This window comes from Nycticebus coucang, chromosome 12 (assembly GCF_027406575.1).
Source record: "Nycticebus coucang isolate mNycCou1 chromosome 12, mNycCou1.pri, whole genome shotgun sequence".
In the NCBI taxonomy this organism is placed as follows: domain Eukaryota; kingdom Metazoa; phylum Chordata; class Mammalia; order Primates; family Lorisidae; genus Nycticebus; species Nycticebus coucang.
In genome coordinates, this window is record NC_069791.1 from 53,776,123 (window position 1) to 54,002,460 (window position 226,338).

The 226,338-nt window shown below is 46.2% G+C and overlaps 1 protein-coding gene, 1 non-coding gene and 1 pseudogene across 3 annotated transcripts; 2 read left to right on the forward strand and 1 right to left on the reverse strand.

Annotated features, from left to right (window-relative positions):
- Window positions 1-30,313: 30,313 nt before the first annotated feature.
- On the reverse strand, window positions 30,314-30,949 carry LOC128561965 (peroxiredoxin-like 2A; annotated as a pseudogene).
- Window positions 30,950-56,177: 25,228 nt separating this feature from the next.
- VWF (von Willebrand factor) lies at window positions 56,178-223,864 on the forward strand. 2 transcript variants are annotated; one of them, XM_053554967.1, is made up of 52 exons: window positions 56,178-56,370; window positions 57,558-57,612; window positions 59,602-59,766; window positions 68,267-68,369; window positions 68,661-68,869; window positions 76,362-76,486; window positions 94,221-94,437; window positions 95,846-95,968; window positions 97,522-97,633; window positions 98,817-98,863; window positions 106,181-106,317; window positions 106,985-107,123; window positions 108,199-108,299; window positions 112,702-112,897; window positions 113,387-113,602; window positions 117,378-117,618; window positions 121,513-121,604; window positions 124,194-124,354; window positions 131,664-131,767; window positions 133,498-133,636; window positions 135,668-135,802; window positions 137,691-137,837; window positions 140,240-140,380; window positions 140,603-140,716; window positions 142,133-142,289; window positions 142,895-143,053; window positions 143,724-143,859; window positions 145,968-147,346; window positions 148,669-148,785; window positions 148,875-149,015; window positions 149,310-149,453; window positions 151,426-151,590; window positions 152,521-152,564; window positions 152,869-153,046; window positions 178,090-178,310; window positions 179,739-179,931; window positions 180,143-180,484; window positions 182,318-182,517; window positions 189,281-189,383; window positions 189,787-189,861; window positions 191,120-191,224; window positions 192,587-192,792; window positions 195,446-195,595; window positions 207,307-207,417; window positions 209,569-209,749; window positions 210,548-210,588; window positions 211,113-211,229; window positions 218,813-218,911; window positions 219,595-219,723; window positions 220,244-220,283; window positions 222,963-223,060; window positions 223,560-223,864. In XM_053554967.1, exons 2-52 carry the CDS (start codon window positions 57,558-57,560, stop codon window positions 223,746-223,748), a joined length of 8,439 nt encoding a protein of 2,812 aa, XP_053410942.1. In that variant the 5' UTR covers window positions 56,178-56,370; the 3' UTR covers window positions 223,749-223,864. The 2 variants fall into 2 exon arrangements, with proteins under 2 accessions (XP_053410942.1, XP_053410943.1); XM_053554968.1 differs by lacking the exons at window positions 56,178-56,370; window positions 57,558-57,612; window positions 59,602-59,766; ... (1 more) ...; window positions 68,661-68,869; window positions 76,362-76,486 and adding an exon at window positions 76,803-76,850.
- On the forward strand, window positions 161,968-162,074 carry LOC128562890 (U6 spliceosomal RNA). Its single transcript, XR_008373589.1, has one exon. It is a non-coding gene; the product is annotated as a U6 spliceosomal RNA (small nuclear RNA).
- Window positions 223,865-226,338: the final 2,474 nt, after the last annotated feature.

Consider the following 226,338-nt stretch of genomic DNA (forward strand, 5'->3'; position numbering starts at 1 on the left):
TTAGTACTACAGGCAACTGGGAAGGCAGAGATGGAAAAAATATGGTTTACTTTAACTGGAAGAGGAAAATCTGGGTAAGCCCCTGAGTCAGAGATCACACCAAGGCAGCCAGCCTTTCCAGTTTTGTGGTGCAGGAGTAAGAAAAGTTTTCCTCCTTTCCCTCATGGCATCCTGTTTCTGGGAAAAAACCCTGCCTCCAGCTCAGGGTCCACTTTGACTCTTGTGCTCCTCCTGCAGGTAGAATTGGAACACTCAGGGGCCAGGAGAGGGGATGCTCCATCAAGCCCACATCCCTCAGCCCTCCAGCTGTCCCCAATGGCTTTGTGAGACAACGGGCAGGACCCCACGCTCACAGTCCACCAAGGTCCTCCCAGGGACCATACCAGAGGCTGTCTTGGTCCTTTCACTTCCTCCACTCTAGAAGCTTCTCTGCTGCTCCTTTTGCTAAGCTCAAATGTACCCACTCATGAAGCCTTCCTTGAACACTCAAATCTTTTCTTCCATGAGATCACCTCACCTGAATCTCCCTCCTAGAAAACTCATTGACCGTCATCACCTTTTATGTGTACGTATTTGGTAATGAGCTCTTCCAAAGTCCACCGGCATTTGACTAATGTCTGTGTGCTCCATAACTCTCAGCCCCTGCTGGCTCACAGCAAATCTTCTGCAAACATCAGTGCAATCCCCGCCAGGGTGTTCATTCTCAGGGCTCGTCCTGCTGTCCACTCTTCTTAAGTACTCTTCCCCTCTTGTGCCTCCCACAGTTTTCTCCATTTAGCTCACTTCTCCATAACTTCAAGTCCTGGTATCAGAGAGCCTTCAGGCACTTACCACGTCCTAATCTCTATGTGAGAAGATAGCCGAGAAGGGTGAGGTCTAGGAGAACAGTCTCTCAAGGAGACCACAAGGATTCACCTGCAGGGTCCTCTCCAGGGTGACTCAGCGCTTGGGAATTGATAGAGTTCACTTCCTGGAACCTGGAAATTTCCACTTCTGTGAAATCCTGCAGTTCTGTGGGGGCTGGAACAGCATCTCCCACTTGATTCAAACTGACCAATGAGAAAGGTACCTGTGGGTTGGAACTTTTTAACTGGAGATAAAAAGGGAAAAACAGTCAGGGAGCATGGTCATTTTGAATTACTCTATTCCGTAACCTCCGTCGGCTGAAATAAAGTCCTTCCTCTTAGAAACATGGTATTTGGGTGCTCTTTTCTCCATTGGGCCTCATTTTCCAGCAACACCTAAACCCCACTTTATGTGGTGTAGGGGTTAGAGGAAACTTGCCCTTTTTCCCCCCAAAAGTTCACTGAAAACAGATAAATAAGAGAAATGTTTACTTTTTTGAGACTGAGTCTCGCTTTGTCGCCCTCAGTAGAGTGCTATGGTGTCACAGCTCATAGCAACCTCAAACTCTTGGGCTCAAGCAGTTCTCTTGCCTCCGCGTCCCGAGTAGTTGGGACCACAGGTGCCAGCCACAATGCCTACTTATTTTTTTAGAGACAGGGTCTCGAAATCCACCTGCCTTGGCTTCCCAGAGTGCTAGGATTACAGGTGTGAACCACAGTGGCCTGGCAGAAATATTTATTTCTAAAACCCTTGAGTACAGGGAGAATCACAAGAGTGATTACCCACCATTGCAATGATGGTCAGATAGTTTTATAGATACCTTTTAGAAGGTAGGGGGAGGGGTGGTGCTTGTGGCTCAGTGAGTAGGGCGCTGGCCCCATATACCGATCGTGGCTGGTTCAAACCTGGCCCCGGTCAAAATGCAGCAACAACAAAAAATAGCCGGGCGTCGAGGCAGGCACCTGTAGTTCCAGCTACTCTGGAGTCTGAGGCAAGGGAATCGCCTAAGCCCAAGAGCGATAGCTTGAGTGCTGTAGCATCACAGCTCACAGCAACCTCCAACTCCTGAGTTTTAAGCGATTCTCTTGCCTCAGCCTCCCAAGTACTTGCCTCAGCCTCCCAAGTACCTGGGACAACAACACCTGGCTATTTTTTAGGTTGCAGTTGTCAATTGTTGTTTGGCAGGCCCGGGCTGGATTTGAACCCACCAGCTCTGGTGTATGTGGCTGGCGTCTTAACCACTTGAGCTACAGGTGCCAAACCTGATCAGTCCAGTTTTAATGTAGATAGAAGCCTCTTCCAAATGCTTTCTGATCTCCAATCGCCTTTAATTCAAAGTATTAACAAAACAAAATCCCCTGAAGTATTCCTTTTTTTTTTTTCTTTTAGTCTCACTCTTTTGCCCCAGGCTAGAGTGCCCTGGTGTCACAGCCCACAGCAACCTCGGACTCCTGGGGTCAACTAAACCCCTTGCCCCAGTCTCTTGAGTAGCTGGACTACTGGCTTGCACCACCAGGCCTGGCTAGTTTTTCTGTTTTTAGTAGAGATGGGATCTCACTCTTGCTTGGGCTGGTCTGGAACTTTTTTTTTTTTTTTTTGACTGGGTCCGGGTTTGAACCCGCCACCTACAGCATATGAGGCCAGCGCCCTATCCCTTTGAGCCACAGGCACTGCCATGGTTTGGAACTTTTGAGCTCAAATGATCCATCAACCTCGGCCTCCCAGAGTGCTTGGGGTTACAGGAATGAGGCACCACACAGGTGTTAATTCAAAGTATTCTTTATACCAAGTAGTCATATTTTGGGGTGAAATTTTGTTAACTCCTTCAATGACATGAAGGATTTTGCAGATAAGATTGAGTTAAAGGATCTTGAGGTGGTTCTTTTTTTTTGAGACACAGCCTCACTATGTCACCCTCATCACAGCTCAGAGCAACCTGACCTTTCTGACCTCTAGAACTATAACATAATAAATGTCTTATTTTGAGCTACTGAATCTGTGGCAATTTGTTGCAGAAACACTAGGAAATAAATATAGTAATCTCAAAGTAAACATCAAGATCAGAATTTATCATCTCTAAGGGCTTCCTACATGCGAAGCTGACTTTTTTCCCTCAGCCCTTCCCTTCTCCCATTTGTCAGTCAGGCCCAAACCTGTCCTCACGCCTGCGCCTGCGTAGTGAATGCCTGCTTGTTTCCTCCTGGCTCTCGCATGACTGCTTAGACTGTAGAGCAGCGGTTCTCAACCTTCCTAACGCCGCGATGTATTTTCATTGTTACAAAGGGGTCGTGACCACAGGTTGAGAACCGCTGCTCTAGAGGTACCACAGATGCTGTCCAATTTTAAAAAAAGAGACCAGGGCTGAAGGCAGGATGTGGTGATTTAGTGGCAGAGGAAAGATCAGTGCTCAGGCCTTCTGACTTCAGCCTGGGCTTGGTTCCTTGTCTTTCACTCCTCCTGCCACCACCCACAATGGGGACACATCCTGGAAGTCATTCACAGCTGCCTTCCCCTCCCTGTTGTTCATCTGTACAGGGTGCACACATCATTGGATCCAATCATCTTTTTTTTTTTTATTGAGATGAGTCTCAATCTGTCGTCCTAGGTAGAGAGCTGTGGCGTCACAACTCACAGCAACCTCAAACTCTTGGGCTCAAGCAATTCTCTTGCCTCAGCCTCCCAAGTAGCTGGGACTACAGGTGCCTGCCACAACACCTGGCTACTTTTTTGTTGCAGTTGTCATCGTTGTTTAGCAGGCCCAGGCTGGGTTCGAACCCACCAGCCTCTGTGCATGTGGCCAGTGCCCTACCCACTGAGGTACAGGTGCAGCCTGAGGCCGTGTTTCACCTTCGGGATTCTACCAGTTGGCACTTGCCTTGCCTCTATCCCATTGTATTCAGGGTAATTAGAAACTTTGGAGACTTTTTTTTTTCTTTTTTTGAGACAGAGTCTCACCAGGTCACCCTCCCTAGACTGCCATGGCATTAACAGCTCACAGAAACCTCAAATTTTTGGGCTTAAGCTATTCTCTTGCCTCAGACTCCCAAGTAGCTGGGACCATAGGTGCCCGCCACAACGCCCGGCTATTTTTTGTACCAGTTGTCATTCCTGTTTAGCTGGCCCAGGCCAAGTTCGAACCCACTAGCCCTGGTGCATGTGGCCAGTGCCCTAACCACTAGGCTACAGGTGCCGAGCCTTTGGAGACTTTTTTTTTTGGAGTCAGAGTCTCACTATATTTTTGTTGTTGTTCTTGCAGTTGTCATTGTTGCTCAGATGGCCCAGGCTGGGTTTGAACCCGCCAGCTTTGGTGTATGTGCCTGGTGCCGTAACCACTGCACTACAGATGCCGAGCCCTTTGGAGACTTTTTGACTTAGGGAATGTTGCAGCAATGTCCAAGGCAGTACCAAAAACAGTACCTGAAACTTTCTCTCATTTCTCGCTCGGAGAGAGTATTCTCCTTTAATCTTCAGGGATTGTGGCAGGATGAATGTCTGCCTTCTGTAGTTTTTTTGTTACTGTTGTTGATTTTATGAGTGTAGGCCCTGTCTAATACTTGAGGAGTAAACATCTCTGGAAAGGTTTGATCACTGATGTCTTATTGACTAAAAATTTGAGAGACAAGACATCTCTAAGGGGCCCAGCAGTAAGATGTTTTCATGTTCTGGATCAGTTGTTGAGATGGGTTGGAAGCTTCCTATTAATATCAACTTGAATTGTAATTAGTGTAACCTAGAAGATAAAAATTTTACTAGAGGGTTAAACTAACACGGTCGAAAGATTGAAGGATGGATAGTTAGTAAGGGCCCCAAGAAGAGAAGGAACCAAATGCTATTGGGCAAATATCCCTTAGCATAATCCCAGGTGGTATGTAGCCTGTTGAAAGAAAATGTTTGTCCTCTGTCCTCCCTCCTCTGAATCATTAATGTAGATGTAGCAAGATGTGTTTGTAATGGTATTTATTACTTAGTTTGTAACCTATCCAAGATGGATAGAAAGGTCTTTTCCAAGAGGGGGAGGGCATATACTGTAAACATGGTGGACAACTAAGGCAAAATGTAAGTTTGGTTAATAATTATATAAGTAAGTGACTTGATTTCAGCCAGTAGGAGGTAAGTAAAGTAACAATAACCAGTAGGTTATTAGGAAAATGTTAATAATGATTACTAAAAGAAGAGTATGTACCTTTTCATTATTTATTTATTTTTTTGAGGTAGAGTCTCACTATGTCGCCCTCTGGAGAGTGCCGTATCGTGCTATCACAGCTCACAGCAACCTCCAGCTCTGGGCTTAAGCGATTCTCTTGCCTCAGCCTCCTAAATAGCTGGGACTATAGGCGCCCGCCACGACACCTGGCTATTTTTTTTGTTGCAGTTGTCATTGTTGTTTAGCAGGGGGTCGGGTTCAAACCCGACCTCAGTGTATGTGGCCAGCGCCCTAACCACTGAGCTAGGGGTGCTGAGCCTACAGTTACATTATTTATTTGAATGAGGGTGTTAGTTTTTTGCTATCTTTGGGAGGCAGTCTTTTGAACAGGTACTTGAGGCATTTCATGGACTTGCAGGAGTATGTTAGCTTCTTTGCCAACCTGTGGGGGCGCATAAGAAACAGATTTAATTCTAGACAAATGTTTTGTTTTTTTTTATAGAGACAGAGTCTTACTTTATGGCCCTCAGTAGAGTGCCATGGCATCACACAGCTCACAGCAACCTCCAACTCCTGGGCTTCAGCGATTCTCTTGCCTCACCCTCCCGAGTAGCTGGGACTACAGGCACCCACCACAACGCCCAGCTATTTTTTGGTTGCAGTTCAGCCGGGGCCGGGTTTGAACCCGTCACCCGCGGTATATGGGGCCGGCGCCCTACCGACTGAGCCACAGGCGCCGTCCTAGACAAATGTTTTTAATTAGTTTTGATGACAGGAGAAGGAAGCTTATAGGTAGCTAAATATTTAAATTATCTAGTAACAAATTTTTTTTTTTTTTTTTTTTGTGGTTTTGGCCGGGGCTGGGTTTGAACCAGCTGCCTCCAGCATATGGGACCAGCGCCCTACTCCTTGAGCCACAGGCACTGCCCTCTAGTAACAAAATTTAAACTAATTTAGATAGTAGTGAATGAGTCTTAATGTCTTTGAATATAAGTCTGATCCTTTGTTTTATGAAAGCAGTTTATTTTGATTGTTTTCTTTTTCTTGGTCTGAAAACGGGACTTCAGTTAACCTGAGTTGGGTGTTAGATATCTCTGAGTCAAGGCTCTGTAACTTAACAGCACAGAGTTAGGTAACAATATTTGACATGGATATTTGTCAAAGCTGTTTTCTCTCTCAAATTTTCGTCAAACCTTTCAAAGTCAAGCTTGTTGTAGCTGAGAAAGCAAAAAGGCTAGAGGAAAAACATAGATCTGTACAGAGCAGGGGGATGCAACCTGTGGCCAGTGGGCCACATGAGGCCAAAGGTGGCTAAGAAAGTGGCCCAACACAAAATCGTAAACTTACACTTAAAACATTATGAGATTTTTTTTTTTATTTTTTGTTGAAACTTGATTGGGTGATTCTAGAGCATGATCTTTGTAGATGACAATGTTGTGTTGCAATGTCAGGTAAAAGAAACATACATAGTAGCCGGGCGTTGTGGCGGGCACCTGTAGTCCCAGCTACTCCGGAGACTGAGGCAAGAGAATCGCCTAGCCCAGGAGTTGGAGGTTGCTTGAGCTGTGATGCCACAGCACTCTACCAAGGGTGACAAAGTGAGACTCTGTCTCAAAAAGAATAAAGAAATTGTAGGGAATTTATGCAAGTTTTCAAAGACTGTAATTTGAAAAAGCCTTAGATGCAAAAACATGCTGCCAAAGGATTGTGTCCTAAACACAGACTTTTGAAAAAAAGTCTGTCTTCTCAAAAATATTTTTGAGAAGTTACCGTTCAGACAGATTCCATTATAAAAGCCAGTTATAGGGCGGCGCCTGTGGTTCAGTGAGTAGGGCGCCAGCCCCATATACCGAGGGTGGCGGGTTCAAACCCAGCCCCGGCCAAACTGCAACAACAACAACAACAAAAATAGCCGTGCGTTGTGGCGGGCGCCTATAATCCCAGCTGCTTGGGAGGCTGAGGCAAGAGAATCACGTAAGCCCAAGAGCTGGAGGTTGCTGTGAGCTGTGTGACGCCATGGCACTCTATCGAGGGCAGTAAAGTGAGACTCTGCCTCTACAAAAAAATAAATAAATAAAAGCTAGTTATATGGTAGCATATTTAATAGCAAAAAAGTTCAAACTATTTACTGAGGGTGAGTTTATTAAGAATGTATGGAAAGCATGGCAGATATAATTTTTCCTGAAAAAAAGGGGGACATTCCTAAAACCAATTTGTCTTACCAGACTATAGCCAGATGAATTGAAGAAATTGGAAAATTTATCAAAACAAGTTTGGAGAGGAAAGCTGCTAATTTTAAATTCATGCTTTAGTGACAGATGACAGCACTGGTGCTATAAATATGGTGTAACTTGTTGTTTTTTGAGACAAGAGTCTCACTATGTCACCCTAAAGTTGAGTGTCGTGCATTATAGCTCACAGCAACCTCCAACTCTTGGGCTCAAGCGATCCTCTTGCCTCAGCCTCTCAAGTAGCTGGGACTACAGGCGCTCACTACAAAACCTAGCTATTTTTTTAGAGATAGGGTCTGACTCTTGCTCAGGCTGGTCTCCAACTCCTGAGCTCAGGCAATCCACCCGCCACAGCCTCCCAGAGTGCTAGGATTACAGGCATGACATTACAGACATTATTTTTTTTGAGACAGAGCCTCAAGCTATTGCCCTGGGTAGAGTGTGGCGGCATCACAGTTCACAGCAACCACTAACTCCTGGGCTTAAGCGATTCTCCTGCCTCCGCTTCCCAAGTAGCTGGGGCCACAGGTGCCCGCCACAACACCGGGCTATTTTTTGGTTGCAGCCGTCATTGTTGTTTGGTGGGCCTGGGCTGGATTCAAACTCGCCAGCTCAGATGTATGTGGCTGGTGCCTTAGCCGCTTGAGCCACAGGCGCCGAGCCTTATTAGAAGTATTGATGATGGGGTGGCACCTGTGGCTCAGTGGGTAGGGCGCCAGACCCGTGTACCGAGGGTGGCGGGTTCAAACCTGGCCCTGGCCAAACTGCAACAGAAAAATAGCTGGGCGTTGTGGCGGGTGCCTGTAGTCCCAGCTACTCCAGAGGCTGAGGCAAGAGAATCGCTTTGAGCCCAGGAATTGGAGGTTGCTATGAGCTGTGATGCCATAGCACTCTACCCAGCGCGACAGCTTGAGGCTCTGTCTCAAGAAAAAATAGAAAACATCCTGAGCCTGTAGTCCCAGCTACTCAGGAGGCTGAGGCAAGAGAATCGCCTAGGCCCAGGACTTGGACGTTGCTGTGAGCTGTGTGAGGCCATGGCACTCTACCGAGGGCGATAAAGTGAGACTCTGTCTCTACAAAAAAAAAAAAAGATAAGAAAAGAAGTATTGATGATGAATATAATGTCACTGAAGAAATGTCTTTCCTGCCATTAAAAGCCACAACTAAATGAGAGATTTATATGTTGAAGTTATTTTCTTTGTCCTTTGTCAACATTTCTGGTATAGTTACTGATGGTATCCCAATGATGGTAGGTAAAAGAGAGAGACTGTAAAATTAATAGAAGACGATGCAATTAATGCCTAAAACTCATGTGTGATGAACTATCATTCAAGAAAATTTATGTACAAAATTTAGAAAATGGATAACAGCATACAAATTGTCAAGACTGTGAATTTCATAAGGGGCAAGGGATTGAATCATTGCCAATTCCAAGAATTCCTTAAAAGTATTGATGCTGACTACAGTGACATCATTTACTTTTCAGAAGTAAAATGGCTAAGTTGAGGCCAAATGTTGAAAACCAATCTTCTGCAGGACTTAATGAAAACTGGCTTCAGATTTAGCATTTTTAATTGCTCATTTAAATGAGTTAAACAAACATCTTTAAGGTAAAAATCAACTTATACAATGTTTCAAACCATAACAGCATTCCAAATGAAACTGAAATCATGGCAAGCTCAAATTAAAGCAAACAATTTTATGCATTTCGACATGTTGGCTAAACACAGTTCTGTGAACAGTGAAAAATATGCAGTCTTTTCATTTGACAAGAATTTGAAAACAGTTTTAAAGATTTCTGGGAAAATAATCAATATTTTGGTGCATATGTAATTTCATTTTCAGTTGACATGAATATGTTACCTGCTAATTTTCTTTCTATTTTTTTTTGAGACAGAGTCTCACTATGTTACCCTCCGTAGAGTGTGGTGGTGTCACAGCTCACAGCAACCTCAAACTCTTGGGCTTAAGTGATTTTCTTGCCTCAGCTTCCCAAGTAGCTGGGACTACAGGTGCCCAGCACAATGCCCAGCTTTTTTTTTTTTTTGCAGTTGATTAGCTGGCCCAGGCCAGGTTTGAACCCGCCAGTCTTGGTGTAATGTGGCTGGTGCCCTAGCTGCTGAGCTACAGGCGCCGAGCCAACCTGCTAATTTTTAAAATGGAATGCATAAAGCTGCAATCTGACTTCAACTTAAAAATTTGATCATGGGGTAGCGCCTGTGGCTCAAAGGAATAGGGCGCTGGCCCCATGTTGGGTGGTGCCTGTGGCTCAGTGGGTAGGGCGCCGGCCCCATATACCGAGGGCCCATATACCGGCCCCATAAACCGTGGGTTTGAACCTGGCCCCAGCCAAACTTCAACAAAAAAAATAGCCTGGCATTGTGGCGGGTACCTGTAGTCCCAGCTACTCAGGAGGCTGAGGCAAGAGAATCGCCTAAGCCCAGGAGTTGGAGATTGCTGTGAGCTGTGATACCATATCACTCTGCCCAGGGTGATAAATGAGACTCTGTCTCTTAAAAAAAAAAAGAAAAAATTGATCATGTCTCTTAGTGGACTTTATAAGTCCCATCTTCCCAGAGACAGGTATCTCTTGCTTCATAATCATACCTTGTTTGTTTTCAGCACCTACATTTTTTGTTTGTTTGTTTTTAGAGACAGTCTTACTTTGTCACACTCGGTAGAGTGCTGTGGTGTCACGGCTCACAGCAACCACCAGCTCTTGGGCTTAGGCGATTCTCTTGCCTCCGCCTCCTGAGTAGCTGGGACTACAGGCGCCCGCCACAATGCCTGGCTATTTTGTTGTTGTTGTTGCCGTTTGGCCCGGGCTGGGTTTGAACCTGCCACCCTTGGTATATAGGGCCGGCGCCCTACACACTGAGCCACAGCCTCCGCCAGAATCTACATTTTCGAGCAACTGTTTTCAAGGATGAAGCACATAAAGAGTAAAATGAGAACCAAAATGTCTGATGAACACCTCGAAAACTCACTGAGAATTGCAACTACTTCCATCAAACCCGATACTGTGCATTAGTTTCCCACATAGGATGTCAAATTCCCACAAATGTTGTGTTGCCCAATTTTCTTTTATTTTCATAATAAAAAATACCACAAAGACCCAAAGACATTTTATTACTTGGATATGTACATTTTCTATATTAGCGATCACAAACTTGGGATTGCTGAACAATTTTAAAAGACTCTCTCAACAGGCTGCTGCATAATTAGGATTATGATATAAGGACTTTTTTTCTTATCTGCGGTGGTAGATAGAGCCAAAATTACGCCTGGACCTTTTTCTTTTGCTCATCAGCTTTCATTAGTGTTTGTGTACTTAATGTGTGGCCCAAGACAAACCCTTTTTCCAATGTGGCACTGAGAAGCCAGAAGTTTGGACACCCCTGGTGTGGAGGAATAGAGCCCATTTCATCAGTATAAGGGACACAGCAAAACAAAAGTTGTGACACACACGGTATCGAATGGGGTTTAGTTTTGAGAATAAATACAACATTATAATCTGATTTGAAGAAACTGCTCAGGGTTTGGGCAAAGAAGAAAAAGTAACAGGGCAGTAGCTTGAATGTCAGCAAGAAGAGACCTCAGAAGGAAGATAAGTTTGTGTGAACTCAGGTAGCCTAGTCTTCTGAGAATCTATGCCCAGCGTGTCAGGCCGTGTTCACCACACGTTGATTCAACACCTACTGAGTGTCAGGCCCCAGGCTCATGGGATAAGGTGGAACCCAGTCCTCCTGGACAGGGGATCGTCTCTTAGCTGCAGGTGTGTGATGCAGTGGACACCAACCACTAGCTTACAAAACAGGGAGGGAAGAACTGGGGAGTGGGGACTGCAGAGGTCCCGGGACCTGAGAGCACACACTGGGGCTGACCTTGGAGCTGCAGCAGCAACAGGGTGGGGATGGGCTAGTACTGGGGGTTGTTGGGTTCAACCCTTTGCCCACTTCCCATTTCCACACAGCTGGCCCTGAGAAGTCTCTATCAGAGGACAAGTAAAGTCACTACAACTATCGTGCTGATGACTTCTTTGTGCCTCTCGTGACACTTGCCTGATACTGCTTGAGGCAGGGCCTTGGTATCCGCCATCTGCGTCCAGGGTGAGCTGGACACAGGCTCCTCCTAGAGGGGCAGTGTGTATGTGTGGCAAACCAGAGTGGAATTGGTGAGGAATGAGGAAAATACAGCACAAGAGGAGACACGGAAACAAAGGATGGGATCGGGAGGACTGACTGAGCTGATGGCTGCAGCCAGCCCCAAAGCACAAAATCAGCTTTATTTTATAGTATCTGTACAGGGTTGCCCAGGGGGAAGTAGCATAGACAATATGGGGAAATAGCATAAACAAAAGACATAATTTTGGTCTTACAGTATAATAGGAAAATTGAAATGACTTTAATAAAGACAAATCATCTTGTTAATGGTTAATGTCAACTTCGTTAACAAATGACAAAAAGTCAGAAGGGAGAGGTTACAAGGATCTCTGCATAGTTAACAAAACAAAGGAGGAACTATGTGACTTACTGGTTACTACTCAACTTTGTTTGTATATGACAAGGAGAAGGAAGGGAACATTACAAGGGTCTCTGCATAATTAACCAGACAAAGAAATAGGTGACTTCTGGCAGAGGGAGCATAAAGAAAGGAATATGGCTGCTTTGGGAACGGAGGAGAAGCAGTTGGGGGTTCATTCCCTGAATGCTCCCGAGGCTGTGGGGGCCCTGCCAGTCTCACAGCCCGCTCTCCACGTGTATGTGTGCGTGAGAGCTGCCAACTTTGCATGTAGGCTCAGGCCAATGGGGGTGGGTGAAATCTAGTCAAGATGAATTTGAAAGTAAGAAGCTGACGGTAGTCCACGGATGGCCCATGGGAAGGATGCAGAGAGAGGGAGAATTATTGCCAAGGAGATACTACTTGAAGATAAAATCCAACCTCATTGTGTGGCACAGGCCCTTGTCATCCAGCCTCTGCTGGTGTCCATCACCTGAGTTCCCTGCTCTGGCACCTAGCTGGCACTGGCCATTAATGGCTCTACCTACCCCCTTTCTTTTTTTTCCCCTTGCCTAAGCCTCCCAAGTAGCTGGGACTATAGGTGCCCGCCAAAACGCCTGGCTATTTTTTGTTGCGGTTGTCATTGTTGTCTAGAAGGCCCAGCCGGGTTTGAATCTGCCACCCTCGGTGTAAGTGGCTGGCACCCCAGCTGCTGAGCTACAGGCACCGAGCATTAATAAACTTTATATTTTGGAATAATTTCAGGGTTACAGAAAAGTTGCAAACAGAGTACTGCTTCTCCCTAATGTGAACATCTTATATATATATATGCGTGGTATATTATGATATTATTATTATTTTGTTATTTTTTATTTTATTTTATTTTTTTTGTAGAGACAGAGTCTCACTTTATGGCCCTGGGTAGAGTGCCGTGGCCTCACCCAGCTCACAGCAACCTCCAACTCCTGGGCCCAGGTGATTCTCTTGCCTCAGCCTCCCGAGTAGCTGGGACTACAGGTGCCCGCCACAACGCCCGGCTATGTTATTTTTTATTTTTTCGCAGTTTTTGGCCGGGGCTGGGTTTGAACCTGCCACCTCCAGCATATGGGGCCAGCACCCTACTCCGTTGAGCCATAGGCACCACCCACGGTACGATATTATTTACTGGACTTCAGACTTCATTCAGAGTTCTCCAGTTTGTCCACTAATGTACTTTTTCTGTTCCAGAATCCAATCCAGGTTCTCTCATTGCATTTAGAATCCAATCCAGGTTCTCTCATTACATTCCTTTTAATTCTATGAACTCACTGGGCTCATTTGTTATTTGGGATCCTCCCACTTCGGCCTCCCAGAGTGCTAGGATGACATGAGCAACCGCTCCCGGCCAAGGATCCTATCACTCTTTATGTCTGTGATAATTTTCCTGTTTCCTGCAAACTCCTATTCATTCTGCAGCAACCCCTCTCTTAGAACAGAGACACTGTTGGGAACTTAGTAGGTTTGGGGTTTGGGGATCTGTCAGCAATATGAATCGACACCTCTTCCACACCCAGGATCTCATTTGACTCCCATTTGATTTTTATGTACCCTTCTTTATGCAAATACAAGCAAATATTAACATGTATTATTCTTGGCTCTCCCTCTCCAGCCCTGATTACTTGAGGAAGTGTGTTTATAGGGGTTCTAAAAGGACTGAGCAGGGCGGCGCCTGTGGCTCAGTGAGTAGGGCGCCGGCCCCATATGCCGAGGGTGGCGGGTTCAAACCCAGCCCCGGCCAACCTGCAACAACAACAACAACAAAAATAGCCAGGCGTTGTGGCGGGCGCCTATAGTCCCAGCTGCTTGGGAGGCTGAGGCAAGAGAATCGCGTAAGCCCAAGAGTTAGAGGTTGCTGTGAGCCGTGTGACGCCACGGCACTCTACCCGAGGGCGGTACAGTGAGACTCTGTCTCTACCAAAAAAAAAAAAAAAAAGGACTGAGCAGGTGGCTGGTTGCAGGACTCAGGCCTCCTGACTTCCAGTTTAGTTCTGGCCATCTGTCCTGCATGATTTGCCTGTCTCCAATTTCCTCTATTGTTCTGTCAGGGTGTGCTTTGTTTTAATACCTGGGTCTAGGAGGGCAATACAGCTCTGTTTCCTGTGGTTTCTCCCCACCCTACACATTCAGAACAGTTGCAGCATCCTTGGCTTTGGGGACCTTCCTTAGTTATTGCCACTACTTCCCCTGTCACCTCTGCCAAGCAGGCCAGAGCCTGGGCTCCCTGGATCTGCCCACCTGCGGCTTTGCTGGGGCCTTCTACCCTGCCCTCTGCTCTACCCTGAGTTCTCACCAAAGACTTCTTTCACTCATCACCCTTTGGGGACCTTTGGGAGGCCTACCATGAAACATTAGATTTGTATTTGCTTTTAAATTTAATTTTAAGAGAGATTGCTTATTTACATAATTGAAAAAATAAAGATATAAGAGCAGAGAGGGAAATGCATTCCTCCTGGAAATTGTTAATCTATGAGAGAGATTTAGGAGTTGTATCCACCAAGTACAATGTGTGGGCCTGATTTGACTCCTGATTCAGGCAGACCAATTATTAAAAAAAAAGTTTTGCAGGCAATTAGGGAAATTTAAATATGGACTAATCACTAGATGATGTTAAGGAAATATTGTTAATCTTCTTGTGTATGGCGATGGCATTATGGTTATGTTTTTGAGAAAAATGCCATCTTTTTTTTTTTTTTTTTTCTGGAGACAGATTCTCACTCAGTCGCCCTGGGATTGAGTGCTGTAGTGTCACAGCTCACAGCAACCTCAAACTCTTGCTCAAGCAATTCTCTTCTCTCAGCCTCCCAAATAGCTGAGACTATAGGTGCCTGCCACAATGCTGGGCTAGTTTTTCTATTTTTAGTACAGAGTCCAGCTCTTGCTCAGGCTGGTTTTGAATTCCTGAGCTCCAGCAGTCCACCTGCCTCAGCCTCCCAGGGTGCAAGGATTATAGGCATAAGCCCCCGCTCTTGGTTCCAAACCCTGCCTTTTAGAGATGCACGCTGAAGGTTTTATGGATCGAAGATAGGATATCTGGAAGTTACTTTCTTTTTTCATTTTTTATCTTTTTTTTTGAGACAGAGTCTTATTATGTTGCTCTTGGTAGAGTGCTGTGGCATCACAGCTCACAGCAACCTCCAACTCTTGGGCTTAAGCGATTCTCTTGCCCCAGTCTCCCAAGTAGCTGGGACTACAGGCACCCACCATGATGCCTGGCTATTTTTTTGTTTCAGTTGTTTAGCTGGCCCAGGCCATGTTCAAACCCGCTGGCCTTGGTGCATGTGGCTGGCCCTGTAACCACTGTGCTAAAAGCGCTGAGCTTGTTTGTTTTTTCTATTTTAATTTTTTTTGAGACAGAGTATTTTGTTGCCTCAGGCTAGAGTGCTGGGGTGTCACCCTAGAAACCAGCAACCTCAGACTTCTGGGCTTTTGGGATCCTCCTGTCTCAGCCTCCCAAGTAGCTGGTACTACAGGCGCCCGCTGCCATTCTCAGCTGTTTTTTTTTTTTATTTTTAGTAGAGACAGGGCTTTCCTTTTGCGCCGAATGGCTTCTAACTCTTGAGCTGAAGTGATCCTTCTGCCTCAGCCTCCCAGAGTGCTAGCTGGGATTTGCTTTAAATTTTTCAGCCTTGTTCCCAAAAGTGGGGAGATAAAATGAGCTAAGAATGGCAAAATTGTGGATGCTACATATGGGCATATGAGGTTCATTATACTGTTTTCTGCTTTTATGTGTGTTTGAACACTTCCATAAAAACAAAATAAATCTTCATCCAATCTGTATACTATCAGTCTAGCCCTTCTTCAGTAATCAACATTGGTTTTAATGTATCCTTCTTTATGCAAATACAAGCAAATACATATATATGTATACATACATACCTACATGTATATATATTTTGAGACAGAATCTCACTTTGTCACCTTGGTAGAGTGCTGTGGCATCATAGCTTGCAGCAACCTCAAACTCCTGGGCTCAAGTGATCCTCTTGCCTCAGTTTTTCATTTTTTAGTAGAGAAGGATCTCTAGGCTGGTCTCGAACTCCTGAGGCTCAAGGGGTCCACCCACTTTGGCCTCCTAGAGGGCTAGGATTACAGGTCTGAGCCACTGTACCTGGCCCTATATGTTCTTATTTATCTTTTGTCTTCACTTTTTTAACACCAGAAGAAGCGCCTTGCTACTATTTTACACCTTGCTTTCCCCCCCTCTTCATTATATAGGTGGGCAGAATAAAGGCCCCCAGACGTGTCTACCCCCTAATCCCTGCAATTTATGCATAAAGTACCTTCCGGCAACAAGACTTTGTAGATTCTGTTAAGGTGGAGGAGCCTGAGTTGGGAAATGATCCTGGATTGTCCTGGTAGGCCCAGTTTATTCCCATAGGTCCTTAAAATCGGATGCTCTTTCCTGGCTATGGGCAGAGGGAAATCTGTCAAAGGGCCAGAAGGACAGGATACTGCTGGCTTTGCCAGAGGGAGAAGGGGCCACCAGCTGAGGAGTTTGGGCAGCATCTAGAAGCTGGAAAAGGCAAGGAAAGGGCTTCTCCCCTGGAGCCTCCAGGAGGGAACACAGCCCTGCTGGACATCTTGATTTTAGCCCAGGGAGACCCATGTGTCTGACTCCTGGGCTACAGAAGTATAGTATAGTAAAGGGAAGAACTTGTGGTAACTTGATACAGCAACAAAAGAAAACTACTACATTATATCTTGGAGATATCTTTCTTATCAGTACAGAGATTGCAGAAGTAATAGCACCTCATGGTTCTGCATGGGGTTCAGCGTGACAAGTCTGGGCTGAAGTCCATGCTCTGCCACATACTGATTGTGCAATTTCAGACGAGTTATGTCATGTCTCTGAGTCTGTCTGCTCGTCTGTAAAAGAAGAACAAGAGTGCCTGCTTCACAGGGTTGCTCTGAGGAGCAAACCATATCATGCATACAAAACATTTAGCACTCTGCCTGGCACATAGGGGATGCTCATAAAAGGATAGCTGTCAATAATATTGTCAATAAGATTGTAATTATTATCACAAAGAGCTTTCCCTGAGTTCTCTGGTCCTCCTAGGTCTTGAAGGAGTCAGTTTCTCCTGACTCCTTATAGACCCAGGAGGCAGCATCTAGATTAGCCCTTGCTTTCTACAGCAGACACCTCCTCTTGTCTTGTGAGGTCCATTCCATTTGTGTGCAAGCCCTCTCTCCCTGGAGCCTGGCCAGCAGCTGGAGTGCAGTGACTGTGTTTGGGATGTTTGGGGTTGGTATTCAGGATTGCATACTGCTGGAGGGATTGCTCTATAATAGGCACCCTTTCTGCCGGCTGGGTGCTGGATGCCTGGATGCTAGCGTGCTTTCACTCTTTCCAAAGTCGGTTGCCTCCTTCCCACACTGATGGCATATCACCCACCCAGTGCCTCTGTGACTTGAGTGACCAGCCTATACAAACTGTGTTTTTTTTTTTTTTTAGAGACAGAGTCTCACTTTCTCATCCTGGATAGAATGCCATGGTGTCATAGCTCACAGCAAAATCAAAATCTTGGGTTTGAGCAATCCTCTTGCCTCAGCCTCCCTAGTAGCTGGAACTACAGCTGAATCCTCACATAGCACAGACTCAGAGTAGAGGAGAAGTTCAGGGTCCTTCCGAATGTCTCCAGCAATCCACTTTAGCGTTGTTCACCCTTCCTGAGGCAGGCCACTCTACTATTGGGACTCCACCAATTGGAGTTCCTTAACTCCAATCCATGTTCTACCCTGCAGGGACACATAGGAAGAGTCTGGTGCTTTCTAGATGAGTGTGGGGTGGCAAGAGGTATGTAGACTTGGGAGGCAGAGATGCAGGAGCCTATCCCAACTCTGCCACTTCCTGGCTGGGTGGTCTCAGGGTTACCTGAGTCTTTTTTGAATTCTGTTTTCATAAGCTATAAAAAAAGAAGGCAAACACCTACCTTTCAGGTTTTACCTAGGGACCCTAGGGAAGGCATCCCACACTCAGAGAGTGCTCTGAAGCTGCTGCATCCCTTCCCTTGCCCCAGGCCATTCCCCGGGGGTCCCTTAACTTCTCTCTGTGGCTTCAGAAGTGCAAGTCACACACCTGGCCAGCCTGGGAGGTGGGGGCTGTTCATAGGGCATGAGCTCTATCCCCCTGCTGCTGCAGGGCAGTCTTCACCCTCCATTCTTTTCTTGCCAAACCTCTGCCCCTCTACCCAGCCCGTACTTCTCCTTCCCTTTCTCTGGCCCAAACCCCACAGACACCAATGCCCTCACTGGGCACAGAAGTGCTGCCTTATTTTTAGCTCTGGCTCTGGCCCATCCCACTGCACCCCTCTCTGCAGAACTTGTCCAGACCTGCAAGTTGTTTTCTCACATCCTTACAGCTGTAGGAATTTACTTCTTCATTTCTTCCCCGAGTCACCCACCCAGTGCCTCTGTGACGTGAGTGACCAGCCTATACAAACCATTTTTTTTTTTTTTTTAAGAGACAGAGTTTCACTTTGTCATCCTGGGTAGAATGCCATGGTGTCATAGCTCACAGCAATCTCAAAATCTTGGGTTTGAGCAATCCTCTTGCCTCAGCCTCCCTAGTAGCTGGGATTACAAGCACCAGCCGTAACACCTGGCTAATTTTTTCTATTTCTATAGAGAGGGGACCTCACTCTTGCTTAGGCTGCTCTTAAATTCCTGAGCTCATGCAGTCACCCGCCTCGGCTTCCTAGAGTGCTAGGATTACAGGTGTGAGCCACTGTGCTTGGTGAAAACTGGGTTTTCAAATTGAGAACAATCTCTTGGGTGGTACCTGTGGCTCAAGGACTAGGGTGCCAGCCCCATATACTGGAGGTGGCAGGTTCAAAACCAGCCCTGGCCAAAAACTGCAAAAAAAAAAAAAAAAAAGGTTGAGAACAATCTCACATAATTGGTGTCCTTATAAAAATAACACCATGGGGGTGGCGCCTGTGGCTCAGTGAGTAGGGCACCGGCCCCATATGCCGAGGGTGGTGGGTTCAAACCCAGCCCCGGCCAAACTGCAACAAAAAAATAGCCGGGCGTTGTGGCGGGCGCCTGTAGTCCCAGCTGCTCGGGAGGCTGAGGCAAGAGAATCGCTTAAGCCCAAGAGTTAGAGGTTGCTGTGAGCCGTGTGACGCCACGGCACTCTACCCAAGGGCGGTACAGTGAGACTCTGTCTCTACAAAAAAATAAATAAATAAATAAATAACACCATGGAACATGGGTGGATATGATTCTCTTGAGGCCACCTGGGTTCCACTTGTCATCAGCATGAATTCCATTATCCAGAGAGCTCTTTCCAGGGATTTCTTAATCCTGGACGGAAGTTCCTTGACAGCATGGGGCATTTTGCTCTTACTCATTTTCTCAGGGTAAAACCCAAACTCTGTATGCTCTACGAGACCAGCAGACCAGCAAACCAGCACCACCTCCACCATATGGCACATTTCCCCACCTCTGTCACCCAACACATCCTGAACTCTTGGATGCTTCTTGAAAACGACAGGTGCACATGGCAGGCCCCTCACCCCATGCTGTGGCCTTGCCAGAGAGGCTGACACAGCCCAACTGCGTTCCTGCCCCCACCCCCCATCTCCTACCCTGATTCTTTCCTCTCCCTTTCATCACCTGGTACAGGTGCATTTGACTTTTTGTTTGTTTTGTTTTTCTGTCTGTCTCCTTCCACTTGAATATACATCCCACCAGGCCTGCTCCTTTTGTGTAGGGCTGGATCTCCAGGGCCTAGAGCCAGGCCTGAGCTGTGGCGGATGTTGATACTTAACTGTGGAGCCAGGGGCATGAGTGCCTGGTCAGTGTGCCCAATGAATGACTAGGAGAGGAAGCCTCCCAGCCAAGACAGCTGGGTCCCTGATAAGAAGGCATTGTCAAGGGAGGGCAGGGCCCCCGAGTGTCCCTCTGAGGGCTGAGTGGCTGTCCCATTGGCTGCCAAGAGGGCTGATTTGTGGCTCGCCAGGAGGCTATGCTGGGCCTGGCCAGAGGTGAGGGTCCCAGGATCATCTGGTGGTGATTCCTGCCCTTCCCTTCCTGTCTGGTGAGTCAGCCTGGCTGGGGAAACAAACTCACCAGGAAAGCAGCCCCTGTCAGGAGTACAGGGCATCAAGGGTCAGCAAAACAAGAGCGCACTCATCCACCCTCCCTCTCTGCTTGTTGAGTTGCCCTTTCTGTTCCTCCCATCTCTATTTTGGCCCCAAATTCCTGTGCTAAGGTCCTAGCCCCCAGTGTCTCAGAATATGCTGGAAACAGGGTTGCTGCAGACGAAGTTAGTTAAGTTAGAACAAGGTTATGCTGGAATAGATGGGCCCCTAATCCCACATGATTGGTGTCCCTTATGAAAATAATGCCATGTGAATATGGATGAAAATGGAAGGTATGGAGCTCTGTGAAGTAAGCCAGTCACATAAGGACAGGTACTGCATGATTCTGCTGGAAGGTACCTAGAATTGCAAAGTTCATAGAGACAGAAGGTAGAACAGAGGTTACCAGGGGCAGTGGGAAGGTGGTAATCTGGGGAGTCAGTGTTTAATGGACATAGTTTCAGTTTGGGATGACAAATATGTTCTGGAGATAATGGTAAGAAACTTTGTGAAAGTATGCAAGGCATGGAACTCCCTCACGTTCCTGGAAGGAGCCAAGTCTGGCCTCCAGGGCTGTGAGACAATACCTTTCTGTTGTGTAAGCCCCTCAGCCTGTGGTGTGCAGTTACCATGGCCCAGAAAACAGGTGCAGCACCTCTCTGTGTCCCTCAGAGCTTTAAAGGGATCAGGGAGAAACCTTTTCCCTTGATCTTGTTTGCTGAAAGATCAACTCACAATTATGGTAGATTAATAAGAGAAAGGTTTATTTCTTTCTTTTTTTTGTTTGTTTTTGGCCGGGGCTGGGTTTGAACCCGCCACCTCCGGCATATGGGGCTGGCGCCTTACTCCTTTGAGCCACAGGCGCCACCAGAGAAAGGTTTATTTCTAAATACCATGCGCATGGAGGGAACCACAAAATGATTACCCAAAGTCTCCGTGAAGGTCAGAGACATTTATAGATGCCTTTTGGAAGGGAGGGGGGAGAATGTGGAAAGTATATGTGTAGCAAATGCTTGCTAGGGGGGATGTGTGTAGATGACTGGAAACAGATTGATTTGTGGATTATCCTGAGAGCCAGGTCTCCGTGCTTCAAATGACCCTGGGGCCAGGTCTACTAGTATGTGATAAGAAAGTCAGCAGCACCCTCTGAGTCCCAATCAGGCTATTCAGGTTTTGTGTAGACAGAGGAAAGACCTCCTCCAATGCTTTCTGATCATGAATGGCCTTTAATTCAAAATATTCCTTATACCAAGGAATCATATTTGGGGGTGAAATTTTCTTAGCTTCTTCAGCTTTCTGTCTGGCCCTCTGGTTTGGGGAGTACAGGGGACAGTGAGGAGGAGCTGGCTTGTGATGGCTCTTTCTGCTTGTGGCTTCCTTCCTCCCCTGCTCCAACCCCTTCTCTCTGCTGTACCATCTCACAGTGCTCATTACTACTTGCTCAATAAATATCTGCCTCCCTGGACATACCATCAGTCCAGGGGGCCAGAGATCCGATGCCCTTGTTAACACCTGCCCTTGTTAACCCCTGAGTCCTCAGTCCTTGGTATTTTGGGGCACTTGATACATATTTGTCAATGAAGGAGGAGGAAGGAAAGAGTCTCTTTTCCCCAGTCTGTGCGTGAGCATAAACAGGGTGGCAGCCTCCCCTCGGGGGCAGGCCAGCTAGTTTGGGCACAGCATGGCTTTTCCTGGGATTGGTGGCTGCTACTGTGCAAAGTCTGGCTGAGGGGGTCTCAGGCAGCCCTGGGGATAAGAGGCCAGGGCAGGAACCTGGGGGACAAAGACTCTTCCTTAGGTCTCCTGACTCAAACCTGGAACTTGTACGGCTATAGAAAGGCTTCCAGATCAGGGAAGGAAGAACGGGGCCCTGCACTGGGAGAGGACAGGATGGAGTTAATATGGGGCTCACATTCCTCTCTCTCTTTCCTCCTGCTCTGTGATTCCTCTACATTGTGGGAGAAAAAAGAAAAACAGGAATTAGAAGCAAAGAAACAAAAGTTTTCTTTTCATCTTTTATTCATTGATTCAATAAATATTTATGGGCTCGGCACTCATAGCACAGTGGTTATGGCTCCAGACACACACACACCGAGGCTGGCGGGTTTGAACCCAGCCCAGGCCTGCTAAACAACAATGACAACTGCAACAAAAAATAGCCGGGCGTTGTGGCGGGCGCCTGTAGTCCCAGCTACTTGGGAGGCGGAGGCAAGAGAATTGCTTAAGCCCAAGAGTTGGAGGTTGCTGTGAGCTGTGACACTATGGCACTCTACCAAGGGTGGCATAGTGAGACTCTGTCTCAAAAAATATATATATCATAAATACATTTATGGGCTGATTCTGTGTCTGATACTGTGGTTAGGTCCGGGCGGAGAGATGAGTAGACACAGTCCCAGACCCAGAGGGGTCCACAGTCTGGACAGAGAGACAGATAACAGTCTCGAACAAGGCCATGCTGCTCTGATGAGGCCCGCACAGACAGCTGTGGGAGCAGAGGAGACTGAGTGCGGGCCTTGGTGAGGGCGACGTGTAGGAGGTGCTATCAGAGAAAGGCCTTGAAGGATGAAGAGGAGTTTGAAAAAGGGGAAGGGTGGGCAACAGGGAAGGCATAACACAAGCAGAGAGAATAGCGCTTGGCAAGGCAGGAAGCTATGAGAGGGGTGTGCAGCTCTAGGGTGACTGGGGCTTGGGTGTAGGAGTGGTGGGAGGTGACGAGTGGGAACCAAGGTCATAGAGAGGGAGTGTGCCAGCTCATGTGGCATGCCATGCTCCTGAGAGCACAGGGGCCTGAATACCAGCTGTCAGCGGACGTGCTGGCCATTTTGGTTAGCCACTCCTTCCCAGCCCACCCATTCCCTACCCTCCTCTGACTGTCTCTGTGGACTGCTCCGGCCAGGCTCCTGTGCTTACTGGGTGGAGGGCAGAGAGGTTGGGCATCTACCCCCACTGCCTCGTTCCGTTTCCGGCCCAGCTGCCTTCCTTTGTGGCCCACAGCTCTTGCCAGGTGCCCTCTCCTATGGCTCCAACTTGCTCTGGCTCTGATAATACCTGGCTGGTCCTCAGGTGCCGCACCACCCCTGGTTGGTTCACCTCCCCCTGTCCCCAGCACTGTAAATCATCCCTGAGTCAACTTCTCTGTAGAAAACCCCTCGAGGTTCCCTGTTTCTTTCTGGAATCCTGCTTGATGCAGTGGGGGTGGGGGTTAGTCAGCATCTGTGGGGGAAAGACTCCTGGAGACAGGGTAGACTGGAGCGGGGGAGAGAAGGGAGCAGAGATGCTGTCAGGATATTGTTGTGTTAGAAGGTGACGGGCGATGGGCAGCATTGAGCTGAGGAGGATGCGATGGGGACAGGCCAGAGCTGGGGCAGAGTGCTGAATCACAGCTGTCGAGCTTTGGTGACTTACTGGGTGGACGGGGAGGCGAGGGGGAGGGGAAGACGAATCCCACAGTGCCCTGCTAGGAAGACACGCAGTATCCGTCCCTAACTGCTTCATAACAAACCGTAAAATCTGATATTGCCAATTCACGTTTAGGACGTGAAGGTTTACTTAATATCTGTGTCCCCTTTCTCCCACATCAAGAATTTCAGTCTTAAGTATACTAGGGATGATAGAATTAGAACATAGAAACTCACCTGCTTTATCGCACGTTATATACACAGCAGTTTCAGAAACAGCAATACCACCGTTATCTGTTTTTTTTTTTGTTGTTGTTTTGAGACAGAGTCTCACTTTGTCACCCTTGGTAGAGTGCTATGACATCACAGCTCACAGCAACCTCAGACTCTTGGGTTCAAGCGATTCTCTTGCCTTAGCCTCCCAAGTAGCTGGGACTAGAGGTGCCTACCACAAATGCCAAGCTAGTTTTTCTATTTTTAGTAGAGATAGGGTCTCACTCTTGCTCAGGCTGGTCTCGAACTCATGAGCTTAAGCAATCCACCCGTGTCAGCCTCCCAGAGTGCTAGGATTACAGGAATGAGCCACCACGCCTGGCATTGCCCATTATTTTGACGACAAAATGAGAGAAGGAAAGGCCAGCCAAAGTCCTCTTCAAAGTTTTGTTATTATTATTATTATGTTATGTGTTCCTCGAGGGGAGAGACTGTGGGACTTTTTGGTTTTGTGCATGCTAGACACTGCTAACCTGTCTCACACAAAACAGCTGCTCAGTAAAACATGTCGCACTTTAGTCTGAATCAAACTGAGTGCTTTGCAAGCGCATTCTTCCCATACCTCAGGTGAAAATGGAGTCACAGAGAGATAAAGGATCTTGCCTTTGCCCAGGAGCTGACTCAGGGATCCTGTCCCAAGCCACATACTGAACCCAGCAGTCACAGTTGTCCCTCTATGAGTGTGAAAGTCTTGAGAGGAGAACTGGTCCAAGGGCCATCTCTGTCACTCACCTGCTGGGTGGCTTCAGGCAAGTCACTTCAGCCCCCTGGGCCCAGTTTCCCTCTCATTGACAGTGGGTCAATCCTCACCTAGTAATTATCAGAGGGATGTATCTACAGGTAATTTGAAGGGTACAAAATGGCTCACAAGAGCATATGCTGCCTCACAAGGGTCGAAGCTGCAGGCTGTCTTGCCAGGCCTGTGTGGAAGGTGCCAGGTGAGTAATAAGGCTGTGGTGCTTTAGGGCTTCCCGGGCACCTTCATTGGTGTGATTTACTTTGATATTTCCAGGCCATGAGATCTTTCAGACAGATGCTATTTCTCCCAGTGACAGAGGAGGAAGCTGAGGCCTTGAGAAACCCAGTGATTTGCTAATTAGACACTGAGGCCCGTCTCGCACCCACGGTTCCTGACTTCCATTTCAGACCCTTCATGGGCTCCGCTCCACCTGTCAGGACAGCAAGCATCCAGGGGGACCTGCTCACAGTGCAGAGGGGAAGCCAGGTTGTCCCAGGGCTGTGGCTGACTTGGCCACTCTGAGATGGCCTTGCTGCAGCCTGGCTGGTGGGGGCGCTGGAGGCCCAGGTTACCCAGCACTTTACTTGGGGGGTGGTTTGCCCCGTGTCCCTGGAGGAGGTGGGGATGCGTGGCCCTTCCGGGCATTGTGTGCACCAGCATGCCCCGGATGCCTTTGTGGTGATCACAGCAACACCCTGTACTTCCCCCGAGTTCTAAGGAGGCACCAACAGGAGGCCTCCCAGACACCCCCTTCCGCCCCCACACTCCGTCCTCCTCAGGAGAAGATGGCCACCTCCGTGGTGTGACGTGTGGGGTGTGAGAGGACCTCTGACCACACAGCTCTCCCCATGACTAATATTTTCTGACTTAGGCACAGCACTAAGAGCTTTACACACTTATTTTCTAGATGGTTGTTATTGTGACATAGATGCTATTGTTTCCACCACCACCCTCCACTTAATATGAAGAAACTGAAGGTTAGAGGGTGTAGTAACTCAGCCAAGATCACGTCAACAATGAGTGACAGAGATGGTCCCCCACAGCGTGCCTCTAGGACTGGAGTCTGTGTTCCTAACCATTCTACCACCCCACCTGTTCATGGGAGCCTGGTGCTTTCTTTGTGCTTGTGATGGGTGAGGATGGAAGAAGCTTCTATTCAAGAGTCTTTCTGAGATAGAGTCTCTTTGGTGCCCTGGGTAGAGTGCTGTGGGGTTATAGCTCGTAGCAACCTCAAACCCTTGGCTCAAGAGATCCTCTTGCCTCAGCCTCCTGAGTAGCTGGGACTACAGTCGCCTGCCACAATGCCCAACTAGTTTTTTCTATGTTTAGGAGAGATGGAGTCTTGCTCTTGCTCAGGTCAGTCTGAAACTCCATTCGCTTTGGCCTCCCAGAGTTCTAGGATTACAGGTGTGAGCTGCTGCATCCAGTCTTTTTTAAAATAATAATTACTTTCCTGTTTTAGAACAATTTTGAATTTATAGAATTATAGTACAGAGATGGTCCAGAGAATTCTTATGATATCCCACGCCTAGTTTTCCTACTATTAACGTCTTACATTAGACTGGTACATATGTGACTATTAATGAACTAAGATTATTAACTAAATTCCATACTTTATTCAGATTTTTTTGTTGTTATTATTATTATTTTACCCTAATGCCCCTCTTCTGTTCCAGGAGCCTATTCCAGGATATTACGCTACATTTAGTCATCATGTCTTCTTTGGTTCCCTTGGCTATGACAGTTTCTCAGGCTTTCCTGATGTTTGGTGACCTTGACAATTTTGAGGAATACTGGTCAGGAATTTTGTAGCACGTCCTTTAGTTGGGATGATTAGGTCATCACCTCACGTCAGGGGCACACATTATCAACACGACTGTGTTCATGTGAACTTCATCAGCTGGCTGAGGGAGTGTTTGTCAGCTTTCTCCCCTTTAAAGCTACTCTCCCCCCTTCCATATTGTACTCAGGAATCACTTTTTGAGCACTAAGAGAGGAAGTGCGCCAGCAACTATCCTGGAAAGAGGGAGCGGGGAAATGCAGGTGTCCTGAGATAGAGAAAGAATTTGCACCTGACTAGGAAGAGAAGCCGACGGCCACAGAGGCACCTGATGCAAGAGAAGAGTCCCGCAGAGGGCCAGCCATCTGTGCCTGCCTGGAGAGCTCCCCTGGGGAGCGGGAGGGTCTCCTTCTCAAAGACTTTATCTTCCTGTAAAGCAAGCTGTAATCAGATGCAGAAACACCCCAACAGACATCTTCCTATTGCCTAAGAGTTCAGGATAAATTAATGTTTGTGAAACATCCAGCAATTACTTGGTGAATTAGTACTATTATATTGCATTATACTATGAGGCTAAAGTGTTAACTTTGCAATGCGGCTATTTCAAATTCTGCAACCCCGCTTGGACTTTTATTTTATTTTATTTTATTTATTTTTGAGACAGAGCCTCAAGCTGTTGCCCTGGGTAGAGTGCTGTAACATCACAGCTCACAGCAACCTCCAACTCCTGGGCTCAAGCGATTCTCCTGCCTCCGCCTCCTGAGTAGCTGGGACTACAGGTGCCTGCCACGATGCCCGGCTATTTTTTGGTTGCAGCTGTCATTGTTCAGCGGACGCGGGCTAGATTCGAACTCGCCAGTTCAGGTGTATGTGGCTGGTGCCTTAGCTGCTTGAGCCACAGGCGCCGAGCCTGGACATTTATTATAAAATGTATGTGTGGTAATCTCTAAGGATGGCTGTGTTCTGGGCCCCCTGGTGTCCCCCTCTGGAGGACAATGCCTCTCTAATTTGCTGGCCTACTTGTGTGTTTGCATTATGTTTGTCTGTTCCAGAGGGTGAACTCAACGTGGGAGATTGTGAAAATTTGCATAGTTCATCTGAGAGGAGAAGCAGTGGCCAGGCAGACTCTGGTTCCAATGTTGGGAGGAACTTGGGACAATCAAGGGACACTTTGGTTTGAAATGGCACTTGTGATGTTACAGCGCAGTTCCTACCTCCTGTCACTGTGCCTGACATGTGATTAGAAATAAAGATCTGGGCTGGACATGGTAACTAGTTGTAATCCTAGCACTTTTTAGGCCCAAGTGGGAGGATGCATTGATCAGGAGTTTGAGACTAGCCTGAGCAACATGGTAAGACCTGTTGCTACGAAAACAAATGGAAACTAGAAATTGGACAAATTAGCTGGTTGCTCTTTCTTGTAGCCCCAGCTACTTAGGAGTCTGAGGCAGGAGGATTGCAAGAGCCCAGGAGTCTGAGGTGGCAGTGAGCTATGGTGACACTACTAGCTCAGGTAACAGAGGTAGACCCTATCTCAAAAAACAAAATATAAGAAACAAATAAAAAGAAAATGAATATTTGTCAGTATTGGGGGCTCTAGGGGATTACCTGTTATAATGAAAATGCCCTTAGGATATGAAACAACTTTGGCTGTTGGCAACTAATACAATAGCATATAGGCTGGCATACCTTCCCAGATTCCAGAGGGGATCTAATACTCAAGTCAGCTTCTTGGAAAGAGCACAGTCCAGTGAGCGGTGGCCCCAGACAGAAGTCTGGGGAAGGGGGACGGGGGGAGTGGATGCTTAAAGGGGCAGCAAAAGGGAGGGTGCAGGACCAACCTGCTGGTGAGCCATCATCACGTGTCTGTGGAAGTCTGTTCTGGTGACATCCTATTTCTAGCTAGGGACCTCAGATGAGTCACTCCTCGGGATTTAGTGTCCCCACTTCTGTGTGACCTAGAGAGATGGTGTGACTGTCTGTCACTCAGGAAGGGACCCTTTTCATCATCTCTGTGCCTCTCCATTATTACCACCTCTGCAGCCAGCCCACACAGCACCCACCCACAGGCTGTAGCCAGCTCACTCTGGGCTCAAGGCTTAACAGAGGTCACACCGAATCTAATTTTCACAGCCACAGGGAGGCAGGTGCTGTTACTGTCTCCACCTTGCAGATGGGGAAACTGGGCCTTATGAAGGTTAAGTCGTCACACCTGCTGTCATAGGCCAGGGGTGGATAGATTTGGGTCTTTTCTGCCCCTTACTTGGTTGGCCAGGGCTTTCACCACCAGATCCATTTGGGTCAGGAGTTGGCAACTTTTTCTGCAAAAGGTTAATATTTTAGGCTCTGTGGGTCACATGTGGTCTCCTCTCCTTCTCCTGTACCTCAGTCTCCCCCTCTGCCTTGGCTCCTCTTACTTTTTAAAACTTAGAAATGTAAAAGCCATTCTTAGCTGGTGAGCTGTTCATAGAAGACTGCTGGCTGGATTTGGGATGTAGGTCAGATTTACGGACCCCTGATAACAGATAAACAAAATGAAAAATGCAAATGGCTGCAGGCTAGCATACTTTCCCAGATTCCAGAGAGGATCTAAAACTTACTCAAAGAATCCTGGGTCTAGAAGATTTCAGTGTATATTTTCAAAAAGCTAGGATTTTGAGAATTAACAGCATAAAGAAAAGATGAGTATTCAAGATGATGGATACGGTGATTGTTCTGATTTGATCATTACACATTGTGTGTATTAAAACACCACTTTGAGACTCTGCACTTGTAGCTCAAGTGGCTAAGGCGCCAGCCACATACACCAGAGCTGGTGGGTTCGAATTCAGCCCGGGCCTGCCAAACAACAATGACAACTACAACCAAAAAAATGGCTGGCCATTGTGGCAGGCGCCTGTAGTCCCAGCTACTTGGGAGGCTGAGGTAAGAGAATTGCTTAAGCCCAGTAGTTGGAGGTTACTGTGAGCTGTGATGCCACAGTACTCTACCCAGGGCAATAGCTTGAGGCTCTGTCTCAAAAAAAAAAAAAAAAAAGAATAAATAAAATACCATTTTGTGGTCCGGGCGCAGTGGCTCACACCTGTAGTCTCAGCACTCTGGGAGGCCAAGGCGGGTGGATTGCCTGAGCTTAGGAGTTTGAAACTAGCCTGAGTGAGAGTGAGACCCCATCTCTTAAAAAAAAAAAAAAATAGCTGGGCATTGTGGCAGGCACCTAGAGTCCTAGCTACTGAAGAGGCTGAGGTAAAAAAATCACCTGAGCCAAAAAGTTTGAGGTTGCTGTGAGAACTATGAGGCCATGGCACTCTACTGAGGGTGACAAGGTAAAACTCTGTCTCAAAGAAAAAAAAATCACTTTGAATCCCATAAATATAGATAATTATTAAGTGCTAACTCAAAGTAAAATTTATTTATTTATTTAGAGACAGAGCCTCAAGCTGTCGCCCTGGGTAGAGTGCTGTGGCATCACAGCTCACAGCAACCTCCAACTTCTAGGCTCAAGTGATTCTCCTGCCTCCACCTCCCAAGTAGCTGGGACTACAGACACCAACCACAATGCCTGGGTATTTTTTGATTGTAGCCATCATTGTTGTTTGGTGGGCCCAGGCTGGATTTGAACCCACCAGCTCAGGTATATGTGGCTGGCACCTTAGCCGCTTGAGCCACAGGTGCTAAGCCTATGGTAAATGCTTTTGTTATTAGATTTTTATACAGGTGATTTCTAATGCATAATTTTATGAGAGCTAGAGATCATTTCTTTTAGAAAAACAAATCTCTGGGGTCAAAATGGAAGACAATGGAATAAAAGATCTCATTTTATACTTTATCTTTGTCAAACTAATCTGAAGCACATCGATTCCTTTATATGAATATTACTTTGACATTATATAAAAGTTATTAATAGAAACCACAAAGGTAAAAAACCTATTCTCTAATCTGTAAAGTTGATATTCTCCGTAAATCAACTTTTCTTTGATTTCTGAAGACATAAAAATCATTTCAAATAACAGCACTCAAACACCGTGTACATTTGTGATGAGGTGCAACAGTCAATTTTAAGCCTCATGTTTTCCAGGTTTTAGCTAAAATGACCCTTAGTAGTTTCTTAGATTTTTGTCAGGTTTGTTTGGGGGCTGTTTTGCCTTATTGGGCATAAACATAAGGCAGTATTAAATATGTTAATAATTCATGCTGAGAACACAGTATAAGCAGGTTTCTAACTCCTCAGGGGCACAGTGGAAACACATCACCTCCCAGGAACACTGGTGAGTGCCCCTAGTTATCCCTCATTAGGCAGTTTCACGCAATCATTTTTTTTCTCTGAGGTTTAAGTCTGTGGCTTCATCTTCCTAGCAGCTTCCAGAACAAAGAGTGGGTTTACTTTGTCTCCAAGTTCTTTTCCTAGGTGCTTTAGAAGAATGCCCTGATTTCCTCCTCCCAGCACAAAAACTCCCCTGAGGATGAAGCCTTCACCCTTCAGGTTTCCAGAGCACCCTCCCTTCCAGGCCCAGAAGAAGTTGTACCACACTCCCAGATGGAAAAATCCCATAAAAAATGATCTTCCACCTTTGTGGACCATAAAGCTTTTTCTTTATATCTAGGAAGATTTCTCCTTTAAAATAAGGCTGGAAGTCCTTCACTTTAGTTTCTATCTTCTCCTTTACCACTTCTCCTCCGACTTGGGTTTCAGGGAGGACAGGTCTGCAGCCTCCTTCCTGCAGAGGAAACAGCCTGTCCTCTCATGGCTATAATCATATTTCCATTCTTTTCCCACAGCTCCTGTGCTTTGAAAGTCCTTGGTTCCTTCCCCAGCATTTTCAGGTCTATCTCTTCCAGATACCTTGCCCTTCTTTCTGGATAGAAAGATGTCAGTATTGGGCAGGAACACCAGGCCTCCTGCACCAATGGGCCACATCTCCGAGGTGAAGAAACTTTGGTCCCAGAAGGTTCTCTCCTGTCTGTCTTCTCTGATTCCTAATGCTGGGATGCTGAGAGGTCAAACTCTCCTGGACCCCGAGAGTTCCAGGGGCCTGTTTTTTTTTTTAAATTTTTTTATTAAATCATAACTGTATACAATGATATGATTATGGGGCATCATACACTCACTTCATAAACCATTTGACACATTTTTATCACAGTGGTTAACATAGCCTTTCCGGCGTTATCTCAGTTACTGTGCCAAAACATTTACATTCTACATTTACCAAGTTTCGCAAATACCCCTGTAATATGCACCACAGGTGTGATCCCACCGATTCCCCTCCCTCTACCCCAGGGGCCTGTTTATTTTTGGAGATAGCCTTTTTTTTTGAGACAGAGTCTTACTTTGTCACTCTCAGTAGAGTGCCTTGGCATCTTAGCTCACAGCAACCTCAAACTCTTGGACTCAAGTGATCCTCTTGCCTTAGCTTCCTAAGTAGCTGGGACTACAGGCACCTGCCACAACGCCCAGCTATTATTTATTTATTTATTTTTGCAGTTTTGGCCGTGGCCAGGCTTGAACCCACCACCCCTGATATATGGGGCCAGCGCCCTACTCCTTGAGCCACAGGGACCACCCTGCCCAGCTATTTTTTAGAGATGATGTCTTGCTCTGTCTCAGGCTGGTCTTGAACTCAGGAGCTCAGGCAATCCACTTGTCTTGGCCTCCCAAGTGCTGGGATTACAGATGTGAGCCACTGTGCCGGCCTTGTTTCTTTATTTTTGATCTTTATGATTTTATTTTTTCTTGTCTTGTTGCATTGGCCAGGATTCCCAATGTAGGTTTTTTTTTTTTTTAATTTTTACTTTAATAGATTTAGGGAGTACAGGTTGAATTCTGTTACCTGTCTATACTGTGTGGTGGTGGAGGCTTTTGTTGTACCATTAGCTGAGTAGTGTACATTGTACCTTATAGGTAATTTTCATCCCTTACCCGCCCCCTCCCATACTCCCTACTTGTGAGTCTCCAGGGTCCATTATGCTATTCTGTGTACTCTTGTATAGCCAGTTTAGCTCCCACTTATAAGCAAGACCATGCAACATGAATTTTTCTGTTTCTCAGTTATTTCACTTAGATTAATTCCAATGTAATTTGGAACAGAAGTGGCAAGAGTAGGCATCCTTGGTCTTGTTTTTTATTTTTAAAGAAATTGGCCTTCCATTTCTTTTTTAAAAGTCTTTTTATTTTTAATTTAATTTAATTTATTTGTTTTGAGACAGACTCTCACTCTGTGGCCCTAGATAGAGCGCTATGGCATCATGATAACTCACAGCACCCTCAAACTCTTGGGCTCAAGTGATCCTCTTGCCTCAGTTTTTCTATTTTTAGTAAAGACAGGGTCTCACTCTTGCTCAGGCTGGTCTTGAACTCCTGAGCTCAATTGATCCACCTGCCTCAGCCTCCCAGAGTGCTAGGATTACAGGCATGAGCCACTGGCTCTGCCCAATTTTTTTTTTTTTTTTTTTTTTTGCTACTGGCAGGATCAAGCAGGTATCCAGTTTTTTAAAAATTTTTATTTTTAAATCAATGAACAATTTGTAGTATGGGATAGGCCATTTTAAATAGATAACAATCTTTGTGTTTCAGGAAGACACAGAGATAAGGGGGAAGTTCTCATGGTTCTTGAATGCGTTGGCAAAAAGTCTTCTCTGTAGCCTGGTCAGCAGAGGTAGTTTCTGTGTTTCAAAACAGATGCATGGAACTGTTGAATTGAATTAAAAGGCAGGGATTACTTGGTCCAACTCCCATCACCTCTTTCCCCACTGATGACATCTGAGCTCAAAGGACTCTACGTTTCAGAGTAAACCAGGAGGCTCTCAGTCAGAGTTTTTGGGTCCTCCAGTTCTGCTGAGATGGTGGTGGAAGGCTCTGATGGAGCCGTAGGGGAAATGTCCTTCCCTAAAGACCCCTCCATCAGTGAGACCTGATGCTTTCACTTTGAGTTGAGCCATAAGGAAGACTCAGTGTGGACTGATTTGGGGGAGGCAGTGGTAGCAGAGAGCACTGGCCCAGGAGTCAGAGGACAAGGGGTGAGCACGGGATTTCCTAACTCCCTGATTGTGTGGCCTCTGGTGAGTCACTTGATTGAGCATTTACTTCTTCATCTGCAAATTGGGAACAATACTTCCTGCTCTTGCTAACGGTGCTGGCACAGGCTCTGATGGGGTCATGTGTGGGAGAGTGCTCTGAAAACTGAAAAGCACCACAGAAGAGAGTACCATTTCTCCAGGCACCTCCCCACCTCCCCAGTCCTGTTGTCCACTGTGCTTCCTGTGGTGTGTGTTCTGTGTTCCAGCCACACAGACGGTCTATTAGTTTCTTGGTAGGTGGCTTCCTTCTGCCACTGGGCCTTTGCGTGTGCTATTCCCATGGTCTGAAGTGCTCCCCCATCCTTTACTTGGTTTTACTCGCCTTCATCCCATAGAACTCAGTTCAGCTGCATTTCTGAGGAAGGCCTTCTCTGAGCACAGCTCCCCAGCCCTTGATTTAGGTCAGAGTCCCTAAACATGCACGTTCCCCCAGCACCATGTGTCTTACTCTCATCACACAATCATTCGGGTTTGTGTCAGTGCTCATCAATAGACTGTAAGCTCTATGAGGGCAGACAGCGCTGAGGAAACCCAGTAGGATAAGTCTCCTCTCTGAATTAGCTCAATGTTTGCACTTTTTCTTTGCCCCCCTTTATGTCAGTGGTTCTCAAACTTCCTAATGCCTCTACCCCTTAATACAGTTCCTCATGTTGTGGTGACTCCCAACCATAAAATTATTTTCGTTGCTACTTCATAACTATAATTTTGCTACTGTTATGAATCAGAATGTACATATCTGAAATGCAGGATGGTCTTAGGTGACCCCTGTGAAAGGGTTGTTCGACTGCCAAAGGGGTTGCCACCCACAGGTTGAGAACCGCTGCTTTAAGTCAAGCTGTGCTGCCCCGTGTGATGTCATGTTGATGTCTGTATATAAGGTGTGTATCAAACTACAATCATTAATTGTTAGCGGTAGGTGGGGATGCCCTCGTTTGCCAGGAGTGGCAAACGGTCAAACAGGGTCAGAGAACAGCAGCCAGAGCAGGAAGCGGCCTCAGGGCAAGGCGTGTGTGCTGTGTCTATAGATGATGCTCTGTCTGGCTTGGGAGACTTGAATTATTAATAAAAATTCTAGGAAACCCATCAGCTTTTCAGGAACCTTTATCCCATTAAGGGAAAATAAATTCCAAGTGTACTTTCAAGCACTATTTTTTTTTCTTTTTGAAAACTTTATATGAATGTATTATATTCATAGAGAAAGTACACGGATCATGAACATGCAGTACAGAACATTTTCACAGACTGAGCGTCCCCTCTCGTCAACCAGCATCCAGGCTAAGAAACAGTATAGCAGCACCCCATAAACTTCCCTCATGCCTCCTTCCTGCAAATTGGGAACAATATTGGGAACCACCCCTTAGGGGAACAAATTGGGAACCACCCCTTAGGGGAACTACTCTCCTGACTTCCAGTAGCACAGGGCAGTTCTACTGATCCTGGTATTCTAAATAAATGGAATAATATGGTAAGAAATTTTCTTGAGTCTAGCTTTTTTCACTCAGCATCATATTTATGAGATTTATTCATACGGTTGTATGTGGTTGCAGATTATTCTCATTGCTGTATAATAATTCACTGGTGAACATGCTGTATTTATCCATGCTATTGTTGAAGGACATTTGAGTAGTTTTTAGTTTTTGGTTATTACCTTAGAAGCATCACTAAATTTGATTTTGGTTTATCTTTCTCTTTTTTTTTTTTTTTTTTGCAGTTTTTGGCCCAGGCTGGGTTTGAACCTGCCACCTCCAGCATATGGGGCTGGTGCCCTACTCCTTTGAGCCACAGGCGCCACCGATTTTGGTTTATCTTAAAGAGGTGTTAAAAATAAATTTTCTTGTTTCTTTTCTTTCTTTCTTTCTTTTTTTTTTTTTTTTTACTATGTTCTGTTAGCATGTTTTCTTTTTCTTTTTTAGAAAATGTTTTCCCAGGGAAGTTAGAATCTGATTGGGTTTAGAAAGAACCTATCCTTTTCCCTTAGAATTCAAAAATCGCTTCCTCACCTTTTCTCACCTGTGACTTTACCTTGATAACTGAATTCTAGATAGCTTTCAGTTTTTATTTTTATTATTATTATTATTTTTGTAGAGACAGAGTTTCACTTTATGGCTCTCGGTAGAGTGCCATGGCATCACACAGCTCACAGCAACCTCCAACTCCTGGGCTTAAGTGATTCTCTTGCCTCAGCCTCCCGAGCAGCTGGGACTACAGGCGCCCGCCACAACACCTGGCTATTTTTTTGTTGCAGTTTGGCCAGGGCCGGGTTTGAACCCACCACCCTCAGTATATGGGGCCGGCGCCTTATCGACTGAGCCACAGGTGCCGCCCAGCTTTCAGTTTTTATTTCTCCCCCCTCCACTCTTCTTCTATACATTAAAAAAGAAAACATTTAATGACATTTAGTACTCCTACAAGCACATTTTGAAAAAATTGGAAAATAAAAGAAATTTACTTTTAAAATTTTTACTTATTTATTTATTTTTGAGACAAAGTCTCACTTGATCGCCCTGGGTAGAGTACCGTGATGTCAGAGCTCACAGCAACTTCAGACTCTTGGGCTCAAGTCATTCTCTTGCCTCGGCCTCCTGAGTAGTTGAGACTATAGGCGCCCACCACAATGCCTGGCTAGTTTTTCTATTTTGAGAGATGAGGCCCTCGCTGTTGCTCGGGCTGGTCTCAAACTCCTGAGCTCAGGCAATCCACCTGCCTCAGCTTCCCAGAGTGTTAGGATTACAGGCGTGAGCCACCACACCTGGCCTGGAACATGGAAGACATTTAAATAAGAACACAACAGTCTCCTGCCATCTGGAGATGATAGTGCGAATATGTTAGCCTATTTCTTTCCAATGTTTTCTTCTATTTATATTTCATGTAGTTGAGATAGCACTTTGTATGCATATTCATATCTCTTTTCACTTAGGATTACATCATCAGAATTTCCTCAGATCATTAAGAACTATTCTTCAACAATGTTTTTCATGCCTACGTGATAATCCATCCATGTGCATGCCAAAAGTTACTTAACTGATCTCCAGAACCGGGACGGGACACTATTATTTTGACAATTAGAAACAATGCTACAGGGACTATCTTTATGTAGGTCTTTGTCTTAATCGTAGGACAATTTCCTTAAGATAAATTCCTTTTCTTTTTTTGTAGAGACAGGGTTTCATTTTATGGCCCTCGGTAGAGTGCCATGGCATCACACAGCTCACAGCAACCTCCAACTCCTGGGCTTAAGCGATTCTCTTGCCTCAGCCTCCCGAGTAGCTGGGACTACAGGTGCCCACCACAACTCCCAGCTATTTTTTGTTGCAGTTCGGCCGGGGCCGGGTTTGAACCCGCCACCCTCGGTATATGGGGCCGGTGCCTTACCGACTGAGCCACAGGCGCCGCCCAAGATAAATTCCTAGAAGTGGAATTTACTGGCTCAAGAGTGTGTACGCTTTAAAGGAGTCTAGTATGCTACATGTTGCCAAATTGCTTTACAGAAGGGTGTTGATCTATACTTCCTTCAGCTTTCAGAACTGAGCGAGTGAGAGCACACGTTTCACTACATCCTCACACACATCGAATATTGTTTAATATGGATCATCCTCATCGTGTTTGGTTTCAAGTATTTAAAAATTTCTCTTCTGATTTATTTTCATTAAGGAACCCATGAGTTATTTAGACATGTGTTTTAAAGTTTCCAAACGTGTGGGGAGTTTTTGATCTTTTAAATTGACTTCTTATTTTTTTATTTTTTTGAGTCAGAGCCTCAAGCTGTTGCCCTTGGTAGAGTGCCCTGGCATCATAGCTCACAGCAACCTCTAATTCCTGGGCTTAAGCCTTTCTTTTGCCTCAGCCTCCAAACTAGCTGGAACTACAGGCGCCCGACACAATGCCCAGCCATTTTTTGGTTGTAATTGTCATTGCTGTTTGGCAGGCCTGGGCTGGATTCAAACCTGGCAGCTCTGGTGTATGTGGCTGGCGCCTTAGCCGCTTGAGCTACAGGCATTGACCCTAAATTGACTTCTTAATTTAATTGTATTATGATCAGAGAATATGGTATATGTGTTACCTACTCTTTGAAATGTGTTGAGGATTGTTTTATGTTGAGAAATGTGGATAAACAACTTTTATAAGTGCTGTAGCGCCCTAGTTCACAACAACCTCCAACTCCTGGGCTCAAGCTAGCCTCTTGCCTCAGTTTTTCTATTTTTGGTAAAGACAGGGGTCCTGATTTTGCTTTGGCTGGTCTGGAACTCATGATCTCGTGCTATCCACCCACCTTGGCCTTTCAGTGCTAGGATTACAGGCATGGACCACCACGCCTGGCTGGGACAGAGGGTGTTGATGAAGGACTTTTAGGACTAAAATCAGGAATGTTCTGGACAAGCTGGGATGAGTTGGTAACCTTGTGTGTACCTAAGAATAATGTGGATTCTCTAGTTGTTGGGTGCAGAGTTTTAAATATATATATCTTAGAGGCTTGGCACCTATAGCTCAAGCGGCTAAGGTGCCAGCCACATACACCAGAGCTGGCAGGTTCAAATCCAGCTCAGGCCTGCCAAACAACAATGACAACTATAACCAAAAAATAGCTGGGCATTATGGCGGGCACCCAGCTAGTTGAGAGGCTTAGGCAAGAGATTGGCTTAAGCCAGGAGTTGGAGGTTGCTGTGAGCTGTGATACCATAGCACTCTACCCAGGGCGACAGCTTGAGGCTGTTTCAAAAAAAAAAAAAAAAAATATATATATATATATATATATGTATATTAGAAAAAGCTCTTTTATTGTTTAAAAAAATTTTTTAAGTGAGATTTTTATTTGGAGAGAATTACAGATTCACAGAGAGATCCAGTGGCTTCTTTATACCATTCCCCCCATGGTAATGAACATCTTATGAAACTATATAGTAGGTTATCATAACTAGGAAGTCAGCTGTCACCAGTCTCACTTGCACTTGTGTGTGTGCACGTGTGCTCTTATGTGTACTTTATCACAGGTGTCGGTTTGTGTAGCTATGAACACAGTCAAGATACAGCTGTCCCAACAAAGCCCCCTTCTGTTGCTTTTTAGTAACCAGAACCACATCCCTCTCATAGCCTCTCCCTGCTCCCGTCTCTCACCCTTGGAAACTACTAATGTGCCCTCCATGTCCATAGTTTTGTCATTTCAAGAATGTTATTACATACATGGAATCATACAGTATGTGGCCTTCTGGGATTGGCTCGTTTTTGAAACAGAGTCTCACTCTGTCACCCTGGGTAGAGTGCTGTGTCGTAGCTCACAGCAACCTTAAACTCCTGGGCTCAAGAGATACTCTTGCTTCGGCCTTCCAAGTAGCTGGGACTACAGGTGCCCATCATGCATGGCTAATTTTCTATTTTTAGTAGGCAGGGTCTTGCTCTTGCTCAGGCTGGTCTTGAACTCCTGAGCGCAAGCAATCTGCCCCTCTCAGCCTCCCTGCCAGAGTGCAAGGATTACAGATGTGAGCCTCTGTGCCCAGCCAGCTGGCTTTTCCCCCCTTCTTTTTCACTCAGTATGAGTCCCTGGAGCTTCATCCATGTTGCGTGGATCCCTGGTTTCTTCTTTTTTATCGCTGAGTAGTATGTCATGGTTATGGATGTAACAGTTGTTGAACTCTTCACACAGTGAAGGACATTTGCGTTGCTTCTAGTTCTCGGGTATCATTAAGTAAAGGTACTGTGAACATTCATGTACAGGATTTACTATGAACCTAAATTTCCATCTCTCTGACATAAATGTCCAAAAGTACAATTATGAGGTTTAATAATTGTCTTTAAAATATCTACACTTACCGATTTTTTTTTTTTTGAGACAGAGTCTCACTAGGTTGCTCTCAGTAGAGTGCTGTGGCATCATAGCTCACAGCAACCTCAAACTCCTGGGTTTAAGTGATTCTCTTGCCTCAGCCTCCCAGTAGCTGGGACTACAGGCACCCGTCACAACGCCTGGCTATTTTTTTGTTGCAGTTGGCCCGGCAGGGTTTGAACCCACCAGCTTGTGTATAAGTGACTGGTGCCATAACCACTGTTCTATGGGAGCCAAGCCTACACTTACCAGTTTTTATATCCTTGACCTATGGATAATTGGGAAAGACTTTGAAGTCAAGTGTTGATTTATGTATTTTAAAGGTATTTTGTAAGATGCATTCAAATTTGGATTGTTATGGGTTTTTGTCTTATAAAAACCCCAGCTCCTAAGATGGTAGTAGTGGGCCAGGAACCCGACTGTGCTGCTGAGACCAGAAACTCCACCAGACTTATGGGTCTGCACCCTATCTAACTATGGTAGTAATAATGTGGTGTCATAGTTACCGAGAACATGAGATTGGTCTGAAGCTGTGTCATTCCTTTGACATTGTGCTGTGGGATGCCATCACCATGTTGATTATTGTGAAGGAAGGACGTGAGTGGGCTGTTTTTGACCAACACGGCTGTGTCCCTAGGAGAGAGGAAGTGTAGGAGGACAGCTTCCTCTCAGCTGAGGGACTGACTTTATATGCTGGGGGCTGGTAGTCTGGCCTGAGGAATACTGGTGTGTTTATTTACTTGGAGTGAGCTGCAAAGAAAATTCTCTTCCCTGAGAAATTTACTTTTTAAAAATCTTTTCTCCCCCAAGATTTTTAAATATTTTATAGTTTTTTTATATAGCTGATGTTTTCTATTTATTTATTTATTTGCAGTTTTTGGCTGGGGCCAGGTTTGAACCTGCCACCTCTGGTATATGGGGCTGGCGCCCTACTCCTTTGAGCCACAGGTGCCGCCCTTTTTTTTTTTTTTTTACTTTTTTCTAGTTACTACTTGGAGAACTTACTCCTCAGACAGGCAGAGGTCAAGTCGTCCATCCCCCTGCCTGTGAGCAGCATTGCCCCAAGAGCTTCCAACAGTCACACATCCTTTCCTATTTTCATTAGTCCATCTTTCAGACCCAGTTCTAGGAGCCTTCATATCTGGCCCCTGGGGATCCCTCTTCCCTGAGCCTCAAAGCCCTTACTTTTTTTTTTTTTTTAATTTCAGATTAATATGAGGGTACAACTGATTAGGTTACAATGTTTGCATTTGTTAGGTAGAGTCCCTGTCACAGTTGTCTCCTGCACCCAGGAGGCGTGCCATATACCCCTACCTTGTGCCCATTAGGTGTGTGCACACCAATCCCCCTCCTTTCTCCCCTCTCCCTCATCCTTCTTCCCTTGCACTTGAATTGAATTGAGGTTTTCTCTTGTGTGAGCCTGTGTTTGTTCCTCCACTGGCTTCATATTAGTAGTGAGTACATTGGATACTTGGTTTTCTATTCCTGTGATCTTACTGTTGTTTCAACAATTATGTAGCACTCTCCCTGAGAGCTGGCTATATGGCTCATAGTCTCTGCTGCCATGTTGCTGACTGCTGTAATAACAAATTACCAAAACAACACAAAATTATTTTACAGTTCTAGGCATCCAAAGTCCAAAATGGCTCAAAACGGTGTTGGCAAAGCTGCAGGTTCTAGGGGAGACCTGTTCTTGTCCTTTCCAGCTGGTAGAGGCTGCCCACACCCCTTGGCTTGTAGCCCCCTACTGGGAGCTCTATGTTTGTGTTGTCACATCTCTTCCCCTGATTCTGGCTTTCCTGCTCCTCTTATAAAAAAGATCCTTTTTTTGGCTCTGCACCTGTGGCTCAAGCGGCTGAGGCGCCAGCCACATACACCTGTGCTGGCGGGTTCAAATCCAGCCTAGGCCCGCCAAACAATGACAGCTGCAACCAAAAAATAGCTGGGCGTTGTGGCAGGTGTCTGTAGTCCCAACTACTTGGGAGGCGGAGGCAAGAGACTTGCTTGAGCCCAGGAGTTGGAGGTTGCTGTGAGCTGTGATGCCATAGCACTCTACCCAGGGTGACAGTTTGAGGCTCTATCTCAAAAATAAAATAAAATAAAATAAAAAAATAAATAAAATAAAAATAAAAATTTGCCTTGGCTTGGCTGGGCATGGTGGCTCACGCCTGTAATCCTAGCACTCTGGGAGGCTGAGGCAGGAGGATCACTTGAGGTCAGGAGTTAAAGACCAGCCTGAGCAAAATTGAGACCCCATCTCTACTATAAATAGAAAAATTGGCTCAGTGCCTATAGCTCAGCAGCTAGGGTGCCAACCACATACATCAGAGCTGGCCGGTTTGAATCCAGCCCAGGCCTGCCAAACAATGAGAGCTGCAACCAAAAAATAGCCAGGCGTTGTGGCGGGCGCCTGTGGTCTCAGCTACTTGGGAGGTGGAGACAGGAGACTCACTTGAGCCCAAGAGTTTGAGGTTGCTGTGAGCTACGATGCCACGGCACTCTACCCAGGGCAACAGCTTGAGGCTCTGTCTCAAAAAAAAAAAAAAAAATCCTTTTGATTACAGTGGGCCCACTGGGATGATGTAGGATCATCTCTCCATCTCAATACCCTTAACTTGGCCACATCTGCAAAGTCCCCTTGCCTTATAAGGTGGCATTCACAGATTTGGGAATGGAATGTAGATATCTCTGGCTGTTATTCTATATCATGAAGCCATTATGTGGCTGGCTATATCTGCTCATCTCTTGTCAAGCCCCTGGCCCTCTCCAGGCCCTATCATCCCTTTCCTGGAAGGATCCATCAGCTGCTCACCAGTCTGTCTTTCCCCATCTGATCTCTCTACAATCCATGGTTCTGTTGTCAGTGTCTCAGTGACAATAGTAGTGGTTTTCAACCAGTGTGCCTTGAAAAGGTTTAAAGATCAATAATTAAATTATCTTCAGATGAAGTTCAAAGCGCAGTAAGTGTACATATCAAATTTAAAACCTCTTTAAGAATCACTTAAGCCCAAGAGTTTGAGGTTGCTGTGAGCTGTGACGCCACCTCAGCCTACTAAGGGCGACATAGTGAAACTCTGTCTCAAAAAAAAAAAAATTAAAACCTCTTTAAATTGATTATACAAGGATACGTTGTTACAATAAATAAATGTTTTTTTTTTTTTTTTTGTAGAGACAGAGTCTCACAGTACCGCCCTCGGTAGAGTGCCGTGGCGTCACACGGCTCACAGCAACCTCCAACTCCTGGGCTTAAGCGATTCTCTTGCCTCAGCCTCCGGAGTAGCTGGGACTACAGGCGCCCGCCACGACGCCCGGCTATTTTTTGGTTGCAGTTTGGCCGGGGCTGAGGTTTGAACCCGCCACCCTCAGCATATGGGGCCGGCGCCCTACTCACTGAGCCACAGGCGCCGCCCTGTTTTATTGTTATAATAAATAAACACCACCTATGTGGCTCGGTGACCGCAGCACAGTGGTTATGGCACCAGCCATATACACTGAGGCTGGTGGATTCTAACCCAGCCCTGGTCAGCTAAACAATGACAACTGCAACAAAAAATAGCTGGGCACTGTGGCAAGTGCCTATAATCCCAGCTACTTGGGAGGCTGAGGCAAGAGAATTGCTTGAGCCCAAGAGTTTGGGGTTGCTGTGAGTTTTGACGCTACAGCACTCTACCAGGGGCAGGAAAGTGAGACTCTGTCTCAAAAACAAGAAACCGGGTGGCGCCTGTGGCTCAGTCGGTAAGGCGCCGGCCCCATATACCAAGGGTGGCGGGTTCAAACCCGGCCCCGGCTGAACTGCAACCAAAAAATAGCTGAGCGTTGTGGTGGGCGCCTGTAGTCCCAGCTATTCGGGAGGCTGAGGCAAGAGAATCGCTTAAGCCCAGGAGTTGAAGGTTGCTGTGAGCTGTGTGACGCCACGGCACTCTACCGAGGGCCATAAAGTGAGACTCTGTCTCTACAAAAAAACACACACACACAAAAAAAACAACCAACCCAACAAACCAAAAAACAATATTTGAAGAAGAATACAAAAAGGATCTTTCAGAGTGACTCCACCTAAAAAATTAAAAAATGTGACCTGGTTGTTTGTACCTTCACAATAAACCGAAATAAAAAACAAATAAAAACAAAACAAAACATTTTGCTTTCAGAAAATACAATTTCATGGTGTGTTAAGGATTTATCTGAAAATATAGAATGTCAAGTAATATCTCACCTCAAAAAAGGAAACATGTTTGCAATTCATTTGGATAAATCTATCGATACCAATGGTAAACGGCAACTTTTAGCATTCAATAGATTTGTCCATGAAGAAGAGATCATAAAACAGTTTTTATATTGTCGACCACTCCAAACAATAATAACAAAGAGCCAAGATTTTTTTTATTTGATGGATAATTACCTTAATTCTATAACTTGTCTTGGGATTCCTGCATAATTATTTGTACGGATGGGGCCGCATCTATGTCTGGAGGTGTAGAAGGATTTGCTACATTTGTACGAAAACAGAACATCAAAATTATTCTTATACACTGTTTTCTACCCAGAGAAGTCCTAGTGTCAAAATCATTAGTGTCCGAATTAGAAAAGGTGCTAGATGCACTTATTAAAATTATTAATTATATAAAAGCAGGTCGGATTATTTCCAGAATGATGTTCCTCAGTGGATACTTCTCATATCCAGACCTTACTGCATATGTGTGTGAGCTGGTTGTCTCAAGGAAGAGTTGTCTCAAAGAAGTATCAACCTTTTAAAGAATGCAACATTTTAAATTAGGCGATTTAATTTGCAAAGAGGTTTGGTGTAACGAAGTTGCATTTCTTGCAGCTTGGAGCTCCCTTCCTAGCAGATCAGGAGTGTTGGAGGGCAGGATCCCAGTTGTATTCATCTCTGTTCCCCTGTATATAGAGAAAATAATCTTAGCATTTCAGCCACGTGTGCTAAAGGTTTGTACTCTGCTAAAAGAGAAATTCAAATGTCACTTAGAAATAGGCAGTGCCAGAGTGTCATACCAGTTATGGCCATATAACACCACTTGGGAATGTGACCCCCTGACCACTCACAGGGCCAACCTGTGACTTGCTTTGCTCATTTTCCCCAACCACAGTGACAAGTGCTCTCTTTAACTCTCTGCTGATGACCCAGGGAACAGCTCACAGCTTCCTCTGGGGTTGAGCAATTCTTTCTCTGCAGTTTCAATCCCGTAGCTATTATATGCTAATTAATGCATGCTCTTGTTATATTAGCAAGGACTTCAACAAGCATTTAGGGACCAGTGGTAGTGGGAAGATATGGAGATGAGTAAGGTATGATCCTTGCTCCAGGACAGCTCAGGCTAGAGGAGGAAACTGCTAGAGGCCTCAGAGGTGGTTCAAAGGGAGGAGAGTAGGGGATGAGGGGAGGGGAGAAGGAAAGGCTGTTGGAAGAGCTATAGATGTAGTGGAAAACACATAGACTTTGCAGTTAGGACAGAAGAGGATTCAGACTCTGGCTTCCTTTTTGTAGCAATGTGACCCTGTACAAGGAACTAAGCCTGACTGAGCCTCAGTGTCCTCACCTGTAATGTGAGAGTGACCCACTATTTTACCTCCAGTGGTTGTTAGAAGGTGTAGGGCACTGAATGGTGACAGCCAGACCATATGTCCGTGTCCTAACTCCTGGAAGCTGGCATCCTATATTACTAGGTAATAGTATATCCTATATTACTAGGTATTATTACTGAGATTCAATAACAGGTGTCCTTATAAGAGACACAGAGGAGAGTCACACAAGAAGAGGAGAAATCCATGTGAAAACAGAGGCAGAGAATGGAGTGGTGCAGCCCCAAGCCAAGGCTGTCCTCTTCCTGCTGGAGAGGCAGGAAGTTTTCTCCTTCAGAGCTTTTGGAGTGAGCACAGCCTGCTGACACCTTGATTCACGCTTCTTCAATGAGAGAAGAAGATTTGAGAGAATAGATTTGTGTAGTTTGTTGTTCTTACATAGCCCTGGGAAACACATACAGCAGGATTAAGTAAAATAATGTTTGTGAAGCATCCTGCCTACTGCCTGGTACTTGTCAGGTGTTCCCCAAATGACAGGCCTTTTCTCTACTGTGGGGACTGTGGGAGGACAAATAGGAGAAAGAAGAGGGGAGCAGAGGCAGGACACTTTGGACAGTGGAGCAGAGGGGACTGAGCACAGGCAATGTCTGGGGAATGACACTAGTGGGACATGAGCAAATATTCTGGGGTACATGGTGGGAGGTGGGGGGCATGTGCACATGGGGGCACAGGAAGAATTTGAACACACTGACTGACAGGCAGGAGGCCTCAGAGGAAGGAGGTCCCACAGCGAGGGACAGGTACAAGCTGTGTGGCAGGTGCCTGTAGTCCGAGCAACTTGGAAGGCTGAAGCAAGAAAATCACTTTAAGACCAAGAGTTTGAGGTTGCTGTGAGCTATGATGCTGTGGCACTCCACCAAGGGCCACAAAGTGAGACTCTGTCTTAAAAAAAAAAAAAAAAAAAAATGACGTGATAGACATATCTTGCAAACGCAAGACTGGACCAAGATTCATATTCGCCACAAGAGATTTGATGATAAATGTTTAAAGCTACTGGAATATCTTTGGAAGACTATTTACGACAGTCGTGACAGTAATTCCTCTGAGAAGGGAGCTAGGGAGCTAGCAGGTGACTACTATCCCACTGTGCCAGGAGCTATCCCAGTTTTAGTAAGGAAGTCCCTCAGTCCAGAGAAAACCAGGACTGTCGGTTATCCAACTAGGAGAGAGTGTCGATTTTTTGCTGTGCGTATTTTTGTTGTTTTGTACTTTTACCTTGCACCTGTGTTACCTAGTTCCCTAAAAAAGGAACATTAAACAATTCTCCAAACTCCTGTACAACAAAGAACAGAAACAATCTCACAAATAAATATTAAAGGCAAGTGAAGAACTCAGAAAAACATTCACATAGTAAGATAAGAAAAAAATATTCAAGAATATTTTCCTACAAATCAATAGGAAGAGATAAACCTGTCGTCTTGAAATGAGCTAAAGATATGAACAAGCAAGTCAGAAAGGAGGAAATATGGACGGACAATGTTAGAAAACATTCCATGATTGGGTGGTGCTTGTGGCTCAAAGGGGTAGGGAGCTGGCCCCATATGCCAGAGGTGGTGGGTTCAAACCCAGCCCTGGCCAAAAACTGCAAAAAAAAAAAAAAAAAAGAAAACATTCTCTGATACTTGAAGGGATGGATATTAAAACAATAGTCTTATAATAATATAATAATTTTTGCCAGTCACTTTCCAAATATGTAATAGGAAATAATGAAATAGTATGGAAGGGCAAGTTGGTATAACTCCTGGAAGCATACAAAAAAGTGTTAACAATTGTTGTGCCCTTTGACCCAGTAATTTCTTTACTTCTAGGAATTTGCTATAAGGAAACAGGCTGTGTGTATAAAGCTTTATGTACAGGATATTGGTCACCCGTCCATTTTTTATTTTTTAACACAAGAATCTCGTTCAAGTTCCCTGGGTAGAGTCCTGTGGTGGCATAGCTCACAGCAACCTCAAACTCTTGGGCTCAAGTGATCCTCTTGTCTCACCCTCCTAAGTGGCTGAGACTACAGGCACCTGCTACCGTGCCCAGCTAGTTTTTCTATTTTTAGTAGAGATGGGGTCTTGCTTTGCTCAGGCGGGTTTTGAACTCCTGAGCTCAGGCAATCCATCCACCTTGGCTTCCCAGAGTGCTAGGATTACAGGCACAAGTCACCGCGATGGCCTACCCTGCTATTTGTAAGGGCAAAACCAACACTCCCAGGTTATTTGGCTTCAGGGCTTTATCTCTGAAATGAAAATTTCAACCCTACAGAAAGCTAGAGAGGATGATATAAAAATACCCTATTCCAGCCAGCTTGGTCCATCTTAATATTTTGCCGTTCATACTTCATGTTTTTGAAATGATTCAATAAATAAAACATGTGTGGAGAAATATAGTCCCTTGGTGCCATGCTCTGGATCTTCCCTTGAGGCAGGGGAGAAAAAGCAGAAGTGGATTCCGCCCCAGTAACTGCGCAGGCTGTGTCCAGGCAGTCTGCGATCAGCTAAAGATAAGCACGAAGTTACTCCTTACAACCCCACTGCAGCAGATGTCCCTGTTGTTTGTAGACACTTCAGAAGTTGTACATAGTAAAGTATTAACTTCTTAGATCCTCCATTGTCTTGGAGGATGGGCAGCCATGCTCTAACTGCAGGCGCCAACCTAGTCTTCTCTGATTCATGAGACTTTCTCATGCACATAAACCCAAAGACTGTATATAGGGGGAGGGCAGAAATTGGGTCAGGGGGCTTGGTTCTTGAGACACTCTCTTCCAACTGGTGCCTGAGAGTCTCTTTGTTTGTTTTTGTTTGTTTGTTTTTGAGACAGAGCCTCAAGCTGTCGCCCTTGGTAGAGTGCTGTAGCGTCACAGCTCACAGCAACCTCCAACTCCTGGGCTTAAGCAATTCTCTTGCCTCAGCCTCCCGAGTAGCTGGGACCACAGGTGCTCGCCACAAGGCCCAGTTATTTTTTGGTTGTAGTTGTCATTGTTGTTTGGCAGGCCCGGGCTGGATTTGAACCCACCAGCTCTGGTGTATGTGGCTGGCGCCTTAGCTGCTTGAGCTACAGGAGCAGAGCCTTGAGAGTTTCTTCGTCTGTGTTGGCTCCTGCAATACTCTCTTCCTTCCAAGAGGGGACCAGTGTCCTGTTATCACATCATGCATATTTGCTTTTACTGCAATTAATGTACTGTATTTACAAGCCATATTCTAGAGTTTTATTTTACCAACTCTTTATTTTAGAGTTGATGTTTAACTCTACACGAGTGGTATCAAGCTGTACATATCCTTTGATACTTGTTTTTGTTTTTTTGCTCACCCTTATTTTGGGAATTTTTTTCATGTTGGTACACCTAGATTATTTTTGAACTGCTGTTTGGTATTTCATAGGATGAAAGCACCACAATTTATTTATTCTCCCACTGAAGTATTTTTAGGTCAGTTGTTTTCATGTCTTGGTGACTACAGATGCCACTTCAGTAAACATTTTGTGCTTGCTGGTTTGTGCACATGCATGAAGGTTTCCCTAGGGGATTTGCCTAGGATGCAGTTGATACAGGGTTCCCCCATTCAGGGCTGAACAAGGACTTCTGTTTTCTCTAAAATTTTTTCTCCAAAAGTGTACTCTTTGGATACAAGCAAGACAGGAGAAAAGCAGTTTTGCTAGTATTTTCTGTAAGCTGGCCTCTTCTGCAGTGGACTCCCAGACACATTTGCTAGTAATATACCCATCCGCTAATTCACATTGAAAAAGCGTCTTCTGGGGTGGCGCCTGTGGCTCAGAGGAGTAGACCACCGGCCCCATAAGCCGGAGGTGGCAGGTTCAAACCCAGCCCTGGCCAAAAACTGCAAAAAAAAAAAAAAAAAAGAAGAAAGAAAAAGTGTCTTCTGTTTGCCAAGTCCAGGCCAAATGTAATTCTCAAGACTTCTCTATTTACAAAACAGTCTATAACCCCCTAGACAAAAGACTGGGGACTTCCCACATGGTCTGCCTGAGGCTCTGGTGCCTTTTATTCCTTCCGTATTTCTTTCTATCTAATAAACCCTATCCTTTTTTTTTTTTTTTTTAGAGACAGAGTCTCACTTTATCACCCTGGGTAGACTGCCGTGGCCTCACACAGCTCACAGCAACCTCCAACTCCTGGGTTTAGGTGATTCTCTTGCCTCAGCCTCCTGAGTAGCTGGGACGACAGGTGCCTGCCACAATGCCTGGCTAATTAACTCTATCGTATCACTGATCTGTGTGGTCTGTGGGTTTACTGTAGAAAGAAATTCCATCAACACAGTTGGAGGGCTATAAGGAAGAGCATCTTTAAATTTAATAGATATTTCCACATTTTCTCCAAAATGATAACCATTGGTCCTCCTAACAGCAGCAAATAAGAATTCCAGGAGGCCCTCGTCCTTGCCATCCCAAAGGGTAGATAACTAATTGTGGTTGTATTTAGCATTTCCTTGGTGACCTGTGTGGTTGAATGGTTGAGTGGTTTTTTAAATGTTTACTGCCAGTTGGGTTTCTTTCTTTTCACTAAATTGCCTTTTTATATCACTATCTATTGCCGTCAGATGGTTTGTTTATTTCCTATAGACAATTTTTTTCTTTTTTGAGACAGAGTCTCACTTTGTCACCCTCGGTAGAGCGGCATGGCGTCACAGCTCACAGCAACCTCAAATTCTTGGGCTTCACTGATTCTCTTGCCTCAGCCTCCCAACTTGCTGGGACTACAGGTGCCTGTCACAATGCCTGGCTATTTTTATTTATTTATTTATTTATTTTTTCACACAGTCTCACTCTGTCACCCTTGGCATCATAGCTCACAGCAACATCAAACTCTTGGGGTTGAGCAATACCCTTGCCTCAGCCTCTCAAGTAGCTGGGACTATGGACATGTGCCACTATGCCTGGCTAGTTTTTCTTTTTCTTTTCTTTTTTTTTTGAGATAGAGTCTCACTGTGTCACTCTTGGTAGAGTGCCATGGCATCACAGCTCATAGAAATCTCAAACTCTTGGGCTTAAATGATTCTCTTGCCTCAGCCTCCTGGGCTGAGACTACAGTAGCTGGGACTACAGCACCTGCCACAGTGCCCGGCTATTTTTTTGTTGTAGTTGTCACTGTTGTTTTAGCTGGCCAGGTTCGAACCCGCCAGCCTTGGTGTATGTGGCCGGCGCCAAGCCTAGTTTTTCTACTTTTAGTAGAGATGGGGGTCTTGCTCTTGCTCAGGCCGGTCTCAAATTCCTGAGCTCAAGGTATCTACCTGCCTTGGCCTCCCAAAGTGCTAGGATTATAGGCATTAGCCACTGTGCCTGGCCTTAACGAGATTTTCTTATGTAGATTCTCTTGAATTTTTCTAGGTAAACATTCATATCTTCAAATAATAACTATTTGCTTTTCCCTTTCTAAGCCGTGTATCTTGTAAATCCTCATCTTCCATCCTACTGTGCTGGCCTGGGCATTTCGTTTAATGTTGACCAGCAATGAGGATATTGGCACCCTTGTCTTGTTCTGGTTTTTAAAGGGAAGTGTGCTAAAAATATTACCCTTTTAGCTTAAGTGTGAAGTGTGCTTTGTTTCTCAGGCCCATGACACTACTTTGATTTTGTAGGTTGCTAAGGTATTTTTGTTTATTTGTTTTCCATAAAGGGGTATAGTTGACTTTGGTAAAACTGAAAAGATTTCTACTTTTCAGTTTTTTTAATTCAATCATTTTTCCTTTATAAACTTTAAGTTTATATAATTAAGTACACATTGATTTATAATTATATCTTCCTAGAACACTGATCACCTTTTTATCCTCTCTATTGCCAATGATGACTGACAGTAATAAAATAAACTTTTCCTTAGTCATCATTTACCTTTTCCTTTCTTTTTCTTTTAGTCTTTGTGCCTTTATATTTTAGGTCTGTCTCTTGAACACTGCTGGGTTGTGCATCTTTTTAACACAATCCAATTTGATTATATGTCTTTTTCTGGTTGATTATTGATCAGTTTGGGTTTTTTTTTTTCTAGACAGAGTCTCAAGCTGTCACCTTCAGTAGAGTGCTGTGGTGTCAGAGCTCACAGCAACCTTAAACTCTTGGGCTTACGCGATTCTCTTGCCTCAGCTTCCCAAGTAGCTGGGACCCACAGGCACCAGCCACGATGCCTGGCTATTTTTTGGTTGCAAATGTCATTGTTGTTTTTTTTTTTTTTTTTTATAGAGACAGAGTCTCACTTTATGGCCCTCAGTAGAGTGCTATGGCATCACACAGCTCACAGCAACCTCCAACTCCTGGGCTTAAGCAATTCTCTTGCCTCAGCCTCCCAAGTAGCTGGGACTACAGGCGCCCGCCACAATGCCCAGCTATTTTTTTGGTTACAGTTCAGCCGGGGCCGGGTTTGAACCCGCCACCCTCGGTATATGGGGCCTGCGCCTTACCGACTGAGCCGCAGGCGCCGCCCTCAAATGTCACTGTTGTTTAGCTGGCCCGGCCAGGCTTGAACCCGCCAGCCTTGCTGAATGTGGCCAGCATCCTACTCACTGAGCTATGAGCATCCAGCCAGTTTGGATTGTTTTGTACTGTCTTATTTTACACTGTTTTCCCTGCTTTTTCTATTTTTCTCTTAGGTCAGACTACTTTTATTTATTGTTTTTGCTTCTTATGGGCTCAAAATCCTACATTCAATTTTACTCTTTTAGTACCCCTCCCTCAAAATTGTACTGTGCAGACTAGCCTTAGGAAGTCTGAAGCCAAGATGACTTTTTTCTTTCTTCTGAGTAACATGAGGGCTTTATTACAGTTTCCCGTCTTAGTATTTTTGCTGTCTGGTATTCTGGTTCCATTTTATTTTTTTAACTGTCCAATTTATCATTGTTTCATATAATCACTACTAATATTCCACCCCCCTGCATATTTGCCAACTTCATTGTTTACCTTTTCTTCTGGCATCCTTTTTTGGGGTTTAACCTCCTTCTTTAGTAGGTCTTTCAGAAAGGGCTGTGAATGTTAAACCCACTGTTTATTTTTCTGAAAAACAAACAGCAAAAAAAGTCTACATTCTCCTAATTCTGAACAATGCTTTAACTAGGTAGACCACATATCACAGTTCCTGCCTTCCAGGCCTCTGACCTTGCCCTTACAATTTCGTGTGTTTCTTCTAGATTACCAGCCTCCATGTCCAAGGGCCAGACGCATTGAGGAGTTAATGCCCTCAGGGCAGCCTGACACGGACTGCCCATTAGCAGTAGATGGGGGAACACCCCTGCTCTCTGGCCCAGAGTGGGAGAATTGGGGGGCCTGTGCATGTTCCCCCAGACTTTGCTCACAGGATTAAGCTTCATTTGCCCAGTTGGTGCTGGCTTAATAAACATTTTTCACTGGCTGGTTTCTCTACCCCATATCACGTTCCTACTTCCCTGCCAATGTTTCCTGCCCTCCCAAATAAATTATCTGCACTAATGCACTGAGGGTCAACTTCTGGGACTTTAAACTAAAACTGGGCATATAGGATTTTGCACGGACAGACGTTTTCTCTCAGCACGTCCCTTTGGATCTTCTAATTCTATCACGTTTCTTAACACTTCTCTCATGTTTTTCTATTTCTTTGAGCAATTTCCTCAGACTTATTTTCTAGCAAATTTTTCTCTTTTCTGTTTTTTTTTTTTTTTGGAGACAGATTCTTTTTTTTTTTTGTAGAAACAGAGTCTCACTTTATGGCCCTCAGTAGAGTGCTGTGGCCTCACACAGCTCACAGCAACCTCCAACTCCTGGGCTTAAGTGATTCTCTTGCCTCAGCCTCCCGAGTAGCTGGGACTACAGGCGCCCGCCACAACGCCCGGCTATTTTTTGGTTGCAGTTTGGCCAGGGCCGGGTTTGAACCTGTCACCCTCGGTATATGGGGCCGGCGCCTTACCAACTGAGCCACAGGCACCGCCCTGGAGACAGATTTTTTTTTTTTTTTTTGGTATTAAAGACCAACAGCAATAGTTTATTGACCAAATGTCAAAAGGATTAATCTGTGGGATTTCCTCTCTCTCTATCTCATACACATACACAGACACTGTAGCTTCCTTGATAAATGGTTGGTAATTGTTGTGGTAAATACTCCAGGGCATACTATTTTTTTTTTTATTTTTTATTTTTGGTTTATTTATTTATTTTTTATTAAATCATACCTGTGTACATTAATGCAATCATGGGGTACAATGTGCTGGTTTTATATACAAATTGAAATATTTTCATCGAACTGGTTAACATAGCCCTCATGGCATTTTCTGGTTTTATTTTTTAAGCCTTGTATTATTTGACTTTTAAAAACTATAATTTCATAAACATTTATATGAAATTTATTTAAAATTTAATGATATTATTCCAAAATTAAGTGAATGAATTAGAAAGTGTCCATAACAAATTATTTTTTCAATTCAACATGGCAGAAGGAATGTGCAATATGCAGTAAAGAGTTAACACAGCAGGTCTGACTGCCATCTTTTAAAGACCTGCCTGCAAGACTGCATACGTCTGGCATCTGGAAACTAGGATTTTGGAAGGCTTCTCACCACCCTAGCTGATAAGAGTGGCTCGCTCACTATGAATAGAAATGATAACAAAATAATTTATATTCTCCAAGATACAGCTTTCTTTCTTTCTTTCTTTTTTTTTTAAATTTATTTATTTTTTTGTAGAGACAGAGTCTTACTTTATTGCCCTGGGTAGAGTGCCGTGGCATCACACAGCTCACCGCAACCATGGAGACAGATTCTTAAGTTGTTGTCCTGGGTAGAGTGCCGTGGCATCATAGTTCACAGCAACCTCAAACTCTTGGGCTGAACTCCTCTTGCCTCACTTTTTTTCTATTTTTAGTAGAGACAGGGTCTTGCTTTTGCTCAGGTTGGTCTCAAACTTGTGAGTTCAAGCAATCCACCTGCTTTGACTTCCCAGAGTGCGAGGAGGTTGCCCAGCCTTTACTATGTATTTTCATTTCTGAAAGTTCTTCTTCAGGCCAGACACAGTGGCTTGTGCCTGTAATCCTAGCACTCTGGGAGGCTGAGGAGGGTGGATTGCCTGAGCTCAGAAGTTTGAAACCAGCCTGAGCAAAATCGAGACCATGTCTCTGAAAATAGCCGGGTATGTTGGTGGGTACCTGTAGTCCCAGCTACTTGGGAGGTTGAGGCAAGAGGATCACTTGTGTCCTAAGAGTTTGGGGTTGCTGTGAGCTATGATGTCACAGCACTCTACAAAGGGCAACAAAATGAGACTCTGTCTTAAAGAAGTTTTTTTTCAATTCTTTTCTCATTATGTCTTTTTTTTTTTTTTTTGAGACAGAGCCTCAAGCTGTTGCCCTGGCTAGAGTGCTGTGGCATCATAGCTCACAGCAACCTCCAACTCCTGGGCTCAAGCAATTCTCCCGCCTCTGCCTCCCAAGTAGCTGGGACTATAGGCGCCCGCCTCAACACCTGGCTATTTTTTGGTTGTAGTTGTCATTGTTTGGTGGGCCCAGGCTGGATTCGAACCTGTCAGCTCTGGTGTATGTGGCTGGTGCTACAGGCACCGAGCCATCATTATGTCTTTTTAAAAAATGTTTTCATCTCCTACTTTTTAGTCTATTATAATTTGCAATACTCTCTTTTTTTTTTTCATTGTAGTCTAATCATTTTATTATTTGAAGTTCTTAGAGGTCTAATCCTACTTTTGGTTGTGACTTCTTATTCTTGCAATGGTAGATTGTTTTCTCAAGTGCTTTAAAATGTGAAATTTTGAATTCAGCCTCAAGAAAGCTTTATTTGTGAGTTTCATACGTGACCTGAGAAGAAGATCACATACAACGTTTTTGGTAGATTTGTGCTTGTTTCTGCCAGGAACCTCGGGTACTGAGACTACTAGCTTGGGAGTTCTTGCACTATGTTGTAATGTGAATTTGAATCTCAAACTTGCGTGAGTGCAGGGCTACCAATTCTAAAGAAAGACTTAATTTTCCCATCTCTAAAATCGATGGGGATAGACAGCTACTTTGTCTTCTATGTTGGTGGGTGGATGTTTCTCCTGGTCCACCCCTTGGAAGATGTTCCCCTTCATGGCTTCGGCTTTTTGCAGGGGTCCCAGATCTAGTTCTCTCCTAGGTCAGGGCCAAGTCTCCTTTCCTGTCCATGCGACGTTCAGCCTGTAGCCTGGAGGGTACCCAGGTTGGCCGAGCCCCACAGGCCTGCGCCACTTAATGCTGGTTTAGGTTCTTCCTCTTCCCAGCTGACCTTGGAGATATTCCAAGGCTCAGCTATGTCTCTAAAGAACATTCGCTGTATTTAACACAGAATTTCAAGATATTTTGTAAAGGGAAGGTTTTCAGGTTATTGAATTAAAAAAAAAAAAAGAAAATGGGAACTCTTCAGTGCCTTTCCTGCCAATTCTGCCTTGTACTGTTTTTCTTCCTTGGGAGTGTGCATCTTCCTCTCCTGGGTGGTACAGGGCGTGGTGGGTGTGAGGCATGTGGGAAGGGCAGAGTTTGGGGACATTGTGGCTTCTCAAAGTCTTAGAGCAGGTGGTGTCATGGAGAAGGGATGAGTTGGGCTTCCATCCCTCAACCCGGCTTGAGCGGCTCATCTTAGCACCTGGAATCCCACCAGGAGACAGTCACTTCCCCCTGCCCCTGCCTATTGCATCAGCTACTTCTTTTAGCAGGAATTAGTTTAGCAGATAATGTTGAGAATTAGGCTTTTTGGAATGGGAAGTTGGGAAGAAGGAATGGGATGTGTGTGTGTATGTGTGTGTGCCTAAGTTCAGGGGAGGAGTTAGGTAAGCAGAAGTGGGGTGGAAGAGTCTTTGAAATTTAGAATTATAGGAATCTAATCATAACAGAAGTATTAGAACCAAACGGCTGCCCTTACCATTTTATAAAGGCCCAGATGTGTGGCTGGGACCTTCATCTTTAACCTGTCCATTATTAAACTGTGGCCAGGACCCAAACTGATTGTTTTTGTTTGTTTGGTTTTTGTTTTTGTTTTTGGCCAGGGCGGGGTTTGAACCTACCACCTCTGCCCTTCCCACATGCCTCACATCCACCACTCCCTGTACCACCCCAGGAGGGGAAGATGAACACTCCCAAGAGTGAGAAAAGAATTGAAAAAAACCTTTTTTTCGGATATATGGGGCCAGCACCCTACTCCTTTGAGCCACAGGCGCCATCCCAAACTGATTGTTTTTGTCAGGGGCCAGCACCAGATCGTTCCTACCTAGGGCGGATAGGAAGTGTTAGTGCTCTCCTTCCTCGAAATGTGGCAGCTAAATTGGCTCAGGTTGAGGTGTTTTTCCTAAAGTCCCTGGAGTCCAGCCCTGGGAGCCAGATCAGGAAGCTCTGTTGATTTAGGCTGATCCTTCCCTAGCCGGGATCAGCCTACCCTGGGACAGATGGCATTCCTGGTCATCCTCTCTGTGTGTGAGGCACTCACACAGGGACAAATGTGGGGACAAAAGTGGGGACACAGGAGAGTGAGGGTGTTTGGGGAGGGCAAGGCCATTCATTAAGACAGCTGCCAGGAGGTCTCCCTCCAAACTGTTCAAAGCCTTATCAGCTTGGAGGTATTCCTAATACTATTTCCTTTCATTGTTTCCTTTTGGTAATTATGGTCAGGCCAATGGCAGCTCACAGCTATTGTGGTGAGGAAAGGGGGAGGTTGGTGGACGTCACAACTTGGGCTTTATCTCCGTCAGCTGTGGGGCCTCCCCAGCCCCTGTGCTACGGACCAGCAGGAGAGCTCCGTCCGGAGCTGTAGCAGGCCTGAGTCAGCCTCGGCAGTTGCTGGGAGCATGGCCTAGGTGTGGCCACATGCACCATCGTGCAGCTGCTGAGTTTCCCAAGGGACCCTGGAGACACCTACAGCCCCCATTTGCAGGGGAAGGTACAGTGTTTTGGGAGGAGAGCTGCTTCACTTGTGGGAGAAAGAGGCAGGACTGATTCCTATCCCTGGGAGCTGGACTAGAAGGGCTTTGTTTGGAGGGTGACTCAATTCAGCAGGGACAATTCTAATGTCCCTTCTCCCACTTGCCTCTGGGGGTCCTGTGGCTACTTTTCTTTGAGCAGGGGGTTTTACTGCATGGTAGTACTTCACGTGAAGGAATTAGAATGAGCTTCCCCCTCACCTCTGGGAAACTTCTGTGAGCAACCAGCGCACCTGTGTATTGGAAGTGGGAGAGGGGCACCTGCTCTGAGACCAAGACTCGTCCATATCTGATATCACAGCGTTCCTTCCACAGATATATAATAAATTGCTCATATCTCTCTTTTGTTTGGTTGGATGGGGCATTAGGTAGGAAAGGAATCACCCCCAGTGAATCTCAGATGACAGATTAAGCACTTCATTTAACAAGATTTTTCAGAGGAGAAGAGCTATGGCAGGGGTACTAAGGGGCTTGGGGTGTGCTCTGCCAAGCAATTGTTCTTCTCTGGTGGGGAGGCTTGCAGTGGGGAAACTTGCCTGGGCTCCAGGATGTGCGACTCCTGTCCATTTATCAGATCAACTCAGCAAACATTTACTGAGCGTCTCCTGGGTACTGGGCACTGTGCCAGGCAGGGGCTAGGGACAGAAATGAGGGAGACACCCTGATCTGGAAGGTACAGGCAAGGGGACCAACAAACAAATAGTCAATTGGGGGTTCCTGAGCATACTCCAAGTTTGGGTGTTTCTGTGCGGACACAAATGAAATACAGTTTCTTCTCAACCTGTTGGTTGCCAGGCATGGAAGGATGAGCAGGCGGGAAGGAATGGATGCTGCAGGAGGGCAGGGACGGGAGAGGAGCAGGAGGGGAAGGCAGGGCTTTCCTCCTCTGAGCTGGCCCTGGGCTTCTGGAGGCAGGTACCCAATTGCCAACTCATGGCAATGCTTACTCTTGGGCCTGGCAGTGACCAGGGGCTTTTCTGGGGGATCAGAAGCCCATGTTCAAAGGGGAGATGGGGGCCAATGATGACCAGTCTTTTCTCCTGCTTTAGAAGCATGTTTTTCCCACTTCACGCACTGATAGGAGCACGTACTAGCAGCCATCTATCTGGGCAGCAATAACCAGCTCATTTCTCTTGCTTCTCTGCAGATGATTCCTGCCAGACTTGTGGGGGTTCTGCTTGCTCTGGCCCTCACTTTGCCAGGTAGGTACTAAAAGGCTTCCATTCCTTACTCCCACCCCAGGGCCATTTAGAGTAATCCCCTTCTGGGAATAAGCAGGTGTGTCTGGAGCTCACCTGTGTGCCCATCCCCATGGGAGGCTCATGCCAGTCGCCTTTCATGAAGGTTCTGCAGAGCCCCCGGCCCTGCCTTGTGTTCCTCAGAGACAGCACGCCTGCAAAAGCCTTACTGGGAAATAGCCGAAGAGCTGTCCTGTGTGATGCAGCACAGGTGGGGAAGAAGGAAGCCAAGACTTGGATAGATGATTAGTTTTAGGAGGGATTGTAGAGGTCATCTCGTAGTACCTCCCATGGTACAAATGAAGAGACTGAGGATCAAAGAGGAGAAAAGGCTACTCCAAAATTTCAAGATCAGATCTCAAGTTCTCCCAGGTCCCAGCCCACTTTCCACTGTACTGCCTTTCTTCCCTCACTGAGATTCTGAGTCTGGGAATGACAGAAGGAGTCTTCTCACCTTGAATTGTCTCTAATTAGACCCCTCAGGTTAGCAGCATTCAGCCTGCAATCCACAGGTTAGTCTGTGAAGAAATGTATATTTGTCACACTCTCTGCATCTTTCTACCAGGTGGGCCTGTGCCAGGGGACCCAGAACACTTAGAGGTTTACCTCTATGATTCCCCACCTGACAACACACACACACACACACACACACACACACACACTCATGCACACACAGAGTGAGGAAGTTAACGCATGACCCTGGAGGAGTTAATACATCACGGATTTCATACAGCAGGCACACAGTCTGATCTATTGAAAATTTAATCTTCTCAAGATATACTATCGGATTTACAAAGATCTTCACTGCAATCTACTGATAATATTAAAAAATTTGGGGCAGGCACGGTTGCTCACACCTGTAGTCCAAACACTTTGGAAGGCCAAGCCAGGAGGATTGCTTGAGCCAGAAGTTTGAAAACAGCCTGGATGACCTATCAAGACCCCTTCTGTATAAATTTTTTCTTCCTTTTTTTTTGTAGAGGCAGAGTCTCATTTTATTGCCCTCTGTAGAGTGCTGTGGCGTCACAAAGCTCACAGCAACCTAAAACTCCTGGGCTTAGGCGATTCTCTCGCCTCAGCCTCCCGAGTAGCTGGGACTACAGGCACCTGCCACAATGCCTGGCAACTTTTTTTTTTTGCAGTTTTTGGCTGGGGCTGGGTTTGAACCCACCACCTCCAGCATATGGCACCGGCACCCTAATCCTTTGAGCCACAAGTGTCGCCGGCCATAAAATATTTTTAAAGAAGTTAGCCAGGCATGGTAATGCACACCTGTAGTTTTAGCTATTTGGGAGCCTGAGGCATGAAGATTGCTTGAGCCCAGGAGTTTAGGCTACAGAGAGCTATGATGGTGCCACTGCACTCCAGAACTGGCAACAGAGTGAGGCCCTATCTCAAAACAAAACAAAACAAACAAAAAAACTTGGAAAAATGCTAAGAACTTAACAATAGGGGGTTGTACTACGCATATTTAGATGCACAATATGATGTGGCAACTAAAAATCATGTATTATAAATATCTCCAATGGCATGATGAAGTCTTTACAACGTACTGAGAAATAAACAGATTATAAATAGTTTACATAGTATGGTCACAAATTTTTAAAAAATCCACACTGTCCATATGCTGTAAAACATTTAAATATTAACTCGAGTTATCACTGGGACTAGGTTACAGAAGATTTTGCAACTTCTTTGCATTTTTTTCCCCTGTATTCTCCAAGTTTTTATGACCATGATTATATGTCAAAACTCATAGATTTTCAAAAAAACTGGTCTTTCATTATTGATGAGAGTTCTGGGTCCTATTTGGGGGCTGAAAGCAACAGCTTTAGTCTTATTTAGGATCTCAAATACCTTCCCACAGCCCAACTTCTATCAGTGGCAGCCTTATTTCTTCAAGGCCAAAGAGGTTTGGGCAGGTGGTCTCAGCGGTGCTCACCTTTCCTCCAGGGACGCTTTGCGTGCAAGGGAGTCGCAAGTCCTTGTCAGTGGCCCGATGCAGCCTCTTTGGAGATGACTTCATCAACACCTTTGATGGGAGTATATACAGCTTTGCAGGACACTGCAGTTACCTCCTGGCAGGGGACTGTGAAAAACGCTCCTTCTCACTTCTTGGTGAGTCCTGGGCACTGCATGGGGGGAATTCAGACAGGGGGCTGGCTGAGCTCAGGCTGGTGTGTGTGGAAGGATTCCTCACCTCAGGTCAGTGCCTGAGCTCCAACACTGCTGCTAAGAACACAGAAGGGAACAGCCCTTGGCTTCCCTTGGCTTCTCCTGGGACTCTCCCCACTGGAGCCTGGTGGGATGCAGACAGTCTCCATGCTTTTCCACTGGTTGTATCCATAGCTCTGGGTCCAGGCAATGCTCTGGGAGCTCCAAAGCATCCAGAGAAATGAACTACATCATTCTGTAGACTATGTACGCTTCTGGCTAAAAGAAAGACTCATTGTTTTCTTGGTGGCCGGCAAACATCTTCAGAATATTGCTTATGTTGGGCACCTCTTGTGCTCCTGCAAAGTACAGGTACCTGTGTTGTTTCAGCAGCCCCACAGCAGCTCTGGCATGTAGGTAGGATCACCACTCTTTTAAAGATGATGAACCAAGACCTACACTAGCCTTTAGTGCAGCTTTAGTGGCAGGAGATTGTATAATCCTTCCAAGGCCTGGCAGATGATGAAAGGAGGAGCTGGGTTTTGATCCCAGCATCTCAGGTTGGAGGAACCTTCTCTGTACTAAGGGCAGAGGACACTTGCCAAGGCTGGGAGAGGGGCTGGAAGTGGTGATGGAGAATTATGTTTTGGTGACCTCTGCACCCTATGAATTTGCCAGATGAGTGTGATGTGGGGATGCTACAAAACCTAGCAAAGTTGAGGGCCTCAGTGTTGGGGAGTGGAGAGAGAATGAACAGACTCACACCATTAAAGAAGTTTTCGTGACACTTGTTAAAGCCGGTAAGGAAGACTTCATTCCAGAGGGACTGCTGCAGTGGGGGTTTTGTGGTAGGAAATGGGAGACAGGGCTCAACTCTGAACACAGCAAAGAAAGTTAGGGATTTAGGCCCAAGGAGCAGGGTGGGGGTTGGTGATGGGAAATTACTAAGAGGAAATCTTGGGGGTAAGGGGAAAGAATCCTTGACAGGATTCTTGCTGAAGGCAGGCCAGAGTGAGTGGATATCAAGGGTGGGTGGTCTTTGCTAAGCTGACCCAGTGGGATTCTTGCTAAAACTGAACTAAACAGGTCAAGGCCAGAGCCCAAGGTCAGGAGAGGGTGCATAGCAGACTGACTCAGTTGAGTGAAACAGGGCGTCTTTGGCCACATCCAGACACTTATGGAGACTAGGCTGCAGGGCTCCGGGGCTGTCACTCCATCAGCCAACAGTATGGGCACATTGCATCCTGTGTGTCTAGCACTGGGCTTGGCTGGGTGGGAGCTCAGCAAGCTGACAGTTGGCCACAGCTTCCCTAGCTTCTTGGCCTCTCCCCAAGGCTGTCTTTGCCACCTGCTTGGACTCTGCTGGGAAACCTCTAACACAGTGACTTCTGGGTGCTGCCATTGCTCCCACCCTTCTGTGAACTTTGCAAGGGAGCTATGTCTAGCTCATCTTAGTTTCCTAGTGTTTAGTTCACTGGGGTCTCTGTCAACCCTGAATGGGGCCAGGGATCTCTGAAGCATGGTGATCTCTTTGTTGTCCTGAAGAAGATACATACAGGGGCAGTGGCGTGTGAGGAGCCTGGGGTGAGGGGGCTGTGGCTGGGCAGAGAGGACAGGGGAGGGTGCTCCACACAGTGGGAATGGCATGAGGAAGGGGAGGAGGCTGGGTGGCGAGTGTGCTCCCAGCAGGGATTAAGTGGGGAGATCACTGGGGCTGGAACAGTGGTCCCCAAGCCCCAGCCTGCATCAGGATGCCTGGAGGCCTCACTCCCAGAGTTCTGACTCAGTAGATCTGGAAGGGGGCCCGAAGTGTTCATGTCTAATACTTTCCTAGCTGCGGCTGCTCTTAGACTGGAGACCAAATTTTGAGAAGCCAGGACTTGAGCATAGTGGGAGGGTAGGCTGCAGGTTAGGGGCTCGTGATCTGGGAGGGAGTCTGTTTCCATCCTGCAGGGTCTGAGGGGCTAGTGCAGAGAAGGGTCCAGAGGGAACTGGTGCTTTGCCAAGATGGTCCTGACAAGGAGAGAGGCGGAGGTAGGGTAGGTGGCCTTGGCCATAGTAACCAAGAGGGAGATGAAAAGGGCCAGAGACACCCCAGGGCACCTGTGGGGCTCCCACCTAGCAGCTGGGGAGGAACTGAAAAAGCAGCTGGAGGGAACCTTCCTCTCCCCATGAAGTTGAAGACCCTGGCCCTCCTGCCTTGGGTGGCTCCAGTGTGTAATTTAAATGAGTTTCTCCATTTTAAAAATCATAGTGGGCGATGCAGGTGCTGTGCTTCAGATGGCTCTGGGGTATCAGTGAGGCTGGAGGGTTAGAAGTGGCAGGAGGAAGATTCTGAAAGAGGAAAGCACGATACCCCCCCCATGACTGGGCTTCGGGAGAGGTTTCAGGGAGCGGCCTAGGGAGGCACTCTGGTGCCCTGGAGGGCTGCTGTCTTGACTCCCTGGTCTGCTTTAGTGCAGCTCTGCTGTGGACTCCCTGCCCTGGCGTGAGGCGTGTGAATCATAATGTTATCTTAGTCCCAGGCAGAGTTTGTGTACTAGGCTTGGGGAGCCAAGCCAGCATCTTGGAAAAGTCCCTTCCCTCTAATAAAGCCCAATTCCCGATCCGTCTGTTTCTGGATGACCCTCACAGTCAGGGAGGTGCAGGCCACGCTCCTCCCTGTGGGCTGTCACTGCCACCTCTTCCAGGAAGTCCTTGGCCATTCCTGTCCAGCACTGGGCACATCCACCTGTGCTCACTGGTTGGTTTCCATCCCATGAGACTTGCTGCTCTGCCCCCAGCGGGAAGCGGCAACGTGGAAAGCGCTGCAGTTGGAGTCAGAACACCTGTGTGCTCAGCTGCGTTTCCCTCTGCCCCGGGCATCCTCAGGGCAGTTGCATAGTCTTAGCTTCCATTTTCTCATCTTGAAAATGGGGATACTGTGAGGATCCAGTAAGACAAGTTATCTGAAAGTGTGGTGTGTTACCCAAAGCTGAGTTTTTGAGAGTAGCTGACGTAACACAGGATGTTACTTGTCAGCTGGACGTGTACTTTGCAGAGACCAGGGGCTGTCAGTGGCCGGGGAGGAGTTCGGAGGGCTGTGGAAGTACTCTCTTACCTCAAAATGTCTCAGCGACAGGCCTCTCTGGTTCATTATTTTTTTCATATAAATAATTTACTCTTCCTAAGTGTCAATTTTCCTGGAAGTTGTTGGCCTAAACCAGGCTATGGTTCAAACATACTTTAATTTAGAATGACTTCACTTCCTCCAAAACCACACCACTAAATCATAGGGGATAGGGGACTACTTTTCCTATTGGTGGTGGTGGTGGGGTGTATGGGAGGAGAGGAATGATTTGCAGGAGGTGGGCTGGCCCTGGTGCTTCAGGGGAGCCAGGGTGCAGGGGCTGAGCCCAGACCTTGGACCTGCACTTCAGTGTACATGCCGAATGACACCTCTCTTCCGTTGTTTTCTGATGGCATCCTGTTTCCTTAGCACTAAATTGTGAATTCACATTCCTGTCTGAGTGTCTGTGGACACTGTTCACATCCTGGGTAAAGTGTTTATGTCTGTGCTTGAAGGATCACCTGGCGCAAGGGGGAGACCCTTTCCCTTGACCCTGGGTCAGGCAGGCTCCAGGGTCCAAGCCCAAGGCTGCCTGTCTCCTGTCGTCAGTACAGGGGCCAGAGAGGGACTGCCGAGATGCTGGTCACTACTCCTTAGTAGGGACTGTGCTTCCTAAGCCACAGCTGCAGGGTTGTGCTCTCAAACCAGACAAGCAAGAGGCATAAACAGCCAACAGTCTGCTGAGTCACTTCCGCAGCCAAGGCTTTGTTTCTGTCAGTAAATGGCGGGGTCAGACCAGATCCCTGTTCTTCAGAGTTTGGATTGAGCATCTCCAGCATCAAAGCACAGGCATGAGGGTGGAGTGTTCCTTGGAAATGCACATTCGGGAGTTTGGTACTAAAGCCGAGGAAGTGCCCAGGTCTGATTCTGGTTCAGCTACCACTCTGCTGCTGAGGGTCCCAGGATGCCTCTCAGTCCAACAAGCGGGACAGGGGCTAAGTGCCTCAATTATTGAGCTCGACAGCCCAGAGGGAGCCTTGGGAAGAGTTTTGCTGGTTTGTCTTGTCCCTTGGGGTGGTACCCAGCCCCTCTTTATAACAGTCATAGGAAGAGCTAACCTGGAGGTCTAGGGGGTGTGGCAGTTTCTAATGGTTCATTTTCCTAATGACTGTGCATTATCTGATCTCCCTGACTTCTGTCTGCAGTGAGAGAACAAAGCAAATCAAATATAGGGCCAGTTTAGAGTTCTCCCTTGTATTAGGCCTGGATGTAGCTGAATCCAGAGCACGCTGAAGCCCTCTTCGGCAGCTTGTGCTGCAAAAGGAGATTTGACTTGGAGTCCGAAAACCCGTGTGTGGGCTCTGCTCCATGTTAACAGTGTAAACCAATAGTTCTCAGTTGGCATGATTTTCCCCCTAGACAATCACCGGGCAATGTCTGGAGACATTGTTGGTTGCCACAACCAGGGAGGTGGGTACTACTGGCACCTAGTGGGTAGAGGCCAAGATGCTGCTAATTATCCCACCATGCATGGGATGGTCCCTACAACAAAGATGTATCCGGCCCTGAATTCAGCAGTGGTCAGGCAGAAAAATCCTGTTGTGAACTTAGGCCTCATTTTCTCTGTCTCTAAAGGGAGTCAGTCTAGATCAGTGTTTTACAAATGGAGTCACGAGTTATGGTCCTAAAATTATTTAATGGCTGTGACTAACATTTAAAAAACTAGAGTAAGATAGAAAACATTAGAAATTACCAGAGCGCATGGCACGTGGTAAGGGAAATACCATGTGAATGTGTGTGAGTGTGTGCTGGGTCATGAAATAAATTGTGTTATTACTATGTTTTTTTTTTTTTTGTAGAGACAGAGTTTCACTTTATTGCCCTTGGTAGAGTGCCATGGCGTCACACAGCTCACAGCAACCTCCAACTCCTGGGCTTAGGCGATTCTCCTGCCTCAGCCTCCCGAGTAGCTGGGACTACAGGCGCCCACCACAACGCCCGGCTATTTTTTTGTTGCAGTTTGGCCAGGGCTGGGTTTGAACCCTCCACCCTCGGTATATGGGGCCGGTGCCCTGCTCACTGAGCCACAGGTGCCGCCCTTTACTATGTTTTTTGAACAAAAGAGTTTAAGAACCACTTGTTCAGATGATTTCCAAGATCCTTCCTGCTACCACAGCATGTTTTTCTGAATTATAGGCTTTTCCAGGTCACACTTTCAACCCCCCACACTCCATGCTCTCACCTCAGGTGCTCACTGCTTTTCAAGGCCCCTTGGCTGTCCAGGGCCAGAATTCCACAGGCTCCACGCAGTCCAGTCCTCTTTGAAGGTCTGAAGGCCATCCTCAGCCCTGCCCCTAGACTGCTACTTCTGGTTTGTCCCTGGGTGGGTGTATTGGGGCTGGTCATTATACCTAGACCAATGTTTTTCAACCTTTTTTATCTCATGGCACATTTGAACCTATAATTAAACTTCCACAGCACATTTAAATTGTGTTGATCAAAAAGAAGAGTAAAAAAATATATTTACTGTGCTTTGAACTTTTTTTGAAAATAATTTAATTAGTGATCTTTAAAAATTTTTATGGCATACCTGTTGAAAATCATTGACCTAGACCATTAGGAGACCCAATTCCTACAGCAGGTGAAGACCTTGGGGCATCCAGCCTGCTCCTCTGCCTGCAGGTGCAGCTCACATGGCACTCTGCTCACAGCTGCCTCCTGGTCTGCCTAAAGTTCATCTCTCCTGGGGCCACTCTGAGCAAGCCCTTCAAATACTTGAAGCTGTACCAGCTGGAACCCAAGCTCTGTCATCACTCCCTAGCTCTGTGGTCACTGGCAGGTTACGCTTAGTGTCTGTCCCCTGGTTGCCCCGCCACCCCCCATATTTCCTGGATCTTCTTTGACTCTGCTTCTGTGGAATTCTCAGCTTGTTCAGCCTCCCAGGCCCTACTTTTCAATTGTCTGGTGATTGTGACCTCTGGGCTTTTCTGCAGCTCCTGCTCAGCTCTGCCTCCCTTGGAACCGTGACTTGCTTAAGTGATTTTACATCTTTGAAAGCTTCGAACAGCTATAGATCAATAGCTGTGGGGCTGTGCCTCATCCCAGGCTGTCTGGCTGCCTCCAAAGCATTCCCTCCCTGTCCCTCCTCCAGCTGCAGAGACCCTGGGCAGCTTGTTCCCATCCAGCCTTTCTGAATCCCATGACAAGGAAAGCCTGCAGGAAGGGAAAGTGCCCAGGGATTCCTTCCTCGTTTCCAGGAGGCGCCTTTGGCTCAGAGGTGACATCTGGTGGAGTGACCTGTGAAGCAGGTGCAGAGCTCCCTGTCTGTCTGCCTTCTGAGACTCGAGTAGAGAGGATTCTACTAACGGGGTCAGGCTCAGTGGTCTTAAGGGACACAGAGCCTCAGGCCTCCAGTAGATGATCTTCTGCTTTGCAGGTCTCAGTGAGGAGGTGTGGAATGGGCCCTGTCACATGGCTCCATCCGGGCTGGTGCATGGTGTTCTAAATATCAGCCCCAGAAGCAGTTAAGGGAGGGACTTGGCCTTGGGCCCACGGCAGATAACTAGGGGCCTGGAAGGACCCTGGGAGGGACTACAGATTCAAGGTTGTTGCCAGGCTGCCCTATTTGTTTGTTTTTTCAATAATTTTATTATGGAAATTTTCAAAACACAGAGAAGTTGAAAGAATGTGACATCCATATACCCATCACTCAGAGTCTACCATTACTGATAAATAAATGTTTTTTTATTAAATCATAGCTGTGTACATTGATATAATCATGGGGACTGATAAATAAAGTAAAGTGAAAAATAAATGACACTATTGCTCAATCTCTTTTCTCCAGTTCTGTTTGTTTTTGTTTGGTTGCTTTCCTGCTGCCAGAAAGTTTGTTTGGACTTCTAAAGATTTGCTTGCTGCAAAAACTGTTCTGAGTAAAAAATGTGTGGCAGACAAAGCTCCTTGGCTCAAACTGGACAGAATCCCTTTACTTGGGGGTCGCCTCCTTTTCTTCCAGCAGTGTTGGTCTGGAGCTCTACAGAGTATGGCTTGTGGACTGTGGGTGGTCTGGAGGCTTTTCTTGGTGGCCCCTGAGCTGCTGATGGCATATCATTTAAGATTCTATTCTTAGAATGGGCTAGTTTGTTTACTGAGACAGTACTCTTTGAAGTCTCACCAGGAACATGTCATTTTCTGGCTCATTCTGGTTTTTGTGTGTGTGTATCAGGTGGTCGTGGTTCTCTTGCAGCCTTGGTCTGGCCCAGACTCCTGTGTGTGTGTGTATGTGTGGGGGGGTTCCTCCTCGGGAGGAGTAAGGATTAAGTAGGCCCCTTCCTTACTGGCTCTGTCAATGGCCCCAATACCGCAAGTCAATAGACCTTGCCAAGTTTTCTGGGTTTGGTTCTACAGACATCTTTGCCTTCTCTTTTCTGAGGACCTGGAGCCTAACTTCTCCCACTTCTCTTAGAAGAGAATCTATTTGCTCATTGTCAAAGCTAACCTTCCTAGCTGGGTCCTATGGCCCATCTTATGCCCCACGGCGCTGTGTTCACATTTGAACTCTTTGTCTACACTGGCTGGCATCTTCCCTGTTTCCAGCAATTTCTCAGTCTCCAAGGCTCAAAATCAGACTCTATGTTGTCCGTTCTGGTTCCTTCATCTTCCGTGGCTGATCCTGTCTTTGAATACTGAAGGCCAGCACAAGGAGCAGTTCTGAGACCAGCCGCGGCTTGGTAAACTTTGATAATCTGTGAAAATCCTCTCTCCTATGCTCCTTCTTCCATGACAACCACCATCAGCCTTGCCTCCCTGTTCATCCCTCACAATTGCATGGTTGTCAGAGACCATTTTATCATGCGTTTAGCTATACAGACATTTCCAGTTTCAGTATCAATCATTTATTGTGTTCTTATTAAGTTCCAAGTGCTGTGTGAGATACTTGACCTACTGTCTCTAAACTCTCAAATTGAGTAAACTGAGGTGAGATTCATGGACGTTCATTTTAAACAAACAGCCCAGGGATTCTGATTTGGGCAATCTGAAGGTGCCATCTACATCACATTATCCTAGAGTGTAACTCACATTGCTGCTTTTGCTTACTGTCTTATAATTCATTGAAATGCTGCATGCTTATCTTATCTTTATATTTACATTGTAAAATTGTAAACTCCCAGAAGCAAGACATCATGCTTTTACATTTTTCTTTTGTGAAATATAAGAGAATGCACTCAATAAATATTTTTAGATGAATGGAAAAATGAATGAGTGAATGCGATTTTTAGGGAGATTTTTCTTGTCCCAAGTCTTTTTGGGGAGTTTTCCACTGAGACAATATTATAGAGATAATGCTTATTAATACACTTATTGACTTTCTTTGGGGTGATAATCACTACTACAGACTTTTGTTTTTTCTTCTAGGGGACTTCCAAAATGGCAAGAGAATGAGCCTCTCTGTGTATCTTGGAGAATTCTTTGATATTCATTTGTTTGCCAATGGTACTGTGATGCAGGGAGACCAAAGGTAAGTCAGGAGCCCTGAATGCCCAAGTTAGAAAGGCCCCTGGGGATTCCTTTGCACAACCCCCTCATTCTTCAGATGAAGAAGCTGGAGTTCAGAGAAAGGAAGTAAATGTGCCCAGAGGAAGCGAGTAGCAGGGCTGGTTAAAAGCCAGGTATTCCCACTGCTGGGCTGGGCCCTCAGCCACTTTGCACCATGGTTTGAATCTTGTAACATGGGTTGGGGTTGGAAGGTTGGAAAGACGTCAGAAAGTGCATGAGAAGCCCACTTCTGAACTCTTCCTTTGCCCTCCAGAGTCTCCATGCCTTATGCCTTCAAAGGGCTGTATCTAGAAATAGAGGCTGGGTACTACAAGCTATCCAGTGAGGCCCATGGCTTTGCAGCCAGGATTGATGGCAATGGCAACTTTGAAGTCCTGCTGTCGAACAGATACTTCAACAAGACTTGTGGGCTGTGTGGCAACTTTAACATCTTCGCTGAAGATGACCTTAGGACCCAAGAAGGTAAGATTTTTCTGGGATATCATTTCCATAAAGTGTGGTCATGATTTTACTTTCCTGCTCACAAAACTTCCTTAATACACCTCCCCTGGCATTTGAGAATCACTATGACCTCATCTCAATTTATCTTGCCAACCTTATCTTTTAACATTCTACCTCGGTGCCTACACCTCTGGTCAAACCAGATCTTGGGTCTCCTCAAACCTCACTTTGTTCAACATTGAATTCTATAGCAACTTAACTCACGGTAGTTGGCTGGTGAATGTTGGATGATTTGAGTAGACCTTCCTGAGTGCACTCCCTTAGCGTGGTTAAAAAGTGGTCCTCCTTAGCCGGGCGTTGTGGCGGGCGCCTGTAGGCCCAGCTACTCGGGAGGCTGAGGCAAGAGAATCGCTTAAGCCCAGGAGTTGGAGGTTGCTGTGAGCTGTGTGATGCCACGGCACTCTACCGAGGGCCATAAAGTGAGACTCTGTCTCTACATAAAAAAAAAAAAAAAAAGTGGTCCTCCACATGGTCCAAAAAGGCCAGGATGTATGTGTGCACGTTGAGTGTTTACTAGCAATAGAAGCTAATGTGGATAATGTGAAAACCACTACTAATATTTAATCTTTCCTTGGTAATTTCAATTATACAAACATTTAGTTAGTGATGTTCCCTTGCAAAAGTCGAGCATTTGTATATAAGTTATCTTTCTTCCTTACGATCCAACTACCCTCTGATTGAGAGGCGTGGAGAAATAGTTGATTGTTCCTTTCATTGCACCTTACCATATTGGGAAATAGTAAGATTATTTGTTTTTGTCTTTTCCAGTACTAATTTCTCAAATATTTTATTGTCCCAATAGGCACATACTATAAATGTACACTCTCAAATATTTTATTGTCCAATAGGTACACACTATAAATGTTCCTCTAAATGCTACTTTAGCGGCACCATACCAATTTTGATATTTAACGTTTTCATTTAGTTCTATGAATTTCCTAATTTTCATTTGGAGTTCTTTTTTAAACTACATGTGTTTAACATTTCCACATGTTTAGAATTTTTAAAGTTACCTCTTTGTGACTAAATTGATTTCTAAACTAAGTTAAAAATTTTTATAAACTTTTTGTGGCCTAGTACATTTTGCATTTGCAGTATGTATATTACCATCGTTGTATGTAAGCTCAAGAAGAATGTGTTCTCTGACTGGTACAGCGTTCTACAGTTTTTGGCCAGGGCTGGGTTTGAACCTGCCACCTTTGGTATATGGGGCTGGCGCCCTACTCCTTGAGCCACAGGTGCCACCCCTGGTACAGGATTCTATAGGTTAAGTTTGTTAATTGTGCTATGTAAATCTTTGTATGTTTTGTCTGTTTCATGTGTCTCATACTAGGAGAGTTATGTTAAAATTTTCTATAATGGTTGTGAATTTGTCAGTTTCTTCATATAATTTTGTCAAGTTTTGCTTTATATATTTTAGATGCTTTGTTATTAGTTTTTAGAAGTGTTGAATTTTTTTAGTGAATTGTTCCTATGACTCTTATCATTTTTAACAAGGCTTTTTACCTTAAAATCTGTCTGTTACTCGGCTCAGCGCCTGTGGCTCAAGCAGCTAAGGCGCCAGCCACATACACCTGAGCTGATGGATTTGAATCCAGCCCGGGCCCGCCAAACAACAATGATGGCTGCAACCAAAAAATAGCCGGGCATTGTGGCAGGCACCTATAGTCCCTGCTGCTTGGGAGGCAGAGGCAGGAGAATCGCTTAAGCCCAGGAGTTGGAGGTTGTTGTGAGCTGTGATGCCACATAAAGTGAGACTCTGTCTCTAAAAAAAATTAAATTAAAAAAGTGGGATGGGGGTAGCACCTGTGGCTCAGTGGGTAGGGTGCTGGCCCCATATACCGAGGGTGGCGGGTTCGAACCTGACCCTGACCAAACTGCAACAAAAAATAGCCTGGCTGGAGGCTGAAGCAAGAGAATCGCCTAAGCCCAGGAGTTGGAGGTTGCTGTGAGCTGTGATGCCACTGCGCTCTACCCAGGCGACAGCTTGAGGCTCTGTCTCCAACAAAAAAAAATCTGTCTGATGCTAATACAGGTACTCTCCCTTTCTTTTGGTTTGTGCTTGCTTGGTATGTCTTTTTTCATACTTTCAACCTTTCTGAGTGATTTGTTAGATGCATCTCAGGAAAGCAGCACATAGTTGGATTTTATTATGTTTTTTTAAAGTCACATTTAGTGAGGTATAATCTAGATACAGCAAAATTCACACTTTCATATATAGTTCTATGAGTTTTCACAAAAGTTTTAGTGTCATATAACCACCACAGTCAAACTATAGAACAGTTGCATCATCCCCCAAGTTCTGCATGCCCCTTGGTAGCCAAACTCTCTCTTAGTTCCTAGCCCCTGATAGCCAGGGACTTTTTTCTCTATTTCTACAGTTTTGATTTTTCTAAAATTCATGTAAATGTAATGATACAGTAGAATATTTAGTCTTGTGAGTCTGGCTTCTATTATTTAACATAGCACATGAGAGATTTGTCTGTGATGTTGCATCTATCGATAATTTGTGCCTATTTATTGCTGAGGAGTAGTGCCACAATTTGTTTATCCATTCATCAGTTGAAGGAAACTTTGTTGTTTCCAGTGTCAGGGAAATTATGTATGAATAAGCCCACTATAAATTTTCATGTATGTACTTCTCCATTTAACCCATTTTAATTATGCTATGATACACATGACAAAATTTACCAGCTTAATTACTTTTCTGTATGTAGTTGAGTGGTATTAAGTATTAAGTAACATTAAGTATTAAGTATAAGGTAACATTCATAGTGTTATGCAGCCATCACTACCATTCATCTCCAGAACACTTTCATCTTGTAAAAGGGAAACTCTATACTCAGTAAATAATAACTCCCCATCCTACCCTTATAGCCCCTGGAAACCACCACTCTACTTTCTGTCTTTATGATTTTGACTACTCTTAAGTACATCACGGAAGTAGAATCATATTGCATTTATCTTTTTATGATTGGTTTACATCTCTTTGTATTATGTCCTCTAGATTCATCTATTTTGTAACATATGCAGGATTTCCTTGACAAATTTAACATATGTCAAATTTCCTTTTTTAAAGTCTGAATAACGTTTTGTGTATATACGCCACACTTTGCTTATCCATGTATCCATTGATGGGCACTATGTTGCTTTCTTATTTTAGCTATAGTGAATAATGCTGCTTTGAACATGGGAGCCCAAATGTCTCTTCAACACACTGCTCCCGATTTTTTTGAGTGCGCATCAGAGATGGAATTGCTAGATCATAAGGCAATTCTATTTTTAGTTTTTTGAGGAACCACCATATCATTTTCCATAGCCGCTGTATCATTTTTCCTACTCCCACCAATGGTGCAAAAAGGGTTCCAACTTTTCTACATTCTTGCTGACACCTTTCTGTTTTTTTTTTTTTTTTAATAGCTGCTGTCCTAAGTAAGAGGTGTGAAGTGGTATTTATATATAGGCTTTTGTGTAAACGTATGTTTTAAATTTTCCTAGGTAAATATCTAGGACTTAGTATGACAAATGTATTTTTAACTTCATAAAAACTGTCAAACTGGTTTCCAAAGGAGCTATATCATTTGCCTTTCTACCAGCAATGTATGAGTTCCAGTTGCTCTGAATCCTTGCCAGCATCTAGTATTATCAGCTTATTATTATTATTATTATTATTATTATTATTATTATTATTATTTTGAGACAGAGACTCAAGCTGTCGCCCTGGGTAGAGTGCTATGGAGTCACAGCTCACAGCAACCTCAAACTCTTGGGCTTAAGCGATTCTCTTGCCTCAGCCTCCCAAGTAGGTGGGACTACAGGCACCCGCCACAACGCCCGCCTATCTTTTTTTTTGTAATTGTTGTTGCAGTTGTCATTGTTGTTTTAGCTGGCCCACACTGGGTTTGAACCTGCCAGCCTCGGTGTATGTGGCCAACGCCCTAACTGCTGAGCTATGGGCGCTGCCTATCAGCTTATGTTTTTATCTTAGCAATTTTAATAGATGTACAGTGACAGTTTATTATTATTATTTTAATATAGCAAAATATTTTCTGTCTTCTTATAAAGTTTTGGCTCTTTTCATACATTTTATATTAAATATATTGTTGATACCTTAGGATTTACATTTTCCACTTTATCCTCTGCTTTCTACTCTTACTACTTTTTCTGGGGTATTTCTTTCCCTACTACCCTCCTCTATCTCGTTTGAATAACTACTAAATTTGGCATTATTAATTTGGAAATCATCCTCAGAGGACTGGGGGTTTAGTTTTCTTTGGTTGGCAAAGACTCACCAATATTTGTCACTGAACAACTAATCTTGCTTCCTAACTTCTGGGAGTCCAGATTGACTTTAACTCCGGGTTAATCAAGAATGTTTGTAATTCTATCTACTGGATAGCCTTATGCATCATTTCAGATTTAGCCCATAAAGATTCACTTCAAAGAAGGTCAGGGCTGAAAAAGATCTTTGAGGTCATCTAGTCTAACCCCTGATTTACACATGAGGCTCAATGGAGTGATGGGGTCAGCCCAGATCACACAGGGTGATAGGAGCTTCCTCCAGGCAATGTGAAGCCTCTTCTTTAATATGGTGTATTAGAAAGTGTTCAAGACTGGCCAGGTGCAGTGGCTCACACCTGTAGTCCTAGCACTCTGAGAGGCTGAGGTTTGAGCTCAAAGTTCAAGACTAATCTGAGCAAAGCAAGACCCCATTTCTACTAGAAATAGAAAAACTAGCTGGGTCTCCTAGTCAGTGCCTGTACCCCCAGGTTCTTGGGGGCCTGAGGCAAGGGGATAGCTTGAGCCCAAGCGTTTGAGGTTGCTGTGAGCTGTGATGCAACAGTACTCTACACAGGTCCACAGAGGGAGACTTTGTCTCAAAAAAAAAAAAAAAAAGAAAGAAAGTATCTAGCCGGGCGTTGTGGCGGGCGCCTGTAGTCCCAGCTACTTGGGAGGCTGAGGCAAGAGAATCACTGAAGCCCAGGAGTTGGGGGTTGCTGTGAGCTGTGTGAGGCCACGGCACTCTACCGAGGGCCATAAAGTGAGACTCTGTCTCTACAAAAAAAAAAAAAAGAAGAAAGAAAGTATCCAAGCCTGTGTGATAGGGAGTGACTGGGTCCCCAGAGAACACCTGTCACAGTGCCTGGCACACAGTGGACACTCCTCTAATTTAAATTCTCTTCCCTTTGGTTTCTTCTGTATATGTGTGTCAGTTTCTTGTGGTTGCCAACAAATTACCAAAATCTTGGTGGTTTAATACAGTAGAGATGTATTCTCTCATGGTTCTGGAGGTCAGAAGTCCAAAATCAAGGTGTTAGCAGGGCCATCCTCCTGCCAGCTCTAGAGAGACTCTGACCCCCACATCTTCCAGCATCTGCAAGTGTACTCTGACCTGTGGCTACGTCTTTCCAATCTCTGCCTCTGTCTCCTTTTCTGCATGGGCCTTTGGTTTCCCTCTACCCGTCTCTTATAAGGATCAGTATGATTGCATTTAGGGCGCACCCAGAGAATCCAGGAGAAGCTCTTCCTCTCAAGGTTCTTAACACACATCTTTTGCCATATAAGATAATATTTATAGATTCTAGAGATTGGGAAGTAAATATATCTTTGGGAAGCATTTCTTTTCTGCCTATCATACCAGATGCCAACTGACTATATTCTAAGGCTTACTTTTATTTTCTTTCCCCAGGGGTAGTTTATTCCTCTCTTCTCCTCTTCTTTTTTTTCTTTTCTCTCTCTCTCTTTTTTTTTGAGACAGAGCCTCACTCTGTTGTCCAGACTAGAGTGCTGTGGTGTCTGTCACCCTAGAAAACAGCAACCTCAAACTCCTGGGCTCAAGCAATCCTCCTGCCTCAGCCTCCCAAATAGCTGGGACTACAGGTGCCTGCCGCAACACTCAGCTAATCTCTTTCTTTTCTTTTCTTTCCTTCCTTCCTTCCTTCCTTTTTTCTTTTCTATCTCTCTCTCTCTCTTTTTTTAGTAGAGACAGGGTCTCACTCTTGGTCAGGTTTTTTCCTAACTCCTGACGTCAAGTGATCCTCCTGACTTGGCCTCCCAGAGTGCTAGGATTACAGGCAAGAGCCACCATGCCTGGTCTGAGAGTTTATTTCTTTCCTTTTCTTTTCTGTTCTTTTCTTTCATAGGCCCTCAAGCTGTTGCCCTGGGTAGAGGGCTGTGACATCACAGCTCACAGCAACCTCCAACTCTTGGGCTTAAGTGATTCTCTTGCCTCAGCCTTCCAAGTAGCTGGGACTATAGGCGCCTGCCACAACGCCCGGCTATTTTTTGTTGCAGTTGTCATTGTATTGCATTGCATTGCAGTTGTCATTGTTGTTTGGCAGACTTGGGCTGGATTCGAACCCACCAGCTCTGGTGTACATGGCTGGCGCCTGAGCCGCTTGAGCTACAGGCGCCGAACCGAGAGTTTATTTCTCATTCCCAAGTGCATTACTTAACCTTAAAACAAGCTTGACTCTTCCTGGCATGGTATGTAGAGAACCTGTTCATCCCAGTGCTGTGTAGGTAGTAGCCTCACACTGCCGTCATATACAGAGTCAGCAGTGTTATTAGGTAGCTGCTTTGTACCTGGCCTTGTGTTTCCCTCTTTCCCCAGTCCACTGCAGGTGGATAGTAGGATGAATACCATAAGCACGAAAGCAAAGATGTTCAGGACTGGAGGGTGCCGGGGTCAGGGGCTTAAGTTCCACATCACATCCTTCCCTTCACTGTGCCAAAGTATTTTGAGCATCCACAGTCTATCAGATAAGAATTTAGAGGTAGGGTGGTGCCTGTGGCTCAAGGAGTAGGGCGCTGGCCCCATATACTGGAGGTGGCAGGTTCAAACCCAGCCCCTGCCAAAAACTGCAAAAAAAAAAAAAGAATTTAGAGGTAAGAGGCACAGCTCATCCTCTTAACTAGGAACTCACCGCTGAATGAGAGATGAATATAAGCAGAGAGACTATGAACCCCGAAGGTGATGAGGATTTTGGGAAAAGGACACCAGGGTGTTGCAAGCACAGAGAGGGGGCACACCCACCCCGGCTGGAGGAGAATGGAAGTACAGCTGGTTCGGAAAGGCTCCCTGGGGGTGGTGGTTCTTGAGCTGCACCTCAAAGAATGAGTGGAGATAGTTAAGGCAACAAGGGGGAAGAAGGCAGCAAAGGCAGAGGGGGTGCGAGGGGCGGGTGTCTCCTCATCATCTCTCCTTCCACTCCACATTGTACCCGTCTGTCCCTCCATCAGCCCCTCACCCATGAAGCACTACTGAGCTCCACTGCCTGTGCTCTGTGGTTTTAGGCTGAGTACTGTGTAAAATGCGCTTCCCACCCCCATGCCAATTGTATAATCTAATAGAGGTTGGACTTGGGTAACAACAATAGACCTAGCGTTTTCATGCAGGCCTCCTGGCACAGGTATAACTGAAGTGTTCTTTACCTGAAATTTTCCTCCACAGGGACCTTGACCTCAGACCCCTATGACTTTGCCAACTCGTGGGCCCTGAGCAATGGGGAGCAGCGGTGCAAACGGGCAGCCCCGCCCAGCAGCCCCTGCAACGTCTCCTCTGGGGAAATGCAGCAGGTGGGTATGGCCCGGCGAGGTATGGCCTGGATGGCTTGTGACTTCTGGATCTAAGAGGCAGAAGCACTCAGCCTCAGGCCCTCCCCCTGGGGAGGAATGGACATTCTTTTGTGGGTCCCACAGGCCCCTCTCCCCCTGAAAACCAACTGTGACTACAGTGGCCAGAGTCAACTCTAACTGCAATACTTTTCTGGGCCTAGAACTCTAAACTGGGTCTGGACTAGTGTGCAGGTATCATGAAGGACAGCCCCTATCATGAGGGGCTGTCCCTATCATCTTCCTAAAGGCTCTACCTCCTAATACCACCGCCTTGGCGTTTGTGTTTCCACATATGGATTTGGGAGGACACACACTTGCAAACCAGGTGAGTAACTGTGCTTTCTGGTTTTGGCTTCACTGTCCTCTCTCATCCCCAAATAGCTCCATCATCCCTGGCCAGGTGTGTGAAATTCTAGCAATAGAATTTCTCTTAAGTGGCTTTTCTCTTAAAGTGGCTTTTTTTTTTTTTTTTTTTTTTTATAGAGACAGAGTCTCACTTTATGGCCCTCGGTAGAGTGCCATGGCCTCACACAGCTCAAAGCAACTTCCAACTCCTGGGCTTAAGCGATTCTCCTGCCTCAGCCTCCCGAGTAGCTGGGACTACAGGCGCCCGCTATAGCGCCCGGCTATTTTTTGGTTGCAACCTGGCCGGGGCCGGGTTTGAACCCGCCACCCTCAGCATATGGGGCCGGGGCCTTACCGACTGAACCACAGGTGCCGCCCTTTTTTTTTTTTTTTTTTGAGACAGAGTTTCACTTAGAGTACCATAGTGTCACAGCTCACGGCAACCTCAAACTCTTGGGCTTAGCTAGGACTACAGCTGCCCACCACAACGCCCGGCTATTTTTTGTTGTTGCAGTTGCCATTGTTGTTTGTATGTGGCTGGTGCCTAGCCACTGAGCTGTAGGCGCCGAGCCACTAAAGTGGCTGTTATAAACTAGAAATAGGAGGGGGAAAGCCCTGTTCTGTCCTATCAGCGGGAAAGGAAATCATGGCTGAGAACATTGACTGGAGTCTGAGCCTGACGTGACCCTGCTTGGATGTTCTGATGGCTTCCTGAAGCTGCTGTACCAAATTACCTCAAACTTGGTGGCTTGAAACAATAGACGTTTATTCTCTCACAGTTCTGAATTCGGTTTCCCTGGGCTGAGATGGAGGTGTTGACCAGGCTGTGCTTCTTCCAGAGGCTCCAGGGGGAAATCCATCCCTTGCCTCCCAGCCTTGGGTGGCAGCCAGCATTCCCTGGCTTGTGGTCACATAGCTCCAATCTCCACTTGTGTGCCCGATGGCCTCCTCCTGTCCTGTGCATGCCACTGCCCGCTGACCCTGGCCCTTCCACACAGCTCTGTTGCTACTTACAGGGTATCTCTGTAGTAGCTCCAGCCCCGGCAGAGCTGCCTTTACCATCTCACTCACCAGGGCCTCCCGCCTGGAGAGAAGGGTGGGACGGGTGGGGGAATGCACTCTGTCACTTTCCGTTGAGGTGAAGATGGCTCTTTTGCCTCTGTGTGTGCGGGTGTTGGGAGCAGTGACACTTTGGGTGGGCGAAGAGCTCTTTCAGTGGACATTTCCTCTCCCCATCAGGGTCAGGCTGTCTTGGGCTGAGGGAAGAGGGAGCGTATGGTTCATAGGGAGCCAGGCCCCTGCTGGCACAGGGATGGTCCTTTTCACACTGTGCTCAGAGACTCACTGTTCCTTGGAGGTGCTGTGAGTCCGGATCCCTGGGAGGGACCTTTGTGCCCAGGGGACTAGCAGGGAGGCTCTCTGAAGTCAAGAGCAGCCTAAGAGCAGCCTCTGTAAGGGAAGGAGAGGAGCAGGGCTGGGCAGTGGAGATGTTGGACTGTGTGCGATAGAGCGTAGTTACAGCAGGGGCCTCGGCTGATCCTTCAAGGTACTCTGAAAAGGGTAAGGAGGCTCACCTTGACCAGAAGAGACCAGTAGGTCACTGGGTGTGGGTTGCCCCTGGGCAAGGAGGCAGGACTCCTGCCTGTGCCTAGGGAGTGGCTCAGCTGTTGGATGAGTCTCTGGGCACTGAATGGGAACCTGTGTTGCACTAGGACATCCTCTGTACAGTAGCTCTTCTGGCACCCCCTCCCTATCCCCATCAGCAAGCAGCCACACTGCTGAAACTGTCAGCTGAAGAGTCACGAGGTTCATACATTTGGAGAGGAGAGCTTTATTTCTTATAAAGGGTTATAGACTGCAGACTGGCTGTGCTGTAGGCTGGGGAACGTAGCAGCCTCTGGCAGAAGCTAGAAGCAGGCACTTAGGGAGAGAAGAGTGAAACAGGAATTTATGCCAAATGGATTGGCCATAGTATATGCATTTAACATTTTATGGGAGGAACTATGAATATAGTTCACAAAGTGGGGGCTGCATGAACGTGTAGTAAATGAACACGCATGTTGTACACATCCTGTGTTCACTTTGAGGTGGAGACTTAACGTTCTTATGCATGAAACTCAGGCTCCATATGTCACAGGGGAGAGCAGGGCACAGAGGCACCCTGTGCACAGCCTCTGTAATGACCAGAACCAGCCCCTGGCCAGTGGTCTCTTAAGCTTCAGTCAGTTGTTGTGTTGAAACTACAAAAAGGGAGAGAAATCCTGCCAGGCTGGTTTCTGTTTAACTGTTAAGAAAGAAAGCCTACTGGTGGGGACTGAAGGATGGGGTATAATAAGGCATGTTTGGCTCGGCACCTGTGGCTCAAGTGGCTAAGGCGCCAGCCACATACACCTGAGCTGGTGGGTTCAAATCCAGCCCGGGCCTGCCAAACAACAATGACAACTACAACCAAAAAACAGCCTGGGTGTTGTGGCGGGCCCCTGTAGTCCCAGCTACTTGGGAGGCAGAGGTAAGAGAATCGCTTGAGCCCAGGAGTTTGAGGTTGCTGTGAGCTGTGATGCCACAGCACTCTACCCAGGGCAACAGCTTGAGGCTCTGTCTCAAAAGAAAAAAAAGAAAAGAAAAAAAAAAATAAGGCATGTTCAACCTTCCAACTGCCCTGACCAGAAACACAGTTTTTAAGGTTTCTTTGGGGTCTTTTTCGCTAAGAGTTGTCTGTCTAGTTGGTTGTGGGGGCTTAGGATTTTTATTCCTCAAAACCTATAACCAGGCTCAGCACCTGTAGTTCAGTGGCTAGGGTGCCAGCCACATACACTGGAGCTGGCGGGTTCGAACCCAGCCCAGACCTGCCAAACAGCAATGACAGCTACAACCCCCAAATAGCTGGATGGTAGCAGGCACCTGTAGTCCTAGCTACTTGGGAGGCTGAGGCCAGAGAATCACTTAATTAAGCCTTAGAGTTTGAGGTTGCTGTGAGCAGTGATGCTGCAGCACTCTACCAAGGGCGACATAGGGAGCGTCGGTTTCAAAAAAAAAAAACAACCTATAACAATACATGAAGATGGCTGCCCCTGCCTATACCCGGGAACACTGCCATGACCACACCTGGCAGGCTGCAGTCAGCCTTGTCTGGGCATGTACAGCTCTGCAGAACCCAGGCACAGCCATCAGTGGGCTGCAGGGCAGTTAGCCTTTTACTGTTTTGTTCATCTGCAGAGAAAACCTAAGTGACAGGTTAACTAACTACTCAAAGCTACTAAGTTGCAGAGTCAGGCTTCACACCCTCCCTTTGGTGTTTCAGGCCATTCAAGTTATTTCTAACCACGGGCCCCAACTTCTTATCAGGAGTTGGGCTCCCCAGATTCTTAAGGTTTCTTTCCGTTTTAAAACCGTTTATTGTGTGTTTCTGTGGATTGGAGAAGATAAGACAATCTACAATGGGTCTCAGTCAATATTCAGTGGGTGGATGAATGCAAGTTAGGTGGCATTACTTATCTAGGGATTGTGACCTCTGCAATAAAAATCAGATTCCTTCACTTGCAGAAATATGATTTACTTACATATACATGTAAGTAGAGAAAAATTCAGCCCTTTCCTATTCCAGAAACAAAATAAAACACACACCCCCACCTTAGCATGAGAAAGTTTCAGGATTAGCTTCAGTATTAGTTACTCATTCAGTGAGTCTTCTTCATTTTCATGGAACAATTTGACCTCTGACCAAGGAGTACGTCAGCCTGGGTTGATGCTAAATCCAGCTGCCTAAATTGTGAATACAGGCAATTTCCACCTTTATAAACAAGCACATTCTGAAAGACTTTTTTTTTTTTCCCCTGGGTGTTTCAGTGTTTCAGTGGTGCTAGACCCTGGCTAGTCTGTACAAGCCTCTGTCACCTGGATGGCAGCCCAGTATAGCACTAACAAAGGCAGGCCGAGTTCTAGCACCAAGAGGTGGGTGCTGTCGTGTGGAAGGGAGGAGTTTCCTCTTCTTTCCAGTAAGTTTGAAATGTCTGAAGTTCTTGGTAGCCCTTGAGTTTCTCTCACCCCTGGGCCTTTGCTTTGTGCTGAGAGTGTGTGTTTGGGTCAGGCCACTTACTGGTTTTGTGGCTCTGGGCAGGACATGTGCCTCCTCCATGCCTCCGTTTCCACGTATGTAAGACAGGTCTGGGAATAGTACCTGCCACGGTGTTGAGAGGATAAGGGAGATTATATGTATGAGGAGTTTAGCCCAGTGGAGTGCTGCTGTATGAGATGCTATTAATATCATTGTTATTACCATTATCGTTATTGCTGTTATTAGCTGATGCCTGGTGTTCCCCTGCTGTCCTGGGTTTCTCACAGGAGTGCCCATGCTTTGAGAGTGGGAGCAAGGAGAAGCAGGCCAAGCTCTGTAATTAAAGCAAAAGCTCCAAAATTCATCTTTTCCTCTTCCCTTCCTCCAAGCTGAGCACAGCTTGAGGTTAGAAGGAAAGTAAAGTGCCTAGACATATCCACACATCCAAGTGGGTCAATGAAAGGAGCCAACTTTTCTAGAGCTTCTGATTAACCCAGATCAATTTCCAATTTAGTGCACTGAGGGTATTGTAAGAAGTAAGGAGGAGGAAGGGTTGTCTTGATTTCTTTCTTTCCAATCATACAGCTCTGTTGTCGGCTGGGGGCTCACCCTCTGGCACTGCAGTATTCTCTAGGTGAGGGTGACATAAAAGGGGGTGGGGTCCTCAGTTGGTGAGGTGGGGGTGGCCGGGAATGTACCTCTAATACCGAATCACATCTTTGATAGCTTATTTTATTTTGGAAACACAGCCCACCACAGAGCAAATGCTTCACAAATATTCTCCCCACCGTCAGAGTACAAAGGAACGATCTCATTTATCCACACCAAGGGGGAGGTGAAGATAACGATTCTTAAGTGGAGAACTTGATACTGAGGTTGGGTGAGGAGGGAGACTGGTGCTTTGTTCCTGGAGACAAAGGGGAGGAAGGGGGCCGGGAGGCGGGGAGGGAATCCAAGAGATGTCTTGTTTGCTTCTCCTGGGGTACCTTTTTGAGGCTGCAGCTGTACTCTTGCCACTCACTGTCTCCTGGGTGCATTAAAATCCTTACTAACCAGTGTCCTGGGAGTAGCTTAAGAAATAGAGCACCAGGTTGTCAGTATTGGGCAGAAGCCTCAAGCCTGCCACACCTCCAGAGGCACAAGCTCCTTCAAGCTCAGAACTCCTGGTTTCAGATTGTTTACCTGAGAAGAGAGGCCAGCTTAGTTCTCAGCCAATCAGATTGTGCTTGCCCATGCCGGGGCGCCCTCATTGGCTGGGAAGCACCAAGACTCATCTCCCTGAGGTGATTAATGTGGTCCTTTGAATTGTTCAGTCTGTGTAGTCCCATTGGGCCCCTGGGTTCAGAAGTCAGGTTTGATGAATGGGGCATCGGTTATTGTGGTCCAAGGGCACATTTGCAGTGGCAGAGTGTTCTGTGGGGGAGATCACATTGACCTCAGAGTTTTCCTTGATACCAGCCAGATTCTATTTCCCCATGTCTTTGGCACTTTCTGTCTTTCCAAGGGCGCAGCAAGGAGTCAGCTCATTTTGAGAACTGGGTCATATTACTTATTATTTATACCTAGGGGATAAATGTTTCCTTATTATGCCAACAAAACCTAATGCCTCTCTCTACTGGGACAGACAATGGCTTATTGGATTGCATGCAAATTTACAATTTTTTCAACTTTTCAAATTGAGGGACTGGTGGGGTCTGGAGCCCCATATACAAAATAAGTTTAGAAAGAAAGATCCTTAGGTCACTTAAAAAAATAATCTGTTCAGTCTGGGGAATGTCAGCAAAGGCTGAACCTTTGTGAAGGGATCTTGGCTTTGTCCTGCAGTCCTGTCTGCGACATGAGGCCCAGGGCTGCAGGAGGCTGGACTTGGGCTGCAGGTAGTTCAGACCAAGCTACCTAGCTAATTAAAAAAAAGTACCCCTTCCTCAAGGCACTTCACCACCACCTACTGGGATAAACATAGTTGTACATGTAATGTATATACATACATATATATGTTGTCTACCCTGTGAACGGTAGTCACCAGGTGTGTTGTTACTGTGCACTGTGTGGCCTGAAGCATGACATGCAATGGCTTTGGACTGTCTCCTTCTGTCACTGTCATCACTGTCCTCAGCACCCCCTCCCCCAGAGTGAGAGGACCATCTCCTGCTTTTACTGCTGCCATGAGGATGTGAGCACACTTTCTTGCTTCTGGCTCCAAGAGTTCTCTGTGTATGCATCCCCACATTTAATCCTCAAGGTGACTCCTTTACTGATAAAACTGAGTACCCCAGTAGTAAATCATCCACCAGCAGCATCCGTCTCAGACAAGTGTCTGGAGCAGAAGACATTTCTTTTCCTGAATGTTAGGCATCTTAAGCTCATAAAAGCTCAGAGCTGGATGAGACTCTAGAAGATGTCTAGTTCCACCCCCGACCCACTGCATGAATTCTTTCCGTACACAATGCCCAGATAGACAGGTTATGCTGACCTGGACTTTAAGCATTAAGTCTTGGTGACACCCTTGCTGGGGTCTTTCCAGCCACCTTGAAGAGCTCAGCCTTGCTTGGGCTGCCCTCTTTGGCTCCCTGGTAAATTCCTCCTTTCATTTTTTGCCTATTTGAAGATAAAGCCCTGTCCCTTTGTATTCCTGAATACAGGAGAAACAACGACCTTTCTGTCTGAGTTTTCCAGGTCTGACTCAGGAGCTCACATCTAATTGTACTGCCATTGGTCACCACACAGCCCCAGATCTCCTGTTTTCTAGAGGTCTCTGAATTGGGTGAACACAATCTTTATTTTCTTTTGTCTTCACATTTTCTCACCTCCTCACTTATCTTGCAGAACTCTCCCTACCTCCTCTGACATAGCACACTGCTCACCTATAATTCTTTTTCCTCCCAGGAAACTACCTGTCTTGCTTGAGCTAACATTTTCAAACAGTCATACTGACTTTAAATAATCATAACCTATCTCTTCAATAGCCCAGAGAGGCCTGTAAAACACCCATGCTGTTGGAAAAAAAGCAATTCACTCTTCATGTTCTCATTAAATATTGCCCAAGCCTTTTATCTGCAAAGGATGTACCAGCCCTTTCTGGTTTCTGCTCATGATTGTGTTGTAAGGGGGTTCACAGCACGGGGTGGGAGGAATTTCAGCCCAGAGGACTTGGCTCAGGTGCTGCGTGCACTGGCAAAGCTGGGGGCCTCCAGACCCACTCCCAATACCCGTGCTTCTTCTTTCTGCCTCTTCCATTTGCTGAAATAGCAGATTTGGCCTCGAATAGAGTTTTCTTGGAGATTGGGAAGAATTTTGTTATACTTATTTGTTTGGTAGGATAGTTGTGATTCATAGAGACCAATTGTAGGGGGAGAGTCTGGCCCTGGAAAGGTCAGTGAATCTCAAGGAAAGATTCTGACAATGTAGGATCCCAGAGGAATTAACTGTTGATGACAGCATGGTGACCTGGTTTGACAGAGTGTCCACTTGCCATGACCCGGTTATATTTAGCTCGGAGCTGGGGTTTGAACACAAGTACACAGATAGCTTTTTCCCTTTCCCAGAATGAGAATGCTCTCTCAAGTCTCCTTCTTGAGTCACTGGCTGGGTGAGGAAGGAGGAACTACTGCACATGCTTTACCAAGGTCCAGGAAGGCAGGGCAAGTTCCTGGTTGGACTCTGTCTTGTATAAGTTACTTTCCTGCTTTGCATCCAAGTGTCCTCTCCATGAGGTAGACAGAGCTGCCCTAAACACCCAGATGGATCTGTGCCCTTTTCCTTTACAGCAAATTTGCTCACTTGAAAGCAAGGCAGCCACAGGAGCAGGGAGCTGCATAGCTGGGGAACAGCAATGACCTTGGCCATTGCTCCTTTGGGGGGTCTAGCCTACTGGCAGAGATCGGCAGCTGCCATGGAGTTTTAAAGGCTGCCATTGAGTTAAACAGAATTTGGCCTTTTATGTTACTTATTCGACAAACCTTTTTTTTTTTTTTCTTTTTTTTGGCCAGGGATGGGTTTGAACCTGCCACCTCTGGCATATGAGACTGGCGCCCTACTCCTTGAGCCACAGGCGCCGCCCTATTCAACAAACCTTTGAGGAGGGCTAAGGCCTTAGTACCCAAGCTGCCAGTTCAAATGCCTCCCTAGCATAGCAAGCTCAAAATCCCCAACAAAATATTTCTTAGGTGGCTTTCTTTCCCCTTTCCTTCCCCCTGGTGAGGACCAGGACAAGATTCTGATGGTATCCGTCATTTCATAAGGGAAATTAAACCATGAGAGAGAACAGCATGGATCTGTCTTGGGTCAGTAAGTGACAAATCACCACATCAATGGTAAGTGATAGGCAGCTTAGGGGACTCAGCCCTCCTCAGGGTTGATTGTCTTTCCTAACTGGGAACAAAGTGGGTGGAGGGCTTCAGACTGGGCTGTTTTTCATGCCCAGAGCCAGGGAATGGTCTCTGGTCCTTCCCCTTTCAACAAGCAGAGCCTGTGCAGATGCCCCCAGGAGCCTGGGGCAGAGGGTGAGGAGAGTCTTTTGGGGAGCTCCATGGCCAACTCCGTGATGACAGATCTAGTTACGGTGCCTCTCGTGAGTGCTGTACCCCAACTATCTCAGAGAGAGGACTGTCCAACTCCTCAAACACCATCCATCTGGTGACAGTGTCAGCCAGTGTCTCAGGGTCTTTGTGAGTCAGAACCTTGGAATGTGGGTGGGAATTTGGGGCCAGCCAGAAGTTATAAATAGAAGCAGCAACTCTCTCCACCATCTGCCCTTGCAGGCTGACCAATGAGAAACCCTTCCCTGACACAGGGGTGAATGCTTGAACCCACTGCTTTGGAACAGTTCAGGCTCCAGGCGCCTCCCACCTCCTCCAGGGGCTGCCGCAGGGCACCCACCCCAGAGCTGGAAAGATCAGGGCCTGCTGAACAATCTTGCATTTCACATATCGGACTCTTCTCTTTGTTCACTTCGGTCCTAGGAAGGCCCCTGCCTCTCTCTTTTGTCAGCTTCGGGGGAAGGAACACAATGGCTGAGCTCAGATCTCTCTCTGGCTCCTGCTTTCTCTCTTCCCCTTGCTGCCACTGGGGAGATGTACTCGTTTTCTCTCCCCCTCCTTGCACCAGCCTCATGTCTCCAGGGATGAGGCCTGGTCCTCTTTAATGAACTGAAAATGTGATTAAGATGGGCTGCCATTGGGTCTGCACAGCCACCCAGGCACGGTGAGGTCATGGATAGCTGGGGCTGGGCTGCTGCTCTCTCGCCAGCTTCTGGCAGCCGACAGGAGTTGAAAGAAAACAGTAGTATAATAGTTGATGCCGGGCACTGGAGCCAAGGAGATGCTGGAAGTGTGCAAATTAGTTGGCCTTCATTCTGTGTCCCTGCCAGAATGGTTCAGCAGAGAGCCGAGGAGGAGGCAGTATGGACAGCAGGCAAATGATGACAATTGTGAGTCCTCGATTGTCTTCGCGGTGTCATCGTGTTGAGTTTTACTGTGCAGCCTCAGTCTAACGGAGGCCCAGGTACAGGCTGTCTGTGTTAGATAGAAGTAGATGCAGCTGTGAGTGATGGACACCTGAAGTAACAACAGCTGACGTAATATAGAAGCTTATCTCTCCCTGTCATGTAAAGCAGCTCTGAGTAGAACGTCTGGGTCTGTACAGGATCTTATGATATTGGGATCGGGGTTCCTCCATGTCATTTCTCCACACATGCTCCAAGATGCCAGCTCAAGCTTCAGGCAGCACAATTGTGTCCCTGCAGTAGAAAGGCAAGGGACGAAGAAAGAAGCAGCCCCTCCTTCTGAGGACACCTCCTGAAAGTTGCGCAAAGTCCTTCTGTTCAGAGCCTATTGGGCAATGGCTGAGTCAAAGGGCTGCTCCCTGCTGCAAGGGAGGCTGGGAAGGGGAATCTCATTCCCAATGGCTGTGTGACCAAGTGAAAGTTGCAAACTGAGAGTTCCATGACTAAGAGGAAGGGAACAGTAGACACTGAACAACTTCCAGTTTCTTCCACCCTACCACTCTTTAAAAGGCGAAGAAGCACGTGTGCAAAGAGGCAAGATAATTTTCTTAAAGTCACATACTTTGGGAATGATGGGGTTGGGATTCTAGCCCAATCACACTTCTTTTTTTCTTTTTCTCTGAGACAGTCTCACTATGTCACCCTTGGTAGAGGGCGATGGTGTCACAGCTCACAGCAACCTCCAACTCTTGGGCTCAAGAGATTCTCTTGCCTCAGCCTCCCAAGTAGCTGGGACTACAGGCGCCCACCACAATGCCTGGCTATTTTTTTTTTTTTGTAGAGACAGAGTCCTACTTTATGGCCCTCGGTAGAGTGCCGTGGCCTCACACAGCTCACAGCAACCTCCAACTCCTGGGCGTAAGCGATTCTCTTGCCTCAGCCTCCCGAGTAGCTGGGACTACAGGCGCCCGCTACAACGCCCGGCTATTTTTTGGTTGCAGTTTGGCCGGGGCCGGGTTTGAACCCGCCACCCTTGGTATATGGGGCCGGCGCCTTACCCACTGAGCCACAGGCGCTGCCCTGGCTATTTTTTTTTTTGTTGTTGCAGTTGTCATTGTTGTTTAGCAGGCCCAGGCCAGGTTCAAACCCATCAGCCTCCGTGTATGTGGCTGGCACCGTAATCACTGTGCTAAAGGCACTGAGCCCCAACCACACTCTAAAACTTGCGCTATATCCACTGTATTTATAAGTAAAACAAGGTCTGGATCAAAACACATGAGACCACATGTAACAAGCATGCAGGGAAGTTTATTTACACTTGGGATATGAGTAGGCTGAAATCTAAAGAGATGTCAGCAGCATTAGGAAGGGAGTCAGTTCTTTTTATGGCAGGCTGAAGGATTTCTCACTGGTCTATAATTGGGCCAGTCCATTGCAGGGACGTGATGGCCTGCAGTGTGTCTCTCTTTTTCTTTTCTTTCTTTCTTTCTTTTTTTTTGAGACACAGTCCCACTCTTTCACCCTGGGTAGAGTGCTATGGTGTCATAGCTCACAGCAACCCAAACTCTTGGGCTCAAGCAATCCTCTTGTCTCAGCCTTCTGAGTAGTTGGGACTACAGGCTGCTGGCCACAACACCTGGTTAATTTCCTCAATTTTTAGTCTCTCTTATCTGAGTAATGACCACCTATAACAGAGTCTCACAGAATGGCTTTTTGGTTCAAGATGGGGTAGCTTGGGTGGCGCCTGTGGCTCAGTGAGTAGGGCGCTGGTCCCATATAACGAAGGTGGCGGCTTCAAACCCCGTCCCAGCCAAATTGCAACAAAAAAATAGCCAGGTGTTGTGGCAGGTGCTTGTAGTCCCAGCTACTCAGGAGGCTCAGGCAAGAGAATCGCCTAAGCCCAACAGCTGGGGGTTGCTGTGAGCTGTAATGCCATGGTACTCTACTGCGGGCGACAAAGTGATACTCTGTCTCAAAAAAAAAAAAAGAAGATGGGGTAGTTTGGCCAACCTAACATGTACTATGCAGCCTTCTAATCCCACTGTTAGGGAACAGGGTGGGGGAAGGATGGGGCAGGAACCACTTGGTCACTCCATCACTAGGACAACTGGTTCTCAAACTGTTTAGTCTCAGGACCCCTTTGCACTCTTAAAAATTACAAAAGACTTTAAAGAGGTCATGTTGATATGGGTTGTATCTTTTGATACTTACTGTATTAGATATTTTGTTTGTTTGTTTGTTTTTTGTAGAGACAGAGTCTCACTTTATGGCCCTCGGTAGAGTGCCGTGGCCTCACACAGCTCACAGCAACCTCCAACTCCTGGGGCTTAAGCGATCCTCTTGCCTCAGTTACTGTATTAGATATTTAAACTAGGAGACCTAAAGCATCTCTATGAATTCATTTAAAATAATAAACCCATTATATTTGTTTAATTCAAATAACATATTTTTAAAATAAAAATAGCTATGAATTTCAGACATATAGAATTTAGAGGGAAGAATGACATTGTTTTACAGTTTTGCAAATCCTTTTGACATCTGGTTTAAGAGAAATCATCTGGATCTCCTGATCCGCTTCTGCATTCAATGTGTTGCGATATCACATGTCATATAGCTTCTGGAAAACCCCACTGTGTACTCATGGAAGGACGAGAGGAAGAAGTGTAGATAACATGTCAGCGTTGTTATGGAAACAGTCTGGGCATAGTGGACCCTGAAAGGGTCTCCAGAATCCTAGGGGGATCCCTAGACCATGCTTTGAGAACCACTGACCTGGTAAATTCTTTCTTGTGCCTCAGTTTGCAAATCTGAAAGGCTGAATTTATCTAACTTTCTCTGAGATTTGTGTTCTTTGAAGATATCTTTAGGCCTCAGAAGGGCCCATCTGTGGTACTGTGTCTCAGGTGGTCTCTGGGACAACTTTATTTAGCGGGGCTGGGAAAGAAGTCAACTGTGGCCGAGGAGGTAGGGTTTGTGTCAACCTTTCCTTAAAGCAGGGAGATGGGCAGAGAATCTGTACAGGGCCTTCTGGAATTCTATGCACGTCAGCAACCTCTGGGCCTGGTGGGCAGTGAGAGCCAGACATGCCTAGCCTGGGCACCCGGACCGTCTCCTGCTGCTGTGCCCCACTCACCCACCACTGATGTGGGTGGCTGTGCCCAGTTATACAGGAAAGAGGGCCCCTGGAGACAGTTCTGGACAGCCTGAGTAAGTGAGCGAAGCCCATTCACCACACCCTATAGTGGGTAGAGTAACCTGGGGAAATGGGAGAAAGGTGCCTCAGGGTGTAACACATGCAGGGCCCGAGGGCACAGGCAGAAAATTAGAATTTATCCAAAGAGAGCTTGGTTAGGCTTGGAACATGGCAGAGGCCATAACTACCTGCTAAGAGAAGCTGAGACTACTAACCTACTAAAACAATGTCCCAGAGGGCAGCTGTACCTTTCCTGGCCGTCAGTTGGTGACACTGAGCTGAAGTCTCAGGATCTGGCTCCTGAGAGCCATAACAATTCCCTTTGTCCTCCTGCTTGGCTGTGGTCTCCCTCCTGTCCTGGGACCTAAGTTCCACATCCAGGCCCAGTTCAGGTGGCCTCCTTTCAGGAAGTGTCCCCTGGCATCACAGCTGCAGGTCTCTTCCCACTGCCATTGGCTGCTCCATTGGGAAGACATCAAATGGGACCAAGTCTTCAGGCTGTTATGTAGACATTCCCATGGAAACACCTGGTTCAGGTGGATTGGATGCCACTTAAGAACTGGAGAGAGGGAGTTACTCACGGCTGTGCTCATTACTATCGGCTTTGAGCGGGCACTCATTCCTGCTGTGCACCTTGGGAATATAGCTCCTGTCATTGAAAAGCTTACAGGGAGATGGAGGAGGTGGCCTCAGAAATGGATCATTTAGTACAAGAGTAGAGGCTCCCAGAAGGCTGTGGGAGCTCCTAACCCTGCAGGGTGGGGAGAACGGGAGCAGCTCAGAGAAGCCTTCCTGGGAAATGGCTCCTGGACTGAGGTGGGGAGTTAGCAGGGCCAGAAGAGGGGATGGGAAGAGGGGCAGGCTCCCCTCTTAGGTTGTGAGGGCTGGGACCTGGTCTGTTTGCTTTTTATGATATTCCTTGTGCCTGGTGTAGTGCCTAGAAATAGTAGATGTGAGACAAATGGAATCGAACATCAACAAACAACACACAAGCCACGTTCAGCGTGTGAGACGGGGAGCAGGCAGGGATGAGACTCATGATATAGGCTGGGGTCAGATCGTGGAGGGCCCGGCCTTGCTGCCTTCCTTCTAAGCTAGGACATTGCCCTGTAAGCAGGGGTGGGACATGCATAGTCAGATTTGCATTTTATATAGACTGGGACTCCCTGCTGGAGACTGAGAGGCTGATGCCTTGTTGAGTGACAATTTTGGTCACCACCTGCCTGCCAATCTCTGTCATGAGTCTGAGTGCACAAAACATCAACTCCATCTTGGACTTATTTCTGTGTCCTGTCTCAGGACCTGTCCTGGCATGGCAGGGGCAGGGGCAGGGAAGTTGGGAGCGGCAGAGACAGTTAAATATGCCACTGTGGTATAGCTGCAGGTGAGGGGAGTCCAGCTATGGGCGCCGGGTGGCCATGCAGAAGTCCTGCCCAACTCTAACAGACCAACTGCAGGTCAAGGCTGACCAGAGGAAAACTGGTGAACAAGGTGGGAAGAGAGATTTCCGTTTGTTTCTTTTCAGGAAGAAAGGAGCCAGATTTCAGGTATGTGTGGTGGAGGCCAAAGCAATTATTCTAAGAGCAGAGGCGGCTGTTTCTGCAGAAATTCACTCCCAGCCTGCAGGCAAATATCAGAAAACATGCTTGCTAAGCCTTCCTATAAGCCATTTAATACCTCAAGGGAGCTCCCAGGAAATGTGCTGGAGTACTTTTCTTATTTTTCCTTTGGGCAGGGAAAACTCTGACATGGCCCAGGGGAGACAGGCCCTGCTGGACTCTCACTGTGGCTCAGAGAGGGAAGGTGCCTGGACTCCTGGGCTTCTCCTTTCTCCTCCTGGGTGCTGTGTCCTGCCGGTGAGAATCCCTACTTCTTGGGCTCTGTGCTTGTGGGAGCTGGTGATGGGGTCCAAGAACTGCTCGGAGCCACTGCCCTATAGCTCAGGTGATGCTAGCAATCGCCAGAACCCCCGCCCCCCTTTTGAATTTTTCTTTATTTTCAAATTTTGGGTAGGGAAAGAAGTAGGCAGGAGCCTGGGCCTCTGGCCCTCTCTGGGACACCTTAGCTGCTCTCTGAGAGCTCAGCGACTCCCCTTCCTGAATGGCATTTTTGAGGGGGTAAGTGGCATAGCAAAATGGAAGAAATAGACACAGGCTTAGCTCCTTCTCTGAGCCCCACCCTGCCGGTGAGGTTGGAGGTTCTTAGACCCACCTATTGGAAAGAAGAGAGTTTCTTTTCTTCCCGCTAGAAAGAAACCCACTCCACTCCTGGGGATCGTGAAACTCCCAAATAGAAGATTCACAAAAGCAGCCACAGTGTTCGCCAAAGAGCACCTGACGATACCAGGGTGGGTGAAGATGTTGCCCCAGCAACCATTCCCTGGCACAGCCCCAGGAGATGGAGACCAGGGGAAAGGGACAAAGCGGTGCTTCCATTCTGTGGGGACCTGCTTTCTATTTTAGTGGGTAAGCCTAGTGAAAGGAAGGCCAGGGAAACAGATATCTCTGGTAGCCAGGAGACGGGAGATGATGATGGCAATGGTGATCTGGGACTCACCAATCACCCATTTAGGTAATTAGCCTTTTATATGTATTATTCCATTCAGTCTTCACTATGGTCCTACAGGTAGGAGCTGTTATTATTCCCACTGTTTAACAGAGGAGGAAGATCAGTTCAGCTGGTGTGTGAAGAGGCTGAACTGACTGGGGCTGGTGAGGTCCCAGTGAGGCCAAGGCAGGTCTGCCCACCCCTCCCACTCTTCCTGGTCTTTAGAAACCTCAGTTTCCCCTCATGTTAAAGGCTCAGGGTAGCTAATGAAAGCCCATACATAACCACTTGAGACCTAAGTGGGCCCAGGACCCACGGCCGTGGTCTTCATTCACTGGCAGCCCCAAGAGGTAGTGCAAGATTATTGTCATTCCCATTTTACTCGAGGACACCCTTCTCTGACCAGGTGAGGATTTGCCTAAGTCCTCAGTGCCAGTAAGTGGAAGTGCTGGTCTTTAGGCCTCAGCTTTTCACAGCCACACTGTGAGTGCTGGCCTGAGGGGAGGGAATTCAGCAAAATGAGATCATGCAAGGGCTGCTGCCGGTGGCTGCCTGCCGGCTTCTGAAGTTTAGCAGCCCCTGTGGGCAGCTGCTTTTCTAAGGTGCAAAGAGAACCAGTCACTCCCAGCTCTGTTTGGGCCAGCTGGGCCCTGGACCTCCCAACTGAGCAACCCAGGGGCTCCATGACCAGGCTGCAGTGGGACACTGCTCTGCTTGCCTGGCTCTGACGGTGGACTTTGTGCAGGACTCTGGAGGCAGGAAGCTGATTTCCCTAAGACCGCAGAATGTCCCTGGTGCTGCCAGAATGGGTCTGAAGACAGTGAACAGATGGGTCATATTTCTATTCCTCTGGGCTTTCTGTGGCGCCGCAAAAGAGGAGGCCCATGGGTTGGCTCCTGGCTCCCGGCTGCTGACTTACACTAGCTGGCTCTGGTGATCTTTTATATAATTTGAGCAGATTCAATTTCCCTCTCCTCAAAATCGGTAATTTCTTTCCTTTTTTTTACTGTCCCTTTCCAAACACTGGCTCCAGCTCATCCTTTAGGATTCAGCCCTTCCTTTTAGATATGCTTGTACTTTTTTCTCTTTAGCTGAAGATTGTAAGTCCTGTCCCTGTAAACACCTGTTTCCATTTGGGTACATGCACAAGTGTAAAAGAAGTTATACATGAATGAAATTATGGGGATCATTTATATCAATAATACCATGTTGTGTTAAGTCTAAGACATCATTGATTCTAAGATACATCCACGTTCCTTGTATTGTTCATAAAGAAAAAGTGGCCCCCAACTTTAGGGATATTAAACTGTGAAAATGATGCACATTTAGAATCATTAAAACACAGAATGTAGACATGTTTATAAGTAAAACATGTAAGAGTGTTTATCCTAAGGAGGCAGCCGGAGTGGTGAGTGACAACAGTTCCAAACCTGCCTCGTGCTGTTTGGGTGAGGGAATCAACAAAGTGGCAAAACCCAAGAAAACCCTTGCCTGACACAGTATGCCTGGGACATTTCGTATAATCCCAGCATGTTGTCACTGATGAGAACTAGTCCCATCTGGTCCCAGCAATCCTGGGACGTGGGGACTGTTTGAAAAAAATACATTACCACACCCCATCTCCGACCTACTGCATTCAAATCTCTGGGGGTCAGGCTCAGAAATTTCTACTTTATAAAAGCCCGTGCCCTCTGCCTCAGTTCTAGTGAGGAAGTCTAGGTCAGGGAGGGGAGGTGACCAGGCCAATGCAAACCCGATGCTGAGCAGCATTACTAGACTCAGGAGCCCCGGCCCAGCTCCAGGGTCAGTGCTCCTCCCTTCTCTCTCCTCTTTGCTCAGCGGCCTGAGACTGTGTCTCCAGGGCTCAATCCAGGGTGTAACCTTAGTCTTGGCCCTTTCCCCCCGGTGTGAGTTCGGCTCTTCCCTGATAAATTTAACACATACTGATAAGCACCTACTGGGTGTGGGGCATGGTCCCAGGTCCTGAGGAAGCCTCCTTATTTCCCGGCTGGGCTGAGCCTCCTCAGCACTCTCTCAGGGAGACACTGCACAGTCGCTCTACGGTGGCCACGCCACCTTGTGTGGCCCTGGCTGAGGGTGCCTCTTCCCTCAGGGCCTGTGGGAGCAGTGCCAGCTGCTGAAGACCACCTCGGCATTCACCCGCTGCCACCCTCTGGTGGACCCTGAGCCCTTCCTGGCCTCGTGTGACAAGACTGTGTGCACCTGTTCTCAGGGGCCACAGTGCCTGTGCCCCACCTTCCTGGAGTATGCCCGGAACTGTGCCCAGGAGGGGATGGTGTTGTATAGCTGGACTGACCACAGCATGTGCCGTAAGTTCCCTCCATGTTGGGCGGGGGGAGTCTGTCCTGGCTGGTGTCACTCAGGGTGCTTTGGGGCTGTGTCATGAGTATGCATATCCCTAGACCCACTTCCTAAATGACTTCTGACCTCGCCACCTGGTCTAGGAGTCCCTTTCCTGAGCAGACCTTCTGAAGGCTCCAAGTCCTGCCCCTGCCTCTGTTCTTGTGCCATGCGTCCCCTGACACACCTGGCTCCCCTCAGGAAACCCATCCCTCATCTCAGGGACTCACAGAATGTTCTCTGCTGCCAACTGAAATCCTGGCAGTGGCGATTTCGGTTTATATCTTCATGGTCTGCCTGTCTGAATTGACGAAGAGCAGGGAGCTTCCCTGACTATGGGTGCCATGATCTTTGAGGGACCGAAAGGCTTTTATTAAGTTCCTCCCTTTTATTGAATCAGCGTCCTCACCCCCAGTCTCAATACTCACTGTTCTTTCTAATTCGCCTCATGGGGCCACATTTTTCTTCTAATCTCATTGGGTCCCTAGTCATTGCCACTGTTCCCAGATTATTATAATTAAGTGGGGGGGCTTCTCCAGTTACCTCATGAGGAGCCTCCTCTTTCCTCAGAACTCCCAGTGATGCAAAGCCATGTAGATGCTCTGTGATAATTACACAGATCATACAGACTGTAGAGAAAGAGGAGGCACCCACCTCTTTGTCCTGCACACATGTGTTTCAGTGTGTGGTAGACTGCAGACCTGGGAGAAGGGGTTTGGAGCAATTGTTTGGCATCAGGAACCCAGAAAAGTGCACTGTGTCTCCTGGTCCTTCAGTCTGTGGGTGTCAGTCAGCCACAGAGTAGAGAGACAGAGAGGAAGACAGCCAGTCCTTGCCTGGGAGGAGCTGGGTCCAGTGGGGAGCACAGAGAAATCCCAGGTGGTAAGGCTGTGAAGACAGCCCTGCAGCAAAGTGGGAACAATACAGAGTCAGCATGCGGGCAAAGTGTGCATGAACTGAGAGTGCGCTGTGCTGGGTGGGGCATTTGGTTGGAGTCAATTTCATAGGCAAGAGGAACCTTCTGAGGAGGGATGTGAGGGAGGACACTTGTGCCTCCTTGCTTGGTGTTAGGAGGACACCCCTTTGCAGCCTAAAGTTTGGTGTCACCCTGAAATGGTGCAAAAGAACCAGAAGATGTGATGGAAGGGAGGAGGTGTAGTCCTAGATGCCCTGATAGGTCTTAGCCAGGGACTTATAAGGCAGAGGAAGTTCTTGGGAGGGGGTTTGTCGAGGAGAAGTATGTGGGACGCTGGGGCTGAGATGGCCACCGGAACCCTGAAGATAGGGGGCAAAAGAGGCTCTGAGCATGGCGTGGCTTATCAGATGTCACATTGGTGGGGACCTGCTCTTGGGAGACGCTTTGGTTTTCCCTTTCAGGCCCAGCATGTCCTCCTGGCATGGAATACAAGGAGTGTATGTCCCCCTGCACCAGGACCTGCCAGAGTCTGCACATCAATGAAGTGTGTCAGGAGCAATGTGTGGACGGCTGCAGCTGCCCTGGTAATAAACTTCCCACTTTATTTATAAGTCCAAGACCTTGCCAGTGCCCTTGGCTTTGGGAAGTGAGATGAAGGCCACTTGTGTTTATTCCCCATTGCTGAAATGAGAGGCCTTTTTATTTAGTTTTTAAAAGTCTTTGTACAGTGTGATCAGGATTGAGCTGGTCTTTATTTTTAATTTATGTTTTCCTGTTGTACTGTATCCATGAAAGCACTGTGTCCAGGCAAGCAGGAGGATGGTCTGGGCCCCAATAGTGACTTTGTTTGGGAGCCTGTGGCCTGATCTGAACTACAGTTTGGTTTTCTCAGTTAGGTGTCAGGGAACCGGTCTGGGAGAAAGATTTTTGAAAAGTTTCCTGGATTTGTCATGTGAGCTTAGCTGAAAAAGGGCTTTGCACTGGAAAGTGCAAGAGAGACTTTGTGAGCCTTGATGAAAAACTCTGTTTGACTATTGAGAGTGCATTCTGCATGTTTTGACTCAGAACTTGTCTCCTAGAAGACCCTGAGCAAAAACTCTTGATTCTGTTTCTTTTTTTTTTTTATTGTTGGGGATTCATTGAGGGTACAATAAGCCAGGTTACACTGATTGCAATTGTTAGGTAAAGTCCCTCTTGCAATCATGTCTTGCCCCCATAAAGTGTGACACACACCAAGGCCCCACCCTCTTCCCTCTGTCCCTCTTTCTGCTTTCCCCCCCTAATAACCTTAATTGTCATTAATTGTCCTCATATCAAAATTGAGTACATAGGATTCATGCTTCTCCATTCTTGTGATGCTTTACTAAGAATAAGGTCTTCCACTTCCATCCAGGTTAATACGAAGGATGTAAAGTCTCCATTTTTTTTAACGGCTGAATAGTATTCCATGGTATACATATACCACAGCTTGTTAATCCATTCCTGGGTTGGTGGGCATTTAGGCTGTTTCCACATTTTGGCGATTGTAAATTGAGCTGCAATAAACAGTCTAGTACAAGTGTCCTTATGATAAAAGGATTTCTTTCCTCTGGGTAGATGCCCAGTAATGGGATTGCAGGATCAAATGGGAGGTCTAGCTTGAGTGCTTTGAGGATTCTCCATACATCCTTCCAGAAAGGTTGTAGTAGTTTGCAGTCCCACCAGCAATGTAAAAGTGTTCCCTTCTCTCCACATCCACGCCAGCATCTGCAGTTTTGAGATTTTGTGATGTGGGCCATTCTCACTGGGGTTAGATGATATCTCAGGGTTGTTTTGATTTGCATTTCTCTAATATATAGAGATGATGAACATTTTTTCATGTGTTTGTTAGCCATTCGTCTGTCATCTTTAGAGAAAGTTCTATTCATGTCTCTTGCCCATTGATTCTGTTTCTTTATCTGGAGAAAGAAAGAGGAGACTAGTCATCCTCTTTTCCCCTGTTGCATTATCAATGTGAAAAATAAACATCGCAGAACATGTTCTTTGAGCTTCCTAGAAAAAGCTTGGAGCTGATGATCCCCTAAGGGATGCCACAGTGGTGAGATGACTAATGATGATGACAATGTTGAGGTCTTTGCTTTGATGTCCTTGAACCCAGAGGGACAGCTCCTTGATGAAGGCCGCTGCGTGGAGAGCACCGAGTGCTCCTGTGTGCACTCCGGGAAGCACTACCCTCCAGGCGCCTCTCTCTCCCAAGACTGCAACACCTGGTAATTGGGCTGCACAGCATGGCCTGGGAGAGCTGCCCAGGGGGTTGGATGTGGGGGAGCTGGGGTGGTAGGGCAGTGGCAGGTGGCACAGCATCTTGCCTGGGCTGAGGGAGAAGAGACAGAGATGGGGGAGGGGGGTTTCAGGGGTAGGGGATGGATGTGGCTGGCATTGAGGGGGACCAAAGATTAAATGACAGATAAGCCTAGAAGAGGGGGCCCTCAGAGAGGGCAGTATCCTGTACACACACATCTCTAGCTGTCCCTCCACACTATGCTTTGATGAATGACCCTGTCCCTGTGAAGAGGGACCGTATAGCAGCCAGTACACAGCGTGCAGGTCCTTCTCTCCTTAAATCTCTCTTTTTTTTTTTTTGTAGAGACAGAGTCTCACTTTATGGCCCTCGGTAGAGTGCCGTGGCCTCACACAGCTCACAGCAACCTCCAACTCCTGGGCTTAAGCAATTCTCTTTCCTCAGCCTCCCGAGTAGCTGGGACTATAGGCCCCCGCCACAATGCCTGGCTATGTTTTGGTTGCAGTTTGGCCGGGGCCGGGTTTGAACCCGCCACCCTCGGTATATGGGGCCGGCACCTTACCGACTGAGCCACAGGCGCCGCCCTCTCTCCTTAAATCTCTTAACATGCTAGGTGGTAGGAAGTGGCAGTGGCCTCCATGACTCCCTGCAGTTGGCCAGGCCCAACCTAGTTCTGTCCCTGCTTAGCTCCCGTCCCCTCAAAGGGCTCCTCTGGATGTTGCCTCTGGCTGGCTGTGCCTGTCCCTCTGGCCTGCAGGCTGCCTGCTTGGTGTCTTTCCCTGTGTGGCAGCCTTTGGCACTGGCTGGGCCCCTAGGGTCTCAGTCGGCTGCCTGACGTGGCATGGGCTGGTGCTCTCTTGCTCTCTGCCACCAGCTGTGCATGGATTTCTTCATACCTGGGTAGGTTTTCAGGGACATCAGATACCCTATGTTTTCTTTCTCTGCGTTTCTTCCCCTTGGCAGTGTCCCCAAGATTCCTTTGTGGCCAAAGCCCTGCCTGGTACAACTTTAACTTCATGAAGATTCCTCCAGCATCAGCTCCTGTCTCCCTCCAGATTTCGGGAGCTGTGTTAACTGTGCTGAGCTCTAAATGCTTTCATGTCACTTGTGTTTGCAGAGCTGCCAATGACTTGTGCTTCTTCCCCCAACAGCATTTGCCGAAATAGCGAGTGGATCTGCAGCAACGAAGAGTGCCCGGGTAGGTGCCCCTCCCCCTCCCCTCCTGCCTTCTCTTAATGGAGAGGCATCTTCTGTCTTACCAGACGGTGGAGGGCCACACCTCAAGGTAATGAGAAATTGTCCCCGCTGCACAGGTCGGACACAACCATCTGACCACAGGTTTGGTTTCAGATACCAGCTGTGCTGACCCAATCCCAGGGCAGCCAGGCAGGGCATAGCTCTGGGGAGCCCTGCTCTGGCTGAAAGGGAACAGTGCACCTGGGCTCAGGCTTTGTTGCCCTTTCCTCATCACCTGTTTGCTCAAAGGATTAAGTATGACCTGTACGGTCATGACCGACTAAACAAAGAGGATACAAATTCTTCGGAAAATTAAGAGGAAGAAGGGCTGGCCTGGTAATTCTTTAGGCTTGAAGGGAGAGTTTCAGTGGAATTTTCTAGAATGTTTGATATGAAGACCATGGCACAGTCCAAGAGCTAAGAGAACCAGGTCTCCATACGACTCCCCTGCTCTGTTCTCACCTGGAAAATCTGTTTAGGAAAATTGTTTTACAATCTCTGCCCTTTGCTTTCCTTTCTGTTGGGCCCCAACTCTATTCTGTTTACTGCAAACTGTGCCCATTCAGAGCTCCCTTTGCCTCACCTGCAATGACCCTCATCTTTCCCTTTGTTGTCTCTCGCGTGATGTTTTCTAGGTGCTGGGCGCTGTGCTAAGCACTTTATATATATTATCCGTTATAGCCTCTGAGGCAGGTATAATTTATTCTCCTTTTATAAAGAGGAAACAGACCCAGAGAGGTTAAGTCACTTGCCCAAAGTCACACAGCTGCTAAGAGGCAGAGCCAGGACTCAGACTCATGACTGCCTAATTTCTACCTTTTCTCTCCTTCCTAGTCCCAGTCCCAGACTTCGGTGGGCCAGGAAGGGGATGAGTTTGGATACCTGAGATCAGATTTAAGCTCTGTGATCTAAAGGCTTTAGGGTCACTCAGGACCTTATCCAGTGCCCTTTACACTGGAAAAATCCTGAAGTAGGTGGACAGTGGGCACTACAGCTAGGGCACTTAGTCTTGCCTGGGGATGGCCAACTAGCCAGCTAGGTTATCCTTTGTCCAATCCTTAAAGAAATCAAGAAGGATAAAAGATGACTCTTGAAGGAGATATCTATTCTACCTGTTAACATAATCACCCCATGTGAAAGACTCCAGGAGCCCTTTGAAGGACATATGAGTTGCTGTAATTAAAGTGAAAAAACTTTTTCTTTTTTTTTTTGAGACAGAGCCTCAAGCTGTTGCCCTGGGTAGAGTGCCGTGGTATCACAGCTCACAGCAACCTCAAACTCCTGGGCTCAAGCGAATATCCTGTCTCCACCTCCCAAGTAGCTGGGACTACAGGTGCCCACCACAATGCTCGGCTATTTTTTGGTTGCAGCTGTCATTGTTGTTTGGCGGGCCCGGGCTGGATTCGAACCCGCCAGCTCAGGTTTATGTGGCTGGCACATTAGCCGCTTGAGCCACAGGCGCCGAGCCATAAGGAGAAACAGTTTTTTTTTTTTTTTTTTTCTTTTTTTGCGGTTTTTGGCCGGGGCTGGGTTTGAACCCGCCACCTCCAGCATATGGGTCCAGCGCCCTACTCCGTTGAGCCACAGGCGCCACCCATGAAAAAACTTTTAATATTGAAATAATAAGCATTATTGTATAAGATATGTGAGCCACAGTAGATGGAATTAGGAATTCAGTTTATTGTGTTTGTTCAGACTGACTACTACATATCAGATTAGGAAGTCTTAACAACCACCAACTGTAGGGAGGGTTTCCATCCATCATCCTTCTGGCCTTCCATTCATCCGAGCACTGTTTGAATACCCACTATGTACATGATGGACTGCTTGAGGCAGATAGGTCTTCAATCCAAAATCTAGATGATGACTTTGGTGAGGATGCAAGATGTTCTCTTGATACCTTGATGGCAAGATAGCCAGTTCCAATTCTGTCTATTGAATAGGTTGATATTTTGCTAACAAATGCAATTAAAAGGGTGTCCAACCTTTTTTTCCCTCCACTGTACATTGGAAGAAATAAAGTCTTCTTGGGCCACACATTAAATACACAAACACCAATGAAAGTTGAGCAAAACAAAGGTCTGTGCACAATTTGCATGACATCTGATACTGATTATTTGAAGACAGGCCTTAAATAATCCACATGCAGCCCAAGGGCCACGGGTTGGGCTCCCTGCATGTCTAAGCTTTTCTCTGCATTCTCAAAGTCCCAGCTCTGACCTTTCCCTTGTTCTGGAGTTTGGTTGACCACTGCCTCCTTGCCCATCTCCATCCATGGTGCCTGGGCATATTTCTACACCTTGCCTCATGAATCAGCAGGCTGCGAGGCTGCCTTGTGTTCCCAGTGTGATGACTTCAGGTAGAGCTTCTAATGGAAAGAATATACGGGAAGGTTCTGGAAGGGGATATGCTTGGTTCTGCCTATAAAGCAAAGAGCAGGCTGGGGGTTCTCTGCAGACCCTAAAGTAGTATACATTGTGAATCTCAGGAATAGAGAAGTGGGTTTTGATTCCTTGGAATAAGGCGAATGTGTACTACTTATCTATTGCTATGTAACAAATTATCCCCAAACCAAGCAGCTTAAAGCAACAAACATTGTCTCACAGGTTCTGTATATCAAGAATTTAGGGACTGGCCAGGTGCAGTGGCTCATCCTAGCACTCTAGGAGGCCAAGGCAGGTGGATTGCTTGAGCTCATGAGTTTGAGACCACCCTGAGCAAAAGTGAGACCCCATCTCTACTAAAAATAGAAAAACTGAGGCAAGAGGATCACTTGAGCCTGAGTTGGAGCTTGCTGAGAGCAATGATGCCACAGCACTCTACCCAGGGTGACAGCTTGAGACTCTGTCTCAAAAAAAAAAAAAAAAAGAAAGAAAGAAGAAGAATTGGGGGATGGCTTAGCTGGGTGCCTGGCCCAAGAGCTCTTCTAAAGCTACAGTCAAGCTATTACCTGGGGCTCTAGTCTCATCTGCAGGCTTGACTGAGGAGGGAGGAGGATGACTTTGGAGCTCATGGATGTGTTGGTGGCAGACACTTCTGCCTTTCCATGTGGATTTCTCCCTGGGGCTGCTTTGTGACATGACAACTGGCTTTCCTTGGGCAAGTGACCGCAGAGTGAATAAGAGTCAGAAGCCACAGTCTTTTAAAAATCTGATCTCTAGCTTGGTGCCCATAGCACAGTGGTTAGGGTGCCAGCCACATACACTGAGGCTGGCTAAATAGCAATCTAGCCTGACCTGGGCCAACTAAATAGCAATGATAACTACAACAAAAAAGTAGCCGGGCATTGTGGTGGGTGCCTGTAGTCCCAACTACTTGGGAGGCTGAGCCCAGAGAATCGCTTAAGCCCAAGAGTTTGAGGTTGCTGTGAGCTGGCATGCCATGGCACTCTACCGAGGGCAACATAGTGAGACTCTGTCTCAAAACAAAAACCAAAAACCAAAAAACCTGATCTCTGAAGTGACACCCCCATTTCTGGTGTCTTATATTCACTAGAAACAAATGAACACATCCAGTCTATGCTCAAGAGGAGGGAGGGGTTACAGGAAGACAAGAATACAGGAGGTGGGGTCCCTGGGGGCTGTCTTAGAGGCTGCCCAGCCCATACTGTGTCTGTGAGTAATGGGAGGGGGAGGAAGAGCCCTGGAGAGTGGAGGTCAGTGCTGGGGAGGGGCTAGGCCTTGATGCTCCCGTGCTCCCTGCTATCTCTACCTGCTAGATAGGTGTTAGGGCAGCCTCAGGCAAAATTATGGCTTCCTCATAGCCTGCGGACTTCCCTTTCTGTGACCCCAAGGCTCTCTTCTCTTCCTCTGTGAAACACCCTGCCTAGGGAAGCTCCACTAACTTTGTTCCCATTGAACTGTAAATGTTTGGTTAGGGTTAAGGTGAGAGGCGGCTTGCCTGTTAACAGAGCCTGTTCCTCAAATAATTAAAGCTCTTGTTATAGTATCTCAAACTTCTAGTGGAAACATATTGAAGGTACTTTTCTAGAGCTAGGAAGAGGTGGGGGAAGGCTTTTCATTTGTGTCCAAAATCCCATGAGCTTGTAAAGATGGTGCAGAATGAGGGCTGTGAACAGAGGCTCTGGACTCCGCCAGCCTGGTTGGAATTCCAGCGCTATCTCTTCCTAGCTGGGTGACTTTGGGCAAGATATTTAATGATTTGTAGCTTTAGTTTCCTAATCTGTAAACTAGGGATCATAACAGCAGCTTTATCCCATGGCTCTTGAGAGGCTGTTATCACTCAACACACAGCAAATGCTTCACAGAGCACAGAAGCAGCTGTTTCATTAAACAGGGCCGGGAAGGAGCCCAGAATGGGCAGGGGTGGTGTGGTGGGTGTGGCTGGGGCAGGTAGGCAGAGGGTGGGACCTGCCCCGGTCAGCAGGGAAGGCCCTGGTGTAACCTGTTACTCATTTGTGAGTAACTTCTGGTGGATTCTAACATAGCCCTGTAATCTGACCTTGGAATTCCAGGTCAGTGACTCTCCACTGGAGAAAAAACCCCAAAAAACAAAAAACCTGATCTCTGAAGTGATACCCCCTCCACAGGAAGGTAGTAAACCCCACATTGTTGGCTAACAGAGACTGCAATGAGTAAACCAGGATAGTTCTCCTTTGGGGAAAGGGTGTATTTCTAGGTGCCTGGGTGAGCCCGGGGGTTCTGACTTTGCCAGTTTACAGAAAATCTCCATCTGCCTGTCCTGGCCCCTGCTGGAGTTTCTGGAGTCCCCTCAGACCTCCTTCAGGCCACACTGATGTATTATTTTACGTAGCCAAGGCCTCCCTCCACCTAGTCACTGTATTCAGACCCAGCAGTCTGCATGCCCCTTGGCAAGTGGCAATGTGTGTGTCCAGGATCAGAATGACAATGGGTTTGACCCTAAAGAAATCAGGCTCATGGAACTGGAGGAGCCATCCCTTGAGGCAGTACCAAGTGGTATCAAGTGCTCTGGGCTCTGGAGCCAGACGGACAGCCTGTCCTCACCCTCCGGTTTGACCACTGTGGTACTCTGGGCGAGTTTCACTTCTCTGTGTTTTGTTTCCTCATGTGGAAACTGAGAATAACAACTCTGCTTCTCTGGAGCGGTAAATGAGCCGGTTCCCACTCAGCACTTAGACATGCATCTTGCACTTTGGGTTGAGATTCTGTTACTGTGACTTCAAAGCAGCCTTGGTGAAAATTTATATCTAGAGAAGGTCTGAATTGCTTGGGTAAAGGCCTGTGGGCTGGCATTTCTTTGGTGGAGGCTGCAGGATTGGGCTAGGGAATGATGTGTAGCAGAGCAGCAGTGTCCAGGGCTCCATGCAAAATAAAGGATTTGTTTAGAAGAGGTGATTTGCTTCCAGCAGATGAGAGATTTCTTTTTTTTTTTCATAAGAGAAGATATTTCTTCATGTAGGAGTGGATCTGCTTTAACGTCTAGATGTTCTGCTTTGTATATTATTTTAAGAATCCCCTGCCTTTTATTCATTCAAACTTTTGGTGCCCACCTCTCTGTCTGGTGGTGGGCATGCTGTTTGGGGGGCACTGCCTGTTGCCTGACTGATGGGGCTTATTCTAGGTGTCCAGTCCTGGGCACAGGGTGGGTGAGCCTGGCCATGTGGTCTGTTGTTCTGGTGGACATTCCAGCTCTCATGGCTGATGGCTACCCGGCAGCTCTCCCATCCGTTTTCCTGGGTTTCCTGTGTTTGCAGCTCTGTCCCTCAATTGTACCAAGAAGATAAGCTAAGTATAATATTTAGACTTCTGATTCCCGAGAAACTCAGGAACACAAGTCAGTGGTCAGAGCAGGAAATCAGATCAGAGGATTAGATTTGAGCCCTGAAAGTTTTCGAATACTTGCACGTTTTCTCATTGACCCCTCTTTTCCTGGGCAGTGTCAAGGATAACAGAAGTCCAATGGCTTATTCAGATAAGAGCACTCTGAAGAAAACAGAGAAAGGCGGGGCAAGAATTTCCACTCACTTTACAGAAGCAGGGTCAAGACATTTGACACAAAGGACCACATTGCTCTGTTGGTAGCAGAATAAAAGTGATTTCTGAGAAACAGTTCAAGAAGGCTTTCCTGTGACCTTGCTGGGGCTGGGGTCCAGCACGTGCACCACGAGCTGGGGTGACCCTGGCCCCCTTGTGTTACCCGTTCTGCTCTGATTTCCATGAACGCCTGCCCCTCACCCTTACTCTTCTTGGGGGCCAGTGGAAGGGAAGGTAACGCTGCTCAGAACTGTCTGGGACCTCTTTCCTTTCTCCTAATTTCGTCTGGGCTGGTGTGACCTCTTGCCTCATGCCATCCTGGAAGGCAGAGGGACATACAACCAGTTGACTGAGGCTGCCCACCCCCATCCCTGTAACAGTCAGCATTGCCTGGGCAGTGGTGAGATCATGGGCAGATGGCCTCTTGGTCTCCCATTAGCCCCAACAAGAGTCACTGCAGAAGCTTGACTTAGGAGGCCCTAGAGCTGACCCTCGGCTGGGGTGGAGGAGGGAGCCTCTGACTCTACTGCTGGGCTCTGACATTGTCCCCGCCTTCCCTCCCTCCTCACCCTGCATCTGGGCTGCCAGCTCTGCCTGCTGACCTCCAGGGACTCTCCTGGAGTGGGGCTTTGTCCTGGAGCCCCTCCCATGCCAGCTGAAAGATAGCTGTGCTGCTGGACAGCATTCCCTGGACTAGGTGCTCTGCGGGCTCTGAGGCTGCTACCAGAAGCTGGCTCTGACCTGTGGGAAGTGCAGGACCCTGGGCAGCGGCTATGAGGGAACAGTGGAGGTGGCAGGGAGCTGGGAGTCCGGAGTGTGGGTTTGTGGGTTTTTGGCCCAGCACCCCACCCTCCTACCTGCTCCATCTGTAAAGTGAGGCCTAGCTCTGACATGTTACTATTGTTTTTTTTTGAGGCAGAGTCTTACTATGTCACCCTCAGTAGAGTGCTGTGGTGTCACAGCTCACAACAACCTCCAACTCTTGGGCTCAAGTGATTCTCTTGCCTCAGCCTCCCAAGTAATTGGGACTACCAGTGCCCTCCGTAACGCCCGACTATTTTTTTTGTTGCAGTTGTCATTGTTGTTTAGCAGGCCCAGGCCGGATTCAAACCCACGAGCTCTGGTGCGTGTGGCTGGCGCCCTAACCTCTGAGCTATGGGCGCCAAGCCAGAGTCCTCTTGTGGGGAGACAATACACGTGAAGTTTCAGAGAAAGGGCACCCTGCTTGCCTATGCACCCCACCTCTGCTCCCCAGGAGATTCCCCTTCACCTCCCATTCTTCCCCTTCCTCTTTGTCCCTCCAGGAGAGTGTCTTGTCACAGGTCAATCCCACTTCAAGAGCTTTGACAACAGGTACTTCACCTTCAGTGGGATATGCCAGTATCTGCTGGCTCGGGACTGCCAGGACCTCTCTTTCTCCATTGTCATTGACACCATGCAGGTGAGCCTGGCCAAGCTGGCTGCTATGGCTCTGGCCCCCTGGGAGGTGCGGGCCATGGCTTTCTGTGCAGGAGGGAAGACCCTTCTACCAGGCTTCATTTACCCCCTCATTCTTCCAGAAACCCTACCCAGGTCTCTGTCCCTAGAGAGAAGGAACCCTGCATGCTGACCACATCACTCAGGGCTGGCTTGGCTCCCAGAGAAGCTTCCCGGGTGCTTTAGCTCCTGTCAGTTGCCCTCATCATGAGCCCCTGCTGTGTGAAGCTGGGTGACTGGGGTGGGGGCAAGGAGGAATGTCTGCCATTCTGCTCTGCTGTGGCAGGTTGTAGACTTATTTTCTTTAGAAAACAGAGCAAAGAGGAAGACAAATAGAGTGCCGAAGTCCCCACTCTCTTTGGAACAATAAGCCCAAGGAACAAGCCGAGCCAGAGGCCCACGGTTCTTTATAAAGACCAGGCCAATGGGAAAGGGTGTGGGAGAGGTTGGGCTTAGTACGTTGTACAACTCTAGGGGCCCCATCGACAGTGCTTTGTGAGAATAGAGTTGCAGCCAGTGAGAAGGCCAGAGGCTCTCTGGAGCTGGGCCTTTCTCTGACTCAGTAGGTCTTGGGCTGGGGTGCTGGACTGGTAAAGGGTACTGTGGGATCAGCCTGCACCCCCTCTTGGCAGTGTGCTGATGACCCTGACGCTGTCTGCACCCGCTCAGTGACTGTTCGGCTGCCTGACCTGCACAATGGCCTTGTGAAGCTGAAGCATGGGGGAGGAGTCGCCATGGATGGCCAGGACATCCAGGTCCCCCTTCTGCAAGGTGGGCTTCTCCTGCTCCAACAGGCCTGGAGCTGGTCTAGCTTGCCCCAAAGTGCCCCTTCTTCTCAAGATGGTCACTGCCCACTGACACCTCTTCGTAGGATGTGATTGAGAGTTCTCTTTGGAGGGTGGGGATACATCTCTGCAAGAAGCGAAGGCTTCCTGGAGGAGGAAGTTGACTGAATACCTATAGATGAGGAATCTTCTTCAGGTCTCACAAAGAGTAGCCGGGAAAAGGAGCCAAGAGGATTTTCACTTGGCTTGAGCCAAAGGGGTGGGTTGAGTCTTGGGCAGGTGGTTCTGGTTTTGCTTAGAGATGGGGCAGAAGCAGAGGCTGAGTCTGAGAAGTCTGGAGTGGCTGGTGATGGTCAGAACAGAGGATGCCACTTGTGGTAAGGCCTGGTGACCCTCTGGCCTATACAGTGTCTGGTCAGGTTGCACTGTGACTGTCACAGCAAAACTGCTTTTGCACAGCACAACCCTCAAGCTTCACCCTCAGAGTGGCTCTCAGACTCCTCCCCCTCCCCCATGATTCCTCACCACCCTGTGGTTCATTTTCCCAGCACTGCAGGCAGTGGATAGTGGGTACAGTGTGTCAGTGAATGACAATGCTCATGTGTCTCCTCATGAAATGGGATGTTTGTTGCGCCAGAGCAATGGATATGCTCCCATCTGACTCCACCTTCCTGCAGCAGTGAGAATTCAGCTATGGGGACTATGTAACTCAGCCCAGAGACACAAGGGCAGAGGTTCGCCGGCATGCTCTGGAGTCTTGGGTTCAACAACAGACAGTCTAAAGCTGAGGCTACAGAAGCCTCTGCTGCCCTCCTGTGGCATCAGGGGGAATGGCAGGAGACTGCCAGGGCATAGAGGCTCCTTTCTGGGGAACCCTATTTGCCCTCTGTCCGCTGGGACTACCCTTCCTCCTGAGACCCTCTTAGGTCTCTTGGACACCCCATCTGCCCCTAACTCATTGCTGCTCATTGCTACTATCCTCTTGAGACATCCTGTCTCCTCCCACAATACATCTGCCTGCTATCATCCTGTCCTCCCCCACCTGTTCTGCTGGGCTCCAGGTGATCTCCGCATCCAGCGTACGGTGATGGCCTCTGTGCGTCTCAGCTATGGGGAAGACCTGCAGATAGACTGGGATGGCCGTGGGAGGCTGCTGGTAAAGGTAGGTCCGCTTTGGAGGCACTGCCTCCCTGCAGCCCAACCCTTACAAAGTACCCCTTGTGCTCTAAGCAGAATGGCTCTGTGTGGTGGGAGAAGAATTTCTTTCTCCTCATGCCCTACGCCCCCAGAATGAGGAACAGACCTCTTTTGTATATGAGAAACTGGTGTTTGTTCTCTGGATGCCTCTTGTTGGACCCGGGGAGTCTCCCTTCTGGAGGTTGGGTATTCCAAGGGCTTCCTAACTGGGATGGGCTCTTGTGGGGCTGGGAAGGGGCCAGATTTGCTGTCCAATTTCCTGGCTGAGATGAGGCCTGGAGATAGGGGTATCTCCCCAGGTGTCCCATAGACAGTGGGATAGGAGGAGAGTCCCACTGGAACCCACAACCAAGAGAAAGCCACCCCATCTGCCTGGGAGAGGTTGCACAGGGGACTACCAAGTTCTGTCTCTGTGGGCAACTTCCTCTTGTTCTCTGTGGGCCTAGAATCTCATGGGATAGCAATTCATACCATTCCCCATCCTTCCAGCTACACTGTTTCCCTTGAAATGTTCTCGGCAGGTAGGCAGTGTGGGTTTTATTACTGCCATCTTATAATTGAGGCAGCTAAGGGATGGGGAGGCTGAGAGACTGTCCATGCTCTTAGACTGACCTGGTTTCCTGGTCTGACCCCTAGTGCCACCCATTCATCATAGAGCAAGGATTAGTTCTCTACCCAGTGTCTTTCCAGTCAGAACAGCAGCTCTCACGTTTTGATCTCAGGATGCCTTTATACTCTTAAGAATTATTGAGGGTCCCAAGATCTTTTGGATTATATATCAATACTGAAATTAAATCAGAGGCATTTAAAATATGTATTAAAAATAACAACAGTAAATCCACTATAGATTAATATAAGCACTTTTTGTCTGAAAAATAACTGTTTTCCAAAGCAAAAACAAGTAATGAGAAGAATACCACAGTTGTACATTTCTGCAAATTTCTTTAATGGATGGCTTAATAGAAGACAGCTGGATTTTCGTATCTACTTCTGCATTCAGTCTTTTGCAATAATTTGTGTCATGTAGCCTCTGGAAAATTCCACTGTATGCTTGTAAAAGAATGAGAAGGGAAAACACAAATGTCTGCATATTATCATGAAAAGAGCTGTGGCCCCAGAGACCCCTAGAAAGAGCCTCAGGGACCTCCATGAGCCCCAAGACCACACTCTGAGAACAGCAGTCCTGGATCATGTTAGGGTCCCTGGGAGCACCCTCTGCACACTGGGCCAGAGTCCCTTGTACAATCCTGGGAAGGGTGTTGGGCATCCTGGCTGAATCCTGGCTTCCTGCCTTCGCATGAGGCCATACTATTTCTCATCTTAGAGTCCCTGAGGGGATTTCAAACTAACTCTTTTTCTCTTTTATAAAAAATATGCCTCTGACCACAGACCATAGAGTGGGAAGGTCTGGGAGATCTTGTTTCCAACTGGAAATAAAGAACCATCATTTCTGGAGCAAGAGGAACTTTCTCAGGTCTCATAACCATAGTGACAGGGTAAAGATCAGAATGGGGGGTCTCCTGGCCCCTGGCCCTTGGTCTTCAAGGCAGTGCCTCACCTTAGCCATGCCACTTCTCAGAACCCTCCCTGCCACGGACAGCTGCTCTCCCATCCATGAAGTCCCTCCCCTTGGTGAGCAGGGCCATGGCTTCTCACCCTGGGACCTGCCCTTCCTCTCTCCTGAGGGTACAAAGGTTGACTTCTTTCTGTGGGAAGGGATGTAGGATTATTTCTGGGTATATATTTTGGTCAGTTTAGCTAACAAGAAGAGGATTTCCTTGGTCAAGACTCAGGACAGTGTCAGAGGACCCCATGGCCTGTGGGATTGGCTTATGGGTTTGATATGAAGCAGGAACAGGGCCCTTGACATGGAGCAGGGGCACCTCAGAATTCTAATCCTGGGGTCTTGGGGACTGCAGTGTGGGGGAGATGGTGCTGCCAGGGGCTACTCCCTCTGATTGCCTGTCCTCCTGGGGCCACTCCCTCTGATCGCCTTACCTCTGGGCATGCTCTGTCCCCATGGAGCTGGAGGTCCAGGCAGCAAGGCTCTGGCCACTGGAAATCAGGTTTTGTGTGTGCTCTTGCCCTGGCTATGTGCAGGGCCCAGCTCAGCCTTGGCAGGGTGTAGTGGGAAAGACCCTTGGCAATCTTCCCTCTTTGTCAGAACTGTGCAGAGCAGAGGTTTATTTCAAACTGCAAGTGCCTCCTCTAAGTATGAGACTCTGCAGGGCTCTTGCCAGCCACAACCTGGAGTGGACATATTCACAGTTCTGACCCCTGGCTGACCTGATCTTGAGCTTAGGAAGAAGATATAGTTTTAGAGAGTGGTGGTGAACAAGAGGGCTTTTGGGGAAGAAAGAAGAGAAAGAAAGATGCTGAGTTGTGGGGGAGGGGAGGAAGGCTCATCACCAGTTGTGCTGCTTTGCCCAGCCTGGCTCTGACTGCTGGCTTTGCACTCTAGCCCATGTTAGGGGGAGAAACTAGTTGATTCATTCATTTGTTCAACAGTTCATTCATTCAGCAAATATTTATTGAGTGCCTACTGGCACTGGTGTGGTCTGAGTGTGTCCTCCCCAAATTCATATGTTTAAATCTTAACCCCCAAGGTGTGGTATTATTAGGAGGTGGAGACTTCGAGAGGTGATTAAGAATGGGATCTGTGGCTGTCACCATTTTCCATTCTTGGTGGCAGCCTGTCTGCTTGCAGGTGCTCTTAATAAATCTCTGCAATTAATTCTAAAAGAAAAAGAAAGAAAGAAAGAAAGAAAGAAAGAAAGAAAGAAAGAAAGAAAGAAAGAAAGAAAGAAAGAAAGAAAGAAAGAAAAAGAATGAGATCTGTGCTCTTGTAAAAGACCCCAGAGAGCTAGCTATCCCCTCCCACCATGGGAGGACACAACTAGAAGGCGCCATCTATGAACCCGACATCTGAATATGCTGGTGCCTTGATCTTGGACTTCCCAGATCCCAAAATTGTAAGAAATAAATTTCTGTTGTTTATAAGCCATCCAGCCCATGGTATTTTGTTACCCAGCAGTGAAACAAAACAGAGAAAAATCCTTACCTCATTTAAATTCTAATGGGGGGAGACAGACAATTAAAGCAAACAAGTAAATTATATTATATATTAGAAGGTGATAAATCCTGGGCAGATAAATAAAGCAGAGAAGAGGGCAGGAAGTACCAGGGTTGGGGGATTTAAACATTAAATGCGGAGGTCAGGGAGGACCCTGGTGCCTAATGTGACAACACTTGATAGTGGTAGAGCAAACAAGGAATCATTACTCTGTTCCCCTTCTTGTTAACAATATTTACATGGTTACATTTTATATGGGGCTGGAACTTTCTACTGGATTGTTCACCTGGCATCTTGGTAAGTCAGATCTGGAAGGGGCTCCAGGAGATGACCTTAGGGCGCACAGGCTTGGCACCTGAGGGCTTCAGAACACGGCAGGTCATCTGCCTTGGTAATGACCTATAGAGTGGGAGCCAGGACTCGTGGGTCCCAGTGCTGCTCTGTCTCTGAATCAGGGTTCTCTCAACAGAAACCTGTGGTAACCCCTGCTGTGTTGGGTGAAAGGCAGCTTCCACTCTACTCCTCGGAATGTGCACTTTGGAACTGGAGAAAGTTCCACAAGCCTGGAATTTGAATCCTGGACCCCTCTTGGTCACCCCACAGCAGGCTGCCCCAGAGTCCTCCCTGGCCCTCACTTCCACCCATCACAAGCCCCTACACTTCCAAGTCCTCTTTGGGTGTGGTCTTTTCTCTTCAACGGCGCTCAGTGTCTGGGTTAAATGTAGGAGATTAGGGGGAAGCTGTTGTTTCTTATCAAACATGAGCTCCAAGAGGGTTCAGACCACACCCACTCCACCTGCGTGTGGAATACACATGTGTGACCAACACCACTGTCCTTTACAGGGGCTTGAGTTTGCATGTGACTCATGTGGGTGGCAGGGCCACTGGCTTAGCCACTCTCCTGACAGGCACTGAGGGCAGAGCGCCGGGTGCATGAGGCTTAGCCTGCCTGCTCCTCCCAGCTCTGCCTCTGTCTCCGTGCCCTTGGGCAAGTCATTCTTCCCTGGGCCTCCGTTTCTCCGTCTTTAAATGACCAGATAATCTCTAAAATCCCTTCTCACGGGACAGATCTCTCACTATAGATTTAGGAGTAGGGCTGGAGCTGGGAGGCTTACACCGCAGTTGGCTTTATAATTTTTTCTTCTACAGCTCAGGGTTTAGCTGTCTTTTATTTTTCACTGGGGTAACTTTTCTGATTAAAATAATCTCATTAAAAAAAATAATCTCATTAGCGAAATGACACTGTTGCTGCTTTGGCAGCAGCGGCTCCAAGATGGTCTGGCCTCTCCCGCAGCTGTCCCCAGCCTATGCCGGGAAGACCTGCGGCCTGTGCGGGAATTACAACGGCGACCAGGGCGACGACTTCCGGACCCCCGCAGGACTGGCGGAGCCCCTGGTGGAGGACTTCGGAAACGCCTGGAAGTTGCACGGAGACTGCCAGGACCTGCAGAAGCAGCACAGCGACCCCTGTGCCCTCAACCCGCGCCAGAGTGCGTGAGCCGGGGGAAGGCGCCGATCCCGCGAGGCCCCGAGGTCCCCACGTCCCATTGCGCCCGCCGCGGGTTGGGGGAGCGAGGGATTTGGGGTGGGCCTTTGGTGTTACCGTCAGCATCTCGTTACCGCCGCCACACCCACTCAGTTAAATTACCGTAGGATACCTGGCCTGGGCGGGACTGCAGGTCAGCTGTGTTAGCATCCCTGGGCATGCCCAGGTGACCCCCCGCGGAAGACACCCTCATGGCAGCGACCCCCACCCAGCAGAATGGACTCCCCTACCTGGGCATAGGCTCCCTTCTGCAAACCCACCGCGGTACCAGATCCCCACCACGGAAAACACCCCCAGCCCCCCGCTGCAGGACCGATACCCCCCTTGCCCCAGGCATATCCCCGCCTGTGACAGACCCTCCCACGGAAGGCCCCATTTCCGGGGTCCTCTCGCGGCAAGCCCGCCCATTTATGCTGGCCCCTCTCCCCCGCAGCCAGGTTCGCCGAGGAGGCCTGTGCCGTGCTGACGTCCCCAGCGTTCGCCGCCTGCCACCCCGCCGTCAGCCCGCTGCCCTACCTGCGCAACTGCCGCTACGACGTGTGCGCCTGCTCCGACGGCCGGGAGTGCCTGTGCGACGCGGTGGCCAGCTACGCGGCGGCCTGCGCCCTGAGGGGCGTCAGCGTCGCGTGGCGGGAGCCCGGCTTCTGCGGTGCGTGCCCCACGAGCCCGCCGCCCCTCGGGGCTGCCCACCCCGTCGCCGGGGCGCCCTGCCGTCTCTGTCCACGTGTGCTTTGCAGACACTTTCTCCGCATTATTTCAGCGGAAAGGGCCCTGAGACATTTTGACAAGCAGGGGTTGTGGGGACGGTTCATTTGCACCCACTTTGCCCTTTCACCTCTGGACAGGATATGGCAGTGGGGACTGGCTCTCCCACAGGCGAGGCCGGTTATTCTGGCCATTCCGGGAGGACGTGTTGGAACCTCAGCCCGGAGCCCTGGAGCCCTGGGGTCCCTGCCAAGCAGAGATCTCCGGTGGCTGCTGCCACCTAGTGTTCGACACGTGTGCGGTCAGGTTGTGCAGTGAATGGTCCTGGATCCCAGGGGTGCAGGCATCCCTCCAGCGTTAGTCGATGGAGCAATGGCAAGTGGGCATACACATCCTTTGTTTATAACTTCAGGCAAACCACGGTGGATTCCTGGCCTAAATCTTTGGCATTGTGTAAAGTTACATAAAGCTAAGTTACCTCAGTGTCCCCAGGTGACTTTAGGTTCTCACTCTGCAATTAGATCCTGCCACCAGAATTGGTATCTTTTCCCACATTCTGGTCCTTTGGTTAGATAGATTGTGCTCACTTTTCTGTCGTTACTGGTTTTGCTCTGGGGACACTTGCTGAGTGCCCAGTGTGGACAGGCAATACTGATGATGTAGAACGCCAAGCTTCCTTTTTGAGGTACAAAGGGAACCCTTTCTAGGTAACTATCACAGCCAGTAAAAGGATAATTAGATTACAGGTAGGGGCAACCAAGGTAGGCTTTTTGGAGGAGGTGTACTAGACCATGGCTTTAAAAAGGTGCTTTCTTGGTAGAGAACAATTGTTTCCAATGATAGAACAGCAGTAGTTAGGCATACAAGTGAGGAGGCTATTCCATAAAAATAAGGTATGGTGGATATTTGATTTGGGGGGTGAAGTAGATGTGTTTTGTTGAAATGTAGATGGTCCTGATGGAAGCTATGAGAACTGGTGAAAGGAATTAATTATCTATTCGAAGAGAAGTTTAGACGTGGGGGCTCTAGAAGTGCCAAAATTTTGGGTCTAATATGCCAGTTCATGTTTTGAGTCTACGCAATCTCATAAAAGGAGACCAAAGTTAGGATGAAAGGGAACAAGTATATAAATGCAGTGGTTGGGCACATCCCGTTCCTCTGGCTCTGTGGTGGCTTAAGGGCGTCATGGACTAGTAGTGGCTGGGAGAACAGAGTCTGGGTCCTCACTGGCCGCTTGCCTGTGACAACCAGCTATATGATCTTGAGGCCTTCACTTAGCCTCTCTGAACTTTAGTTTCCTCATTAGTGTTTGCCATTTAGAAATTGGAAAAAGCAATGAGGAGTAAGTAAGGTGCCGGTGGTGAATGTTCTTTGGTTGTCTACTGATACTAGAAATTGTGCGTTATCAGTGTGCTACAACATCGGAAGGGCTTCCCAATTTAGGACTTTCCCCCACAATGCTATGGGTCCGTCAAAATATTTTTTAATCTCTCATGAGCAGCTGTTCTTAACCTCCACTGAACAGAACAGGAGAAATGGGCTAACACCGGAGAAGGAGGAACCGAGATTTCATCAAAGAATTTCCTGACTTCAGAGGCTTTATATAGGCAGAAAGTGCTTCGGAATGGGGAGGAACTTTCCCTCAAGGCTTTTAAGGACAAGAGAACTCTGTTTCTGTGGGTTTATGTGACAAGAGAGAAGGCGGGCCAGGTAGCTCTGGGCTCTCCCTGTGAGCCTAGAGCGGCTGGACAGGACTCCTGGGTTCTTGCCTCTGAACTGTCTGGACTTTGAGAGTAGCTCAGGTCCAGCTGTCCCCTTAACCCACTGAAATCATTGAATCCATTGGTAGAAAGAGGTTATACCAATTAGAGACAACTACGGAGCAAGGTCATCGAATAGTCACTTTGTGGTATGTTTTGAAGAGATTCAGCACAACAGCACACATTCTTTTTCCTTGAAAAATGGTTATGCTTCCTTTGGGAAGATGAGGCCATCATTCCCTGAAGGCCAGGATAAAGTCTTGCTCTTCCTGTACCCTTGGGAGGGATAGCCTCTGGCGCACAGGGGCATGCACAGGCCCTGGCACAGTCAATGTCTGTGAACCTGACGTGCATGATTTCTTCTGGAGATGGCTAAAGGAGAAATTTAATAAGGCTTCAAGCCACCTCTAGAGACAGTCTCCCAGAACAAAAGAAGCTCTCCAGTTTAGCAGCCCTTTAATGGATGAAATCTGTCCTTGTCATTATAGACTCAGGGGGTTGAAAGGGAACTTCATCTTTATTGCCCAACACGCCCCATTTAACCTACCCGCCCTCTAAATATTCATCCAATGACCCAACCTCTCTACTCTTTCAGAGAAAAATCTATGTCAAATATGACTAGAGAGTTTCCCAGCTGCCTTCCAACACCAAGTCCAAGGTGGTTGTAGGTGAGGGAGGCTGCAGGGTCTCTCCAGAGGTTCTACCCACCTTGGTGAAATTCATGGCCCGAGCTTTTACAGCACCTATGAAATGCTCTGCAGGGGTGAGGTGGGAGGGCAGTTTCTGCTGTGGAAATAATTCTAATAGAAGGGGAAGGACTCTAATAGTCATGGGAGGAGTGTGCCTGGGGAGAGGTTCTCACTTCTTAGATGGCAGCTGGTCAGCAATGGGGAAGTGTTTTGAAGGGTGGGTGCTCCCGACCACTCTCCTGTCCTCCTTTGCTCAGAATGCCAGGTGTCCTTTCTCTGGAATGCCCCTTCCATCCTGGGCCTGCTGACCTGGGGCTATGTTTCCCCAGCAATAATAATAAGAGCAGTGAGTGTTCACCACGTGCCATGCATTCCTCTAAGGATGGAGCCCATTTAACCTCCACAGACGCAGGTGGATATTATCTTATTCCTGTGAGGGTACTGCTCAAAGTCACATGTCTAGCTACTGGTGGACTTGGGGCTTGAATCCAGGTGTCTGAGATACAGAGCCCACTCTCTTAGTTGCTTACTGCATTGCTACACTTCCTTCTTCCTTTTGTCTCCTGTGGCTTCTCTGTGGGAGGCCAGGGAGGGGGAAGGCTGTGGATAGATGGGCTCTGCCCATATTGCTGGGGGAGGTATAAGTGTCCCTGCTCTTTTTTTTTTTTTTTTTTTACCAGCATGTCCGCCAAGGGACTGTTTCCTTTTTAGAGCGTAATGTTTATGAGCATGAGGTTTAGAGTCATAGAGAACTGGGTTCAAATCCTGCCTCTGCTTCTTCCTGAGGGCCATGCCCCTGATAAGTCACTTGGCTTAAGCTTCAGTTTTCGGACCGGGAATGATGAGAGAGCTAACTCACTGTGTGAGGCATGAAACCTGCATGAAGAGAAGGGCATTCAGTAGGTGCTCAATACATGGTAGCTATTGTCCTTATTGTCATAGGGATACTCTTGCCTGTCACTCTCAGTTTTTTTAAATGTTTACAGCTTCAAAACCCACTGAGATTTTGACTATGTCCTAGGATTTGAGAATTCAGATATGACTAAAGCATGTTCCCTCTGGCTGAGGGGAGGAGAAAATGTGTGCTTCCATATTACAGTATACATTTGTGTGCTGAAAAATGCACCTTTGCTCGTAGTAGGAAATGAAGATGATGACTATACAGACATAGTTAGGGTCACAGCTGCTAGGGTGGCATGCCAAGTCCTAGAAGCACAGTTATTGTTGTCTACTGTTTCCACTGAGGCCTGCCTTCCTCTCCCCTCTCCAGCAATGAGCTGCCCGCACGGCCAGGTGTACCTGCAGTGTGGGACCCCCTGCAACCTGACCTGCCGCTCCCTCTCACACCCGGATGAAGAATGCAATGAGGTCTGCCTGGAAGGCTGTTTCTGCCCCCCAGGGCTCTACCTGGATGAGAGGGGAGACTGTGTGCCCAAGGCCCAGTGCCCCTGTTACCACGACGGCGAGATCTTCCAGCCTGCGGACATCTTCTCAGACCATCGCACCATGTGGTAAGTGCAGGCAGCAGGGCCAGGGTCCTTGGAATGGCAGAGCTGGGGCAGAAGATGGTCCTCCAAGTCCTTCACTTCCTGGATGGGTAAACTGAGGCCCAAGATAGGATGTGGCTTGTCCAGATTTGCACAGCACATCACCAGCTCAGCAGGCATTTGGCTTAGGTCTTCTGACTTCCATACTATGAAGGGTATTAGAACTCCAGGCTGGCAGTCAGTGTTCTTAAGTTTTACTGCACACTAGTACATGTTAGACTCCATTTCTCAACTCCACATCAGGCTTGCTTCTGGCAGCTCTTTGCCTATGCCTTCTGTGATGATCAGTTTCAACAGGGCTGCTTTCATTGCAGAAGAAATTTGCCGCAGGAAATTTGTTGTACAAACACTTACTTGTCATCTGTTCTGTCTCAGATTCTGGCTAAGAATTGTTCTCAAGATGAACCAGACACAGTGTGGTCCCCAAAGAAGCTGCCAGTCTATTAGGGAAGTCCAGTTAAAATGTCCTGATTATGGAAAATAGAACAATATAACAATATAAAAAATAGTATAAGGAGCCCTAATGTATCCATTCCCAACTTCAATTATTATTGGCACTTTGACATTCTTATTTCATCTGTCCACTCCTCCCTCCTCTTTTTGGCTGAAATAGTTTAAAGAAAACGTCTGATGTATCACCTCACCTGCAAATACTTCAGTATGTATTTCTAATAAAAAAGAACTTACAAAACATAACCCCAATACCATTATTAACCTAAATATTAACTGTAACTCCTTAGAGTTAATAACATCTAAGATTCAATCCATATTCACTTTTTCCTGATTTTATTAAAATATCCTTTTATGATTGGTTTGTTTAAAGCAAGATCCAAATAAGATCTGCTCATTGCATTTGATAAGAAGTTTTTTCTCATCACTCCAGTGAGATTAATTTGTAGCCCTCTGACCTCATGTACCCAAAGCAGGTTTTTTATTCTCCTTTTAACACAATTATTGCTATTGGGCTTGGATTTCAGTAAAACATGTTGCATGTACCCATTAGGCTGTGACTGCTCCAAGAGTAGAGACCATATCTTAGGCCCTCATCCACAGTTCCTAACACAGTTCTGGCCTAAAGTAGGTACACAGTAAGTGTGTACTGAGATGAAATAACTGTGACATTTGGTAGACTGGCTGTATCAGAGACATAAAAAGCCCTACTTATTCAGAAAAGGAGAATTCTTCCCATTTAGGAAGAATTAAGGAAAACTCCATGTCAGTGTAGCTTTTGAGCTTGAGGAGGATTCCAGTAACACAGGTGAATTGGAATGATGGGGAGGAGGGTTGGTTTTGGTGGAGCAGAAGTCTAGGGACTAAAGGGCACAGGGAATAGTCCCCAGTCCCCAGAGAAGGTCCTCTGGTAGGAATAGATACAATATGAAGGAGAGATGGGACTGGAGGCCTAGGGGTCTTGGAAAGGTAAAGGAGCTTACCTTGGAAAGGTAAGGGATGCTAGAGCAGTAGGCAGTGGGGCCCTGGAAGGTTCTGGACAGGAGTACCTTTAGGGAGTGGGTTCTGGAAGCTGCATGAGGTGTGGAGTCAGGGACATGTTGACACAGACTGATGGAAAGTTAATAAGGCCCTGGACCAAGGGATAACAGCAGAAATGGTGAGTGGGGCTGGAAGCCAGAGACACCGGGGAAGCAGGTGGACTTGCAGGATGTCTGAGAGGAGGAGGTGCTGTGGAGGCTGGCTCCGGGGTCCAGAGCGTGAGCACCTGGGTGCAGAGTGCCCGCAGGGACAGCAAAGGGCTCTCTGGAGGTGGAGGGCAGGGAAAGAGTTCAGTTTTGATCTTAATGACTTTGAGTTATCAGCAGGACATCTTGGGGGAACAAATGGAACCAACATCTTAAATTATGGGTTTGGAATGTGGGTGAGGAAAAGGTTTGGGTGCAGGTGACAGTTGCAGCCAGAAGGGGTGAGAGGCTCACGAGAGTGCGTGGGCCAAGGAGCCGAAAAGAGGATTGAGTTAGAATATGGGGGAAGGTGCAGAAGGCAAGGGGAGAAAAGAGGATTGCTGGGAGAGGCCAATGGTGAAAAGATTAGCAAAAGGACAGAACCAGGCAGGGCTGTATCATGGAGGTTTGGTCCTGACCTCACCCTGGTGGTTGTTTTGCTATAGTTGCCTGGCTATCGTTTTCAAGATATTTCTCTCTGTGCCCTTAAAATAATACTGGAGGGCAGGCAGGGCTTGCATGTTTCATAAAGAATTTGAGGCTTTGAGAGATTACTGCTTACCTAAATTATCCAGCAAGTAACGAGAACCCAGGAATACTTGAACTCTTCATATTACACTGAAAACAGGCCTTTGAATTTGGCAGTCAAAAGGTCAAGGTGGTCTCCATTTATCAGTAGCATGATGAGGAAAAAGGCCAGACTGTAGAATGCAGGATCACTTGGAGGACACCACCGTAGCGGCTGTTTCACCATTCGGGGGAAGGTGGTCCTGATGGCTTGCGGTAGCCCCTCGGTGAACAGGGCTGGGGACTGGTTCTGGCTTCAGGCTCTTCTCAGTGTGTGACATAGGTGACCTCTCCATGACTGCTTCCTCCTCCCGAGTGTCCACTTCAGGCACCAGGGCCAAAAGCTATTGGGCATCCTGTCTCTCCACTTCCCTTAGAAAATTGGATTTCATTGGGCAGGTGTACCAGAAGGAACTCAGGCTGGAGCATGAGGGAAGGGCTGATTCTCTTGGTCAGTCAATGAACATTTATTGAATAGCAACCACATTAAAAGTATTGAGAATTCTTACCATTAGAGAAATGCAAATAAAAGCAATGAGTATGATTGGGAAAGTTAGAAATTCGGATAATGCTGAGTGTCACTGGGCTGAGTGACATGGTCCCCTCACCTGCTGCGATGGTGTGGCTACTTGGCACAGAACATGCAAATTGGCTGTCTACACTGATGTCCCCACACTCTGCTCTGGGCAGATACACAGAACCCTCACATGGGTTCATAAGGGCACATGCCTGGAGATCATAGTGACAACCTATGCCCAAGACTGGGAGACCGAGTGGGCAAAAGGCAGTGGGTACACATTGCAGAGTGTCACATAGCAGTTGGGAGTAGCAGTGGATGAATCTTTCAAATATTGGCTCACTGGAAAAAGCAAAATGGTGTGATATTTAATACTCTTTGTATGAATTCAACATACGTACAGAACAGTCACACACAATTTATAGAAATATACTCAGTGAGAAGGTTTTCACATAGTCTGGGCAAGAGGCATCTTGTCTGGTGGCAGTGGATATAAGGAAGAGGATATGAATTCCAGTGGTATAGCTGGAGGCCAGGTCCATGGGCTTGGAGATGGATCAGGTACAGAGGATGAGGGAGAAGGTAGTGTCAGGGCTGATCCTGGGTTTCTGGTTGTGAAACTTGATGGATGCTGGTATCATTCAGTGAGCCCTGGAAGAGGACCAACCTTTGTGGTGCTGATCATTTCAGTTTGGGGCATATTGAGTTTGAAATGTCTTTGAGACACCCAATGGGGCTATCATGTAGATGACACTTGAGCTTGGGAGGTGAGGTCTGAGCTGCGGATGTCAATTCGGGAATCATCTCTGTGAGTGAAGTTGGGGGTGTGGGTGACAGCACAGTGAGAGAAGAGAATGCTCAGGAGGGAGCCTGGGGAAGGCTGGTGAACAATGTTGAGGGGATCAGGTAAGAAAAGAACTGAAAAAATTCCAAAGGGTTTAGTGACACAGAGATCACATGTGATCTTAGCAAGTGCTGCTTCAGGGATTTGGGGATGGGGATTCTGGTTGGAGGGGCAGAAAGTGAGTGGAGGCGGGGCCTTGCAGGCAGCAGGTGTGACACTCCTGGAGAGCTGAGCTGTGGCTTCCCTCCCTGCAGCTACTGCGAGGACGGTGTCATGAGCTGCACCATGAGTGGAGCCCCGGGAAGCCTGCTGCCGGACGTGCTCAGCGGTCCCCAGTCTCACCGCAGTGAGTACTGTAGTCGTGGAAGGCCCCTCGCCTTTTGCCCAGATGCCTCCCTTTGCCCAGATGCCTCACATGTGGACTGGGGGAGAGCAGGGTGGCGCTGTCCGTGTGTCTGTGCATTCGGGCATGGATTCAGCTTCTCCCAGGATTGGCACAGTTTCTGGGTTTGTGTGAGTGATTTTTCAGGTTGAGACATGCCTTTGCATGTGTAAATCCAAATCATTGAGGCAAGAAGTATTTTGTTTTATAGAAGGGAAAATACTGAATTATCTGTGAGATGGATTCAGTGAGACCCCTGTTTTGCCCATGGCTAACTTAACTCAGTGAAGAACTGTGAGCGAGCTAGTCCCCTAGATTGTGGTGACAATGACTCTTCTTTGATGGCCTTTTGTTCTCTATGGACAAGCTGATAAGGACAGTTCTCTCTTTGGAAGTCTTCTCAGATCAATTTGAAAGAGGGAGATCTGGGCCAGTTGTTCTCAATTTGAAGGTCTGAGTGGTTGCTAGACTGTTTAAGGGCAAGGCACACAAGGGAGAAGGGGCTGGCCTGATACTGGGGTAGGGGCGCACATTCCCATTTATGGATCACAGAGACCTTATTTGGCTCCAGAAGATCATTCTTGCTTAGAAAGGACTCTTCCAGTAGGAGGGGTGGGGAGAGAAGTGGGTGACCATAAGACCCCACTCCCCACTCTCTGGGCCCCAGGTCTGTGTCACTTCACTTGCTTTGCAGGGTGCTCTGGGGAAGAGGTGTGGCTGTCTGCACGACTGACTGGGCGCATCTCTTGACCTAGAGCTGGGGCAAGATCCCAAGCACGTGGGTGGCTCAAAAGTTGAAATCAGAACTCGTGACCTCAAGGTCCCTAAATTTTTCTGTTTCTTTCTCTCGCTTGAAGCATTTGTCCTCCACTCCCACCCCTTCTGCTGCATTCTCCCTCTTTGACTTGTCTTCAATGCTCCTCTTGCTCAGGGCCTTCTATAGTCTAGTCCAGGTGTCCTCAAACTTTTTATTTATTTTTTTTTTATGAAATCATAGCTGTGTACATTAATGTGATCATGGGGCACCATACCCTGGTTTCATAGACCGTTTGACCTCAAACTTTTTAAACAGGGGGCCAATTCACTGTCCCTCAGACCGTTGGAGGGCTGGACTATAGTTTAGAAAAAAAAACTATGAACAAATTCCTATGCACACTGCACATATCTTATTTTGAAGTAAAAAAACAAAACGGGAACAAATATAATCACGCTGTCTCATGTGGCCTCTGGGCCACAGTTTCAGGACCCCTGGCTTCTAGTCCCTGAAAGGTATTGCCCTTTTCAAAGTCAGGAAACTCCTAGAATTCTTTGCAGATTAGGAAAAGCCATGCAACCTTTTGTAATTTCTGTTTCCTAGCAAAAGCTTCTATATAAAAACAAGGCTGAAAATTTGGGCTTTCTTGCCCTTAGGAGATAGTCAGTGATATAAATGCTATTAAGTGCCCGGGGGCTTTGGAAAGACAGATGCTATATCAGTCCTCTGCTGTCATCATTATCCAGTCAGCCCTGGATACCTACTAATTGTCAGGAAATAGGGTATGTCAGAGAGCAGAGCAGACAGTAATCCTGCCTCCCAGTTGAGGCCTCGGGGCTAACTACTCGTCCTCCTTGATTAAAAATGTGTAGTTTTAAATTAAATCTACATTTAATCAAATATTTTATTAAAGTAATTTTAAAATGTTTTGCAAGGTACATTATTACATATTAGAAACATTGTATAATGCCCACCTTTATTAACTAATCTATTAGTCCACATTTGGGCCTGGGTGAATGCTTTTGAACAAGTCTCCAAACAGTGAGATTTTAAGCCCTCTGAGAGATGAGCGTGCAGCAGGCGATGGAGAACCGATGCTTTCTAGGCGATCATTTTATCTTCCATCCTTCCTCCCCACGCGAGGTTTTACTGTCCACTTTGGAACAAGTAGATTATCAGCAGAGTAAGGGATTATCATGCATTCTAGTGGGCCTGGTGGGCTGGATAGCCAGCCAACAGTGCAACGGGTGCTATGTCGGGTGGTGAGAAGGACGTGCATCCTCTACCAGGTGGGGATCAACAAAGCAGGAGGAGGAAGGGGAACGCCAGTGCGTGGGGTGCTGCAAATTTAAATAGAGTGGCTGGCATGTGGGCCCCTTTAAAGGCTTTGTGGACTTCTTTTCCTACATTAGTTGTCACCATCTAGGAATGATTTTGTCGGTTCCCACTGAAGCTCCATTTTTAGCACCCAAACCCAAGTCTTTTAAAATCTGAGCCTGCAAATTTCTGCTGATTCAATGCAACCTGCCACAGCAGGATTGAGGGTGGTGAGAAGTGCAGGGTGCGGAGAGCCGCCACCAATGTGGCCAGTGGTCAGAAGCTCAGATGTGTGGGTGAGGCTTTCCTCCCAGTCCTGCACAGGGTTCCTGGCTCAAAGCAGACTTCACCCAAGGTGGGCAGCATCTTGTTCCAGGGAGTGGGCAACTCTGAGTCTTGAATTGCGTGATGGCCCCTACAGTGTGGAAGGTGGATCCCTTCTCTCCTTCCCTAATCACCCTGCGTATTTTCTTACCTTTAAGGCAAAAGGAGTCTGTCCTGTCGGCCCCCCATGGTCAAGCTGGTGTGCCCTGCGGACAACCCACGGGCAGAAGGACTCGAGTGTGCCAAGACGTGCCAGAACTACGACCTGGACTGCATGAGCACCGGCTGCGTCTCTGGCTGCCTCTGCCCCCCGGGCATGGTGAGCCCCTCTGTGCAGGGCCGGTACCTTCCCTTTCATTGTCCTGCAGGGAGGGATGAATGAGGGGCTGTGGAGCCAGAGAGAGGAAAAAACAAGCGCTAAGCAAGGATGGTGATGGGGGCTCCGGGAATGGGAACAGGGGCTGGGGGAGGAATCTTTGTGGCTGTGTCAGACACCAGAGTCAGGGAGGGAGTTGGGAGGAAAATGTCTAGGGTTGACCCTGATGGGATCTGACAAAAATAGAAGAACTTGTAGGCATGCTGCAGGCAGCAAAGAGAGGAAATATGAGTAAAAACAGGCATATCCACTAGAATTTTCCCTACGGCTGCATTCTGTGGAGTGACGAGGGAGAGACACACATGTATTTGCGTATAATTTACATTTTTGTTTATAACTTTCCACTTCAAGAGAAGACATTGATGCCCTACCACGCCGTTAGCCAGCCCTGGGCCTGGCGGGTCTCTTCCCCACACTGAGCCTTGTCTTCTTCATCTGTAAAGTGGGTCCGAGGTCTTGGCAAGCTCTTCATGTTCCAGGATTTGGGTGCTGAACGAAGGCCACGCGTGGTCCGAGGCCACGCTGATTTGCATTTGCCTGGTTCCTCCTGCCTCTTCCAGAGCTTCTGCTGGTGGGGATGACCGGGGCACTGCACGCCTCTTGCCTCCCTCCCAACTCTAACCTTTGGCCAGTTTTGTATTCAATAGATTGTATGTCGTTTATTCTTCCCACACGGGAGGAGGCAGCTTCTGGATTTTTTTCTTTCAAATGCATCCTGTCTTCTTGTCTGGCCCGACTCCAATTCCTCAAAGCCAAAGTGAGGGTTGAGGGTCTGTAGGGGCTGTGGAGGCCAGGATGGGGGAGGTGGGACAGTTCTCCTGTGGCCATGGAGGGGAATTAGTGATGCCTAGGACCCCAGTTGAGGGGAACTGCCAGGACCGTGTAGGGAACTTGGACCCGTCGCCGGTGTCCCGCAGGAAGGCTGGGATCGGAGTGTGTGCCTTTGTACTTCCCTCCAGCTCTTTCTTCTCCCAAACAGAGTGACCAGCTCTTGCTAATTCATAAGTGCCTTTCCCCTCTGTCTCAACTTCTGAGGATTCTGGAGCCATCTTTTCTAACGTGGGAACTCGAAATTGGCCAGTGAGCAGCTTCAAACTGGAAGGTGCCATTTGGCCCTTTAGGAGGAGGTCTGTGAGGCGGGGAAGCTCAGACCAGGGGAGGGCAGGGGAATCTTCCTTAGTGCTCTTTTTATCCCTGAGGACTTTTATTTTGAGTGTCTCAGAGCTTTGGACAGGGACATAGATCACTGTCCCTTCATCTTTCCTGGAGGAGAAATTTTCCCAATGTCAGGGAAGTCTAAGCAAGAAAAGGGACATCGCTCAGGACTATGTCAGCATCAGGAACTCTTAAATGCACTTTTTTTATTATGTAGGAAACAATACAGATAGTCTCAAATATTAAAAATCACAGTAATTTTATCATGACCCCCAATCCCAAGTGGGGGAGGGCGAGCTCATACCTAGGATGTGGCTGTACCATTAGGAGCTTATCTGGTATTCCTGAAGCATCTGGTATGCATACTGAGGCCAGTATGTGGAGACCTGTCACCTAATGAGGTGATTCTCACCTCAACTATAGGTCATTAGAAACTCAAAAGCTCATATTATAAGAGATTAGGTTATTTTCACAACTGCTTCATTACAATGCCTGTTGAGGCCAGATTTGGGAGAGAGCAGAGAAGTCTGTGTAATTTATTAAGTGTGTGCACTGTGCTGGCTGTATTAAGGGACATATGTTCTTGGCCACAACCCACAAAAAATGGGACTGGAGGCACGCTGTTTGGGCCCATCTGATGGGGCAGACATTATCCCCAGGGATGTTTCTCTGTCCTTCCTGTCCCCTGTGTGAGATGGTAGGGTTGAGGGATGTCACCAAGGATTTGGGGAGAGGGTCACAGATTATGCATTCTGAGGACTTGAAAGGAGAGAGAGAAGTGGCTTTATCTTGGGGCAGATCTATCACAGCCAGAGCGGCCAGAAGGGGCAGGGCTCACTATCCTTCACTCTTTCTTTGAAGCTCAGTTACCTCTTGGGTTATATTCACACTTAATGCCTGTTCTGCCTTCAAAGATGCATGTGAAAGCACTTTCAAAACCAGAGGGTATCACAGAGTGGCAGAAATAGCTTTAATTGTTCTGTAAATAGCTGAGGCTGTCTCACAGGCTGCCCTGATCAGCTTCTCCTCCCCAGGAGAGGGCTGGGAAGGACCATTTTCTTTAAATTTCCAATTTGTTGTGGACTAATTCTTTAGTAAATACAATAAAAATAGATTATCAGAAAAATGAAACAAAAAGCAATGAGACACAAAATACGAGCCCCCACCCCCCCACTTTCCCTACATGCAAGAGATATGACATTATTCTGTCAAATTGCCATCAGATTTTCTAAACTTTCTCTCAATGTCTGTACTCTCATCATCACAGACCGGCCCTGGTCTGGGGACAGTGCTTTGAGTAGCAGTGTCCTCAGGTGAAGGAGCCTCTCCTCCTTTAAGGTGTCCCGCAGAGTCCATTGTATGTCCAGAATACCTGTTCGAAAATGTTGGGGGGCAGGGAAGGAGCCCCTGTCTTTCTGACTTGTCCCAGGCCTGGCACCTGGCTGCAGCAGAAGTTTTCTGGTCCACTCTACCAGCTCCAGACTCTGTTCCTGCCACTGTACAAAGTTCTGGCATGGGAACGAGGAGGGTAGGGGACCTTTTGCTAAGCGGTTACCACCCAGTGAATGGTTGCTGCGAAGCCATGTGGAAAGGTATGATATTGGAATCCCTCCCTTCTGTGTGTGAATACTGGCTCCTAACATCTACTTAACAGATGTCTTAATTTTCTCACCTGCAAAATTGGATTAAAAGTGCCATTGGGAAGACTGAAGATTGAGAGATGCTTAATAAGTGGTGGTTTAATGACCGCTGTTATAATGAGTTCATGGAGGGAAACCATGAATCCTACTATGCACAGGGATGCTACAGTCAGCGCACCTGGGAGAAACTTTTCAGACCCCAGTGTCCACATTCTGAGACCAGTGGATCAATAAAATGAGAGGGTTGCACTAGAAGATTTCTCAAATCTTTTTCTCTGATTTGGAAATTCCTGAGTGAATTTTTTTTTTTTTTTTTGTAGAGACAGAGTCTCACTTTGTCACCCTCGGTAGAGTGCTGTGGCATCACAGCTCACAGCAACCTCCAACTCCTGAGTTTAGGTGATTCTCTTGCCTCAGCCTCCCAAGTAGCTGGGACTACAGGCGCCTGCCACACACCCAGCTATATTTTTGTTGCAGTTTGGCTGGGGTCGGGTTGAACCCATCACCCTCTGCATATGGGGCTGGCACCCTACTCACTGAGCCAATTTTTGCCTGAAGCGTCCACTCCCTAGTTAAGAATATTACCTGATTTCACCATTGGGTGGCAGCAAAGCACAACACGCTGCCCTACTCACGTTCCCGCCTGGGAGGCTGACCGGGGGAAGAAACCCTTAGGAACCCAAGCCTTCAGCCTCTTCTATCACACAGGAGATGGACCACTAGGTACAAACACTCAGACCTCTGGTGAGAATGTGGTATCACTGCCTGGGGGATGCTAACTTGCCCTTTAAAACGTATATTTCCCAAACTGGTACTGAGCTCTGCTGGTATTAGGAACCTCTGGGCAGCTAAGAAGTGTGCTCATGTCCATGGTCCTTGGCTGCCCAGTTTTCTCATGGTCCCATATGAAGGTTGGAAGCTTTGGCACATCTTCCTAAACTCTAGAGCTTGGGTTCTGGGCCTTGTCCATAGGGAGCCTCACATATGGGCATTGTAAACCCTATGAGGTATGATTTTAAAAGGCCCAAGGAAGCCCTCCTGCTCAGAAGTCTCTCCTGTGTGTTCCATAATTTTTCACCTAATCAGGCTTATTGAAATATAATAAGCATAGATTCATTTTGCTTAACAAGCAAAAGCTTAAATGAAACCTAATACTCCCCTAAATCCTCATGGGGAGAGTCATTTGCACCTTAGTGTGCATTATTTGATAAGACTGCTTTCCCGCCTAGCAGACGTCTAGTTGAAATCAGCTGTGTTGGACCCTGGGTATTAATGGAGTAGGTGAATAAACAAGGGGCAGTTGGAAGGTAGAAAGATTTTGGAGAATGAGTTAGTATGGCGCTCATGTTTGGGGCAGGGGGAGAATAAGACTTTTCAGAGAAGGATAACAAAACCAGCTTTTTTCTACTTCATAATTTTTCTTGGAGCTGACCAAGATCTGGTACTGTGTTCTCCGTGGAACCATTGTTATTCAAGGTATCTTGAGTTGATTGAAAAATGTGACAATTATTTCTGCTTTGGTTTTTTTCTTTGACGTCTTCAAAGAACATTCATTAATTTTATCTTAGTATCCGTCTGGTGTCCCAAAGGGACCAATACTAGGCGGAGATGGTTCTTTTCATTTTTATCATGAGGTTTTAGTGGCTTGCCACAAAATTCTCTTAGAGGCTGCTCTGTCGGCCTTCCCTAGTATCCGAGCAGCCGCAGTCTGGGTTCTGCTATGCCCTGCAGTATGGCTTTATCTCTGTGACACTCTTTCCCCATGAATTTCTATCTCCACAGTTTTTTTTAATGCTTTAGGGTTCTCTGGGTGTTTTTAGCTGGGCCGTTGCTAATGGATCTTCTTTCCCTAGTAGGAAGGCCCCTGCTGGGCTTGGACACCCTTTCCTCCCCGGTGAGGTGTGTTACATCTCCCTCCAGCTCTAACTTGTGGATCTGACCCTGTGCCACTGTTGTCTTCACAGCAGCCCTCATTTAATATCCGGGTCCTCTTTTAATATTGTAACCCAACAAGTTATAACCTCCTTTTACTGGGGTGAGTCAGGGCAGAGAGCCGCCACATGCTTTGCCAGGGAGCACTCAGGAGAGAGTGGCCGCAGTGTTCTCTCATGGCCCAGATGGGGTTTGAGTGTTGTATCCATTGGAGGAGGGCTGGGCTCCTGTAAACCCATGCCTGAGTGAAGGGAGAGACCCCTGGGGGAGGGCAGGGACTCCCTGAACCATGGGGTGTGGGAGTTTTTGTCACTGTGTTGGAGAGTGGTAAAAACATGCAGCTCACAGACCAGGAGGCCCAGAAGCCCTCAAGCCAGCCTGCTTACAGGTGAGGGGCAGCTGTGTATTCTGCAGAGGTGAGGTGAGCCAGGGTCTGTTTCCTGGACTCCCTCCTGTTATCTGGCCTCACTTCTGCCTCCTGTAGTGTTTCCGTAAGGAGGCTTATTATCTGGTCTTGGTTAGCTGTAGGGGACAGTGCTGGGCAGCACAGTATGGCTCCCCCTGGGGTGTGGCCGCCATTCTTACAGCAGCCATTAGGTAGCAGGCCTGGGACTTCAGCTAGAGGGGATGGTGGGGGTGGGGGAAAGCAGGAATGACCCTAATTGTGACAGAGCCTGTGAAGACTCCAGCACTTCAGCCCCTTCCTGCTACTACCAAGGTGTCTTCTTGTTGTCCCTACTGGGTGCCTAAGGTCATTGTCTTCCAAGAACAGCAGTTCCCCCCTCCCCCCACCTCCTTTTTTTTGAGACAGAGCCTCAAGCTGTTGCCCTGGGTAGAGTGCTGTAACATCACAGCTCACAGCAACCTCCAACTCCTGGCTTAAGCGATTCTGTTGCCTCAGCCTTCAAAGTAGCTGGACTACAAGCGCCCACCACATCGTCCTGCTATTTTCTAGTTGTAGTTGTCGTTGTTTGGCATCATTGTTGTTTGGCCCAGGCTGGATTCAAACCCACCAGCTCTGGTGTATGTGGGTGCTGCCCTAGCTGCTTGAGCTACAGGCGCTCAGCCAAGAACCAGAGTTCTAAGGGGAAACCACTAAGAATGTGGTTGGCCTTCCTCACTCTCTGCCCCCTTCTCTGCCCTATAAATAATTTGGCTTTGAAGGACTCCTCCTGAGGGTGGGTGAAGGTGTTGTTAAGTAGAAGCCTGTTCTCCCCCTTCCAACACACACGCACACACACACACACAATTTTAGTCTGGATCCTTGACATGAAAGCCCTTTGTTCAGCCTGAGATTGCCCTGTCCCCAGGGCTTTATCTGCTTTGTCTCGTCCCAAACCCTGGGAACTCAGGCTTGAGTGGGGAATGACTGGGTCACATGGAGCCTAAGCTGACCAGCCCAGGGACTTCTCACCTCTCACTGTAACCACGGTGCAGTGCCCTGTTGAGGACATCTGAGGCTGGGCCTCACCAGAGCAGACATCCAAGGCTGCCCTCAGAGTTCTCACAGTGGGTTTGGCCAAACAACTGTGCAACTGTGGCCAGTGATTCTTAGACCCTCCACCGCCACCTAGGGAGTGTAACATGCTCTTATAAGTAACCTCCTGAGGGCTGGAGGGCAGGGAAGTAGAGTACACGCTGTAGAAAGTGTATCAAAATTTCAGGGGACTGGGGAGGAAGGGCTTATGTGGCTTGGACGAGCCCCCGGAACCTGGTTTTGAAGGACTCCTTATGTCCAGTATTCAGCTTATGTCCAGTATTCAGCTCCCACCTCCAGAGCACTAATGCATATTGATTTTATTCAATATAGTGTCTGTTTTCTTCAATAAACATAACACATGCTCATTAAAGAACAGTCAGAAAAAAATTTAAAGACCAAAAAAGAAAATAAAACTCCCCTACTCCCTTATCCCAGCCCACCACTTGGAGGCAACTTCTGTATTTCTTTCTAGTCTCTTTTGAAATATGTATAAATTTGGAATCATATGTATATATAGTTTTCCTTCTTATTTTAAAAACAGCATAATTATTTCTCACATCATTTAAGATTCTTCCAAGGCACCATAGGAGAGCAGCACCTGGGAATTCCTTAATGGATTGAATCATTTTCCTATAGCTGAATACTTGATTGTTTCCATTTTTTCTTTTTGCAATGATAAAAAAGCTCTCCATTAATCTTTGTCCTTAACTCTATTTCCTTTGGAGAAATCCTTTGGGAGAAATGGCTAGATCTAAGGACAGGCACATTTCAGGGCCTTCTGACACTTTCAGAAAGGTGTCACAGGTGATAGTCCCCAGAAGGGCATGAGAGGGCAGAGGATGGTCAGTGTCTTCAATTGATAAACAGGCGGGAGCCGTGTAGATGGGTGTTCAAGTTTCCAAGCCCTGGGTGTGGCTCCCCATCCTTGGCTCCGTCCTAGTTCCTGTGCTGGGCTCACTGGGGGGCCCAAGCCCCAGGTGACCTCCGGGTGGGGAATTAGATCAGTCACTGTGGCCTTCAAGACTTTTGGATTCTTTTCCTTTAGGTCCGGCATGAAAACAGATGTGTGGCCTTGGAAAGGTGTCCCTGCTTCCATCAGGGCAAAGAGTATGCTCCTGGAGAGACGGTGAAGATGGACTGTAACACCTGGTGAGCCCCTGCGAGGGGCTTCCCTACGGGTGGAGTGAGGGGCAGATGGCAGACGTGGCCACACGACCTTCCACACTTGCCCTGACACCTGATGGGAACCTGGTTACTCTTTTCCTTTTCTCTACGCCTTTGTTTCTCTACCTATAAAATGGGAAGACTCTCTAGCATTATCTGTGCTCATCCTGTCTAGACACTACCCTACAGGTCAGTACAGGTGGAATAGCCCTTATATGAAATGCTTGGAGCCAGAAGTATTCCAAGTTTTGAGTCGTTTTTGGATTTTGGAGTATTCATGTATATGAGATATCTTAGGAATGGGACTGAAGTCTAAACATGAAATTTATTAATATTTCATATATACCTTATATACATAGCCTGAAGGTAATTTTATACAACAGTTTAAATAATTTTTTTTTTTTTAGTAGAGACAGAGTCTCACTTTACTGCCCTCAGTAGAGTGCTGTGGCGTCACACGGCTCACAGCAACCTCCAGCTCTCTTGGGCTTACGCGATTCTCTTGCCTCAGCCTCCCAAGTAGCTGGGACTACAGGCGCCTGCCACAACACCCGGCTATTTTTTTGTTGCAGTTTGGCGGGGGCTGGGTTTGAACCCGCCACCCTCGGCATATGGGGCCGGTGCCCTACTCATTGAGCCACAGGCGCCGCTCAACAGTTTAAATAATTTTGTGCATGAGTCAAAGTTTGTGTGCATTGAGTCATTAGAAAGCAAAAGTGTCACTATCTCAGCCACCCATGTGGCACCCTGTTGGTTGTCAAGAAGTTTTGGATTTTGGAGCATTTTGGGTTTTGGATGTTCAGACGAGGGATGCTCACCCTGTATTTCTGTTCAGGGAGTAGGCCTTGGGGAAGGTAAGGCCCCATGTCAGTCATTGCATATGTGACCATGCTGCCAGTGAGCAGGGATTCTGGAAGTCCTTTCCTCACCGTCCTTTCCTCATAGACCCTCAGGGGTGTGCCGGCGGTGGCATGGTTTAAGGAAGGACTTTGTCAGGGGGGCTGGTTCCTTTCTCCCTTCTTCTTGGCCACTCTTCCCATCACCCCTGCCCCTGTCCATTTACCCTGACTTCCGGGCTGTGCACAGCGTTAGCAGGGGCCCAGGGGCAGCGGCAGGAGGGCTGTCTTTTGGGCCTGAGGTCTGAGTTCACCACCTCTGACGCACACATGAGCTTCCTGATGTCAGCTCTGGTCACGATGGGTGGTGGGCCGGAGATTGTGGCAGTTGGCAAATCACTGCAGATTGAAACACAAAACCTCTCGTGGCAGAAGTTCACGGTTCACCACTATTTTCCAGACTCACGGTTTTCCTGCTGTTCTGCCTCATTTTTTCCATTAGCCTCCTGGGGTTCAACCTCAGTGTGTCTATTTCCTGGAGACCCAGCCGCTGTCAGGTAGACTGTAGCTTCCAGGGTAAGGCTGAGCTTTAAGAGCATCTGGGCTCCCTCCTCTGCTGCCTGGATCACTTTGAACAACCCCTTCCCTTCTGCACCTCAGTTTCCCCCTGGCAACTGGAAGGCACCATGGCCTCCCTCTGTCCCTGTGCTGGACCTGTGAAGCCTGCACTTCAGAGGCTGAAAATCCTCAACTTCTTGAGGCTCCCTGGAGGGTTGGGAGGCCCCTGGAGCACTCTGTGTTCCTTCACTGTCTACTCTGCCCAGACCCGCCCCTCCGACCCAGGCGGGCAGCTCGTCATCCTTGCCCTGCTGTTCCTAGTGTCTGTCGGGACCGGAAGTGGAACTGCACAGACCGCGTGTGTGATGCCACGTGCTCCGCCATCGGTGTGGCCCACTACTTCACCTTCGATGGACTCAAATACCGGTTCCCCGGAGAGTGTCAGTACGTTCTGGCGCAGGTGAGTGTGGAGCAGGCTGGGGAGGGTTCTGTCTCTCCCTAGGAGGGTCTGGGAGGTGCTGGCCGCCATTTGGGGGTTTCCATGTTGGATTCTGCAATTCTGTCTGAAGAAAGAATGTTGTGGTTTAGTTTCTCCTGGAGTAATTTTCTGGCCCCTCATAGAAATGCCTGCAGAGATAGGGTGTGCAAGACCCAAAGTAGTCGTCATTTTCCCTTCTGCTCACTTGGGGATTTGCAAGAATAAGACAGAAGCTTGTCTGTTGAATAGGATTGTTCAGGGAGAAGGGCTACCGTCAGTCCCAGTCAGCACCAGCGTGGAATCAGGAAAAGGCACTTGCTCCTTTTGGCAGGCATAACTTCAGGGGGGACGCATGGTAGTGTGGGGAGTGGGCTGGGCCCGTGGCAGCCCCCGTTCTCCCTCCCTGCCAGCAACCTTGTCTGCAGGCCATATATGGTGGCCCTGCATGGGAGGAGGGTTGAAGTGACCCCTGGAACTTGCTTCCCTCCCTGTGGTCCAGTTGGGTTCTCTGCCACTTTCATTTCTAACCTGGTACAGTTCAGAATGGGGGGGTGGTGTAGGGGGCACAGAGGAGTCATCCTGTCTGGGCATGAGTGGGGACCCAGCCCCTCCACTTCCCACATCAAGTGGGTAAGCGAGGAGGTCGGAGCACCTTTCTCATGAGAGATGTGGTGCTCTCTCCTGTGAAGCTGTAACAAATGTGGTCTTTCTGTCTCCATTCCTGGGGGAGCAGCCGGTGGGGGTTCTGTGGGGCCTGAAGGGAGGACCACAGTTCACAAGAGCCTCAGCTCACAGCCACTCTGCGGAGGCTGCTAGGGTGTGTATGTGTGCATGTATGGGTGTGTCTATCTGCGTGCATGGGTGTGGGTATGTTTGTGAATGTTTATCATCTGTGTGTGTGTCTATCATCTGTGTGTGTATGAGTATGTATGAGTGTGTATGGGTGTATGTATGGGTGTGTGTTTGCCTATCTCTGTGTGTATGAGTGCATGTATATGTAAGGTTTTGTGTGTGTGTGTGGGTGTATGGTGTGTGTGTGTGGGTGTGTGTGTTTCATCTGTGTGTGTATGGATGTGTATGTGTGGGTGTGTGTTTATCTGTGTGTGCGGGTGTGTGTATAGATGTGTGTAGGGTTGTGTGTGTATGTGTGTGTGGTGTGTGTGTGGGTGTATGTAGGATTGTGTGTGTATGGGTGTATGTGTGTTTCATCTGTGTGTGTATGGATGTGTATGTGTGGGTGTGTGTTTAATCTGTGTGTGCGGGTGCGTGTAGGATTGTGTGTGTGGGTGTTTGTAGGATTGTGTGTGTATGGGTGTATGTGTGTTTCATCTGTGTGTGCATAGATGTGTGGGTGTGTGTATTATCTGTATGATGTGTGTGTGTGTGTGTGTGGCATCAGAAAGCTGAGTGCTTTACTCAGTATTACCCAGTAAATGGCGGAACCAAGATTCATACCCGGCTGCATGCTCTGTGCGTTTCCACCTACCACAGTGAGGGCCACCATGAGGGGGCATTTCCCAGGAAGTATTCCCTTTTGCTAATTTTCTAAGCAATTGACCAACAAGGACCGGTGTTCCCTTACGCTCTCTACTCATTTGTAGCCGGCAGCCCGGCCCCATGGTGCTGCCGTGCCATCTTTTCCGGGCCAGCCATCCACAGGGATTCAACTGAAATTTGGAGCCCAAGATGCTCTGTTGTCAGACTGTCCTAGTTACCCGGTGGCACTGGAAACTAACAGGCTCTAGGCGAGGACTCTGGGCCTGATGTATCATCAAAGCAGGCCACACACTACTTTCCCTCTCCCGGCCCTTCCCTTCACTACCCCCACCACTCACCGTGGGCACCTGGTTCAGGGGTCATAGCCCAGGGTGACACACCTCAGGGTCTTGGCGGGGCATGCCCCTCCTGCTGCTCCCTCACACACACAGGCACGCCTGCACCCCCACGGTCATGGCAGCATTGTGTGATGCTGAGAGGGGTAATATTTCTGTCCCGGCACCCTTCTTTCTCCAGGATTACTGTGGCAGTAACGCTGGGACCTTTCGGGTCCTGGTGGCAAATGAGGGGTGTGGCTCCCCCTCAGTGAAATGCAAGAAGCGGGTCACCATCCTGGTGGAGGGAGGAGAGATCGAGCTGTTTGACGGGGAGGTAAGTGCCAGCTTCACACTCCTCCCTCATGTCTTCCTGGGCACTTGTGACGGCTTATGGAGGGCGTTTATCAGGTGCTTATTTAGAGCCGCGTGGATGGGATGATATACAGCCATTAAGAGAGTGACCCGGATGTGTTGTTTTTATGAGAACGAGTGACAGATTGATAGGGATGACAAAGCCATCTCAGTGACGATGTAGACAACATGTGGAGAAAGGGGTGCGCCTCTGTCTGCACGCATGTGAGATGAACCTCTGCACTTACCTCTGAAGCTGGCTTGAGACCAGAGGGCAGGACAAACACACTGAGGGTGCCAAAAATTTAGACCCATTTTAAGAGACATTATCTATGTATTACTTTGTGAAGTTGAATTCAAAGTACTGTTACACACATCCATTTTACTTGCAGGCCATACATTTTTGGGAATGATCAATTTTACTTCCAATAAGATCTCTTAAAATGTGTATATATATTTTTGGCACCCCTATACGTGTTGAAGTTATGGTGTTATGGGAGTTTAAAAAAAATTTTATATTTTTTGTTCTGGTAGATTTTTATTTTATTAAAAAAATTTTTTTTTTCAGTTCTTTTTGGCGATTTTTTTTTTTTTTGAGACAGAATCTTACTTTGTTGCCCTTGATAGAGTGCTCTGGCGTCACATCTCACAGAAACCTCACACTCCTGGGCTCAAGCAATTCTCTTGCCTTAGACTTGGACTACAGGCGCCCACCACAGTGCGCAGCTATTTTTAGAGATGAGGTCTTGCTCTTACTCAGGCTGGTCTTGAACTTGTGAGCTCAAGCAGTCCACCTGCCTCAGCCTCCCAGAGTGCTAGGATTATAGGAGTGAGCCATTGCACCTGGCTGTTTGAGAAAAATTTTTAAAGGAGCTCAAAAGAGTAAACAGATCCAGTGTTTGTGTACTGTGAGTTTAGGAAGTGGTTCTCAGAAGCATGGGCAGGAATCTCCTAGGATTTAAAATTAATGATCCTGACATAGTAGGTCTGGGTGGGGCCATGAAACCTGTATTTAATGTGGCAGGTCATCCCTAGGCCACAGTCTTGGCTCAGCTGCTGTATGTGTAGGGCTGGGGAGACCCAGGGTCGGGCTGAGATTTGCCCCGGTGTCCTCGTTTTCTCCCATGCCCAGCCTGCTTCCCTGCCTTCTTGCACATACCTACCATTGGCACCAGGGGACGGAAGGCGAATCCCTCATTATGGAAGGAAACTGTTTAGCAAGTGTGACCAATAGACTGAGAGTCAGCAATGTCAGTCTCCTTCAAAGGACAGCTGGGCATAGAGCAGAGGACCTTGGTGGCACTGGTTAGAGCCCTTCTGGAAGCTGAAATGTGTGATTCCTGCCTCTAGCACTGAGCGAGCTCCTCGGTTTTGGTTCCAGCTCTGACTCCTGACTCCAGCAGCACAGGGAGCAGAAGGTGGTGGGATGTGGGGAAGGCTGGCCTAGTGCTTCTTTCTATAGGGGAATAAGTTTTAAAAACAATGGACTAGAGATGCTGAAAATCATTGTGACGTTGAAAACCTATCTAGGGACCACTGTACTTAAGTGCTAAAAAAGCACTTTTTGCGAAGTAAGGGATGGTTTCTGTTTATTGGTGTTGCTGTATTTTAATCTCGTAGTTGTGATTTCACTGCTGCTTGTTTTATCATCTGGGCCATGTGTTCCTGGAGAGCGGTAGGTGCGGTGGACACAGAACTGTCCAGGTGTGGCGCAGGCCCTGTGGGGCGAGCCCACTGTGTGGGGCGATGGCACGTGCTGCCTGCAGGGTTGGCGTCCGTGCCTGTGGGCGGTGGAGACAGATAAGCGGGTGTGGTGTGGGGGAACATCTGTCGTCTTGGGCCTTCAGCACGCCTGCTCTGTCTTCCTGCAGGTGAATGTGAAGAAGCCCATGGAGGATGAGACTCACTTTGAGGTGGTGGAGTCTGGTCGCTATGTCATTCTGCTGCTGGGCAAGGCCCTCTCCCTGGTCTGGGACCGCCGCCTGGCCATCTCTGTGGTCCTGAAGCAGACGTATCAGGTCAGTGGTTTTCTGGCTGCCTCTTCATCTTCCTAGGACTTGTCATTTGGACCTTCTTCAGCCCCTGAGCAGCGGCTCTTGGCCTCTCCGTGCTGCCCTGGGGGAAGGTGGTCCTCAGGGCAGCCTCCCTTTCTGCACAAATAAAGCTGTGGCTCAGGGCTGAGAGCTGGCCTGGGCCTTGTCCCGAGGCTGCCTGTGTGTGGGAAGGGTCGGCTGGCCTTGCTGGGCATATAGCTCATTTCCATAATAGAAGGAAAGTAAAGGATTAGGCAATACTGGGTTTTCTTTAGGTTTCTGAAACTAAAGAGGTGAACTAATCATATATGTTATTATAACAGTGCAAAATATTCTGGGATGTTGCCCTACCTGAGAGCCAGAGGTCAGCACATTTTGAGACCTATTTGTAAAAATGCTGATAACTGACTTTTGAGAAAGGTTACGGTGTTTGTCCAGGGTCCTGAAGTTTGTTGGGACTTTAGTGATTTCGCTAAGTGTTGTGCACGTGGGCAGTGGCTCTCTCTACCAGGGCAACTGGTGTAGTCTTGGCAGGAATGGCTTCCATAGCATCTGTTATGATGCTGTCCGTTTTTGGGAGGCATATGCCAGTGAGGGGTGTGCTGCCCTTACTTCTCTGTGGCAGCCCATTCCATTTTGGAAAGCATTAACAATCCATGCATTCATTTCTTCAATGATTAGTTACTAAATTCCTATTAAGTATCAAGTACTGTCCTAGGTAGTGTAGAGATGGCAGAGAAAAAAATCGTATATATATATGTGTGTGTGTGTGTGTGTGTGTGTGTGTGTGCATTGCCCTTGTATTAGTTTTCTATCACTGCTATAACAAATTATCATGAACTTAACGGCTTAAACAAGCACATACATTTATCATCTATGGTTCTGGAGATCAGAAGTCTACCGTCAGTGTCATAGCTGCATTTGATCTCCTGGAGGCTCTGAGAGAGAATCTCTTTCCTAGCCTTCTCTAGATTCCGAAGGCTGCCTGTATCCTGTGGCGTGTGGCCCCATCCTTCATGTTCAAAGCCAGAAGCATGGCATCTTCCAATCTCTCTTTGCTTCCGTCTGTCACATCACCTTTCACATTCTTGTCAGACCATGTGATGACATTGTGCCCACCTAGATAATTCAGGACAATCTCCCCATCTCAAGCTGTTAACCCAATCATATTGTCAAAGTTCTTTTTGCCAGGTAAGGTAACATATTCACAGTTCTGGGCGTTAGGATGTGGACATCTTTAAGGGGGCCACTATTTTGCCTTTCCTAATGCCGGTAGATATCATATTCTAGGGAGGATATTCTCCTGGATAGGCTAGTCTGATGAGACCTGTCTGAAGAGAAGACAGATGAGGGAGGGAGGGAGCCAGGTAAGTATCAGGGGGAGAGAATTTAGGCAGGTGGAGCAGCGTGGGACAAGGTCCTACAGTGGCAAGTGTCTCAAATGTTCTTACACAGAGGCCATCCTGGCTGGAGAGGAGAAACTTGGGTGAATGGAGGTTCACAGGGGCAGGGAGGGGTGGTGGCCATGCCGTGGGGGCTGTAAGGTCACACAAAAATCTTTGGTTTTTTGCTCAACTGTGAGAACATTCTTCTTCTGTGTTTCCCAGTAATACCCATTATACCCAGCCAAATTCTGCTTATTGAAGCAAAATAGAATACACCATTTCTTTTTGTTCCAAGACAGAGCTCTAAATATGTTGTGAAAATATAGCACCTTTTCTTTTCCAAATATTGTTAGTTCTTTCCAAAGTTTGTTTTTTGCTTTGGTTATTTTTTGTTGACACATAATTGTACATATTCATGGGATACAGTGTGATCCTTTTGCCATGTGAGGTAACATATTCACAGTTCTGGGGGTTAGGATGTGGACATCTATGATGTATGTAGGTCACTATGAAAGTTTTGAGACAGACTGTATCATAGTCCATTATTTCACTTCCAAGAAACACAGTTGACAGCGTCCTGATTCACCCTGCAAGTTTCAACTTGCTCGGCTTATTGGTGTTGCTGGGAAGGCTTCATTTGTTTCTTCCTACGTGGGTTTTATGTTTCTTGATTTTTGTGTGTAAGACCCCCTCCTCAAATGTCACACTCTTACTGATGTGACAATTGCTCCTTTCTGCCTGTGCCCTTGCTGTTCCCTCTAGGGAGTCCAGGGCCAAGGCCGGCTGATTCTTCCCTCTTCTGTTGGTTGACTGTGTGACACGGGAAAGTTTCATCTCTTTGTTATCCTTAACTTTAAAATGGGGGCAGTGAGGAAGCCCAGTGGAAGCCCGCAGCAGGGGCAAGTTTGCCCATCCTCTTTTGCTGCCTGGCTCCTCCACCTCCTGCAACCAGGGAGTGTGTCCTGAGGTTAAACTGCTCATCCCCCCAACTTGTCTCTCAAGGACAGGGTGTGTGGCCTGTGTGGGAATTTTGACGGTGTCCAGAACAATGACTTCACCAGCAGCAGCCTCCAAGTGGAGGAAGATCCTGCAGACTTTGGGAATTCCTGGAAAGTGAGCTCGCAGTGTGCTGACACCAGAAAGGTACACCTGGGCCTCTGTGGGCACTGAGCCCCGAGAGGCTGCTTCCTGGCATGTCTGCTCCTGCTTCCCATTGTTGTGGGGGTTGGAAGGTGGGTGGTGGAGGGTATGAACTGCAGGTGGTGGTGGGACTGGGGAGGAGGGTCTCTGGATCCTCTGGCTCGAGTAACCCTAGTTTGACTGGCTGACAGTTGGTCTATCTGTGTACTCTTGCCCTGTTCCCAGGTGCTGCTGGACTCGCCCCCTGCCACCTGTTACAACAACATTATGAAGCAGACGATGGTGGATTCCTCCTGTAGAATCCTTACCAGTGACGTTTTCCAGGCCTGCAACAAGCTGGTGAGGGCCTTCAGGGTAATGGGGCTGGGGCAGAACAGTCCTAAGGCTTGGTGTGGACACTCAGAGCACGCCCTCCTAACGTGGGCACTACCTGAAGTCTTGACATGACCAGCATCAAGATGTCACTAGATTCTTGGGTTTAGGCTAGGAAACGAAAAGGAAAATCAGCAGTTTCTAGGGGGAGCAAAGGTTTCTATGCCTGGTAAAACCTTTCCTTCCACATAAGAAGTAACTTTTCTTGCCATGTGCCTTTGCCTCAATCTTGGGTCTGTTCCCTATTGCAATATTGTGTCAACACCAGAGCCTGTTACTTCTCTCTGTCTTCTGACCTTTGAACCACCCCAGCCTCCACCTAAAATACCTTATGGTGCTCTCTTGTTTTACAAAAACTCTTTTCTGTCCTTAACTCCACTGATTTTGAGTCCTCATTTTATGACTCCCTTTTTTTGGTCTTTATCTCAAACAATGGTGAGGAATTCCCCAAAGTGAAGTACAGTTCTCTCTCCCTGTGTGTGTGCATTCACACACATGAATGTGGGCCTGTGTATGGTAGACATGTGTACGTGTGCACACACAGCCATGCTGCATACATGCAGCTGGGTGCCACCACCAATGTGGGGGATACTGGTGGAACACGCAGATCTCTTTTTGTCTAGCCAATGATTTTTACTCCTTGAGGACTCTAAAGGATACTTAGGATTCCTGGTTTGGTGGAAACCGAGAGGGAAGAGTGAAGGCAGGGAGAGAAGTCCTGGGCATCAGGACTGTTGGAAAGTCTCAGAAACAACATTTCTATTACAACTGCCCTAAAAGGCCAATGTGTGTAGTAGGAACAAGGACGGGTAGGAAGCATTTATTGTGGTTGCACATGGATGGTGTGGACTTGAGGTCAAGGTTTTGGTGTGCCCAGATTACTGTCCAGCATCCTTGGAGATAAGATTTCACTTGTTCTGCAGGGTGGCAGGTGGAGGGACCCTGGTGTTTTTCCCACTTTTTTGCTGCATTGAGGCAAAGGATGAGAGTGAGCTGCATGGCTGTGCGTTTGTGTGTATGTTAAATACCCAAACGTATGTGAGGCTGGGAGCGGGAGATTGAGGTGGACAGATAACTGATCAGGGAGGTGGGCAGATGGGCAAAGGGAATGTTCTTCTGAAAGATCCTTAGGCACATCTCCTTCTGGGAAAGATCAGTGCTACTTCATTCTACTTTTCTTGCTGGGATCCAGGCTGGAAATAGGGATCTTGTCCTTTTACCTATTCCCTCTTTGGGACCATTGACCTACATTTCTCCTTCTACTCTGGAGCCTCCTTGACCTTAAATTGACCTCCAGGACACTCTCACCCAGACTGAGGGCCAGAGCTCCTAATTCCTGGCCTGAGGCCTAGGGCAGGCACCTGAGGCTGGCTCCCTTTGCAGGTGGATCCGGAGCCATACCTGGATGTCTGCATTTATGACACCTGCTCCTGCGAGTCCATTGGGGACTGTTCCTGCTTCTGTGATGCCATAGCTGCCTATGCCCATGTGTGTGCCCAGCATGGCAAGGTGGTGACCTGGAGGACGGCCACGTTGTGCCGTAAGTCCTGGTGTTCCTTGTGGTCTCAGACACTCTTGCCACGCCTCACGTGTGTCTAGAGCTTGAGAACTTGCAGGGTGCAGGAGCATGTTTTCATGGGATAGGAGCACTTGGATGGGGATGGATGGTCAAGGGCTGGGAAGAGTTAGGAATCTGGCTGTGTAGGAGCTCACACTGTGGGTGAGGAGGGCCATGGATTCAAGACGTAGATACATGGAGACTTCCCTTCTGGAGAAATCTGCAAGAAGGAGAAGGACTATTGATGAGGAGAAGGAAGCCAACAAATGTCTTTACTTAGGTATTGTCTTCTTTGCCAACGTGTGCAACAAACTTGCACATTTGTGTAGAGCCTTCCTTCCTTGGGTGTAAGCAGCTTCATTTTCTTTATAGAGAAAACTGATGTAGAACCACTAGATTTCTGGCTTAGCTGCTTCAAAAATCCAGAAGTCTCTAATATCGGTGTTTCCCTTGGTCCCTTTGTCTGTCTCTGTGATGTTCAGCTCCCCCTGGGGCCATTGCCACATGGCTCTGCAGTCCTGGCTTCTCGGGTTGCAGAGGACTTCCTGTGGCTTCAGGGTCACATGCCTTTTCTCCTCTCTACACAGCCCAGAACTGCGAGGAGAGGAATCTCCGAGATAATGGGTATGAATGTGAGTGGCGATACAACAGCTGTGCGCCTGCCTGTCCCGTCACGTGCCAGCACCCTGAGCCGCTGGCGTGCCCTGTGCAGTGTGTGGAGGGCTGCCATGCTCACTGCCCTCCAGGTGAGGCCTCTGTCCCTGGGGGGCATGGGATGGGGATGGGTGGAAAGGAACTTTTCCCTCCGGCTTCATCTCAGCCTTTGCCCTGGTGCCCATCTCAACCCTGTAGCCCTTCCACTGTTCTGTTTGTGTGGGTCCTTTCATCAAAGCCAGGCCAGCTGTGCTTTTTGTCAAGTTGAGCTCCAATGAAATGCTTTCATGTGCCTATTTACAGATTTATCATCTAGAGCAGTGCTTTCTGATAGAACTTTCTGCAATGGTGGTAATGTTCTTTTGAATGCCATGTTGGCTGAGCAACTGGATTTTTAATTTTATTGAATTTTACATAATTTAAATTTAAATGGCCACCTGTGGTTCATGGCTGCCATATTGCACAGAGCAGCTTTAGAATTATTGAACACATTCTTTGGGAGAGTGAAAACATCCTCGGAGATAAGATTATTTTATTTGTTCTGAGGCTTAGGGGACGTGAGGCAGGGTGCAGGAACCCCCTCCTAGTTTGGCAGAGGGATAAATACAGGCAGAAAGGAGGAAGGATGCTCCCTGAGTGGCCGGCTGACCCTTGGAGGGACAAACAGAGCTGGCTTCTAGGACAGGCCCCCTTCAGTTAAAAGTGAGTCTTCCCTGTGGGAAAGGGGAGAGTTTTATTCCTAACGAGAGGTTTGTTGTACAGGGAAGGTCCTAGATGAGCTTCTGCAGACCTGCATCAACGCTGAAGACTGCCCGGTGTGTGAGGTGGCTGGCCAGCGCTTAGCCTCAGGAAAGAAGGTCACCTTGAATCCCAGTGACCCTGAGCACTGCCAGATTTGGTAAAACAGAGTCCCTGCTTGCATGAAGTGACGAGTCTCATCACCTTCTCAGAGTGCCTGCTCCGAGACGGGTTTTAGGCAGAACTTCCTTGTTGTATGAGTTGAGAGATTGAGTTTATTTATTAGTTTGTTGACGGATTATTTAGTGTGGTTTGTTGTTTAGTTTATTTTTAGAGTTTGCTTCTCTTTCTTTAAGGACAGAGTAGATTACTTCCCCCAAAAAATATTTCTTAAGAGGTTTTTACTTCCTAGGGTTTACACTTTTTTTTAATTAATTAATTTATTTTCTGAGAGGTTGTATTTTCTCATTGAAGGCAGGGTATGATCTGTTGTTGTCCCTGTTGGTCATGGCTAGCCCGAGGACAGGCTATAAAAGTCAGATTTCTTTTTTACTGGAGATGGGGGATTCAGGGAGGAAAGTAAGATGGAGCCCCCTACTCCTCAATAGAATGTGACCATCTTGGGGGCCACAGTCAAAGTCTAGGGAATGGATTTTGTAAAGGGGAATGAAGACATTCTCTGCTATCACCCTGGGCTCTCACTCGAACTGCTTCTGGGAAGCTGGCCTTTGGGGAGGTGAGCTCTGAAGTCCTGCTCGTAAGTAAGGAACATTTATTAAAATGTTAATCTATTCAACACCATTCTCTGATGCTGATCACCCCTTCTGGGAACTTGAACTTGAGAATTTACATTTGCTGGGGAGGGGGCTGTGGCAACAGCTGCCAGAGTCAGAACCTGCCGCCACCATCTGTGCAAACAAAAGTGAACATGGCCCAGGGTGAGTTTTCTAGCAAACACAGGAAACTAGAAAGTATGTCACTCATGCACTGTTAACCAGGGATTGAAGCAATAAATTGCGTGGATCATGAGGAAGTGGGAGTTAACTTACCAGTGAGACCCTGCCTGCCCACTGTCCCATCTTGACACAGGATGGGAGGAATAAAGAATGTGGTGACTTGGAGTTCTGAGCCAAAGGGCGTGAGAGTTTATGACCCTCGCCTCATCTCCTTTGCTGGCAGCCACCCTGGTCCATACTGAGCCTTTAAACGGGGTGTGGATAATAGTTCCACAGAATGCTGGTGCCATTGCCTGGCAGTGAAGCCACAGAAAGCACTGCCCAAAGCTCAGGGCGCTGCTGCCTTCTGGGTCTTACTGGGAATGCTGAAGGCAAGTTGCCTCAAAGGCTGAGGGGACAGAGAAGAGGAGGTTGTAGGCTGTGTGGGTCTGCACTTGAAGGTCACTGGGTTTCACCTGTGCTCTGGCATGTCTTGCTGCCTTCCAGGACAGTGACAAAGGGTGATGTGACTAGAGAGCTTAGAAATTCAGCATGGTAGTGTGGGACTGTATGTGGGGGAACTGGTCTGCTACAGACCTGTGGTGTGCCCTTGAGGCTGGGCAGCCGTTCCTGGCACATAGTAGGTGCTTGCCACATGTCTGTTGGAGGAATGAATGGATAAGCCACTTTTTCCCCTGGGCCTAACACCCTGGGGACCCCCAACTGTTACTCCCAAATAACTTTGTTTTGCTAGATAAAGCTGAGGTTTTTGAAACTTTATCTTCCCAAAATGTTTTTACTCCAGTTCTCTTTTTTCTCTTCCTTAAGGCCCAATATATTAAACATGTTTGCAAATTCATACAGTTTAAGTTCTGTTGTAATAAACTCTGTAAAGCATCTATCTTCAACAGAACATTTACAAGCATAGGTCAGTGTCAACATTTTAGTGCAACATTTGTTCTTGGAGATAACTTGTCAGAAGGCTTGGATTATAATGTAATATTTATGTCGGTAGAGATCTAGGTTAAAAAGAAATAAATGTTGAAAGGCTGTGTGGATGGCCTAGAACAACAGAGGTTCCTTTCCATATCCTAGGGTGGGTTAAACCTCCTAGAATGAAGGGAAGCAGTGCTATGTGTGTGTGTTGCTATTTGGGGACAGATGTTAAACAATGACATCTCACTTGGGTGGAGAATAGTCTGTGGGGTCTCAAGTTCAGGTGGGCCAGGCAGGTGATGCTGGGAATATGTGCTGTGGTGTTACACTACGGGCCTATGGGTACTAAGAAGTGCCCGTAGGTCATTCCTGAACTCTTGTTTTTTTTTTGCTGCAGCCACTGTGATGGCATCAACTTCACCTGTGAACACTGCCAGCAACCGGGAGGTCTGGAGGTGCCCCCCACGGATGCTCCTGTGGGCACCACCACCCCATATGTGGAGGACACCCCGGAGCCGCCCATGCACGACTTCTTCTGCAACAGGCTGCTGGACTTGGTCTTCCTGCTAGATGGCTCCTCCAAGCTGTCGGAGGCTGAGTTTGGGGTGCTGAAGGCTTTTGTGGTGGGCATGATGGAGCGCCTGCGCATCTCCCAGAAGTGGGTGCGGGTGGCCTTGGTGGAGTTCCACGATGGTTCCCATTCCTACATTGGGCTCAAGGACCGGAAGCGGCCATCGGAGCTGCGGCGCATTGCCAGCCAGGTCAAGTATGTGGGCAGCCAGGCGGCCTCCACCAGCGAAGTGTTGAAGTACACGCTATTCCAGATCTTCAGCAAGGTTGACCGCCCTGAAGCCTCCCGCATCACTCTGCTCCTGACAGCCAGCAAGGAGACTCCACGGATGGCCCGGAACTTGGTCTACTACGTCCAGGGCCTGAAGAAGAAGAAGGTCATTGTGATCCCTGTGGGCATCGGGCCCCATGCCAGCCTCAGGCAGATCCGCCTCATTGAGAAGCAGGCCCCAGAGAATAAGGCGTTTGTGCTCAGCAGTGTGGATGAGCTGGAGCAGTGGAGGGACGAGATTATCAGCTACCTCTGTGACCTTGCCCCTGAAGCTTTGCCCCCAACGCCTACGCCCCACATGGCACAAGTCACAGTGGGTCCAGGGCTCCTGGGGATTTCACCAGCTGGACCCAAGAGAAACTCCATGGTTCTGGATGTGGCGTTCGTCCTGGAAGGCTCGGACAAAATCGGAGAAGCTGACTTCAACAGGAGCAAGGAGTTCGTGGTGGAGGTGATTCAGAGGATGGATGTGGGCCAGGACGCCATCCACGTCGCAGTGCTTCAGTACTCGTACTTGGTGGCCTTGGAGTACCCCTTCAGCGAGGCACAGTCCAAGGGGGACATCCTACAGCGGGTGCGCGAGATCCGCTACCGGGGCGGCAACGGGACCAACACCGGACTGGCCCTGCAGTACCTCTCCGAGCACAGCTTCTCTGCCACCCAGGGGGACCGGGAGCAGGTGCCCAACCTGGTCTACATGGTCACGGGAAATCCTGCCTCCGATGAGATCAAGCGCTTGCCAGGAGACATTCAGGTGGTGCCCATTGGAGTCGGTCCTCATGCCAACGTGCAGGAGCTGGAGAGGATCGGATGGCCCAATGCTCCCATCCTCATCCAGGACTTTGAGTTGCTCCCTCGAGAGGCTCCTGACCTGGTCCTGCAGGGCTGCTGCTCCGGAGAAGGGCTGCAGCTCCCCACCCTCTCCCCTGTGTCTGGTACGCTGGCACCTGTGTGCATGTGGGAGGGCTGGTGGTGCCCCGGCCCTGCATGACTCCTGGGTTCTCATCCCAGCTTCCCCACTGTGTGCCCTTGGTCAAGCCCTTTCTTTCGGAGTGCCTGTGCTTTCTCCCCTCCCAGGCGGGGAGAGAGCTTGTGATCCTTTTTTAGGGGGAGGATCTTTTCTTATTATGCATGTTTGTAAGTTCAAAGATAACTACAAGCTTATTGTTAAAATCTAAACAACACCAAAGATCCTATGGTATGGCATATCACTCAACTCCATCCCCACCTAATCCCACTCTCTGCCTTGAAGGCGATTTCTGTTAAATTTGGTGACTATAAGCTCCCCTTAGACGGTACTGGGTGGGCAAAATTAAGTAGCTGACGTTCTTTGGGGCAAGTAACAGGTAGCTGGTGAGGTCCTCAGAGTCTAGAAACAGGCTACCTTAGTTGGAATCTCACCTCTGCCACTTGCTAGCTGGGTAAATACTTGCTAGTTGGGGGAAAGTACTTAACTTCTTTGTGTATCAGTCTCCCCACATGTAGAATGGGGATAATAATAATAATACCTACCTGTAAAATGCTTAAAGCAGTACCTGGCATGTGGCAAGTGCTCAAAAAGCAATGCTTGCTACCTGCTATTACATAGTATTATTGTGTTTTTATCTGATACTGGTGTCTAACGAATTCCTGGTTCTTGAACATCTTTACTTGGTGTTTGGGACCCTCCTAGAATGACGTGCTTTCTTTTAGTGACTCTTGATCCTCAGAGTTGTCATTAGTGCTTTTGCATCTTGATTCTTGTTTTTAATCAGAGCCTGAGGTTTATATAAATTTTTGTAATATTTCTGCTGAGGAGAACAGTGACAGTATCATTTTGTCAAGTCTCAGAATGTGCTCACACCTGAGCATGAGTGCCAGGCATTGTAGCTGGAACACTCAGAGGTGCCTCCCCCTACTCTGCAGGTTCCGCCAACACACCAGCTCATTTTCCAGGGAGATGCTGCTGCCCTGTTTCCTTCTTCCGCTCCATTCTGGAAGAGTGGCAGCCTTCTGTTACAGAGGGAGTGGACACCTACTGCCTTCACTTGTAGGCATTCAAGCTTCCTTTGGGTGGAGCTGGAGTATACTCGATGTCTCCAAACCTGAGGTCCTCACGGGCCCAGCAGCTCAATCTTCCCTTTTTCCTGGCCTGCATGGCCCTGACAGGGTGGACTGTGTGCCCTGCAAAGCCTGTTGGATATGGTGTCAGGCTGTGAGCCTGGTGGCCGGTCGCCCTGCCGGCACTTGTGGCTCACCTTGCCGGTCCTCTTTGCAGACTGCAGCCAGCCCCTGGATGTGGTGCTTCTCCTGGATGGCTCCTCCGGCTTGCCAGCTTCCTACTTTGATGAAATGAAGAGTTTCGCTAAGGCCTTCATTTCGAAAGCCAATATAGGTAAGTGATGTACCTGGAGCAGCAGGTGAGGAAGGGGCTCTTTCTGGGGCTCTGATTCAAAAGGATCCTTATTTTTTCCTTCCCATTAGGCCCTCATCTCACTCAGGTGTCAGTGCTCCAGTATGGAGGCATCACCACCACCGATGTGCCGTGGAACGTGGCCCAGGAGAAAGCCCAGCTCATGAGCCTCGTGGACCTCATGCAGCGCGAGGGAGGCCCCAGCCAAATCGGTAACGGTGGTGCTGCGGGTCAGATACAGAGTCCCCGTCTGGTCCTAATTCTCAGCATAAGTGGCTGAGTGACCTCGGACAGTCACTTTGGTCTTGGTCCTAGTTTTCTTTCCTGTAAAATCAGGGGCTAGATGTGCTTCCATGTCTCTTCCAGATCTCCGTTGTGTATTCCTTCGAGTCTCTGCATCATTCAGCTTTTGAACTCCCCTCCATGAGAGGGGAGCCCAGGTGGCTTCAGAAGCACCATTTCTTGCTGTTGGTAGTAACTTGGTGCACTGTGTTCTCCATTCTCAGGGCATGCTTTGGACTTTGCGGTGCGGTACATCACTTCAGAAGTGCATGGTGCCAGGCCTGAGGCCTCTAAGGCAGTGGTCATCTTAGTTACGGGGGTCTCCATGGATCCACTGCACGCAGCAGCTGATGCCGCCAGATCCAACAGTAAGTGGCCAGTGTACCTAAGACTCTTCTAAAATGAAGGAGGATTGAACCTGGGTGTGGGTCACTTTGAGATGTTCTGCCTGGTTATAAATATGCTCAATACCCACATGTGGCTTGGTCTTAAATGGCAGGAAATCGTCCAATCATGATGTTATTTGGAGATTATGTTGATCCTATACTTGTTCCTGTGCTTTAGATTGCAGCCTTTAATTTCTCCATTCTTTTTGCTTGTGTCCAGGGGTGATCACACCTGTATACTGTTCCTTTATAAGTTAGTATCCTTGGTCTCTCACCAAAATGCCGTATCTGAGGCCACAGTGATTTATCATGGGGCCTCGAGAGCCATTTGGACCTTTCTATATTCAGAGCCCTTTCCTAGTACCAGGCTAGTGGGCCTGTGGGACTGGAGGGATGAGAGTCAAAGGATGATGCTTTAGGAAGGGGAAAGATGCAGATGTGGCCCAGCCTTAGTGCTGCGTAATAACTTGTGCTGTGAATAGCAACAGAATGTAAGCCAGGACAGGTGTTATAAGTTACAGTCTGGAGGACCTCCCTCCTAGTTGAGGGAGGTCTGGTAAGTGGACACTGTGTTCCCTCATGCCCACCTGGAGAACTGTTCATCTTCCAAACCCTGCCTAGGGGTTGTCTTTTCTCTACCATATTCCTGATATTCTTCTTGAGTTATTCACTCTGTTCTCTGTACCATGCTGACCTACTCGAATTGTGTAAATCATACTGTGTTGTTTGTTAACTATCTGTTTCTTGTACAAACTAGGAGTTCTTTGAAAGCAAGGGGAAAATCTTGCTTATTTTTGTATCATCCGTGTGTGATGCATAAAATAAATGACCATAAAGGTTTGTTGAATGAATGAATATGACATGTTGATGAAACCTATTATTTAGGGAAAAGAACACTCAGAGGTAAAGGATATGTATTTGGTTGACACAGTCAGCTTAATTATTTTTGTTGCAATGAAAACCACAACATGAGGAACTGTATTAAAGGGTTGTGGCATTAGGAAGGTTGAGAACCACTGTCCTACACTCTTTCTCCTCTTAGAAAATGGCAATTTCAACCTTCTAGTTGTTTGTGTCAAAAATCTTAGCATCCTTGATTACTCTTTTTTTTTCTCACCCCTATGCAGTTTGTCAACAAAATACACTGAGACTCGCAGCCCGGCACACCTCCTACACACTGTCACCCTGTCTAAGCCCCACCATCTCTCTGGATTATTGACTTTGCAACTGGAAGCCCAGCTTCCACCCCTGTTGCCTGCAGTTCATTCTCAGCATGGCAGCTGCAGCCATCTGTTCGGTAGCTTCCTCTGGCTTTCTTACCATGGCTGCAGGGGCTTCGCCAGTCTGCGCCCTGTGCCTTCTCTTGCTTGTTCGGCTCCAGCCACCCAGGAGCACTGGACTTCTGCTTTAGGGTCTTTGCACACCCCGGTCTCTCTGCTCTCTCTGGGATCCTCTTCCTGCAGATGTCCCTGGGCTTCTTCCATCCTTACTTTAGGTCTCTGCTCATCCTCTCCTCCTAATCCCATTTTGTTTTTCTTTTTTTTTTTGGCCGGGGCTGGGTTTGAACCCACCACCTCCTCTGGCATATGGGACTGGCGCCCTACTCCTTGAGCCACAAGCGCCGCCCCCATTTTGTTTTTCTGCATCTAAAATCTATATATTTACTTTTTTGTGTGTTTGTTGTCTGTCTCTTCCCAGAGGAAGTTCCTTGAGGACAGGGGACAGGGAATTTATCAGCTTGGCTCACTGCTATATCCCTACTGCTTGGAGCAGCACCTGCTACACAGTGGGTGCTCATTAATACCTGCCAACTAAACATCTTCCCCACAGGGTTGGTGTGTGTTACCCATCTAGGAAACACGAGACTCTCTACAGATGTTGGACAGGGTGTCAGGCCAGTCCATGCTGAGCCCACCTGCCCACAGACCCTTTCTCATTCTTTTGCTCACTGTAGGAGTGACAGTGTTCCCCATTGGAATTGGAGACCGGTACGATGAAGCCCAGCTGAGGACCTTGGCAGGCCTGGCGGCCAGCTCCAACATGGTGAAGCTCCAGCGAATAGAAGACCTCCCCACCATGGTCACCTTGGGCAATTCCTTCCTCCACAAACTGTGCTCTGGTGAATCTTGTAATACTTTCTTACCCCCTCAAAAAAAGGGAAAACCCATAAAACCCAGAAGGTTCTATAAAAACTAAAGCACCATTCTAGAGACTCAAGGGTGCTCATCCATAAAATTTGGGCTCGAATGAAGATTATGTTACAGACCAAGACCTTTAAGTTTCTTCTGTGGGAAGGTGTATACTGCAAATGTCCAAGGGCCAGCAGAAAGTCTTCTATGTCTGGTCCTCTTTCTGCTCTAATTGTCCACCTGAGCTTTAGCAGAAAAAGGCTATGCTTATTTGTGCAGAGGGATCTTGGACAAAAATAGCAAAGATATAAGACAGGAACCCCAGCATCCTGCAAATCATGTTCTTCTTACCCCGGCCCTATACTCACTGTCCATGTGGGTATAAAGGCCTTTAGCAATAAGATAACATAGAATCTATTATCAAAGTACCACAGTTTAAGTTGATTTGGGGTTAGAAACTTAAAAAAATATGAATTTTTGGCTGGTTTTATGTATTTTCTTAATGCTATTAGTTGTAAGTCCACACCTGCTACAGAGTTATTGCCCTTTCCTGCAAGATGAAAACTCTCCTGGCAGGAATCTTTAAGCTTTCAGGGTCTTGCTTCCTCTTCCCACCCTCCTCATCCCTGCTGGTGATCTGCACATGAAAGGTGATTGTGACTGGGTGCGGGAGAAGGCTTCGGAGCTGCAGTTGGTGCCATGTTATCACAATTATTGATAACCACGAAGTGTGTCTGAAGGATCCCTGGATGACCACCTCTTCACCTGGTGTCCCCACTGTGAAGCTCATTCAGATTCTTCTCATACTTGAGTTGTTTTCGAAGGCTAGCCCAGGTCGTCTAAGCAGACATTGTGAACGATTTAGTATTTCTAGATGATAACGTAGGTGGGAACTGAGGTCTTACTTGTGTCTGTTTCAGGGTTTGTAAGAATTTGCATCGATGAGGATGGGAATGAAAAGAGGGTAAGTTCCTTTCTGTTGACTTTGTAAAGAAGATGGGAAATGTAGGTTTGGGGCCCTTTTCCCACTGGTAATTTTTCCTCCTTTGGTCTTAGTCCCTTTCTGCCTCTTACCGTTATCCTGTTTTTGCGGACCCACCTATACCCCTGTGTTCTGCTTCCTGTCTCCTGTACCAGAGGACTCTTGTACTAGGTCTCCTTGCTACCCAGGCCAGCGTCCAGTTCCAGTGGTCAATGCCCAGTAGATGGGCTCGGAGTTGGAGTACCGCATCCTACTCCCTGACCAAATCTGGTGTTTCCTTCTGTAGCCTGGGGACGTCTGGACCCTGCCGGATCAGTGCCACACAGTGACTTGCCTGCCGGATGGCCAGACCTTGCTGAAGAGTCATCGGGTCAACTGTGACCGAGGGCCGAGGCCTTCATGTCCCAACAGCCAGTCTCCTGTTCGAGTGGAAGAGACATGTGGTTGCCGCTGGACCTGCCCCTGTGAGTCCTTTGCTTCAGTAGGCTGGACAGTGTCGTCAAAGGGTAGCACATTAGCTTGGCTGTGTAGAGCCAGAGCAGAAGCCAGGCAGCCTGGAGCACCTTTCCCTCCTCACCACGTGCGCAGGGCTGCCTGCACACATGTGCCCTCCCTCATGTGTTTCCTGGACACATTTTCATCCAGTCTTAGGGATCACTGCTCTCTTCCTCTGTCTTTGGAAGGCACTTTCCTAGATTGTGCATTACCAGAAGGAAGAATTGCTTTCCTGAAGTCAGTGCTCAGCTTAGCCATTGGCAAGTCAGCCTTTCGGGATCTATGTATTTGGGCTATAACAGTGAAATCCAGCAGTGAGTGGCCTGGTTTAAAAGGAGGACGTGTTTGAGTCCATCTCATGTAAACACATGGAGATGTTCCTCTGCGGGGATGGGGTAGGCCTCTGCCTCATTTTAGGACACATGACACATAACCACGTGTGTTGGTGTCTGTCTTGACACTTAGTAGTGGGTTGGAACCATACGTTGGACAGACATAGTGTATGGGATGCAATCAAAACTGGTTTTATATCTCACTCTTCCTATATGAAAATTCTATCAGACCTCATGTTATTTCTCTTTATTCCCAAAGCATTGAATGGTCACTTTAAATTGTATAACTAAGCCTCGGTTGGTAATGGATGCCCTCTCCTGTGTACTAATCAAAACTTTGAACTTGATCAGAGTTAAAATACTTCCCCAGTCCCAGTCTGGGCATCCTGTCTCTGGGAGAGGGAGTGAGGTCAGCCCCTCTCCTGGCTTGGAGCATGCAGAGGGGGGAATTGAATAGTGGACCAGAAGGTTCCACGTGGGCCATGTGGCTGTGCAAGGGCTCTGCACCCTCTGGCCTGGCAGGTGTTTTGGCAGTCTCTCTCTCTCTCCCTGGAGCTCTCAAGGATTTCTTTTTCTTTTTCTTTTTTTTTCCATTGAATTAAGTAACACATCCATCACAATTATACTCATTTCTTAGTAGTTTTGAAATGTACCATTGCATCATGTACATTAGGCGAGGTCCTCCCAAATACCCCCATCTCCCCTCCCCTCCTCTCTCTCTCCTCTTCCCTTCTACTTTCTGGACTATAGTTATATTTTGCCATTCGTATGAGTGTGTAGGTGGTTGTATATTGATTTCATAGTAGTATTGAGTACATTGGATACTTTTTTTTCCGTTCTTGAGATACTTTACTAAGTGGACTATGTTCCAGCTCCATCCAGGTATTTCTTTCTTTTTTTTTTTTGGCTGGGGCTGGGTTTGAACTTGTCACCTCCAGTATATGGGGTTGGCGCCCTACCCCTTTGAGCCACAGGTGCCACCCATCCTGGTATTTCTTTTTTTTTTTATTAACCTATTTTATTTTATTTTATTGTTGGGGGATTCATTGAGGGTACAATAAGCCAGGTTACACTGATTGCAATTGTTAGGTAAAGTCCCTCTTGCAATCATGTCTTGCCCCCATAAAGTGTAACACACACCAAGGCCCCACCCACCTCCCTCCTTCCCTCTTTCTGTCCCCCCCCATAACCATAATTGTCATTAATTGTCCTCATATCAAAATTGAGTACATAGGATTCATGCTTCTCCATTCTTGTGATGCTTTACTAAGAATAATGTCTTCCACGTCCATCCAGGTTAATACGAAGGATGTAAAATCTCCATTTTTTTAAAGGCTGAATAGTATTCCATGGTATACATATACCACAGCTTGTTAATCCATTCCTGGGTTGGTGGGCATTTAGGCTGTTTCCACATTTTGGCGATTGTAAATTGAACTGCAATAAACAGTCTAGTACAAGTGTCCTTATGATAAAAGGATTTTTTTCCTTCTGGGTAGATGCCCAGTAATGGGATTGCAGGATCAAATGGGAGTCCAGCTTGAGTGCTTTGAGGTTTCTCCATACTTCCTTCCAGAAAGGTTGTACTAGTTTGCAGTCCCACCAGCAGTGTAAAAGTGTTCCCTTCATTCCACATCCACGCCAGCATCTGCAGTTTTGAGATTTTGTGATGTGGGCCATTCTCACTGGAGTTAGATGATATCTCAGGGTTGTTTTGATTTGCATTTCTCTAATATGTAGAGATGATGAACATTTTTTCATGTGTTTGTTAGCCTTTCATCTGTCGTCTTTAGAGAAAGTTCTATTCATGTCTCTTGCCCATTGATATAAGGGATTGTTGGCTTTTTTCATGTGGATTAATTTGAGTTCTCTATAGATCCTAGTTATCAAGCTTTTGTCTGATTGAAAATATGCAAATATCCTTTCCCATTGTGTAGGTTGTCTCTTTGCTTTGGTTATTGTCTCCTTAGCTGTACAGAAGCTTTTCAGTTTAATGAAGTCCCATTTGTTTATTTTTGTTGTTGTTGCAATTGCCATGGCAGTCTTCTTCGTGAAGTCTTTCCCCAGGCCAGTATCTTCCAGTGTTTTTCCTATGCTTTCTTGGAGGATTTTTATTGTTTCATACCTTAAATTTAAGTCCTTTATCCATCTTGAATCAATTTTTGTGAGTGGGGAAAGGTGTGGGTACAGTTTCAGTCTTTTACATGTAGACATCCAGTTCTCCCAACACCATTTATTGGGAGTCTTTCCCCCAAGGTATGTTCTTGTTTGGTTTATCAAAGATTAGGTGGTTGTAAAATGTTAGTTTCATTTCTTGGTTTTCAATTCGATTCCAAGTGTCTATGTCTCTGTTTTTTGTGCCAGTACCATGCTGTCTTGAGCTCTATGGCTTTGTAGTACCGACTAAAATCTGGTATGCTGATGCCCCCAGCTTTATTTTTGTTACAGAGAACTGCCTTAGCTATACGGGTTTTTTTTCCAGTTCCATACAAAATGCAGAATCATTTTTTCCAAATCTTGAAAGTACGATGTTGGTATTTTGATAGGAATGGCATTGAATAGGTAGATTGCTTTGGGAAGTATAGACATTTTAACAATGTTGATTCTTCCCATCCATGAGCATGGTATGTTCTTCCATTTGTTAATATCCTCTGCTATTTCCTTTCTGAGGATTTCATAGTTTTCTTTATAGAGGTCCTTCACCTCCTTCGTTAGGTATACTCCTAGGTATTTAATTTTCTTTGAAACTATGGTGAAGGGAGTTGTGTCCTTAATTAGCTTCTCATCTTGACTGTTATTGGTGTACACAAAGGCTACTGAGTTGTGGACATTGATTTTATATCCTGAAACATTACTGTACTTTTTGATGACTTCTAGGAGTCTTGTGGTTGAGTCTTTGGGGTTCTCTAAGTATAAGATCATGTCGTCAGCAAAGAGGGAGAGTTTGACCTCCTCTGCTCCCATTTGGATTCCCTTTATTTCCTTGTCTTGCCTAATTGTATTGGCTAGAACTTCCAGCACTACGTTGAATAGTAAAGGTGACAGAGGACAACCTTGTCTGGTTCCAGTTCTAAGAGGAAAAGCTTTCAGTTTTACTCCATTCAGTAAAATATTGGCTGTGGGTTTGTCATAGATAGCTTCAATCAGTTTTAGAAATGTGCCACCTATGCCTATACTCTTCAGTGTTCTAATTAGAAAAGGATGCTGGATTTTATCAAATGCTTTTTCTGCATCTATTGAGAGGATCATGTGATCTTTATTTTTGCCTCTGTTAATATGGTGGATAACGTTTATGGACTTGCGTATGTTAAACCAGCCTTGCATCCCTGGGATGAAGCCTACTTGATCATGATGAATGACTTTTTTGATGATAAGCTGTAATCTATTGGCTAGGATTTTGTTGAGAATTTTTGCGTCTATGTTCATGAGTGAGATTGGTCTGAAATTCTCCTTTTTGTTTGGGTCTTTTCCTGGTTTTGGTATCAGGGTGATGTTTGCTTCATAGAATGTGTTGGGGAAGATTCCTTCTTCCTCAATTTTTTGGAATAATTTCTGCAGTACAGGAATCAGCTCTTCCTTGAAGGTTTGATAGAATTCTGGAGTGAAGCCATCTGGACCTGGGCATTTTTTGGTTGGAAGCTTTTTTATTGTTTCTTTGATCTCAGTGCTTGAAATTGGTCTGTTCAGGAGCTCTATTTCTTCCTGGCTGAGTCTAGGGAGAGGGTGTGATTCCAAATATTGATCCATTTCTTTCAGATTGTCAAATTTCTGGGCATAGAGTTTCTGGTAGTATTCAGAGATGATCTCTTGTATCTCTGTGGGATCAGTTGTTATTTCCCCTTTATCATTTCTGATTGAGGTTACTAGAGATTTTACTTTTCTATTCCTTGTTAGTCTGGCCAATGGTTTATCTATTTTATTTATTTTTTCAAAAAACCAACTTCTTGTTTCATTAATTTTCTGAATGATTCTTTTGTTTTCAATTTCATTGATCTCTGATTTGATTTTGGATATTTCTTTTCTTTTACTGAGTTTAGGCTTAGATTGTTCTTCTTTTTCCAATTCCATAAGATCTCTTGTGAGATTGTTGATGTGCTGTCTTTCTGTTTTTCAAATGTAGGCATCTAAAGCGATGAATCTTCCTCTCAAAACTGCTTTTGCAGTATCCCACAGGTTTTGGTAGCTTGTGTCTTCATTGTTGTTATGCTCAAGGAAGTTAATGATTTCCTGTTTTATTTCTTCCTGCACCCATCTGTTATTCAACAGAAGATTGTTTAGTTTCCATGCCTTTGGGTGGGGTCGAGCATTTTTGTTAGAGTTGAGTTCCACCTTTAGTGCCTTATGGTTTGAGAAGATACAAGGTAAAATTTCAATTCTTTTGATTCTGTTGATATTTGTTTTGTGTCCCAGGATATGATCAATTTTGGAGAATGTTCCATGGGGTGATGAGAAGAATGTATATTCTTTATCTTTGGGATGGAGTGTTCTATATGCGTCTATCAAGCACAGTTGTTCTAGGGTCTCATTTAAATCTCTTATATCCTTGTTTAATTTCTGTTTAGAGGATCTGTCCAGCTCTGTAAGAGGAGTGTTAAGGTCCCCTGTTATTATGGTATTATCAGATATCATATTGCTCAGACTGAGTAAGGTCTGTTTCAAGAATCTGGGAGCATTTAAATTGGGTGCATAGATATTTAGAATTGAAATGTCTTCTTGTTGTAGTTTTCCCTTGACCAATATAAAGTGACCATCTTTGTCTTTTTTGACTTTAGTTGCTTTAAATCCACATGTATCTGAAAATAAGATTGCAACTCCTCTTTTCTTCTGAATTCCATTTGCCTGAAAAATTGTCTTCCAACCCTTGACTCGGAGCTTTAATTTGTCTTTTGAAGCCAGGTGTGTCTTGCAGACAGCAAATGGATGGCTTGTATTTTTTAATCCAGTCAACCAATCTATGTCTCTTCAGTGGGGAATTCAAGCCATTAACATTTATTGAGATAATTGATCAGTGTGGTAGTATTCTATTCGTCTTATTTTGTGAGAGTCCATTGCTTAGTTTTATCTTTTGCATCAGTGTGGAGATTAGGTTCTGTCCTTTAATTTCTGAGTTCTTACTTTGCTGCTGATCCATTGTGGTGGTCAGTGTGCAGAACAGGTTGAAGTATTTCCTGTAGAGCTGGTCTTGTTGCGGCGAATTTCCTCAATGTTTGTATATCCGTAAATGATTTGATTTCTCCGTCAATTTTGACTTAGCTTAGCAGGGTACAGAATTCTGGGCTGGAAATTGTTCTGTTTAAGTAGATTAAAGGTAGATGACCATTGTCTTCTTGCTTGGAAAGTTTCATTAGAGAAGTCTGTGGTCACTCTGATTGATTTGCCCCTGTAGGTCAACTGGCGCTTACTCCTGGCAGCTTGCAGAATCTTTTCTTTTGTTTTGACTTTGGACAGGTTCATCACAATGTGTCTTGGAGAAGCTCGGTTAGAGTTGAGGCGACCTGGGGTCCGATATCCCTCTGAAAGCAGTGTGTCAGAATCTTCGGTGATATTTGGGAAATTTTCTTTTATAATATTCTCTAGTATGGCTTCCATTCCTCTGGGGCATTCTTCTTCCCCTTCTGGAATTCCTATAACTCGTATGTTGGAACACTTCATAGAGTCCCATAATTCTGACAGTGAACGTTCTGCTTTCTCTCTCTTCTTTTCTGCCTCTTTTACTATCTGAGTTATCTCAAAAACTTTGTCTTCTACCTCTGAAATTCTTTCTTCTGCATGGTCTAACCTGTTGCTGATACTTTCCATTGCATCTTTAGGTTCCCTGATTGACTGTTTCATTTCCTTCAGCTCTGCTATATCCTGTTTTTTTTTTTGTAGAGACAGAGTCTCACTTTACGGCCCTCGGTAGAGTGCCGTGGCCTCACACAGCTCACAGCAACCTCCAACTCCTGGGCTTAGGCGATTCTCTTGCCTCAGCCTCCCGAGTAGCTGGGACTACAGGCACCCGCCACAACGCACGGCTATTTTTTGGTTGCAGTTTGGCCGGGGCCGGGCTCGAACCCGCCACCCTTGGTATATGGGGCCAGCGCCCTACCGACTGAGCCACAGGCGCCGCCCTGCTATATCCTTTTTATATTCTTCATACCGTTCATCTCTTATTTGATTCTGTTTTTGAATTTCCTTTTGGTTATTTTCCACTTTATTAGCAGTTTCCTTCATTGTTTCCATCATTTCTTTCATTGTTTTCAACATGTGTATTCTAAATTCCCTTTCTGTGATTCCTAACATTTCTGTATAGGTGGAATCCTCTGCAGTAGCTACCTCATGGTCCCTTGGTGGGGTTGTTCTGGACTGGTTCTTCATGTTGCCTGGAGTTTTCTGCTGATTCTTCCTCATGAGTGATTTCTTTTATCTGTTTCCTTGCCCTAATTTTCCTTTCACTTCCTCTTTCTCTTTAAGTTCTTGTGCCTGTGGACTAAGGGTTACAGGACCAGAAGGGTGAGAAGGTTGAAGAGCAAAAAAGGGATGAAAGAAAGGAGGACCGAGTGATAAGAAAAATAAAGAAAAATAGAGAAAGGAGAGGGGGTGGGTAAAAGGAATATTGACAAAAAGAAGAGAGGCACAGAAAGAGGGAGACAGAGCAATATAGGTGTACAGTAGGGTACTTTGATACAACCTTAAAAAAAAAAACACCTTCTGGGGGTGCCCAGTTGGGTGGTTCCCTTGAGGTCAGCAGCTCTTTGCTAACCTGATCAGACACAGTACCCCACCTCCACCAAGTAGAGAGGAAAGACAAAAATGCTATAAATCAAACCAAAACAAGCAAATGGAAAACTTTACGGGATAAAATTGGCTTGAAAAACCAAATAATAGCGGTAGAAACACTAACAAAAATGAAGTTCTAATTATTGAAATAGGCAGCAATGGGAAATTATAATTAAACTAGAAAAATTGAGAAAGAAAAAGGATCTGTATGGAAAAGGTTGAACTTAAAAAACAAAACAACAATCAACAACATCAAAATAAACAAAAAACACAACCAAACCAAAAAAAAAAAAAAAAAGAACACAACCAAAAACAAAGCAGTATGTATATGTTATTGAATATTGTCTGGGCAACACGTGGTCTTCTGGGGTATGAGAGTTAATCACAGTTCTGATACGACTGGAGGCTGCTAGTTTCTCAAACCCCAGCAGGTAGACACCCTAAATCTCTCTTCAGCCCACTTAAAAGGCACTTTGAACTTGTTCACTTGCTGAGCAGAAGCTTTCCCAGGGAAGTGCTTGTCGCTGGAATCACTGCTGAAGTGGCTATCCACTTACCCTGTGTGCCAAAACTGGTCTCCCTCTGCCCCCGAGGGTTAGGGCTGCAAGGCGGCTCAGACCCCGCCCTTAGGCTACTTGGTCGCTGGGTTACCAGCTCCCACCCAATTCCAGCTCTGCGACCCTGAGGGCGGAGCTTGCCGGGGCAGATCACTCACAATGTCTGCCTGTGACCCAGAGCCAAACACTATGAGCTCCGTCTGGCTCAGCGGCTCAGACTGGGGACCTAGACAAAGGCCAAAGTTCTCCGCACTCCCGCTCAGGCTCTCCCCAAGGCAGTTGAGCTGAGTGCCAAGTCCAAAGACACCAAAACAGTTCACAGGTAAGGCCTTTCTGGTTTGCAGTCTCACTGCTACTGAACTTACAGTTGCGGGTGCGTTTAGACGGATTGAACACACGCGACCACTTGCCGGTTTTCCACTGTTTTAGTCCTCCTCTTGGGGTCCAGAAGTCTCTCGCTGACTCCCTGTATCCTCTCAGGGGTGATGATAGGCAGATCCCAACAGCCAGAGATGCCTGGAGTCCTATCTCCCCAGACTCACGGTGCCCAGATGCAAGGAAGCTGTTACTCGGCTGCCATCTTGCTCCGCCTCTCACCATCCTGGTATTTCTTAAGAGGCTCTCCTGCTGTCCTCCTCCAGTACTCCATCCTATGGTGTGGGCAGTAGCCTATATATCCTGTGCCTGGCTGCTGCTGCTCCTACTAAGCTGCTGGTCCTTTTGCGTTCAATCCCTCATAGACTCTCTCTTCTTTGGGGTCCTCTTTACCCTACAGCAGAAGTTCTCTTAGACAGAGAACTTTTAAAACAATGCCAGGCCATCATTCCTTCTTAGGTCCTATGTGTGGTCTCTATGATTAATGCATCTTTGTTCCTACCATTGGAGGGAAGTGTACCTATTTTCCCAAAGAGCAGCAAGTCTCTCTCCTGTTGCTTGGCCCTCCTGGCCAATAGCCACATCTTGTCTCTTATAGATTCTTAGGACACGTGTGAGGCCCTGGTTCAGTGCCTGAATGACTGCATGGGGCACAAATCCATCTTTTGAGTGGCCTTCTGAAAGTCTCTCTCTGTGGACTTGGGCCTCCCACACATCCCTCTGGGACCAAGTGAGGATGTGTAGTTCACAACACAGTAGTTATTCTTTGTAAATAAATCTCTTTTTAAAGCCAATTCATTAAAATCCCTCTTGAGTCTTTTTGTACCCTTAAAATTAGGCCTTCATTAGTGATAAAACTCGATTTTGGTGCTCGCTTCAGCAGCACATATACTAAAATTGGAATGATACAGAGAAGATTAGCCTGGCCCCCGTGCAAGGATGACAAGCAAATTTGTGAAGCGTTCCATATTAAAAAAAAAACAAAAACAAAAACACTAGATTTTGGATTCTTTTTTTGGAAAAAATATTTAAAATTAAAAATATGTTGAAAGTTTTTATCTTGAATAATTTCAGACTTAAAAATTGCATAAATAGTACAAGGAAATGCTGTATAACCTTCACCCAGGTTGCTATATAACCACAGTATAAGGATCAAAATCAGAAATTCAAATCTATAAAGCACTGTTATCTTATTCAGATTTTGCCAGTTGTTGTACTAATGTCCTTTCTTTCGGTGTAGGATTCAATCCAGAAGCACATTTAGTTGTTATGTCTTTTTAATCTCCTGAAATCCAGAAAAATAGCTTAGTCTTTTTTTTTTTGATTTTTTATGACTTGGACAATTTTGAGGACTACCAGCCAGTAATTTTGTAGAATGTCCTTTAACTTGGGTTAAATTCAAATCATAGCTTTTGTCAAGAATACTGCAGAAGACACACGTTGCCTGCAGCAAGAATCACGTGATCCCAATTTGCCCCGCATTAAGTTTGATCACTTGGTTTATGTGGTGCTCACCAGGTTTTTCCACTATAAAGTTACAATTTTCTTCTTTGCATTTAATAACTATCATGTGCAGAGACACTGCAAAACTATGGAAACATACTTTCATCCACTAAGTTTATCCTTCATTGATGATTCTTGGCTGAAACAATTTATACTGTGGTGTTTGCCAAATAAGAATTTTCAATTTCCATTATCCCCTCCAAATTTATTAGTTGGAATTCTGTTCAAAGGAAGAGCTTTTCCCTCTTTTCATTTGTTAGTTTACTTAGTTGTGTATATCAACACGAACTTACAGATTCTTATTTCAATCTATGTGGCATAATCAATTATAGCATTAATTTTTTTTTTTGTTAAAAGGGACCCCAGATTTGGTCACTGATAGTCCCTTCGATTTGGTTCTTGTGCCCTTTTAACATATCCACAGTCCTTCCTTTCTCAGACAGTAAAAAGCTTGGCTCTCATCCACAATATGCTATTTATGTATTTGCTTAATCCCAGAATAAACATAAAGTAGTTTCAGAATTGCTAACCTGTACCTTTATGAAAAACAAATCTAATAACCAGAGTATTTGGGTATGATTCTTTTTGTCTTTTGTCTTAGAGTAAAATTTTGTTTCCCAAAGTTATTTAGTTAGTTCCTCCCACCCTTCAATGTAGTTGTGTTTTTCATTACTGTCAGTTTAATGGGCACAACCTAAGTGTATAAGGCACAGCTCCTGGGTGCAGGACACACCTACAACAGGGACTTTACCTAACAAATGCAAACATTGTAACCTAATTGCATTCTCATAATAATCTGAAATTAAAAAAAATAGAGTCTCCTATAGACACCATATAGGTGGATTTCGTTTTATTTTATTTTTTAAAATCGATTCAGCCATTCAGTATCTTTTGACTGGAGAGTTTATTCTATTTACACTTTAAGTAATTACTGAGAGGGAGGACTTCGTTAATTATTTTGTTAAATATTTTGTGTCTATTTTGCCCCCTTTTCTTCTCTTGCTGTCCTTTGTGTTTCATTGACTTACTTTTTGGTAATGACATGCTTTCATTCCTTTCTCATTTTCTTTTGTCTATCTTTTATAGGAATTTTCTTTGCTGTCACCACGAAGCTTACCCAAAACATCCTAAAGTTATCATTGTGTATTTTAAGCCAGTAATAACTTCCATTGCATCCAAAAACTCTCCTCTTTTTCTCCCTCTTCCCTACTTTGTTATTGAGTCACAAATTGCATTTTTTATTTTTCTTTCTTTCTTTCTTTATTTATTGAGACAGAGTCTCACTATGTCATCCTTGGTAGAATGCCGTGGGAGTCACAGCTCACAGCAACCTTAAACTCTTGGGCTTAAGCCTCTCAAGTAGCTGGGACTACAGGTGCCTGCCACACGCCTGGCTATTTTTTTCATTGTTGTTGTTGTTTGTTTGTTGGGCAGGCCCAGCTGGGTTTGAACCTGCCAGCCTCGGTGTATATGGCCGGTGCCCTAACCACTGAGGTACGGGCACTGAGCCAAATTGCATTTTTTAAATAGTGTGCATTCATTGGCAGATTTTTATAGTGATAGTTATTTTTATTTTTTTATTATTAAATCATAGCTGTGTACATTAATGCAATCATGGGGCACCATACACTGGTTTTATACACTGTTTGACACATTTTCATCACACTGGTTAACAAAGCCTTCCTAGCATTTTCTTAGTTATCGTGTTGAGACATTTACATTCTACATTTACTAAGTTTCACATATACCCTTGTAAGATGCACTGCACGTGTAATCCCACCAATCGCTCTCCCTCTTCCCACCTCCCTCCTCCCTCCCCTCCCTTTCCCCGTTCCCCCTATTCTTAGGTTATAACTGGGTTATAGCTTTCATGTGAAAGCCATAAATTAGTTTCATAGTAGGGCTGAGTACATTGGATACTTTTTCTTCCGCTCTTGAGCGACTTTACTAAGAAGAATATGTTCCAGCTCCATCCATGTAAACATGAAAGAGGTAAAGTCTCCATCTTTCTTTAAGGCTGCATAGTATTCCATGGTATACATGTACCACAATTTGCTATTCCATTCGTGGGTCGATGGGCACTTGGGCTTTTTCCATGACTTAGCAATTGTGAATTGGGCTGCAATAAACATTCTGGTACAAATATCTTTGTTATGATGTGATTTTTGGTCTTCTGGGTATATGCCTAGTAGAGGAATTATAGGATTGAATGGCAGATCTATTTTTAGATCTCTAAGTGTTCTCCAAACATCTTTCCAAAAGGAATGTATTAATTTGCATTTCAACCAGCAGTGTAGAAGTGTTCCCTTTTCTCCACATCCATGCCAACATCTCTGGTCTTGGGATTTTGTCATATGTGCTAATCTTACTGGAGTTAGATGATATCTCAAAGTAGTTTTGATTTGCACTTCTCTGATGATTAAAGATGATGAGCATTTTTTCATATGTCTGTAGGCCACGCACCTGTCTTCTTCAGAGAAGTTTCTCTTCAAGTCCCTTGCCCAGCCTGCAAGTGGGATCACTTGTTCTTTTCTTGCTTATACGTTTGAGTTCTCTGTGGATTCTGGTTATTAAACCTTTGTCAGAGACATAACCTGCAAATATCTTCTCTCATTCTGATGGCTGTTTGCTTGCTTTACTTAACTGTGTTCTTGGCTGTGCAGAAGCTTTTTAGTTTGATCAGGTCCCAGTAGTGTATTTTTGAAGCTGCTTCAATTGCCCGGGGGGGTCCTCCTCATAAAATACTCACTCAGACCGATTTCTTCAAGGGTTTTCCCTGCACTCTCTTCTAGTATTTTTATAGTTTCATGTCTTAAGTTTAAATCTTTAATCCAGTGAGAGTCTATCTTAGTTAATAGTGAAAGGTGTGGGTCCAGTTTCAATCTTCTACAGGTTGCCAGCCCGTTCACACAGCACCATTTGTTAAATAGGGAATCTTTTCCCCACAGAATGTTTTTAATTGGCTTGTCAAAGATCAAATAATGGTAAGTAGCTGGATTCATCTCTTGGTTCTCTATTCTGTTCCAGACATCTACTTCTCTGTTTTTGTGCCCGTACCATGCTGTTTTGATCACTATCGATTTATCGTATAGTCTGAGGTCTGGTTGTGATTCCTCCTGCTTTGTTTTATTTCTGAATAATGTCTTGGCTATTCGCGGTTTTTTCTGATTCCATATAAAACAAAGTATTATTTTTTCAAGATCTTTAAAGTATGACAGTGGAGCTTTAATAGGGACTGCATTAAAATTGTATATTGCTTTGGGTAGTACAGACATTTTAGCAATGTTGATTCTTCCCAGCCATGAGCATGGTATGTTTTTCCATTTGTTAACATTTTCAGCTATTTCTTTTCTTAGAGTTTCATAGTTCTCTTTATAGAGATCTTTCACGTCCTTTGTTAGATAAACTCCCAAATATTTCATCTTCTTTGGCACTACTGTGAAAGGAATAGAGTCCTTAGCTGTTTTTTCAGCTTGACTATTGTTGGTATATATAAAGGCTACCGATTTATGAATGTTGGTTTTGTAACCTGAGACGCTGCTATATTCCTTGATCACTTCTAAGAGTTTTTTAGTAGGATCCCTGGTGTTTTCCAGATATACAATCATATCATCTGCAAAGAGCGAAAGTTTGATCTCTTCTGACCCTATATGGATACCCTTGATGGCCTTTTCTTCCCTAATTGCTGTGGCTAAAACTTCCATTACAATGTTAAAGAGCAGTGGAGACAATGGGTAGCCTTGTCTGGTTCCTGATCTGAGTGTAAATGATTTCAATTTAACTCCATTCGATACGATATTGGCTGTGGTTTGCTGTAGGCGACCTCTATCAGTTTAAGAAATGTCCCTTCTATACCAATTTTCTTAAGTGTTCTGATCATGAAGGGATGCTGGATAGTATCCAAAGCTTTTTCTGCATCAATTGAGAGAATCTTATGGTCTTTATTTTTTAATTTGTCTATGTGCTGAAGTATACTTATAGATTTACGTATATTGAACCAGCCTTGAGACCCTGGGATAAAACCGAGTTGGCCATGATGTATAATTTGTTTGATGTGTTGCTGGATTCAGTTTGTTAGGATCTTGTTGGATATTTTTGCATCTATATTCATTAGTGATATTGGTCTATAATTTTCTTTTCTTGTTGGGTCTCTTCCTGGTTTGGGGATCAGGGTGATGTTTGCTTCATAGAACGTGTTGGGTAGTCTTCCTTCTTTTTCTATCTTTTGGAACAGGTTGAGTAATATAGGTACTAATTCCTCTTTAAAGGTTTGGTAGAATTCTGATGTGAAGCCATCTGGTCCCGGGCTTTTCTTTTTAGGGAGATTTTGTATGGTTGATGCTATTTCAGAACTTGATATGGGCCTGTTCAACATTTCCACTTGATTATGGCTAAGTCTTGGAAGGTGATGTGCTTCCAAGTATTGGTCAATTTCCTTCAGATTTTCATATTTCTGAGAATAAAGTTTCTTGTAATATTCATTAAGGATTTTTTGAATTTCTGAGGAGTCTGTTGTTATTTTGTCTTTGTCGTTTCTGATTAATGAGATTAGAGATTTTACTCTTTTTTTTCTAGTTAGGTTAGCTAAAGGTTTATCTATTTTATTGACCTTTTCAAAAAAACAACTTTTAGATTTATTGATCTATTGTATAATTCTTTTGTTTACAATTTCATTTAATTCTGCTCTAATTTTAGTTATTTCTTTTCTTCTACTGGGTTTGGGGTTGGAATGTTCTTCCTTTTCCAGTTGCTTGAGATGTCCCATTAAGTTGTTAACTTCCTCTCTTTCCGTTCTCTTGAGGAAGGCTTGCAGTGCTATAAATTTCCCTCTTAGGACTGCCTTTGCGGTATCACAGAGGTTCTGATAATTCGTGTCCTCATTGTCGTTTTGTTCCAAAAATTTGGCAATTTCCTTCTTAATCTCATCTCTGACCCAGCTATCATTCAGCATAAGGTTATTTAACTTCCGTGTTTTTGTATGAGTATGCAGATTCCTGTTGTACTGAGTTCAACTTTTATTCCATGGTAGTCCGAGAAAATGCAAGGAATAATTTCTATTCCTTCAAATTTACTGAGGTTAGACTTGTGATCTAAGATGTGATCGATTTTGGAGTATGTTCTGTGGGCTGATGAGAAGGATGTGTATTCAGTTTTGTTGATGAAATGCTCTGTAGATGTCTGCTAAATCCAAATGTTGTATGGTTAGGTTTAAATCTAAAATTTCTTTGCTCAGCTTCCTTTTGGAGGATTGATCCAACACTGCCAAATGATTGTTGAAATCTCCAGCTATTATGGAGCTGGAGGAAATCAAGTTGCTCATGTCTGTTAGAGTTTCTCTTATAAATTGAGGTGCATTCTGGTTGGGTTCATAGATATTAATAATTGAAATCTCATCATATTGAGTATTACCCTTAACAAATATGAAGTGACCATTCTTATCCTTCTTTACTTTTGTTGGTTTAAAGCCTATTGTAACTTCAAATAGAATTGCAAAACCTGCTTTTTTCTGATTACCATTTGCCTGAAATGTGGATCACCATCCTTTCACCCTGAGTCTGTATTTGTCTTTTAAGGTAAGATGTGACTCTTGTATGCAGCAAATATCTGGCCTGAGTTTTTGTATCCAGTTAGCTAACCTGTGTCTCTTTAGAGAACATTTTAAGCCGTTCACATTAATGGAGAATATTGATAAGTCTGGTAAAATTTGGGGTATTGAGTTTTTCTTAAGTCCAGTGGACATTTTTAATCCTTTGGCCACTGTGGAAGTTGGAGTTTGATCAAAAGTTTCTGAGTGAGTTTACTTTTGTGGTAGAGGATTGGGCTGGTCATTATAGAGGATAGGTCTGAGAATATCCTGAAGAGCTGGTTTGGTTATGGCAAATTTCTTCAACATATGAATGTCATTAAAGTATTTAATTTCTCAATCATAAATGAAACTCAATTTAGCTGGATACAGGATCCGGGGTTGAAAGTTATTTTGCTTTAGGAGATTAAAAGTCGATGACCACCCTCTTCTGGCTTGAAAAGTTTCAGCAGAGAGATCTGCAGTCATTCTAATATTCTTCCCTTTGTAGGTAATGGATTTCTTACATCTGGCTGCTTTCAGAATTTTCTCCTTCATATTAACTTTAGTGAAGTTCATTATGATATGCCTGGGGGATGTATTGGGATTGAGTTGTGCTGGGGTTCTGAAACTGTCTGCTATCTGAATTCAGAATCTCTTGGCATGTCTGGAAAATTCTCTTTCATAATTTCATGGAGAAGGGCCTCTGTGCCTTGTGAGGCCACTTCATCACTTTCAGTGATTCCAATGAAGCAGATATTAGCCTTCTTCGAATTATCCCAGAACTCTCTGAGAGAACTATCTGTTTTTGCTGTCCATTTCTCTTCCTCTTTTAGAGTTTGGGAGCGTTCAAAGGCTTTGTCTTGAATGTCAGAAATCCTTTCTTCTTCTTGTTCCACTCTGTTACTGAGGAATTCTAATGTATTTTTCAGATTTTTGAGGGCTGCAAATGCTGCTTCATTGTGTCTAAATCTTTGGTGGTTTTGTCTTTAAATTGGTTAAATTCTTGAGACAACTTTTGAATTGCCCCTCGAATTTCTAATTCCGACTTTTGAATTACTGCTCGAATTTCTAATTCCAAATTTTCCTCCATTTCATTAATCTTGTTTGCAATCCAGATTCTGAATTCGATTTTTGACATCTCAGCCAGGTGTTTATGAATGGGATCTTCAGTTACATCTGCCATGTCTTTCCTTGGTGGGGGGAGGGGGATTGATCTATTCCGGTTATTCATGTTACCAGAGTTTTTCCACTGATTCCACCCCATGATTGTTTTACACTGTTTGATTTTTCCCCTGGAGCTTTGTCAAGGACCCGTACAATGCTCTGGCCTGAGAAACTGGGTACTTGTTTGGTGTGGTGGGGCTAAGTGGTCCTGTCTTGTTTTCAGCTGGTCTCTGTTCGACTCTAGTGAAATAGTTACTCTGGGTTGAAGTCTCAGCTGTGGAGAAATACCAGCAATTAAGTCACCCCCCCCCCCCAGGCAACAATTGGAAAAGGAAAATCAATCCTTCCTACAACCACACACAGAGGGCACCACCTGAATAGTCCTTGGGCGATTGGCTCAGTTCAAAAGGTCCAAATCAATTGTCTCAGTCAGCACCTGTCTCAGGTGGGAGAGTTTAAAAGGTCTCTGGCAACCGGATCTCAGGGGTCTGGTGACTACTCAGATATGGCTTCCTCCAGTGCTCTGTGGAATCAGGAAGACCCACCCAGCAAATAGATCAGTCTGGGAAGGTTGATGCCTCCTTCCCCATCTTGTACCTCTGTGACACCCAGTCACTGATAGTCCTGCAGGGCTTTGACCCAGTTGCCTGTAGTGAATAGATACTCCAGGGGTTTGCACCTGCCTGAAGTACAAGGAAATCTATTTCTGCTCAGCCAGGCCGCTGCGCTCTGCCTCTATCTAGCAGGGGGAGGTGAGGCCTGACAACCTCGGGTGCTTGATGGAGGCTGGGGTTGTTCACTCAGTTCTAGCCTCGCCCCTGATTGATGTCACTGACAGAACAGAACCGAACAACTTGGCGGGAATTTGTTTCTGTCCCGCTAAATTCCTCTGCAGAGGAGAAGCTGTTTTGAGTTTCCAGAGCCTGCGCCTCAGGCCCCGTCTTTGCTCCTGCAGGTTTATATTTGCTTACCTGTCAGTTCTAGCCTCCTGTCTTCCTTTGTCTGTAGGCTGACGATCCCCTGAGGGCCGAGTGCGTCTTAGGCTCAGTAAAGCGGTCCTCTGGGTCAGCCCTGCCCCGGGAACTTCCTGGCTCTGCACGTGCGTTTCTAGTCTCCACACTCCACTCAGGCCAGTACCGCCTCAGGCAAACCCTTTACTCACAGGGCCTGTATTTCCATCCCAGATCTGTTCCGTGGTCGTTGCCACCTTAGTAGATGCCTGGCCTCCTTTGGTTGCCCAGGGAGACAAGGGGTGTGGCTTCAGAATATCCGGGAGTGAGCCCTATTGTTCCCAAAAGATGGCTGCTGCTGTGTGCCTTGGGACACCGCTGCTCCAGTGTGGTTCCCTCTCAGCCGACCATCCTCTCCTCACTCCTGTGCCCCAGAATCAGCACTGACCAGTTCCAGTTTAGGCCCTGTCCACACCCCTCGAGAAATCACCCAAGAATCTGGACTCCTGGGGGACAGGCCTCCAGACCTCAGAGTGAGAGTGGAGGGGAGTGCTGGGAACTCAGAGTTGCAGGTTGAGAATATATACAGTTTTATACAGTTTTATGCCTGTCAGGAGAACGCTGTGGCACCCTAGTAGGGGAGGTAGGTCCATTTTTTAGAGGGTGTCTCCCATGGAGTGTAGTGGGAGGACCTTTGAACTCTGCTCCTTTGTTTGTGGGGCACTCATGGGGGAGGGGACTCCCATCCACTTGGTGATGGATTTTGTACCTTTTGTTTGTATCCTAGGGTTCGCAGCTCGCCTCAGCAGGGTTGATGTGCGTTCTTCAACCTTCTCTCTTGGTGCAGCTCTAATCCACCAGGTCACTTGCTAAATTTCTGTCCTTTAACTCTCCTTCTGGATGGGAGCCTCTATGGAAAGCTGGCTTCAGTCAGCCATCTTGTCTCCATGCAAATCGGTAGTTACTTTTATAATTTTGTCTTAGGTTCTCCTGCGTATACTAGAGTTCAAAATGATTTCTTTAAATTTGCAATAAAATATACATAACAAAAAATGGTTTTTAATCATTTTTTTAAGTGTACATTCCAGTTACATTAAGCACATCCACATTATTGTGTGACTATCACCACTACTCATCTTCAGAACTTTCTTCATCTTGCACAACTGACCCTCTATATCCATGAAACAGTAACACTCATTTCCCTCTCCTGCCAGTCCCTGGAAACTGCCCTTTGCATTTTTGTCTCTATGGATCTGACTGTTGCCAGTGCCTCATTGGAGTGGAATCACACAGCAATTTCCCCCCATGACTGACTGACTTCACGTAGCAGAAGTTCTTCAAGCTTCTATCCATGTCATCTTCCTTTGTGTTCAGTGGAATTATTTTTTTTTTGTGTGTGTGTGGTGAGACATTTTAGTTCCCTTTTCGTTCCTTTTGTGTATATTCTACAGCCATTTTCTTTGTGGTTACTGTGGGGATTACATTTAATAGTCTAAAGTTATAACACTGAATTTATACCAGCTTAACTCCAGTAACATACAAAATGCTGTTCCTTTGGAGCTTCACCCTCATGCCCCTATAGTTACTGATATCACAAAATTACATCTTTATACATTGCATACTCAAAAACACAGACTAATATTAATAGCTTCTTTTTTTTTGACCGGGGCTGGGTTTGAAGCTGCCACCTCCGGTATATGGGGCCAGTGCCCTACTTCTTTGAACCACAGGCGCCTCCCCAAACATAGACTAATATTTAAAAAAATGAATTAGTTTCTTAAGTCATGTAGAAAACAAAAATTTAAAGTCACAAAGTAAGGCTCGGCGCCTGTAGCTCAAGTGTCTAAGGTGCTAGCCACATACACCAGAGCTGGTGGGTTCGAGTCTAGCCTGGACCTGCCAAACAACAATGACAACTACAACCAAAATGTAGCTGGGCATTGTGGTGGGCACCTGTAGTCCCAGCTACTTGGGAGGCTGAGGCAAGAGAATCACTTAAGCCCAGGAGTTGGAGGTTGCTGTGAGCTGTGATGCCATGACACTCTACCCAGGGTGACAGCTTGAGGCTCTGTCTCAAAAAAAAAAAAAAAAAAGTCACAAACTCAGATACTACAATAATACCAGAATTTCTTTTCATTTTCTCTCTATTAATATTTCCATTTCATTAGTACATCATTTTTTTTTTTTTAATTAGAGACAGAGTCTCACTTTCTCACCTTCGGTAGAGTGCCGTGGTGTCACAGCTCACAGCAACCTTCAACTCCTGAGCTTAGGTGATTCTCTTGCCTCAGCCTCCCAAGTAGCTGGGACCACAGGCACCCGCCACAACGTCCGGCTAATTTTTTTTTTGTTGTTGTTGCAGTTTGGCTGGGGCTGGGCTTGAACCCACCACCCTCAGTATATGGGGCGGCGCCCTACCCACTGAGCCACAGCTGCTGCCCAGTACATCATTTTTAAAAAATTTCTTTCAGCTCTTTGAAAATTTTTAAGGTTGTTTTAAAGTCTTTCTTTAGTACGTGTACCATCTGGCCTTTCTCGGAGATAGTTTCTGTTGCTTCACTGCATCAGACAAATTCTGCCAGTGCGGTTGTTGTCCAGGTGGGAGACAGGTTCTGGTGCTACCAGCCATCTTCCCTCTGGCTCCCCACTTGCAGTTTTTTTTTTTCTTGTTCTGTTTTTATCTGGTTAAGATATCAATTTTAAAGTTTGTTTCATAGAAAGCTTTTAGAAATTTTCTCGTTTTTAATGATGAGGAACAATTTATAGTGTTGGAACTATCAAGTCTTTGAAACTTTAGTGAAATTTCCATTTGGGTTTGGTGGTTTTTTTATTGCTGTTGTTTGTTTGGGGGTAACTTTTTCTAATTCTTGCTAACTTTCTCCTTTCTCCATGGAAATTGATACTTGAGATTTTTCCTTTTATCTATGGAGTTAACTTTGGTAACCATTATTTAACCTAGAAGTGTATCCATTTCATCTAGATTTTTAAATTTATTGTGTAGGGGTCTTCAAAGTAGTTGTTTATACTATTTTTAAAAAGTTCTCTTTCAATAGTAATTTTCCTTTGTCATTTCTTAATTTATATATGTGCATTTTTTATGATCACGTTAATTCATGGTTTGTCTTTGTGAATGAAAAAAATCAGGATTTCAATTTATTGTGTTTGTTGTTTTTTACCTTATTAATTTCTGCTTTTATCTTGATTCTTTTATCATTTTTTCCCATGAAATTTCTTTTATTGTTATTTATTTTTATTAAAAAAATTTTTTTTGAGACAGACTCTCACTCAGTTATCCTGAGGTTGAGTCCTGTAGCATCACAGCTCACAGCAACCTCAAACTCTTGGACTCAAGCTGTTCTCTTGCCTCAGCCTCCCAAGTAGCTGGGATTAGACGTGCCTGCCATGGTGCCTGGCTATTTTTAGAGATTAGGGTCAGGGCTCAAGCAATCCACTCGTGCTGGCCTCCTGGAGTGCTAGGACTACAGGTGTGAGCCACCATGTTCGCCTCGAAACTTCTTTTAGTTTACTATTTTTATGCTTCTCTATTTTGTTGGAACTGAGAATTTTATTTATTTTCATTCTTTTATTTTTGTAGATAGGAGCATTTAGTGCTATTAATTTTCTTATGATCACTTTAAATATATCTCCTTAAGTCTGACATACAGTATTGTCACTATTATTATTTATTTTAGGAGCTCTATATCAGTCTGCCTTGCCCCTTTCACCCATGATTTATAAAATAAATTAAAAATTTTCCAAGTGTAAAAGTCTTTTAAAAAATAAGACTGTAATCTCTAATTTTATTGCACTCCGATCAGAGTGTTGTCTCTAATAGTTCTATTTCATGGAAGTTACTGTTGGTTTCTTTACATCCTAATACATGATCAATTTTTGTGAGGGTGGATTCTTTATTAGCAGGGTGTAGAGTTTGAGATCTCTCTCCATCCCTCTTTCTCTCTCTCTTGTTCTTTCCCTCATAAGGTTTTGTTGTTTAGGCCTCTATATCCTTCCTCATCTTTCCCCGACTCTTTCTATCTCATACTGACAGTGGCGTGAGGTCTCCTACTTTGTCTATCAGCGTGTCCTTGCCTTTCTTATACTTTTTGCTTCAAAAAGACATTACAGTATTGTCTGGTGCAGAGACACAACCATTATGTCTTCATCGCACACATTCTAGTGTTCAAAAATCCACTTATTAGTCATGCTTACACTTTTGGGGGGCTATGATTCTACTTTGTGTGACATCAGAATCTCTATCCCTGTTTGCATATTGTCTGATAGTCTTTGTCCTTTTACTTTAGCCTTTCTGAATTTTAAGTGAGTCTCTTGCATGCAGTTATAGCTTGCTTTTGAGCCAAATTGAAACCCTTTCTGTTTTAGTAGACAACTTAAACTGTTACCATTTATTGCCTTTTGTGTTTGATCTTACTCTGTCATAGTCTATGTTTGTTTGTATGTGGTATGTATTCTTAAAAATATATATATATTACACACACACATATATATGGCTATATATATATTTTTTAAAATAGCCATATATATTTTATAAAAAAAATTTTATTATATATACATATATATTTTTTTAAGAGATGAATTCTTCCTCTTTGCTGCCCAGGCTAGAGTGCAGTGACCTGGTCATAGCTCACTGTGACCTCTAACTTTGGGGCTCAAGTAATCCTCCAACCTCAGCCTCCCAAATAGTCAGGACTATAGGCACTTCCAGCAAGCTTGGCTCATTTTTTATAGAGACAGAGTCTTGCTATATTTTCCAGGCTGGTCTTGAACTCCTAACTTTAAGCAATCCTCCTAAGTTGGCCTCCAAAAGTGATGGGGATTATAGGTTTGAACCACTGTACCTGGCTGCTTTTTAGTTTTTTTTGTTCTTCTTTGGTGTTTAGGAAGGTTTATGTTTTTGTTCCTGTTATTACCTTTGTAATTATACCTTTCTATAGTGCCCTTAGGCCCTTATTTTTTAATTTAATAATTTATTGATCAGTTTATCAGTTTTTGTTTTTTTTTAACAGTCTCACTTTGTTGCCAAGGAGAGTGCAGTGGCATCACCATAGCTCACAGCAACCTCAGACTTCTGGGCTCAAGCAATCCTTCTGCTTTAGCCTCCCAATTAGGCAATACAACACCAAGCCTGGCTGGGTTTTATTTTACCTCTTTTGGAGACGGGGTCTCACTCTTGCTCAGTTTGTTGATTTTTTAAAAGCATCCTTTAGCTTCTATTTGTTGTCTACTCAGCTATCAATGAGGTTATTGTAGAGGATATCCTCAAAGTCACTATACATAGGGGAAATGGGAAATTGTAGCTAAATGGACTTTTATTTACAAAATGTTGATTTCAAAATTTTACAAAATGTTTACAAACTCTTCTCTATGTGTTGACCACCTCTTTCTACACACACAAGTCTTCTCTCCCACCCATGGTGAACATGATCCGGAGTGTCTGTGGATACACAGGTTTCCTCTGCATGGAGTCTCATGGAACACACTGTCCTTACCTCATTCCTTCTCCTGCTCCTCCCGTTTTCTAGATGCATTTTCTAGTGTGTCACAGCAGATAACATCTGTACATTAGTCTTCCACTGTTTCTTTGTTTTAGTTTTAGATCTAGGATTACATAAATAAAAATGTTCATATCAGTTGTTTGTTTTGATACTATTTCCTCGTCATCTCTTAGTTGGAGGAAGCTTATTTTCTATATAAGTTCTTGTATATTTAAAAGTTTCTCCGTAGCCTTGATGCCAGAAGGGCACCTTGGCTAAATATAAATTTCTCGATTCACACTTTCTTCCATTGAATTTCTGAAAAGTGCTGCTCCATTGTTGCCTTGCCTTTGTATGTTGCTATTCAGAATTCTGATACCAATATAATCCCCTTGCCCTTGTAAATTATTTGATCTTTTTTGACTGGAGTCCCGGAAAATTTTTCCTTTATCTTGAAATCTAATTTTACTATAATATGTCTCAGGGTTGACTGTTCTGGGTTAATTTTTCCAGACATATGGCATGTGCTTTCAATATACAGATTTGGTTCTCTTTTGATTTCCCACATCTTTTCATGGGTTATAATCTTTAATTATGACTTCTGTTCCATTGTTTTGTTTTTCTTTTTTCAAGACTCCGTTTTTTCCCTCTTACGTTTGTGTGACTTTCTCTCTGCTTCTTTCATCAACTCATTTTCATTCTTTTATTCAAGGTCACAGGGCAAGCAAGCGGCTGACCAGGATCCAACCTCAGTTCCTTTGGCTCTAACGTATCCATTCCATTGTCACAGTTCGTCTCGTGGTGGGCAGGGCCGTGGTGACCTGCTACATGGGAGCTAAAACATTTCTTTGCCTTGTGATTCCTTACATTCTCACAACAATAAGGATGACTCCCTGACTTGAGAATGTTGATCGCTGGAGTATGGGTCACTTGCAGCACAGATGCTCATAGGCCCAGAGTGTTCAGTCCTGCCACTTGGAAATGACTGGCTGCTCAAAGGCTTAGGGAATTCTGAGTGGAAGAACTTCGGGGGCTGAGGGGGATGGGAGGGACTGCTCAGCTCTGGCAGATGGTGCTTCCAGACTCACCATGTGTCAAATGATGTTCTGCTTGGCCATCACCCATGTAGGTAGGGATTGCCCAGGCCTGGCTGTGAGCAGGAGACTCGAGTAGGGCCTCATGGCTCCACCAAATCAGCCTCTCAGTTCTTAAACTTTTATTTACCCACCACTGTAGATGTTATCGTGAATTGTGTGGAAAGCTCATCTCCACCTTCATTTAGGTCTAAGATTAACTTTCAAATTATTTATGGTAATGGTGTCTTCTATGTGGGGATTTTTTACCAAATTATTTTATGTAGATGTAAAATGATGAATATCCACAAATGGTCTCTTAATGGAAACTTTGAGAATTTGCTGATTATGTGAAGGAATCCAGTCAAATGAGGGAGCTCTAAGACCCATTCATTTATTTTGGCTCTGGAAATATTTCTCCTATGTGATCTCTTAAGGGATTAAGTCAACATGGCCACTCGTACCATTAGTCACTTGGCAGCTGAAAGGACACGTGCATCTTTAGGTGAATGTTCTTTACAATGTGATCATGACTTAACCTTTTGTGATTTCAACGAGTCATAGCACCCCTGGAACTTAACTTTGTTTCCTAGGCCAAAGCATTGTCCCTACAGAGTGGATCATTTGCATTGCACATTTACGTTTTTTAGAGGTGTGGGTCTATAATTTCACACACTTTAATATACTATTTGTCTTCTAAATGTTCTCCAGGAAAATATTTAATAGCCAAGTATTATTTACCTAACCCATTTTTTTCTTATAAGTTTTCTTTTTCTTTTTATTTATTTATTTATTTTTATTATTAAATCATAGCTGTGTACATTAATGTGATCATGGGGCTGGTTTTATAGACCATTTGACATATTTTCATGACACTAGTTAACATAGCCTTCCTGGCATTTTCTTAGTTATTGTGTTAAGACATTTATATTCTACATTTACTAAGTTTCACATGGACCCTTGTAAGATGCACTGTAGGTGTAATCCCACCAATCACCCTCCCTCCGCCTATCCTCCCCCTCCCTCCCCTCCCTTCCCTCCCTCTCCCTACCTAACCTTTTTAAACTCTCAGAGTCTCAGTTTCCAAATCTGTAGAAATCAGGAAATTGGTCTGTATAACTTAAAGGACCTATTCAGATCTCAACTGTATTTATTTGTGTGCAAATTGGTCACACCTACTTCTTTGCAGGTAGAAGGCATGGGGGTTTGGATATGTCACACCCATCCTCTTTTTTGTCCAGGCGTGTGCACAGGCAGCTCCACTCGGCACATTGTGACCTTTGATGGGCAGAATTTCAAGCTGACTGGCAGCTGTTCTTACGTCCTATTTCAAAACAAGGAACAGGACCTGGAGGTGATTCTCCATAAAGGTGCCTGCAGTCCTGGGGCGGGACAGAGCTGCATGAAATCCATTGAGCTGAAGCACAGCGGCCTCTCCGTTGAGCTCCACAGTGACATGGAGGTGAGAGCTGCTTTCTCTGGCTCCCAGGGCAAGGCAGCAGCTGAACTGCAGGGAAGCCCTTGGGACCTGGTGCAGGGGGCTTTAGCTGGTGCCCTTGTTAGGAACTCGGGAGGAGCACTACCTTCTTATGAGGGGTTTATTGCTGTCTCCCTTGTCTTGGTGTGATTTTATGTTGTACTGGGCCCAGATTTGGAAGAGAGAATCAATTTCTGATAGCGTGAACTTGTGAATTTATTGCCAGTTTCTGGCACTGGTAGGGAATTGGGATTGGCACCAGGAATGTTCAACTAGGAAGCATCATGAGCCTAGTGCCTGAGCCCTGTGAGCTTTCCAAAGGGAAATATTTAGGGCCTTTGAATATATTTCAGGCATATACAAAACGTATAGCTCCAAAATTTGAAAAGAAAACTGCAAAACTGATATAAATAAATGTTTGATAAAACATTTACAAAAGGTTACATAATATTAACTTCTTTACTTGTTCACGTTGAAATCATGAATATTTCATTATGTGACAACTTGTAGGCTAGATTTTCTCACTTTGCAAGAGTTCCTGAATCTGAGCAATAATTGCTGAAAGATCATAGCTAGTCTTATATATATATACTGAGTAACTCATAGCCAAAAATTCTAAAATCAGAATGATAAAAAACCCTTCCAAAAATTTTACAGCAAAAATTATATATTTATCACAGGATGTGAGTACATTTTAATACTATGTTTTCGTGTTTTTTTTTTTTTGAGACAGAGTCTCATTATGTCATCCTCGGTAGAATGCCATGGCATCATAGCTCACAGCAACCTCAAATTCTTAGGCTTAGGTGATTTTCTTGTCTCAGCCTCCCAAGTAGCTGGGACTATAGGCACCCGCCACATTGCCCTGCTATTTTTTGGTTGTAGTTGTCATTGTTGTTTGGCAGCCGTAGGCCAGGTTTGAACCTGCCAGACCCGGTGTATGTGGCTGGCACCCTAGCCGTTGAGCTACAGGCACCAAGCCAATACTATGGTTGACGTGATAGATAGATAGAATGTAAGAACTTCTAGTGACATGTTTACACACCAAAGAGACTTTAAGTAGTCCTATTAGGTTCTCCTGGAGACCCTGTCTGATGAGTTGGCGAAGAGCAACTTTCCCAGCCCATCTTGAGGGTTGCCCTTCCCTGCTGACTCTCAGAGACTCAAGGTTCCCGTTAGCACCGGGCTTTCAGGTTCCAGGGGCATGGCTGCCTGTGCAGTACAGTAACAGTTGGGATCAAGCTCCGTACAGCCCCTTTATCTTAGCAACCTGCTGGCAGCCTTCACGGTCTGAGGCCACACTGCAGTTATGTGTGTGATGAATGCACCCTGACTCTCAGTAACTTTGGTACGAAGCCAATCTGGGATTCCTCATTGCTAGGAGTACTGATGAACTTTTTCTTTTGTGGGCAGGTGGCTGTGAATGGCAGACTGGTCTCTGTCCCTTATGTGGGTGGGAACATGGAAGTCAACGTCTATGGTACTGTCATGCACGAGGTCAGATTCAACCATCTCGGCCACATCCTCACATTCACTCCACGAAACAATGAGTTCCAATTGCAGCTCAGCCCCAAGACCTTTGCTTCAAAGATGTATGGTCTCTGTGGTGAGAACCTTTTCTCAGGTCCTCTTCTGCCTCGCCTTACGTTTATAACCTTACTTGCTGTACTCTGAGGGCTCTGCGATGCTCATTATTTCTGGTTGTCAAGGACCCAGTAGCAAGGGTCAGACCCTAGTGGGGGTGGACAGTGGCCAGCCTCCAGCATCAGTGACTTGGTACCCAGAGTTGCCAATGTTGTCTTTTCTTGTTTCTCTAGGGATCTGTGATGAGAATGGGGCCAATGACTTTATGCTGAGGGATGGCACAGTCACCTCGGACTGGAAAGTTCTTGTCCAGGAGTGGACTGTGCAGCAGCCGGGGAGGACTTGCCAGCCAATTCCTGAGGAGCAGTGCCCTGTTCTTGACAGCTCCCACTGCCAGGTCCTGCTCTCAGCGGCATTTGCTGAGTGCCACAAGGTCCTGGCTCCAGCCACATTCTATGCCATCTGCCAGCAGGACAGTTGCTACCGGGAGCAAATATGTGAGGTGATCTCCTCTTATGCACACCTCTGTCGTACCAGTGGCGTCTGTGTTGACTGGAGGACAACTGATTTCTGTGGTGAGTTTCCCTGTGGACTTATGAAAACTCTGGAGAGCAAGTAACTGTGGGGCTACTCAACCTCTCTGGCTCTTTATCTGGTGAATAGAGATGAAAATCCCTGTATTTCCTAGGAGTATTACCTAGGATTCCAGTGAGGACCCACTAAGATTCTTTCCATTAATATTTCTGTAGCTCAAATATGATTTTAATGTATTAGACACATTCAGACATCAGCAAAGGACTGTCTGACTAGTCATGTTGAATTTTAAACTGTACCAACGCTTTAGCAAATACTCACAGTATAGACCTTGCCCGAACAGGACTTTGAAGGGTGAGTAGAATCTTGCCAGTTGATTACCAAGAAGCTTCTTAATTACAAATACCACAGGATATCTTCCCCCTGAGGTCAGCTTTCAGATCTGGACTTGGCATTTATTTATCATTTAAAATGTAGGGGATGCCAAAATCAATCAGATATGGATCCTGCCCTCTAGGGATGCTAGAGTGGAAAGAACAATGAACTTGAAATCCTCAGTTATCACACATAACTCTTGACTGTTGAGAGAAATCACATTGTACAAGCATGTTTGAGTCTCAGGTTTTATCCCCAGAGCCCATCAGCAGCTGTGACCTGGGCCCAGAGGACCTGGGCATCCTAGGCCCAGGTCAGTGTGCTCTTACTTTTTCTGGACCTCAGCTTCCGCATCTCAGAGACAGTTGGACTAGACAAACCTAGGGTCCCCTGAGCTCTGATTTTCTAAGTCCATGTGGACTGAACTTCCTCCTCTCAACCTGCCTGTGGACTGAACTTCCTCCTCTCAACCTGCCTGCAGATCAAGGGGCAATGTTAGCTTCTAAGTCACCAGAATCACCTCTGATTTCTTTGTGTATTTCCTGGCTACTTACGGTGCACACAGAGAATAACTTTTGGTGCTCTAAATCCTTGGAAACCTCCACCATCTGCCTTGGCACCATGAGAACGTGAGAAAGTTGTTGAGCAGGTTGGGAGGTGTGAATCACCCATTAGCTTCTCTCCTAAGGGAGCTCTTCACATCAGTGGACTCCTTATTTAACTTTAAGAAGATTTTAAAGCATTGAATACATCTATTTTAGGGCAGTGCCTGTGGCTCAGTGGGTAGGGTGCTACCCCCATATACCGAGGGTGGCCCCAGCCAACCTGCACCAAAGACATAGTCGGGCGTTGTGGCGGGTGCCTGTAGTCCCAGTTACTCAGGAGGCTGAGGCAAGAGAATTGCCTAAGCCCCCCAAATAAATGAATACATCTGTTTTCAAAAAGAGGACCACAAAACCTACCAAGAACACACAGGGTCACATAATTAGGACTAAATTTGATCACAAGTTCAGAGAAGTAAAATTCTATGTCATACTGCTGACCAGAGGCAGGTGGCTCAGCTGGTTCTGGACTTCAAACTGGGTTCTGGCTTTTTGCTCAGCCTTTGCTCAAGTGTGTTCTCTTTCTATGTGGTTCAAGATGGGGCTCTGGTTATCACATTCATGTTCTATGCAGCAGGATGGGAGAAGGAGGGAAAAGGGATGAAGGGCATGCACAGCTGTCTTTTAAGATTCTGGAAGCTGCCATCGGATACCACTTCCTCTTACAGCTCGCTGGTCAGCACTCAGTCACAGGACTGCTCTTAGCTGCAAATGGGGCTGGGAAATGCAGTCCTTAGTCTAGAATCTAGACTCTAGATGGTCACATGGCCAGGTAAAGGTTCTATTTCTATGGAAGATGGGGAGACTGGCAAAGTTTGAACACATTGAATCAGCCATACCCCTGTTTCCCTCTGGCCTATGTGGGTCTTTGAGAGTGACCTACTCCTCTGTCTGCAGCTATGTCCTGCCCACCATCCCTGGTGTACAACCACTGTAAGCGCGGCTGTCCCCGACACTGTGATGGCAACACGAGCTCCTGTGGGGACCATCCCTCGGAAGGCTGCTTCTGCCCTCCGGGCCAGGTCGTGCTAGAAGGCAGCTGTGTCCCCGAGGAGGCCTGCACGCAGTGTGTTGGTGAGGATGGAGTACAGCACCAGGTAGGAGCCTGGCTGCTTAGCCTGGGCTGCTTCTCTTTGGGTCAGTAGGGAGCAGTGTTCACTACTGATTGCCCCCTTCCAACTGTGGCTCATAAGGGGAGGTCACTGAGGAATAGGGAGGCAGTGTTGCATAATGACTTTGAATCCAGATAGATCTGGGTTCAGAGCCCGGGTCTGCCATGTTGTATTATCTGTGGGATCAAACATTACTGTGTCGTTACCACATTATTATTGTCACTACTACTATTGTTTTTATTATTATATTCCTGTAAGTAGAATTATATAGGATCCTAAGAAGGAAAGGGAAAGGAATATTTTATATGGCGATGTCTGCCTCATTAAGATACATTCATTGTGTACCTCCGTTGTGCCAAGCACTATGTGTTCATTATCTCAATGTTTTTCAGAGGAGTGTTTTGCAGGGTGTTAACAGTTTCTTATGGTTAGGTGAGTTTAAAGAACACTATTATTAATTAAAAAAAATTTTGTGTAAAGAAGGGGTCTCACTATGTTCACCAGGCTGGTCTTGAACTCCAGACTCAAGGAATCCTCCCACCTTGGGATTTCAGGTGTGAGCCACTATGGCTAGCCTAAAGAAATCTAGCTAAACATAGTTCAACAGGCTTCCTTTTTGCAAGACTCTTTAGAGCTTTTATATTTATGTATTTATTTTTTGAGACAGGGTCTCACTATGTCGCCCTTGGTAGATGGCAAGGCATCACAGCTCACAGCAACCTCAAACTCTTGGGCTTAAGTGATTCTCTTGCCTCAGCCTCCTGAGTAACTGGGACTACAGGCACCCGACACAACACCCAGCTATTTTTTTTGTTACAGTTTTCATTGTTGTTTGGTAGGCCCAGGCCGGGTTTGAACCCGCCAGCCCTGGTGTATGTGGCCAGCACCCCAGCTGCCGATCTATAGGTGCCAAGCCTAGAGCTTTTAATGTATTGTTCTACACTGCAATTATTTAAGAGGGTTTTGCTTCTCAAACTAATTTGACCATAGAACTTTTGTGTGTGTGTAACATCTCTTTGGACTAGGGCTCCACGGAATACTCTAGGATATCCTGTGTTACTCCTGAATACTTACAAAAACCATGTAAAAAACTGAGACTTAAGGAACTTAGTAACTTGCCCATGAACACAGTTTGTAAGTGATGGAGTTGGGAGATGGACTCTGAAGACATTGTTCTTCCACTGTATGAAATTGCCCTTTTGCTATATCTTGTTTTGGACTGATTTGTTTGCATGGTAGTCATGGAGACATCAATTCTTTTAGCTCTTTAGAAGCTGATGAATGCATTTCAAAAGGGTCTTTACCAAACTCCCCCATCTTGGCCTAAAATTGCAGTCATCCCTTCAAAGTTGACACAAGGTATATTTGTAGGGTCTGTGGTCTGTGCACATGTGAATGTGTGCAGCATTTCCATCCTTCATCCATGGCAGTGATACTACAGAGAATGGTAGAGATAAGAGAGCAAAGGAGAATGTATGTGTTCTATGATCATTGAAAACATAACATCTCCATCACTGCCAAAGAGGCCCATTATCACTAAATGGATCAGGTCTGGTGACTTACCACTGTACTTAATCACAACTAGAAGACCTCATGGTAGAGCTGGTTGGCCAGCTGGGAGAATAATGAAAACAATATTATAGAAACTACACTATTCTGTCTCTGGTTTCGTAAGCTGGAAAAAAAGGACCATTTTTATTTGATTCCCTGCCAAAGTCCATAGGGTCTTATCACAAGTCCTATTGAATGGTTGGAAATCCTGGGACTCAGATGGCAGGAGGCAATGAAGCTGGGATTCCTGTTCACTCCTCACCGCACAGTGTCCCTGCCCTGCCATTGATCTCTCCAGAACTCTGAGCTAATTGTGGACATCCGTCAAGGATATTGCTTGGATGGGTCTCATCTGCTCTAGTTTAGTTCTTGGCCTTTATCCTAATGGGCCCCATTTGTTCGCACTGCAATGAGCCCAGACCTACCTGCACCACCACATTTCAACTTGCCAAGTTAAGTAACTGCCTGTTCTGTGATATTCTCTAAGTGGGTCGACAGAACCTTATAGTCCTCTCCCTGATGTTTCTGGCTCCTGGGCTCCGGCAGGGCTGGGATGATGTGTGCCTTTCACATGTGGGGCCAGCGCCCAGTGGTAACTTCAGACTGGGTTTCCTGGGAGTTGTAAAATGCTTTCTCACCAAGGGAGGCAGAAATGGCCTCCACTCTGTCCCAGCTTCTGTGATGAGAAGTAAGCTCATGTTTGCTGTGGTTCTGGCTCCGTGAGTGTTAGGCGCCTCAAGGCCCGAGAGCAGGGAGCTGATGGCTTTCATTTTAGTGTCTCTGGCCCTGCTTCCCTCTGGGACACCACTTCCCACTTGCCCCTTTCCACAGCTCCCTTCCACTTTCAGTCTCACACTCAGAACATGCATTTGAGTTGTGTAACCATTTCTGACACAGAAATGGTTTCACAAATGTATTTTTAAAAATCAGGTTAAAAAATCAAGTCACATAAAATTAGTTAATAAAAAACTAATTTTGGGAACATAGCCGGTTTCCGTTATTTCAGAAAAAATATATCAAATGAATGAAAACCAATATCCAGTCACCTGCCTTTTCACCATTTACTTTTGAAGCCGAGGAAGAATAAAAATCCAACATGAAGAAAATTTCCATTAAATGAATTTTTTTAACTGAAAAATAAAGCTTAGAAAACCTTAATTCAGGGTAATAAACCAAGGCATAAAACTATTGTAGTAACTTCAGAAGGACAAAATATTTGCTAGTTTCCATAGCTCTTGCTTGTTTTATGAGATGGGATCTGAAGATGTCAGCCTTTGGTTAAATAGCAGGCCCAGAGGGAGCTCAGAGCCGTGAACTCAGGCTGTCCCTTACTCTGTGCTGCTGCTGCTACTGACAAACACAAGCTCAGCAAGCACTGCGCCCATCACCCCGAAGCCTGGAGCCGCCTCTCCCCTCCCTCAGCCACTGCTGTTCCATAGCGTGCTCAGTGTCCCCATTCATTTGAATCTTCCATCAAATCCTCTGGCTGGTGGTGGGTGGGGCGTGATGACTTGCTTGTGTTTCTTCTCTGACCTTAGACTTTGAAGACTTCAGTTTCCTCCCCACCCCCCACATTCTTTGTAGACTGTTCTTTAATCACCTTTTAAAAATCTTTAACTCCCGCTTCTTCTTATACCTGTTCTGTCCCAGTGATAATCATTCTCTGGCCCCTAGAACCCGGCAGGTGTGACAGGCCTGCCTGCGGTTGGCCTGTGCCTGTGCGGGAGTGCCACCTGCTGGCTGCTTTGCTGCATAGCCTTGCCAGGCCTGTGGTTGAAAGCTCAGCTTTCAACTTTTTCAGGGACAGTTATTTCTGTCCCCTGCCTTGGGGAGGCCTCATTTAAGCTTTCTGGGAAAATGCAAATCCCTGGAGAAGGAGGTTGAACGCCTATGTTTGGTCATCTCTTTTGGTGTTGCCCATCTCAGGGTAGTTGGGAGGGTATGAGTTATTCTTTTTTTTGAAACAGAATCTAGAGTGCAGTGGTGTAATCATAGTTCACAGAAACCTCAAACTCCTGGGCTCAAGTGATCCTCCCGACTCAGACTCCTGAGTAGCTGCAACTATAGGCTGGTGCCACCATATCTGGCTAATTTTTGTATCTTTCGTAGAGATGAGGGTCTCACTCTTGCTCAGGCTGGTCTTGAACTTGAGCTCAAGGAGATCCTCCCACCTCAGCCTCCTGGAGTGCTGAGATTCCAGGAGCCAATGTGCTGGGCCTGATTTATTCTTGAGTTTAGATATCCGAGGTCCACATTTAAAAAGAACAGAGGAAAAAGAAACTCAAACATACACAAAACAAAAGCATCTTGACTCTCATTTCACCACATCCGCCTGCCGCAGCCCTCGAGGCCAGCACCCTGAGCCCCTGCCCCGGGTCTCTTCGTGCCTGAAGAAGCCCTGGAAAGGCCCTGCTGCAGCCTTTTTTCTGGTTTCCCTTCCTGGCCTTTCCCATCCTGCGAGCTGTCACTGGGTTTGTCGTTGTCTCGCACTCCTCTCTCTGAGGCAGGGTCCTGTTGACAAACCTTCAGGATAGCACCTTGCCTGCTGCAAGAAGGAGGACTTCTAAAGTGGACATGCATGGCCTGTACCACGTTCTTCGACCTGTCTGCCCAGCCCCACGATGCCCAGGCCACCCTGCCCTCGTCCCCCCTTGCTCACAGGAACATCCCTTCTTCTGTGCCTTCATTCCCTGTTTCCACCTCGATTCCTCCACCTTCCCCTTTGCTCAGACCCTTCCTCTGCATCCTAGGGGCAGCATCCTGAGACATCTCTGGAACATCTGGCCTTAGGGACCGCTTCTTTTGCACTTCTATGGCTCCTTAGCTTTTTATTTTATTTATTTATTTTTAAATTTCAGATTAATATGAAGGTACAAATGATTTGGTTACATTGTTTGCATTTGTTAGGTAAAGTCTAAGCCCTTCGCCCAGGGGATGTGCTGTATACCCTTACATTGTGCTCATTAGCTGAGAGCTTAGCAACCCCCCATCCACTCCCCTTCCCCCACCACTGGCATTTCATTGTGTTTTTCTTTCATGTGGACGTGTAGTTGTTTATCTGTTGGTTTCATGTTAGTATTGAGTACGTTGGATACTTGCTTTTCCATTCATGGGATACTTTGTTTACTAAGGAGAATGTTCTTCCACTCCATCTTTACAAAAGATGTAAAGTCCCCATCTTTTTTATGGCTGAATAGTATTTTTCATTTTCAGAAATAGCTTTATTGAAGTGTGCTTTACCTACAACAAAGAGCATATATTTAAAGTGTACAATTTGTTGAGTTTTGACGTACATATATGCCCATACAACTGTCTTTGTAAGCCAGATAAGGAAATTTCCATCACTCCAAAAGTCTCCTTATGCTACTTTCTAAACATTTCTCAAACCCGGACAACTGCCGGTCTGCTTTCTGTCCCTGTGGATCCATTGATATGTTCTGGGATTTTGTATAGATGGAATCAGGCTGTACGCACTCCTTTTTTGGCCTGGCCCCCTTCGCTCAGCGTAGTGCTTTAGAGATTCATCCATGTTGTTGTAAGTCTTCATGGTTTATTCCTTTTTATTGCTGAGTGGTATTCCAAGGCATGCGTGTATCACAATTTATCTATCTCATTCAGATTTTTATGGACGAGTCTTTTATCCCCAGGTTGACTATCAGCTGATGGAGGGCTGGGGCAGTATATTTGGGCCTGCCCGTGGTGGGCACTGTGTCTATCGATGAGGGGCAATTTGGGCATCTGTGGCCAAAACGCTGGGCTCAAGTACTGGATGTGGCACTTGGTCACATTACTGAACTATCTTGGTGCCTCAATTTCCTTATTTGTAAATACAAATAATAATAGTATTTACCAGATTGGGTTAATGTAAGTGAAATAGAGTAAACAAATGTAAAGCCCTTAGAAAAATATCGTGAATATATTTAATGCTAGTTATTACTGGGGAGCAGCAGAGCATAGTGGTTCAAAAACATGGATTCTGGGTTCAAATCCTAGCTCAGTTGCTATGACTGTGCAACCCCAAGCAAGTGCCTCAGCTTTCTCATTTGACAATAGTAACTAAGTCCCCACCATAGGCTTGCAGTTAGGATTACGAGTGATTTAAAGAAAGCCCTTCAAACAGTGGCACACGGCACACGTTATTCCAATGCTAGCTGTTATTATTTATGGAAGGATGTCAAGGGCAGGATGGGAAGGTTTCATCCCGAGGAGGCTGGGCGCTGTGGGGAAGGTGTTTTACTGGGGGATCTTTGACCTCTTTTCTTCTGAGCTGACTGCTAATTGTAGAAGCAGATGGAACAAATAAGACCTTCTTGGCCTGGGAACTTTTCAGAGGACTTTGAGCTATTGGATAAGCATGTGTTTATTCAGGGACAATTTAAGCTGAATTTAGTTCTGTTTCACTCTGATTTGATGGCTGAGCATAGAGGGAGACCGAGTCCTAGCTCTTCGCCATGTGTCAGGACATTTCCTACTCCTTACTGCCCTCCTGTGAGGCAGGCTGGAGCACCTCATTTTCCAGGTGAGGAAACTGAGGCACAGAGGAATGTGGCTCATATGGGAGTCCAGGTGTTTCTGACTTCAAAGCCTTGTGCCTGGGGCTGTGTGTGACTTTGGGAAAGTTGCTTTACACCCTGAAGGGTCCTCATTTGAAAAACCAGAGGACTTCCCTCGGGTGTCTAACATCACTCTGGCATGGGCAATGTGCCGATTTGAAAAGTTTTGCTGTCTTCCCCTCAACTCTTCCTACCCTATTGCCTTAAGTCCAGAAACAAATAAAATCCCCCCTCCCCAAGTGACATCTTAATTTTTCCTCTGGCCTGTGAAATGATGGGGAGTGTGATATCAGAATCTTCCTTTTCTTTCTTTTTTGTTTTTTTTTTCTGAGCCTTCCTTTTCTTACTTTGCTTGGCTTTAGTGCCACCAGCAGAGAAGGCATCAGTGAAAGTTCCTGGGTTGTCTTTTCCCTGTAACAAGAACTCAGTGGTGACTCCTTGCTGAGCCCCCTGGCATGGTGCCACCTCATCCCTCTCAGAACCTCACACCCTTCTCTTCCCCGTGCCTTTGTGCATCCGTGTGGCTCTGGTGGAGGGATGACCGTGGAACTGGGCCTGGAGAGAAGAGCTGAGCCAGAGGTCAGGGAGAGCTGGCTGTGGATCTGGGCATCCTGTGTCCTCACTGAAGCTCACTTTCCCCTCAGTTCCTGGAGGCCTGGGTCCCAGACCACCAGCCCTGCCAGCTCTGCACGTGTCTCAGCGGGCGCAAGGTCAACTGCACAGCACAGCCCTGCCCCACGGCCAGAGGTGAGAGACCACCCCTCCCTGGTGCTCCAGGAGGAAGAGGGGCTCCTGCAAGGCCACCATACCCATTTTCAGGCCTGGCAGACCAGATCCAAGAGCTAGCGCCAAGAGCTGATCTCCCTGGCCAGCCGGCACTCCCCCTGCTGAGCCTGAGTGCTCTGGGATGTCACCCTGTCTGCCTGTCTGCACCTTGGTGCTCGGAGTCCCTTGGGAGGGAAATGCGCTGTGTCACCGGGATACATGGGGAGACTCATTTGTCAGAGGCCCCAGGGCTGGATCCTTGTGGGACAAGCAGGCAGACCTGTGCTGGGTTTCAGTGAGTGAGAGCTTCCCAAATCCAGCACTTTGAGAACTTCCTGGGCTGTCTGTTTTCATCTTTCTGACTGTTGTGGCTATTCTCCTTCAGCTCCCACATGTGGCCCGTGCGAAGTGGCCCGTCTCCGCCAGAACGCAGACCAGTGCTGCCCGGAGTATGAGTGTGGTACGTGCCTCAACCTGGAGGTTTCTCCAGGCCCCAGCTCCAGGTGAAATGCTCTGGGTGCTGAGAGGTAGACATGGTCCCAGGCATAGGTGTGCAAAAGGTGGTGGATGCGAGAGGACTGGATTTCCCGAAATGCATGGAAAGAGTTACCGCTGGAGAATAGGATTTGGTTCTTAGAAAAATCCATACATTTTAAAATGTCAGGTTTAAGAGCATTAATAAAATAATGGAGTGACCAGTGGGGGCTACAGAGATTTACTGAAGACCCAGGCATGCCACAGTTGCCCTGCTCCTTTCTCAGTGTAGAGAGGGCCATGCGTAGGGCACTTTGAGTTCAGCAGGCTGTTTGTCAGGGGCTTTCATGACAGGCTTGCAAACTACACCGTGAATAGTGCCCTGAAAAATGATATAATTCAATGAATCAGACCTGATGGAATTAGGGTCAACATGGCAGGAAGTCACTAGTCCACTTGTCCCTGCCCTGTCTGATGTGTTTATTAATTGTTGGGATGAAAACATAAAGCACAGGCTTGCAACATTCACAGTGGTGCAAACCTTCAAGAGAGAGCAAATAGATCATAGGACAGTCCCAGGATCTAAAAGAGAAATAATCAGAGAAATTTACTTTTGCTGGTGAAATTCATCAGAAATAAATGGAAGTCCCACAGGGGAGGGAGATCTGACTTGAGAATAATTTCTATAAGGTAGGTCTGAGAATGTTAGTAGTAGAGAGAACTGGAGGGATCATTTAGTTCAAAGCCTCTAATTTTGTAGACATTGGTAAGTTCCTACAATGTGTCAGGCACATGAAATCCTCAGACTAACTCTATAAGGTAGAATGCCTGCCTTACAGAAGAGGAAACTGAGGCCTAGAAGATTCAAGCGATTTGGCTGAGATCTGGGAGTCTGAGCAATGATAAAAATACTCATTGTGTCTTGAATCTGTCTAGCTGTCATCCTGTATTAATCATTCTATTATTTATCTATTTTCCTTTATTTACCCATCGTCTATTTCCTATCTATCTATCATTCTGTCATCCTATATTTATCTATCTAGTTTTTATCTCTTATCTTTCTATCGCCTGTTACCTCCCCCTATTTTAACTCTCTATCTCTGTCTCTCCCTGTATCTCTCTAATCACCATCTACCTAAAACAGTAGCAGTCTCCATGAATAGGAACATAGGGTCCCATTCACAGGTAGTAAAAGGGTAACCTTTCTGAACTCTGTTTGGATGTCTGTCTTTCCTGGCCCTCAGTGTGTGACCTGGTGAGCTGTGACCCGCCCCTGGTGCCTCACTGTGAAGGTGGCCTTCAGCCGACTCTGACCAACCCCGGCGAGTGCAGACCCAACTTCACCTGTGGTAAGGCCTCTGTGGATGTTTGCCCTCTCTCTGCTGGTCTGGGGAGGCTGTCCTCTTTCTCAGGGACCTGCTCCAAGAAGATCATGTCATTTCCATTTTTCTAGTTAGTTGAATCTGCATTTGGAGCACACCTAGAACAGAGGGGTCAATGTCACACCTGAACAGCTATGGAAGGTGTAGCAGGTGTGGGCACAGCTGCAGGCACTTCCATTTTGGGTGATGTTAAGCAGCAGTTGGGGCTGAGATGAGGAAGCCTCAGATCTAATCTTTATTTTCCCCTGTCCTCCCATGCACCATCGAGGGGAGAGAATGTTGCTTTGGCTTGTCCTCATCTTTGGATCTTTTTTTTGTTTGTTTGTTTTGAGACAGAATCTCACTTTGATATTCTTGGTAGAGTGCTGTGAAGTCATACCTCACAGCAACCTCAAACTCTTGGGCTCAAGCAATCCTCTTGCCTCAGCCTTCCAAGTAGCTGGGATTATAGGCAACTGCCACAATCCTATTTTTAGAGACAGGGTCTCACTCTTGCTCAGGCTATCCACCTCCCTCGGCCTCCCAAAGTGCTAGGATTACAGGTGTGAGCCACCGTGCCCGACCTCATCATTGGATCCTATTCTCTAACATATTTATAGGATTTCCCCCCTGTGTATGTACATATATTTAATCACCAAGTGATGTAATACTTACATTGGGATGGGATCGGGCTAAAGTCAGACGCGGCAAGAAACCTAATTCTGCATTTAGCTACTGAGAATACCCACGTTAGGTCAAATGGAGTTCTTGTCCTTTTGATTTGGAATCTCACTTGACTTCCTAGATGTGAGATCTCAGGGGTAGAGGGGAAGTTGGAACTAGGCAAAGGACACAGGGATGGGATCTGGCATTTGTGAAATGACTTTGTGGATTTCACAAGTCTTTATTTCACATTATGGGGGGTGCAGGGTGTGTTTCTAGGTCCTGAGCTGGGGAGAGCATCACAAAAGCCACCAGTGTAGATGAGTACTTACCAGGTCCTGGTGCACCCAGGCCTCTCTGGGCCTTAGAAACTCTCCCTCCGATGCCTCTGAGAATCAGTTGTTGGAAGGACCCTCGCCCTTGCAGATGTGCATGGCAACTTTATATAGGGGGGATCGAGCCGCCTTTACTTCTCATTAGAATTCTGAGCTTCACATTTCTCATTTTGTTTAATGTTCTTATTTTTCTGCAGACAAACTTTTTGGGTATAATTGAGTAGCCCCCAGCTCTGAGCAGGACCCATGTGTATGTCTGATTTATTTTTCTGAGTTGAGGGTTCCCCCACGGCATAGCTGAATGCTTGCGAGCCCTTGCTGAGGGCAGGGCTCACCTTGTGCTGCCCCTTAGCCTGTAGGAAGGAGGAGTGCAAAAGGGTGTCCCCACCCTCCTGCCCCCCGCACCGGACGCCCACCCTTCGGGAGACCCAGTGCTGCGATGAGTATGAGTGTACTTGCAACTGTGTCAACTCCACTGTGAGCTGTCCCCTCGGGTACCTGGCCTCAGCCACCACCAACGACTGTAGCTGCACCACAACCACCTGCCTTCCTGACAAGGTAGGGGCTGCTTAGCTCTGGCTGAGATGATGGACAAACACCTGCACCTCACGAAGGTCTGCCCCTACCCAAACTCCTACCATCCTGCCCAAGCCAGGTGCTATGAAGCTTGGTGGGTGGTCACCGGGCATTCCGTCTCAGCCTACGGGGAAGTTTAGTGAACTCAGGAGGTATTTATAACGAACCCACGATGCAAAGCACATGCTCTTCCACCGAGCTGCATCCCCTGTACCTACAGTAAACCTACTAGGTTAGGTGCTGAGGCTGCGAATAATGAATAAGACGTGGTCCCTACCTTTAAAGAGGCTATTCACAGATTAGTGGTCACATGGATTAATTAGGAAGCAGTGAATAGTTTATTCCTTTGTTAATGGCTATTGATTCATCCATTCATCCATCCAGACTTCTGTGTTATCACAGAACTGGTATTGTGTTAGGTGCTTTTGGAAGAAATGTGAGATGTGGTCCCCACCTATGATCTTGTTAGTACACATGACAATAGTCTATATGGTGACTGTAATAACATAGCAATGGGTGGTACAGATGTCAAATGCAAACAGCAGTCTTATGGGGAGAGAGCTACTAAAATGAGCTCTTATGAGAGATTTAATTGATGGGGCGGGGTAGGGATGTTGGGTCGGAGGGTGGGGAAGTGTAGGAGTGGGCCTTGAAGTGAGCTGGAAGTGCAGCAGGAAGACCTGAGGGTAGTCACAGTGGCTGTATTGAGAGAGAGTCCTGAGACAATGACACAGAGAAGCTACAGGTGTGTTTCCCCAGAGCCTGTTAGGGGTAGAACAGACCTTCATGTGTCTGGAGTGCTCCAGACCTCTAATCCCCGTGGGATGCTTTTCTAGACCAGAGTTTCTAGGCACCTGGCCTCCGGCGCAGCCAGAGCCAGTCTAGAAGCTGTGATCATTGCTGCTTCCCTTGTCTCTGTTCTCTTTCTCTTCTTCAGCTACCCTCCTGCCTGCCCTTCTTCTTCTATTAATATTTCTTATGTCTTTTTAGTCTATAGCAGCCCTACTCCCATTTTTTTTTTTTGTTTTTTGAAATAGAGTCTAACTCTGTTGCTGGGCTAACGTGCCATGGTGTCAGCCTAACTCACAGCAACCTCAAACTCCTAGGCTCAAGCCATCCTCCTGCCTCAGCCTCCCAAATGGCTGGGACTACAGCGACCCACTATAATACCGGCTAAGTTTTCTATTTTTAGGAAAGATGGGGTCTTGCTCTTGCTCAGTCTGGTCTTGAACTCCTGAGCTCAAGCGGTCCACCCACCTCGGCCTCCCAGAGTGTTAGGATTACGGATGTGAGCCACTGAGCCAGCCCCTATTCCAATTTTTTATGCCTCTGATTTGTTGGGGAGCTGGATCACTTGTCCTATAGCATGTCACGAACTCTGGATTTGGCCGACAGCTACCTCATGGTATTGCATAATGTGTTCTTCCATCCCTGATATTTTCAATAAGCTAAAAGTTAGACCTAGGGGAGTAATTACATTCAAGTTCAATTGGGGGGGAGGCAAAAATACACAATAGAGGATGTTGTGTGCTTTGTATTGCAGCAAACCATGAGGCATGTAATGCCCAGCATCCCACTTTTAAAGATGAGACTGAACCCTGGGCCCAGGCGGTGTCTGTCTATTTCTGCATCACAAAGTTTACCCCGTCCATCTTTTAACTTAAGTTTTAACATCCATCGGTGTTGTTTCCTAAGATTTTCAGTGTTTAAGTTTTCAGTGTCATGAATAGATGCGATAGCACCCATCAAGGAAGATCACAGAGGCTTTTTTGTTTGTTGTTTTCAGTAGCATTAGGAACTCATGGATGCTTATGTATTTGATGTATTTTGACTATAATCTTTATTCTTGTTTGATACTCAAATTGCCCTATGGGGGATAAATGAGAACACCTTCAAGTTGGCCCTGGAATCTTTTAATACAGCCTTGTTAGTCTGTCATAGCTTTCTTGCCTTCTGAAACAACAGGTGTGCCAGGCTCATCTCGCCATTTCCTGCCTGTCTTTGGATCAGTCATTTCACTAAAAGTCCTTGTACCTGTTAGTGGAAGTGGGAGTTAGCCACTGTGATCTGCGTGCCTGCCAGGAATGTTTACTGCTCCTCTGGACCTTTTTTGGTGAACAGAGTTTAGAAACACATATTTTAAAAGCTTATAATTTCATAGTGGTACTTCCAACTCAAATTTAATTACAGGGTTTTACTCGACTGCTTTGATTTTATACTTGTATCACTTCTAAGTTGAAAATTCTGGTTTCCTTGTCTTGCAATGTACCTGTAACAGTTTAAAAAACAACAGTGCTAAGGTTACTACTAATCATTTATGTCTAATGAAAGTGGTTTAATATTTCTTTGTAGTTCTTATCCTAAAACAAAAACTCATTGGAGATATATAGTTAGACTACAAGGTTTTAATGTCATTTGAAATAATTATTTTCCCTGTACGATTGCCACTGATTCGATATACAATTAATCAGATAACTTCTGCTTCATAAGCATCCCTTTATGTGGGAGAGACACGCTGGCTTTGTTTGTGGCTGCATTCTCAGCACCCAGAGCAGCATCTGCCGAGTAGATGCTAACCAACCGCTGTGTCAACGAGCTCAATGAGTTCACTCATGGAAACCCTGTGTGTCCCCAGGTGTGTGTTCACCGAGGCACCATCTACCCTGTGGGCCAGTTCTGGGAGGAGGGTTGCGACGTGTGCACCTGCACGGACATGGAGGATGCGGTGATGGGCCTGCGCGTGGTCCAGTGCTCCCAGAAACCCTGTGAGGACAGCTGTCAGCTGGTGAGTGGGGCAGAGGGGCCGGGTACTGTGTGGAGGCATCGGGGTGGAGAATTAGAGGATGCCACCTCAAGAAGGGGTAAGAAAGGCCCTAAGTAACCGCCTGTTCAAGGCCAGAGGTGAGGAGGGAAGAGGAGGATAGGGCTGAGCAAAAAGGCGAGTGAGAAAAGGATGACTGTGTCATCATATCATCCTTCTGTACTTGGGTAATGGACACATCTGTTCTAAGGTTGGTTAAGTCCAGAGGCCTGGTGGAGTTGGTGCAAGCAGAGACATGGAGAAGATGAAATGCCTAGCAAAGAGAACTTGATGTTTTCCTCTCTTTTACCTTTAAACATGACCTTAGCCTGTCTCTAGAACAGACATACAGTCTGAATTTTCTGGGGTTTGCCTGTTTTCTTTTCTTTTTTTTTTTATTAAATCATAGCTATGTACATTAATGCAATCATGGGGTACAATGTGCTGGTTTTATATACAATTTGAAATATTTTCATCAAAAGGGTTAACATAGCCTTTCAATGTACTATAGTATTTCCATGTAGATTGTTGATTTTCAGGCCAGGTTCATAATCTGGGGCACGGAGATCGTGATCCCTGTTCCCCACATTCAGTTTGTGGCACCTGCTCCCAAGGCTCCCATGTGTTCTGGGGCATCCTATTCTTACAAATTTAAGACCCCCACAATAGAGAGCAATAGTCTTTAGGGAGAATTGTGGGTCACATTCTGCTTGCTGGTTGAATGCTATTATTACTACTTGATCATCAGTAGGTATTAATAATTATGCAAGAACAAGAGGCTTCTAGGGCAGGCAGGTGCACAAACTTGTGTTGGTTTTGTGAATGTTAACAGCAGTGAATCAGGCAGACAATGTGCCTGATAATGTTTTAGAGGTGAATGGTCTGATGGTAGAAAGCAGGCATGAGAACAAATCTGAAAACAAGAGAGTCCATTTCATTCTTTTACTATCTTGCCTGCATTGCTGGCGCCCAGAATAAGCTGAATTGCTCGGGATATTTGGGGGAGGTTGATGCTGTTGTACCCAGGTGTTCCTTTGGGGGATACTGAATTTGGATACCCCTTGATCTTTCATGTCCTCCTACAGCCATGGGAAGCCATGGAAATAACATGATGTAAGTAAAGAAGAGTGCTGTTTGGAGGTCATTTTGAGAAAATTGGAACCCAATATATTTTGTGTTTCAGTGGAGAATTTTGATGGCAAAGAATAGAGAGCTCTCAAGCTAGCTGAACTCAAAAGGGAGTTTATGGAAAAGATACAGGGGGATCTCCCAGATATCACGCGCATGACGTGTAGACGGGCAGTGTGGTCCTATAGCATTTCTCTCTGTTTGTCCCAAGAGACCCTATATCTTCTCTCTGTCCAACCCTCACTGCAGGCCAGCTTTCTCGACACAGACATTTTGCTTTCTCATACACTTCGTTTATACATAGCTATATTGAATCTGGCTTCAACTCCACATGGCTTTTCAGATCCAGGGCTCATCCCTGTCCAGTCTGACTTTGTCAACCCTTGTGGTTCATAAACTAACTTCTTAAGGAGAGTGTTGATGGGCTCAGCTCAGCCTGTGGATTGGGGTCCTCTGTCCAGTTCCTGCCCTGGTTCAGTCTACTTTTGGGGAGGGTGTAGGCCTGGGGTTAACCCCAGCTGTCCAGAGGCTGTGGTTCTGGAGGCAATTCCAGAAAGATGTGTAGGGAGGTCAGGGAGTGAGTGGAGGAGGAAGCAGGTCGGGAACTCTTGACCACACACTTGGTCTGGGTAATCGCTTGCCTCAGAGGCTGAATGCTTTCCTCCTCTGAGAGGAAGAGGAGGCCTCATGGTTGAAGCCAAGGGGTTGTGGGGGGCTGGGCTTTGGTCTTCACTGTGTGTTCAGTGGAGGGGGCAGCTTCAGTAGATTACGGATGGTCTCCGACTCCATTCTTCAAAGGGGTAGTGCCACGTTAGCTCTGGTCTGACCTGAGACATTTTCATTCACTTACACAAGTCCATTTCTTTTCTTTTTTTTTGATACTGCACAAAATATTTATTTTGGTGTGACCTGCTTTTTTTTTTTTCTTTTCCAAAACAGTGCATTTTTAATACCCTCTATTTAATACCCTCTATTTTTCCCCCCCACAGGGTTTTTTTTTTTTTTTTTTGTTAGAGACAGTTTCACTTTATTGCCCTTGGTAGAGTGCCGTGGTGACACGGCTCACAGCAACCTCCAACTCCTGGGCTTAGGTGATTCTGCTGCCTCAGCCTCCCGAGTAGCTGGGACTACAGGCGCCCGCCACAATGCCTGGCTATTTTTTGTTGCAGTTTGGCCGGGGCTGGGTTTGAACCCGCCACCCTCGGTATATGGGGCCGGCGCCCTGCTCACTGAGCCACAGGCGCCACCCACACAGGGTTTTTTTTTATTGTTAAATCATAGCTGTGTACATTAGTGCAATCGCCTGTACCCATTCTAAGATGCACCATAGATGTGGCCCCACCCATTCCCCTCCCTCCACCAAAACCTCCCCCCTCCCTTCCCCTTCCTTGGTCCTTTCCCCATAGTCTTGTGCTATAGTTGGGTTATAGTCTTCATGTGAAAGCTATAATTTAGCTTCATAGTAGGGCTGAGTACATTGGGTACTTTTTCTTCCATTCCTGAGATACTTTGCTAAGAAGAATATGTTCCAGCTCCATCCATGTAAACATGAAAGAGGTAAAGTCTCCATCTTTCTTTAAGGCTGCATAGTATTCCATGGTATACATGTACCACAATTTGCTAGTCCATTCGTGGGTCGATGGGCACTTGGGCTTCTTCCATGACTTAGCAATTATGAATTGGGCTGCAATAAACATTCTGGTACAGATGTCTTTGTTATATTGTGACTTTTGGTCTTGTGGGTATAAACCTAGTAAAGGAATTATAGGATCGAATGGCAGGTCTGTTTTTAGGTCTCTAAGTATTCTCCAAACATCCTTCCAGAAGGAACGTATTAGTGGGCATTCCCACCAGCAGTGTAGAAGTGTGCCCTTTCCTCCACATCCACGCCAACATTTCTGGTTTTGGGATTTTGTTATGTGGGCTACTCTTACTGGGGTTAGGTGATATCTCAGAGTAGTTTTGATTTGCATTTCTCTGATGATTAAGGATGATGAGCTTTTTTTCATGTGTTTGTAGATCGTGCATCTGTCTTCTTTAGAGAAGTTTCTCTTTAAGTCCCTTGCCCACCCTGAGATGGGGTCACATGTTCTTTTCTTGCTAATAAATTTGAGTTCTCTGTGGATTCTGGTTATTAGACCTTTATCGGAGGTATAACCTGCAAATATTTTCTCCCATTCTGAGGGCTGTTTGCTTGCTTTACTCACTATGTTCTTGGCTGTGAAGAAGCTTTTTAGTTTGATCAGGTCCCAGTAGTGTATTTTTGATACTGCTTCAATTGCCTGGGGAGTCCTCCTCATAAAATATTCACCCAGGCCAATTCCTTCAAGAGTTTGCCCTGTACTTTCTTCAAGTATTTTTATAGTTTCATGTCTTAAGCTTAAATCTTTTATCCAGTGAGAGTCTATCTTAGTTAATGGTGAAAGGTGTGGGTCCAGTTTCAATCTTCTACAGGTTGTCAGCCAGTTTACCCAGCACCATCACAAAATCTCAAGACCAGAGATGATGTTGGCGTGGATGTGGAGAAAAGGGAACACTTTTGCACTGCTGATGGGAATGCAAACTAATACATTCCTTTTGGAAAGATATATGGAGAACACTTAGAGATCTAAAAATAGATCTGCCATTCAATCCTGTAATTCCTCTGCTGGGCATAAGGAATTTATGGGCAGAAGACCAAAAACCACATCATAACAAAAATATTTGTACCAGAATCTTTATTGCAGCCCTATTCATAATTGCTAAGTCATGGAAGAAACCCAAGTGCCCATCGATCCACAAATGGATTAACAAATTGTAGTATATGTACACCGTGGAATACTATGCAGCCTTGAAGAAAGATGGAGACTTTACCTCTTTCATGTTTACATGGATGGAGCTGGAACATATTCTTCTCAGTAAAGTGTCTCAAGAATGGAAGAAAAAATATCCAGTGTATTCACCCCTACTATGAAAGTAACTTAGGACCTTCACATGAAAGCTATAACCAAGTTACAACCTAAGAACAGGGGGAAGGGGGAAAGCGTGGGGAGGGAGGGGGGAGGTCGGTAGAGGGAGGGGGATTGAAAGGATCACACCTGTGGTGCATCTTACAAGAGTACATGTGAGCCTTGGCAAATGTGGAATGTAAATGTCTTGGCAAAATAGCTAGGAAAATGCCAGAGGGCTATGTCAACTAATGAGATAAAAATGTGTCAAATATTCTATTAAACAAGTGTATGGTGCCCCATGATCATATTGATGTACACAGCTATGATTTAATAAAAATAAATAAATAAATAGGGAATCTTTTCCCCACTGAATGTTTTTAATTGGCTTGTCAGAGAGACGGTAAATAAATAACGGTAAGTAGCTGGATCCATCTCTTGGTTCTCTATTCTGTTCCGGACATCTACTTCTCTGCTTTTGTGCCAGTACCATGCTGTTTTGATCACTATGGATTTATAGTACAGTCTCAGGTCTGGTAGCGTGATTCCTCCTGCTTTGTTTTTATTGCTGAGTAATGTTTTGGCTATTCGAGGTTTTTTTCTGATTCCATATAAAATGAAGTATTATTTTTTCAAGATCTTTGAAGTATGACAATGGAGCTTTAATAGGAATTGCATTAAAATTATATATTGCTTTGGGCAGTATGGACATTTTAACAATGTTGATTCTTCCCAGCCATGAGCATGGTATATTTTTCCATCTGTTAACATCTTCGGCTATTTCTTTTCTTAGAGTTTCATAGTTCTCTTTGTAGAGATCTTTCGCATCCTTTGTTAGGTATACTCCCAAATATTTCATGTTCTTTGGCACTACTGTGAAAGGAATAGAGTCCTTGACTGTTTGTTCGGCTTGGTTATTGTTGGTATATATAAAGGCTACAGATTTATGGGTGTTGATTTTGTAGCCTGAGACATTGCTATATTCCTTGATCACTTCTAAAAGTTTTGTAGTAGAATCTCTAGTGTTTTCCAGATATATGATCATATCATCTGCGAAGAGTGAAATTTTGATCTCTTCTGACCCTATGTGGATACCCTTGATCGCCTTTTCTTCCCTAATTGCAATGGCTAGCACTTCCATTACAATGTTAAAGAGCAATGGAGACAATGGGCAACCTTGCCTAGTCCCTGATCTAAGTGGAAATGATTTCAATTTAACTCCATTCAATACGATATTGGCTGTGGGTTTGCTGTAGATGGCTTCTATTAGCTTCAGAAATGTCCCTTCTATACCAATTTTCTTAAGTGCTCTGATCATGAAGGGATGCTGGATATTATCAAAAGCTTTTTCTGCATCAATTGAAAGAATCATATGGTCTTTCTTTTTAAGTTTGTTTATGTGTTGAATTACATTTATAGATTTACGTATATTGAACCAGCCTTGAGACCCTGGGATAAATCCCACTTGGTCATGGTGTATAATTTTTTTGATGTGTTGTTGGATTCTGTTTGTTAGGATCTTATTGAGTATCTTAGCGTCTACATTCATTAGTGATATTGGTCTATAATTTTCTTTTCTTTTGGGTCTTTCCCTGGTTTGGGGATCAAGGTGAGTTTGCTTCGTAGAATGTGCTGGGTAATATTCCTTCTTTTCTATATTTTGGAAGAGGTTTAGTAGTATAGGTCCTAGTTCTTCTTTAAATGTTTGGTAGAATTCTGACGTAAAGCCATCTGGTCCTGGGCTTTTCTTTTTAGGGAGATTTTGTATAGTTGATGCTATTTCAGAACTTGATATAGGCCTGTTCAACATTTCCACTTCGTTCTGGCTAAGTCTTGGTAGGTGGCGTGCTTCTAGGTATTGGTCGATTTCTTTCAGATTTTCATATTTGTGAGAGTAGAGTTTCTTGTAGTATTCCTTAAGGATTTTTTGAATTTCTGAGGGGTCTGTTGTTATTTCATCATTACCATTTCTGATTGGAAAAATTAGAGATTTTAATCCTTTTTTCCTGGTTAGGTTGGCCAAAGGTTTATCTATTTTATTGATCTTTTCAAAAAACCAGCTTTTGGATTTATTGATCTGTTGTATAATTCTTTTGTTTTCAATTTCATTTAATTCTGCTCTGATTTTGGTTATTTCTTTTCTTCTGCTGCATTTGGGGTTGAAGTGTTCTTTCTCCAGTTGCTTGAGATGTTCCATTAAGTTAGTGACTTCCTCTCTTTCCGTTTTCTTGAGGAAGGCTTGCAGTGCTATAAATTTCCCTCTTAGGACTGCCTTTGCAGTATCCTAGAGGTTCTGTTAATTCGTGTCTTGATTGTTGTTTTGTTCCAAAAATATGGTAATTTCCTTCTTAATCTCATCTATAACCCATGTATCCTTCAGCATAAGGTTGTTTAGCTTCCATGTTTTTGTATGGGTATGCAGGTTCCTGTTGTTATTTAATTCAACTTTTATTCCATGATGGTCTGAGAAGATGCAAGGAATAATTTCTATTTTTTTAAATTTGCTGAGGTTAGATTTGTGGCCTAGGATGTGGTCGATTTTGGAGTATGTTCCATGGGCTGATGAGAAGAATGTGTATTCAGTTTTTTTGGGATGAAATGTTCTGTAGATGTCTGTTAAGTCCAGATGTTGAATGGTTGAGTTTAAATCTAAAATTTCTTTACTTAGGTTCTTTTTGGAGGATCTGTCCAGGACTGCTAAAGGGGTGTTAAAATATCCAACTGCTATGGAAGTGGAGGAAATCGAGTTGCTCATGTTTGTTAGAGTTTCTCTTATAAATTGAGGTGTGTTGTGGTTGGGTGCATAAATATTAATAATTGAGATCTCATCATATTGAGTATTACCTTTAACAAATATGAAGTGTCCATCCTTATCCTTAATTATTTTGGTTGGTTTAAAGCCTATTGCGTCTGCGAACAGGATTGCAATGCCTGCTTTTTTCTGCTTTTAATTTGCCTGGAATATAGATGACCATCCCTTCACCTTGCGTCTATATCTGTCTTTTAATGTAAGATGCGATTCTTGGATGCAGCAGATATCTGACTTGAGTTTTTGTATCCAGTCTGCCAACCTATGCCTCTTTAGAGGACAATTTAAAGCATTCACATTAATTGAGAGTATTGATAAGCCTTTCAAGAGACTGGTGGACATTTTTAATCCTTTTGTGACTGTGGAAGTTGGAATTTGATCAAGAAGTTTTTGGGTGGGTTTACTTTTGTGGCGGAGAATTACGCTGGTCTTTATGGAGGATAGGTCTAAGAATGTCCTGGAGAGCTGGTTTAGTTGTGGCAAATTTCTTCAACATGTGAATGTCGTTGAAGTATTTAATTTCTCCGTCATAAATGAAGCTCAGTTTAGCTGGGTACAGGATCCTGGGTTGAAAGTTATTTTGTTTTAGGAGATTAAAAGTCAATGACCATCCTCTTCTAGCTTGAAAGGTTTCAGCAGAGAGATCTGCAGTTATTCTGATATTCTTCCCCTTGTAGGTAATGGTTTTCTTTCGTCTGGCAGCTTTCAGAATTTTCTCCTTCATATTAACTTTAGTAAAATTGATTATGATGTGTCTGGGGGATGTCTTATTTGGGTTGAGTCGTGCTGGAGTTCTGAAACTGTCTGCTATCTGAATGTCGGAATCTCTTGACATGTCTGGAAAATTCTCCTTCATAATCTCATGGAGAAGAGACTCTGTGCCTTGTGAAGCCACTTCATCATTTCGGGGATCCCTGTAAGACGGATATTGGTTTTCTTCAAATTATCCGAGAGTTCTCTGAGAGAGTGGTCTGTTTTTGCTCTCCATTTCTCTTCTTCTTTGAGGGTTTGGGAGCATTCGAAAGCTTTGTCTTCAATGTCAGAAATCCTTTCTTCTGCTTGCTCCATTCTGTTACTGAGGGATTCTACTGTGTTTCTCAGATCTTTGAGGGATGCAACTTCTTGTCTCAATGTGTCGAAATCTTTGGTCATTTGGTCTTTGAATCCGTTGAATTCTTGAGATAACTTTTGGAATTCTAATTCAATCTTATTTGCTATCCAGATCCTGAATTCAATTTCTGACATCTCAGCTATTTGTTTGTGCATGGGGTCTTGTACTGTTTCTGCCCCATTGATCCTTGGGGGAGTGATCTACTCTGATTATTCATATTGCCAGAGTTTTTCTGTTGATTTTGCCTCATGATTGTTTTTCACTGTTGCCTCTGGCTGTCCTCAGAGTTGGGGAGGTGTCTCTCCAAGATTAGACCCCAGCGGGATCACTCTATTGTTGCTGGATCTTTGTCAGGAGTGACCCTGTGTAGTTCCTCTGGGGCTGCTCTAGCTAGGGAGTTCTGGCTGTGGAAGCAGCTCCGGTTTGTGACACACCCGGATCCAGCAACAGGGCTGGGGGTGGTGCGCACGGTTCTGGGAGTGCCAGGCGCCCAGTGACTTTGGCACAGAGAGCCCAAGGGTCCAGCAATCTCTGGCCAGGAGAAGAGCTCTGCGCAGAGGCAGGGAGGGCTCCAAAGGGCACGCAGCTACCAGAGTCCCTGTCCAGATGAACGGGCTAGTGTGGAAGCTGGGAGGACACAGGAGGGAGGACGCAGGGTTGTGTGGCTCCCGCAGTTCCTGGTCAGGGAATGTGGAGGCCTGGTGGGTGCGGGTCACCGGTTGGGGGTCGCTGCACAGCTCTTATGGAGGTCTGGGTGGCGCCAAGCCCAGGAGTTTGAAGTTGCTATGAGCTGTGACGTCACGGCACTCTACTCAGGGCAACAGCCCAAGGCTCCAGTGTGCCAAAACCGTCTCACTCTGCCCCTAAGGATTAAGGCTATAAGGCAGCTCAGTCCCCGTGTTTAGGCTGCTCAGCAGTAGGTTACTTTGACCCTCCCAATCCTTGCTCTGAGACCCTGAGGGTGGAGCTTGCCGGGGCAGTTCTTTCACAATGGCTTCCTGCACCCAGCTCTTTGGGTCAGTCTGGGGCCCCAGACAATGCCCAAAGTTCTCCACACTCCTGCTCAAGCTCTCCCCAGGGCAGTTCAACTGAGTGCCAAGTCCAAGAACACCGAAACAGTTCACAGTAAGGCCTTTCCGGTTGCAGTCTCACTGCTGCTTGTACTTACGGTTGCCGGCGTGATTAGGTCGATCGAACACATGCAACCACTTGCCAGTTTTCCACTGTTTTTGTCCTCCTCTTGGGGTCCAGAAGTCCCTTGCTGGCTCCCTGTATCCTCAAAGGGATGATTATAGGCAGATCCCACCGGCCAGAGATGCCTGGAGTCTTGTCTCCCCAGACTCGCTGTTCCCAGTTGCAGGGAAACTGTTACTCGGCCGCCATCTTTAATCTCTCTCCCACAAGTCCATTTCTTGTCCAGGTTGTTACAGGAAAAAAAAAAAAAAAAAAAAAGAACAACACATGTGCAGAAATGCACTTCCCTAAGCCCCTTCTTTTTTTTCATAGTTCTCTGCTCTCCATGTCAAAAACATGATGTCAGCCGGCAGGGCCTTGGTGGCTTCTCCAAGAGTCGTACAGGTGTGCCTGTGTGCCCAGGGTCTGCTTCGCCCCTTATTTACTCCTCTGAGGAGTCCTTCTCTGAAGACTTATGACCCCCTGACTCCTCACCCTCGGACCCCAGAAGAAGACTCAGCCATGGCTTTAGAGCTGTGTTCTGAGGAACTGAGGGCAGCACATTCTATTTTATTCTATCTTCTCCGGGGGAGAAAAGGGAGCACTGTCTTTTCCAGTCACCTCATAGGAATCAAAGGACTACCATGGGGAATGCTGTGGGTTGGAGCTCTACACCCCAGAGTGTCCCAACTCCAAGCCTGGGGCTCATTCTTCAGACTAAGACAACTGGTAACTCCAGTGTGCAAGAGCCAGTCTCACCCAGGGACAATGGCTTCAACCTGTCCTTCTCTCAACCCTCAGATCCCAGCAGGGACAAGGGACCAGAACTCAGGTCTCCCACCTCCATTATAGCCATAGCAGTTGTGCTTAAAGGGTCATGCTGCTGAATTAATTAGGAATTTATTTTTTCAGTGGCATGTTTCTTTAGGTTGGGTGGATGTTAGACCTACTTAGTTCCATTCTTAATAGGGAAACCAGTGAAAACATGTTGGAGAAGAGTGAGGAGAAGGGTCTGCGATGTGCATTTTGATATAAGGTATCAACGTTGATATAAGCTCGGGGATTGGAGGCGTAAGGGAAAAGAGAGAGAGATGAAAATACGGGATGAATCCGGGATGTGCAGCAGGAAAACAGGGTTGCTGGAGGGGAATCTTAAAAAGAAGGCAGGAATAGTGATATTTCGGGGCATGGCTAAGGGTGTCTGGGCATGAGATGTCTGGGTGTGGGATTTTGGGGAGCAGGGTGTCTGGCTTAGGAGTCATCTGTAATAGTGACATGGTGTTTACCCAGAAAACAAAAAGAAAAAACAAGTATAGATTACTCAGCCTTCTAGAAGAGGCCTACAACAGTGACCCTCAATCCTTAAAGGTATTAATTACTCTCTTCTGTGTTCTTTGAGTCCTTGTTTTTGACTTCTGTGACATCCTGTTTCTCTCATGGCATTCTGTATGTTCTGCCATATATCAGAGGGTGTGTAGACTGTGCCATCCTACTTTGTTGGTCCCTCTGTGGTACCCAGTGTGTTACAGGTGCACAGTAAATGACTAGAATCTCACCTGGCAGAAGGCTGGAGACAGCTCCCTGTGCAGTGCTGTGAGGCAGGTAGGGATGCCAGCAGTCCTGTGGAGATGGCATAAACGTGAGCATAAACATGAGCCATGCCCCAGAGTGTGGGGCCCCCCAGAGAGAGGCTGAGCATGGTGGTACCTTCTGCTTTGGGGCTGCTGTGCATGGGTTGGGGAGCAGGGCAGGCTGCCATCCACACCCATCCCCAGCAGCTGCAGTTTCTCCTCTCAAGGACAGGTCTTCAAAAACACAGCACAGTCTTGGGTTCTTTTCCTTGGGACAACCACACCACCACACAACCACTGTTTTGCCTATTCTTTGTACATGGCTTCAGGCTTTTCAGAGGTGGGTTTCGATCCAAGTTTCATGCCCTGGATGGATTGGAAGACCTTCCTGAAGCAAGATAAACTCTCAGGACCCTGTTCCCTGGCAGGCTTTCTCACTTTTCCTTTGCAAAGAATACTGTACCCTATAAACTACTAGGCAAATGTCTGTAAGTACCTGACAGACAGGAAGCCCAGCTGTGTGCACTGGTAAGAGGTACTGGATTAGCGTATTCATCTTGGGTAGGTGGTTAGTTAGTCCTGTTAGGGTGGAGATTAGAACCCGGGCATCCCAATCGTTCTCCCTAGTTTGTGAGGTGCTTAGATTGGCCATGATAAGATCAGCTTAGTTAGTGGCTGCTAAGTGAATTCTGGACTCTCTTGACTATTCCCATGGACTAGATCTTGGTCTCAAGGTGGATTCTTTCAGGGGTGTGGTTACATCTCTGAGGCTGGTGTAAGACTCAGTGGCAGTTAATCTCGATGCTTCCTGATCATTTCTTGGCATCATTCTGAGGGTGGTTGACAACAAAGATGAAAATGTCCAGTCCGACTGTCTCTGAAAAACCCCAGGGCTCAGAACACATGGGGAGCTGGGAAGAACATGTGTGCATATGCCACTGGCCCGTCCTTACTCTCTGCTCTTTCTGATTTCCCAGGGCTTCACCTATGTCCTCCATGAAGGCGAGTGCTGTGGAAGGTGCCTGCCATCGGCTTGTGAGGTGGTGATTGGCTCGTTGCGGGGGGACTCCTTGTCTTCCTGGAAGAGTGTAGGTTGGGGCCCCAGGGAGGGAGGGAAGGAGGGTAGTGACTTCCCAGACTGGGAGTCCATGCCATGGGACAGTGTTGACCTTGGTTTCATCTCTTTCTCTGCCCATTGCTTTCCCCACAGAGAGTTTAAGCCAGGTGTTGAGATTATTGACTGGGATTATTTTGTCCCATAGAAGCTAGTTAGGACTGCCCTAGACTTCCCATTTTGTGGATTTGGCACCCAACACCCTCCTGAAGAGTTCTTTGACCTCTCAGGGAGATTCATTTTCTCCTGTTCACCTGAGAATCTGAGGGCCTGTATCCTCTGAGCGAATAGTTTAGGGGTGGCCTCCCTACCCTGTGTGTGCTGTGGGCCTTCACCACTCCTTGCCACGGCTGCTACTGCTGTTCTGGACCACATGGACCCAGGCAGAGTCCTCAGACCCTTTCAATGATTTCCACTGAAACCTCTTGATGGTTTTAGAGAGATGGAGAGATGTATAACTCAGAGAAGCAAACGGTATTTCTCTTACTACCTTATTTCTGCAGGCCCAGATGCAATGTCTTGCCATGTTGTCAGCCCCATCCCCCACTCCTGTCCTCTCTTGCCCCTACCCCTGCCCCAGCCCTTGTTCTAATGCAGAGCAGCTGAGCTGTCTCCTCTGTGGTCCTCAGGTGCTCTCTGTGACCAATGCTTATCAACCCATTTTCCTAAACACGAAGGCAGTCCTCCAGATGCTAGGATAGTCACAACGCTTACACTCTGGTGGAGGGATGAAATGGGCAGTGCTGAGCCCTGGCAGCCTTGGGAGCAGGAGCCCCACGGGCCTTCCCCTCTATCTCCTCCCTCTAGGACCAAATGCACTGTGTTTGGAGAGGAGGTCAAAGGGTCACTGCCCTGGCCTTGAATGTGCCCCATATCCTCCCTAGGCCCATTGCCCTTCTCTTCTGCAGTGATGATGAAACGACTCACTAGACTTTTCTGGATGGCTTTCCACCTCCCCCTTGTTGTTTGAGTGGCCTGTGAGTGTCCCTTCCCTATGTCCACCTCACCTTTTTGTGCCTCTGCTCCTGTCTGTCCTGTACTGAGGCAGGTTTTGTCCCTCTTCCTCAGGGCTAGGGTCCAGCTCAGATCAGAGGCTGCCCCATCCTAGTGGGGCTACGAGCCGATCCCTCTGGGACTCAGTGTCCTGGCCCCTCTCCCCATCTCTCATTTCCCTTCACAGTGCACTTAGCGATGCTCCTCATTAGGGATTGCAGAACACAGTGTGAGCTGGGCTTCCTTCTTCTAGCCCAAGTCTCTGTCTCACCCAAAGATGTGGTGACAGCAATGGAGGAAACACACTAGAGGCCTGTAGGTGGGCCTGTGCAAGACTCAGCTAGTAGATAGTCATAGGAAGGAGGGGCCTGGAGTTTGGAATCAGGTCAGTGGTGGAAAGTTTGGTTGTCATGAGCCAGAGGCGAAGAGAAGGGCTGCAAGTGTCTGGCATTTCCTGCTCCTCATCTGGAAGGAGAAGAAAGTGAGCAGGTGCTGAGAGATGTGGTTGGGGCCTGAGACGGTGGCAGAGGTTGTGTAGCTGGGTGCTGACTACACAGATGGCACTCTTGTACATTTTCTGGCGGGTTCTCCTGGCCTGGAGTTCTCTAAGGCCCTTCTGGTGCTGTTTGCCTGTGGAGCAAATCCCTGAGGTCCAGCCACCCACCTGCAGCCTCAGATGGTTCAGGAGCAGATGATGGGGCCGTCAAGGTCCAAGGCCCACCTTCTCAGTCTCCTGCCATCTTCCCCATGGTGGGCAGTACCACCAGGCTGGGAGTGGGTTGAGTGTGCCTTTGCACCACTCCCTGAAGACCCATGTTGCTGCTCCATGGGCTGCAGCAGAGTGCCCGGTGTGTCTGAGCTCAGCTCAAACCAGTGCTGAGGCTGGACGGTGTATCCCTGGCTTCCCTAAGGTGCTTATTCAGGTAGCTGATGAGAGTGGCTGCAGGAGCATCCCGGGCTGGGAAACTTTGACCCAGACACTCTGAGTGCACTTAGTCATTCTGCTGTGTGCTCTGCCCCATGGTGGAACTTAGACGTTGAGCGGGGGCTCATCTCCAGGGCCCAGGCCAACTCCTCTTGGGACTCAGGCCCAGACTCACGTGGCACACTGGACTAATGTGGCGCTCTGCAGGTCGGGTCCCGCTGGGCCTCCCCTGAGGACCCCTGCCTCATCCACGAGTGTATCCGAGTGAAGGAGGAGGTCTTTGTGCAGAACAGGAACGTCTCCTGCCCTCAGCTGAGTGTCCCCACCTGCCCCATGGGCTTCCAGCTGAGCTGTGGGACCTCGGACTGCTGCCCCAGCTGTCACTGTGGTGAGGCGTGGGCCCGGGGTGCGCTGGGCAGGACCCCGTGCTTAGTCCTCTCTCTTCACTTCTGACTCCTAAATTCTTTACCTTTTTAGCAACTCAGGGCAACGGGCAGATCAAAATCTTCCTGCCTGTTCCTACTGCTTGTGTGAGGGAGCAAATAAAATGAGAAAATCATAACATGGTCTGTAGGCCCCTAAGTGCCCAGTACCGTGCTCTGTGACGTCTTTTACCGCCATGTCACATGGTCCTCACAGCAGCTTAGGGGTGGCCCTTTGCTGCCCCGCCCCTGTTACTCACAGGATGTTAGTGGGTGGTAACCTGGGATTCTGGGCAGAGACCACCTTTCTGGTTACAGGCTGTGATGCCTCCCCTCGGGGATGCCGTTCCTACTTGCACCCCCCGACCCAGCCAACAAACACATGGTGACAACAACAAAAACCAATTCTCTCCACTATCCTGCTTTAAATTCTTTGTGCAACTTTTTCTGCAAACTGAAAGTTTCAAGAACAGAATTTCATTCTTTCATAAACCCAAACATCCTCCATTCATCCCTTACATGTAAATTCCCTTAAGGAGTTGCTATCCCCCTGAGGGCTCTTCTCACTGTGGGATGAGTGGTGAGGAGTCAGGTCTGGGGGAAAAGAGCCCACCCTGGGCTCTGCAAGTAGAGGTACTCTGGGGGCTGGCAGACTGGGGAGAGGGTGGCCTTGCCAGGGTGGGAGAGGCCCAAAGGGAACAGTGTGTAGCTGTCTCGCCAGTGTGTGTTCTGTCTGCTCTCACGGTGCACTTCTCTCTCCCCAGAGCCCATGCAGGCCTGCGTGCTCAATGGCACCGTCATTGGGGTGAGCTGCTGCCCTCTTCTCCACAGCAGGTGGTGGGGACAGGGGAGGGGTGCTGTGGGAAGGGCAGCAGCCAAGTCATTCTAAAGCAGAAGTGAAAGGTGTGAGGGAGACCTTCCCCCAGATGTACCTCCCTCTCCTGCAGGGCTTCCCAGCATCCTGCATCCCAGGCTGGAATGGCTTCCCAACTCTCTAGGGACCCAGCCCCATGGCACTCACCTCTTGGCCCCCAGCCCAGGCATGTGGGCATTTCTTCTGTGGGCTTCTGTGCTCTGAATTCATGGTGTACCCTGTGCACTCCCAGTCTGTCCCCTGTTTTGTTGCTCCCGCTGCCACTTTCACATGAAAGATCTCACTCCTACCATCTCCATGCTGGTAGTGGGAGGACAAAGAAGGCGGTGGACCCACCTGAGACAGGAGGAGCATTAGAGTGATGGTTATGGGTGCTGTGGGAAGGCAAGAAAAGGCTTCTGGGGATCAGTGAGTGGGAGGGCCCAGGAGGCCTGACCCTGTGCTTCTGGTTCCAGCCCGGGAAGACTGTGATGGTTGATGTGTGTACAACATGCCACTGCGCTGTGCAGGTGGGGGCCGTCTCTGGATTCAAGTTGGAGTGCAGCAAGAACACCTGCAAGGCTTGCCCCCTGGTAAGAGAGGCTGAGAGGATGGGCTGGGAATCTGTGGCTCATGTGGTGAGACCTCGCTGGACTCTTTAAACAAATCTTTCACTATTTTCTGAAGATGGATGCGATTTGACAACTGTAAAGAAGAGACTAAAAGTGGCCTACCCAAGTTGCATCTCTTAGAAATAATTATAATTTTAGTTTTGTAAATCTTAAACATTTTCTTCTTGTGTTTTTAAAATAAACACAATATTTGCAGGGCTTAGAATACTGTATTTACAGTTCTGCATCCTTTTTATACAACATTATAAGAAACATCACCACCATCCTTTGAAAACATTACATATTTAGTCCATAAGTATTTATCACATAGTTCCTATGTGTGTTGAATGGGTGGGTCTCAACATGCACAACCATTTATTTATTGTCGGACACTTAAAATAGTCCACTTCCCTCCCCCCCCCCCTTTTTTTTGCCAGATCATGCTGACTGTGTTTATTCTGACTACTTCCTTAAGGTGGATTCTGACATGTGAAATCATTATTTCCAGTTCGATAGATGAAAACTGGCATTTCATGGTTTCAGTGATGACTTTTAGCCTGACCTCAGTGGGATTTTTTGAGCCTCACATAGGCAGGGCAGGACCTGAAAGCTCAGGAGGAGGCCTCAGCTTCCTCCTTAGTTCTGTGTTTGGGGCTTTAGCTATTTTATTTATTTCTTTATTTTGGCTTTTGCTATTTTCGAAAACACCATTGGTCAGATGAGCTTCTTGTGAGCTAGATGCACAGGCTGTGGCAATGACTCTTTCAGGCGGTGCTACAGGGGAGCATCTCTCCCTCAGCTCTGTGAAGCTTGCAGGTGGGGCTGTGGCGAGACCACGAGGAGTCCCTTACAAACAGGGCAGCAGTGGCCGGAGCCAGGAGGTCATGTAGGTGTCCCCATGCCCTTGGGGGCAAGGGGCAAGTGTTCTACACCTGTGTTTTCCATGGCACTCAGCTCAGTGTCATGCTCAATGTGAGGGCTTACTAAAATAGATGTGGAGTGGACGGTCAGCAGGAGACAGCCATTTCTGACAGAACGGTTCAGGGTGAACATTCCTGCCTCGATTAAAAAGAAGCTAACTACATATTTTTGCTTTTACTTTTTTAGACTCACAGTTGATGCCTTAGAATTTGGGGCTCGAGTATGTGTGTGTAACAACAGTTCTAGAACACATCTAGGCTTCAATGTGGAATGAAATAATGCTGCCTGGAATCACGTGGCCTCCCTTTTACCTTGCATGTCCATTGCAGTATGACCAAGGCAGCAAAGAGAAAGCTAGAGGCCACCCCAGTGCTGCCCTGCAGGAGAGAGAGGCTGTGACTTGCAAGCCTGCTAACTCCCCACCTGTGTCCTCTGCTGTTCCCAAGGAGCCACTGTGACTTCTGGGTCTGGGGAAGTCCAGCTCTAGAACCCCGTCTTAATGTAGGTTTCTAAACACAGTAGAACCTCTGTAAGTTGACAACCCAGGGTACTATAACAAACTGATTAGCATAAAGAGCTGGTCAACATAAGGAACTAGACCTATTGTACTGTTATATACACATGGTACGTGTCCAATTTATGAAAAGAGGTGGTCAATGTAGGGAGTTGGTTAACCACAGAGGTTCTACTGCATATAAAAACCTACGGCCTCTTTTGGTCTGTGTATTCTTCCTCTTTTCCTTCAAAATACTGGTCTCTCCCAAGACAGTGTAGCCCCTGTCTCCCTCTTGAGAGCCTTTAGACTAGCCCAACCAGTGTGTAGCCTTGCTCAGGCCTGCCTCAGTTGGCCCTATGCTAGCTCAACATCCTTCACTGGTCAGGAGGGGGTCGAGAAGGCCTCCTGGGTTTGGGAGAGTGGTGGTAAGCCCCGTCTAGGTAGGTCAGAATAAAATGTTAAATCACCCGAGATGTGAGTCCTCCATCACCTCCCAGACAAAAACGGAGAGACCAGGCCCCGACCTAAAACATACACTGAAAGGATGGTACTGGACTTAGAGGGCTGTTAGTGCAGCAGTTGGGAGCTTTAGACTGAGTGGGGGAATTGTTCTTCTTCCTTTTTTTTTTCCTGAGATAGAGTCTCACTCTGCACCCTGGGTAGAGTGCTATAGTATAGCTCACAGCAACTTCAAATTCTTGGGCTCAAGTGATGCTTTTGCTTCAGCCTCCCTCACAGCTTAGGACTACAGATGCCCACCACAATGTCTGGCTATTTTTAGAAATGGGAGTCTTGCTCTTGCTCAGGCTGTTCTCAAATTCCTAAGCTCAAGTGATCCACTGGCCTTGGCCTCCCAGGATGCTAGGATTACAGGTATGAGCCTCTAGAAGAGCCCGGTCTCTTCTAGAATTTTTCACGTGCATTTCTCTGTTGGCTAATGATACAGAATATCTTATGTACTCATAGGCCATATCTTCTTTTGTGAAGTGTTTGAGATTTTTGCCATTTTTAAATCAGATATTTGCTCTTTTACTATTGAGTTATGGGAGTTTTTTCTATAGTATAGATGCTAGTCCCTTGGAAGATAATCTGTTTTCTCTTAGTCAATAGTCTGGCTTGGATTTTTCTTAACTGTGTCTTTTGAAGAAGATCAGAAATTTAAATTTTGGTAAAGTCTAGTTTATCAGTGTTTGCTTGTAATGGGTAGTGCTTTTTGTGTCTTGTTTAAGGAATCTTTTTGTATTTCAAAGGCATGAAGATATTCTATGTGTTCTTTTAGGAGCTTTATAGTACAGTTTTATAATTATATCTGTGTTCTACTAGGAATTATTATAGATGATGTAGAGGTTGAGGATTACTTTTTTCTTCCATGTGGATATCCAGTGGTTCTAACACCATTTGTTGAAAAAGTATCCTTTCCCTCATTGAATTATGTTGGTGTTTTTGTAAAAAAACAAATTGTGTATGTATGAACCTATTGGTAGACTCTTTTTTTCCCGATCCTTTGATTAATTTCTTTATCCTTAAGGTCACACCACTGACGGTTATGGTAGCTTTATAGTAAGTCTTAAAATTAGATAGTGTAAATCCTTTAACTTTGTTCTTTGTTAAGACAGTTTTGGCTACTTTATGTCCTCACAATTTCCATATATCCGTTTAGAGTCAACTTGTTTATTTTTATTAAAAAATGTTTAAAGTGTGCTGGATTGTACTGAATGTACAAGTTAATCTTGAGACAGTGGACATCTTGATGATACCGAGTTTTTCAATCAATGCAGAGTGTGTCTCTTCATTTACTGAGGTTTTGGTCTCAGTCCGTTTTGCTTCTAGAACAAAATACCTGAGACTGTGTAATTTATTTATTTATTTATATTTTTTTAGAGACAGAATCTCACTTTGTTGCCCTCGGTAGAGTGCCGTGGTGTCACAGCTCACAGCAACCCACCAGCTCTTGGGCTTAGAGGATTCTCTTGCCTCAGCCTCCCGAGCAGCTGGGACGACAGGCGCCTGCTACACCTGGCTATTTTTTTTGTTGCAGTTTGGCTGGGCACCCTCGGTATATGGGGCCGGCATCCTACTCACTGAGCCACAGGTGTCGCCCGAGACTGTGTCATTTATAAGACCAGAAATTTGGTTTTTCACCATTCTGGAGCCTGAGAGGTCCAAGATTCAAGTGCAGCAGACCTGGGGAAGGCAGGTTCTTCAGGGGCAGTGCTTTCCCACAGCGCCCCCGTGTGGCAGAGCGCTCACAACTTAGTCATTTCCCATAGACCTCACCTCTTAATAGCATCACATTAGGGCTTAAATCCCAACACATGAAACTTGGAGGGCCACCTGCATTCAACCATAGCAATCTTCTTTAGTTTTTCTCTGCAGTGATTTGTGTTTTTTTGTGTAGATGTCTTGCACATATTTTATGAAACTTATTCCCCTTGTATTTTAAGTTTGGGAATGATACTGTCAATGGAACTTAAAAAAAAAATTTATGTTTTAATTGTTGTTTTATACAATTAACTTTTTTTTGAGATAGAGTCTCACTATGTTGTCCTCAGTAGAGTGCTGAGTGCTGTGGCATCACAGTTCGCAGCAACCTCAACCTCTTGGGCTTAAGCGACTCTCTTGCCTCAGCCTCCCAAGTAGCTGAGACTATAGGCGCCCATCACAACGCCTGGCTATTTTTTTGTTGTAGTTGTCATTGTCGTTTAGCAGGCCTGAGCCGGGTCCGAACCCACCAGCCCTGGTGTATGTGGCTGGCACCGTAACCACGGAGGTACGGGTGCTGAGTCGTATACAATTAATTTATTTTCATTGCTTTTGTATTCTGCAGTTTTGCTGAATTCGCTTACTAGTTGTAGTAGCTTTTTTTTTTGAGGGTGCAGATTTCTAAGGATATATTACATAAACAATTTATGACACCTTCAAATACAGAGCCTTTTTCTGTATTCTTTTGCAAAATCTTTATACCTTTTGTTTATTTTTCTTGCTTACCATGTTGCCTATACCTCCAGTACAATAATGAATAGAAATGATGTGAGTATTGTGTTAGTATCAATTCATTATATATGATATAATTGTTAAGTCCTTTATCAGATTGAAGAAGTTCCCTTCTCTTCTTTTCATGCTGAGAGTTTTATAATGAGTGTTTTTTGAATTTTGTACGTACTAAGGTGGCCATGTGGTTTTCCCTTTAAGTCTATTAACATGAGGAATTGCATAGATTGATTTCAAACGGTGAGCCAACCTTTCATTCTTTTGGTAACTCCCATTTGGTCCTGGTATGTTAAGTTGTTTGAAATCTACTGCTATATCCATTTGCTAATATTTTGTTGTTATCTATGATTTTCATGTCTATGATCAAGAATGACAGGTATCTAACTTTCTTTGCTTGTAATCTTGTAATACGTTTTTAGAGTTTTTTAGTAGGGTTATCTTGGATCCAATGAAATGCAGAGAACATTTTATTTTCTTGAATAGTCTAGCTAGAGATTTGTCATGTTTATTAATTTTTTGAAACTCCAATTTTTACCTTTGCTGTTTTCCTTTTATATTATTCTTTTCTATCCTATTGATTTCTGCCCTTTTTAAACAATTTTATGTCTTCTAATGACTTTGGGTTTACTTTCTTTTACTGCCTTCTCCATGTGGAAACCTAGATCATGATTTTCTAAGATAAGCATTTAAAAAATTAATTTCTCTGTAAGGTTTGCTTTTGCTGCACTCCGTAGATTTTAATACATATATTTTTATTATCTCTGGTTCAAAATATTTTCTATTTTCACTGTGATTTATTCTTTGATTCATGGATTATTTAGAAGTATTTTATTTAATTTCCAAATCTTTGGGGAGAGTTTCTAAATACCTTATTATACTGGTATCACCACACATGAGTTACGTGTTGTTCCATGACCTTGCTAGGTAATAGGAACTTTTCAGCTCCATTATAATCTTACGGGGTACAGTTACATATTCAGTCTGTTGTTGACCAAAACATTGCCATATAACTCATGACCATATAATAAACCACTTGATACTATTCCACTGGTCCCTGGGGCTCTGTATACTTTTTCTCATTTTTTTTCCTCTCTGTGTTTCAGTTTGGACAGCACAGGTCAGTCTTAAAATTCATTGATCCTTTATTTTCTTCTGTCTTATCTGCAGTTAATCCAATCCAGTGAATTTTTGATTTAGCGTATTATATTTTCTACTTCTAGGATTTCCAGTTAATTATTATTACTTTTTTTTTTTTAAGATTCCAGGGTGTTTCTAAAACTCTCCATTTTTTTTCCATTCTATTCTTCATTCCCTTTAGACTTGCCATATTTATCATAGTTATTTTAAAGTTCTTGCTTATGAGTTGCAATGTAAAGGTCATTTGTGTATTTATTTCTATTGAATGGCTATTCTCTTGGTGTAGATGAAATTTTTCTATTTCTTTGCATGAAATTCTTTTACTATGTATTAGGCATTGGTGGAAGATAATGTTGAAGAGACTCTTACTTCTGCTTTTTTTTGTAATGAAGGTTAAGTTTGGTTCTAGCAGGTGGCGGTTCACTTTGAACCAAAGGAGGCTTAGTTTTTTTTTGTAGAGACAGAGTCTCACTGTACTGCCCTTGGGTAGAGTGCCGTGGCGTCACACGGCTCACAGCAACCTCTAAATCTTGGGCTTACACAATTCTCCTGCCTCAGCCTCCCAAGCAGCTGGGACTACAGGCGCCCACCACAACACCTGGCTATTTTTTTTATTGTTGTTGCAGTTTGGCCGGGGCTGGGTTTGAACCCGCCACCCTCGGCATATGGGGCCGGCGCCCTACTCCTTGAGCCACAGGCTTAGTTTTAAAAGTACATTGGAGAGGGTTTATTTCAGCATTTCTCTAAGCCCTGGGTTGAATATTTTAGTCCTAAGACATAGTCTTTATTCTTGTGCAAATTTCAGTGGAAACCTGAAGTGTTTAGCCCCTTTAGCTTGGTAGGATTTAAACTCCAAACTCTGTTGCCTCTGTAGTGTGTGGCAGCTGAAATTTCTGCTCAGCTCTTTTAGCCATCCAGCTATTGTTTTGTCCTGAGGCTCCCTTGTATATATATAATTAAGAGGCCAGCCAAAGATCTGAGAGGAGTTTATACGGAGATTTTATAACTTCCTCTTTTCTGAGGGGTTTCCATTTAGTTTCCAGCTATTCTAGCAGTTGCAAACTCTTCAGACAAATACAGCCACAGTTTTCTGCTTGAGTTCCAGATGTCCAGAGCCATACAGATGGCCTTCATGGGAAAAGTGGTTTAAACCTGTATCTTGTCCATTATGGCTCCTTCTCTCAAGGCTCAAATAACCAGCCTACAGTTTACTCCTGATTTTGGTAATCCTCCACTGCCTCAAAAACGTTATTTCGAATACTTTGTCACTAGTTTCTAATTGTGTGCATGGAGATTAGCCTAGTACGTGCTGCTGTGTAATTACTAGAACCATAACTTCATCAGAGCTTTTTAAAGAGTGACACGACTAGACTTCTGTTTTAAGAAGGCCATTCTGGAAGATGTGTAGTAACCTGCATGGGGGCAGGGGTGGAAGCAAGAAGAGAAAATAAGACAATTAGTAGAGCCCAGGGTAGATGACGATTGCTTAGAGTAGGTGATGACAGAGGATGCTGGTTATGACCAGCAGTGAGGAGTTTGAGATACATTGTGGGCAGCATTTGGTGGTGAGGGTTGATGAGAAAGAGGGAGGAGTCAGGGCTAACCCCTCAGATTTCCAGTCTGAGCAACTGGTGATGACATCATTTAACCCAATAGGAAAGACTGGGGAAAGATGAGATTTGGGGCAAAAATCAAGCTTCCTTTTGGATATAAGTCTCAAGGTGACTATAAAACAAACACCTGCCTAGTCAGCAATTGAATTTTTAAGTCTGGAGCTCAGGGGAGAGGTCTAATTTAATGGTCTGGCTGCTGCAACTTGAGTGAGATGCACAGATGTGGTGGGAAGGAATGCTACCTGCGGGAGTGAGCACTGACAAAGCTTGTTAGAGCTGCATGCTGACTCCCCAAGTTCCAGGTTAAGCTGCTAAATAGAAGAGATGACAGACCTGCAAGGTAAGTCTTCTCAGAAATGGGATGTTCTGGGAGGTTAACTGTGGTTGCTGTTCCCCTCCCGATATAGGGTTATGAGGAAGAAAAGAATCCAGGCGAATGCTGTGGGAGGTGTTTGCCTGTAGCTTGTACCATTCAGCTAACAGGAGGACAGATCATGACACTGAAGGTAGGAACAAGCTGAACTTGGAGGTTCCCTTTCGTATCACCATCTTGTTTCCTATTTTGGAATCTTCTTTTCAAGGAAGAAGGACTAAGTTTGGTTCAATATTGTCTGCTTTTGCCACCTCTTTCTGTCTTTGTAGAGAAAAGATGGCTGACTTATGAAAGGCACAGATTTTTCTCTTTGATTTAGTTATTTTGTTGCTCTTATACACAGAAGTATAGTTGGTATATAGTCTCATGATTACAGGAGTTGGTTGACCTGTAAGAGCTTCTCTCCAGTTGAGATTCTGTAAGACCAGTCAGGTGGGCCATCAGGGTGAAATAAACTCTCATCTATGAAGGTCAGATCTAGCAGGTGGGCTGGGAGGTGGAGCCCCTGGTTCATCTCCAGTTTAGTGCTCAAGTAGCTAGTTTACTATTTCTGTGTCTCGGTCCTTTAACCATTTAAATGATCCATATAGTGGGAGGATTCTCTACCTTTATGCAGCCATATTCATAGTAAACAAGTCATAAAACTGGTACCCACTTTGGTTCTGTGTTTTGGGTGTGGGAACTTTCTGTACTGTCTGATTGTTCCACATTTCTCCAAATTGCTTCAGCAACTCCAAGGCCATGGTTTGAGGTGGCTTTGTAAACCAAATACTGTCTTTGAATCTGCTCTGCGAACTCCCCTTCTTTTCTTTCTAGCGTGATGAAACACTGCAGGATGGCTGTGACAGTCACTTCTGCCAGGTCAACGAGAAAGGAGAGTACATCTGGGAGAAGAGGGTCACTGGCTGTCCACCTTTTGATAAACACATGTGTCTGGCTGAAGGAGTGAGTAGTCACAGCTCAGACCCTGATTTCCTCTTGACTTTCTCAATCCTAGACTCTAAGAACAAGGTCCTTCTGCACAGTGTGGGGCTCAGCTTTGATGGGACTCCCCAGTGTCCAAGGAAGATCTCTGACTTGGTTTAAGAACTGATGAAATTACAAGATCAAAACCCAATGGAGAGACTTTTCTACAGTATAAGATGCTTAAAAAATCTTTCCCTTGAGGGAAGCTGAATCTGTGATCCTTAAATAGGAAAGTGAGAGATCAAACTGATTTCCAGTCTCTCTGGGAATGATGATCCTGGTGACTCAATTAGGAGGGAATTTAGAATGATCAAAATTGTTTCAGCCTGGTCAGATAGGGTGGTCCATCTGTTCACGTTTGTGATATAAAGGCATGGTTTACACCTAGAGACTTATGCTTAGGGCTGTGATATCAGACCTAGAAGCTGGCTTGGAGTAACCTGAAATCTTGCCACTGTGTACTATTTGTGCCTAACTGGGGCCTTTATTGTTTTCTTAGGGGAAAATTATAAAAATTCCAGGCACCTGTTGTGACACATGTGAGTACATTACTATCTTCTCATAAATGGGATGTTCTGTTTATCCTAAAGCCTGTTAGACCAAGCCCATTAGACCAGCCATATTTCTTGATCACTGGCCAGTCATTACATTTAATCTTACAAGGAAAAGCCTCCTCTCATTAGGTGTCATTAGACAGTCCTCTGCTCAAACCCCATGGTCATAAAACTGGTGCCCCACTTTGGTTCTGTGTTCTAGGTGTGGGAATTTTATGTACTGTCTCATTGTTCCACACTTCTCCAAATTGCTTCAGCAACTCCAAGGCCATGGTTTGAGGTGGCTTTGTAAACCAATGCCCATGGAACAGTCTCTTTCCCCTTTTCTTCAAACTCCTTCCCGTCTCTGGTCTCTTGTGTGCATTTCCCCTCATGGAGTCTTTGGTTGCTCATAGTCCTATTATGGGGGAATATCTCCCCTCTACAACCAGAGCTCCCTGAAGACAGAGACCCTTGATCCCTGACCTTGACAGAGTAGATACGCAACATGTATCTATTCATGAGTGTGCTGCAGCTCTGATCGTGCAGAGCGGATGCTCAATACATACCTGTTCATGAATGAGATGCATCTGTCTTGAAGAGAAAGAGAAGATACCAGCTGGCTAGCGATAGCTCACTGTGTGCTGTGGGCTGCAGGGACCATAAAATGCCCTCTTAAGGATTCATAAGGCTAGTTTATTACCTCCTCTTCTTCACTCTCAGCTCCTTTTTCCACTTTTTGAGACCAAACCTGTCCAGGCCAGAGAGCTGTGGTCAGCCTAGCTCACAGCAACCTCAAACTCCTGGGCTTAAGCAATCCTCCAGCCTTAGCATCCCAGGTAGCTGGACTATAGGTGCCCGAAATAACACCCAGCTAATTTATCTATTTTTAATAGAGATGGGGTCTTGCTCTTATTGGTCTCAAACTGCTGAGCTCAAGGCATGGATCCTCCTGCCTGAGCTTCTCACAGTGTAAGATGACAGGTATGAACCACCATGCCCAGCCTCAGCGTCTCTAAATGTTGCAGTTATATCATGCTGAGTGGTACTAATCACTCATAGCAAGAGCTTTGGAGATGGGGCTCACAAGTCTGTACATTGAAAGCATTCTTTCCACACATTCTTGTGTTCATAAACATAAGTGAGTTTCAGAATCCCAATGCTAATATTGTATTTTCTGAATATACAGTTACTTGTGCAGACTAATAATTTTTTTAGTTTTTTTTTCTTTTTGAGACAGAGTCTCACTATGTTGCCCTTGGCAGAGTGCTGTGGCATCCCAGCTCACAGCAACTTCAAACTCTTGGGCTTAAGCGATTCTCTAGCGTCAGCCTCCCAGTAGCTGGGACTACGGGTGCCCGCCACAACCCCCAGCTATTTTTTGTTGCAGTTGTCATTGTTGTTTAGTTGGCCCAGACTGGGCTTGAACTCGCCAGCCTCAGTGTATGTGGCTGGCACCATAACCGTTGTGCTACGGGTACCAAGCCTTTTTTTTTTTTTTTTTTAATTTTGACTTTGGGTTTATAGACCTTTGCTTATTTTCAGGTAGGAAAAGGAAGAGTGAACACATGAATACCTTCAGTATTCAATCATTCATTCTTTTTTTTTTTTTTTAGCAAGTCCATTGCTTAGCAATTCATTCTTTTCTTGCTGGCTTACTCCAATAGCCTCTATAATTGCTGTAACCAAATCTCAGGTTGATGAAATATTCTGAATACAGTTCTTTCTATGATTCCCATCTGAATGGTTTAAGAATGTGAAGTCAGGAAGCTGTCAGAGAAGATGAATTCTCTCTAAGCACAGTGCACATGGAAACTGGTTAAGAGACTGTTATCTACAAAAGCACCAAAAGGGGCCTCTGAGACCTTTAATAAGGAAAATAAGCCAGGCTTAGGGATTTAAATCTATGGCAAAAATAATATAGTATGTTGGCCTAAATATGTTTTTCTTATTTATCCTGTTAATGTAGTTGGCAGGCTTTACCTTCAAAATGAAATTATTTAGAAAATTGGGAGGCAGAGTAATATGTAGTTGGGTTCGATTTAGATTTGGAGCCATCTGAGAATGGAAACTCCTAGTGTTCAGATGGGAATGGTGAGCTGGAATTAAATTTTTGAATTCTCAGTGGGCCAAGCAGAGATTTAGGTCTGAATGCCACTGGCTCCTGTATGTAAGGAAACTCATGCCAGCAACCTGGAGATAGCAGTACCCAAAAAGGAGACTTCAGAGGCTCTTTGGGATCTTCTGGGCCCCTATGTGGCCATGGCATTTGATTTTCCTCTTAACCAAAGGCAGGGATGCATAGATAATAATTGCCTTTACTGGCAAGATCATTGCCCATTAGCTTCTGGATATGGTTATAAGGACACGAGGGCTGTTCCAGCCATTATGGATTTTAGAGTCTACGATTATATGAAAGCAAGTCTCACTCATCTATATCACCAAAGTGTAGTGAATCTAGCCTCTTCTTGCAATTAAAATTTTACCATTAAGTGAGTTAAATCCACCAGTAATGACATCTCTGAACATGAAGGGCTTGAAGCAGCTGTGGTGACCAGGATAACTTCATTCTCTGTCTGTGGCTGGCTCCTGTTACTTATTTATTATGAAACAGACAAATTTCCAGTCCAGTGAGGGCACTACTGGCTCAGACAGACCCCAAGTTTCCCTCTTACCTGTCCTTAGGTGAGGAGCCCGAATGCAAAGACATCAGGGCCCGGCTGCAGTATGTCAAGGTGGGGAGCTGTAAGTCTGAGGAAGAAGTTGACATTCACTACTGCCAAGTAAGGGCCTCTGACTTCAAGAAGGCCTGGGTGGGGAGGGCTGAGTCCCTTTGTTTGGACACATCTCTTTAATTACATTACAAAAAGATCACAGAGAGGAGAAGGGAAAGAAACCGAAAGTATTTTTTCTTCTAAGTAAATGTTTTATTGAAGTAACTGGGAACTTTTGATCCTAGAGGGGGAAAATAACTGAGGAAAGACTCAACCAAGTCCTTAAAGAGAACAGAGTTATTTATAGAAGACAGGGACTGCGTTTTCTAAAGATCAATCAAATATTCATAAAAAATGGCAGCTAGAGGGATCTGGGTGTGATATCACCATAGAATAGAGGAAATGTCAGACATCCCTGAGAGCTGCCTTTACAAATTGCCCACCTGTCCTGGGTGTCTGTGGGTGAGGCCCTGCTTGGAGGGATGGGGAGGGTGCAGGCTGCCCCAGAGTCCTGCCCACTCAGGGGTACCCACCACTGCGCCTCCCTGCCCTTTCTGCCCCCTTGCAGGGCAAATGTGCCAGCAAAGCTTTGTACTCCATCGACACTGAGGACGTGCAGGACCACTGCTCCTGCTGCTCCCCGACGCGGACGGAGCCCATGCGGGTGCCTCTGCACTGCACCAATGGCTCTGTGGTGTACCATGAGATCCTCAATGCCATGGCGTGCACGTGCTCCCCCAGAAAGTGCAGCAAGTGAGGCGTCCTGCAGCTGCTGGTTGCCTCAGCCCCACCAGCCAGAGTTGTCCTCTGCATGTTCTGCCCTAGTGCCCTCCTGGGCCCACAATAAAGGCCACGCTGTCATCTTGCAAAAGGCTTCTGGTGCACTGTGTCTTCTGGCGGAGATGGTAACTGTAGGCTGAAGCTGAGTTCTGAGCCTGGCTCTGGGCGGGGTGCATCACAGGCTCCCTCTGGGAGCACTCCAGCCCCAGTGTCTGTGGGAGGTACTACCAACCTTTGGGGGAAAGAATGGTGTCTTCGCCTCCATGGGGGTGGGCAGGGCATAGCATGCTTCTTCAGAAACTCAGCACAGTGGACTGAAGAAAAAGGGATTCATTCAAGAATGCTGGGTTCTCCAAGCAGTGACTCAGGGGCTTCTGACCATAGCAGAGGGGTGGATCCTGGAGCCAGGGTTCTCTTGAGGTAGATACAACTATTGTCAGAGGGGCTGACAGGGTAGAGAGGGTGTTTAACCAAGTGTGCAAGGGTTTCTTTGAGCCATTGGCTGATGAAATCCTGTGTACCCTTAGTGGCCTCTGTAGGAAGGGAGAGGTGCTGAGGACTGAGGGGGACCTGGAAACAGGTGCTGGCAGGTGCAGCAGCATTGCGGCATCATGGACCCAGCCATGGGGTTGAGCCCCAGGCTAGGATGCAGACCTGGACTCCACCTGTGGCCCTTGCTCAACTGTGTGGCTTTAAACAAAACAAGCCCTCTCTCATGGTTTTCAGACTCAATTTCCTTTTGTGGAAAGCACAAATATTAGTTTCAGTCATGGGATGCTAAGGATAAAGAACTTCAGCCTAGCATAAAGCCTGGAAGTCCTTCGGTAAGTATAAGTTGTTCTATTAATAACATTTATAAAACAAGTTTACACATACATACTAGCAAAGTGGTAGAGACTCTAGTTGGGGAGAGAACACCCATGAGAATGAAGGGGACATCCTGGACGTAATAGGAAATTAATGGATTTTCATTCCACATTCGTATAACACGGGAGAGACTCAACTCACGGAGAACACTGGATGGTGGAGCTGGACAGGTTTTAGACATCATCTAATCCACTGTCCCTCCTCCATCCCTGTACAAATGATGAAAACAACTCAGAGAACTCAAGTGACTTGCCAAAGGTCACACAGCTGCTTGGGTGGGAGGGCCAGGTTCAGAACCCAGGTGTCTGGATACCTAGACGAGAACCCTCAGGACACTCCACCAGGGCCACACGATCTGCTGCTTATGGATTCTTTCCTTGCTACCATGGAAACCAGCGGCCACTGCATTTCTAAGTCTCCACCTTTTCTGTTATCATCTAGGATTAACTTGAAGAGAAGCTGCCTTACAGCAAAATGGCTTTGATTATGTTGGGTAGGTTTAGTGGGCAGTTCAGTGGGATAGAGGGAAGAAAGAATGGATAGAAATTTTATATAACTACTCAATAATTCAAAGGTTATCATCTCTCCATCCATCACCCTGCCCACAACTTTGAGTAGCCTCTGAGGTCTCACTTAGTAGGAAACCAGATCCAGGGACAGGGAATTAACTGTCATTCTTCTGACTGATCACCTAACACTCTAGCTGGGGACAAGGTGCTCCTGGAGGCCTCAGACACAGGGAAACTCAGCAGGGAGCAACCTCTTCGGCATAAATTGTCAATTTCCTATTGACTGTGCTTTGCTAGCCCGAGTGGCTCATGTTTGCTGATGTGACTGTTTACTATCAATAAAAAAGCTAACTCAGGAAAATTGTATGTTTTGATTAAGAAAAATAAAAACAATGTTAGGGAGCTGGGTAAAAAGGATGCAGAAAGAGAAACTGGTGCAAGCAGAGTGTGTGTGAGTGTCTCAGCAGTCTTCCTTTATTTATAGATATTCCAAAGGCAGGGTCATCTTTGCGTTTGCTCACCCTCAGATGAAACAGCATCCCCCAAAGTGAGTGTTTTAGGGGGAGTCTCATGGAAGGAGTATACAGGGATTAGGAAAGTGCTGGAAAAGAGGAGAAAGGGAATGGTGGAGGAGCAATAGCCACAGTGTTCTTTTTCTTTTTGAGACAGAGCCTTGAGCTGTCATCTTGGGTAGAGTGCTGTGGCATTGCAGCTCACAGCCACCTCCAACTCCTGGGTTCAAGAGAGTCTCCTGCCTCTACCTCCCAAGAAGCTGGGACTACAGGCACCCGCCACAACGCCCAGCTATTTTTTGGTTGCAGCCGTCATTGTTGTTTGGTGGGCCCAGGCTGGATTTGAACCGCCAGCACCTGTGGCTGGTGCCTTAGCTGCTTGAGCCACAGGTGCTGAGCCGGCCACAGTGTTCTTAATTCTTCTGAGATCGAAAAGACATGGAGAAGGGTCCCAGTATTAAGTGAGGAGAAGGGCATTGTTAAGGAAAGAAGGGAATAGCAAAATGTAACAAGCCCTAGGCTTGGGACCTGCTCTGGGACCCTGGCATCCTGGGAGTGACAGATTATTTGACTCTAACATTTCAGCATCTTCATCTGTAAAATGGGTACATTGTAGTAATCACCTCATAGAATTATTGTTAGTATTAAAATAAGGACCATAGGTAAAGCGCCCTGAGAG

Coding starts and splice junctions, on each gene's coding strand:
- VWF (XM_053554967.1), top strand. CDS start 57,558: ATGATTCCTGCCAGACTTGTGGGGGTTCTGCTTGCTCTGGCCCTCACT. Junction 137,838..140,239: donor TCCTGAAGCAGACGTATCAG/GTCAGTGGTTTT, acceptor TTGTCTCTCAAG/GACAGGGTGTGTGGCCTGTG. Junction 182,518..189,280: donor AGGATGGAGTACAGCACCAG/GTAGGAGCCTGG, acceptor CTTTCCCCTCAG/TTCCTGGAGGCCTGGGTCCC.